Raw genomic sequence first — 242,253 nt, forward strand, 5'->3', positions numbered from 1 at the left:
GCCATTTCAATTACAAAATTATGTATAAGCACATCCTTGCACAGCACAACATTTGAAGACTGCAAGAAATGCTAAAATCCTATCTGAAACCCTGGGAGGTTTTCTGCACAGGGCTGTAGGAGCCAAAATGCTCTCTCACACTCTTTTGTGCACTCACACTGAATTTTTGACTCCGGAGAGAAATTCACAAAGTCCCAAACTGTCAATTTTTGTACAGATTTCCATGGAGGAAAAGTAGCCATGAGCTTTTTTTTATGTTGCAGTGTCATGTCAGACACTTGTTCTGTTTGCAGAGCTCTTTTTTACTTCCCAGCCCAATGGTGCTGAAATTGAAAAGGAAATGCACTGGCAGATCCTTGCATTGTTATCCCCCACCATCTACCTCTACCAGTACAAAGCGCTCTCCACCAGGAATGCAATGGAGCAAATACTGTATCGTGTTTATAGGTACATGTGACCCACCAGAAGCTCCTGGACATCTGTGGCCCCTCTGGGCACAGCAGGATACTGGGCTGCCCTGCAAAGCACTGGAAATCCCCTGGGGTGACTTCGTCCCTCACTCAACACCACCATACTGTGGACTTCACCAAGTCCCTGGTTCAGGGAACTGATGCAATACATTGTTTTACAGCAGACGCTCAGGGGAATGTATTGAACTCCAAAGTTGCACCCTGGAAACAGCAGGGGAGCTGCCTTCCCGTTGCAGAGACACTCACTCCAGAAGCTTCTAAGCAAGTAAACGATGCCTCAATTTGGCAAAGTCCACCCTCTCTCCAGTGAATCAACACGCACTGCTTATAATGATACAATAAGGTTGTCACAGAAGCCTGATAGTTGTGACAAGCTGCTGTAACTCAGGGCTTTTCAGCACTGGAAGCGAAAGGCAACGTTGGTGCTTTCAAAGCGTAGGGCTGGGGACAGCACAGGGAGGCCTGTTCTGTCTGCATGGAGGCAGTCAGGGGCAGACTCACCAGCTTTCTGCAGCCAGATGGGAACGTGGACACTGCTAGGTGGGACTTTCCTGTCCTTCAGGCAAACTCTTCTCTCCAAAGCAGCAGCACAACGCCCACCTGCTGCTCCAGTGCTCTGGAAGCACCGATGAAGCAGGCAGTGAGCCCACAATCACTTTGCTGCCCTAAATAATTGCCTGCTTGGCCAACGCGTGGAACCAGCTCTGACGGGCATGCATCAGAAAGACCTGGGCACAGCGCTGTCCCACTAAGCAAAGATGAATCCTTTTCTTTTCTGCACGTGATACCACTGGGCAGTCCAGGAGCAGTTGGCAATGCGGTGAATATTTTTACCAAAGCATGGCCAAACTACCCCAGCCTGTCCTCTGCAGCCCTTAGGGAGACAGTTTCTCCACACAGCCCCAGAGAGGAGAAAATTGGAACAACTCGCATTTCTGCCATGCAGATTAGACTTGAACTAATGCTGGATGCATTAAGTTCCCAAAGACATCTGGAGATCATAACGTAAAATCTGGTGCTATCTCGTGATCTGGACTATTATCTTTTCCACAAACCGTACTGTTCTGTTTAATAGACCATGCGATTGTCCGTGGTACTGAGTCATCTTCTAGGAAATCTGACCTGGAAATTACTCTGTTATTGTGATTTGAAATTAATAAACTTCTCAACAATTTTATGGTCACTTAGATGAACCTGTAAATACAGCAGATAATTAGATGAAGTATATAAGAATCAGTATTTAATAATCTGCCAAACATACATGTAAAAGCATTTAATTGACAAGAAACTATACTGGCATCTGTAGGTATTTAATAGCACAGACAGCATTAAAAGTTTGACTGCTGTCCCTTTTTTGAAATACAATTTGTTACTCTCTCACTAGCCTTTCAGAGCTGAAGGAAAAACTTGGCATATTTTTTCCGTTTCTGGAAGAACCTGTCTTTCTCAAAATGCCAGAGCACCTCATTAGTGGAAGCCTTGGTTAGCTTGTAGATAGCTGGCAGAGGTGCTTTGTTGTGCTTGTTTCCACTTCGTTTTTCCCTGCTATTATGAGTAAGTAGAAGTAAAAGCATAGTTTTCATTGCCTTTAATGGGAGCAGAATCTGCTTTTACTTCATAGCTGTTTTCCATTCTTCTCCTGGCACTACACAGAAACGCATGTGAGGTGAGACACAGCGGTGAGATGACTTGGCGGTGAGGGCTCCAAAAGCCAACACTAAATGCAGATAACATATTTTTGACTAGTTATGTACATTTACAGGCCCTGACAGAAATTTAAGAGAAGCACTATATGGAGAAGTCATTAACTGAGATTTAAATTTGGGAAATACAGGAAATATGGGGAAACCTAAAATTCAAGGCCCACATTTAACATCTCTCTACTTCAAGCAAACCAGCAAATGGGGCAAGGCTGTGAAGTTCATTTATACTAGAAGAAATGAGTATGAGACCTACCTGATTCCTGTACCTTCTCCTTGAATGTACCGCTTTTGTCAGAGGAAAGCCGTGCTGCTTTTGCTGTCTTTCAGAACTGCCGGAGCCAGTTCAGGTCCTCCTTATCCTTATTCAGGTCCTTATCAGCTTCTGGATAAATCAGGTTCCAACATCCACAACTGAACAGATCCACAGAAGGTTCTCCATCGGTTTCTCACCACCAGATATAACTTGGGGCATAATTAGAAATTGGGATCATAACTAGCTAGTCCTGAATAGTTATCAGAGGTAATGATGCATGGGAAGGAAAACATCTCATCCAATGAAGATAACATAATTTTCAGGGTCAATTTTAGAAAGCCCTATGTTTTTATCTGTCTGTTCAACACAGAAGCAAGCATGGAGCTTGGCATTTGAAAGTTCAGGTTTTAAATTGAAGCCATTGTTCGAACATCTTCCTTGGCAATGAGAAGCAGAAACGGCCTAAGCGAAGACAATCTTAGTCTGACTCCCAGCTGCCGTCTGGCTCCCCTGTGCAATTCAAGAGCAGTCTCAGGGCTGCTCTACCTGTGCCTGCCTCCAGGAGGTGTTTGTTTCTCTTGCCCAGGCACAGGCATGCCCAGGGGATGAAGCCTGTGCAGGAGGACTGCCTGAGCACAGCTGCCAGGCATTGCTGAGCCCCGGAGCCCAAGCCGTGGCCTCCGCAGCCACCAGCCAGGACACTGCGTGCTGCTTCAGGGCTGGGCACCTGAAGCACCAGCCAAGCTCAGAGATGGGGAGGGAGCGGAGAGCGGTAACACCAGCTCTTTAGCAGGCCCAAGGACTGTCAAGACCTTGCAGGCACGAAGGCAAAGGAGAGTGAGAAGGAGGTAGTTGAGAGATGACACAACTGCTTTGCAGAGTACAGCCACAACAGGAGCTGTAATCACAGAGTGTCTGCCTGAACACTATTTCTGCTTTATTGTGTAAATACAGGAACTATGACTTCATGTCTCACACTTCAAGAGACATACTCTCGGGCTTGTTTTCTTCCATATCAGAGCTCTAAGAAATCCAAAATGTGTCTCTCTGTTTCAGTTCTGGCTCGAGGTTAATCTCTAGAAACAAGTAATGTAACATTTCCATCTATCTTTTCTACTCTTTTGGCGGTTTTAATTATACTAATATGCTATGACAATTTAAACAAGACACATCTCAGCTTCTGGCCTGCTCTGTAATGGTTCAGCTGCTACATGTGCTCCAGCATATTTTGCTCAGACAGGCTGCTGCTGGAGGCGGGGGGGGGAAGCAGAATAGTGCCCTTCTGTCATGAGAGGTTTCATTGCACTGATCATTGTATGTTTGACAGATTCTTTGTCAATGTCAAGTGTCTTTTGTGGTTAAGGCCAGTAAAGCTAAAACAAAAGGGCTCCTAGATATTAGATATATAGTGACATTACTGAATTCACTTGGAGGCAGTAATTTTTTGTCAGCCTATGAAAAGAAAAATGGAGCTAATGGGAAAACAAAAGGAAGATGCTGGCGTGCCTTTTTAGCTATTTTTGTTTATGTCAGACATTGTGATTGACATCTGGCCCAGAACACCCCTTCAACCATTGAGGCTGGTGTCATGAAACTGAACAAAGAGAAATTGCCAGCCAAGAAAACACCACTGGCTCAGAAAGCACTGCTTTTTGTTTATTTTCTTTTAAGTGTTTCATTTTCAGTAATCAGTATCATTACATAAAAGTAATTCATTCACGTGCACCCCCCACTTACTAATTGGACTTTTAAGTTTCCTTCATGTTTGCTTTCTTCCTGCCTGCTTGAATGGCACCAGAGTGCTAGTTTGGTTGGATGACGGTCTGTCATAACAGTGATGTTTGAGGTTAGTGAAAACTGACATGAAAAATACAATCCACTGGCCTTTAACTGAAATAGCAGCTCTGGGTTTTGTGGAGTTGGCAGGCAGCATTTTTAAACCCCTTTCACGGTGAAAGCAGTTACAACATGTTTTTCTCTGTATCAAGCAGTTCCATCGTGAAGTACATTATCTATGTCTGTTTTCATATCAGGATATTGCCTTTGAAAAGCAGTTTGCTGTTTCTTGTGTGGGCACTTCTCTTGTTGAAGTGCCCTAGAAGGGTTAAGGGAATTTCATGGTCATTCTCCAGGGCCAGACCAATTACAAAGCTTTAAAATTTGTTTAAGAATGATTTGGGGGAAATATCAGTGACCAGAATAGGTCTTGCAGACACACAACACCAAGGAGCCTTTGTCACCAGTGTTCTGCAAGTGCTGTAGAATTTCAGAGACTTGGTCGAAATTATGTATCAGCAAGAGAAAATTATTCCTTACATTTCTAACTTCATCTTGAAAGTATGATGCTGAACATAACAATAACAAAAGAAGACTTTTCAGAAGATGAGAGCAAGACAGTCCATGAGCCACTTCCCTCCATACAGTTATATGCTGAAATCATATCAGAACTTTTACCTGACCAAAAAAGATCTTAATCACTTAAAAAAATTCTTAGGAAGTTGGCCCTTGAATGCATCACATGTGCTGGAGCTAAACATGCTTGCACCTTTTTAATAGGGTACCTTTCAGTATTGAACACTGGGGTATATTCTCTTGTAGAAGCACACACTTAACTTCCCTCAGCATTAATAGCAGATATGCTCACACATCGAGTGGAGAATTTCTCTCTGTCTCTTTGCACAGTGCTCTAAAAAGAACTTTGAAGAAATTGAGAAAAACAGAAAGAGCAGTATATTAATTTTAAGGAGATGAAAGCAGTACATGTCATTCCTAAATTTCATGGAAAATGTACCTTTAGTAACAAAGATGAGTAGAAAATTTCAAAATCATTTTGAGCAGCATTAAAATCAGTCTTCCCTGATTTTCTGTTTTCCCCTTCTTTTCAAAGCACATACATTAAACTCATTTTATGCTTATAATGTATATAATGATTCTAGACAACATAAGAAGGACACTGGGATTCTTCCTATTTCAACGTATAAAGTGGCAAGCCAATTTATGCAGCTTAAACCATTGCTAAAGAAGATGTATCAAAAATTGCCTGTGATCATTACAAATAACAGCCTGAAATGTTCACAAGAAGCTGTTTGCTTATCATATTTTCATTAAAACATCTTTTCACCTGCTTTGCTTTTCCCATGCCTGTAACCTGCATTGTAATCAGTCTTATTAACTGAGAACATAAATATGATTTATTATGGTCTGATAATGGAAGCTGCATGGACCAAGAGAAGGGATATATTGTCCTTTGATAAAATGGCTCTTTTCTCTCAAATAGAGCTCTATCATGAGAGCATGCAGAATGTAGTGAGTGATTATTTCCTGAGGGTGAATGATGGCAGAACCCTACAGAAAATCTTCTTGTTGGCCATGACAGCCTCCGAGTGTCCCCAAATCTCACAGAGTTTGACAACCTGCAGACACTTTTGATGAACTGTATTCTTCTGTCAGAGACAGCCTGTCTGGGAGGAGAAAAGGGAACCTTTATCGTCTGATCTGCTATTATTGTCTTGATCTTTTATAAGCAATCTCTAATGCACATGAATATAATATCCTTTCACACAAGTGCCAAACATAATAGAAATGTAGTTAAAGGACCCTTTTCCCGGTTATGTAAATGTCCTAATACCATAATTAGAAAAGATGGTTTGTGAACGATAGCAGTAAGGAAAGGGTAATCAAAATGTTTTAACATTATCTTTCTGTTTTAAAGACCAAAATCTGTGATAAATAGCATTTGTGGTAGATACGGGGAACCAGCTTGTGCTGAAGCTTTTACCTAAAAGAGAATAGTTTTGAGCGTAAAAGTGGTGTTATATTTTCATAAAACACATAAATGGCAGCTGGTCTTAAGCCAGGAATGATTACTGGCAAATATGACTTAAAGAAAATGAGTATTCCACTCAAAATCCCTCCATGGCTGTTATAGAAAGAACAAAGCGTTATTATTAAGTAGTGTATTTGGACAAAGGGGTGTTCAAGACTAAATAAAGTTCGCCAACAAATCTCTCTTTTATGTACGTCCAGAAGAACAAGCATAACAAAATCTTTTTCAATTAACAGCTGTACACATTAGCAAAACACCCGTCTTTCTCAGCTCAAGCAGTCTGGTTTATTTATCACAAAAAAATGAAATGTTTGGGGGGAAGGTTTCCAAGTTGCCCAGTAAAAGCAAGATACTTGATTTTTCATTAACCTTTTGACATCTGGAGCTGGGATGTCCCAATATTAACTACTAATGGTCTTTTGCATTACCAGTTGGTGTTGAGAGAAGTCCCAATTGTCAGAGTCAAGAGGTTAATCAGCAATTTCACACTGGTGATGTGGTCAGAGTTCGCATGCTACTGCCTGAACAGGAGGAAGAAGAAAATAAAGTCATTAACAGAAAACTACATCCCAACATTATTAAATCCCTCTTGTATTTTTTTTGTTAGAAAATATTTCATGATCTATTTACTAAATATTCTCACTTTTTAGAGGACTTTGCAAAACTTTGCTGGGAAGCGAAGGTCCAAATATGTGACCAACTTGTTTGGTTTATTTTACCTTTAATTAAAAAAAAAAAAAAAAAAAAAAACCAAAAAAAACCAAAAAAAACCTTACTCGCCCACCAAGTGTTCAGCCCAAGCCAGCAGGAGGGAAAAGTCTTCCAGGTCTGTTACCCATGGAGATTTTAAAAAAACTATCCAGCTGGGGCTCATTCAGCCTGAGAGTTGTGCGCTGCCTCCTGGAGGTGAAGACACCTGAATGCCCATTCATTCAGGGTGAACTTCATAGTGCAGATGCCCTATCAGGGATGAAGTATGTCCAATAGCAAAAACCTGAGTGTAGACTTTTCCCTCCTGCCCCCTTCTGTCTTGATTGTAGAAAATAGGTCAATAGGAGCATTCCTTTAAGAAATATGGACAACAATATTATTTCATGTGAAAGTACTCGTATAAACAGCCATGCCAGTACCTCAGCTGGTATCATTTGACCAGAAATAGTCATAGCATACTTTGACTTGTGCCCCAAGAGTTCTCCTAGCCATAGCAAACCCAGATATTTTCCAAAAGAAAATATAAAATATTTCTGAAAACATTACAGTGTGGCATTTGCTACCAATAACAATGTTCACACAAAATGACTTCTCATTTGCCCTGGCAATATCTGAAATTGTTACCCATTGTTTATCTTGTATTTAGCCTTCTGATGTCACCATATGGATCAGGCCAGTTGTTTTATGTCTTTGATACATTCTATCTTTTTCCTATGGCTAAGACAAATAAGTAGTGAATCTTGCCTAAAACAACATCCTTCATCCTGGATATTTTCTGCATCACATAGTTCCTCTTCTCTCTCTCTCTCTTTCCAACAAAATCTACGGCTAAAATCTTTCCTCTTTTGATTGCTTCAGTTTTAATGGGGACAGGATTTTACCCTGAAATGTTCTAAAAAAAAATATCAATCTTTCCAAGTGCCCTATTACTTAGTCCACCGATTAGCTGACTATGGAGCCTGAGTGTCCTTGTACATCTTCCCAGTCCCCATCTGTATACTTGGCTGCATATGTTTATGCAATTAGAAATGGTGAAAATCTAATAAAATTAGGACAAACCTGAGTGAGCCATAATTCTGTTTAATCTCTCAAACTGGATTGTTGAAAGCTTGCTGAATTCCCCAAACCTCTCTCAGGTGCCAGTGAATGAGTCAATATCATACCAAAGATCTCACAGCATAGCAGATGTAAATTGTACTTCCAGAATCTCATACACACCCTCAAATAATTAATCTAATGTCTCTAAAGTAATGTCAGGGGAAAAAAAAAAAAAAAGCGGTTTCCTCCAGTTACCAGCATCGTACTTGGTGGCCCACAGTAGAAAAAAGGAGAATATAGGGCAGATTTGCATGGGGAAGAAGTGGTAACTTTAAAGGCCTGTGCCTTCCTATGGCAGTACTAGAGCAATCCAAGCCTCCAACCTTCAGGGGAGGACCACTGACATTATCACACTGGGCTTTGCTAGATCCCCTTGGCAAGCCCTGAAAAACTCAACAAGATGGGAGAATGAAGCTTTCTTTCATCTCAATGTGATGCCTCTCCAGACTTCTTTTAAAAGCCTGTTTTACACTGTTTTGTACTGCAATGGTAACTGGTGGTTTGCACAGAAATAATCATCAGTCTGGAATAATCCCAGACCACTTCCTACCTGTGTCCTCTCATCACCCACCATTCAAGACAAGCCAGGAAAGGAAGCAAAGAATGATTTTGGCTGAAATTAGGGGGAATTTTCTTTGAAAGGGAGAATAGCATTATTTAGAGTTGAAGCACAACAGAGCAATTAATAACTCTGTTCATGGAAGAAAGACCCCAGGATCTTTTATCTCAAGTTATGAGGGCTTTGGATCTGTATCTAAGCCCAACTATGTATTTGTTGCAGAATGGGGCTCTTCAGTATGAAGAAGAAATTGTAACAGTTGTGGCATTGGGTCCATAGCTCAGAAGAAAATGTTGTCTGCAGATCAACCAGTTCCTTTACTTTTTTTCTCCCTGTATGTTCATCTTCCTCATAAACTTCATCTCCAAGTACATGTCTTGTTTACTCTGTGAGATCTTACAGAATTTCAGTGAGGAGGTGACTGGGCCAGAAACAGGTTTCCCATAATCACACAACTGAGGTACTGCTCCCACTCACATGTACATGTACATTAAAATAATGCAATGGGCCTGACTTGAGGGCCCAAAAGTAAAACAATTTTCTGCCTATGGTGATGCTCCACCTTAACTCTTTTTGATGGTACGCTGGCATAAAGAGACAAAGTCACTTCATCTGGTGTTGTTGAACCTGTAGGTCCAGACCTGTGTTGTAACTAATTTTGTACATGAGATACCCTAACTTTGGGATGCTGAAGTTGTAGAAAATAGAGCTGGAAGGGAACGTCCAATACCTGACAGTACTTCCCAGATTTTTGACTGCTCTGTCATTGAAATCCTCCAGTGATGGAGACTTCATTACTGGAGTTCCAGTCAATTATCCCAACAGATAACTGTCCTTGCCTAAGTGACAAATGCAGTCTAACAGTGAGAGAGACTGATTGCTTTCTCAGACATTGTATGTTTTGCTCAAATACAAATTAAATGTATTTATACCTTTCACTTTGTTTCTTCTCCATTTATTTCTATCTCTGTTACCACTCCTTCACCATTTTTTTCCTTCATCTTTCTCTCTACTACCTTATCACTTCTTCCTTAAGTCACTCCCTTTCTTTTTTGTCTTTTGAAGTATGTGCTCTTTGGCACCCTTGTATTTCTTCTCTTCTTTGTGTCTTTCCAAACACATGAAAAACAGACTCTCATGTGCCAGTAGCCTTGCTACAAAGTCCTATCGCTTGTCATCTCCCTAGAGGGGAGCCAAAATGCCACATTTTCATTCATTGCATCAAAACCACTTTTCTTAAACAATGAGAAATTATACAGATGTATTCAAATTCAGGTCTAAAGGTGATGTTCTTGAGGTGTGACTGAAGAGCATAGCTAGCTATGGGAAGCTCACAATCTGCTCTGGACATGCACATGCAGGGGTAGTCATTACATAGCCTCTAAAAAAGGAAATCAGAACTCCTGACGGTCATGTTAACAGATATCTGTTTCCTGCTGCTTACCTGGACCTACAGGTTCAACAACACCAGATGAAGTGACTTTGTCTCTAATTTATGCCAGGGTACCATCAAAAAGAGTTAAGGTGGAGCATCACCATAGGCAGAAAATTGTCTTACTTTTGGGCCCTCAAGTCATTGCATTATTTTAATGTACATGTAATACATAAGTACGGTAGCGTCCCCGTGGCACTACAGACTGCTTGGACTAATAGGTGTTTGGGAATGTCAAGATAATCTCCAAAATTCAGTGCAGCTCGAACACCAGTGTTTCTTAAAAAACAACTGTTTCAACTTATTCTTCCAATTTCTGACAGAAAATTATCAAAGAGGCCACTAGCCCTGCCATGGCAGGAAGCAGTATGATAAGTAAAGGGGAGGACTAAGGAGAGCTTACTCCACACTTAAGAGTAGAAAACAAGTTTGTTTTCCAGCACATCTGTTTCACAGTGCACTGTTGCTGCAATACAAATTTTGTGAACTGCAGTATTTTCCTATCTGCTTTGACCAGGGTCTGTGCTTGAAAGGGCTGAGTGCAGTGGTCTAAAGCAAGACTATTGCGAGCATCTGATAAAGGAGCTGTTTGCATTAGCACTGAGGATCCACAGCAGCTCAGAGATCTCAGACTGTGCCTTTCCATAGACAGTCTGGACATAAAGCAGGGAAACTAAACTTGGTCTTGGGAGGCAGAGGTTCTTTGTCGCCTGCATGATCTCAGACAACATATTTCCTCTCTCCAAGCCTCAATTTTTCCCTGAAATAGGGACTGACAGTTTCCTGTCTTCTCTCTCTGGACTCGTGGCTTTTTTGGCTAGTGGCTGTTCCTGATTATGGGCAGGTCTGATGACTCTGAGTTTGACCTCCAGGAGGCCTCTGGACACTTCTATATTCTATTTGATAATGAAGCCTCCTGTCTTATCCAATCAAGACAAAAAAAAGTAAGTCAGACCAGAGGAAACTGGCTGAGCACAAAATGGCAGCCTCGGTGGAGTAAAGTCAGAGCCATTAGCTATTGACTACTATAGAAATACTGAAACTGCATCAGGGATTTCTTTTTTTAATTGCTATTTAGGGATTTAAATGAGATTTTTAAAAAGAAAGAAAGACAGAATGTTTAGTCTACAATCACTCTTTGCTGCCAATACAGGCTATCATATAAATTACTTGGACACTTTTAAAAATACATTATTTACTCAATAACCCATAATGGGTCCAGAGCTCCTTTTACACGCTATTATAGAAGTACATAATTGCTGAATTTTCAAATGGATATTTCTTCTAGGCAATAGTCTGTAATGGCTCCTTCAAAGCTCTTAGGCTTTTATCATATGAAGGCCTAAGTAGAAAATGTTTAGTTCACTGATCATTGACCTAATAGAGAGCAACAGCTTCTCTGGAACAACTGTTGTCTGCTAGGGCAGATGATGTATGAATGACATTTTTAAAAATTCTTGGAAGTATGTGCTAGGGAAAAATTACTGTTCATGTGCAAAGCAAATACTGCTGATGAGATCCTCGGAGTTCTTTTGTTTGGTTCTGCTTGATTTAGTTTTTTAGTTTCTGTGTGAGCCCAAGAACAAAAGAAAACAGTTGGGTTTTTGTGTGAAATAAGAACTCAGTCTGGGATCCATTCAGATCAATGAGAGACATTTCCATGTTCTCAGAGGTCGTTCAGTTCAATTAAAAATTGTCTCAAATGAAAATGCAAGTATTTGCTACACATTACAGTGTAAGAAGCTGAATTCTGAAATCAGAGAAGTAAGGGATGCTGCAGTGGGGCAAAACACATTTTTTAAAGTCATACCGAACACAGCAAAACCCACAGGTCTATCCTGAGCTTGATCCAGAAAGGAAACAGGCAACTTGACACATTTTCAGCACTATTGCTATGAATCTCACAATTACTGAGCTGCTGTTCTCTACTTACATTTAGCTTTGAAGTCTGCTGCTTCCATTTCAGACACAAAGAAAAGTTCAGGTTCCTAAAAGCTTGATGTAAGAAAACATATTTTCTCTCCCTGCACACTTTAGGCAGTAAAGCCCAAGGAGGCACTACTGCCGACTAAATGTCAACTGGGTCCAAGTGCAGGACCAGAGAGGGTGGATGTGAGCTGGGGACAGTCAGGCAGAGACCCTCAGAGAAGCTGAAGGACACCTCCAGCTCTGAGCCTGCTGGGCCAGGGGAGAGGTCCTTGCTGGGTGGCACAGCTCCCTCATGGGCTTGGGGCTGGTGGCAATGGGAAATGCAGCTCACCAAAGGAGGCTACTGAATAGCCAGCTCAGGAGCTAGATGTGAACTTAAGACCTTGTGCCATCAAATCAGACCAACTATCCCCAGCACAGCAGTGGTTTATATGTGACCTGACATAAGAAGCTCTCCCATGCCTTTTATCAGGGGATTTCTCCAGCCTAGTAAGGCTGCCTGGGACTCCTAGTATTCTGCCATGATTAACAGAAAAAAATACAGTTGCTGGCAATTCTAATAGTTCCTTCTGTGTGATGCATCTGATCGAAGAGAAACTGAAATCACAGACCAATATGCAACCAGGCTGCACCAGTTAGCCTCATCATGCAAATGAGGCACACTTGCAGGTGAACTTATTAGAGATCAAATAGTTTTAGGCACCGCAGATAATGAAGGCAGAGCGCTTATGTTGCAATAGTCAGAGCTGGAATTTAATCATGTTGTTGATACCTACTGCAGCAGTGAACAAATACAGAAACAGCCACAAAAATGAAACCGTTAGAATGAAAGGAAGGTATAAACCAGGCAAATAATAATAATAATAAAAAAAAGACCCAAACCAAGAAACATAGTGGTTTCAAGGAGGAATAATCTTGCAAGTTAGATCTGGAAAGACTCTGAGCCCTGCTTCTTTTGGCTGAGCAGCTAGAAAAGTGGGGGTTGCAAGGCAAAGCTGATGGGGTGTCACTGTCCGTTCCAAGAGAGAAATGGCTCCTACCTGCCTGTGGGGATGGTGTTGCAAGGGGAGAGGGGGATGCCCTGCAGGATGATGCCTGGAAATGAACCACAAGGTGAAGCGTAGCCTGCACTGGGAAGCAGCATCTCCTAGGAAAGAATTCAGAAAGAAACAGCCTCCTGGGGTGGAATTTATAACAGAAGTTACACAACTGACAGGCTGGGTTAGCAATCTGGTAGACGTTAAGAATAAATAAATTCTGCAGAGGCATTAGACCCTTCTGTCTCAATAAAACCCTCATGCACTCCCACCATCCTTTATGCAAACACCTGGAAAGACCCCGAGCAGACCCACAAAGGTTTGCTTGTTTTAAGGAGCAAAGATGAGATCCAGCAGGTGAAAGCTGCAAAATGGAAACATTTGGATTCCTTTTGGAAGGCAGAAATGGCTAAAAATACCCTTTGGCGTTTCTTCTAATACCAGTTGGTAGTAGAAGAGCTCCAAAGATGTCAACAGGAAGCCCTAGAGGTTAGAGGGAATGATGTAACCGCATGTGACATAATGCTTGGTGTAGAGATTTCCTGGAATTGATTAGTGCCATTCACGATAACAGCAGCCAGTGAGAGTGTGAGGACTGGGTGAAGGCCCAGGCAGCATTCAGGCATTGGATATTTTTATTTTGCTTTTAACGCGATGTCTGTTCTCGTTGTTTCAGATGCATAATAAAATAACTGCGTGGTATTCCCGTGCAGTTTTGTCTGGGAAGATTTCGAAGCAGCACACTCACCAGCAACGTGCAGCTACTCCCACGCAAAGGGTCATAGAGAGACAGCTGCAGGGGTGGAGGACAAAGAAGACTCCTGGGTCCTCCTTCCTCTAGATTATCCTCCCCTCCATTCCTCTCTTATTCCTTGAAGTGTAAGATGCAGTCAGGTCATCCTCATCAGTATATTGTTTTATGCCTAGTCTATATACAAAAGCTATGAAGTGCCACCTATATTTAACGGGAGGCCTCTTATCTATGTGAGTGGGTGGAAATTGATAGTGAGTGACACAGATGCTGACAATGGCACACAAACTCCGCGGCGCTCTTAAAACTTTTAATTGCATTTTAAAGTAATGTAACAAGGCAATGTGTAATAAGTACTTTGCTTAAGAAATTCTGACTTTATAAGCTAATTAAAAATAAGGAAGGGTTACTGCACCAGGGCAACAAATCCAGGCTGCTGAATGTCTATACTACAGCAACATGTAGTTCACATTCAATTGGCAGCCTTGCAAATCTCCAGCCAGCCAGCATGAATGATTTTTTTTTTTTTTGACTGGCAAATAAATTATCATTATCATCATGATTATGTTAATAGAAAAAAGTAAAGGATAGGCAAGTAGGTTTTTTGCCAGGGCTGGTAAATTTTCATGACACTTTTTGCAAAGCTGTCATATGGTTGGGTTAGATGAAACTGGAAGGCTTTATGTGCGTAGCATTTAACTTTAAACATTCTTCATGGAAACTTACATGGCACATAATTTACATATTCAATACCAGTGACAATTTACTTCTCCCATCTGAGCAGGGCTTTCAACTATGCCACTTGAACTAAATTAATAAACAGTAATTAGAGAATGTTGTGCGAGCGAGCTGTTGATGTTGAGAAGATTCTAATCAACACCTTCTTTTAAGGGCCAATTAAAGCTGAATGTATGCAATATAAACATCTTCTTGTATTTAGACATGAACTGGCGAACAAGGTAAAAAATAAAAATCAGAACAATTACAGCAGGTTAGAGATGATCCAATGGAATGATGAATCTTCATTAGTTGTGAAAGCAGCAGTAATTTCTAAAAACCACTGGCCACCTTCCATGGTGAAGCACTAACGACTTGTGCAAGTTAATTCCGACTAGGACAAACCTTCATGCTTTCATTGACAGGCTTTTCTCTGAAAGCAGCTCTGCATCTGCCTCCAATTTGCACTGCAGTATTCACCTGTCTGTAAGACAACCCTGCATCTAAAGTGAGTCCAGAGCTGCAGTAGAAAGAAGGCTTCCCTGGGGGGAGGCAGTAAAGGCGAATGTACCCATCCCATTAACGCTGCCGCGTAGCAGAGTGAGAGGCTCCCGGGCAGGTGATCTGGGAGAGGATTTGCACAGCATAGCCCGCACCAGCACCACATGGTGGGAATACAAACACAAGGGTGAGCCTGAGCGAGAGGTAAAGCTGCCCCAAATAGTCTCACATCTATTGCTGGGGAAGAGCAGCACAGGGGCAGTTACGCCTGAGCAGCTAATAAACCTGTTGCCCATGTGTACTCCTTCACCCCACTGGAAACATAAGGTGGTTTATTCCTGAAAAGTGAATTTAAGACAACCCTGGTTTCCAAAATTCCTGAAGGACAGAGGAAAGGCCATCTTTGAGTTAAACAGAGATGATCCTTAGTGTACCAAAGGGAGCCTGCAGTAACAACACAGACTTGTGTATCACCATTATGAACTGCCAGTAAGTTAAAAATAAGCATAATTTCATCCAAACCACTGCTCACTGCTTCCTAAAGCACAACTGAAAAAAAAAAATCATCTAAGCTGGTGCAGTGAAGCACATACAGAATTTGTCCTCCAAGTTAGGAGATACAATAGGCTAATAAAGGTAAGGGAAACATCTGTTCCAATACTGCACCAATATAATTTGGAGAAAATGACTGCATCACTTACGGCCGTTTGGTATCCAGAAATACTACCACAGTAATAGGATGTTGTCACCTCAGGCTCTACTGAAATCTACAGGATTTTTACTTGTTTAAGAATTATAGGATTAGGCACATGATCAGTGTTTCTTCCCTTTGAAAATAAACATTTCCACTTACCATTTCTATAGCGGTGCAAGATCATTATCTCGTGACAGTATTTGGTTCCACTGGCATTATCTCCTAATTAGCTATTTAAAAATATATGTAAGAGGGTGGAGGTGGTGAGTGGACTTGTAAACCTGACAGGTCTGATATGTTCTTACAAGCTCTGCTAATCCCAACCATTGAAAACATGTTAGTAAGGCCAAGCTAGTGCTTTAAAGAACAGTGCAGCAAAAGCCTCACATCTTGAACTCCAGGAGTTCAGCATGCAGCAGAAGGGCTCTCACACCCACAGCAAAGCCGGGCAGGGGAGAAGAGCGGGAGCAGGGAGGAGTGGGAAGCAGCATGCCAAATGGGAAACCAGCCCTGGGAAGAGGGCACCATTGAAAGGCTGACAACCTCTACAGTGTGGTCAGCCCCACATTACGGGAGTATCACCACCTAAGGTGTTTGGTGTAGGACTTTGGGGGTCTTCTGAAAAGCCAAGCACAGAGAAGTTTACCAGGGTTGAGAAGGTACAAGTAATACAAAGGGAAAAAAGCTAACAGACTGTGTTCGAGATCCTCTGCGCTACCTCTATATCCTGAGAGATGATTGCATTTATAGGCACAAAATCATAACAGCTTTCTCCAAGATGCTTCATAATACATGAGCAGGTCTGGGATTTCAGTCTGTGGCATGGTAAGAGTTAGGAAGATGGGTATTCTGGTATGCTGGGCTTGTTTTTTCTCCCAAGAGGTAGGTTTAATTCATAACAAACTCTCTTTGTAAAAAAGAAACTAGGACACATGTATACACAACAGGTCATTTTGGAGGTACTCAGATGCACGCAGAAAGCACCCCCTTGGCAACGGTATTCTTCTAACTTTCAGCAGAGCTAAGAACTATGATTTGTTTCTGTTTCTGAGTTGCTTTTAAACCTCAATTCAGTAAATGTGTTGGTGATTTTCAGGGTGTTCTGAACAGCGGAAGGCAGCAAAGTAAATGTCTGAAGAATACTGATAGTATGAGACAGGCTCTAAACTGCCATTTACTCCAATATCTGCGGTTCAATTCAATATGCAGCATGCAATATGATTTTTATTCTGATCAGATAGAATTTCTAGGCCCGAATCTGCTTGCAATAACCACGGTCCATCAGTAACTTCACAACAAACAGGGAGGTGCGGAGGAAAAAACTGATGTAAGCAGGAGGAGAATGAGCCTACATTAGTGTCCTCTACAGATAGATTTTTTTGTTTTCCATCGAAAGTTTTCTCTTGCCTAAAGTCACTTCTGTCCTTTTTCACACCTCTTCAAGTCCACTTGGTGAATAAATTAAATGAAATTCCTCACTTGGTCTTAATATTTTTTAAATGCAAGCCAAGCCTCTTGGCTTTTCATACCTGGACATCTACTTTTTTCAAAATGCTATTGGATAATTTGTCTCTCTTTCATAGGCTGGTGCTTTGGCCCGTATGCACCCTGTGCGCTCCCTAAGGCTCATGCATAACTGCAATGGACGATTAGTCCAATTAAGTCTCCAGCAATTTCAATGGTTTATGCAAGAGTAGATGGGGCACAATATGTAATTTCAGCTTTTTTTGTGAGGGTTTTCAATCCTTCCATGAACTAAATCATTTTATCAGTTTCCCTCTCTTTCTTTCTTTCTTTTTTTTTTTTTTAAATTTGTCCCATTAAACTACAGAACTGGAACATATTCATGAATAGTTTCTTTCTGCTTTAACTCAAGGAGTTCCTGACATAACAAAAACTGGTAATTAACTGGCTCGAAGACTTTTACAATAGCGTCTTTAAATAAGTCCTAGTATGCGGCACTTGCAGCACTGACTTCACATTGCTGATACCACTGCAATGCACCCTCTATTAAACAAGGTTTGCTAGTCTACCTCAGCATCAGTTCTTGGCTGTTTTCTCCACTGCTCTCCTACTTGGAAAGACCAAAGTCCTCCCGCATTTCTTTGTGTGGCAAAGGCTGACCAGCCCCTCCACGATGGGTCTGTGCTCTCAATCCACTTGGCTTTGTGCCGCTTCCTAAACACTCCGGTATCAGAGGGCCACTTGCCACCAGCATAAGGACGGCGTGGCAGGTCTCCAGCGGCTGGGCACGGCTAAGCCTCTCCTCCTAGCTAGTGTCACGGGCTGCTCTGTGCTTTCGGCGCAGACGCAGTTTGGCACACTTTGGCAGTCCCCGGCTCCACACCTACGCAGAGCAGGGAGGGGCTCTTCCTGGTAGAAGAATCAGACTTCAATTTTTCAGATTTCACTCAGCAGTGTGTGATTTGTAGCTGCTGCTGCATGTTGGCTCTAAGCATAGTTGGTTTTGCCTACTCATGCTTATCTCCCCTGGTTACAATACATTCTGTTTCTGATGAAAATATTACTCTGATGAGTGTTTCTCTGGCTCCACCATACTTCTGTGCTTCCTGCTAACTAGCACAAGCCTTGTTGTTGCAGTTCCTAATATTTGGTATCATTTGTAGATCTAGCAATTTAGTTTGTAAATAGCATGAAAAAAAGTATTAATGTATCTCTTCTCCCAGTGCTCCAGGCAGACTGGTTCACTGTGGAACAATTACATACATATGTGCTAGCCTATATTTCTTGTAAAATCAAATCATGTAAGGATGCCTCAGCCAGAACAAGCCATAAAGCTAGACAAGGCATGGAAAAAAACATCCCCAAATATGTACTGCTTAAGTTGCAAAACTATAAAAAAATAAAGCAAAATTGAAAAGGGCAAAGGAGACAAAATGTAAACACAAGGTTTTATACGGTCTGTGTAATATAGAGTGAATGTCATTTTGACATGCTGGTATCGTGAGCTGCCAATGTAGTTCAGAAAAGAGAGGGATATCTCCAGAATTATGGCAATGCTGCTTTCTCGCATCAAAGCCAGTTACAAGACCTCTGTCTGTGGTTGCCAGGTCTAACTGCCTACTTGGAAACTAAGCCAGGCGAAATAATTTCCAAAGTAGTTGTATTTAAAGTGACCAGAAAGATCATGAATCTTCAGAACCCCTTTGGAAACGCAGCCCTTTTAGAGGGGGCTAACCCCCTCTCAGTGCAATGAGTGCTTCACTGCAGCTGAAAGCCCCCAAGACCTGCTGCACTCAGGTAGGACATCAATGAGGCAATTGTAGCACATCACTAAGTTGATTTTGCGACTTTGAAAAATCTCCTCCTTAACACAAATACTCCATCACTGTCAACTGAACATATTTAACTTTTGAATTAATGTTATTTTCAAGAGGTCAGACATGTGACAGTAACAACAGTCTTTTGCCAAGCCATGCATTTCAGGTCTGCATCTGAATTTCCCCAGAGTCCAGTATTGTTTAAATAGGAGTAACTGACTCTGGCTCATCACTAATGCAAAACTGGTCTCTGATCTCTTCAGACCTCTGCGCAGGGCTCGCTTCCCCTCGCGGGCATGGGGAGGCAGATCCGCTCGGTGCCATCTCCCACAGTACGCACTGCGTAGCAGGTCAGAGGGACCTAACAGCCAGCAACTAAGAATAACAACAGTCTTCTTTCCTCCCATTTTGTCCCCATCCCGAAGACTGCCAGGTGTTTCAGCAGAGGTTCAGATGATAGCCGCAAGGTTTGCAAAAACTCGTGCCTCCACCAAGGGCCACAGGTGCCAGGCTGCCCCGGTCGCTGGGACGGGCGCACCTCCGGCGCAGCGGCCAGTCTGCCTGGCGCTCGCGGGGTGGTGGGGAGCAGCAAAAGCCTCTGGGGACAGGGACGGTGGCTGCCTACACGCATGGCTGGGCTCTCACAGAGGAGGAAGAAGCCGGTCTCCACTCTAAGGATGGTCCCTTTTAGATCACATTGCAATCGTACAAAATACCAAACCAGTGCTCTGAACAGTGTCTTTCGGTGGTTATACAGATCTAGGATGTTCAGAAGTATTTCAGGAAGCACTATTTGTGGAGGCACGTGCAGCTGGGAGGTGCCTGGGCTCTGGCTTTGGTGGAAACAAGTAACGTGTCTGCCCCACTGCACCAATCCCGGTGATTCCGGCAGCCGTCGGTTAGTTGCTGTGGGCTGTGGGACAGGTCTGGTATGTGTGTGGTGCCACAGCCCAATCCCATGGTAAGGAAAGTCAGAGATTTCTGCAGTACAGTTTCACAGTGAGCCTGCTCTCACCGAATTAACTATTAACAATACCAATATTGCATAAACATTGACATTAGTTTTCCCCATGCAGTAATGCTATAAATCCCGCTCTGCCACTGTGAGCTGCTGAGAGGATTTTGGGGGTGCAGCCCCCCTCTCCAGACCTACCTCCAGGAGCTGTACATGGCCAGTTCCTGGGACTCCTTTTCTCTCTGTCTTTCAGCACAGGTGGGGTCCAGATCTTCTGTCAGTTGAATTTTATTTTCCAGCCTGCTTTGTAATTCAGATTGTGTTTTGGTTCGCTTGGCTGGCACAGAGTATTTTCACCACACCCTTGTCTCTTCAGACAAACAACCTCTTTTCTAACCTCTGGCAGAGCTGAACCTAGTGAGTAAGAAGAAACAGTAGTTAAGGCATAATAAATAAAGCCACCCTGAAGAAATACCTACACAAAGCAAGATGAATGGGCATCATCTACCTGGACACTGTTGCTGCTAAACATTGGAGGAATAAATCAGATGTGTCAGGTGCACTAGGACACCTGACAAACAGGGAACGACATTTCTTGAAGCCGTAGCTTTATCTCCGCTCGTTTGGATCAAACACTTGTAATAGTTGTGGATTAATTTCCTTCCCATAGTCAAAACAATAAAAGCCAGGCACCATTTTATTAATTTCCAAACCAGCGTCAGATAAGCAGAATTGCATTTAAAAAAGTAAACACCCTGCTATAGAATTGGAGGATATGTAAGCGTTTGGGGCTTTTTTTTCCCGTGTCTATAAAAGGGGAGGGTTTTAGCATTATGAATAGATTTCATTTTCTAAGTTGTGCTACAAAGCACTGATAAGGCAATGGGAAAGCAGCAGAGATTGAGGCAGAGCAGGAAGAAATACCACCCGTATTAGGAGACAGCCACTTACTTAGTCGCTCCCATTTGAATAAAGATGCCATTGTTCAGCCAGAAGAATGCACATATTCACAGGCCCGGCACAGAATAGCTCAGTGTATCTAGAACTCCAGAAGTGTCCAAATTACAGCCCCAGGGCCAAAACTGCCCTTGAGTCTTTCTGAAGAATGACCCTCTGCTTAATTAATCAGTGCTTTAACTGTGAGTGATCCCAGGACACACTTTTCTCAGGCCTTTTTCTTAGCTCTGCTTGTTCAGAACAAACCTTTAAATGTTCTCTGGCTGATTTTTGACCATTTTTTTCCCCTTTCAAGATTATTATTTCCTGTTTTACTGTGAAAGCTCATTAGAAACGAAGACCAGCATCTAGATGATCTCAGTTCAGTTTACTTGGACAGCAAATGATTGACTCGGCATGGAGAGACACTGGCTCCCTTTCAAGGCCTACCAAAAAAGATTAAGTCTACAGACTCCCAGAATGTAGCTACTGCAATTTTCTTTCCATATACTGGGGAAAAATTATAGCAGGGCTGATGAGTTTGTACATGCCATTCTGTTAGTCATATTTGATCCCATTGCTATAACTCCAGCTGTTGTTCATGGGATCCTTACCAAGATCTCTTTCCCGTTTACTCTGCACAAGACAAGTTTGAATTTACAGCACTGAGAACTCTGCGCTGTCACAGTACAGGTTGTCTGGATTCTCATAAAGCTTTTTTCCTGTCTGGAACAGAACTGGGATTCGATGGCAACTAGAAACACATGAAGACAATGAAAAAGGTTGTGCAAAATTTCTCTCCAAATTGGACTCCACCTTGTCTACCTAGCTTTGATGATAAAATTCATCCTTTTCTAATTGAAGTTAAAGTTTAACAGGGAGAGTCAAAGGTTTTGCTTAAAATGAAAACAGCGTCTTTTGGTGTGTTGTTTTTTTTTTTAACAGTGATCTTTACAGTGAAAACCAACTGAATTTGGACCATCTTTACAAACTTGTAACAAAATATACCAACTAGAAAATGTCAAGGTTTTAAAAAAGTCAGCATGAATGTTTTGAAAAGCTATAATGATAATATAATCTGCAGCTAGGGAACCTGGAGCCATACTGTTTGATAGGCCCTATCTTATGATATCCAATATTAAGCTAAGTAAAATGATATGACCGGATGGCCTAACTAAATTTAGTAGTCTGGTGAATTGCCACTCTACTAAATTTAGTCAGTCCATAATGGGCATTAGATATCCACATTCCAAATGATAAAATCTGTCTTGCTTTTTTAGGCTCCCAGTGAATGCACAATATACTATGTTGCACTATTGAGAAATAAGCAAATCTGCAAGGGAAACCAGGGGAAGGGGGGAACCAGGACCTTGAGGAACGCAGAAGGAATTGGGGTGTTCAAATCCACATCCTCATGCTCAACACTACCCCAGCAGCAGGTGAAGGTGCGTGGGTGCTCCCCAGAAATAGGACCTGAAGGGAGGGGAGGAGGAGGAGGACTCTGTACGTGCACTAATCCTCCCCACCGTAAAGCTGCCACTCCAAATGTAGGTTAGTGTTGGAGCCATGGGAAGAGGAGTGATTACAGGTGGGAGTTGGGCTCTCTGAGCCTTCCTGCTCTTACAAGACATATGCTGGCTGCATTTTCATACCATTCCTTCTACATTTTCCTTTCTGAGCTTTGTAATCCTGATGGTAAACAGGGCAGTATATTTCTACATAGATTTCCATGCATCTGTGAGCCAGCTTTACAGCTATGGAAACTGCTAAGTCACTTTTCTCAAAACCATATTCAAGGTGTTACTTACACAGTTCCTGCTGTTTAAAGGGATTTCTGCTTCTCAGTCCATGTGTGCTGTGACCTCTCCACTGGTGTGAAATCATGTAGGACACATTTATGTTTTTTAAATATTAAATCTAATAGGGTTAGAAGCTTTTAAAAGTTCTGGTATTGATGAGTAGAGAAGAATAGTAATTGGACATGAAAAGGAAGCACCATAACATTATTCCTGTGTCCTTAAAAACAGTTGCATCCTTCTGTTCCCATATAAGAAGCTACTGGATGCCTCATGTAACTCAGTGATACTTCTTGATTACAGACAAGAAATAGTGCCCTTGTCCTCACTTCAGTTCCCAGTACAGCAACAGAGACATAGCCCTGATATTCAGCAGGTTCTGCAGATCTAGCTTTATACTGAAGGTTGAGTATCATAAACTCTAAATTACCTTTAATCCCCTCCTTACAATAGGCAAATTTAACCTGTCTGAAGTTCTGTATGCATCATTCTCTGCAAGAAGCAATTTTATTGATCATAGCTGGGTGTACATGTTCAACAGCCAGAGACTCAGACCAGTGGTTTTAAAAAATAACGTATCTGAAAATAATCAGTATAGAAACGCGAAACTCCCTATTTCCTTAACCCTTTACACTAAAAGGGAACAAACAGCTTGGAAAAATACTTCATCCTTTTGGCAGGGGGAGCTTCTAAAGTAGTAGTCAGGAAGTAGGTATGAAAATAAGATCATGACAGCTATTATCTGTATGCAGTCCATCCATGTAGACACTGTTTTGGAAACAAGAGAAAGGAGAGGGAGAGGGGGACAGAGTCTCAAAATTCAGAGCATTTTGTTCATTTGTGACATTCCAGTTATCACTCAGAATTTACCCTTTCACATGATTTTTAAATCTGGGTTTCCCAATAAATGGATGTGGGAAGTGTGATCACCCTCTCCACGTCCCTTCCTCCTAACTTTTGGAAACATTGGCCATTTTGACCCCAGTTGCATCTGGAGGTTGTGTAGGTCTCAAACACACAAGGTCTATCACAGGTATCACAAAGCGCACCCCTACCAATGCCCCCATCGAGGCATCAGCCGACCCCCACCTTGGAGGGGCTGTCACAGGGGAAACCTATTAGACACCAGAGAATCCAACCAGAGCATCTAAACACACAGCGAACCAGGGTGGCCTAGTTCTGCTGCTCACACAGTAACTTGTTTTTCTTTTTATAATTATGTCTTAATCATTCTTTATACTGAAATAATCATAACATATTTACAACCAGCGTCTATTTTAATTTTTGTCTTCAGATCACTTTCTATGTGGCCTCATACTGCCATTTCCAGCCCAAATGACACCCTTCCTATCAAAGCCAATTTGGATTTCTTTTCTCAGACACAAGTTTGTAAGGTATTTTTGTGAAATGATTTACTCAAGTTCAGATGTTACAAGTAGACCTGCTGGTGTAAAGAGGTAGAGCAGCAAGTCTGGATCTGACCCAACAGGTATTGGGTTTGTCATTGCTGTATTTTGTAACTCTATAACAAAACCTCATTTGTGTCGCATGGCTTCATAACCCAACAGACATGATGCTTGCCTGCTGACTCCAGTTGTGCTTCTCACTTTTAGTACAGGTGAATACTTACTGGCCAGTAACCACCAGCATTGTTTTCCAAACACCATTAGCTTTTTTGTGGCTGCTGCTGCTTTTTCTTTCCTGATACAACTTTTCTCCCATCTGCCATGGTTTTTCCAAACTACTTGTAAATATTTGGAAAAATGCATTAGTTTTGCATTGTTCTTAAGATGAGTTTCATCTAGACTTGCTCATTTACATATATTCATGTTTTACAAGTTTTCTCCTCCTTGCTTTTTAATCCAACACCTGTTTTCACAAGGCCTTCACTTCTTCCTAATTGTCAGTCCTTATTATTTTTGTTAAAGATTGATTTTTTTTCTTTCAAAAAAAGCAGTTCTATTGCTCATCCATTTTAAAATCATAATTAACTTCATCTCCTTCCTCATTTACTAATGGGTCTATTTTCTCTCCAGTATTTCCTTTTCCCCTGATACACTCATAAACTCTCTCTTGTTCCGCTCATCCCCTTTGGCTAACTTTAACTCATTCTGCCTTAAGCCGGGGAAAGGGAGACCTTCACAACACAGTGCTTAGAACTTCCACACCGTTTTATACTTTCGAAGTCTTTTGCAGACATTAACTCATTAACTTTCATAACATGCCAGTCAGGTAGAGAAATATTATTAACAGCTTTATTTTGATGAGGAAAGTGAAAAGGAGGTCCTGAATAATCGATGCTGACTGCAGATGGGCTGCTCCAAGAGCTGAAAACCGCGTCTGTGTCATGTGCTCAGGCAAGTAGACAACTAAGACTGCTAGTGGGCACAACATCAGCAGCAGCAAAGTCGGAAAGCTGAGCTCAGGGAAGGCAGTGCAAAATCTCTCTTTCAGCTGCCTTTATTTCAGTTTATTTCTTAGGTGAAGACTCCACAGAGGTTACGCACCTAGGTTTCTGTTCAGTTCTGCTGGTCAGATGTTCCTATGCAATACTAATACGTCTAGTTAAAAATGCTATGGGAGAAAGCAGTGCAATTGTTTGCCTAGAGGGTATTTTTAAAAACCTGCTGTCGCTTTATACAAGTGCCTGACAAACATCTTTAGTCTTTGATAGCCATTACTCTTAGAAAAACAATTTCAAAACCATATGCTCAAGGTGCTTGAACTAAGATTTAACCAGCCCTGTTTACACAGGGGCATATCAAGGATATATATTCTCATGCAAATATGCAAGCCTGGGCTTCCTGCAGTTTTCTTCAGTTTTGTTATACCCACACAGCACTATACAGGATTCTTACAGTGTTTCTTAGCTTGTGGTCCATGGACCACTTCTGGGCTACAAGACATCAGGAAGTGGTGGATGAAACAACTGCGCATTTTCTGAGGAAGGCTGAAAGCCTAAGCCGTGCAAGCATGTTCCAGTGAGCAAACAAAGAGAAGGGGGTGAAATCAAATAAACGAATGAACAATCAAAGCCTATCTTAATTTTTAGTTGTCTTGCAAATGACAAGCATTGTGGTTGGACGCAAAACACAGCCTGGGGACATTTTTTTTCATGAACCTAAACAGTGGTTAAACACTGCTTTGTGTGTCTGGAAATCTAAAAAGTTAAATGATCTTCATGAGACTCTTTTCTTCTGAGCTGGTGTCAGCAACATCTTCATCACCCTTGCTTGAACTGCGGTGCATCACAACACTGCTCCCTAGCACGGAAGGCCTAGAGCTTGTTGTAATCCTGCGCCTCACACGAGCTGACCCAGGGATCCTTACTGAGCCCTCTGAGGAGTCCTCTCCCCTTCCCCGTCCGCCCATGCTACCCTCCATGCCCCCCGTGCCTCTCTCCCGCAGGCACAGGCAGGGCGAGCTGCCCTGCAGCCAGGGGCTTCCAGAGGGGGAGCGAAAGCTGGTGCCATGCTGCAATTTATGAGGCTGGCAGCCAGATGAGGTACAGAGCTGTGATTTTCCTCTCTCCTGGGGGACTTTCCAGGGGTGGAAAGTGAGAGGTGACGGCCTAGTTCCTCCACCTCCAGCGCCTTTTCCAGAAAGAGGTCTAAGTTCGTTCCTGGATCTCCATTTGTGCGTGTGTGTACAGAGGGGAAAGCAGGGGAAGTATCCAGCCCCTAAAACCAACTCGGTTAAGTTCTGCTGAGCAGAAGAGGCTCAGCACACAGCCTGCTTAGCACTCCCAAACTGTGCCGGGCAAGTACCCAGTTCAGATGTTTATGGAGTTTTCTTTCTGAGGGCTGAAAGCTTGCATCTGTGCTTCCAGTTCAAGTTCTCTCACAAATGTGAACAAAAAGCTTGTAAAGTTCAGCATCTTCCAAATTGCCCCATATAAGTCACTACTGAAACCATATCCAAATGGCTCCCCCCCCCCCATACCTTCCACAGAAATGACCTAAACTTTGTCAGGTTCACATGTCCCTAGAGATGATCTCATTTCACTGCTTCAAAAGAGCTTTGGTCTGCACAGCCTGTAGCAGCAAATTTACACTTCAAAAAGCAGACAGCTTTTTCCACATCTTATTCACTTAATGGGTGAGAATGTAAAATTAGTTCCGTTGCTGATGAGGACCTTGAGCCAAATGAAAAGTGTTCATTTGTCAGCACAGACTTACAGCCTGAAACATGATTATATAGCTAATCCAATAATGGGTTTTGATGCTGAGCATTTATTTATATACAGCATGTCTTGTTATCTGTTGATAATCAGGCCCTACAATTTACTCTCTTTTGTGTCATTAGACATAGCAACATCTTCCAGACATATTACACTTGCGTGTCAACATACAAATACACACAACACCTTTCTGACCAAAATACTCTTTGCCTATTTGCCTTGAAACAGCGTTTGAATTTGAGCTTTTTGTAGTTTAAAATATTAGTAGCACATGAATCATTTTAGACTGAAAATTTCTCTGCATCTTAGAAGTCTTAATAGATTAAATTTTGAAACATAAATTTTGTTTCCTTATCTATAACATCATATGAAAGAATTTATTCTTTTTTTGCCTGATGTGAATAACAATATTTAATTATCTCAGGTATAAATTTGTATACATTAAATGGTCCCTGTCCTAAAGTATTCCATGTCCTAACATCAGATGGTATCTTAGATTTGCTAACTATGCAAGCACCACTATTTGATGGCTGAACAGATTCATCTTTTATAGAACAGGAAGTAAGTATAACTTGTTAATGTTAATAACAGGCATAGTTCCTACATCAAGTACATTAAAATCAAACGGAAAAGCAGAAAGTTGTTTGTTTGCTTTTGCTTTTTCAACTTTTTGACTCATTTCTGTTGGTACCTAATACTTCTGCAGTTCTGTGGATGACTGTAAATATTTAACACTGAATTACTGGGACAGCTTACTCCTCATTTAAATATAGAATACATAAAATTTGAATATTTAAAATGGGCAGGCCTTTTAATAGCTATGCTATAGTAGGATACATTGTAACATTCACCAGATATTAAAAAAAAGTCTATGGGAAAGTAAAATCACTCCAGTATTAAACTGGGAGTTAATTGCAAATGTGGGGCACACCTGCAAACTCTGCGAACAATCCTGCAACACTACACGGGGCAATTCCTATGCTAAAGGAAAGCTCTGCCTGCCGAAACACCCAGGAACACCTCTGAAGGTTGGATGAAGTCTCCTCTAAATTTGGCAGTCAGGAACCTTTTAGAAGTAAAGCTATTAAGCAAAATTTACCTCAAAGAATACTGCAAATCGAGGGTGCAGGTGAAACGCGAATGATGTACGAGCCAAACTCGAGCTTTGCCACTGCCTCTCCTATGAGCAGAATCAGGCCTCCCTGTGTGCTTTTGTTTAGCTGAAATTTACTCTACAATAAATACTTATATATTGCTGCAACATGATGTTTTATTGGGCTGCACTAGTTTACTAAAAACAGCAGGCTGGTAATAGCAGTGCTTGTGGTTTTGCCTGTAATTCATTTGTGCATGGTAATGCACAGGGAGAGATATGATACAAGATAATAAGGCAAATTAAAAAAACGACTAAACTCAGTACTTGCAATATACAGTATATTAGGACCATGTTCAGACAGGCTGATTCTTTGGATATTTTTATTTTTTGTTTTACCTCAGCAAGGTAATTCATTAGGTATTCGCTTGGGTAAAGAATAAATGAATATAGCACACATTATATCCTCACTTTAGTTGCAGAAACAAATCTTTCCTGTACCCGCCAATGTAATCTTCAGAGTTTTCGTTATATAAAACACCTCAAGAAAAATGCACCTCAGTAAGATTTACACTTTATTACTCTAATGATTCTACAAACACTGCCACAATGTGATGAAAGGCAAAGCAGTCCTGATCTGATTGAGAGCTAATAAAAATCAGTACTGAAAACTGAAAATAGCACCCTTATCATCTTTCTTTCATTTAGACCTGATTACTAGGGGATTATAATGCAATCACAGCTATGTGTGAGAGGTAGCTATGGGAACCAGTTTTAACTGTTTATCTAGCCAAAGATCTTAATTTAAGTTTGAACACTCTGATTCATTTATATGTAAGACACCAAGGAGACAAAATGCAGAAGAAACAGATGCTCACTTGCTCTTTCCATTTAACTTCATAAGCTACCAGCCAATTTGTCTTTCAGGGACAAAATTAATTTCTGATGACAATGTGAGCAAGTAATAAACTAGGAGTTCCTGTCCTGGGAAACTTGTTAAGGCCATGTAATGTTCTGGAGTTATTTAGAAAAAAACAATTTGCTCATAGACTTGCAGGGACATCTGTAACAGAGTTTTCTTTGTCCCTGTGCTGTTACTCATTTCTGGGGGCTTTATGACACCTTTTCCAGAGGTTGATTTGAAAAAGTTCAAAAGGAAACATATTGCCCATTATTTCTTTCCTGTGGGGTTTGGTTTTTTTTTTTAGACTGCTCTTTTTCTCCCCTTCATATTCACAAATCATGCAAACCTCAACCCACTTGCTTTGCTACTTCCACACAGCCTGAGAAAGTAACCACCAGCCAGGAGGCCTAACAAAATTAATCAAAAATTATCTGAGGAAAACAGTTTGTCAGAAATTTCAAGGCAAGTACACACCTGAAAATATCTGACAGAGCACTGCAAAAAAGTCTGTTGCGCATTTAGATGCCAGGAGCTTTGCCCATTAATGCTGTTAACTCTGTTAAGCTACCATCATTAGCAGGGGAAAAAATGCCAAAATGAGGGGAGAAGAGAGGAAAAAAGAGAGAGACATCTACTCTCAGAGCTTGCATTTTCGGTATGGGCTGTGTGTACATGCTCCTGCATCAGTTACTTAATCAAAATGTTCTCTATCTTTCATTATCTTTGCTGGTGCTCTTTCCCCATTTTGGTATTTATTTCGCATGTACAGCTCTTTACTCTGGTAACACTTTCCTGTCATTTGGCTCATTCATTGGGGTTTTATCCCCGCCTGGCAGTCCACCCCCATCTGAGGTAAATTCCTACAGTCTAATGTCTGTCCATTAGCACATTTAAAATCGCTCCGTCTGCTGTGCTTAACATTCGTTTACAGCTTATGTTCCTCACATGAATGTTCCTTTTCCAGCAGTTCTTTTGAAGAAAGTTTAAAGTAAGTTGCAAAATGTTTCTTTTTCATCTAAACAGGGAAATGAATTTAAGAAAGGAAGAGAAGAGCCTGAAGGTTTAGCTCTTTCAAATTTTAAACAGAATTCAAAACACTGTTGGAACACATCTGTCAGAGAAAGCACGAGAGCACCTGCATTTTAAGAGTGAATCTCTTCGCTAACTCCTTCCTTGATAATAGCTTGCACGAACAACACCTTTAAACCACATCAATCCCAGACGCTTTCCATCCATCCAGTTATTATTTCCCTTGGCACTGAAGTGCAACTACCTCTAGACTGAAGCTTCTCAGTGATGTGCAGCCCACTGTACAGCACCATGGCTCACAACAAGACGTGATTAGAACTATTGAGCTGAAATTATAAAACAAGGGGAATTTAAAGCAGGTATTTCAAACCGGAGCTTGGCCTGGATACTGCACGGAGCAGTACTAACTCTTGATTTAAAGGCCAGAAGGTTTCAAATATAAATTATAAGAATTAAGTTTGGAGCGGAAAAACTAAGAATCCAATGACAATTATAAAGTTTACCATGGTTCGGTTTGTATTTACGTAGCAGGGCCTCACCAGCCCTGCCCGAGTGCACAGTACATGGCCTGACTCTGTATCTGTAGGGAAGGGTGCACCATGGTTCAGCTGTTTCCTACTGCGCTCCTTTACCTTCAGTTAGTTTTTAGTGATCAAGTTAGTGCTTCAAGACTTGTCCACCCACGGGTGGTGGCTTAACTGAGCCACCATTAACTGAGCAGCAATAAGGGTGTCAGCGGCAAGGACCACTGCAAACTTCTTATCAGTGGGACTCACAGAAAATTTAAGTTCATTGCTTTAACGGTGATTTGTTTTCATATCGTCCTTGCCACACAGCTTTGAAGGCTTGTGTGCAAAGGCAGGATACATACTGAGGCCATACAGATGAAAACAGAGCATTAATTCATGTTTCAAGAGCACAGAGTAAGGAATGTTCACACACTTTAGAAAAAAACCACAACCTTTTGCAAATTAAATTAGTGCTTGGGAGAGATGAGATCAGCCAGTGCTCTGACATCCTCTTGTACAGGCAAGCGGGAGCCGTAGCAGGGACATGACGACAGTGTTCCTCTAAGGGGGGGGCTGATGAAATTTCCCACCTAAGACACTCCACAGGTTTGGCACATATTGATTACTGAGGCAAATTTAATAAAAAAGAATGTAAGGATATAAAAGAAAGACTCTGTCAGGAAGGTTTGGGTGGGAGAAGTTTGACTGGTTATTTGGGGAGCTCAGTGACAAGTCTGAAAATTCGTGTTGGCCTGCTGGGAAGCACAACAGTCACTTTGGGAAAATGGTTTTCTGGGCTGCAGGTATAGGAGAGAGGCTGGGGTAGGGCTGCTGTTTATATACTATTAATAGTCCACAAAGCAAAATGTTAATTAGCATGCAATTAAGGTGGAAACTATCCTTTCTTGGATTTAAAAAACCCTAAACCAATAATGTAGCTTAGTCATACAGTACAAATATTGGGAAAACTGAGCATTTCAGTTCACTTCACCAGTCACTCAGAGCCTCTGGCAAACTAGCTCAATAAGAGCCATTCAAGGTGGGGAAGTGCATAAAGGAGAGGGGGTAAAGAGATGGGCCAGGGCAATTTTTGGGAACCTGTTCCACAGAATCACAGTTGCCACTTCCTTCCTTGTGAGGGTCTGAGACCTGACTCAACACCACAGTGCAAAATTTCTTAGATATATCATTTTTAAATTTGCAACAGTGTAATGATTTACTTTTAAAAACTTGCAGATCAGGAAGACATTAGTAGAACAATGGAAAACTTGGCACCTAAATAACTCCATAATGTATTTCCAAAACCAAACAGATATTTTCCACTCTTCCACAAAACTCAATATTGTATAATATATTACACATTTCTATGCAGAAAGTCTTACATAACCTGTCTCCATTTCAATCAAGCTGTAAATTTGGGGGTTGGATATCTGAAATGCAATTTTGATTAAGTTAAGAAGTGGGGATCCCACAGCTGGGCTGGAGTCAGGTGAGTCTGAGAAAGGAGAGAGAGACTCCATAAGTCTCTCTAAAAAGCCCTCAACACAAAATGAACCTCTAAGATTGCCTTTACAGTATTGAGCCCACAAGCCCAGAGGATGACAAACTTGTTTAGGGTCGGATATGTTGAAGCAGGATGCCCATGCCCTGGCCTAGTTTAGTGTTTTACAGATTGTAACCACCATTATTTCTGCTACAACAGAAGCAACATGAGCTCCCTCAGCAGTACATTAGGGTGCAAATTGACAACAGACAAGGAAACATTTCTTTTAGCTCCAAAAATCAGCGCAAAAAAGCATATGTGACCTATATGTGAGCTGTGTCACTAATACCTCAGTCTTCAGTGAGATAATCCCAGTCTGGTTCACCTCTGGTCTTGGAGGATGTCAATCTTTGGGAGACCAACAAGTCAGCAGATGCTCATCCTTTCTGCAATGCCTCAGTAGAAACCAGGTCTTTGTTTCATGGTGCATAAAGGCTGTGAAATCCATGAAGCTCAGAAATCTCAAGGACTACAAAATAAATCCATTCCTATGCAGTGCTAATACAGGAAATTCCAGTGCGAGGGAATGCAGCCTCTGTCCAACATACCGTAACAAGCAGAAGAATGTGGCTTCAGAGGAAAAAACTTTTAACTGGTTCCTAGTGGGCTCGTCCATAAGTTGACTTTGCATTACAGTAAGAAGCCTATTGATCTATTCAGTCGTGGATGTATTTCTGCTGGCCTCACCATGAGAGCAGCAGAGCCATGGTGGACAGCCTGCTGGGCATCCCGTGTGGGCAGGCTGCCCTTCACCTGTGAGACCAGGCACACGCGAAACATGGAAAGTGTGATTTTCTGGTCCTGATGAGCTCACGGGGAGGCAGGCAGTACTGTGAAAGTCTCTCCCTTTGAAAGAAATTGGTGAAAACTAGCCTCAGGCTACTCACCTCTCCCCCTCCTCATGAAGCCAGTAAAAAACAATCAACACCAAACATATTAATTTAACTAAGCAGCAACTATAAATTGAAGCTTAACATGTATCATGAAAAATGCTTTTCAGTGTCTCCTGTGGCTGGCAAAATGACCAGTTAGCACACATAATATTGTCCGTACCTGCCTAATAGGAACCTGACTACCAAGACCTGAGACTCAAACCATGCAGACCATACGTGGCCTTCAGAGAAAACTATTCAGGAAGTGTCAGGGAAAAAAAGGGAAAAGATGAGAATTGGACCCTAAACCTGACATAAATTCCAATAACAGCATCTTACAGCCTGCCATTCTCATCTTTCCTCTGATAAACAGGTGGCAACAGAGAGCAAAAGATGCAAACCTTGGGCCTGAGAGCCCCTCTGAAGGGATCCGAGCGCAGCGGTGCCATGCCCGGGGGCATCGCGAGGGTGGTGGCATGGCGTGCGGTGGGGTGCAGGTCCCAGTGCCTGCCCCTTCCTTCCCTTCCAGCTCTACCTGCCTCTGTGGCATGGGGCAGGGACAGCACGCACACACCTTGTGCTTTGAATTTGTAACCCAGGACAGTCCTTCACAGCGATGTGCCAACTCAGCTGCAGTAAATCTATTTTTTAGGTTTAACCATCTTATAAATGTTAGCCAGTAATCACAAAAGCAAAATCTCCCCCTTTTTACAGAAGGGCTCTCTCCATCACCCAGGTGAAAGCTAACAACCTGAGAGCGACTGTTACTGACACACGAAAGCTTGGTTGTTCCAGCTAGATGAAAGGCACCAAACCTGAGACAAATATTTTGTCAACCCTCATGGAGAATCTTGTAAAGCCATCTCCCATCCTGTAACCATTCTGTGGTTAAATAGTAGCTTCAGTTCTCTGATGTTGCAATCCAGCACCTTTCACAGGCATTAAATTCCCTCTAAATTAATTCTAAGAAAAAAAATGCATTCTGCTCAGAGTTATTTCTATTGCCCAGTTATTTTCTATGAATCTGATAACTAGTTTCCTGCTACAGAGATTACATCTTGAATACTTAATGCCAATTTGGAAATTTTTTAGACAAAACAAAAATAGATCTAAAATATAACACACACAGTTTAGCTAAGCGTAGAACATTAATGCAAGGCATGATTGGAAAAACAGCAAGTAAATTGGAGGAGGAGAGCAGATTCAATGGATATCTCTCAGGGTTAGTACATGCTGTAACTGGTCATTCAGGCATTTCTGGTTCTGAAAGCACATTTTTCTTAGCATAAAAATCTCAGAGTTCAACAATTCAAAAAAAAAGTTAGAACGAAGGATAGAGTGCAGCCAAAGGATAGCCTTTAACAACCATTTCAAAATGAAATCTAAATATGCTTACATATTAGATAAATGTTGGCTTCCAGGGAAGCTTTGCAACACTTTAACTCCATCCTGGACTGGGATATATGGAAATGTTTTGAATTTCCGTAAGTGTCCAGAGCGCTCTGCTAAGCTAACAAGCTGATATTTCTATTCATATAAGAGCAGCTATTTTTTCCCTGAAGTAACTCACCAGGCTCTCTTTGGTGACTTTTCTTTCTTTTTTCTTTTGAGCTCCTGTACAATTTCATTAATAGGACTATACAATAATTATTATTCTCATATTCTCATCAGCTACTGATAACTCAACTGCCCTATTTTTTGCCACAAGGATTCCAGCATCTACTTTTTTTTTTTTAAATGTCAGAGGTTTTTTCACTCTCTCATTACTTAAAACTCAGCAAAGCTAGTGCTTTGCATATAGGTAGAACATCTTCTCACTGGCCGCTCTCAATCCCTCCCCCCACACCCAGCACACTTAAGTTCTTTGCAAGTTTTTTCTTATCCTTCATAGCCAAACCAGCAGTGACCAGTCCATGACCGATTGCCCAGCCCACACACACCACACACACATGCATACAACTCCCATAGAATAGACAAATTAAGGCTGACCTTAACTCTCCCTAGCCAAAGATGTTGCAAGGTGAGCAGGGAGACCCAGTGAGCTGTCTGAATGCTGCAATGACCCAGGGAAAGTGTGGGCAGTTGTACTCCCTGCAACAGATGAGGAAAATGCAACCCTGAAGTCAAAAAGATCAGCCCTAGCTGAGATTTGCAAACACCTGAGAAGAGCAGACTGGTACCTGTTCCCAGGACACACCAGGCATCCTTCCATCTGCATTTTGTCCTTGTTCATATACAAGTAAAATCAGGTAGAAAACCCTGTAACTGGCTAAATCAATCAATGATTCTTAACAAGAAACAACATATCAACAAATGCCTCTTGACACTCTACCTTCAGGCTGGTACAGGCAGCCCGTTTCTCACTGCTTGCCCCGCCGATGCTGTGGCTGGCTCCAGCTCATGCAGAGCTCAGCTGGCCACCGCGGCAGCTCGCATGCAGCAGCCGGCAGCGCACCGTCCTCCCGCGCTGTCCCAGCGCTCCTCGGAGACCTGAAAACACAGCAGCAGTGGTTCCTCCACAGGCAGGACTGCTCAGCCACTGCTTTCATGGGTACAGCACCAGCAGCTTAATACACAAATCCCTCTTGAGGAAAGTACAGCCACAGAGTCCTTGGGCTCGTGGGTGCAGCTTGCAGTGACCACGGGCCCTGGTGATGACAACCTATTTACCCACACAGACTTACAGTATTAATTTGCAAGCGACAGACAGAAGCAGGGCTGTCAGCCAACCAGTAATATTTTGTAGAGTTGATGCCATACGTCATATATTAAAGGTCTTACTTCAGCAAAACACATGGTTTAATGCTAAGCCCAAGGGTGTCCCAGTGAAGCCAGTTGCACCTCTCATGGTCTTCAAGACAGCTACCTGAAGAGCTGTATAAATGGGGTTTTAGTTATTTTACTATAACTTTTTTCTTTATATTAGCCTTCTTTTTCAGTCTCTGTGTTTAAAGTTGAAGGAAATTACATGCAAATGTAGAAGATAATTAAAGTAGGATTCATAGCAAAGAAAGCAGGTACTTTGATTTTAACTGTACATAAAATTAGGGAGGAACTTGAAGGCCAAAGAAAATGGCCCATGGAGCTAAGCAATTTTTGTAACTTGTCATTGTGCGTGATGCCTTTAAGCAAGTCCACCACTGAAGGCTGTACTCTGTCACTGAACCTGAAACCCTATACAATGTTTTTGTCTGGTCCAGCTTCCCATGGCTAGTGTATCTCAAGGCAGGAGGGAGATCTTATCAAAACAGGAGAGATTAGGAGCAGCAAGCAAACCTGCTCAGCAAACAGATACGAATCTGGAGAGACACCCTCTCCTCACAAAAGCAGAGCCTACAGATATGAGTTAAAATAGGCGAGATGACTATGTCAAAAAGATGAAAAACCATTTGGCTTCTGGAGACTGGAAGGTGATTCCACACTGTAACTGCTCATTGGGCAGGGGCACGTGCAAACCCTTTAATATGGCTGCCCAAGCAGTAGCCCAGGAAGAGCAGCTTTCACAATTTGGCAGCTGGATGTGGAGATAATCGTGTAGATATGGGCACTGACCTCTCTGCTAGAACAGATAATAGAATAAAAAAGAGGAAGATGCCAAGGAGATACTTGATTTCTTTGGGTAATTGTGACTTGCAGTTTGTTATCACGCTCAAGTGGAACTTCAACGGGTTTGGGTTTTTTTGTGAATTTTTAGGGAAAATTGATAACATCAGCAGTCAGCTATCTCCTATTGCCACTGTCTTGGTTCCTAACACAGCTAATAATTCAGACCTGATGGGCTCCTTATGATCATTTTGAGTCAAGGTCTGGGGTAACAGAAAATGATTGCAAAAGAAGGCAACTGAGAGGAGGCTGTCCTAGGCCACAACACTAACCTTCTGTACAACTGAAAACCCACTCTACAGATATGGTGTTGCCCTTTGTATTCCCTCCGCTGCCGAGGACCGTGACTACCCTGGCCAGGTGGCCTGTTCCCTGGATGCAGGAACCTGCTCGCATCAGCCCTTGCTTTCTCTCCAGCATCACAGTGAGGTTCCTTCGCCTTTGAAAGACTGAAGTGGATACCTCATTAGGCCTTGATTATCCTCAAGCAATTGCTTAGATTTCTGCCCTATTACCGATCTGCCTTTTTTAGCAGAGGTCGTGGAATGGGCAGTGGCTGTCTTGTCTTCGTTATAATGCATCATTTGAAACTTTTCAATTAAGCTTCAGATCAGGCCACAGTACTGAGACCGCTTTAACGAGGGTGAGTAATGACCTTGTGCTGCACGTGATTTCTGGCACACCATCAGTTTTAATTCTTCTTGATCTTACTGTAACCCTTTGATACTTTGGATCAAGGGTTCTCTTGAAATGCTTTAAGCACATCGCAGGACTTTCAGGGACTGTTCTGACATGGTTTCTATCCAACTTGTCTCAATGTAGCCAGACTGTCACCTGTGAGTTTTCCATATAAATTCAAATTGCCAAAGATTAAAGGGAGCTGAAAATCTGGCCTGTGCACAGAACCGGGGAAATCTGGTGTGGGTCCCCAGAGTAAGTGAACCTAAGGAGGATTCTGCTATGAGAGCAAGGTAACCCCTTTGATGTGCCATGCCCAAGTACAGCAATGCTGATTAGAACAGAAAGCTACATTATGCTGGAGTAGTGAATTTACTAAGAACTACTGAGAGAGAGAGACTTCCAGAAATTTAGACTTCCCAGTTAATACCCATCTTTACTTTACATATAGGTCAAACTAAAACTCTGTGGTTTAAAACACAGTGTAGACCCTCATCCTGTTAAGCCAGCAATAGAAATCACATTGACATCACCAGCATAAATATCTCGCCTTTAAATTAAGGGATATTTGGACCCAGATCCAAACCCAAGCCTTGTTGCTGGAACCAATTTTCAAACAGGCTGTGTGTGGATTAAGCAGATCAACCTTGGCATTTCCAAGGTGCTTTCCCAGGTCTTGGTGTCTCATGAACCTGGAATTCCTCCTCTAGTGAGAAGGAAAAGCATCTAACTCTAAAATTCATCTCAGTGTTTCCCAGAAGCCCCTTGACTTCTCCAAGGTTTGTGGGCTCTCAACGGCTGACACAAGACTTCCATGAGCATGAGGTGATGGAACAGCTAGGGATTTGGTCATAAAAATTCATATAATGCTTCCATAGCTTTTAGGTATGAATGTTTCACAATGTCTGGATGCACAAATCCTCAAACACAAAGTCCTTTTCAACAGGAGCAATTGGTTCCTATTAACAGCATGAGACCAAGCACCAGATGCACTGAGGGGCCAGAGTCAGCATCCACAAGGGAGAGGAGGAGCTACAAGCCCCCACCCCAAACCATGGGCAGTACCAGCAATTTAGCTATCAAGGAGACAGGCAGTGAGAATGGGACTTCAGCCTATGCATTGCAGGCAGGTATGTGGGAGCCATCACTGGCCCATGGCCCTGGTCTGTCCTGTCAAGGTACCCAGCACAGGGACTATGCTTGCTGAGCTTGCCAGAAAGGTATGAATTTTTAGGTAGCTGTTATCATCTGAAATCTCCCCTCCAGGCACCCCAAAAGCTCCTCTCCTGGCTCACAGGGCATGTCCTGGGCTGTTATCCCTGAGCAGGCTGATTTATGTCAGGTTGCTGACAAAGACTCAGAAGCTGCCTACCAACAGAGCAAAGCAACAAGATGTTTAACAGTTCTCCTCCTGCTATAGTTTAGATATTGTCACCCTTAAAAGCAATGGACTGAGCTACTTAAAAGTAATAACTCCCTGTACCTTTTTTTTTTTATTCTTGAAGCCGTTCTTACATGCAGCATGAGGGGGGTTTATCTGGAAGCGTAGCAGAGAAATCCATGTGTTTTATTGCAGTTGGATGGCACTACCAGGAAACTGAAAAAGCTTTCAAACTTGCTATCAATCACTTGATATATGCAGGAGGTGATCTTTATTGATATGCCTCTAGTCACCAGCTCAAATGGTTTGTCTTTCATTATACCCTTTATAGGAGGCCTTTTTCACTTCACTTGCGTGGCAGTTTCTGCAGACCTGGTAACAGTGAACAAAACTCATTTCCCAAACCAAGCTTATTGGATAGAATATACATTTTTTTCCTGGGATGTAGCAGGCAGAAAACACTCTCATCTGACACTTTCTCGGCTGCAAGGAGAGCAGGTCAGTGGTACCATTAATGTCCTACAATAGCAGGCATAGAAAAGAGGTGAGGAACGGATTTCACTCTAGACAAAATGATCATCGCTATGTCAGGATTGACTTCTTTGTTAACCCAACACTGTCATACCTATTAGCATGAAAAAAGGCAGGGGTCATTTAGCACAACCCTATTTATTGAGCACTGGAAAACACACCTTCCAGCTCCTGTGAGTCTTAACAAAGCTGCAAAGAGCAAATCGCAGCAGTGTGCTCTATCCCCATCTCGGGTCCTCTAGGCAGCAATTATAAAAAACGGTTGTGTTATCGCCACATTTCAAAGTCAGAGTATGTCCACACTGATGTGTGGCTTTAAACCCAGCAGAGCTTGATCTATTAAACACATAAAGGGGTCTGTGTGTCAAAGGAGTCTGGCCTAATCATGGGACAGAAACCACAAACTCCCAAATTCAAAACCCAGGTTTCTTTGGCTATTTGACCAACACTTCAGAGCACATCCATACATTTTAAATTTCACACTCTAATAGGAATACATAGCAATGCTCTTTTCAGAGGTGTTGCATTGATTAATAAGCTTGTCACCGAGGATGGAAATTGCTACATAAGTGTTAAGCGCTGTTAACTAACGAAAGACAATTCCATACATTCTGGTGGAATCCAGAGAACTTCAGCAAAATTTATTAGTTTCATTTGCATATATACTCTGTCTGACAACAGTGATCAAGCTGGTGAAAGTTATTTCAAATGTTTGTTATGCTCCATGACTGCAGAAAAAATTAGAGTCAAAATTCTGGCTCACAAGGCAGAATTGTGCCTGCTGAAAAATCTTTAATTTCTGAAATATATAGAGAGCACAAACAAATACTTCTCTCGTCAAATTTGCACACGCCTCAGTGATATTTAGCTTAATAACTGTGCAAAGAAGGAACAGTATTGATGAAGTTAAAGTACAGAACAGCATTCTGCAGGAAAACTGCTAATGCTTTCCGTTTCAGCCACATGTCCTCATTAAGGGCTCAGGCTTCTTGGCAAACTAGAGAACATCTGTTTCAGGCACTTCTAGCTCAGTTGTTTCTGTGATTCACCTTCAATGCCGTATCACCAATGTGAAACACTATGGACCAGCTGAGACTTTCCTGGCACAGGGCTATGGGCACTGATTTTGGATTCTCAGAGGTCAAACCATGGTTTTCCTCGAATAAAACAATTTGATGACTCTCTGTATTTCTAGATTGTATCATTCTTTTTGCGAAGACTTCCTGTGGCAGAGTTTGGGATTAGAAACTAGGTCCTTAAACTCCCATTTCTATGCCTTTGCCATAAAACCATGGTTTCTCTTGATCAGCTTTGTAAACAAACAAACAAACAAAAAAATCAGCTGAGCAAGACTGGAGGCTTCTGCCTCCAGGACTTCCAGAGAAGAGGCCCGCTGAGTTTGTGAGCTAGCAGATGGGAGGCTGCAAGAGTCTCAAGAACATAGGATACTTGTCTGACACTGGCCTACTCTGTGATGAAGCAAATCATTTTACACCCAGATCTTTCCCTTTTCATTTTTCTGGGCCAAGGCTGTCTCTTAATTTATGTTGGTGCTGCATCCCCCAGTACAACAGGGTTTGGATGGCTCCATGTGCTGCTGGAGTATGGCTTTCTCTGTGTCTCTTTTGTTCTAACCAACCATTTGGAGGTGAAGAGAGATTTATAAGGAAAAAAAAACCCAATAGGCATAATTTCCTGATATATTTGTACACGCCCATTTTGCCAAGGGATGTGCTGTGCATCTACTGTGAATTGCTGAAAATGTAAGGTAGCTGTGAAACACGATGTTCTTGTGTTTACCAAGAACCACCAGCCCTTTGCCTTTAACAGAAGATCTGTAGCCTGAACAGGCAGCTTTAAGAGCTCTCCTGACTCAGTTGCAATCAAGATACCATCTACTTAAATAAGCATTTGTACTCCCAGTGATTTTAGGAGATGAATTACTGATCTTATTACCATAGTAAATACCCTTGAGGCAATGCACAGGCCAACAGAATATTGCTTTCTGCTGGTACAGTACCCATTTCCAGGAGAACTCTAGGAGTATTTCTAGCCATATGGTAATAATAAAAGATTTGCTTAGTCTATATTTGCCAGAAAGTCCCATTTGCAGAAGTGGCTTTTAAATCTTTGACACTGTTCATGGGAAACAGCTTGTCAGCTATGAAAATATTCCTACCAGCTCCTGTATATCAGCCTTACCGGTGGGGTACAGAGATTTGCAGGTGGCATAGCGCAGTACCAACCAGAGAAAGTTTTCAGCTGACATGATGACTGGCAGAGTAACATTACCTTGATGGGCAAAAGCAGTTCTTGCCTGCCAGCAGCGGTGCAGCCTGCGGTGCCCTTTGAGGACAGTCCCCTTTCCCTGCACCACTCCGTGTCCAGGCAGGCAGCAGGAGCCGGAGAGGGGCAGGGAGTGACAGCCTGTGGGAGGCCTCCAGCTCAAGCACACTCCATTTATTTATGACTGAACCATCACCTGGTCAACAGGAAAAGTTGATAAAACTGTTGCCTCCAGGGCTCCGTTCTCCTTGGGAATAACAAAAAGGTGAAGCTGGCTAAGGTCAGTGCACAGGAGGCCCCACTGAAGGTAGGAGCAGGTTGGCCATGAATTACCAAGCATCATCTGGTATCACAGATAGGCAGAATGGGTAAGAGACTAGGCAGGCTCTACAATAAGGGATGGATTTAATTAGCAGTTGCACAGAGGGAGCAGACCATAGCATTTTGGCACGAGGACATCCTATATCTGACAGTTACTTAAAGAGACGGGGAGCACCCTATTATAAAAAAATATATTACTCCTCAATGTATTTTAAAAATTACACAAGAAACAATAACATATTGTATTACCCATTCTCTCCAGAGCTGCCTGGTTACACCGGCACTGAGCAGAGCAGGCTCTCTGCAGATATTCTGCACCGGGGCCTATTTAAAAACATTGGTCCAAACTTGGTTCCAAAAGTACAACTCTGCTGAAGTCAGGGGGTTGTGCAGATGTAACTAAAGGCAGATGTTGATCCATATTAACTAAACTATTAAGTACATCAATCTTACCCAACCATCTGATGCCTTCTCCCATTTCCCAATATTTTGTTTCCCAAAAGTTTATTTAAATTCAGCCAGCTGACAATTTGCAAGCTTCTGGGTAACCCCTTTTTTGTAATTTCTTGCTTGGGTTTGGGTTTTTTTCTTCTCTCTCTCTCTCTCTTTTAAAGTTATTATTTTAATGTTAAGTGAATCTTTCAATTATTTTGAAAGTTAAAGATGATTATCATTGCGCAGTTCTAGCTATTCCTCTCTTCAGTCAGTAAAAAAATGACCACCACCACCAACAACAAAACACCCAAGGAAAGAAGCTGAAACAAATGAGAGTTCAATTTTTATTTCTTTTCACATATGTGTCAGCAAAACAATTAATTAATTCACCAGCTCCTTACCTCATGGGTCTGCATTCAAAGAGCAGACAAGTGACTTCGATGATCCCAGCCTCAGTGCCAGCAAATGTTTAACCTCATCCCACAGTTCAATACAGCTTGAGCAGATGGACCCTCCTCCTGAGGAACTGAGCATGGGACACACCATTCCTAAAATGGGCATATCTGGAAAATAGAAAAGTACATCCCTGAACACACCTGCCTGAGTAAATAACCTCTGTTCGTCATTCACCTGAATAAAGCACTGGCTAGTCATTGGAAACAATCAACGAGGGGAAAAAATTATTTACTAATCAATCTACAGGAAAAAGGGTTCACAGAGTTCAGAGCTTCCCTACTGGTAAGGCATTTGATTTTCTGTGTTACTACACCAGCTTTGAGACCATACAATACGACTTACTCTGGGCCTTTTCACTGATGACAAGCAAGACCCACCACTGTATCTTGGTCCTTCTCTAAACACATCCGTTTACTAGAGCCCATCCTGTAGCAGCAGATTGCTTTTTCGGAATCATATTTAAAAATCAGTGCTGTAAAGTGTACTCTTAAAAAAAAAAAGGCCATAGAAAAGGTGTGACCTGAATGCATAAGAATTTTTTGAATGAATAGGGCCCTTAATATTTAGTTTTGCCTAATGAAGTAAGGCATGAATGTAAAAGGATTACTATTCCCGTAATGTTCAATTCACACACACAAAGTGTAATTCATGGAACCTGGCTTTAATTTTTTTCATATAAATAATTAATGCTGCATTTAAAGCATGTTAAAATGTTTTATTTCTTAATCAGCTAATTTGACTGAGAAACAAAGATGCCTTTATTTTCATTTTCCTTGACTAGAGTTACTGTAGTAAAAGGTCCCCTCTAGCTTTGGCCTTCACTCTCAAGTTTGCTGCTGCCAATTAGTTTTCTAAAGTCACTATTTTACAAAATGTTTCTCACTTTTTAAAAAATGTAATTGAATGTCTGTACATCACAGAGTTTCTTGTGTTCAGACACGGGGTGTTAAACATTCTTTGGGTTGACTTGGGTCAGCTTTAAAAAATCTCAGACACTGAAACTTGAGAAGCAGTCGTGTGCTATAGTGTTTTCTCCACATCCTGTTAAGTATTAAGTGGTTATTTAAAATAGAGTTGTTATACTCAGCAACTGACTTAAAGTGCTCGATATAGTTTACAAGACGATTAATTAAATGAGAGCATTGCATGTGATGCACATGTATTTCCATAATCATTCACATTGGCCTATAGTTGCCCTTTAATTTTCATACTAATTAAAGTAACACATTGAACTGCAAATTGTAAATGGCTGCATTTCTCAGTAGATGTTAACACTGATGTAAGCTGAACGGTGAATAAAAAAACCCCAAGAATTAAGCAGAGTGGTTTTTGACTCTGATCCATTCAAGTTTCCCTACTCATTCCATTACTGGACCATGTCCATATTTTAACAAGACTGCATTTTTTTCTGTGTTTTCAGCCCCATATTTTTCTGAGGTACAATGTGCTTATTTTTTTGTATTGTGGTGTCTGGTTAGTTGGTTTCCATCTGATACAATAAAGCAGTTATACAGGGTTCACAGTTACAGATTAGGTTTTTTAAGTGGTAGTGGGACTGAGGTTTGTAATCTGATGGGCAGAAAGAAAGAAAACCGAAATGTGTAGCTATTTCACCAGTAGTTTTACCTCTTAATTACATCTGACTCATTATCCTCCTTGATTCTTGTTCAAATCTTGACACGGCTGACTTGGAGCCTGAAATGCAAACCAGAGGGCTGTACTTTCAGGTTGCATCAAGGAAGGGGGAAGTTACTCCCTAGAACATTTACTGGGGCTTGGAAAAGAGAAGGAGCAGATAGGAACAATTATCCTGTGGCTCACACAGCTGCTGGCATTTCAACTTGGCACACGCTCTGATGGGGACCACTGCATCCACCTCAAGCAGTCTCCAGCATGTAATGGACATATGGTAATTGCTATTGAATGAGAAGTAACCTTGGACTATAGGCATATGAAAGACACCTTTAAAAAAAAAAAAAAATCCTTGACAAAAAAACCCTCTGTCAGGGCCAACAGCTCAAAAATTAACAACTAATCACTCCTTTCAATGTGTCCTCCATCTAATTGCTTCCATGATGAGGTGGGGTTTTTTTTTCCTTTCAGAAATGAGCATTATAAAAGATTTCTTTTTAATTTAAAATGAAAAATTCCTCCACTCCCAGGTGACCTATCCAAGAGAAATAATAATAAGCACTCGATTGCTCAGAGAGCATCAGCTCTCACACATATTACAAGGCTGAGCGTTCATGCTCTCTTACATCCCCCCACCCTGCTCCCTTCCCGCAGCGTGTCCTATCTCCAGATCCTAACTTGGCTCGGCCCAAGATGTTATTTGTTAAAATTAACTTTCAGATCAGGCTGGAGTCAGTGTACTTGGCAAGGAGGAGAGGAACCAAGACTGCAAGGGAGGAAACAGCTTCTGGAGGCGGAGAGGGAAGCTGCAGCCCGGAGCGGGGGTTTTTGGGGAGGGGAGCGGGCCACAGCAGCACTGCAGCAGGACACAGCAGCGGAGCTGGGTTTGCTCCCAGGTTTGTCGCAGCCACCTTGAGCACCGTGCTGTCCCCAAGTCCCTTCTTGTGGGCCAGCAAAGGCTTCCCCTACATCTGTCCCCAGCCCTCCTGGCTGCAGCCGTGCAGGGCTGAGCCCCTGCTCTTGCCTTGGTGAGGGCACCCCAATGTGACCGCTCCCGTGATATGCTTTATTCTAGCAAAAGTCTTCTGAAGTTCAATCGTGGCAACGCTGAAGCGCCACGCATTGCTAAATGAATGGAGTCACGCTGAGGGAAGACTGATAGACTATGGTAATAATGCAAGACCTTTTTTTCCCCTCATAAACCAAATTTCCCATACATTTCTGGAAGATTAATTTAGATTTAGGGACATTTTGTGTAAGGTACTGGAAAAAAGACTGTAAATGCAAGGCTGGTTTCTACCTGACCTTAACTACTACATCAGCTACCACTGCTCCAGTACATTTATATATGGAAATGTACATGCACTTCAGCTTAATTACCTAAGAACTCTACAAAAGAAAGCCTTTAAAATGTTTTAATTGCAAATTTAGTCTTTCCAAGAGCTACACGACAGCGGTATCATCCATTGACTAATTAACCATGTATTTCAGCAAAAAATAAAATAACTCTTAGCTACATGGATGCAGTCCTGCTTGCCTTAAGTAGATGATGCATGTAAACATGTGCACATACAGAATTCATTTGAGTTTGTTGGATTTTGTTTTTCCTTTGAGACTGGTTGCTGTAAGTGTAATGTTAGCTTTATTTTCAAGTTTACCCTGAAACTCTGTTGTAAGAAAGCAGGGGTTATAAAGGAAGAAAAAACAAATCCTAAAAGAAAAAGCTCTTGAAGCTTTCCAACTCCTGTGACACAAAAGGACTTGATGCCTGCTACGTTTCCGAGTGGGAGGTCCAGCTGACTCTTCCACTTGGACACAAATCTCCTTCCCCCCCCTTGCTTGCTCCCCTAACTTTCCTTTGCACTAAATATACTACTAAATAAAGTGGGGACTTTCTCTTCCTCTGTTGTAGCCTGCAGAGATTGCCTCAGGTGGGATATGGCTGGTGAGGCACAGTCAGGTGGTTTCAGTTGCTGGCAGGGCAGTTTGTTTTGCAGAGTGCCAGGCTGGCACTGTAGCCCCAGCGGGACCACGGAGCAGCCCGGAATAAAAGCAGGGCTGAGCAGGGCTGCTTCAGCTCAGCAGGGTGCTGGGCATCCGGAAAGGGTGCTTACACAAAAGCCAAGGGCCTGGGAAGTCTTTCATCTTTCCAAAATCAAACCCTTTTTACACAGACTCATGACAGCTGGTTATGATGAGCAAATTAAAACTAATTTCAAAGTTAATCTTGGGCACAATTGTCAGGCTTTCATTCAGGAAACTCTCTAAACAAGCACTTAACTTTAAGCAGGTGCCTAAATCCCATTGAACGCAGTAGGATTTATACACCTGTTTTAGTGTTTTCCTGGGCAGGGATGGCCCTCAGCAAGTGGTATGTCACAACCCAGGAGTCCCAAAGTCCAGGTGGCTTATTCTTATCCAGGTTTGATTGCCAGTGCCCAGCCAGCACTGGGATCACACCACCACTAACCGGATTTTTATTTTAGTGCACATCCTGCCACACTGCAAACCTGCTGCATCCCTGCAGGCAGCTCTCCTGCTAACAAGCTGCATCCCAGAAATCTGAGCATGAGAGCCATCTAAGAAGGTTCACAGTCACAAACTGCCACTGTGGATAGCAATGCTGTTCTTTCAAGCCACAAATAGCACATTAGAGCCATTCCTTGAAGTTGCAGCTGGGGCTTTTTTCCCTTTTTTATTCTTCTGAAGACCATCATCGCAGTCCTGGCACACCCAGGATAGCACCGGGAACCCCAGTACCAGAAGTCCTCTCCTACTGCAGAAGCAAAGTGTTGGAAAGGGTGCACATTGGTGGTAATCTCCCTTTTACAAGATACAGATGAGGCTGCTCAGCGGGAAAATTAGCATGCTGAGAAAAGCTCTTCTCACCCTAGACCAGCAAACTGCAGAGCTGGTGGGAGGAGAAGGGAAAGGAAAAGGGGAGGTTGGCAATATGACAAGTAGTGTGAAGTATTTTTTGGAGCATTAACACTGACCTAGGCAAGACACAAAGTTGAAAAGCAGCAAGCATTTTCAATGAATAACCCTCCATGTTTCATAAACGTCCAGTCATTCTTGTTACTTAATTGGAAAGCAAAACCAGAGTTTTCATTTCTCTTCCTCTTTCTCCACTGGCAAGAGGAGGATGGGGAAGGAAACAGAGAAAGAAAGGGTCACCGCTAAGCTTTCTAAGGTCTTTCCTTTTGATATTGTGACTTGCTTTGGTTTTTTTTTCATTATGTATTTTCACTAAAATAAAAGGTCTCCAGAAATGCATTTGTTCTTGTTAAAACCAAAATTAAATCTGATCTACCGTACAAGGAAAAAAACTACTGGCTCCAAGGAAGACCACCTCCGTATCAGTGTGCTTACTTATTAAAGAGGGCATGTGTGAGTCAAAAATGCACTGACAGACCAGCATAGGTCAGATCCGTGAAAAAAAAACCAAAATGGATTTTTAACAATCTTTCAGCCCTCTCTTTATTAGACCTTAATTAAATCAGTGGGTCAAAGCAACCGCGGGAAAAAAAATGGTTCAGCTAGGGGACACTAATCAACCCCTTTCAGTGGACTGAAAGATATCTCAAGCAAGAACTAAGCTTTAAACCAACATCTGCCTCATGTAACACATAATCATAGACATTATTTCTTAAAAATAAGTATTTGCAGGACTACCTTTTCTTGAAAATAAAAAACTATTTATAAACGAAAATATTGCTAATAATCACAAGGTAAGTCAGTGAGCATGCTTGAATGAGGACAACCAGGCAAATCTTTTGGGTTTTGGTTGAATGCCATCCTTACACATGTTGTGAATTTTAGAGAACTCAGTGCTGAACTGAGCACCAGCTCTTGTCAGTTGGTGTTGTTGGATTCAGATGATGACACAGCTGTGTTGACCATTAGACCTGTGAGTAGTAACTGAACCATTTAATTAGATTATTTGAAAGTCTGGATTTGCCTTTTTTTGTCCCCATACACTTTGGCTAGAAAGCTGAACACTCCGTAAGATCCCACCCTTATGCATGACAGAAGGGACAAATTCGGTTACATCAATGCAACCTCAGTAGCATCAGGAAAGCTGAAAGGCTTCATCCCTGTGATGGTGGGTGGCACTTGAGCCACAGTGGCCAACATGACTGACAGAGTGAGTGCTGGCAATACTCAGCAACAGAGCCTGGCCCCCAAACTAGCATGTAACCACCCTGCAAGAGCTGTATTGTAAATACAGGCAACGCAGGGAGAACATATTGAAAGAAAATGGTTAAGATGAGCACCCTGCTTTGAAGACATAAATGATTGCTTGTGAAGATATTCAAACACAAAACCACCACCCCTGTTCTTCACAGCATACGTACAGCATGCTTGCCCTGCAGGAGCCAAGCCAAGTGGCGAGGCTGAGCTGGCACACAGAGCGCTCATGTCCCTCTGTCCCAGCACGAGCCCAGGGGAAGGAAACATGACTCAGAGCCACAGTTTTCTCCCCTGCTCACTCCTGGCTGCGGGGCAAGTCGACTTCCCCCATGCCTGGGTTGTGGCTGGGCACAAGGAACGTCTCCCCACTTCTTGTCGCTCTGCTGGGTTTTGTGCAGATCAGGGTCATCTTGAATACATTTGTCTGATTCTTACCCTAAACACAGACCCAGGATCCTGGAAGCTCCTGTTATGGCCCTGCAAAAGAAAAGACAGATTTATTGCCTTCTTGATTTATGCCACATTATGAGACAATCTTATATCCTAAAGATGAAAGAGTAGATTTTAATTAAAGTATAGCAATCAGCAATGAACAAAGACCGATTCCCAATATTTATCTATTAAATAACATATATTACCTTAAATTAGCTTACAATTGCAAACCTGCTGGTTCAGGTACTGTTAGTCGTGGCTTGTTCTGTAACACTACTAAGGGAACTGCTCTCTCTCTCTTACCTGAAGAGCATTTGGAGCTGTATTACGTGTGCGATTTAGCCAAGGAGAGTGGTGGTCTCTCCAAACCCCCGAACAGCTCTGTGCAGTTTTCATGACAGGCTGCATCCAGGAAATATCACCATGTTGCCATACAATATCTTGCTTTATTATAATAATAATTATTTGTCTCTACTGCTTAAACCACTGTTGCGTAAGAAAGTTAATATTTCCAAGGCACTGGGTGGGATACCTTTCCTGGAAAACATGCTCTCAACAGGAAACCCAAACACAGTGCTAGAGAGTTATCTTAAGTAGATTTAAATAATTAAATCCAAAATTCTCAAACCACTTGCTGTTTCAAATTTATTTCTTTAATAACAAGCTTGTTTCAGCAACACACTGGATTAGGGTTTCATTTATTCAAAATTTAAGGTCTGTCCCACTCTGAGTGTTATTTTAAGTATTTAGAGGAATTTTTGTGCTTGTGAAAACCAAGAGATTGTTGCATTATAAATTCATTTCCTCTGTTATTGCACAGGCCATGCACAGTGCAGCTGTGAAAGCGCCGCAAGAGCCCCAGCAGTGTCCTCAAGCTCAACCTAGATGGGCAAGCCTTTGCTTTTGCACAAAGAGGAGCTGGCCCTTTCTTACATCTTCAGCTACAAGTACTTCCTAAACAGCGATGCCGACACCGCTCGGCTGTGCCGAACGAAGAGGGGGTGTTTAATGACAGCGACGACTGCCCACCGGGGAGGTGGCCCAGGTGCAAACAGCCATTTTCGTGCAGGACTTCCAAGAGGGGTTGAGCCCGGTGCCCACAGAGCTGCACCAAGTGGCGTCAGCAGCTCCTCCAGCAGGTGTTACCTCGTAAGGAAGGGCTCAGCAGCGCTTGCCATCCGCACGAGCAATTTTACAAACAAGCAAGTTTCTTATACGTTCTTCATCACCTCCAGGCATTCATATTCTTTTTAAGTACAGGAACATTAATTAGATTTTGACCGCAGACCCCGGATTTGACTTACCCTGACAGGGTTTCCATTAGTGTAATCTGTAGGGGAATTCACTGTTTTAACATCTGTGCGCCTAAGGCCTATCTCACATTTACTGCCGTAGTCTGAAAAGCCTCCCTTGTATGGCTGTGTGTTTCTTCATGCTCCCAATTTCACAGAAGTCATTTCAGCACCAAACGGTAATTAGCAAAGGGATGGGCCTCGGCTGACATGAATGCAATTTATTGTTTTCCACAAGGCCCTGAACCGAGCAAACAAAGAACGCAGTCTTGCTGTCTGGCATTTTATTAACTTGTATTGTGCAACGTACCTTACTGAAGGGAGATCTCCGAGTAAATGCAGCAGCTAGTATGCAGTAACATGTGTGCTTTTGAAGAATATTAATTTCAGTTCAATTAGGCAAGTTTTGCGGGACCTCAGCCTCTAAAATAGGACAGCCACTTTTATAATTATCTTCTGAATTAACTTTATCACCACCCGACTTTTTACATAAATGCAACCTTTCATCTTTAAAATGCCAACACTTCTTCAATTTTGGCAACCGTACAGCATTGCTAATTATTTGCTCATTATGTGTGGTTAACTGATGAATCATTAATAAATGAATGAATGGCTAATATATTTTTATGGTAATTGGAGATATAACTGATTGCAGACTTCCTTTGCTTCTCAAAACTGCCCTGAATGAGCAGTAGCTGCTTAATTGTTTACAGATGATATTTATGCTACTGACAAGCTCTTCCCATCGCTGTGGTTTATCAGAGGTGAGCCCTCCCTGTGCCAGCCGCCGTGGGCATGGAGGGGCGATGCTCTCCCTTCCCTGCAGCCTCGCAGCAGACAGGCACGCGCACGCATTTCGAACGGGCTTCCCCCCAGCTCCCGGCAATGGCTGGGAGCAGGAGTACTGACACCATTGCATTTATTGTTGGCATTTCCAAGTAATACCATACCGTGACATGGAAATGATACCTTTCTGCAAGTGTTCTCCCGCAATCTGGTTGTCTGCAGTGAGTACCACAGATAGGGCAGAGAAATCAGGCTCCAGTGACATTTTGTTTTAGCTCCATACCGTGCATTACAGTAAATGGCTTATATAACCTCTCGCTGCCAGTGCGCAGTTAATGAATTCAGAGATAATTGCTGGGTTGATTTCTTTCTTTTTTTTTTTTTTTAATAACCTATCTTTCCATAAATCATTCTTAGGGTATACAGTTCCAAAACACACCATTTAAATCTGCTTGACAATTCAAATCAAAAAGAAAAGATAGTAAGATGGCCAAACAAGGCTTCTTTTTAGCTATGCACACACGTCCTGAAGATCAAGTTAAAAATGCAAAGGAGATTACCAATTCTTAATTATAATTATTTAACCAGGTGGGTAGTTTCTCTAATGAACATTTCTATGAAAACAGAATAACTAATGATGGTCTTAAAGAAGTCTTTGTCTTCCCATGTACTAATGATCACATTTATAAATATGCAGGAAGGCCCCCATGTACATTGCTAATGATAAGTAATTAAGCACCAGGCGTCAAAAGCTATAGAAAAGGGTCAGGGTAATGCAAGAGAAAATTAAAAATGCAATAAAATAAGTTGTGGAGCAAGATTAAATTTCTGGCTTCTGCAGGCCTGGCTATAAAGAAATCTTTTCCCCCTTCAGTATAAACCAGGGCTGCTGTGGGGTATCAAAACAAAATCTTCTAAGCACTTTCATTAGATTTTACTTGCCTCTGTGCTTGTACTCATATTAAAAACAAGTGAACCACCAGCCATTTAAAACAGACGCTATATTCAGTAAAGCTGCAGTTTCTCTCAATGTTTATGAGAAATCACTGTGGCTGAGATTATGACTATCACCAACCTCTTCAGAAGCATTTCAAAACTTCTGATGAAAGAAAACAGGGACATATTAAAATTGAAACCTGATTTTGCCATTATTTTTTTAATCCAGAGGTCTGCGCATGAAGGGCCCGCGATTCGATCCCTGGCAGGGTCCCCACCCAGGAGGCTCAGACCCAAGACGTGCAGAGGGCTGGCTCGAGCCCATGCCTTCGGTTCAGCCGCTGAACCCACACCACAGACCATCGCGAAGCATTAAAGGCAGTTTCCAAATGAAAAAGAAATGGGTTGTCTCTGGTAGCAAAGACGTGTTTGTCTCTCTGAATGTAAAGCCGTTAAATTCAGGTAACGCTGACACTCTTTCCTGGGAGCTCAGCACAGCGCTGCGGGACAGCGGAGGTCCCTGTGCTCCCGCTGGCCACCGCAGTGCCCCGTGCCGGCCTCCCTCCAGCATCCGGCATCCACGGATCCTCGCCACAGCTAATCCCCCCGCGCCAAAACCCAATTTTCTGGTGCTGCAGTTCAGGGTTCAACAAGAAGACAGTCTGGGTCTGAGGGAAATAACGTACTATTATTATTTCTCACTGAAAGCAGAATTAAAGTTGTTTTTAAAATCGTGGTGACGAAACAGTAAAGAGTAGAGGGAGGGAGAGACGGAGCGAGGGGGACACAAACAAGCGCCGCCCCTTTGCCGAGCACCTCACAAAATGGCGTTTGTGTAGCTGCTGCAGGCCTGCCACATCGCAGGGCCACGGCCTCCCTCAACGCACACCCCATGGGCAGCAACTTCACAAGATTTCTCGGCCTGATCTCAAATTTAACCAATGGGTTAGATTAAAACACACACCTCGTGTTTAGAGCTTGTGGACACCGTGGCATTAATTGCAAATAATGCTGTGGCATTTCTTTCAGGTGAAACCAGTGGCTCTCCTACATGTCTAGCCTTCCAGGACCTCTGTTTGAAAAGAATCTTAAGATTTGGCTTCCAAACCGACCTTTCATTGCCTCACACCGGGTATTTCTAGCACCGCCTTTAGCCCGGCCGCGGCTCAGGCTCTCACATGAAGCACCACAGCCAGAAGAGCGTGCAAGCCCTTGCCGGGCAGCGCGACGTGTGCTGACAAGCCAGCTTGGTTTTCGCTTTTATGGGCTGTGCAGGCCAGCCTGCCTGTTCGAGCTGTTTCATTTTGTCTGCAGTCGAAAATCAAATAACCTGAAATAAAGCCTTGGTGGTGAGCCACTGTGGTACAAGCGAGTGCACTTGGCCCTGAGAGCGGAGTGCGTGCTGCTGAGTCGCGGCATGTGGCCAAGCTCCACCCGGGGCTGAGGCCCAAATCCACCCTCCGGAGGTGACCGTCCCCTGCAAAATATCTGAAGGGACGTCTCCGAAGGAGACATCCTCGGGGAGTCCACGATGTCCCGACTCCGTCACCTCGTTCCCTTGGGGCAATGAGCCCATGCACGGGGCCACGCTCGCTCTGCCAAATGCTGTGCAAGCCCCCGCGGGCCCACGCAGTCGCACAGCTCTGGGACTGGCCGTGGGGGACAGCCTGCACCGCCGCGGTGCTGCTGCCGTGGCCGGGGGCTGCAGGGAGAGGGGACGAGTGTCTGCGCTGCCGCTTGCAACTGCTAAAATACGAGAGGGGTAGGAAAAGCAGGTATTGAATTACAGTTATCTTCAATTAAAAAAATGTTTATCTTTGAAAATACGTATCTGTTACTGACAAGCTCTGAAAACCACCGCTCCAAGCCTGTCAGTAAAACCAAATGTTAAACGGAAAATATTTGCCAGGATTTAAAATTAGACCTACACATTACTTACAGATGTTTCAATGAAAAACACTTGAAACTCAACCACATAGAGTAATAAACCCCACAATGGTGTATTTTTTTTATACTTCAAGTTAATTTTTATTATATAAGTAGCCATACGAAGAAGCCATTGCATACTGCTTAAATTAAATGTGGAGGAATGAAATCAGCAGTATCCCTTTACAGCATATGGTCCAGCAAATCAAATTATAAAGCTTTCCACATCTCATTAACTGCAATGAGTACAGTGAGATTTCTAATAAGTCACTTCTTTTTCATGTGAGAGGTGAGCAGTGACTTATTGTAAGTATTCTCACAGGATGACCCTTGCGCTGAAATTAAGAACTAATCTAAAATGGGAAAGGTCATTTGGTCAAGTCTGATCATAACATTTCCTCGTTATTGTTTTAGTTGGCATTGAAGCACATGCTTTCCCAGTGCACCAGCTGAAAAATGCCTTTGATAATTTCACTGACAGCGAGTAACCCACACACTGCCATTTAATGAGTTTGGGCTGGATTAGCTGACAATAAAGAATACAGTATAAATGCTTTTATAGAATGAATTTTTCAGCAGGAAAATTTCATACAGGCGTACTTAACTAATTTATTTGCATTTACCACTGAGATGTCAGTCCAAGTACCGCTCTGGTGAAAACTCCTGGTCCCCAGTTAGACAGCAGCCTCCCGAATCACAGCCTCCCCTTGGACGGAACCTGCTCCCCGCCCCCCGCTCACGGCCCACCTGTAACTGTGGCTTTGGTTGCAGCGGGCATGCCGAGGAGAGAACCGCATTCAAACACTCACTTCCTCCTCTGCACAGAAAATCAAATTATTGTACAATTGCTCATCATGTGGCTTTGCTTTATGTGGATTCCTGATTTAGTGGCAGATCTGGTCCAGGAACTGAGGCATTCCTGGCTCCCCATCCCAGGCTCAAATCTCTAACCTGAATCCAATCTCCCTTCCGCCATCAGCCTGAAATTGTTTGCTATGGGATATGTTGACCATAAAAATACAGCACAGTGCACAATGAGAGAAACATCTCAAGACAGTGGAAAAGAGAAAGCTCAGCCAGGCCAGCTGAAACACTTGGGAGGAAAATCAACAGGCTGTTTTTAGCAATTACAAAGTTGTTGGCTGATCTGATGTAGCTGGGCAGGAAATTCCATAGTTTTTGGAAACCATTGACAAAAATGTTCTGGCACTTGTATTCTCCATTTTGTACTTCAAGAATAGTTAATGCACAGTGCCCAAGAAGTTCAGCGAGCAAAGGAAAATGGGAGAAAGCTTTTCAAGTATGGAGATGCACCGTCTTCCATGGTAGAAGAAAAAGACTGTGACTTACTCGAAACCTCCTGACACACCACTCTAATGACTGGGCAGTAGCAGGAACGTGATCGTTCCCGCCAGGACGTTTCACTTGGTTATTAACCTCATGGAAAATTCTGGAGGACTGTAAACTAATCCTCAAAGGATGGATTTCTTATTTGGTCTAAAAACACTGCCTTACTTTTGTGCAGCCACTACTGAGAAGTCTGAAACCAAGCTACTGTTTAGATTAATTTAATTCCCCCTTAATGTTCATTAAATACTAAGTTGTTATTTTAGGGCACCTCAAGATGAGTTGCTGGAGCTCATTTTTGGAAAAAGCAGTGTTTGAGTGCAAAACCCAGCGTGCAGGGGATGTTCACGTCATTTCCTTTGAGCTACTTTAAGCGTCTAGCATCAAACCTGTTCAGAAGCCCTGAGGTCCTCAGGTCCAGGATTGGGGACTGGCAGGCACCTGCGCCCACCCCAGGCCCCGGGAAGAGGTGGGCACCTCCATCAGATGGCAAGCAGCCACGAGCTTGCCCTGAGCAGAGGCTAGGCCCGGGATCAGTGGCAGCAAGGAGGAGAACAGAAAGAGAGGGAGGATGGGCACCATGAGGCCGCCCGGCCCCACTGCACCACGGCCACACCTCCGGGGCACCAGCTCCACTGTCAGCTTGTGTTTCCCATGTCCCCTCTGCAACAGCCAAGCCTGCTCTCGCCCTGCTTTCCAAAACATTTGGTGGGTTGGGCAGTGGTTTTTTTTAAGTTGCATCTGAAAATTCAGGGGGTGAGGAAACCTTAAAAACACAAGTTGGAGCAGTGACACTCAGACTGCAGAATGCCTGAAATAACTTTTTTTTTTTTTCTTTTGGCAAACATGGCCAACTCTCACATCTCACTAGAATTAACTTTTGACCTCCAGGCCTCAGAGAGTCAGAGTTTCAAAAAATGCAGCTTTGCACAATGTGCACTGAATTACTGCAGTTCTCATGTGCGTACAATTGGATAATCATGTATGCAAAAGTTTAAATTAAGTAAGGCCAGAACAATGTACTTTAAAACAACCTGAGTTGTTTTGCCGCAGTGAGTTAAGCTGAGTGCAACAAAGAATTTACCAAATAAAAGCTCTGCCTCTTCCTTTGTGCAATGATTACGTTGTCCAGAGCACAGTCCTCCAGCACTCCCAGTTACACACCACTGCCTTTAGCATCTGCTGAAGATCCACAGCAGAAGAAGGACAGCATATGATGGCACAGTTGCAGGGCCTTCACTGAAAAAGGAATGCCTCATTTAAGAAGGCATTTGCCCCTCTCCACTGAATTCATCTGATGCTCTTGATTGTGCCTAGTTACTACATTTATCTAACTGCATATTGACATTCTGGGCATATGGGAAAAAAACTGGAAAAAGCCAAAGTGATGATACACTTGAACACAGCACCCTGCAGCTGTTCTGGAGGGATTAATTTCCAAAACATGGGGAGCCCTTAGTGAACTTGTAGCTCCTACTTTGAGAGCTTGGCCAGGCTGGTCTGCATGAAGGTTCGGGGCGTACGGTGTGGACATGAGGTCACTCTCCCAGGCTCGCCAGAGTCACGACTGAGCAAAGCTATCACTTTCCAAACACCAAATGTAGGCAACTGCTATTAGCATTTCCATGCATGTTTTACTTTAAATAGTTGCTGGTTGCTCATCCTTCCCGTAGCTGAAATTACCTACATACCTAAATGCATACACTTGTTATGTGCCTGCATATATTTATTTTAAAATAGCTTATGCATATATAACACAGAGAGACAAAAGTTCTCCGATGCTTGTTCCTGGAGGGGTAATAACACAGAAATATTTAAGATGATTCAACAGTGGACGGCTCAGCAGATGTCTCCAGCATGGTGCAAGACATTAACGTCTGCTGACTCATCATCGGAGTTAATTCCTGCCTGGCTCATGTTCCCGTCATCTCAGCAGCAATTTAGTACTTGGTAAATTTTCTCTCATCAGGAGTAAATGTTATCACAGACTTGTGATTATGTGCTATTTGAAACTGGTAGAGCTAAAGCCATGTGTGATAATAAAAGGTAATTGTTTACCTTTGAAGTTGATATCTACAGCCTTTGCTGCACTCTGCAGGAAATTGGGCCAGTCCACGACCGCTGGGGCAGCCAGGCTACGTCTGACACCCCTCGCCAGGGCGTGAAAATGAGGTGGGTGCACGTGCATAAGTTGAAACAAGCTAGCGGCACTTTTATAGACTTGTTTCCCCCTACTGAGTGAAGCTGAACACAATAAAAAATTCAGTAAGGAAAAAGTTCCCCTTCTATTTAATGTAACGACATTGCTGGCTAGTGTGGAGTAATCAAATTTTCTGCCGGTGGAAGGATGAGCGATGCAATACCATCTAGGTACCCATAAGCATGCCTGAGCATAGATGCAAGTGTCACAGTCATGGTGGAAGGTACGGGAGTGTGTCAGCATGGGGGTGCCTGGTGGCTCAAGCCCAGCCCTAAGCCAGCAGCGCTGCCGTCTTCGCGGGGTCCTGCCACACTTTGGCTGCAAGCGGTACCCGAACACCTGGGGCTGCGGTTTCCTATGTGTACAGCCACCACGTCCTGGGACACAGCGCAGCCACCATCACCTCCACGTCTAGGACAGGTCACTCCGGCATCCCCACAGCCAATGCACACCAGCTGATGGACACCCTGCAGGAGACAGCATGTTGGGTGCTCCAAAGGCAATTTTTCCTTCAGCAGGCAGAAGCTGGGGTGCAATTTCACACCAGCCTTAGGAAGTGGAGCCATCAGTGCCCAAACCTGGCTCTCCAGTGACCAGCCTGGCCACAGGCACCCACAAGCTCCAGCTACCATGAATTGCCTGATTTAAGAAATAGGGAAAGGTGTAAATCAGAAATACCAGTTGAAGGGATTTAGTATGTGTAACATACGCTATTAACATGCTGTTAGCTTCACAACTCATTTTCAGCGGCTTATAACTATTCCTAACAGAAATGGCCAGGGAGATGAGAGGTCTCGACATTTTTGCCTGCTTTTCCTTATTCCGTCTTATCCTCCCAAACAATCCACATTGGAATTCATAAATAAAGACATATGCGCTTTTGGAGCATGTTCAGATCAATTATCCCACATCTTTTTTTTTTTGGAGCTGGGAAGAAGGTATATTGCCTAAACGCTAATGCCTATGGATCTTTAATATTAATGTGATGCTCAAGAGATAATTACTTCTCATGAACCGGAATGAGTCTGGCCAAAAAGGTTGAACACATCCAAAATTCAGCTGATTTCAGTGCAGCTAATTCTGGTTGAGGCTTTTTTCTCCCCCACTGGACACACTGCCAGATGTAATAGAAATAAGCCCCATTGAAACTGGCTGAGGATACGTATCATATTCTGATTGGTAACAGATTTGCAGATTATTGGAGGGGGGACCACAATTTACTAAAAAACAAAAGTCAGTTAAAAATACCATTATGGTTCAGGCATAACCCCCCCATGAAATAAGTGTCTTTCCCAAGGAGGATCCTCAGATGGAAACATACCTCCTGCCCTGGCACGGGATCCCAGAAGGAAGTGAGAGGAAAGCGTTTACTGTAACCCTGCCCATGGCTGAATGCAAGAAAACTCTGGCGCCAATGGGACTTCTGGAAAAAGAAGAAAAGATGAGGTTTGGATTGAACTAAAACCTAGGAGCGGCAGACCTGTGGCAGTATGCTTTGTGGGTAACCTATAGGGAACGGCAAGGTTCAAAGCCAGAGTGAATAAAAGCTGCCTCTATCACTTTACAGAGGGAGAAGCATCTCAGTCTCTTGCATCAAGGCATGGGAAGGGGATAGCCCTCACGTGCCTGCCCTGCAAAGCAACACCGAGCCTGGCTGCCACGAGCACGGCGAGTTAATTCCTGCAGCCTGGCGAACGGCTCCTCATCGTGGAACTGCCTTCCAGAAAGCTGCCCAAAACAGGGCTGGGAAGTGAGGCAAGGAGCTCCCGGGCGGCCCAGCTCTGTCCTGGCTCCTCTGTCCTGCTGTGGATGAGTCATATAGGGAGCCGGAAAGGAAATAAATGCAAACACATGGCAGTCAAAATGGCTTTCACAGAAAAGAAAACATCGGGCTGGAGCTGCTGGAGGTGTGCAGCACGGAGTCAGTCCCGTGTGGGATGGGCACCTCTCAGCGCGCAGCTTTGCACGGCTGTCTGCCATAGCACAGGGAGTTACGAACATTTCCTGACTTGCTAAAGCTGTTTGCCAAGGTCAGGCTAAATACCTCATTTTTTCATAGCTGGGTTTTAAATGTTTAATTTACATGGTCCTGTTTGACATAGAGAAAGGCTGCAAGAGGGAAAAAGGGGCAGTAGAGCAAAGGAAAAAGAGAGCAACCCTGCAAACAACGGGAACGGAGGGAGGTAAGAGGAAAAATCTAGCTGGAAAGAATACATCTGTCTACTTCTAGTATGAAATGCAAGTATACACTCAAACACGTACATTACAAATTCAAATCTGGAAACATCATACACTTATCCCATGCCACTTTTATTTCCCTTCCTCATACAAGGACTGTTCAATGGTTTTAATTGCACTATCATATTCTCACCTTTCTATAGCACCTCCTTGCAAAGGAAGGAGGTAGCAGAGGTCAGCTGTGCTGTAGTAGATCCCTGCTGCAGGATCTCCGTTTCCTTTGCTTTGGAAGAAGGCTTTCAGCCAGGCCTGGTCTTGCTGCTCCTCAGGCAGTACCTCTGCAGCTGCTTTTGCTGAGCTTCTGCTCTGATAGGAGCACCCATAAAACATCCCCATAATTTTTAGCTTCGTGGTCTGACACCATCTTCCCAACGAATGAAAGGGAAAAGACAACTATATTTTCAAGAAAAGCTCTCAAAATTTGATGGGACAATGGACCAAAAAAATTTACTCTCTTGGTAGACTTACTCTACTCCCCTCCAGAATGATGGGACATTTTACAAACCATGGCGGTACTGCAGGTTCCTAAAAAGTCATAAAGGTTTTTCTCTAAGCATGGTCAACGTAATGATTTTTACCAGACTCCTCTACCAACGCAGTCTGGACCTTGCTGTGTGTTCCTGGGCCTTATTCCTTTGACCTTCTGTGAAGACCTTTCTATAAACAAAAAAGATGCCGTGTTTTAATAACACAATGCATCTCCAAAGTCAAATAAAATACTCATAATTAAAGATACTCACAGAGCGGGGCCATGACCTTTCAAATGCCTGAGTGATAAAATATTTCAACCCATTAATATTAGCACTTCAAAATTGAGAGGAATTCAGTAGTTATTCCCACAGATACTTTTCATATGTATAGCATGGATCTCAGGTTTTATGATGAATACACACATACATTTCAGGTGTAAAGGTGTAAGAGAACTGCCAGCCACGGCCTGTTTTGTTAGCATGAGGCAAGATGCTCTGCTCAGCTTTTGCATAATGATTCAGCCATGATTTTAAGTATTCAATTCTACTTGTATGACTTCTTAAAATTCCCTGCAATATAATTATACTGATGGGAATGTAGAAAGATAATTGCTTTTAGAGAAAAGTTTCTCTTTTGTTTCACATTCATCTGGCTTCCATAAATAGAACAGGAGACCTTGAACAGCAGCAATATGCATCCATGTGTCTCTAGCTATTTATTTACAAAGCTAGACCTTGACAAAAGTAATTTGTTCAATAAAATTAAAAAGGATGCACAATAATTCATTTAGACAAAAAGGCTTGAAAAGGAACGTCACCGGGAGCATGCCTCATCACTGGAAGTGATCAGCTGATTCCTGAAGAACTGGCAGGTGCTCTCCTTTCAGAAAGCAGCAGTGAGGTAGTACTTAGGAGAGGAAAAAAGTGAGCTAGGAATCAGAGCATTTCTTTATTCAGGCAATAATTATACAAATTAGATCCATGAAAGCCAGAGAATGACTGTGCCTTGAACCCTCTCTGTGTGCATAGAACAATGGAGAAATTAATAATTAAATCTATTACATATGCTCATAAGTCAGCACAAAAGATACTTCACTAGCTCAAACAATTCTGCATTTTCATTTGAATAAAGCTTTCACACATTTTTTTCTCATTATATATGTATTATATTTTAAATTTAACAGCTTATTTTGTTGCCTTTATGTCTTGAATTAATAAGGCCACACTTTAATGCACTAATGTTGAATAGCATTAGCATGCTTTACAGTCATTACTTGGGGGGGAAAAAAAATCCCTAGTTTCCCAGTGGCGAAATCAATTTGCCCATAACTTCCTGTCTCCCATAACCTCTGCTAGCATAGCTTGAAACTTTGTGCCGCTTTCCTTACCCAAAGACTTGTTTATACGTCGTGGCTGCGGACAGGGCAGGATCTGAAGGCAACGCTATTCTGTTAAGTTTGCACAAACAGTTCAAGAACAGACCAAAATCTTTTCAGCCAGTTAAAGCAATTAGCAGGCCAGATACACCGACCTAATGCTATTTCCCTTGCAAGAAATAATTTAGCCTCAGACACACAGATGGCTTAGTGAGTTCTGACCCAGAATTATTTTCCTTTGGCTGGGCGGGGGGACGCAGACACCCGCGGGGCTGCCAGGGGTGCACAGGAGAGCAGGGGCTGGAGGACCAGCCACCTTCGCCCCTTCCCAGCTGGGTAGAAGGACCGGCTGCGGCATCCGAACGCCGAGGGTGGAGGGAAGAGGAGACGGGGGAGAAAAACCGCCGAGAGACTTCAGATGTAAAAATTACCGAGAGTTCCTCCCAAGTCCTGCTTCCTAGACGGAGGCTGATTCCAGGCCCTCGCAGCCTGCAGCCCACGCAGGCCCTCCGAAGGCTGCCAAGTCAAATAACGCTAATTGCATTACAGATTGCGAGCAGAATTCGCTGTTCTTTTCAACTAAACTGAAGACTTTCCATTTCCATTTTGTTTGGGGAATTTAAGTGGCGTGCGTATTCCTACCGCTGGCCGGGATACGGGGTTAGGAAAGGGGTGGCAATCGCTCACTCAGAGACCAAAAGCAGATCTGTAAGCTTGAGAAACCAGAGAGGGGAACCGAGGGAGCGTGCCGGAGGCTGACAGCTGTGGGAAGAGCCGCCTTGGCGGAGGCTTGCTGCCCCTCGCCTGCCTTGGGCAGTGCAGCCTGACGAGGGTGGCTGGACCCCGGCCCAGCGCGGGGAGTGGGGACGCTGCCGTGGCTCGCCCGCCGTGGGTGCCCGCAAACCTCCCACTCCCCGACATGGGGCACCCGCACCCGCGCTCCCCAGCCCGTCCTGGGAAGCACCGGCGGGGTCAGCCTGCGGGGGACCCTACGCCATGGTACAGCTGTCGCCCAACCCCGAAAACGGGAGCCCGGGGCGAGCGGTGCTGAGGCTGCTCCCCGGGCGCCAGCGGGGGAAAGAGCCCATCTCCCGGGGCACAACCGCAGCTGGGGGCGCTTCCTGGGGTCTTCAGCTGTTGTCAGCATCACGACCCAAAATTCCCTCCGTTCCGCAGTACCTTTTGGAGAGAATTTTAAAAGGTTTAAAAACTTCACTAGGGAAAACAGATGCCCATATTTAACTTAAAAACCTTACATCATCCTATTATTTCCTCAGAGATCTGTAATACAGAAACACGCGCGCATGTGTCCTGTCTCTTTTTGCTTAGCTGCACATGTCACATTCAAAATCCCTAACACGACCCAGTCTTGAAGTACTCTGCAATTATTAGGATGGCTCCCGTTATCTGGCAGCTCCAAGGAGAAAGGAACTCCGATTTTTGGAGCAAACAGAAATTCTGACAAACCCTCCCATCGTTCATTTAATACGGGAAGACTCTAGCCCTCTTGAAAACCCTCTTCAGGATTGCTAACCTCACTCCATCAGCTGCAGTGTAATATACATTTCGCACTGCAGCATCCCTTTCATTGGCGTTTCAGCTGAACAGAGATGTTATACTGTCACGCTTATTTAAGCGGAAGGGTTATCGCCGTTTCTTCATACAATACTATATAGCTCAAAGGTGCAATAAGAAGCCAAGAAATATGCCAAAAAGGTTTGGGAAAATAAACAACGTCAATTTACTCCTCTAAGTATCTTCATGACAAATTTACCTGGCGGCGGGTGAGATAAAATGCAGCACTTTAAATACCTAAACTAATCAATAGAGAGAACCGAGCGTGCAATCCATTTTCTGACAACGGCAACCTTTTAAGGTTAATTCTTCATTCACATCAATACAGTGCAAGGGTCGTTATTTAACTTAAAGCAGCCCTTCATTATATGATAATAATTAGGCTCAATTTAGCGCTAAAATTAGCCACCAGGAAAGCCGCCGCGCTCAAAACGAGGGCCGAGCCGGGAACGCAAAACTAACGCCCGCACGTTCTCCCGGGGGGGTTCCCGCCTGCCCCTCGCTGCCAGCCCGAAGCGCCGCCTTCGCCGCTGCCGAAAGCCGCCTTCGCCGGCGGCGGCGGCGGTGGCTGGCAGGGGGCGGCCGCAGGCGCCCCCCCCGCCCCCTCCCCCTCCCCCCGCCCCCGGGGCGGCCGCGCGGCGCGGCGGGGCCCGGCGGGGCGGGGGCGGGGCGGGGGCGGGCGGCGGCTTTCCCGCGCTGCCGCTCCTCGTGCGCCATCTAGTGGCGGCGCTGGGCGGCTGCCGGGCCGGCGGCTGCCCCCCGCCCCGCGGGGAGTCCCCGGGGGTATGTGTGTGCTGTGTGTCGTCGTCGTCGTCCCCGCCGGGGTTTCGTGGCGGCTTTGCCGTACGGCAGCCTCTAAAGGAAGCGAAACGACGACGGCGAGGCTGTCCGTCCCCTTGCCGCTTCGGTCCGCTCTCGGAAGCGAAGGGCAAAGGGCAGCGCGGGCACGAGCAGCGAGCCTGTCCCCGCCGAGCAGCGCGATCCCGGCTCCTGAGCCCGCAGCCCCGTAGCTGCCTCCCGCGAGCGGCTCGGAGCCTGAGAAGGAGCGAGCCTGGCAGCCTGTCCGTCCCCCGGTTCCGCTCTGAACGCCGTCGGATTAGAGGGCAGGCCCTTGGGCGGCAGTTAGGGCCATGAGAGCACGAACGGTCTTTCCGATGACCGGTCCCGTCGCTGTAACGGTACAGTGGCCACCCCCTACGAAGGGGAGGGCAGAGGCGAGCAGCCCCCACGCTAACCCGGGCGCAGGCGGCACCCCGGCTGCCCGCGGCCTCGTCCCCCTCCCCACGCCCCGCCAAGAGCCGGCGGCCGCCTGCCGTGGGCGGGGGTCCCGTCGCCGCCCCTGGACGTGGGCAGCCGCCCGCGGGTTGGTCCCTGTCCCAGAGCGGGGCCTCGGCGAAGAGCGGGTGAGGACGGGGCCTGGCCCCGCTCAGACACCACGCGCCCCGGGCTCGCCGGCAGCGCGGGACTTGTGTTACGTGCCGGCCAGATCGCTCCATGGGTTAGTGCCAACAAAAAAAAATCTCCTGTGTGCCCCTGGGGAAGCCACTGGGTACTGCCATGCCTCAACTTTCCCCTTTATAAAACAGAGCTAAGTACTTTTTTTAACCATATAATAGCACTGCAAAAATCCAATGCTGTTTCCAGTATCCTCATCTCTGAATATCCCTCCTTTTCTAACGCGTTATCTGATTTCTGTCCCCCGATGGGCTCAACTGCTGCTCCGTCACCCTTCAAATATTGCTTAGAGAAAAAAAACAAAATGTCTGTGATTAAACAAACAAAGACACTGTTTACAAACCTTGCCCTGGAACATTCTCCACTGCGTCCTAAACGACACCAGGGAGCACTGGCGTCTGAGGTACAGCACCCAAGTGGGGACAGACAGAAACCATCCGCACAGCTCTGGGACAGGCAGTGCTCTCGCAGCCGCCGGCCAGCAACACCATTGCTATTCGTGTACATTCAACTTCACAAGAAGGAAAAGGATTAGCAGCACTTCTGCTCAAAGCAAAGGAGATAGCATGAGTTTAAAACGGCTTTCCCGTGGCCACACAGGAAATCTGCAGCAAGACAGAGGGTATGACCGGAGACTTGTGACCATGGTTCACACTGAGAGCGGCAAGGGGCCACCCCTTCAGCAGTGGTGGAAGGGCACATGCACACGCTTCTGAGATACGAATACGGAGCGAGATTAATGCCTTTCCTTGGCAAAACCTATCAGCAACACGGTTGCAATTGGCCTAAAAGGTGAATTAAAAGTGAACTCCCTCTCAGCATTTGCATTGGATTGCTTTGCTTTTGACTTTGTTTCTCATAAGCAGAGCATTACGTAGATCCAGGAAACTGAACTTTAAAAAACAAAACAAAACCCCAATTCTTGTATCTATTTATTAAAAAAACCCACAAAACGGGTCTTTTGCCTTCCATGAGAGCCACCTGCAACACGCAGCCATGGAGTGTCTGTCCCCTGCGCGTGCTGAGCACTGGCAGCAGCCCGCAGCAGTTCTGGGCAGGAACTGATTTCACTGATTTTCCAAAGGTAAGTGCATCAGCACAGATCCCTGCCTGAGTCAGAGCAAACACAGGAGACATGCAACATCTCTGCCAAGGAGGCCAAAGGAAGTGGCAGAGCCGTGGGGTGCTGCTGGGCCAGGAGGGAGGGAATTGATTGCTCAGAAGCAGGGGCAGTGGCAGCATGCTCCTGATGAGCACCACAGATTTCACATGCCCTGGACAGAAAGATCCTTGTATCCCCATAAAAATGGAAAAGCTTCTTTTGAAGGGGAGGGCAAAGACATGTAGAAACACCCAGGTTCAAACAAAGTTTTATGAGGAGAGTTGGAGTGCACTCAGCCTGTAAAGCGGCCGAACGGTAACGGTAGTGGCAGGCCACCGCCTGATGCACTGCCTGGGCAAAGGTATCCAATGGTGGTGTATTGTCAGGATATGCTGCAAGTTTTATGAGAGGGATACCACTGTCAACAGGTGATTGAATAGCTTTTCACATAAGGAGAAAATGACGGACCTTGCCAGGGATCAGCAAGGGGAAAGACAGAGACAGCCATTTACCTTGACATCTTTCTTCCACACAAGCCAAACTAATTGCACACATCAAAAGGAAAAGGCAACTCATGGCTTTTGTCCGCTCCCAATAACGATCAGATAGGTTCTTCCTGTCTTCTCCAGCAGCCCTTCCTCCAACATAGCATGCAGAGGAGGAAGAAAATACAGCTTTGAAGGTCAGGTAATGGCCTAATTAAAGCGGAATTCCAACTCCAACGCTGCAGCCCTGCCCTTTTAAAGAACAGTGCTGGGTCAGGCTGTCAGTTGAGGTTTAGCACCACTGGTGCTGTTAGCACACCCCTAGTAATATGGTCTTTGGCTTAACGTGGGTCATTTGACATGCAGGTTTCTAAATAATTGCAGCAAGTGCAAAGAGGCACGTGTCAATTTTAAAGCTGTTATTGCCTTGTGTAGTGCACCTACCCCCAGCCCCTCTGGAGATGGGGAGAGCTTGCAGAGGTCATGAGAGCAGGTCTCACCTTCAAATACCAAACCACAGAATGGATGATCAGGGACAGGGAGGACAGTACAATAGCCTTTGCAGCAAATGGTTGGGCAGACTTTAAATCTCTTGCTTGCTCAGAGCCCCCAAAAGACTGCAGCGATCCTGTGGGCATGGAAAGCCCTGGGGGCATCACTCTCAAAAGCAGATGTGATGCTACAGTGCTCAACTTGCACAGGTGCACATTTATGGCACAACAGCATTTCTTTAGCATGTAGTGGAAGGTAATAGTCCTTTTGACAGCGTTACTGCATGGCAAGGACACAGGTGTTCTTGGGCATGTTTTTAGTTGAATGTAAGCCTGAATGTATAGCAAAAAATTAAAAGGTTTTTGGCATGATCTTGTGCTTTCATTCTGTATTACTAGTCCTTGCTGGGGCGGGCGAAGACACTTTCTTTTTCAAAATGAAGCAAAAATAACCTGTCTTTACCCTGTTAAACATTAGTAGAGTTTGGATAAGAGGGATGTTGGTCTGGGAACACAAGTGGGCAGGTTCTATATAACATGATGTTTTCTACATCTCCCCAATTCTTCCCACCAGCTGCATACTTCACCATAAGGCTATCTGAAGCATTTACTAGCCAGGCCTCTGAAACAACACTGTTCTCAATGGCTACAGATGCCTAAAAGGATCAGATCACCTTCTCTGATCTTTTTCTCCTTGGTTTTTGAAGTGGTTAATGTAGCGGACAAACGAAGAAGGTAATCATGGCATTTCTCTTCTCCGATCACACAAAAACTCAGAAGCAAGAATCATACTTAGGGAGAGAAAAGCAGGCGCAATTGCTGCACTCTAATCCCCTAACGCTGCCAGCACAGACAGCTGTTCCTGTTCTGACCCTTTTCCAAATGAGTCAAAGGAGTTAGTTCCAACTTTCAGAAAGTTGTTGTATGTTGCTTTATTTCCCACTTCAGGGGCTAGGATTCATTTTGGAGTCTGAGAGAGCAACATCTTGTACCCTGATATGGCTTCAGCCAACAACAGCAAGTTCAAGGGATTCATAACTCATGACTGGCGCTGCAAATACAGTGCTCCCCAGACACCCACACCTGTTCTTTGACCCTTCCCGGTGCCTGAAACATGATAGGCAAGTACATAATTTATTATTTTATTACATTAAAATGCTAGAGGTTAGTACACTTTAATTGGGAGCATTAGTCATGCCAAGTTACATGGGAAGAAGCTTTGCGAAGAGACATAGGAGCCCTTGCAGGGCTCAGGAGGTGTCAGCCGAAGTCCTGGCTCATCCACAACATTCTTGCATAGCTGTAGGCAATTCACCTACACCAACATCCCTGCTATATTTGCAGGCAACACACTCCTGGCTTAGGAGTGCAATGAAAAGCCCAATCTTGCTGTTTTCTCAGCAAGAATCAATATCTAAACACCTCAGCAGGCATACCCACAGGGCAAGGACCCGTTCCTCAAAATTGTTCCTGTTTTCTGTACCCGACGGCTGGCAGCAGCATTCTCGCTGCCAGCAGAAATAGGAATCCAGCTGGGCCATTCCCTCCCCTGCACGGGCCATCTCTGCTGAAGCAGCAGCGGCCCCACGCTGTAGCTGGGCAAGGGGCGAGCCTTCACACAGGCAGCAGGAAGGATCAGAAGATGCAGTTTCTCAGGACAGATAAATCCCACTTGTGTTTCAGTGCCTTACCTCTGATACAGGATAACAGTACCAGATTTTCTAACAAAAACATTGCAAAGGATAGGAGGGCTCTATTCAATACTATCTGGTAATAATCAGATATTATGGCAGTCACATGCCAATACTACTTACCAACACAGGCTTCCTTTTGATCTATGGCACTATTGGTTTATGTGCCAATAAAAATATTTATGTGCAATAACACTAACACAGCTCTTACACCAAGTTATGTACAAAGAACAAGCACCTATACTGCTCCCAAGTAGGAGAAGAAAGCTCTTACCTGATGGAGAGACTTTTCTCTACTGGATAGATGATGACAACGACAGATGCCTAGAGATGAGTAGAAAGACGAGTAGTGCAAGATGCAGGAATTCACCTCCTCCATCTACATTAGTCTACTTGCTTCACACGTGCAGGGTGAAACATCTGTCTCTGATGAGTAACTGTGGGGAAGTTGCTTAAACTTCTCAGTTATGCTCTATGTCATCTGACAGACTGGAAAATCATCATTCCTAAAACCAGACACCAATATGCCACAACTAGCCTCCTCCTGCTTTGCCCAGCAGCCAGTTTTGCCCATCACCTGCATATTCTTCACAGAAATTTGAGACATGAACAAATGTTGCTAATAAGATAAATCTTATTATCTGATGCATTTATAGACAGCTGATGTATCAGCAGCGGAAGCCTACAAACTGATCTGCAGAACCCGAAGAAACACTCCTAATCTGAAGGGACGTTCGGAGAGCAGAATCCTATCCGTTTTTTAAGTGATGTGGGTGGGGTTTTGCCCCAGTTTTGGGCAGGTGGAGAACTTGGCTTTGTTTTTCATTTATGTTGCTTAAAGATTGTTTCTCAAAAATCTTTTAAGATTTTGTTGCTGGCCTGTTTTTTATGGCAGCAACAGCATATGAAAAACAGCTATTTGTTCCTCGAGGGTTCCCCCTGCCCCCACCTGATTTGGGAAGAACAACAGTATGGGGTTTTTTTGATTTATATGGAAAGAGGAAACCACCCTGGGCAAAAAGTCCACAGTCAGCAGAAGCAGCACTTTGTCTTCAAAGACTTAGACACAAGGGTTCCAAATGATTAATGTTTCTAACTCACATTTTTCTTGCAGATGTGATTACAGAAGAGAATATGAAGAGGAAATGATTTTTTAAAAAATTGTTAGAAATGTATTTTCCTAACAAGGAACAACAGAAAACAAATTTCTGGGTAGTCTTAAAAGAATAAAGTCAACAATTACAAATTCAGATGCCAAACTGTTGACGGATGATAATACCTTGGCACCAAAACTAGATATTCTCCTTTCCTAGAAAGTTATTGACACTTGCTCAACCTGACAAAAACAACCCATGAACAATTTATTAGACAACTACTTATTAACATAAATATCTAAATTCAGGCTCTACGTTTGAAAAACTGACAAATCCTGTTATCACAACACTTAGGTTGCATTGCTTTTAGCTATGGATTATCACAGACTCCAAGAAATTTTGAATATCCTGTATGGCTGCGATACCCAGGTCCCCATTTCCTAGTCTTTTGCAGTATCTTTGGAACTAGACAGTAAGATTTCCAGTTATCAATCATAATTGGAATTTGGATAAACAAAATGAGACTGGCATGGGGGAGAGTCTACCAACACTGCTATAGAGATGCACGTTCTTTTGGATTTTCAACACACCTTTTTCATGCATATGAGAAAACACAAGAAAAAGAATGATTTTAAAGTAGCACACATAAGCAGAACATAAAACGATGAAATAAATTTGAACAACCATCTCAATGTCTATGATAAACCAGGACATCAGGGTTTCTCCCTCCTCTCTCGGTCACAAGGTACACAACTGTCTTGGAAAACACTGTTGTTGAAGGAGCAATAAGCTTTAATATCAGGATCTTTCACTGCGGAAAGCTCTTTTTAAATTTGTTTCCTAGGTACTCGAACCAACTAAACCCCAAACTGGACTGCTCAACAGACACTGAGAGGCCATTTCAGATACACAAAGCAGCTGGGTTTTGAAAGTGCATTCGAGTGTCTGCCTGGGCATGCTTTGCTCCCTCTGACTACTGACAAGGTTTTCAAACTTGGCTTGCAAAGCTGTCCTTGAATCTTTTTAGCTTTGTAATTCACTCTCCATTTATCTTAGTATGATCAAGTGATGAGAACCATGACTATGTATGTGTAGACACACACGTGTACATATATATATGTAAGAGGACATTCCTGGACAGGTGAGTTGGGGAGGAGGAGGTATGGAACCACAGTTACACGTGAGCTGGCTGCAAAGCTTTAGTTAATAAAACCTGTTCATTGCAGCCTGATTCTCGGCTTGTCAGGCACTTGTCCTGCACAAAAGACTTAAAAAAAATATACACAAGTTAAATATCCTTGCTAGATGAAGTGACTGCCAGATATATTGGGTAAATGTATCCAAACTGTTGTATACACAGTCACTGGCGTGCACGAGCCAATTCAGCACAATACACAAGCACTACCTCCAACATGCAGGACAGGGACCTCTATTGCCACCAGACTCTCAAAGGTGATCCTGAGTAAACACCAAGTTTGATAAACTCCATATTGGAGCATGATCTCATGTCCTACAACAATACCTGCAAGATAAGACTTGTCCTTTGGAAGGCTTGTGAAGGAATGAAACCTATTACGCTATCTCACAGAGCCAGCTGAGAAAAGGGAGAGGCTGAACACAGATGTCATACGCTCTCAATACATTTTTCCATGCACTTGGGGGGGGGGGGGGGGGGAGGCACTGACAAAGAATGTTTGCTGGGGTAGTGGGGGCACTGATGTTTTCCTGTTTTTCTCTGTTTTTAAGGGAAAAATTCCCCATTTATCTTATGGAAAAAAAACCAAAACCCAAGAACCCAAAACCTTTGTTGAAAAGTTTTGTGGAAAAACAATGTTTACAGCAATTTTTGCTAAAAGTAAACCTCAGGTTTCCAACCGTCTCTCTGAAGTAGCCTTTAGTATTAACAGATGTCTGGTTGGAATCTGCCTGAGCCAGTGAACTCATTCTGAATGGACACCAAAAAAAGCACACAATTTTTGCTCCACATAAGATGCTTTCCCCCAGACTTCATGGATGTGACTTCTATTGTGCAGTTACTATTTTATCTTCAAGAAGCAAGGGCCTCAAATGCAGTGCAGACAAGCCTCCCAGTCAACGTAATCTGCTTTTCCAGATCTATAGCTTAGCTATAAGTAGTACTAGAGCAAAGTGCTGGAAGTAGGTATTTGGTCTGGGGTTATAAATAGGAGACATTTCATTTGTTGGTGTACAGGCCTTGCTTATAATAGCAGTAGCCTTGATGGCTGCAACTTTGAATTCATTAATTCAGTCAAGGGAAGGCACTGAAGATCCAAAGCAGATAATTAGGCCAAAGATAGCCATCATAGCTGTTAACTCAAGGAATTACTGCAATCTCATGTAGCGGTTTATATTTCTGCCTGCACTTTCCTCTGCATTCTTTACAAACTGTCGTCACAGATGCATATATACCCTTTCTTACTGTATCGACCGCTTTATACCATGTTTACCCATGCAGTCACTCATCATTACACACTGCAGTGAGGCAGTCTTGACAAAGCCAGCCTGTAACTGCACAAGTCTCTAGCAGTTAAGCATTCCTTTTCCCCTTGCCAATTCTCCAAGTCACGCAACATTTTAAAAGTTATTAAATTCTAAATAAAGGAGATTAAGGATGCCAAATTCTATTCTGTGCTAAAAATGGCAATCAATATTTGTCAAGACAATAACGTCTTTAGGGCCAGAAGACCATTATTCTCTAGACTAATTTTTTTTCTTTTTTTGGTAAAGAGACAGTTCATAATATTTTCCAGTAACTGCTGCTTCAAACCCAGAGTTCTGGTTGAGTTAGAGCATTTAAATTATCATACCAAATTAGGTATGTTTCTTTCTCAAAATAGAACAGTGTTATTCCTTATTAATAATGAATTTATGTTTGAAATACAATGCCTTAGTTGAAAAATACAGATGAATTCATGTCAATAGCAGGGTGAAACAACACATGTATGCATACAGCAAGGTAGTGAACTATTTCTTAAAGCATCAGAGGAATGCGATAGCTGTAGACTTGAACTATAACCACAATTCCCATGAATCACCATTTTAATCTATTTTTCTCCGAGATTTTTTTTTTTTTCAATAGGAAGATGGGTAGCTGTTCTTTGTGCAATTATTTTGACAGTCATATTTATTATGAGAAGTTAATGTCTGTGTGCAGCAAATCTGAGAGTGGATTCAGGACCAGCCTTGTAAATGTGCAGAAAATGGGCAGAGAATGTTTATCACAGTATTTTCCATTTTTATGAGGATGCAGTTGGTTATTATGACAAGGTGAAAGGTCTCAAAGCCTTCATTTTTAGGCCACAGGTGTTCTTTGTAGAGGTTTTTTTTAATAAAGAGTATTATTAGTCCTTTAAATTAGCTCTTATTGAAAGTTACCACATCTGTGTTATGTGGTAATGAAGCCAGGGGGAGGTCATAGCAGGGGACTTGTGCTTGAAGAAAACATCTGGACATTGCTTTGACATTCACTAGCAACTTCTTGTATTTTATTAAGAAGTAAGGAAATTATACTGAAATCAAATGCAAGATTCAAACAATAAAGAAAATGAAAATACAGGACCTGAAAAAAATGAACAAAAAAACCCTTTCCCTTCTTTCACTCTCCTCCCATGAATTCCAACCGATGAGATTAATTACCTGTGCAAATGGCAGCATCAGTTAAAAAAAATGTTCAACCAGTTTTTAATACATATCTGTAACACTACAGTCATTCTGTCCTTCACAGGAGAAGCTACTGTCATTTTAAATAAAGCATTTTTTTGTATTGTAATTTTTTTTTGCCTGTCATTTTGTTTACTACATCATTTCAGCAAGAGGTGCAGTGACCTTAGGAAGTCCTGTACCTTTATATAGGCAATTTTTTCCTCCACTTCCCCCTGGCTGATAAAAGCAGAGAGACTTTGTTTCCTGTGCACAATTACACCTATCACTTCCACTGATGGAAGTAGGGAAAAGTCTAGTTTCAACAAAAGGGGGATTTAAAAGCCATCAAAATCCTCAAGTGGAAGTTGCTGAGTAACTGCATGATCGTTCTTAATCATCAAGGCTGACAACTAAATCTTTAGGAACTATTGCATTAAGAAACTTGGCTGGGTCAGATGACTGTTCAGCTCCATAGTGCAGGCAGCTAGGAGTGTTTATAGGGCAATGGTTACAGCACGTATCAGAAATCCTAAACAGAGTAGCGTACCCATGCTCGCTATATTTGCTTGGTTTAAGTGCTTGCTTACAAATGCAAATGACATTTCTGTTCTACTCAAGTTCTTATACCATATTCATCACCGCAGTAACTAGGCGTCTTCCAGTACCACAGTAATCGGTCAGGTCATTTGTTTCCTCAGGCAGGGAAGCACGTATTTATCAATGCATTGTTTTAATGCCGGTTTTCTGTTCTTACAAATCTCAGTTTTAATATTAAGAACTTTCCATTGACACTTTCAGCACAGTGTATACCCTCTGCAAATTTATTACATTTCTGGCCAGAAAGCCCAATGCAAATTCTAAAGGCCTATAAATATATTTGGTTATAGCTATATGAAATTATTACAGATAAGCTACGCTCCAGCTTGCCCCTGCCCTCCAAAATCGCACTAGCCGCAAACGAAGTTCACAATACTGCATAACAACATCTTCCAGAAAAAAAACCATTTAATGTGAATGTGACATGCAAATATTAAGACAGGACACCAGACTTCTTTTCTTTCCCCTTCCCACTGGGTGTTTTATTTTATAGCATTTGCATTAGGTAATCAACTGAAACACTTCAACAACAGAAAGCTGGCAGCATAGTAAGGAAAAATGGAGATTATTTCTCAAACAGCTGTGACAAAATGGTTTCAAGTTGGAATAGTATTGCACAAACGAATCAATTTACGTAGGGTGAGTGGGAGCGAGCATCTTCAACATGGATTGTGAGGAAAAAAGGCACTATTTAGCTGTGTGTGTGTTAAAAAAGAAAAAAAGTAATGAAGCACAATCCATGTTTTTCAAAATTACATTCAGTACTGCTTTAGAAATGCTCACAAACCTGTCTCTTTTTACAGAAGCTACAGAAAGCTGCTGATGTAAATATCAGACAGTACAAGTGTATGAACATTTATAATTATGCTCCAGAAAAGCCTCAGGAAGAGGGCTTGTTCTATAAATACTGCCGCAAAGGTTACATAGTTGCATAGGCTTACAGCAAAGGAAGCATCCATGCAACTAAGCAGCCTTACAGTTTCCTTAAATTTAATCTCTAGTAGTCATAAAATATGCTCTGGTTTTGAAGAGCCAAATTGGCAGTGCACTTGAATCAGGCTTTTCCACCAACTGCTTAAGGAGTACAGTTCAGAGAGCGTCATCCATTTACCTTTTTGTCATATACACACTTAGCAACGCCAGGTAAGCTTAATGGAAAATTTTAGCAGAATTGTAACAGAAAATAAGTGAATTTTCCCTGACATAAAATAGAACTGCTCTGAGACCATAAATAAGCAAATGTTTATTCCTGGAAATTAAAAATAGTTAAGTATCTTCAGAAAAACTAAGTACCCAGAAAAGGCATTTCAAATGACCAGGATGGGCTGCTTCTTCCTCTCCTGTATTGTATAGCTATAAATTTCCATGCCTGTTTGAAAACGAAGCCATGATCAGCGTATCATTAATAGAGACCGCTTGAAAATGAACCCAGAGCAAGCGGGAACATGCACATAGGACATTCTGCACCCTAGCCTTGTGTCTGCTTATAGACGCACTAACAAAATAAGAGTGAAATTCTTGTTGCATGGCTGCAGAATTATTAGGGGAAGGAGCTAAAAAAACTGTTGCTCTCCTGTCAACACTGCCCGGTGTATCACAAGTGCTGTGCTCCAGGCATGCTGTGGTTATGGCTATGTAGTTACCAGCACAGCCGGACCTGGCACCATTATGCTGACATTAAGAGTTTCAACAGGGCTACAGTTTTGCACAAAATCTGGTTGTTAATTTTGTACAAAAAGTACAGAACAGTGTAACAAAACCTACTCTCAACCATATAGATAGATAGATAGATATGAGCATTTCAGCACCTTTCAAATGAACTTAGCTCTGCAAAATGCCAATCTCACTCCTGTGCAGACACTACAGTGACTTCAGTTAAAAGATCCATGTTCAGGAGGTTGCATAGTAAGTTTACTGATCATACAACCTGCAACCACAAAAATCCATGTATTGCTGCTTTTCATTATAGTCATTAAGGGAAAATACACAAGATACATTCTGTTTATATACTGTAAAATATTTTTAATACCAACAATTTGGATTGCTTCCATCTCTGAATAGAAGATGAAAAGAGCAGGTTATTAAAAATCTGTAAGCTCCTTTCCCTAAACTGTCTTTTAGGAAATCCAAGTTTGATAGGTCTGAATTCAAAGGATTCTAAAAGTTCACTGTTGACCTAATGGTTGCACTAGATATAAAAGTAGACAGTCTCGATTCCTTCTGTGTTCCACAGACAACAACATTTTCAGAGTATGTCTGGAATGAATACCTCTCCAATTGCAGCTAGCATTTTAAAAAAATATTCCTAAAATTCTTGTTTGTCTCAACCCTGTCAGTTCACAGCAAAGAACAGGAAGTGATACCTGATTGAACAAAATGTGTTTTCTTATATGAACTATGAAAAATATATTGCCCTTAAAAGTAAAAAAGAATTATGTTGTTCTATTATTTTTGTTACTGAATACTCATAATTAAGAAATTCTAAATTCTGGAAGGAAAAAAAAGAAACACAACTTTTAAAATTGCTTACAGAATAGAAGAGGTTTCTGTAGACCCTACTGAAACCAGTAGAAGTTTTGCCTATTTTTTTCTTGTCAATACAGAAGCATTTGTCTACACACCTATTTCAATACTTAGATGAATATTTTATGTTTTCACTTGGTAAACTCTTCTGCTCTCTTAGAGGTACCCTTTTGAAAATTCTGAAGGAGACTCAAGAAGGTAAACTGATCCAAATTATTCTGAAGGCAAACAACATAGTCAAAATAATACCTAACATAAAACTATCACTGAGTGGATAATCTTTGCTGGGATTATAAATACTATTTTTTTTTCCCAAAAAGTTACTGCTTTCTTATGAAAATTTTTAGATCTCCGTTAGCTACTTCTTGTGTATGACTCCTCGGTTCCTTTCTTTAGGTAGGAAACATGTCTTCACGTGTGAACCAACACATCCTATTCCCAAACATGCTGGCAATATTAATGACGTCAATAGACAAGAACTAGAACAGGAAATCTTATGCATGGTTCATGCTATATAAATGGTAAGCTATCAGAAGGAAATTCCCTGATTATTTGGGAAGAACAAAGCGAGATCTATTTTTAAAATTCAAAGGGAAAAATCCAAGAACACAAAGAAAATGCAAGATGTACTTGATAGTCTCTCATTATCCTCTCTGTAATTGGACTGTTGCTTTTGGCTGCAGACATCCAGTTCACAGACCATTTTCCATTTCCTTTGTTTTCATTATAAGAACAAGCTGGTTAAAGAAACTCCACTTGGTAATTTTAAACTAAGCTTTCAGCATCATCCCTTAGGAATTTAAACCTTTACCACCATTCCTTACTTTGTCTCCTCAGTGCCTTCCCCCATTAAACCCTGTGAAAAGCACTTTAAGAAAAGGCAGGTGTAAGATGTGTAAATACTCAGATCTTTAAGAAAATTCAATAGGAAAATTCTTGTAGTTCTCCACTGCCATTTGTTATAATGCAGTGGCCCCAAACATCTGTTCTCAAATTTCAATTTACTTCATCTACCAGGTGTTTCACATTGTTAATAATGGCAACTCACGAATTTACAATAGTCACATAAGGCAGTTACATAAATACAATTATGTCAATCAAGTTCACTGCATCTTTCTCAACCAGACTACACATGACATTTTTCTTCTTTCCCTCTTACCATAATAAAAGGATGAGGACTACATTTCTGTAAAGAGAATCCCTGGACAACGTTCTGGTATTGAAGTCAGAGAGGTCACTGAAGTGCATTTCAGCAATGTCCAACAGTTTACCAGGAAATAGATGTGATGTTTTTCACTTCACACATAACAGAACTGGTGCAAAAACCCACTTTAAACTAGTTACTTTAAACCTTTTGGTCCAAATACATAAAATAAGCAGTATTTACAGCATTTTACTCCTTTTGTAAATGCAATGCTTTAAAACACATTATAAAGCACCTTAGTAAAAATATTCTACAGGTAAAAGTATCGAAGTAGTAGGAAAACCCTAACCATACCACAGCTCACTAATGGAGTCATAATATGGATTCACCAATACCTCAGTTTACAATTATTACAAAGAATCCATGGAGAAACTTAATACTGAATTTACGATTTTTATACCACTGTGTAAGGATCAGCTAGAACTGCAGACAATACCAACTTTCTTCATAGTTTTCCCAACCTCAGTCAGTGGTGGTGGGGATAGAAAATAAAACAAAAACCCCACTGCTCTGATTCTTTAACTTTTTACAATATTAACGTGGAAATGATGTTTTAACACTAATGATTAGTTGTAATTTTTTAATAAAACCACATATATAAATATGGGCAATTCCAGCAGCAGCAGCATTTCTCAGCAGAACATGATTAACCATCCCAATCAATATCATGTGACATGGCTCACAAAAACAAAGCACAGATGTCAACCAGTTATTAACACTACTCATGTTGTACACAATCAAAATTTCCATGTTGAAAGCTGGGAAAAATTATTTCCTCTTCACAGAAGTATAAATGAAAAAAAAAAAAAAAAAAAAGAAGATTAAAAAGAGCATCAACAGAATTTGTTTATATTTTCAACTAGAACTGCTGTATATTAATTGCTCCAAATTAAAGTGTAGATTTCTTCAGGTAAAGGATATTAACTCCCACTGAAAGTACAGTTAGATAAAAGAAATGAAGCCTTTGCTTCTGGATTACCAACATAGTTAGCTGGTATCCAACGCCCTGGAGGTGATCCACAGCCCACTTTTCTCAGATCTATAACGAAACGTCTTGGAGGTCTACAAGCAATCTAGTTTCCATGGCTGAGGACTAAGATGACGATGTGACCAAAGATTTAGGTCCATAAATCTAACAGTATAGTGTTCTTAGTTTGATTTAGGGTAAATCTTTTCATAGAAAAAGTTTTGAGCCAGAATATACAGTTCTCCATCTTTTTCCCGAACTGCATGTGCTCTGACAAACTGAAATTGCTCCAGTGCAAATTCATAGAACTCATTCTCCATTTTCCAGATTTCAGACTGTTGTAGCTTGGCAATAGTTTCTTTTGTGGGAAGTTTTTTCTCAGTTGTTTTCCTAAGATGGGACTTCTTTCCTAAATGCAAAATGAAAGCAGTAATTTCACTTTAAAGTTCACATGATTAAAAAACATTTACAGTCCTTTTATTTACAGAGTTTTATACTCTTAGCATGTTGATAAACTGCATTAGAAGTGACAGAATTTAACCCAGGATTTATTAACATAACATGCAGGGCTGGAAAATTGCAGTCTCTCTCACTAAATGTTAATGAATTTTGCATCAGTTCTTTCAATTCTTCCTCCTTACTGTAATAAACCCAGGGAATGAACACTTCATTTAAGGAACAAGATTACTCCACATAATGTACTTGGGGTAAGATTGGTCTTTCAAAATTAATTATTTAGATGTTAATCTGGTATCAATGTTAAGAACTTTAAAAACTGCAGAGCAAGAGACTTCTTTCATGAGACAAAGATGACCAAAATGATGACAGCATTTTCCCCAAGAAGTGCTATCTGTTGCTTTATAATCAATTTGTTAATACTACATGTCTAGGCTCTATGTATCAGAGCCTTTTCTCCCTCTATTTGCAGATAGAAGCCCTGCTAAGATGGACCTTTTCTTTGTCATAAGTTGGATGGCCAGCTCCCAGAAACTGAGCTACTAGCTATATAACAAACGTCTTACTATGACCCAGGAAGATAAGCATGTACTTGGGCCTTTGCATCCCTTGGGCCTTTTTGCACAGCAAACCAGGTTGCATCAAGCACAGCTGATCTCGTCAGCAGGGCTTCTGAGGAAATGGAAATCTGCGCCTGGAAGACTTTCCAAAAACATTCTGATAAACACCTGTCACAATTTTTCAAGTGTGGAATACTTACAGAACTGCCTTTACCCCAGTCTTAAATATTTGCAATTTGTGTAAGGCAGGAAGATATTTGGGCTGCCCTCAAAAATTTGAACTGATAGTCTTTTAAAGAGTTTGTCTCTTCTGTAGGAACATCAGCCAACTGAGAGGCACACCTGGCAGAGACTCAAAACTAGTCATCCAGGTTTAAAGAATTCACATTTTAAAAAGTGACAAGAGGATGAAAAATCCATGGAAATCAACCATTTAAATACCTGTACGATACAGTTCTGTGGCACCCCTGAAGAACCGGGGCAAAGCCGCCTCCAATAACATGATAAAGTCTTCAAGCTCTTCAGTAACTCCCACTAGGAAGTATTCATTAATCAGATTGTATTTGGCTTGTTCCAAAGCCCATCTGCTTCCCACATTCCTAAAATGACAGAGAACAATTGCAGCGAATTGTGATGTCAGCCAACAATTCTTGGTCCCTAGATGGAGATTACTTCATAACAGGACGTTTGTATAGGAAAGGCAAGACTCATTTGAAGTTATAACCATTCCTAACTTCATTTCCCTTTCCAGTTTCTCTCATCTGTGTTATCTAAAAATTTGACAACTCTAGTTATTTTCACTAATAATTCATCCACAAAAAAAAGAAGTGTGTGTATAGAGTTACTGTCTCTATTAATGCAATTTTTTATGATTTACGTTTTCTCAATGTCAATACTTGCTCTCCACTTTCACATTAGATACCAGAAATGGTTCTGGTAAGAACACACCTTCCCTTTTGCACCCTACAAGCATAATTCTGAACTAGAAAGTCATTGTGCTTAATGGGAAGACTTCCCTACTGAACAACAGACAGAAATTAAACTGACATTTTTTCCTCCTTTTTATAGCTCTAGACAGAGTAAAAAGACAGGTTCAGAGTTTGTTCTTTCTTTCTCTGCTTCTCCACCTGGCCCAAGTGTAGATAGGTATGACCAACAGGCACTGAAAGAGGAGCTCCCAAGTGGTGATTTACTTTGCTTATGTTTGGATGAACAGTACCTTTGACAAATAATTGCCCTTGATTTCACTCAGAATCCTTCAAATCATCTATGTCCTTTGTATTCTTTTTTTTTTTTTAATTTGCTAAAGAGTTTTTAAAAGTCTGTGCCATTGTTATAAAACATGCTGCATTGACAGATGGACACTATTTGCTTTTGTTCAGTTTCTACTAAGTAGCATTGACTACTAGATGTCTGGTAAAGGTTTAAGAAGATAAATTTATCCTGATCTCAATTATTTTATTCTCCACAGAAACTCTAGGGGCTTGAACAAAATATGTCTGATCAGAAAGATGGATATTGTAGCCTGACATAAGAGAAAAACATCAAGACTCCAAATCTACAAAAATTATTTCTAAAATTGAAAACGTGTTTTCTCTCATAGCACTGCTGATACAGTACCCTAATATATTGCTTGGGTAAAAAGCATCTTCAAAAGAAAATATGTTACTAAAGTACCTGCTGCTTCACTCTGTCCAGTCCCTCACACTTTCCCCAACTGTGCTACATATTAAAAATTTGTTAAGTTTAGATTTCAGCACTGATATACTTGACTAACAACTTAAGCTACATTTTCCCCCCTACCAGCATTCGGAGCTGTGGCCACAGAAGAACGGAATTTGAAGCCAAAGTTTCTCTGGAGCACAGTCTGAACCTCCAGCTGCCACACATTCATCAAAGGTCTGCAACAAAGACAAAATTGACCTGAGCTTTAAAATCTAGCATAAGTATCAAACATCTCAACCTGGTTAGTTGCTAAATGTAGCTGGGACAAAAAACCACAAGATATGATATGAAAGGGAAAAAAAGCCCAATTTTTTCAAGCCTTGCTTTCACAGTGGTATTTGGAGGACCTATTCATCTCAATTAAAATAGTACTTGGACAGTCTTTTATGGTTAGAACTAATGAACAATTTGATCTTACCTCATACATTTGATATACCTTTGATATAACCTTGATAAACACTATATGTCAAAACAAGCAAAAAGTCAATAAGTATTGGTATCATTATTTTTCCCTTACAAAAGAAGTCACTAAAGATACAGCATCAAATGCCATCAGGATTACTAGAACAGCTGGATCTTTATACCATAGAACACTGTGCATTTTATGTTGTAGATTAAACAATGTTCCATTACATTTTAAATATTATGACAAATAACTGCCATTTCAGAGGCTAATTTGGTTTTGGCAATCACAAGAAGTGAAAGCAAGTTCTTCACTGCATAACAGAATATTCCATATAACATTGCTCTATGTGGATAGACAGCTGTAGCAACACAGAGTTTCAACTGCAATAACACAGTTACAATAAGAACTCCATTAGCACTGGAAAGAATTTGTAAATATTTTACCTAGTCACCATAAAGTAAGTAGTTATGCTATTTCTAATCAAGATATAAGCCATGTATCTAGGGCAGATTTTTAAAAAATTATTTAATAACAAATAAGTGATCACACAGACAACTTTTCAGAGTGTTTCTTCTGTACAATTACAAGTTTCTGTTCACAACAACTATGTAAAAATGCATTTGTTTAATTATTCAGTGTTAGAACAAGGACCATGTCCTTTGCTTCTGTTTTGAGGTGAAGTTTCTGAGATAATCTGAAAAAAACTACTGTTATCAGGCCAAAGCAGGGATTAACCTGTGGTGTCTTGGTCCACATTGCACTTTAAGTTTCTAATAGCTTATACATGTCACATACCACAGATAAAAATGCAGCTTAACTAGGAAAACAAGACATTGGTATGCTTTCTCTAGCATAGTTCTCTAAAGAAACTCTGCACCGATCTATCAGGAGTACTTTATAACATCAACATTACCTAAGATCTAAATTATTTAAATGCACCTGCTAATTTATGAATGTTATATACTAAATATGAACTGGCATTTGTCAAAAGAAAGACTTCTTTGCTTATACCTGCAGGTTATTTTATAATTAATACACAAAAGTAAGTAAGTAATTTTCTAAGTAAGATGAAATAAGACAGGCCTGCTTCCCCACTTTCTCTTATATACTTACCTTGACTACCCCATCCAGAGATTTTATTATAGGAAACACTTGTCTTTACAGACTCTGTTCTTGGAGTCAAGCTATCTATAACTGTGGAAGCACAGGTATATAGAAAGAAAATGAATGAAGAACTCTTGCATATAAATGCTGTGATATGGACTGGGAGGGGGTGAGGGTGTAAAGTACGTTGAGATTCCTTTCCACTTAATAAAGAAACAATTAACTTCCATTAGACAGATTGCATTTTTGACCTTCCCTACTTTTCATTTTAAGAGCTCTTAGTGAATCTACTATAACACAGATTAGAAGAGTGTTATAGTAGTGCAACTGGGTCAATCCATTTTTGAGCTTACTGAATTTTTTATCTAATGTATCTAAAATTGACACCATCTATATACGTACAGTTTTCTTGGATACAACATGGAAAAATAGTATTACCTGATTTAAATGAAAGAAACCCTAAAACTTGGCATAACAAATCAATTTCACTTCAAATGACCTAGAGATGCTTACAGGACAAGTTAAATCTGTAGGGCAACAACTAAGTCTCAGACCTAAATAAAGTGGTATGCTAGTGACAAAATGAAAAAAAGCATCTTTAATAGAAAAACATAAAATTATTAATGCAATGTATTACAAACATTATAAATAGGAATGCATTTCAACTTCTTCCAGCAAATCAGAGCTTACAGTGCAGTCTACCAAGCAGTAGCATTAGGGATTTTGGCTTAATGTTTCCCAGTGACTACCTAACAAGGCTGTTCTGATTAATTCAAAACTAAAACAACACTGTTAAATTTCACTCTTTTTAATAAATATTAAGTCCTATAAACAGCTTAGACTTGGTAGCATGCTCAGCTTTCCAACTCGTTGACCTCCACCAGGAAGAAATTCCACTGGCCAAATCATGCTCCTCATGAAAAGGAACAGAGTAGGTTACAAAAGATGAGATCCTATCTCTTTTTAAAAATGCCTCTATGATACCATATCAGCAAATCATTTCTGTAACCAGTTCCATGAAGACACAGTTTTTAAGCTTAATTTCAATTTGTTCTGCTTGAAGCTTTCCTCTGCCTATGCTGTAGGATGTCTGTATAAACTGAAATACAGTAGCTGAAGATGGCGCCAAATCCTAAATAACAGAGGACCAGTTAGTTATCAGCTGGAAAGAAAAAGGGAATGGTCTGTTCCCAGTATTTAAAAAACACCGTTTGGATCGAGGGGTGCACACGAAATGATTAGTCACATTTATTAGTTGTTACGGTGATTATAGACTAAGCTGTCTTCAGTGTGATTTTTGCTTAGGGTTTTTTTTTTCTTTTCAAAGTCTCTTGGTATTCACATAGTGCTACACTAAATTGTCAACATTACAGAAAAATTTCATCAGTTTAAGAAAATGTTGCCACTGAAATCTTAGAAAATGTTTGGCTCTCTAAAGTACAACCCCCCCCCTTACAGCATATAAAAGCTTCCACACTGTTCGAACTATACTTTTATAAGCTATATTCATATACTTAATACCCTACTTTTCTTCCTGATTTAAGAAAAGTCCAAAGCAACATGCTCCAACAAATGTCTTACTGCAAACCATGACAGTGGATGTATAAATTATTTCTGGAATAAATATATTATGTTCCCATTCTGAAACTGTATTAGTAATCAAGGTTTGAATATGCTAACCTGAACTACTCTTACAGCAACCTAAGACAGATGGAAAAAGTATAGAAATGTATGAGTCATACTCCAGTTTTCAGGCAGACTCTTTATACAATTCCATTGCAATATTTACATTTTTTTAAAAAAATTGCTTGCTAATTATAAAAAAACCCCCAACATCAAAGTCAAAGCATCAGCAGTTCTACAGCTTTTGGTGAAAAATGTCTCTCAGTCTTCAACAAGAAGAGATGTAGATTTTTTTACATAGGAGGATAAGCTTAACTTGATACTTACAATTCTGAATACCTGAAAACAATTTTTAATTTTATTTAATTTTTCTTAACAAATTGCAACATATGGTGAATTTATAAGGTTACAAAAACATACTTAATGTTACGATCTAGTCCAGTACAGACACAAAGGGGGGAATATATAATTTACAAAGCCACCATCATCACCAAGGCTGATACAAGAACTATTCAGCTTTTATCAGGACTTTTTTTAAAATAGTTTTCACATTAACTTTGGTAAGAACAACATATATAATAAAGCGTACTTTACCTTTTTATCCCCTTGTTTTCGCCTCCGTAGCCCTGGTCTGTAATCATCTCCAAAGCGCAGAAAGTAATAATAAGAAACTAGTCGTTCTATAGGATCTCTTATGACATTTATGTAAATTGGTTTCTTTTTAACACCAAATCTAAAGTAAAAGAGAGAAAAAAAGTCTTTTAAAGGCCAAATCAAAGCTTCTCATCTAATACTTAAAAGCCTGTCTCTAATGATACAACTGAAATCTATATACAGAGGTGATGGTGGTGAGAGGAAGCTTAAAGATCACTTCCTCCCATCCTCATATCCAGTGCATTACATGGATGTGAAAGTCAGTTCAATTTCAGTTTTCATAGGATTGTGATTTTAGGCTTTTTTATTAGAGAAACAAACAAAACTGAAACATTCTCACACAATAGATACTAAAAATGTTTATACAACCATCCTGACTCTAGAAATGCCTTAATTAGTCTAGCAGGCACATACGTGTTTATAATAGGGACAGGGAAGTTTGATACTGATTCCTGCCCTCCTGAACTGTGCCATGCAACGCTGCAAGTGGTTTTCCTGGCAGGTCTCCAGTTGCCAGAGATGTGAACTCTAAGAGAAGGAAGACAGAGCTCAGAGCCCATCCATTACCTAGGTTGAATCCAAATGGCTATGCTTATTAAATATAAGCCTAAGACTGTATCTGTAACCATATTAACTTCTCTATCTAAAGATACAAATTTTTCTCTTAGACATTTACCCTAAGCCAATTTTGATTTACTGCGGTACAAACAGGAAGCTTGATGAAATGAGGTGGTAAGCTCATAGGACGCACGAGAAAGATTTAAACCTCCAAAACTGTTTTGTGCAAATGCTGCCTTTCAATGATCTACGTTCAAGTCAGCTTTTATGCTACATTTCTCACTTTTCTATTCTTTTCTATTCGAGACATTACTGTGGCAAATACATATGGTATCCAAACACTAAAGAGGTTATATCACAATGGAAATTACAAGCGTGTAAAGTGCCCTGAAGTAAAGCTAGGAGCCAGAAAAAAAATTCTCTTTTGTTCCCATGCAAACTGGTAAAGTGTTCTGCACTGACAGAGGGCCATTCTAGCCTCCTAGCTTGGCTAAAACAGGGAGCACTGGTAGTCTTAAGACGCAGTACCTTTATTGATAAAGTGGCACTCTGTAAATTATAAAACAAGATACTGCTCATATGAGGAATCTTAAGTTGAAAAGCTGAAGAACAGAAACATAGAATAAGCAGCAGAAAAGAGGAAGTTAGAAAAAAACAATAAAAGGCATTACTTTGGCAAAGACCAGCACTACAGATACAGAAATCGTTAAAGGCTACAGAAAGAGCAATTGATTCTTCAGATGTTGCTAGTAGAGTACCAATGAATCAGACTGTAGCAGTTAAAGGCAGCATGGCTGACATCTGTCTGTATGCCAGCTCTTACTCCCCACAGTCCGCAAAATAGGAGCGTGTGAATGTTTCAACCATTTTGATGCAAAGTCCAGACTTTGAAGGGCACCCTCTTTCAGGTTCACTGAAGCGCTTGAGACATGCACGTGTCCCCTCCTACAGACTCTACTGCAAGTGCTGTAGAAGGCTATAACAAACCATTTTGATATAGTAGCAGCCTTAATCAATAATACGTATCTGTGGGTTAAATGAAGGGGTGAATGTCCTGGTTTCAGCTGGGATAGAGTTAACTGTCTTCCTAGTAGCTGGTACGGTGCTATGTTTTGAGTTCAGTATGCAAGAATGTTGATGACACTGATGTTTTCAGTTGTTGCTCAGTAGTGTTTAGACTAAAGTCAAGGATTTTTCAGCTTCTCACACCAAGCCAGCGAGAAAGCTGGAGGGGCACAAGAAGCTGGCACAGGACACAGCCAGGGCACCTGACCCAAACTGGCCAACGGGGTATTCCATACCATGGGACGCCCCATCTAGTGTAGGAACTGGGAAGTGGGGGCAGGGAATCGCCGCTCGGGGACTGGCTGGGTGTCAGTCAGCGGGTGGTGAGCAATTGCCCTGCGCATCATTTGTACATTCCAATCCTTTCATTATTGTTGTTGTCATTTTATTAGTGTTATCATTATTAGTTTCTTCTTTTCTGTTCTATTAAACCGTTCTTATCTCAACCCACGAGTTTTACTTCTTTTTCCCGATTTTCTCCCCCATCCCACTGGATGGGGGAGGAGTGAGCGAGCGGCTGCGTGGTGCTTAGTTGCTGGCTGGGGTTAAACCACGATAGTGAAAGCCCTTGAAAATGTTTGTGCCGGATTGTACATTCATATGGATTTGCATATGACCTTGCAAAACCGGCTTCAGGTATGATAACATAAGCCACTTACTACTGTAACTTTATTAATAATGATAATAATTTGGCAGTTGCATTGTCAAAGAACTTTTTCTCCAACCGTTTACTAGAGAAAGTAGGGAATAAGGGTGGATCAGAAATTTAAAAAAAAAAGAGGAAAAAAAATTTAAACTTTTGCTACTGTGATTTCTACATGGATGGGTTATGATAATCTGTCCTCAATACTGGAAGTCATTGACTGAATCAAGTACTTCAAGCTTCAGCATAATTTAAGAAGTACTTCTGATGTCCGCGTATAAGCAGGCATAGACTTTTCTGAAATATTTTACATCTCTCCACTACAAGAATGTACCTCACAGCCTTAAAAGTGTGGGCCTTGTCAAGCACAACCAGAGTATTCAAGATACTCTTTTAATAACGAAAACCCAAAGTATGAGAAAGCAAGGTGTTGTAGGAAAAAACTAAATCATCTAGGTGAAAGGATGACAAACAAACAAAAGGATAACACAGACCTGAAGGGAAGATGCAGATCAAAGAAATCTGTGAAATTGCTTAGATGCTTTCTAGATGTAAAATAATCATTTTAGTTTAAAAAGTTCTAGTATCTGAAAGTGTTTTCAGCTTTATGAAGTGAGTAATGTATAAAATAACATTCACCTTTATTGTTCCAGAAAGGGCTTATTAATGTTCAAGAGTTTATTAATGTTGCAGCATTTTAACTTTAAAAAGGCAGAAAGGAAGCTAACAAAATTTGACACATTTTATTTTATTGACTTATTTGCAATTAAGACTTCTTGCCTGTTACTTTTTGTAAACTTCAAGTTTTTACTTGGTGCCATTGGTAATTTCCAGCTACTACTGTAGCTTTTAGCATTTACTATTATATAATATACTGTACTGGGAATCTACGAAGCTCTCACTTCCCCTTCTCATTCTTTGTAATAAAAAGCTAGAATGAAAAATCAGTGTACATAACAGAATGATTAAAAGCAATGACTAAACAAAAGAAATTCCTACATACAAAAACCTAATTTCATTAAATAAATGTTTTAATACACAAAACCAATACTGAGGATTGACCACCAGCAAGAGGTAAAAGTAGTGGTTACTGTTGTTTGTGCAGTTGAATATGCTGAGATCTGAAAATTCCACTTTCAATTTTAAATTTCATTTTCCACATGCTGCAAGTGCAGGATGAAGCACTGCCTAGTAAGCATCTTAAGCAAAACTGACTTGCCAGTTCAAGGGGAGGTTTCACAAGACTGAGCTGCTGAGGATCACTGCTTTAGATCCAGAAGCAAAAATAAGACAAGAAAAAAACACATGGAAGCTGCAATCGAGATATGATTCCTGAACCTCTGAAGTCACTGGGAAGATTTTTACCTCATTTTCTTTTAAATTAATTTTAGAAGTAGCAGGATTTAATTCCACAAGAATTATTTCAATGTTTTTTACAGCAAGTCAAATTACTATAGGCCAGAAAACTGCTTTAAAATAGAACTTTTAATATTTTGATAAAGTATAAAGGGATACTTTGATAGAGAAGAACTACATAATTTAAGAGGCAGGTGGTATTAGCTGTTATACAAAACATATTTGAGAATAGGTATCTTAAACTTCCCAGAATGGGAAGCCAATCCTAAAGCAAAACTGCCAATGTTCCAGAGACAAGCCAGGATTTTCAGTAAAACAAGCTTGTAATTCAGAGAAGGAATACTAAACCTAGCACATAAATAGTTTTGAATGAGACTCGGCTACATTTATCATGCAAAAAGACAAGAGAAAACTGTGAAAATCAAACCCAAATATTGCTCATCATAGCAATTTCAGTGTGTGAATTTTTCAGAACTGCAGTTGTCAGACTTTCATCACTAGAGGGCACTAATATTCCAGCTGGATCCAAGCAACTCAAACTACTATGCTATTCAACAGATAAATCCAAGGGTAACATACTTTGCAAAGTCCAAGTAAGATATATGTCCATGGTAAAATCCTGGTTTCATTTCCTTCCAGGAAGTCACATTCTTCACAAATCGGACCTGTAGAAGTACACAGCAGAAAGTGTTTCTGCACAGCTGGAACACATTAAGTTTCCCCATACATGGTATTTTCTGGTTTGTAAGTAAAATCTTACAATGCATTAGAAAAAAAGTCTATTTTGAATATTACCAAAGAACTTGTGCCAGCTAAAATAGACTTTTCTGCAAGCATACAGTTGACTCATTTTAGATCATCGCTATTTAATGATCAGAAACTAAACAAAAGCAGAATACAGCAATCAGAACGGCAGTCCAAGGAAAGCTACCACAAAAAACATTAGCAAGACAAGCATTTAAATTTTTGTCAGTCCATTTTATTTGTGATTTGAAAGGAATGAGGAATTCCCTCAGCAATAAGTAGAAATGCAAGTACACCTTTGATGGAATTGTCTGATCTGTATTTAGTCCCTCAAATAAAAGTGTACCAGATTTACAAGCATGTTCTTAGACCTGTTTTACTGGGACATAAGAAACAAATCTGATGGTTCATTTGCTCCCCCATCCCCAGATCCAATGTATGAGTAATCCAGAAATTTTATAAATGTATACAGTGTAAATTAGAATTATAGTTTACCATTTTTAATAGATATCTTAAGCCTAAAATGTCAGTGAAACTTCCATGTTAAAGCATGAAGGAGCTCTTAAACAAGGGCTGATAAAGCAGTTATCGGCAAACTTCACAAAAATAGGAATAGCTTTACATTTCAAAGAACAAAATAAGATACACGCCCCAAACCAGAAAGTATGATCAAATTAAGTGGGACATGCAAATCCTGATATAGCTTGGCTTTATTAAATGAACAGAATATTTTAAACATCAAAGCATTTAACTCTGAGAGTTATTTCAAAACTAGTGAATTGGATAATAAAGAAAAGATGATAAATTTGTACTGCCTGAGCTGTCTGAAAATGATATGCCATTTCTGAAGCTGAGAATTAGAAGATAGCGTTCCCTGCACATCTACAATATCTTTTCTGTTATACAGTGACATAGATAACCATTAAGATACTGAGGTGAGACAAGAGAGTCAAAAAAGGAAAGTTTGAGAGCTCAAGACAACACACTAACATTCCATAAGGTCTAACGGATTGAAAGTATCCCAAAACATGCTATTTATCATTTATTCTGACCAACCAATTGAGGATTTTAAGAGGCAAGACTGGCCTGCTGCTGTTTCTTCAAACGTGCAAAACTCACAGTCTAGGATTTAAGAGGCTGGTAATCTTTACTTCTTCAAACACTAGCTCTTGGACTCTCAGGTAAAAAAAAAAAAGCACATTACTTTTTAATAACAGGCAGCATTCATTTTTTCAGTGTACAAGTTTCACAGTCTGTGGCATTTCACAATTTAAAACATACATTGCACATGAAAATTGTGGCAAATCTAGCTGAAAAACACTGCACAATGTTATACAATGGTGTTTCATAAACTGCATTTGCTTTCTGTCTGGTTTTGTCTGCAGCACAAACTGGTAATATATCTATGAGACTTTGAATCCAGTTGAACTACCTTTACTGCTACTGAAACAAACCATACTTTCATTGACTGTACCTCTCAAAGATTAATGACATAATACTTTCAGTGGAGAGCCTCAGCTGTGAATATTTCTATTTATAGAAAGAAAGTCAAGAGACTTACCTGGGAAAGAAGCTTCCTAAATGAAAAGTATATATTATCCTCCCTTCCCTCACCCCCAAACCCCAAAATGTCATGGTTGGTTGATACAACTCTGCAAGTAAACCAGTTATGCCATCTATTGTGTGTAGTGCAGCATGCATTTTAAAGCCTACATTTCAGTTACGTTTCCATGAACAAGCTTTCTGAAATCTAGCACCAGCTACATGAAGTGCAAAATCCCAAGGGTCAGTTCTGTCTTAGATCCCCATGCCACCACCACCTGGCATCAAACCTTAGATGTTCCAGTAATGGTTAAAAAAATCCTGTATTGTCTTTGCCTTACAATGTTGTTGTCTGCTAAGGAAATAATTTCTGTGAACATAGGATGGATGTTCTAGCCTTTTATTAACTTTAACACCAGGCAAGCTAAGAGAAGGCTAGGAAGGTTTTGTAAGACAGCTGTGACATTTACATCTGCATTAAGATGGACTAGCAACACGCTGTGCCCCTGAGAACTAAGTTTTTAACACCTATAACTAGCCTGCAGGCAAAGGATTATTTCCCTACTCCCAAGCCCATCCTGAGTTTGAGGCATTCCAAAAAATCAGAATTGTTCCAGGTCACAGCCAGCCTAATGAGTCTGGATTCACACATTTTAGGGCAGAGATGAGTATTGCTTGCTGCTTCATACTGTTAAATATGATCAATTTTACCTTTCTTTTCAGGGCTTAGCAGATACTGGAGCTTTCAAGAGACTGAGCAAGCTTCTCCATCTGAACCCAACTGAGTAAAATTTGAGGTTACTTGAAAAGTTCAGATAGACGTGAATGGAATTCCTGTGAAGTTGTTTCATGGTGCTTTTATATAATCAGCTACAAAGTTGCTTCACAGCCTTTAGTAAGTGAGAAATCAGCTGAGCTTCACTGAATTAAAAAGCCAGATCAAACGTACTCTGGGGGCGTAAGATGTCCTGAAAGGTAAGTTAAATACATTCAGTTTCTAGGACGATAAGAATTTAAAACAAGTCCCAGTGAGCCAGAAGGAAAAAAAAAACAACAAAACAAAACAGCATACTTGGTCTGAGCAAAAAGCCCTGGGAAATCTGTGCATGCAAACCAAGGTGATGTAAGCTGTCATCTCTGTCCACTAACTGCTTCTACCAATCCCTCTTCTCTATAGTCTGAACACACTCACACATACCCTCTGCCCCCAGAAGGTGGTATGGTCATTACCTTGTGGCTTGGTATCACATTGACTTTTGGATACCAAAAAGCCCCAGCTTTTCACATCATCATATTCTAGTTTTGTTTGCCAATTGCTGAATAACTGACTTAAAATTACAAATAACTGGGGGTATGAATATCACAAGCCCAGTCTGGTGAGGACACGTGAGGATCTTCCATTCAAACTACAAAAAAAAAGGGCTCCCAAGTAAGACTGAAGACCAACACAGTGTTCCCATTAACGGAAATCTCAGATTCAGATTTAAAAGGCCAAGCATGATGGGATGCCTGAATCAGAATCTCTCTGCAGGAAGTCACTGGTAGCTTAGCTATCCAAATTGTCATACAAGCTTATGACTTCTAGTTAGCTCTAAATCAGAGGGTCAGCAGTGCGGGAAACAGGCTAGCAGCACACCTTTGGCTGCATGCCATGAGAAACCACAAGCAAGCTCAAGGCAAGGGCAGCTGAGAAGCAATTTTGTGAGATGCTGAAAAGACAGAGTTTACCAGTTCAGCCACAATACAGCCAGGATAGCCGCCTCGCATGAACAGTTCTTCCTCAGAAGGAGAAATACAATTGGCACATGTACAGCAATGGACACTAGTACTCACTAGGCCATCTAACTCCAAGAGAAAAATTCTTAAATGTTCAGGAGCACATGACGGTATTTCCACTTCTAAAAGCGTCACTGCAACCTTTTACTTGTTCCACTTCTGGAACTTCCACTGACAGCCACTGAAACCTTCACCAGCAGAGGAAATAAGTACTACTAAAGTCAGTATGAGTGTGCTATCCTCTGAGAGGTCACTGTTATAGAATACATTTGGAAGCGAGATTATATATTTTCGGGTCGTTCTTTTGAGAAAAATGGAGAGAGAAATTGCAGGAGAAAAAAGAACATGGAACAGAAAAACAGCAAGCTGAGGGAGTGAAATGCTGGATAATTGTATCACGGCTTTTCTATGTTCACAACAATAGTACAGAGAATGTGTTCTCATACCCTCTTTTCTAATAATACATCAAGACTACATGCTGCAAGACAGAACAGTAATTTCGTTCTAAATGTTTTAGATGACAATTTCACCATGTAACAAAAAAGCTTAAGTTTGTGTGGCTGGTATGCCATCCAACTAGCCATAACACAGGCATACTTGTACGGACAAAAAGTATCAGTACTGAAACATGCAAGCAACAAATAAAATCCAACCAAACAACTACTCCAATTTAATGAAAGCAAGTCTTTTTGTTACAGACCACACAGGTCAGAAACGCAACATGGGCAACATGGCACTCAGCTTGCTGCAAAGAAAAGGCCCAACCTGTGGAAAGAGGGGCAGTTCCCACGATCCTGCTGTCAGAGAAGCTGCAAAAGAAAGGAGGCCTGCTGGGAAAAAGTTCCACTTGAAACTAAAATGGATGTGTTAGGGACTCTTATCAGATCATCTCAAATCAGATACAGATGATATTTGGAGTGGATTTTAAATAGTGTTTTTTTCAGATAGCATTCAAGAAGTAAAGGTTTCACATATGGGCAGAGCACTTAAAATCTGTTACAGAATTAGAGTAGTTTGGAAAAAGTACAGAAGTAGTGCATCACAGAAGGCTCACTATTTTACAAATTGATGTCAGGCCCAAGACAATCTTCACCTTGCTTAGGGAGATTTGCTTTAACAAACAGTATAACTGATAAAACAATTTTGTCTCTATGATATGTTTATGTATTTTACTACCAGTGCATATACACCTAATGTACTCAAGCGAGCTGTACTGATGAAGGTGCCATGTGAATATTTCATGCAAATCCAAGCCCACAAAGAGTAAGCCTCATCAGCTACTACTCAGCACCCTTGCCATCTCCAGAATTATGCATTATGACTTACAACAGCAAGTTGCTATCTCGATACACTAAAGATAAATAATTATTTCTACTTCTTTGAACAACTATGCAATACAAAGTTTTTCATCAGCAGCACCTCCCAGTTAATGGCCATTGAAGAAGAGGAATATCAATTGTCTAATTAAACAACATAATTTACCACCTTGGACAACAGCATAGTATCAAACGAAGGCAGGACTGCCAGTACTATATACATGCCCAGCACTGATGGATTTTCATTTTTCAGTAGTTAATTATTACAGTGGAGATGAGGAGGAGAGTTTCTCTTAGGCAAAGCAAAGCCAGTAAAGAACAAATCTGATTTGAATGAAATTCAAACAAAAGTAGAAATTTAAGGCAAGTTTGCCTATGTTTAATTTATACCATCAAGGACTAGCTCTCCTGTCCTTCAAGACAGACCACTACAATTCAAAGAGACACTCTGACAGAAACAGAATCTGTGGCTGGAAGTGCAGCACCAAGTATGACTGACTTGAGCATGATTTTTAATTAACAGACATAGGCTTGTTAAGTGTTTTGAAAAATCACTCTGCTTAATGCACAGGTCTTTAGTAACTGTTCTATGCAGTGGACAAGACTACAGGGATGGCTACCAGATTTACTCTTAGTAATCCCGTATGACATCACCTTCATATTTAGGAAAAGATTTCACAACAGCAAAAACCCAACAGTAACACAACCTCACTATCACAACAAAGGTTCCCAGTACTACCCCAAGTACACTCTATGTCCCCTGCACGGAGATCCCTACCTCACTCTTTCTCCCACATACAGAACTGAAAGTGGAGGGCCCATTACCATCTGCTTCCCCTCACCCCACTCCAGCAGCTGTTCTGAGCTGCTTCTGCCTGTAGGCATGCACTTCTAAAGGAGCTGGAAGCCTCAGTGCTGACATGCTGCAATGCAGAACAGCTCCTGCTTCTGCTGCATATCAGCTTAAGATGATCAGCATACATCCAGTAGTACACACCTGAGAGTTTGGAAACATTTGTTTTACAGACAGGGATGATGACATAGTGATGTTTCAGACCTTTGACCTGGGTTCCCTGCATGTGCAGTCACAACAAGCAAAGAAATATTATTTTAAAAATTAAAACAAAATATCTACTCCCTCACCACACCCCACCCTGAGAAAAACAAGAGCATTGATCCTTCATCATCTTTTTTTAATACTCATCATCTGATGCAGTGGTAGCCACGATCATTTCTAGCCTGGAACTACACTGACTTTAGTGAGAACTTTAAGTGGATGCAAAGTGACCCATCCTTTAGACTGCAAGCTATTTACAACCACTTCTTTCTACTGTTTTTTATCACCTGTGCAACCTGACCAGACCTCGTGCCAAAGACAGAAGTATAGCCCTGACAGCATGGCACAGTGCCTGCACTACTCAGAGAGGAAATCACATAAGACTGCATTCACTGCAGATGGAGATGACAGGCAAATACTATTATGCAGCCAAAAGGCAGACAGTTGACAATACAATAAACTTTTACAGCTATAACAACAAAGGTCATTTCTTCCCTAGCTGTGTCCCTCTTTAGCTTTGTTTATGTCCGATAAACAGATACTTGCCACCTCCAGTAGCCCAGCTGTGGATTAATTTATTAATAAATAATATTCTCTACAAAGAAAATATAAACACATTAGAATTCATTTATATTGGAAAAAGTGACATAAAAGCCAATTCCATCAGACCATATAAGTTTGCAAGAGCAAAAAAGTTTTCTATACTTTCCCCTTGTTTAATAAAGGCATCCCAAATGCAGCAGCTTACCTGATCTTGCAGAGACATAACAGGATTATTTTTGGTTGTATTGATATGTAGAACATGATATTTGTTCTTTGCACAAAGATCATAGGCAATATTTGTGAAGGATGTGCTGGCAGTCTTAGGTACTCTGTTGTAAATAATCACCACATCATCTTCTTCATCCAGTGTCACATCTTGTCGCGGGCCATCTACTGTATGACGTTGCTCTATTTCTCTGACTTCATGTCTTGCAATAGCCCTTTCTGTTCAAGGATGACAAATACAAAATTATGATGTAAAAATCACTAATTTGAATTTCAAACCATAGAATGCAAATAACCTGGTAAAAAGCAGTAACTCCTCAGCAATAAAGGAAACACTTGCTGTCATATATATTTCTGACACATCTGAAGCAAAACTTAATCTATAAAATGTATGAATGATAAAAAGTGAGTTAGTCTGACACAGAACATGAAGACTAGAAAACAACATGCTTAGGGAACACATACCGTATTCTGTGACTCACACTAATGTTACTGAAAGCCACTGCCTCTAAAGAAAAATGTCTATAATGCACTATCAAAATGGTGACATCCCCAAGATACCCCAAATTTCTATAAAAGACCTATTTAAAAATTATAATTGAAGTAATAACTCAAGCAATTTGGAGAATATGAATTTTCTGAAAACAGTAGAAACACTAACACTAGAGATTTAGTCAATTAACTGTGTAGAGGCACCGGAACTCAGATGAAACCATTGTTTTGTTATTTCAATTGATACAAGCCCCAAGCATAAAGCATTACAATAAATGGGTTTGCAAAAATTCAGTTGGATTTATTAATTTCAAGTTTGACAAGAATAGAAGCACAAGATGCTTACGAAACAGTTAACAATAAGGTGAAGAGTGATCTCCAAGTACTGAAATACATCAAATACATCAATAAGAAACAAACATAGAAACACAAGCTATGAATAAGACGTTTTCGCAAGGTGAGTACATTGCAAATAAACCATTTTTCCTTTTATGCAAAGGGCAATACTTTGAGTAATTGAACTCTGCTTCAAGTGTTAAGACCCTATTTGGAAAATAAACCCCACAGTATTACAGCTTTCCCCCTCCCCCCCGCTGCTGAATATCAAATAGTTTGTGCTGATTCAGACACAGCTTTATTCTGTTCTAGGTAAGTATATACTTGTCCTGGTTTTGGCTAGGATAGAGTTAATTTTCTTCCTAGTAGATGGTACGATGTGTTTTGGATTTAGTGTGATAATAATGTTGATAACACACCGATGTTTTAGTTGTCGCCAAGTAGCGCTTTTCCTAAATTAAGGATTTTTCAGTTTCCCATGCTCTGCCAGCAAGCAGGTGCACAAGAAGCTGAGAGGGAGCACAGCCAGGACAGCGGACCTGAACTAGCCAAAGGGATATTCCATACCATAGAACATCACGCTCAGCATATAAACTGGGGGGAGTTGGCTGTGAGGGGCGGATCGCTGCTCGGGCATCGGTCAGCCGGTAGTGAGCGATTGCGTTGTGCATCACTTGTCTTTTCTTGTTTGTGGGGTTTTTTCCTCTTTTTTCTTATATTCCTTTTCATTACAATTACAATTATTATTATTATATTTTATTACTATTAGTGTATTACATTTTATTTTACTTTAGTTATTAAATTGTTCTTATCTCAGCCCACGAGTTTTACTTTTTTTTTCAATTCTCCTCCCCATCCCACTGGCAGGGGGGAGGAGTGAGCGAGTGGCTGCATGGTGCTTAGTTGCTGGCTGGGGTTAAACCACAACAATAACAATACTTTAATACAATTTGTAATACAGATGTCAAAGCATCTTTTCTGATTCATTTATTGTGATATTGCCTTTAATAATGTATTCAAAGAAATCTGCGTTGGCCAACCACAAGCTGAAGTTGGTATCAGAAGAGTAACCTATAATTCACTGTATTATGTTCTTATGCAGGGTATAGCTCTTTCTGGATGACACGCTTTTAACAGCAGCAGCTCTTGGCCCTTACTTCCCTGGCTTCCTGTAACCCAGCTCTTTCTACTCTTTTTCATTACTTCTCTTTAATTATAACATAAAATCATTTTTAAAGCAGAATCATTAAGCTGTGAACACCACTAGCCTGTAATTCCACATAAATTGTCTTCAACCACAAACTTCCATCTGTCTGAAATGCTTCAAAGCTTAAACTCACTCACTCTCTCATATGCTCGTATCTCACACCCCATAACTAAGTTACATCAGTATGAAAATGTTTGTAGAAAATGCTTATTGAGTATATCTCAATTTTCCACATGACATCTGTTGCTCCCCACTACATCAGTCACAGTTTTTGCTCCTTCCTTTCTCATTTGCTACCTCTCTCATCACTGCTGGCAAACGTCCTATTTTGGAAAGTGATGAGGCAACAGACACAGGTTTCATCTATCTGAAGAGGACTACAACGAAAAGGGACCAGCACGACTACCCGTCCTGCCAGTAACAGATTAGAGGAAGCATTTGGTAGGAGACATAGTTAACCACATAGCTGCCCAAGGCTACATGGATACTGCACAGCAGCTAGAGAGACTGAAATGAAACAAATTTAATTTGTATTTTCTACACCAGAGTAGTAGATCTCAGCTAGATTTGAATCTTAACTGCACAGACCTCCAGAGCTGACAAGGCTGGCTGGTGCAGAGGGAAGCTTCCCCTTTTACATGTAAGAAGTAAACATTTGTGAGAAATAGACATGATTTGCATGAAGAGTGATGAGAAGTGTTCCTCTAACGAGGTATTTGAAACCATGATGATTCAAGAATTAGTGTGATAAGTGCACTTTAAAGGCTATGCATAAGATATAAAAGATGTATGATTAGATGCAATTAGCAGAAAGGCTATTGCATACAATCACCTTCAACTTCATATGCTGAGAGGGGAAAGCAAGAACCCATGCAAGGAGGAGAACCTTCACAACTGCGAAGTACACAGACAGTCCTATTATCAAAGAATATGGAGGCTTTATATTTCCAATTAGAATGAAAACTAATCTTTATGAAGCAGAACCGAAATCACTTTTTTAAGTAACTGCAATAGTTAAAACCCAAAAGCTGAGATGAAGTGCAGGATATAAACTGCTGAAGTGCAAAGGAAGCTAGAGCTAGTGAGAAGCATCTGAAAGTGTCTAACTGGTCAGCCATCCTAATGGCCTATTTCACTGTAGTCTATTAATAACACAAGGAAAATTGCAAGTTTTGTAAATATGCACGTTTTTCCCAGTCAAGAATAGTTTGCAGTTTTTCCTGTGAAGTCAGGAAGCTGTTTCGTTACTTTCTGAAAAGTCAGGTGAACTCTTAAAATGGCACATGATTTGATCCGTATGAAATTTATTTATGTATTTATTTATTTATTTGGGGAGGGGGAAGAGGTCCAGTGATGGTAACATGCAACTGAGAATAGTTTTTGGGATAACTAGTTAACCAGAAGTTAGAGAATTTGAGGAGTTGATGGGCATTTGATTAACAATTTCATTTGCTCTTCTATAAAATTTAAATAATCTTGGAAGTAAAAGTCCTGTAGTAATGGCTGAAAAATGAACATTGCTTGTATGTTTTTAGAAGTATGGTAGAAAACGCAAAGTATGCGTTAATGACTTTTTACATGTGAAAGATAGGGAGGAAGAAGATGCTAGGTATTTATTAACTATATTTTGTTTACCAAATATCTCCTTAGATGACAGCCCTGCAAATTTAACTTTGATTATGAGAACTTGTCTATGTAAGGTTGGATTGGTTTCACTGAAATCAATTTTAAAACAAATCATCAGGTTAGGTCATTTCTTTCCCATCAGAGATCCTGTGGACAAAATGATGTCCTACAGTCTCATTGCTTTCATTGCATTCTATTTAAACTTGATTTTGTAACAAAAACATCTAGGCAAAATTATTAAGAATCAAGTGTCTAAACTGGGTTAAGACTGTCCACACTAAGTTTGACACTAATTAACTACATCAACTTAAAAAGATAAGCAGCATTTAAGTAAGTGGTACTTTGAATACAAGACAGATTTTCATAGTAATATAATACAGGATAATTTTAAGGCATAAAATATTCTGTCTCACTTTTTTATTACTGCCTGTTCGGGTTCACTGTAATAAATAATATAATTACTCTACAGTCAGGGAAAATGCTGTTCTGTCATCAGCAGTTGTCCCACATGCAAACATTCATCAACTGCAAGGACAGTTTGCACACAGGCAACACCATATATGATCAGCGTAATAAAGGTTGCTACAGTGTTTATTTACCAGCAGATGAATTACTTGCAGAAAGTCTTCAGCTGGCAGAAGCAGCTGTTTTGTAAACAACAGAACAAGCTTGTTTTCTCACCTATTTGTCTACATGTTCTTTGAAATCCTCCTTTATCCCATTTCTGTAACTGTCAGCATCTTCCCATGACTTACATTTCTTGAGCCATCCTCTTGTAGCAATAAACCAGGAAATATCATGGCTAGCAACAAGTTGTTTTGCCAGTCAGATGCTACCAGAAAATAACATATAATGGACAAGTTATGTCTTCTCTTTCAGCAGAAGCACTAACAGCAACATTCAATCTGTATGCCACCACTGATTATGGAAAAATTCAAAATTATCTTGAAGATCACTGCCCTTTCAATCAAAGCAGTTTGCCAATAAATTTGTCAAAAAGTTATTAACAGGAAAAGTAACACTTGGAGAGAAATGGACAGACCAAGTTTGATTGCTTAAGCGTTATTTTGTTAGGATCTCAGCCAATAAAATCACCTGTGAAAATGCACCAGACCCATTCATATCTATAAAAATATTTGAAAACCCAACTGAACAATATTTACATAATTATATAAACATATCACTGTGATCATAAGCAGTTATTTGTCTACATTCCTTGCACATTCAAACAGATGAATATCTTAGGTAAAACAAGTTTATTAGCATTTACTTCAAATCCAAGTGTTAACTGCATACAAAACACAATCTTCCCAAACAAAATAGAGTGGCATGGATTTTAACAACTTAAAGGTTAACAAAACAAAACATTTCAAATTCCTCACATTTTTCACAAAAGCACAAGACCCTCCTGGGACTTCTTAACAAGAAAATCTATCAAAATCAGAAACTCTTCTTTCCCCTATAGCTTAGCACTCTTGATGAAGGATACATTTTGAACCTCACTGGCTGTCAAATTCAAGTTAACTGAGTAGCCAGAAGAATAATTCAGAGCATACCGCTCTAGTTCCCCAAACTACGCTCTTTGTCCTCTATGTCTGTTTTCCTTCTGTATGTATCTACAGATAGTATTTAGGCTCTCTCTTCAACGTGTCTTATGCGCCTGCCATGCTTCCTTGTGAAACCTCCCACTCAGATGAGGAGAGGCTCAGTCTTAAAATAAATTTTAGCTCAGCAGCCTTCAAGTGTTGCCCACAGAAGAAAAAAATGTGGATTCAAACTTCACTCACACTGATTTGATGTGAAGGAACCAGACAGCTAGGATTGATAGCACCATCCCTGAGCAAACAGTTGCTGTGTATTCACAATACTGGATGCCACTTCAAACCAATAAGCAGGTTTCTTCCAGTTGGGAACAATATTGAAGCCAGCTGACTTGGTGTCTCAGCTTTCTTTCCACTGTGCTCCCAGGCCAATTAGGCAAGCAGCTGGTAGCCTGAGGCACTGAGCAGCTCTCAAGCTGTTTCCTTGCCCAAAAGCTGCATTAAACACATGATTGGCCTAACTACTGAACCAGGGCAGGATGGAAATCCTACTCACTATTGACTCCATTCTCCTCTGATGAAGAATGAAAACTGAACAGCAGCTTAAAAATGAACGATAATTATGTTGCAAAGTTAATGTCCTGATTCATTTTCAAATTATATCCACCCACCATATACACGTAGCCTTCATCCTTCACTGAAATGCAGCCCCCTCCGGGAGCTGTTTAGCAGCACGCTACTTACAAACCAGAGCAGTGCTGCTTTATGTGGATATCAATACTTCAGGGATGGAGAGGAGGAGAGAAAGAATCAATGGTGCTATGACTATACCCAGTTAAAACTGCAGGAAAAATATAGATTGAATTAATAAAAAAATGCCTAAAGTCTAATTTGTTCAAGGTATCAGTATTAACATACCAACTCTTTCAAAGATCTTTAAGAATAACAACAATCTATACTGCTCTAGTTTCAAGTCTTACAGCAGAACCACTACACTAGTTCTTCAGCAACTTGGTGACTCAAAGACCAACGTTTTGGGCAAGCCTTTGGTTTCTCCTACTTTATTTTCCTCTGTAAAGGCATTCCATGAAGCCTGCTGTCTCTCTATTGCTGATTAATGAAAGTTTACTCCTCTCCAAGGCAATTCTGGGTGAACCACTGGGTGGAGGGGGAGTGTCAGTAAAGTGCAGCAAACTTTACCTTCCCGCTCCAGTAACTACAGTGCTCTTCAAACCAGTCCAGGGGACTTCAGATTCTCTCAAGTGTGACTGCTTACAACTATCTCTATGTGACCATCCTTTAAATTGTAATTAACTATTCCGTTTTCCATTAGCATATGTAAATATACATATTACAATCAACATCAAGAAACAAGGAAAGCAAAATGCTGGCTATATGATAGAAGTACAAACTGCTAGTCTTGCAACGTCTCTGTTTATCAGAGGTGAGTGACTTTCCACTGGCAAAACAAATACAACTTAAGTGTGAAACAATACAACACAGGCACATTTACCCCCCATTGTACCATATTTTTATTAAGAAAAATAATAAAAGGATTGCTACAAAACAAAACTGCAATATTAGTTATGATTTTGCAGTCACCGGCGAAACCTGACTCTAGCAAGAACGTTGGTATTCAAGCAGCAGATGACTGCCCTTAGACAGAGGCTGGATGGTCCTATTGTGTTCCCCCCCACGCTATTGTCAATCATTTCACATCTCCAGAAATTCTGGTTAACAAAGATACCATTCGGGGAACCACAATTCTGGAAATCACTGCTAATGCCATATGCAATAGCCATAATTTATTCTCCTTAAAAGGAGTACCTTGGATGTTTTGCTTTCTTCTTTTCTTAGAACTTATCTGTGCATCTCAGAACAGCTTACCTAACTAAAAACGTCTTAACACTTAAGATATTTTAGCTATTTGCATTTTAGACAAAAGACTATTGGTCTCATTTGCAAATCTAGCTATCTTTAATCAGCCTATGAAATATCTACTAAAACTTCTAATTTAGTGTTTGCCTTTAAAAAGTCCTCAAATTCCAGGACAGCCTCAGCACATATGTGCTCTGAGCCCAGTTCTGACCCACAGCAAGTGAAGATCACGTGCAAAGCACATAAAAGGACTGAAACAGAACACAAAATACCAGAAAAGTTATTTTAAGTTTTTTCAGTCAGGTCAAAAAAATCCATCTTTTCCTTCCCCTTCTAAAAATTCAGTTGCCTTAGTGTCAAGAGGTTCTAACGACTAATTTTAGAAATTTCATTCCAGCTTGTTTTTTTCCAGTAAGGCATGAAAGAAACAGGTATAAGAGATCTTCTGTAATAAAACCCAGTAGTTTAGTGAACAATTAAAAGTCACTAACTCTGCCAAAACATTTTCTTTAATAGTGGTTAATGCATTTTCAGAACAGAAAGAAAAAGAACAGTCCACACAGAAGAGAATTGTTTTCAAACTCCAAACTTTAAACTCCAACAAATCCACAGTGGAACTAGTTAAAAGCAAAAATAATCCCCCTAAAAAACCCAACAAGAACCAGCAAGGAGGCACCTCCAGCTAGGCACTGAGATCGGTAACTAAAATCTAATGCAGCAGCCGTCTGAAAATTAGAAGTAGTGATGCTGAAAAACCTGCTACAGTTTCATTAGCATTTGATACTTGTCATTTAATTTCAAGATAGCATTTTTGCCAGGGCTTTATTTTGAACACATAAGTAGAAGCATATTGATTAGTGTGTAATATTGTTAAGGGTTTGATATTAAACTAAGAAGAAAAAAAAAATTTTTACCAAACAGTGAAATCACTATCCCACATATACATCCAAGCTGGTTTTAACGTCAGAGCCTGCACTTCTCATTTTTCTGCAAATCGTTTTTAGTTGATCAACTGATCAACTGCATTTGTAAGGAAGAGAGTATTTGAAGATTAAGCTCTGACCAAGTACTTCCCTTTTTTATTTTAACTACAGTTTACATACAGGCTTACACATTTTTCCTTCCAGCCCTCTGTTGGGCAGAATATTTTTATGAAAGACTATGTTGTGGTCCTTTTTTGACACAAGATCAGACATACCATGCATGTACTGTAAAGTCAATCTGTGTTTTAGTTACATAATACATAGGACCGGTAAGGGCCTACATCTCAAGTTGTCCCAGGAAGGGCAAAACTAAACAAAAACCTATGAAAAGTCACAGATCAGATGAATTGCATTTATGGATCAAAGCTTAGGTACCTCAACAAGCACAGTAACTCCCAGAAAAAATATGGATTTTAGCTGACATTTATACATAATAACATCCAGTAAACCAGAAAAAAATGAGGGTTCATTCCACCAAATATGAAATTTTGAAAAATTTGTAAATGCTTGAAAAGAAAGGGTGCATACTAAAAATACATCTTCAGCTGTAACTATAGCATCATTACTATGACTCCTGAATATTACAAATAATACTAATTACAAAGTTACATAAAAATTTACAGAAACATTTTAGGCAACATGGTATAGTAGTAAGATTTAAAAATAAGCATATGTCAAACAGCTCCATAAACTCTCCAGCTTCAGACTGAACTGTTTTGCTTGACACAAGTGTTGAATTCAAGTTAATGATTTAGCATGAGAGCAAACACAATAGACATCATTCATCTTTTTTTCCACCCAGTCACTTGCAATTTCAGTTTTCTTTAGGACAAGGAAACCTGAATAACAGATAGCTGTAAAGAGAAGGATGTAATCACACAAGGGAAAGGTTTGTGGCTTTTCAGAACCCCCAAACTGTCAGTGGACTGTTATGAAGTACTGTGACTACGATAACAGCAATGAAAAATACTTGCAAATCACGAATTTGTTCTCTAAATAACAAACCACAGCTGAGCATGTAGGAGCAGAGCTTGCTCTTATTTATAGTGCCTTAATATCGTAATGCAGGTCTTCAGTGTTAGCAAGAAAAGTTAATGGAACTGTTTTATACACGGATACAGTTGTCACAAGCGTTCTACTATACAAATGTGCATGTCACTCCTTCAAGCAAAATCCAATTCAAATAATGAAAGCAAGCAAGATCAATGTAGATCATCTGACTCCATTTAGTAAGGCAGCCTGGAGACTGTTTTGTTATTTTATACAGGCTTTCTCCAGACATACAATCATTTACCTTTTCTAAAAGTGTACTGGCTAGCATAAAACCAAAAAGGATCACTCAACTGTCTGTTGAAATAATTGAAAGACATGTATGTATGGACAGTGCTGTATTACAGTAAGTCACCACTTTTAATAAAGCTAATCGGTATGATATACTGTTATTTCCAACATATTACACTTATATCCCTGCTTGTCTTCACACTTCTTGGCTAAACTAGCCTAATCTGGAAAACAAACTATTGCCAGCTGGTCTAGCAGCCAAAAAAAGGAAGGTGGCAAACAGCATTGCCTTCTGATCAGAACGACAACTGACATGGTTAAGGTAGAAGATCCAAATATTTTATTAGGAATCTTAGGAAGTTAGAGTACCAAGAATAAGATTATGTTAACTCTATGTAGTACCAACAGATACAGCATGGTATTTGCTTAATTAACATTGCCTGTGTACAGAATAAGCATTTACAGAGATAAACATGATTTCTGATGTTAATGTAGTTATAGGAGTTTGTGTAAAGTCCTTTGAAAAAAACAGAAATTAGTCTGCATGCTGAATGAGCCCCACTGTTGTTAAGTCATAACAGAATTAATTTTAATTACATTTTTAAAATACTGACTAGATAAGCTCTTGATTATACTTTTTGTTTTCTTTGTGAAAACCATTTATCTTGCTCTTAGCTTCATTTTAAGAACTTCAATTTAATTCTACACCCTGGTTGCTTTACATACAAATCAAAAGTATGTCTTATTTTTCCCAAAAACCTGCAAATTGTTATTTGAGAGATTTGCTAGCTCATGTAGCTTAAATATCAACATATACATAAAAAAATACTGCTTTATCTTTTCTTCCAATCTTAGGCTTGCAGACTAAAGACCTCATCTGAGATGGAGATGGAGATGAAAAAGATAAGCATGAATAAATATAAGCTCTAACAACACACAGACCACTCAAAAATTACATTTCAGAAACCTCAAAGCCATTTTAAACAAATTAAAGTACGAGAAAAATTCTTTTTTAATTAAATGCTAGAACTACAACAAACACTAAATTAAATAGTTCTTAAACTACCTCTGGAAAACTCTTCTTGCTATATCTTACGCCTCTTCACACCCTGGGGGTCCAAGCTCAGGCAGAACTAGGAAAACAAATACATGCAGTATCAACCTCGTTCCTTTCCGAATAAAATAATCACCTGCTTTAAAGGTAGTCCTTCCTCTCTGATTTTCAGAGGATTAAAAGGACCAGTGGCCCAGTGGACTCAAGGAGTCAGTAGATGGAATATTACAAAGGAAAGCCTGCAAGTCCTTGCAACATGCACCCTCCCTGGCTCTAACCCTGGAAATTCAGTTGGGCTTTCATGAGAGAAGCCCAGATTAAATCCCCAGGATTAGTTCAAAATCATGCATTAGAGAACACTTGTGACACAAGTAGCCAGTTAATGCAAACCTTCCACACCCATCCTCTTCATGCTAAGAAACAGTGGCAGTCATACTTAGTTCAAATATATTTGCATACCAACAACACTACTATAAAAACTCTTTGCAGCAGACACTGATTAGCAAAATAAAAATTACACAAGCAAGAGCTTTATCTAGTTTCATGTCAGTGTGATATGGAGCTCCTTGTCCTTGGTAAAAACAGAAACAGTACAGGATTGGTGAGGTGTGCAGTAAGGTGGTTTTGTACAAAAAACTTCCCACTGGTAGGAGAGCCAGCTGCTCACTGAAAGCCTCTGGGTGTTAATCCTGATTTGGGTTGGATTAAGCTTTGTAATTAAAAAGAATTGTTTTCCTACATGCATGAGAAACATTTTGTTCTTCCCCCAAATCAGTCTGGTTTTGAACAAGGAGGACTGTTTGATGAAAATTGGACCAGAACAAAAGGGCATTCCCTCACTGCATCTTAGGAAGCTGTTGCAAACAGGTAAAAACAACTCCAGCCCCTTGCTCAGACTTTTGGTCCCACAGCAGTAAGGGATACAATAGGTTTGTATTAATCAATCTCTAACAATGCTTCCTGACTAAAATACACCACAATTATTTATTATCAGATGTCATTACTGACATCTGACTTACTAAAAGTCAGAATTGCAGAAAGTTATGCTGGATAGTGCAATGCCACTGAAATAAAAGTAGAAAAGAACTCCTACAGATACCACCAGTAAGATTAGAGAAAAAAGGAATGAAGATTCTCTTTTGAGTATTTCAAATTCATTAAAATATTCATTTTATGAAGGCCCCTGGAACAATGGGAAAGATAATTTAGCTTTACATATCATTTTGTTGGCAGTTGATGTAGAATTGCACAGCATATAAAAAGCTGACTGGTCTTGGGAAAAAAAACAACAAAAAACCAACCAAACAAAAAAACCAAACCCAACAAAAACCCTAAACCAACCACCAGAAACACCCACATATTTGGTCAGATTATCTTTTGCAGACATTAAGACTTTAAAGGTAGTCCTTCCTCTTATACAAGCAGAGTAAGCTGCTTCCAATAATAGTCAATAGCCTAAAATCTAGCATTAACCCATTTCTAACATGGCTGAAACCTGTAGAGCTCTGTAAGGGAATAATCCTTTTGCTGTCATTCAGAGAGAAAGTGTTTTGAACTGTCAATATCGAGCCACTTAAGGTATTTTAACTTGATATTAAAGAATATATTACATGGTCAGCACAGGTAAGAGCAGCAATGCTAAAACTACATTTTGAAGTAAAGATTTGTTGAAACATCATGGCCCATGTTCCCAGAGAAAGAAGGTGTGTGACATTGAGAATTACATGCTCTCGCCAGAGATGCAAGTTTTGGTCTCAGCTCAGCTTTCCCCAGAGAAGCTGTACAGCTGTAACGCTTCCTTTCTATGCCAGTATTGAAGCTACTATAGTCATCTAAAACAAGCTTTTACTCTGTTCTTCACATCTCCATAAATGAACCCCAAATTTCCTGAGTTTTGGGTTAAGTCTCCAGTGACCACTGATGGTTTCCATGTATATAATTTAAATTTGTCACCATTAAGTCACCATCCTCAAATTCCATTAGTCTCAATTACTATTCTTGTATATATGAATAGTAAGGTTGAAAAGTTCCTTTTTATGTTAACAAGCTGTAACCATGTAAGGAGATATAAAGCATGTATGGAAAAACACGTCTTCCTTTTTGGTATATGAAGTGGAAGTTATTTCTTCAGTGTTAAATCAGAAAGATACTTTAATCCAAGCCATTACTCTGGAGTGAGTGGGACTGTTACGAATTTCTGTGGGAGGATATACCAATTGATACAGTTTTTTGTAAGAAATAGCTTATTTATCTGGGATACTTCAAAGCAAAAAATACCACTGGTGAATTCTGTTTCCAGGGAGATGACATATTACCTTACAGAAACATGTCACACACTGAAGTTATTCTTCAGACTGAGTAAGCAGAGGAAAACATGAAAAGGACTTCTTTGCCATGACACAGACTCTCTGGCAACATTGTTACATAAGGAATAAAGTAAAATAAAATATTAAAAAATAAAATAAAATATAAAAATTAAAAAATAAAATAAAATAAAAATAAACTTTGACTCATGATCCTCAGCAAATCTAGTTGCAGTGGTTAGAGAGGGAACTACCCATGTACCAACAGAGCCCTAAAGACACCATATCATAGTAGGAATAAGTCAGACACAAGTATGGGCAGAAAAGAGGAAGGAAAAGCCAAGAGGCGATAGTCCTTTATAGAACCACATGGTTCCAGGATAAGTAAATAATAGTGAGAATGTGCATACTCCCACCCTTGATCTCCTCAGTCACTGGTCTAGATCCACCCCATCAACAATTCATGTCAAGTTTTAAGGTTATCCTCATCTCTTCATGCCGTTTTCTCTTCACTGGACTTTTCTTAAAGGAACCAAGAAGCTGTGTAGGGGAAAAAGAATGAAAGCTCTCACACAACGAGTTCAGTAAATAGGTACTTAGAAATAAATAATAGACAAACTTATACTGTTTGGTAACAAATAATTTAGAAGTACAGTATGCACATTACAGAATAGCATCTGCATACCAGTCTCCTTCAATTGCATTAGCTCATGTCTTCTTAAACCTTTCAGTTTTTTGCCACATCATCTTCCTCTGAACCTTTCAGATAGCTATAGCCTCTCCTCATACACTCCTGCCACCCTGCTAATAATCATAAGTCTCTGCTCACGGTTCCCCATGAATCATTTAGACTTATAATGACCTGTTAGGACACAGCAAGGCTCACATTCTACTGCCTCCTTGGAAGGCTAGTGTTAACGCCCTTCTCCCAAACCCTGACATCTACAAATGCTTTTTAAAGACATACACAAAAGCCACATTGCTACTGCACATTTTTCAAGTGTAAAGTCACTTGGCCTTTTGATTCAAGCTTTTTTTTTTTTTTTTTTTTTTTTCCATACACAATTTATCCTTCAAAAGGAGGAAATACTTCAGCTGGATGCAAGTTGTAAACACATACTTCCCCTGCTTATACCAAAATAACTTCTGAAGTCTTATTACTTTTACGTTCCCAGATAAAAGTAACTTCTCTTAGTTTCTGAACAGCCGCCTCAAAATATTTTCACACCTCTTTTGACACCTAGTTCATACCACGCTATCTTCTTCTCAGGAAGGAGAGGATATCATCGGCTGACATAACTTGCAGAATTAAATTGACTCAGGGTAAAAAATCTCACTATGTTTCAAACATCACCATATCAATCAGAAAATTGGTCACTTTTCATCAAAAGAAAATTCTGTATCAAAATTGCTATAGATCAGGACTTCACATATCTGTATGCTACTAGCCTATGGGCAACTGAGAAGATAAGAGAACTCTCAAGCAAGATAGAGTGCTGTACTTCAGTATTTTTTTTTTTTCCCAGCAAAATTATGTTAAATTTAAGCGAGATTATTCTGTCCAAGTGGACTCCCTTCTATGTTCCCAAATGTGGACAAATTATCCCAATGATAATTTGGTTAAAATAGTAGCTGTTTCTTCCAGACACTATAGAAATGCCCCCCTCTGTAGTCAATGTTACAAGCCTGCAAATTTGGTAGGTAGCAGAAAATTCACTTGACTTTACACATGCCGCTTAAAAAACACCTGGGCCTTCAGTAATTTTTTGTATGTCCCATAAACTGTTTTTAACCTGTTCTTCAGCTGAGGTACAATTTCTGCAATATATTCACTTCTAAAAACTATATTTACAAATGCACGCAGTAAGGTTTATTTCAAAATATAACATGTTTCCAAACAGCAGGTTCCTGTTGAACCAAAAAAGCTGAGCTGCCACAGCTCTGTTCTGCTTTTGTGTCTTCCAACTGCTCAGAGGGGGAAAAAAGTTGTTTTAAGTGTTGTGGGGTTTTGGTTTTGGTTTTGTTTTTTTAAATCATGGCTCTCAACATCTTTGAAGCAAAGGAGTTTCACGCTGCTTCTCTCCGAGGAGGAAAACATGACTCTGCATCAGAACACAACAGACGTCTCTCCCAGTATCAGAGGAAAGATGTCGCAAGCCGCTGTGATGTGACTGGCAATGGGGTAATTGACAGAAGTTTAATGGCGCTGTCTAGCCCAACAGAGCCGTGGGAGTCAGACTAGCTGTCTCTGCACATCTGTTGTGGATATAAGCATTTGAGAACAATCCCTGCTTTCAGCCCAGATACTAACTCATTCAGTATATTCATCAAAAAAGCAGTTGAATCCAATGGCTTTCATTTTACAAAATGATAGATCCATCCTCCCTCATGACTACATACATGAGTAGTTCCAACTTCTGAACTTCAGAGGGATTACTACCTCCTCCTCCGCACAGGGTCACCCTGTGCAAAGCATACAGCCACAGAAAACAAACCATAGGAAACTAGCTTATCTGTAGACAACATTTTCGAATTGATAACAACTGAGCTGCAAACCCCACAAAAATTCACGTTCATGCCATTAAAATGCCTGCAACAAACTGTCCTGGTGAGAGGAAATCCAAGGTGGATACAAAACACATTCCTTTTCAGGAAGCGAGAGCTCTTTCTAATAATTACTTAGGCTATTATAAAGCTAATTCCCACTAGAGGGAGCACAGCTCTCCCTCAGAGGCACGTTCAGCCCAATTTGGAAGACACAAACAGCATCCTGGCTCATTTAACACACAATACAGTTGTCCCTAAGTTAGTCCTAAGCTGATAAATATTAAAACCGTTTTCATGTCAATTTTACTATTCAGATTATCATTAAATGTGAAAGATGGAAACTCCCAGGCAGTAAAGATATTTAAAGGCAACTTGATTGCAAAGCTTATGAAGAAAAGCAACAATAATTTACCATTTATCATAGAATTGCAGAATAGGATTGGGTTAGAAGGGGCCTTTAAAGGTCATCTAGTCCAACCCCCCCGCAATGATTTACAGTCAGTTGTACAAAAAATCAAGATTGACATGTGATGAAGAGCATGAATAACACAGGTAAGTTTTTTTTATTTGCTTTCTTTTTTTCCCACCATAGGGATACATCTGGTTCCCATTACCAAGCCTTTCTTCCCAGCTGTGAAGGATGGAAACTTTCATTTTAAAACATATGCTGACATACATCTTTCAAGAGCTAGTGTTTTAACACTTTTATCAATTACTCTTAATACTTGAGGAAATCACCAAAGTTGTCAAATTTAAAATGGTATCTGTTACCGTAAACGCTCTTTAATCTAGTCCTCACTAGCTGGGAAACACACTGCAGAGATCGCAAAAGTTAGCTACTATGAAGCATTTCACCAACAGTTTTCTGTTTCTGCTGCCTACTTTTTCTTTCCCTTTGAATCTAAGGGTGCATTTTATTTTCTTGTTTTACCATGGTAGTACAAATATTCAAACCCTTCTTTTAAAAAATACTGGCACTAGAAAAATGAGGCACTATCTCAGTTAATTAGTGGAAATTTTTGCATCAAGGAAGCTGTCTTTAAAATTAGTTACTTTCTTCAAAATTAAATGAAGCACTCATTAAAAAAATAATTAGTATGTACAACAATCACTTGAAAGCCTATCTCCTGCTATAGGACATTTCTATTGGGCGGCAATCTGGACTGCATTATGAAACGCTATTATACATGAACAGATGGAAATCATAAAATGATATTTAGCTACAGATTTCCTGTCAGAATTTTATATAAAAAGAAGGGGGGGAAATATGCTCAACATTTTCCATTAGCCAACATCAAATCACTGAAAAATAAGAGGAATCCATGTAATGCCTATGACACAGCAACCTATTTTTAACCCATATTTTTTCAAGTCCCTTGCATATAAGATAGGCATAAATAAGACTATGTTTTCACCTTTAAGCACACAATATAGGATCAAAACCAATAAACTAGCCACCAAAGAGCACACATGAAAATGCATTTCAGTTACAGTTAAAAATTAAGACTTTTCAGATTTGAATTCTTACTTTTGGCTGAACATCAGTCGAAGTCAGTGAAGCTCTACAGAGCTTCATAGATTTGACAGAAGAGCTGATTATAGGATCGTGGCCCAGAAGCATATTAAACTTTCCCATTACAAGCTGTAATGAACTGTCTTAGCTAGAATAGCAAATGCATTGTTTATTTCATTCAGATATGAAAGTTACTCGAGTTGCAAAGATCAAGGTGCACAACATCAACTTAGTATGAAAATAAACTGCTCCCATAGTTTAAGGGCAAAGTATTATCAGCTGTTGCAATCAATACAACTATTCTGAAATACAGTCTTGTCTTGGATTACACTTAATCAGAACCTTTTGCTTCATTGCCAGGACTTTCTTTTAAAGTAAATATTAATGCTATTAAAGCACAATACAGAGATGATTATAGAAAGGTTATAGTAAAAATCCAATGTCAGAATAACAGTTGCTGAACATGCCATCCAAGAGGAATGTGGGGGTAAGGGAGGTAAGATACAGATGTGAAGGGTGAGGCACTCCTTGAAATACTTATCATAACGTTATTAAATAGATTGTGTTCAGTTTATTGTTCAATAAAAATCAGAGCTGTATTTCACAACTGCTAAATTAATGAAGCTACCTGAAAACTAGCTAATCTCCAAAATATTATTTCATCAAGACTTCAGAACACAGTAAGTACTACACAAATATTTCCTTTAGCATGTAAGTCAATAGTAGCATAAATTTTTAGTCTGTACATAGACTGAATTTGCTATTTTTTTTCTTCCTAGACTCACCAATGAAAGCTTTTAACATTATTTTTCTAGACATTCAGCTTCTTTCATTTCACTTCTCTTTCTGCACAAGTACAATACAGGCAAAGGAACATAGACTTCCTTCTGTTTCAATGGTCTTAAAGGCAAACCAACCTTCAAGATCACTGATGACCTCCAAAAGGATTTAAATAACAGAGGGCCTTACTGTTAATTACTCCAAGCTAACAACAGCTAGTGCTTCAAGCACATCGAAGACAACATCCTTAATTCCTCAATCAATGTGTTGAATTCAGGAAGTCAAAGTACATTAAACGTGGGCAGGAAGGAAATGAATTGGAAAGAAAAAATAACGTAGAAGTTGGCTATCAGTTAGAATATACTATATTATTCCACACTCCACTAAAGAGCAAACTTTGTATCCCAAATTTCTTATTTGTACGGACACATACAGTTGCATAAAAGTTCAAAAAGTCTAGATTATTTTGGTGAGAACTGGGAATAGAGTCTATACAGAAAGTAAACCTGGCAGCTCACAGCTATCTCAAGCTTACCCTTGGGAAGGGCATCAGAATTCTGCAATATATGTCTGGACACAGTTAATAAGGCTAGTCGTTTATAATTAACAATGTTCTCCTTTTATTCTACATTATGCAGCTGAAGAACAACTCTCCTGCTAACCCAAACTGGAGAGGAGTCTTAGGCTTTCTTGAAAACCACCATTAAAACACAAATGTAGTTCAAGCAAGTGAAGTTAAAAACCAGCCAGAAAACCACTAAAAAGGTGGGAAATCATCTCAGAGAGCAGAAAAATATTCCCCTGTATACTACAATGAAAGAACACCAGACACCCTTGAGGACTAAACCAGGTGCACTGGAGGTAAAGAAATAGTGCTAGTTCCATACAAAAACCCCAGCAGTTTCAGAAGCTTTTAAAGTTTTTTAGGTAGATTTTAGACTCCAATGAGAACAGTCTGAGACCAGGAAGCAGTGAGAGGCCTGAGGATCCCATCTTCCAACCATCAGGCTTATGCAATCAACTGCCTCAGCCTTTTTTCTGGGGTTCTTTATCTAAGAATGAACACAAATGCTTGTTTAGAAAGCCTCGGGAATTTGAGGGGGAATGGACATTTGGCTTTCTTTCTCTATACAGAAGAACGATAGTCTTCATCTATCTTTTTATATGTAAGGCAGCTGAGATAACATTAGGTCTGGTCTTAATGGATTTTGTTTTAGTATCTTCCAACTCAGAGGTAATATAACATGACATACAAAAGGCTTGTGAAGCAGGCTGAAAACACTGGGGACATCGCTTTAGCTCCCCTTAAACTCCCTCCAAGCACAAACTTCTGCTCTACAGAATGTACCTCTTTCTATAAAAATAATCAAGACATTTCTTTGCCCATTTATTAGAGACTGAAAAAAGAAGCAAGTATACAGAGCCACTCATCTGTTCAGAGAAAGTCTACTAGTATTCAGCAATATATCAAAGTGAGGAACCAGAGGATCTTTTAATACACTTGGTATTTGTGCTGGCAGACCAAAGTAAACAAGTTTTTTGATTGCAGGCCTGTAAACTAAAGGGGAGGAATATATCATCCAACTCCTTTCTTCTCAAAGCTCTGCCAGTGGGAAGACAAAGCATTTACTTCTTTTTGGGGAAAAAAGATCTAGTACTCAACTACAGTACCTCCTAAAAAAAAAAAAAAAACAAAACAAAAACAAAAAAACAAAACCAAACCAAACAAACAAAACACCCAAATAATTTCCTGCCACCAACATCAAAAACTGCTTAGAAGTACACAATTATGCCACATACTTTGTAATAACGTCCACAATTGTGAGTTTTCAGCTGTGATGGCCCTATTTGTGTTCTGTTCACAACTATTAGTGTCTTCTCAAACACACCTTGCCCCCCTTCACTGACTTAGTTTTAAGCACCAAGCCTCTAACTCTTCAGCTTGCAGTGTCAGAGCTCCCCAGTATTCCCTGAACAACCCTGCTTCTTACTGAGTACACTGAAGCTCCTACTCCATCTTAAATACTCTCAAATGTTAAGAGGTCCACATCGAAGTCGCTGTTGCCTAGTTTTCATTTACAATTAAAACCAAAGCAATAGGAACAAAGAAGCTAAACACTTATGGATAGAAACATTATTCTGCTTATCTAAGAAAATCCACGCTTTATCTGTTGATGCAGGAACAGTCCCTAGATTAAGATAATGGCAGTTGCAAGATAGCTCCCCCAGGACAAACACACCTACAGAAAATGAACAGAAATTATGCTTTTTGGAAGTTAAAAGAAGTGTTTTCTTCTACTTCACATTTCACAAATTCTATCCCACAGCCAACATTTCCTACCTTAACTTTAATTGTTAAATGTTTTATTAGATATTTATCTTTGGTAATACACGGATGCTTCCTGGCAAGATTTCACCTTCACTCTGAAGAAGCTGTGAACACTAGACAAACAAAAATCACTTGGATATGTTTATTCTTAAGCTTTCTTATATATGTCAAGATCTGGATAATCACTACACTGTGACAAATGGAACTATTGGGGTTTTTTTTAGTTGTTTTTGTTTTCTGCTCTATGCTATATTTTTGGAGATTTATCTCCCAATCCAAGTTAGCCATATGTATTTTTATGCCTGTATTTTGCTTGGAAAAAAAAAAAAAAGAAAAAAAAAGAGAATGCAAAATTCTTATACAGAATAGAACACTGATATAGCAAGCACGCTGATGACTAATATATAGACTAGATGCTTGAAACTGGTACTTCATACTTTCCCTATTCAACTATTCCATAAAATGAAACCAACCCTTAACTGACAAAAAATACAAAAATGTCAAATTAAAAGAATTTTTCAAGTTCCAGACATGTAATATTCTGCTGCTTATACTGGTGGTCTATAATTATGCAGCACAGATATAGCATACTTATGCAAATGAAACTTATGCTAAGGGATCAATTTCTCCATCCTTGAAGTGCAGAGACCCAGTGGAATATCTAATGACACCAAAATCAGAACTTCCTCCAAGTGGAAAAAATTTTGCCAGTAAAAAAATTAAATAGCTCTCATGTATATTTGAAAGAATGAGTTAAAGACGCTAGACTTCTGATGTCAATGTGAAAATACTCAATCACTCTTCCTTCTCTCACAAGGAGAGTCCATTGTCAATATCTGTTTTGGAAGCAGCTATTATGCATCAGCTTGCAATGCTCTTCCCAGCACTGAATGAATTTACAGATTACTCAGGCCCTTCAAAGGTTCACAACAGTGAATTGCTAGTTCATCTCCTTTCAGAAGGAACCTGGACTATCAAAACATTGCAGTTCCTCCTCAAAACAAAATCTTCACATTACACACCATCGTATTCTCATTACACAACTTCAGCTACTATGTACACTTCATAAACCAGACAAACTCTCTGTAAAATCAAAACCAGTAATTGTCTTTACAAGGCTGGTCATTAAACTTGTGCTATACTACCAGAGTGCCTGCTTCTATCAAAGCATTTGTAGCAAAGGTGATGGCAGATGTCACACGCTTTTGTTTGGCTTTCCTAAAATTCCAGATGTCAGTGCAATATTTGTCGGCTCCTTTGGACTGTCAATTATTGTACAGAGGAGCTCAGATAGACACAGTAGAGGCTGGGAAGCACCATTCCATACCAAGAATGAGGAATGGGCCATGTATCTGCTCCTCCTCAGCCCTATCTCCATCTTAGCGTCTTACCACAAACCTTTCTCCATTGGTGGCTTAAGCCAGTATGGTAAACCATAAACAAGCGATATAACTTTCAAGGAAGATGCAGCAGAGAGCTGAGGGAAACTGAGGACAGATGCACTTTTTCAACAGCCGCATCAAAATACAGCAAAATTCATCTACCAGGACCAAAGAATGATCCTCAATTTGATCCTCTTACAATTTTGAAGCACCACTAGGGATGAAGAGGAAGTTCTGAGAGAAAGGCATTCTGTCAAAACTGCCTGGTGCTAAGGAAATGTCATAGTCATTCAGACAAAAAATAAACAACTTTAGGATGGCAAATGCCAGAGCACTATTTGTTTTGCATAAAGGCAATCAAGAGAAAATTTGAAGTTTTCTCAGCAAATCCATGGGCTCTAATCAAACAATTCACAACAATAAAGTCACCATATATAGATGAATATTATCAAGAAAGTAAGTTGTCTTTGTTTTGCTATTACCAGTATTAGTTCCTCTTTTTTCCTGCTGTTGTCCTACAGCTGTACACACAGACATGCTATTTTTCCAAATGAAAACAAGTTATGTGAGCTTACTGCAGAGTAAAAGGTGCAGCCTGAAGCTCTATGTTTTAACACTGATAATGGATGATTTATCTCAGTGAAAAGCTGATAGAAAACAGTGATTTCTACCTGTGAGAACCAAGATCAGGGACAGAATTGCTTAATACGGTTTGCATATGATTTTTATGACAATTAAACACTAGGAGACAGTTAGACTACTACATTAACTGATACCTGATTCTAGTCATTGGAACTGCACTGAAATTTCAAGGCAGGCCCAAAAGAACCATTATGAGCACAATTGGTGCTAACAGATGAAAGATGCTGTCACAGAAGCGCTAACAACACAAGCCTGTGCTTCAAATAACTGGCTAAACACTTTCAGGAATGCAACACATTACACAGTACATTTGTACTGCTGATAATTTCCCTCATAATCTGATTCTTACAATATGCCTGAAAGTATACAAGTCCCTGTAGCCTTGCTCTGTTTGCCACTGAAAAATAAGAAAAGCGCATTTTAGCCGTTTCTGAAAGATGGGGCAGGGGGGAGGAGGGGGGCAATGCACAGTTGATGTATAGTATGCTTTGCTCTTTTTTAAACAAACAACAGTACTGAAGAAAGCAAAGTAGCAAAATGGTCTTTTTCTTTTTTTTTTTAGTATCACCTCTTTTTCCTATATTCTCATCCCTCACGTTTTTCACCTTTCCATTTTACTTCCCTGTGCACTGCCACATCATCTTTTGGCCAGAAAAATCCATTCTCACAATGGGAGCCAACACACATTTCTCTTACCTCGAAATCTGCCCCCCAGCAGAAGCTTCTTTTCCCCCTGATTACAGAAAGGTGAATGCTAACTTTTGGACTGTCAATTAATGCAACAATGAAATACATGACACTCTTGGAATAGGAAGAAAAAAACGGACAGCCCCCCCCCCCAAAAAAAAAAAACAAAGGCAAAAAATTTTTAAAAATTACATAGGCAAAACATGTTGCCTGTGACTGCCTTTTTTTCCCCTAACTAAAATGTCACACATCATTTTTTATATACAATATTATTACCAGGAATAAAAGAAGCAAACAAATGACAACAGGCAATACCTTGTCTAAAAATAACTATTTCTAACTCTCTATTTCTGTGTTTCTCTTAACTTTAAGCTGATTAGATTTCCACTTTAACATTAGAGAAAGGAGAAAAAGAAAAGAAAAGAAAAATAAGACTGCTTCCTTTAGACTCTGAGACAAAAATCTTTAAAGATGTTTACAAGCACTTGTTATTCTCTGTTTCCAAAGACGAAGCGGTACCAAACTAGCAGAAAACAATTATCACTCCATGAATAGCTAAAAATGGGAAGTGATCATCTAAATTATAAAGGTTGAAAAAGATTAAGGAACGTTCAGATAAGATTTATGTCTAGAGAGCAAGCAATAGGAATGAATTATAAAATACCAATCTATAAAACATCTTAGAAGAACATTTAATATAGAGCTTGTAGAAGGGATAGTTAATATTGGTTTTCACTATGACAGCAACTTGTAGTTTAAACTAGTTGTTAAATTTGTGTTAGAGACATGCACACACTAAAAATTAAATGTAAGTCCTGCCCTTTTCCAAATGCTAAGAACAAGTGCTTGATTAACATTATGTAAATGTATTCCTATTTTGATCATGACCAAGCAGAAAACGTTCATTAAGATGCAAACACAATATGCTGAGAAAGTGTCAGTCCACTTCTTCTGCAAATTATTCATTAGGAGTCAGGCACTACATTAACACAATTAAATTTCTACGACAATAAATACACATAGATCTGAAGCTTAATGCAGGATGAAATGATGGGAACACTCACATTTTGAGACCAACTTTAATATACTGCTACATAAAGGTTTCACGACTGGTGATGGTCTGATTTACATTTTGTGAAACAGCACATTAGGTGGAATTTTTTGGCTCTTCCCCAGGAGTGCTATTAATCAAAAGTTGGTAAAACATATTTTGATAAAAACTGCTGCATATTTACAATTTTTATACATTAAACAATAAAACTACTACTGCTACAGTTACAGTTTTAGTCTGATCTTTACACTGCACTGGAAAATAGAAATCAAAATTAGGGAATAAACTTATAAAGATTATATAGACAATGTGTTTTTTCATAGCTTTAAATGAACATTAAAAGAAGAGAACAAATGCCAGTCACTGAACGGGTGTTTCAAAGTAACAGAAAAATTAATACAGTTTCTGGTTTGAAGTTTTTTCTTGTAAAAATCTTCATGTGTGATCAGAGGAGCCATTTACCACGTCAAAGGAATCTACACATATGCTTTTGGAAGCAGCTCCACAAGAATGGCACTAAGTTTTCATGTTTGGCTGAGCCTTGTATCGACTCCATGTACAGAAGTGATTCCTACCCTGCTCCTTCCTCCAGCTACCCTTCCAGATGCCACAACTGGGAGAGTAGGTAGAGGGAATGTACCTGCCAAGAATGTTAATCCTTGCAAAACTAATTCCCATCTGACTTTCTGATACCTCACAGTGCCTGATTGCCCAACTCTGTTCCTAAAAACGCCTCTCCCAATCTACAGTGATCCCCCACCCATCCCTTTGGAGTACCACAAAGGGCTGGAATGTTGCAACAAAGCTGCTCCTTCCTCCCCGGAATCTGCTTTCATGTCTTCTCTTTCACTTCTGGTGAGAGGGAAACAACCCACCACAGTGCAATTACCAAATTTAGAAAAGAGTGCAACTATTTACTAAACGAATATTGGCCTCAAAGCTTAAATTCCTAGCAAGGAGAATGTTTTTAATGTTGAACAGGGACTGTTTCATAGAAGTAGTGAGAAAGAATAACACAGCTGATGCTAAGAAAATCTAATCACAGTTACCTATAGCTATTTGATTCCAAGCTTGTATACTCCTAAAATGAAGGATCTTCTGTATAAAAGATTTTTAAAAGTAGAGGGAAAAAAAGGAACTATTTCTAAAAAGAACCTAACTAGTATACAGTGGTCCTTAACTTGACCATTGTGTCTAGAGCGTTTTAGTGCAGGGTGGTGCTTTCTTCTATCTTGGGAGTTTCTGAAGGGACCACAGTGATCATATCTGCCATGAAATCTGCATGCCTCTAGAATTTATGGATTTAATCTCCCCAAACTCCTTTGAGATTGGAAGATGCATCTTTCCATTTTATAAACATTTTATAAACAAGGAAGCGTAGCGCAAAGAAGCCATTTGCTCATGCGCACACTCACACACCAGAATTTAAAGCCAGACTGCATAAATCCTGGGCTCAGACCTTAATTGTAGTATCAGTTTGACTTGTCATAGTTCTCTCTAGACCTGAATGATCTGAAAGAGCAACTGATATTTCAGGAAGGATGTCTTGAAATCTTATTCAAGTTTGCTTCCCAGAAGAAAAACTTCAGCTGCACACCAGAATGCACATTTTATTCTCTACTTCTTCACCAAAATATTTTGTCAAATAGCCAGATAGAGTTTATTTTGCTGCAGTATCATCTTATGCCCTATTTTGCTACTAATGCAGTTCTCTAATATGCACAAAATTACCTGTTTGGGCACTTGACACTGAAGTAGCTGGATTAAAAGGACATACTGTGCCAGGTTGGAATCTTGCATATTGCAGAGAGTCATGATAGCAATATAGCTGACACTCAGTGCAGATAATTCAATTACATTATTGCATGAAGTGCAATATCTTATCAAAATCAGTTAAGTCACTGGTGTCCTTTGAGGATAACAATAAACATCACAGAACTATCAGAAAAAAAATTCTGTCATCAAAAGTTTACCTTTCCCTACTTATTCCTCTGGTGTACTTCAAATTACACAAAATTATATACTTGAGGAAAAAAACCCAACCAACAGGTAAGCAAGTGTTCAGTCCCTGAAGTGTCAGGTCTGACAAGAAGTGACACTTTCCAAACTAATTACCGTTTCAGAGAATTGTGCTTAGTTAAACTTAACTATGCTAATTAGGCCCCTTGAGACGAAAAGGATAGCTGGCTTTCAAAGAGTTTATTAGCATGGGACCAAGTTGCTAGTACCTGTATAAAGAGACAAAGATTGCGGCATACTTGTTAGTGAAGGGTTAGCGGGGTGGGGGTGGGGTGATAAAAATCGGTGTCTCTATCAAGTACAAGGTTAATTCAACCAAATTTTAATTTTAGTTATCAGACTTATTTTACCTAGACACCTTGTAGTTTTCCCTGAGAATAAGGCCCAAGATATCAGTGATATGGTACTACATTGCAATTAGATGTTTATCCATCAATTATTTGAGAATTTGTCCTCGTATTTTAGTTCCACCAACAGGGTTTCCATGTGGACAGAGTATCAGACTAAATAAAATACACAGTTGAGATTGTACACACACAAAATTCATGTACTTTGATGTATTTTTTCAGAGTGTCCCTTGAGAATTGCAAGCTTTACAGTTACTGCTCTTGCAAGGTCTGGTACCATGTGATGTTTGTTGCTCTTTATCAGTAATGATTTAGTAGAGTGGTCGAGCTGTTTGAAAGCTAGGTGAAAGAAGTTCTGGCAGATTCATTCAAGATACATGTTCCCCCTCCCCCCCCAGTAAAATAGTAATTGTGTAATGATTTTTTGAAGAGATTATTAATTAGGGAGTTATGTGACTATTAGAGATGAATATTTGGGAAAAGGGCATCTTTATCTTTGATAGTAAATTTGTACACAATATTTATTTAGCTTGTTAAAAAAGGGAGCTTTTTCTCCCTAAAAGAAGTCCTTGTTAAGTGAAAGTCATGCCAAAATTGCAAAGGAGAATGTCAGTAACGTTAGCCTCAAAAATAGATGCAGTGCTACATAAGAACCTGGCTATACTCCTCAGCTTGCTTTGTGGGTGGCAGCTAGTTTTGCAGAGGTAGGTTTGCTGGCCTTTGTAAGCATCCCACTTGTTAGACTGAGCTCATTATTGTTTGTTTGGTTTTTTTTTTTTTTCCTCTTTGATATTCAATGTTAAAATTGATCTTAAAAATACTTCAATCACTTCTTTGTGCTTTTGGAGATGAAAACAATTTTTGCATCTTGCAGTTTCTATGGCCCATATTATTACCTGTCCTTTCTATCACATGTACATTGTGATTTTTTTTCTTGGAGACATTGAGTAAACTCATATTCTAAACAGTAGGCATTAGATTCATTAAAAAAAACTTATATACCATTGTACATTCACCCTTCACAGAATTAAAAACTGAGTTCAGAGCTTTAATAAAAATTTTAAAACATCTCATGTTGACCACAGTTTATCATCAATCAGTATGTTTCACTTGCTGGCTAGAATAAGAAACTATCAATCCATAACCTAATCTATCCAATGAATTATACAATATTAACTAATCAAGAGTTTTAGAAAATGAAATCAGAGAAGTTTAAGGTTCTGGCCATACATGCTCTCTCTCAAACTATGTGTTTTGTCATTCAAGATACTCCAAAGCCTAGTGATAGAACTCAGGAAAACAACCCATTCCACCTGTTCCCAGCTTCCACATTCACTTCAATGCCTGAAGAGCTGTATAACTCTCATAGCTCCCTCAAACAATTACTGCTCCACTGCTTTGAAACTGCATGCCCCCGAAGTGGATTTTTCTCCTAAGATCCTAGTATTTAGAGGAATGTAGAAATTTATGATAGGTTTCCCTCTTTTTGGGTTTTTCTACAATCCTGATAAGAAACATTTACAAATATGAATCAATAGTCCCACAGCAGACCCAATCAATGAGATCAAGAACTATAATTTACTGTAATACCTGAGAATTACCTTCTATGCCTGGCAGTCTGCACATAACCCATTTATTGTTTAAAACAAATACAGCCTTACTGTAATGGATGCCATCAATCAGCACGCAGCCTCTATCTATGCAAATCAGCCCCAGTTGACTTCTAAATATTATAGATATATTATTTACATTAATTTTTTTAATTAAGGATTTAGTGGTATTTATAATGCACTATACCAACAAACCAGCACAACTAGTATAGTTGGAAATACCACTATAAACTGTACTGAATTTTTCTGGCAGCAAAAAGAAGCTGAGCTGGTAATGTCAATGTAAAAACCAGGCCTTAATTCACCACTATTCTCATGAGAAAACACTGTTATGACTAGTTTGCTGTACATTTTAAAGTAACAGAAGATACCCCAAGGAAAACAGCAAGCATTTTAGTGCAGCCCTATTGATGCACTGAAGAGCCTGTCAATGTATTCTGGAATTTCATTAAAATTTATAGTAAAACAAAAGGTCTCCTCATCTCATTTTGTGCAAGAAAGATAGCCACATAATTTAACTTTATAATCCAAAACTGTATTAAGAATTTAAGTATTACTCCATACCAAATATGATCTGAATGTTCTTATTCATCACTTTTTCCCTCATGTAAATGGAAACAAGGGTAAACATTTCCATTTATATTCTATAATACATTTTTAAAAGGACTTTAATTTTTTTTCACTTTTCCTGGGCAAATCAATTGTGAATGTGTCAGCAGGAAAAGCTGACATTCTAACTCTTAAATTGAAAGGAATTCTAGATTTTATATGTCACAGAAAAAAATGAGAGAAAGTTGCAATAGGAGTCAGGGGTAATAGGCTGCTCATCTATCTGCAGCAAATATCGAGAGTATCTGTTTCATAAATATGTTCAAACCCAAGCACTTAGTCACTGACCAAACAGTTCCCTACTACACATTTCCTGTTCACCATTGCAATAAAATGGTATTTATAGCCATAAATTGGAATTGTTTCTCTCTTCCTTATTTTCTATTATGTTTTTTTTTTTTCCAGAGATAACTTCAATGATTTCTTTCAAGAGTTGTTTTGTTTCCCTTGTGTCATATGTTTTTTACCAACAGATGCATCAGAGATGTTCCTGTGTTACAAGATGGGATGGGGGACTTTTTTCAAAATACTTTCCCTGGAGGCCAAGGGAATCAGTTCACATGATATTAAAAACAATAGTCAGTAATGTGATATCTAAAGGAAATGCAAAGAAATAATTAAAAAAATTTAGCAAGCTTCCTCCAAGGGAGGTAAAGTGTCCTGAGGTTATAGAGACATTCCCATTACTAATATATTAAAGGTGAAGATTAAAACAAAAGCATTGACATACAAACGCAGACACTATTTGCATCAGGCTACTTCCAGAATTTTTGTATCTTTATTCTTGTAACCAAATGCTGAGGGTCATTCTTTGCTATTGGTACACTAAATCAGATGAAAACTGAGTAACACTTGATTGCAAGTACAGAGGAAAACCTGAGTTAAGTAAAGTATGCATTAGAACATCTTCAGGATCACTAGCACCAGTAATGAATAACAAAATACATTTACTATCCAGATGAACATACAGCACTCAGCAGCATACTTTTACAGGTCAATGGCTTTTCTATAGAGCTAGTGCTGAGAAATATTTCTAAAGTACCTTCTCAAATACGCTTGTCTAAGTCTATATGTCCAACTGCACAAATAAGCTGTCAGGCCATAAATAAAGCAGACTATTTGGCAAGCTATGTATTTATTTCCTCAGACACTGTTTATACTGTTGCATTTCTTTTTAAAGCACTACATCTGTAAAGGTATTTCAGGTTATGTATGTAAAGAAGTACTATTGAAAGTACCAACAGTGAAAATGGCTGTTTTCTTCTTCTAATAGCAGTCACAGTTTTCATAGACCTTACGAAGTTTTAAACCCTGAAAAAAGAGTGATGCTTAGTTTGAGGGTCTTGGGGGGGGCGAGGGAGTGAGGGTGATATCAAGTGTGCATAAAGAATCCATGAATACCATTTCCAGCAGCTTCAAATGACAGATACAATCCCTGTACTCTTCTATTTTTACTGCTGTAAAACTGAAGCCTTATTTATTAATAAGTGCAGAACTTCAAATATTTTCAGAGGCTTAAAAATAGTACAATTCTAATCATAAGTATCTGCAAGAGACACTACCAGTTGCACAATGCAAAAAACAAGAACTAAAGGAAAATCTGTTCAAGCTATAAGAATGTAAGATGGAAAGGATCTCAGCAAGCAAGGAGGCTAAAAAAAATTACTAATCCACATAGACAGCTCAGATCAATGTATCAAGCCTTGGAAACAGCAAGATTCAGGCTCTCATGAAAACCAGAATGGTCTTAATTGAGCAGGCTGCTAGTGCGTCCACATATATATCAATATATGCCCCATAAAGTCAGTCTTTGGGTATATGAAATGTCAGATAATCAAATACTAAGCAATTCCAAGAGTAAACTTGTAAATAATGCAAAATACAGAGCATGTTAGGCTAGCAAGCCCAATTACAAGCAGTTTCACTTGGAAATGCTGATTAGAGCAAAATGTCAGGCATAAAGTATGTAAAGAAAATGTGTGCTATAGTAATCAAGTCTAAAGATGACAAAGATGGATGCCTGCAGTTCTGTTCAAATCCTCAAAGAAAAGCTGCAATCACTTGGCCAGCTGGAGACAAATATATTTTCCTGGCTAACCAAGCTATCCAAAGAACAAGCAGTAAATCTCTTGTAACTCAGACTGCAGTTCACCTTCACAACTGAAGGCCTTATGCCTTCAAATCAAATTTCATTTACCAATCCAGCTAATTTCTAAAACCACTGCACCTTCTGCCCAACACCATCATTGTTTTTAGCGAAACTGAAGTGCATGTCAGCTAGCCTTCTGTCTCCCTATCTTTTTTAGATACTGGGAAGACAAAGAATGTTCAATGAATAGATGGAGAAGAAAGTATTAGTAGAGCATCTCAAGACTTCCCAAGGAACAGTTACCACAGAAGACGCAGATATCTGTGATAACGCAGAGAAATGCATAAAACTATTCCATAAATGATGAAATAGGGACTATGGTATAACCTACATCTAATGATGAAGTGAAAACATAGTAGAACAATTAAGACTCTTTCCTGCTTCCTGAACTGCAATCTTCCATCTTCTATGAAGTCTTGATTCCAGTGACTTCCAACATGTCAACTTAAGACAAAGGAAAAATAGAAATAAACATCAATCCTTGCTACTTTTCTGTCTCCTTTACCTACCATTCTTTACTCTTCGTCAGAGCTCCTATACAATGGGATGAAACACACCTTCACCATACTTTCATTAATAGTTTAATTGTACACAGTGGTGAGGGGGAATCTAATCTTACATAGACTAAGTTACTTTTGGGGTATATTTTTTCACCTTCTCCTGCTACCCCTACTGTGAGATCACCTTTGTAATTTCCTGTTCCAATGTCCAGCAGCAATACTTCAGAAGCTAGCTTCTCTCTATGCCAAAGTATCTATTTTTAGAGAAATAAAGGAGATAAACAGAACACTCCCACACCAATGTACAGATATTTAAGCAATATCCACATTCTCCACTGCCGTTTCTGTCCTTATCCCTCTCAGTACCACTTTTGCTACATGGTAAACCAAGTCTCTGATTCAGTTTACCGCTGTATCCCACAAAGATTATACAGCATTTGGAACAAGCAGCAAAGGAAGGAGCAGTGGGGTATGCCTAAGTCAGCATTGCTGCCAGAAATAATGCATGTCAAAGTACATCCCTAAGACATCCAGAACATTGAGGAATGAATAAATAATATGCCTGGATTCTAGACTGCCTTTCAGAAAAGCAACATGCTGCTGAAAGCCTCTTTGCCCTCAGTGTAATATTTAATATAACCTATGTGATACCTGAAAACAGAATATAATAACAGTTGTCTTAAAAAAAGCTAATTTAAAAAAAAACCAAACAAACCAAAAAATGAAAACCACATTATTTTCCAACAAGGTAATCTACATTTCAGTGTAATATGACTCAGCTTTCAGGAAAAAGCCTTTCCAAAAACTATTTCATGACCTAAGTGACAAACATTTTAATGGAAAAGTAAGCAAACTTGTGTATTTCAGAATTTTGTAGCATTACTTCCTGAAATTAGAAATTCTAAACCAGTAACATATAGCTAAAGCAATTTTGCAAGCTACAGTTATTTATCCTAATGGAAAAAAAGCTCTGCTCAGTGTTTCAGAAAGGGAGGAGAGCCCAGTTAGACAGCACATTCACAAACAACATGCCCCAGGAGTTTAATTCTTGGACCTCTGCGTGTAAATGAGATAAACATCTAATCCTGTACTGGTTGAAGATACTGCTAATAGCTCAGTTTCCAGTTCAACAAAATAATTAAGCACATGAGTGAGTATTTCCACTCACTTGTACAGAACTAGTCACATTTAAAATGATTTGTTATCAGAAATTTTAGTTTTCTGGGCCTTTCTTTTTCATTTGTTTAGGGGGCACTGGTTTTTTTTTATTCTTGTATGACAGAGATATTCATATACCCTGTGCATCAAAGAAGTGTTCATAATAACACCAAAAAAAATTTTAAGACATCTCTATGAATACACTGTATAATAGTTAAACACTTTGCTTGTAAAATCAGTGTCATTTTGTCCATCACTACCAAAGCAGATGGATGTTTGATGTGTTTGTTCAAAACAAACAAAACCATCAATTGCTGTCATAAAAATCGCTTATGTAAAGAGCAAGGCCAAAATTCACAAACATAAAACTCAGAAGTGCTATGCCTTTGTCTATCAAACATGGAGGCCAGCACCTACTGAGTCACTGAAGTGAAAACAATTCTAGACTTGAGAAATCACATAACTTAACTCCTATCTAATTAAGGAAATAATCAAGTTATATCTGCACAATCCTAATATGCAAGCACTTATTTCTATAGAAATTTCTTAGGGTTGTATTCCTCGGGTCATAGATTGATGTTGACCTAAAAAACCCTGTACCTTACAATTCTTGACTGCTGACCTCTATCAGCCGTTACTCACTTCGTTTCCTCTGGAAAAATCATGTTTAAGGATTACGTGGGCACTCCTGAAACAACCTCAGGCAAGGTCAGGTGAGTTATCTCGTATCAGCAAAACAGTGAGGGCAGCAGCAGTATGTTCTATAAAGCACAGCTAGATCCAGAGAAGGACCTCTGTCCCAGGCCTTACACATCCTCTCCTGTTTAGTTTTACGGTGCAAAAAGTCCTGGCTAGGAGTCTCAGTACTGATAAAGAGAGTTTGAAAGGTTGTCAAAGTGCATGAAAAGAAGCAATGTGTATCCTTGCTTAAAGAAGGGTGCGTGTTTTCAGTACTCATCCACTCCTTCTGAGCATCGCTATTGATTGTATGTATTTAGCCACTACCTTTCTCAGGGCTGAGCTTACATTCCCCCTTTTCTAAATCAGAGCTATAAAGCTATGACTGCCTTGTGATTTACTCTATATTCCAGGAGACTTTATATTCTACTTTTAATGGTAGAGCTTCTCAGCGACACCTGCTGACACACACAAAGCCCTGGACTCTTACCCTGTATGAAAACACTGAAAATTTAAAATACCAATACAGTTTAAAGTGAATAGCATCTGGTTAATTTATATGCATAAGGCACTTGTGAGTACCACATACCTATATACCTCCTATTGCTTCCTCTCCTCCACCTCCACATCATTACACCCCATTGAAATACAAAAACCCTTTTCATGACAGGGCTCTAGCTCTTTCGACTAGCTGCCCACATAAGAACTTCTATCCCTGTTTGAGTAACTGTAACTAGAATACACGCTCTATCCTATAAAAACACACCACAAAGTCCTAAATACAGTACAGTGTGTATGAATTAACATTATAGTCAGTGATACTCCACATGTTGCTTACCATTGAGTCATGTCATGCACAATTAAGAAAATTACACTAAGCTTTAAAATAGACTTGCAAAATCTACCTGACAAGTGCCTTTATGTTATACTAACACTCCCAATATTTAAGCTATTTTCTTGTATTTATTCTGTATTAAATAGGAAATAGTTTCAAACTCCTTTTCTTTTGTCACCTTTTTTTGCTCACAAAGACTTGCTATATCCCTAGCTACTGTAAAGGAATGTTACAAATGTTAAATAATCAAACTAATACTAATGGAAAAAAAGGTTTACGTTAAGGAATTGTTTTCCATATTATTCTGGTTTAAATCTAGACTATACAGAATCAAGACACGTAAACCATGAGAAGCAGATCTAACCTCCATGACAACACCTGTGCAATCTGAAAAGGTCATTAGGGAAATACATTCTAAAGTGAATTAAGTTAAAAAGCTACTTCTTACTATATCTAAAGTAAAAAAGCCAACCAAAACTAACTGAACAAATCACAGTAAGCAAGAAACTGTTTCATATTCACCAGAACTCCCATTTACTAAATTGCATCGAGAGAGAAAATATAATCACAGTGAATTGATTATGCAATTATGATATGATTATGTTGCGTTTTCCCTCTTGGTACAATTTGGTAAATGTATGTTTATGCAAATGTTAAGCAATATTCCACAGGTAATGGAGTGACACTTTTTTTTACTTCCACTAAAGATATATCACCAAAAAACCAGGAGTCATGAGTGCATATTTTAATGCCTTATTATAGCAGATTATTTCAAATATACATGACTGTGAGAAGGGATAAACTGTCTAGATCATTACTATTACACCTTAGTAAACTCTTGCTTGTTTTAATTTATGTGTGTAGTATGTATTTTAAAAAGCTGAAATTCACAAGTCTGCTCTAAACTTAATAGTCAGAAATGTAACAACAAAGGAAGACCACAGAAGTGGAGGTAAGAGGATGAGTTGGTTTTTGTTTTGGGGCTTTTTTGGTGTTATTTTTTTTTACTATTAAGAAACACACAAAGATGTTTTTGTTAATAAGTCTGTCTGGTCTGCAGGCAGACTTAAATGCCTATTTTCCTCACCCCTCTGCTTCTAAAAGCACAGATTTGTAAAGTCCTAAAACAGAAATAAAAGAGATCTATAACTAAGCCAGACACCATAGAATAGTATGAAATATAGTAAAGTATTTTCAAAGATCTGAAAAGTACACTTCACATTTTCAATTTCTGCTCTTAAGGGAAAATAATCTGGTGGAGAGTTTTCAGGGTAACTGTTTTGTGCTATCCTCCTTTCCAAATACCATTAATAAATATTTGTTCTTTGCTTACAAGTCTGTCTTTCCTGTACTAATTAAAACCACTTTCAAGACTAGTCAGGGAATGCTTAAACACTTTTCAGCTGAATTGTTATCATCTTCACCTCACCCCTTTCATTTATTTCTTCCTTGGACAATCCTTATTTAAACTGATACAACATAATACCAGAGCTATGAAGCATTTAAGTTTTTTATAAAGGAGATTCTAAGTCACAGCACAATGTGTTCTCAAGTGATCCTAACATAACACATAGAGCCATTAGTTACAATGGTTTAACTAGTAGTTTGAGTCTTTGCCCAGAAAGTTGGAAGCTTCATTCAATGTCCTCCACCAGGATATAAGCTCAGATGCGCTAAAGGTACAGTCAAGTTAGTGCATTATTTAGGTGGTGATCACTACTAAAAAACAACTCACAAAGCATAAAGTTGATCTTGATCGACCCAAACAATTATTAGAAACCTCACAACTTGTCACTGCATTAAATATTTTATTATTCAAGCTTAGCTAGAGGAAGCCCCAGGCTAATCTTGCCAATATCAAATTGCTCTTTAAAACCAGCATTAGATCATATAAGTATTCTAAGATACTTCAAAGTATCTGTCCCATGAAGACTTCCAAATTCCAAAATACAACTGGCAGGCTTATACCGATTGTACCAGACAATAACAAAGCAGTTAACCTACGTCCATAGAAAGAATTCTATTTAGCAAAAAGCCAAAGATTACATTCTTTTTTTTTTTTTTCCCCGCCAACTTGCATCAACATGGAGCATTCACTATTTAAGTCTGTGTTTTAGTAATTTATTTTTCAATGATTCACCTAACCTTGACTTGCTTTAAAAGTAATGAATCACATTATCACCAGATTTCTGCTCAGGACTGAAGCTTGATGGACTTTATTGAAAGTGCTCTTGTAAATATAAAGTCCTACACCATAAAAAAAAATTCTGTTCCTAGTAGTAAACTACCAAGCACCATGATTCCACTGTACAATGTGCCGGTCGGCAGAATTATGTCAATACCAGCAACTTGCTGTGTAAATATCAGTTTTAAATAAAATTTTAAGTTGCAAATACTTACCTACCCAACAAATATATTTGTATTACAATTTAAAACTACGGAAGAAAAAGCTTTTGTATTCTACTTATCTTTCAGTTTATAACGTAGAAGACAATTTGGAATCCAGACATCATGCACTTTTAAACCTCTAACAAGCAAAAATATAGCTGATTTAAATATTTTGGCCAGACTTCACTACTGCTGATTAGAAAGATATGGATTCTGAATTGTAAAATAATTCCTCATGTGTTTAGTAACACCCGGAATGAGGATGTACAAGGTTTAAGAGCCATTCTCATTTACATTCTCCACCAGGCAAAAATCACTCTTTAGGAAATGCCTGAAAGCAACTGTAATTGAACACTAGAGTTATTAAACAGTTGTATTTCCATAATTAAAAAAACAAAACAAAAATAATAGGAGGCTATGGAAGCCTTAAAGGTACAAAGGGGCATGGGATACATAAAGAAAAATTTTCTCAAGGGAGAAAATCTGATATGCCAGAGTACTGGTTTGTTAAGAAAGAGCTCAGGAAAGGGAAAATGCTGCATGTACAGAACTTCAGAGATAGAAGGGTCAACCCAATACAGTAACTCAAGCCCATCTATGCTTTCAGTACTCAAATATAATGCTAACAGTCTTGTCAATGGCAATTAATTCTCTCTCATCAACCCTCCTCACTTGTGAATTAGGCTGGGTAAGATAGGATTTCTCTTGCTAATCAATGTTTAACCATTTTAACAGAGACACTGGAATTCTATGTTTAAAGATTACTTTCACAGGAAGTTTATCAATTATATATGCTTTGCTAAAACAAAAGATCATAAGCTATTCTCAAAAGACTTTTGATCTATAAAACAGAGCCTGGGAAACCAGTCATGAAAAGTCCATTTTGTAATCTAGCAAAATGTAATGACTTTTTGCCATTAAATGAAAACAACAGAAAAAAATGACACTCTTCTATACAAGTATCTGCAGAATCGTGACAGATGACAGAGCCTGCACAATCTAAAACCCTACATTGCTCAGAAAATCTGCAACATTGCTGTGATGCGGTCTCATATACTTTATAGAAATTGAAGAACATAACCTGGGCTTGGAGGTAAAGAAAAATTGAAGTGAAAGGTCGTATTTTCCAGTGTACTGGTTCTGAAAATAGTATTTAAGAATTTTGTTTCAGTGACATCCGTGTTCAGTCTGCGATACCTCTGTAGCGCTTAAGGAATCAGAATAAAAATGTTTCATTTGGGTGGCACTTTTTCCAAGAATGCCATCTACAAATTCAATTTCAAAACCTGATGCATGAGCCAAGACTTCAATGACAGAAGTTAAAGCATATTCAGTTATTTCAAGCGATAACAAAAAAATTTAACCGTAAAACCATTTGTCAGGAAATACAGCTCTATTTCAAAGCATGTCCCCCAAAATCAATGTCACTTAAAAAGCCAACTTAAAACTTCTATTGCAATCTTCGTCTATACCATACTAAATCAAGAGGGTACCCTCACTGGTAACACAAAGCACTGACTTAAGGAGAATGGGGATATGTGGCATTGTCCAAAAATCTTTTCCAAATTGTGGAAAGCAGGGGAGAATCTGTTGCTAGGCATTTGCTAATACTTTTAATGGTTTTCCTGTTATTAATAGAGCTTTATTCATATTGTATTTGGAAATTTCTGACCAGTGAATCCAGTCAGACACTTCACATGCCCATGCCTTGACTGTGAAGCCTTTCTCTACACTCACACCCAATTCCCTCAAAGAAGTAGATAGTGATAAAATTGCCTGAATGTATCTGAGCAATCCAAAGACCAATGCGCATGTACTATGCTGTTTCTTCTGCCAAGAGACTCTGCTTCTGGTCTAGCCTAGAGTTCATGTCAAACCTTGAGGGATATCAGTGTAAACGGGTCCTCAAGCTGGCATAAAGCCCCTTCCACCATCTTTGCAAAGGAGCACTACCTTTGGCAGATGGTAAGGTCAGGCCCGTGAGGCAGAGAATCACTTAAACCAAGATAGCAAAATCCATCTGGGAATATGAATCAGAGCTCTTTTATGAAGGAGGGGCACCGGTTTTCTAAACACTTAGCTTCCATCTACTGTACTAACATTGACTGCCAACCACCACCAGCCCAGCTCTCACATGGATTTATAACAGCACATTTGGAAAGGCTAACTCGTATTACCAGGGGATTAAATTTTCTTGAATTAGTATTCCAGAAATATGATGATCAAACTTGATTCCTGCCACTGAGATACATTAATATAGAGGAGCCAGAGCAGAAAAAAGGAACAATTCTATTATTATACAGGCTGTCCCAGTAGAAAAGGTTTGAACTCTTCAAATCAAAGTAATGTCAACCAGTTACAGTAATGGGGTTATTGAAAGTTCAATTACATTTTTAAGAGTTTTCGTGAATTAAAAGTGTTACTTCTTAATTGGGAAAAAATTACAGTATATTATTATTATTACTTCTTCCCTTTTTAAGTAATAGGGTATTTGTTCACCAAAATTAAAATGTCTAGATTACCCCCTCTATAATTTGAAACTAAAGATGTTTAGATGAAATTGGAGACTAGCCAAAAAAATGACTTGAAATATTTGCTTCAGTTGAGTAAAATAAAGCTTCTCTGCTGGGTAGCCTGGATGAAGGAAAATGACTTGCAGACAGATTTGGTTAATCCACCTTGATTTATCTCTATGTCTGGATACTCAAAAAAGGGTAAATAGTAACTAATCTCATAAAAATTCTGTTCCAGTATCAATCTAAAATCCAAATTAAACTGCAGTTAAGCACAATAAATACACCTATGCAACCCTACGGTTACACAGAACTGGCCATACTTAGCTTATTGATTGGTTCATTCACTTCACTATCTTGACTAACTGTGGCCAAGACTCCGGTCTCCTATTTTGTGAAGACATAAACAACTAGCATCAGAGGGAAGAAAAATTAAATTTCTACCTGACATGACTGAAATGTAGTGGCACTACAGCAGAAAAGCTGAATAGCCTAAGTTGTCCTGTAATCAAGATCAGAGAGTCTTTGCACAGAAAGAATCTAGTTATAGGTATTCATATAAACAATTCACATTAGCAAAAGCTGCAGATCAAAGCCCTCATCAGATCCCCCGCCCTCAAAATTAAAGACAGAAATGCTCCTATTTTCCATTTAAAACTCCTCTTTGCCAAGGTGGTATTACTTCTTAGCTTGCTATTCCCATCTGCAACATGTCAGACATATCAATTAGATATCATAAAAACACTCTACTCCCATCAGTGTGTTCTGTAGGCAGTAGCTGGGAACAAGTGACACTCTAAGTTACAAGTGGATACAAACATAAATAGCACCTCCCTGGAGATCTGTATGTGGACCCTAAAGCATCCTAGGGAACAGGTTCCCAGACTCTGAACTTTAGCTGTGCATGGCTGCTGTCTTTATGAAAAGAACCCTTTGGCTCAGCTACGGTTGTCATAGAAACAGCAACTTTGATTTTTAGATCTTTAGTATACGTGGTATTTCAGCCATATGTTGTGTGCATTTAAGTTCTCTACATATTCCTCCTCTTTAAAAGTGAGGGAAGTAAGAGAAACTGAATGATTCCAACATTCAAGTTAATGCACGCAATGTACTTCTCAAACTGGAGAAACATGCTTGCGATCCAGAATAATCATGAATTTAAGCTACTATGAGCATACTTGATCTGTGTTTTTTCCTCTGTCCCAAAGATTTCCATTTGTGATGAGACTGCACTTGAAAAATTAAGTGTCTCTATAAAGCCATGAGATGGGCTTAATCTTGCTTCTTAACACAGCAAACTGCTCATTGTGCATTAATCCTGCATTAACAATGCCTGAGAGAGGTTCCAAAACCAATCACACAAGGGGTACTGCTGGGCAGAAAAAAAGCTCCCCGATACTCTGATTGGTTTGTCTGTCTCTCTCCAAACTGCGACCAGCATGGTACTTTACAGCACCTTAGGAGACACAGTAAATACAGTCTTGTCCTGACAGCATGCTTCTGTGATAGTAAGCATCATATACACATTCTCTTCTAAAAAATAGCCCCAATATCCAGTGACATACCAGACTGAGCTATGGTCTTGATTCAGAATAAAACAAAAACCAAAGATAGCAAAATACTGCTTAGCTTTTAAAAAACAATTAAATAAAAAAGCAGTGCAACTGCTCACACCATGATTGCGTGTCTTTCCCTATTTTCAGCTTTAAAAGAAATGAACAGAACTATTACAGCTGCTCTATTCCTTCATCATCCAAAAAATCTGGATAGGCAACCAGAGAGACAAAGAGTGTCCACTCTTCTATCACTCAGGGTGCTCAATACAGAGTCCCAACCTCAGTCCGAACAAACACTCTAACCACGCTTTTTTGTAAAACAGAGATGACTTTCTAACAAGTTGGCAATCATTTTCTCAGCTACATTTAAACTCTTCACTTCAGAAGCCAGGAACATAGATACCTGATCAATGATTCTAAAACTTTACATCTGAAGAAACAATAATTAATTTAGGAAAATTGGGAACCAGGTGAATACTAATGGTCAGTATGAGTAAGATCCTTTGCAACAATTGACTTAAACACTGTACTGCAGCTAACTCACAGCTTCTTAGATTAAAGACAAATCCCACTCTTGCAATGTATGTATTTGAACTTTAAAGAGATGCCCTTGTTTTATTTTGCACATTTTCATTAATGAGGCTCAGTTCTAATTAAAACTATATAAATAAACCAGACCCAGAGGACTTTGGTCTTTTGAACTCAAATGCTATTAGGAAGCATTCAGCATACTCCTAAATGAAGGCTTTTTCACTCTGGACTTCTCCCTCCCCACTCCTGGGGATAAGTAAGCAAATGGATCAATCAATGGTGAAGAAAAAGACAAGACAGCAAGTTACTTTGCCATGGGAACAACTCTCAAAATTCAAAATAGATCACTTTCTCCTATTTAAATACAAATGCAGTGTAAAGCTGCTGCTATAATGAATGACATGTTCTCAATGTAGAGCTACTACCACAAGGGTTTCCAGCCTCTAATGTGTGACAGTATCAGCTACAGAACAGAAATACAAGCTACAAACCACTTTATCTCCAGCTTAAGCACATCACAAACAGAAATCAGAACACTCAGACAGGAAAGTAACTGTTGCTCTCCTCTCAAGCAGAAGCAATTAAATTTCAAATATTTAATGTAGTCAAGCAGCAGAAATACCACTTGCCAATTACAAAATCCAAAAAGTCTAACTACTTCCTCATGGAAAAAATGGCAAAAAAGTTTTCCTTAAGGAAATAAAAAACCAAAAAAAAACCAAAAAAAACCCCCTGAGATAAAAAAGTGTGAGCTGTTTTCTCTTTCACTGTACTATTACAGTAACAAAGAAGGAACATATTATCTTAAGATCTGTTATTTATCCCACCAACACACTCAGAATGTAATCCATCACTCCGCCTTAAATGTGTTCTATAATATTTCATACTGTTATAACACTGAAAATTATGCAGTGTTTCAAATTAATACTGAATTCACACACATTTAAACACTCTCCAAATGCTACTTAGACCTTTAAAATTAAGATCTGGGGGTTTTTTCCCCAATTTGCCTTCTATAAAGAAATCCTACTGAATCCCTGAGTATCATGTGGACAAACCTGAAACCAGCTCAAAAATAAAAGCAGCACAGTTGCACAAATATGGCTCCCATGAAAGCTCAACTACAGTGTTTTTGGACTGGAACTAGAAACTCCACATTATATATATTTACAGTATTTGGCAGGAAAATCTATCATTTACCATCTATCAGTAAAATAAATCAGTAAATACTGCAAGTATCAACTCTTCAAAGGAGTTTGGGGAAGTTTTTAGCTGTACTTTCATCTCCATACTATAAAAGCTCTCTATTTTGATTTACAAACTAAGTTGCTAGTATCTAGCAAATAAATTGAAACTGAGTATTTGTTGGCATTTTTAGTTTGGAGATAATATGATAAATTCTCTGCTTTCGATTTCATATAATGTTATCAGAGTTCTATCTACTATTTGATTTCAGTAAAAATTGAGAAGTGTCGGAGCATGGCAGCTGGTTAACACAACCAGCCACTTCAGCCGTATCTGCAGCTGCATAATGCTGCCAATCAACCACACAGACAAACAGCACTCACAGACAGATCAGGAGGGCAGAAGAGAGGAAAAACAACGGAGTGCACGGCAGGGAAGAAGCTGCTACTGAAACACTGCATAGTATTTTTGTCCACATTTTAAAGTGGTTGGTGGCAAACTAGAGAGGGTGCAGAAGTGCCGTAAAAATGATTCAAGGATCAGAAAGCTACCTTACAATAAGAGGCTTAGGGAATTCAATGTGTTTAGTTTTTCAGAGAGATTGAGAATTGAGATGATTCCAGGATATAAGTACTTTCACAGGGAAAAGTACTGCAGGGTGGTGGGGAGCAGAGTACAGAGAACGTAATAACAAGATTCAGTAGCTGTAACATGAGACCAGCCGTGTCCCAATTTTAAGAAATGGAGGCCTTATTTTTAAATAGTGAAAGGTTTCAAAAGTCATTCATAAATGAGCAAAGGAAATGCTCCACTTCTTGATCATATTTTCAAAGCAAGATTGGATCCCCTCCTGGAAGAAATGGATTAGCAAAACTTTTGCTGGGTACCACTTGAAATTTATGTGACTAATGACAAACAAAAGGTCAGTTTAAGTCTTCAATTGCCTTCTGAAGAGGCAAAAGCTATGAATCTACGCAATGCTGAAGAACTATCAGGCAAGTCCTTGCATGAAAAGGATCAACAGTATGCATTAAGGCAGGTGGTATTTAAGGGATGGTCTGGTGCATACATTACCTAACGGGCTTTACTCTTTCAGACCAAAGCTCCAATGTCCTGTTTCTGACAAAGGCCAATAGTTGTCTGGAGAAGATATAAAAACAGGTCAAGCACATGGTCTTATCTTCCTGAGGTATTTACCATTGTCCACCTACTTGCAACTCAGTAGATTAATGAATTGTTAGATCAACAATTTTTCCACCCCTTGTTTGTCTAAGCATTTCAATAATCACTATATGCTGTGGCATTGTGCTCTACAGTTCACCAGTTTGTTTCAGTATTTCTGAAGCTACCAACCAATCGTTCATTTTTGATTGTTTCCCACACTTGTATAATAAGCATTCCTTGCTCACTTTTTCCATATTACTCATGATTCTACAGGCTCCTACCTTTAATTTCCCAACATGTTTTCCAAAGTCTGATGAGCCTTAGTCTACTTAATCATTCCCTATATGGGAGATGCTTTGTTCCTTTGATTATCTTCACCAGTCATATATCTTTTCCAACTCTGCTGTAACCTTTTCTGAGATCAACACAGCAGAACTGCTGTATCCAATGGAAAAAAAAAAATTCTCATGTGGTTCTTCATTTGTTTTTAATGGCTTCCAGCATGCTACATGCATTTTTGACCACTGTTGAAAACTGATCTGAAGTTTTCATAAAGCTAACTTCTGTAACTCCAAGAACTCCTTCCTCAGTGAGGACAGCAAATTCAGAATCTAACGTATGTAAATTTGGGATTGTTTTTCTCCAAATACATTTAAATATGACAAAATTGAGTTTCACTTGCTATTACCCAGTCACCTGCTATTGAGAGATTCTTCCCCTGAATAGCTCGTTATCATCAAACTGTCATCCCACAATGCACAATAATCTCTAAAACAAACAGAAAAGTGCGTATCACAAGTTCAAACCATGAATTAATGCTGAGTAAAAAATACAAGTAACAATTCTAATCACAATCCTCAAAAGATTCATATTTTTTTCAGCTAATTAACAGGACAGAAAGGCTTTTAAAAACATTACAAATCTCATTCAGCTACCATTCAGCCCTCTCTCTAAAGCATTAGAAGGAGCAGGAATCAGATTTAAAGGCGGAGATACCTGCAGAGGTCACACCATGTGGTTATTTTTTAAAAGCCCACACAGGCCCTAACACTCAATGACTTAAACTCCACTATTCCAAAATACATTAAAGCAGTTTCCAAGCCATAAACCTTTTTTTTATTTTTATTTTTTAAACAGACTTCTTCAGAATTTGCATTTAAAGATACATATGCATATACGCTTAAATAAAAAGCAAAAGCATTCCCTGGGTACTACTGTATCCAGTGTGACTATACTAGAAACTCAAGAAATCTACTTGCAGAAGGACACTCCAGATTAATCATTTTTACTATTAACAACTACCCACTCCTCACAAGACACCAAAACCCACAGATTTAAACCAACCCTACCATGTGGCTTTATTAAAGACTTGCAGGGCAATCTTTTTTTTTTTTATTGTTGAAACTTGAGCTTCAAAAACTTTTACTACTTAATATGCAAACTAATGTTACAATGTTGAGTCCATACAGCTCCAGTCAGTGTCGCAGTAACACTGTCCTCCCTCAGTGAAAGTGCTGTGAAACCATACAGTAACAATTTCTCATGTGATTAACATGAGAACAGCACAATGGCAATAGGGAGGGGGAAGAATATCAAATTCATTGTCTAGCTCCTATCTCATTTCAGTAAATTGTGCCTAACATGCCTTTATAATTTCTGTGCAACAATACATCTGCTTAGCGTTTTATGTTCTCTTGATAAAACCACTTTCTGCAAGAGTTTAGATTACACGAGAATGCATCATCCTGAATTCATTTTGTTCCCAACCATTTGTGACATTATTAACCAACTGGTTTTCCTGTGCACATATAAAGTTTTCAAAACTTCAAACTGTGTTTTATAATGGTTTTTGTTTGTTTGTTTCATTTGAGGCCCATTTTCCTGGCATAAATTCCACTACAGTGGGATTTAAAAACATGGTTCATGCAGGCATGTCTACAGTTAAATTATTTGTTGATCTAATGTTAAATTTATATTGTGTGGTTTCCAAAATAGAAAAATATGTTCAGAGACTGTAAATTTAACAGGGTCAGTTTACATTACTTAGACCTACTGGGTTTCTATTCTTTCCTAAAGCGAAGCTTGCACAGACTCTTGACATCCTTTGGTTGTCTACCCTCGCCCTGCAGATAGTTATGTCTAAAAATACAGTAATTCTGGTTTTGCACATACAGTGTCATAAGTTTGAATGGCCAGGCTAAATTAGCTTAAGATTATATTTGTTACTCTCATCTTTAGTTCCACTGAGAGATTACAAACACATTGCCATGTTCTGCAGCAACAGGCTTATGACAGTTCAGGTAAAAGAACATGTGAGGCTGGAAAGCACCAAAAATTTTACACTGTTATTCTGACCTTCTGTACTTCCTTTGTTCCCACAACCAAACTTCAAATAAATCACCACAAGCTTTTGTGTATGTTTTCTTACAAATGCCTCTACAAATAGAGAGGGAAAAGCTCTCTCATTTATGGTAAATCATACTTTTTTAAACTTAGCACATTTTTAGAGTAACAACAAGGCCTTGCAACAACAGCTAACATAGCTATCATGGGGAATAATTAATATGCAGCAACTTTTAAATTCATCATCTGGCAAAGTGGGTAGGAGAGAAGGAGAAATTGTCTTGTCCCTTGTTCTGAGGGAGATGGTAAGTGTTCTTGTATTTATCACTAACTGAGAAACCTAAAGTTGCACTAAAAAGAAGTGTGTTAATTAGTTGGCCTCTGATAAGTGGAGCATCAGGCCAAAAAGAAAACACAAAAAATCTGTATTCATACAGGGGTTACTCAACATCTCTTCTCTCCCATTACTTTATTCTGGAGCAAGTTGGTGGTATGCTTCCATGAAGCATGACTAAGGAATCACGTCTGCAGAAGTCTGCTATCCATTCACACAGATTTCGGTGAAGTATTCCATTTGCAGTACCTCATAAGGGATTTTTAGAGAAGTCCCTCACTGACTGTTCCACAAATTCCAGTAACAGAAATACTGCAGCAAGTTTTCCACTTAAACAGTAGGGCCATATATTGTCATTAGAGAAGGAACACTGTTAAAATATGACCAATTTCAGATCTGTGGTTTCAGATCAATATAGCAAGTCTTCAAGGAAGGAATAAGACTCCTTGAAAGACTACATTTCATCTTTGCAGACAGGGGGGATAAAAAAATAAGAAAAAAAAAAAAAATCAATACATGAGAGGTTGTTTTCCAGAATGTTATGAAATGTTATCATCTTACAAGCAATTTTACATGTCTTTTCTGTTACCAGCATCATTTACAGTATGCTGTTCTCCTTAGCTGATTTTATTTAACTTACTGCTGAGTAAGTGGTATTCAAGCTGCTCACAGGAAGAAACCATGGAAGCATCAAAGCAGGTTAAAACCTTGAAATAACCAGTGAGTTCCCAAGGCCGACTGACTACTGCTTATTTGAGAAATGGAATAATAAGCATAACACTTTTGTCCATATACACGTTAAACATAGAATCTTGCTATTAAAGAATCTCCTATTACGAGGTACTGCGCAGAAATTATATACTGTCCCTGAAACAGTCATCAGTCTTCTAAACCTAAGCGCTCTCCTCTGAAACGTTAGTTTAATGAGCTTAATTCCAATTAATCTAAAAAGTAACTAACTCTATAAAAGGTTTTATTTCAATGCCTACTGAACATAGTTCTTGAAATAATCACCAATCCACATGCACTAATAACTAAAAATATTTCAGGAAATCCTTTAACCCCAACTATAAAGATTCACTCAGCACTAAAATGGGTGCAGGAGTCCAAGGGAAGAAATTGCTCTATATTCTGCGTGATGTACAACAGAACAAATGGCATAGAAAGAAGACCTGTAAATCTCTATTTTGCAGTAATTTCAGGGCAACACGTATCATAAACAGACTGATGCTTAAATCTACATCATAAATGCAGCACTTCAGAAACATGCAAGTGAGCTGTGGAACAAATACCTGGGCAGAAACATGCTTAGAGAAGCCAAGTTCATATCTTCACGAGAGGCAGCAGTAGCCTGAGTAAACGTACTGGCTCATTCAAATCTAACCCATGTAGCTTTAAACAGGGTAAGGGAAACTAAGCAGTTCTCTGTCAGGTGACACAAAGATACCAATACGGTTTTCTATCCTTAGCAGTATTTCTCAAATTTGTATGAAGAAATACCAAGTTTAAACTTGAGTATAAATAACAAAGAGTGGCTTTTTGTACATATAGAAGTTTATAATGTTACATACCTGCAATATACCTGTGAAGGACATGGGTCAGATAGACTGTATCATTTCTGTATTATGGTGGTCCCTATGGATATTTTTAAAATTACTTTCCATCTGAAATACAAAGACGACTTCGTTTATTCCCCGCCCCGATATAAACCAATGGGCTATATCCTTGGGACTCCCCAGGTAGGGGGAGCAGAGGCTGAACTGTCACTGAACCTTTCCAAGCTCAATGGCCTATAGTGGCCCAAACCATTAGCACTAACCTTCTCCCGTCCTGTCATCTCTTGTATTGCTATGAATCATCACAAGACTCTACAGCCCCAACCCTCCCCCTGCTTCAAGTACGGACTCTTTAAAAGATGTGGGAAAATGACTTTCCCCAACAGATTCTGTTTTATTTGATTGTTACTCCATGTTACCAGGCTGCACTTTATAGTCTGTAAAAGTTGTTCTGTTCAGTCAGTGGCTCACAAATTAACCTGTAAAATGGCAAAAAGCTCAATAAAAAACGTTCATCATTCTAACATCGCAGCCAAGGCTCACAAAGCATAAAAGGGAAAATTTCCACAAAACACGCAAACAAGGAAAGCCCCATGCACTTTGCTGATCCAGTGGTTGCTAGACCACTCAACGCAAGAGATCTTAAGTTTTCATTAGAAAATGCCACTCCAGCAGTTGGCATTAGTAAATGTTCTTCTTGGATGTTCACTTTAAAAAACCCAAATAGTTTTATTCCAACTGTTGTAAAATAAAAAATACTAGTCACAAGACTGCCACCAGAATTGTTAACATGTGAGTCTACCACATAAAGTTCTCAAGTACAAGTTACACTGAAATTTTCTGGTCAAAGCAAGCCCTTTATTAAAAAAAAAATAAAAATAAAAAAATCCAAAGCACTCTAAATCCACCTGAAATGAACTGCAGTTAAAACAAAAAAAAACAACAAAAACACCCCAAATTAAATTTAGAACATTAAGCACCTCATCAATGCTTTAACTACTGCCCTGCACAATTTTGTGTCTGGTTCTAGTTTGGAAACACAACTACTTCATTTAACAAGCATTCTGTGATGCCTACTGAAGGTTAGAGTCACAGAATGATTAATAAGTACTAAAGTGCAATTTAGGAAGTTTGCTTTAGATGGGACTCCTTTATTCAAAAAAAGGAATCAAAGCATAACTATTTTTTAAGTTTATAAAATCACTACTGCTGTCAAGGCAGCAGAGTACAATAAAACAATAGCACTAAAACGTGTAATTATTGCAGTAAGCTCAGTCATAGTTTGGAAGAGTGCCAACTGTTACTTGTTCTCTAAAGAAATTGTTAGAGAAAACCAGCCACCATTATCCAAGCATACTTTTGGCAACTAATTCATATGCTCTTTGACATATGCTAACAGTTCTTGAATGATACACCTCCTAAAAACTTTTCTTTTGGTAATAATTTAAGTGCAATACTTTTCAAGGAATGTTGGGATATTTTTAGCTAATTTTGACCTTGCATTTAGATCAAACAGGAAGCAGCATTAAACTCAAGAAAATAATTATCCTCAGACCATTAAGTTCTTTCTCTCTACAAACTGCCTAAAACAAGTATTCTTTGCTCTGAAACCAAAGCAAACACTCAAAACCTGTACGAGGGTCTCCCTGGGACAAGACGAGGACACATGCACAACCCATTAGCATACACTACGTTCCATATTCCATCTTGTACAGCACGCAGTTGCTTAAAATCTTGTGACCACAAAATGCTGTATATTAAATACTGCAGGAAAATTATGAAGGGTGCTACGGAAATTACATAAAACAACTTTAGTCAAGTTTGAAATTAATGCATTTCCGATCCTTAAATATCACAGTGTTTTCAATGCCTCAAATTCCTTGTAACAAAGGCTTCGAACAAATGAAAAAGAACAAACCCTTTTTATAGTTTTATGTCTGTACTTGGTTAACCCTTATTAGTTGGTAAAGCTTTAAGCTGCCTGGTAGTTCTGCCTGATATGTATTTGTGAGGTCTAGACATTTTCCTATAGAGAAGCCAAATGTTCTTAACAATTCAGGTCAGTATTTAATTGTGGAGCCTGATACAGCAAAGGTTGAAGGATTAACAGAATTTGCAGAGAGTTTGTAGATACACGATTCCATTGAGAGCAGAAAACTCATCCAAATCAATTCCTGGATATCTGAGAGGATTGTCATATAGGTTTCTCTTGCATATTAGTTATCTGTAGAGTGCCATCTCATGTTTACATTTACATGCACATACTTAATATATATTAAGTAAAGTAAAAGCGATGTAGTAACAATCACTCTACTTCACATTCCTGCTGCTATATGAATACTCAATAGATTTTGTTGCTTAAGTTTCATGTTGTCATACATTTAGTATATTTTTTAATACTTAAAAAGCACATGATGTGTTATATTTCCATATTGTTTTAAGATGGCATAACAATGAGAGGAAGCAAGTCTAAAAAAAGTTTGCCCTGTTTTCCAATGTTCATTCTTGAAAACTAGTATTTCAATCTCAGTTAACATTTAAAACCTTTTCTTATCATCTCCAGCAAAACAACTATTTTGTATGTAAATTTTATAGCACCAGTTTAAGAAATTTAAGTTTATTACATCCCATTACTTATCAGAAAACAATACGTGCTTTTAACTGCAACCTTGACACAAGTTTCCACCAGTCAAAGAGCGTGCATATTTAGAACTTATACATAATCACCACTAATACTCCTGGAAAATATAAAAATGGTCATTCAGCTTTTAAGGGCTTTTTTCTATGGCTTAGAACAACAGAGGAAAAAAAAACCAAAAAAACCACCTCTTTCAGTATCTTCACTCCTCCTTCACACGTGTTTTTTTCTTTAAATTTGATATGTGAATAATTTACCATCTATTTCTCTTTCCTAATTCTCATATTAAAACTACCTTGCCATCTGCACTATGCAATCACACATAAGTAGGCACATAAAAATCACTAGAAACAATGCTTTGGGTTGCTCCAGTGACCACAAATGTTTAGAGAAATGCTCCCACAAACATGTTAGCAAGACCATGTTTTTCAGAGTATGGTTTGGAAAGCGCAGACAGGAAAACCAGAAGAGGATACGTATAAATGTTTTACTATTTGATTTATTGTTTCTTTCTGCTGAACCACCACTTCAGTTTTATGTTGTTTTTTTCACATCAGAAAGGAGGGTTTAATAGTGTTGTAGAGAGTAAATGACAAAGGAATAGGAATCAGAAGCAAATACATTATCAGACTGTTAAGCTAGAATGAAGTCAGCCTTGAAAATAAGCATATTCCCCAAAACTCTCTGCCTTTTTGTTGGGATCAAGCAGACTGTGGATAGCTCACACAAGCAAAAGCTGCACTGATCCTCACATACACATCCGTTCTACTCCTTATTTCCCCTCTTCAAAAGTTCATCTTTAATATTCTCCTCTAAGCTTGACCACGTGCTCACAAGATAAATTTGCCTTTAGGCCAAATGCATTTAATATGCCTCATGAATAACTAAAAAGCCTGACAAATACCCTCTACCAATTTTTTCCGGGTTGGATAAAGGGGTGGCTGTCCTTCCCTGTCCAGAAGCAAACATATGCCATCTCTGTAGCTCAAAGCCCAAAGCATTAAACTAAACTGAAAGAAGAGTGCTTTAACTTCATGGTCCATGCTCTGATCTCTGCTGGGCATACCTCTGGTTGCCACTCTGGTTAGCAGTGGGGTGATACTCTCCCACAAGCGTGCTGGGCACACTGCTGGGGGAAGAACATTCTGTATACCCACTGCTAACTTTGACAGCTCATCTGTCGAGTCTTGTGACTTCTCAAGCCCTTTTATGCACCTGCATGACTGACAGCAATTTTACTTCATTAACCACTCCAAAATCTCTCCTCAAAATTCAAAATTTTGGCATAAAATTTGCTCCAACTGAATTCCATGGAAAAGTTTTTATGTAATCCTAACTGCTTTGGCCATTGAATACTTTCAAAGATAAAATTCAAGTTTGTACCTGACATGACTGGTTGTGAACACTGCTATGTTTAAATGTAAGCTTCGACAGGTATTTCTGGTCATTCAGCCTTTGCTCCTGGCTCAGAAAGCATGTTTGTGAGGCAGTTTAAGGACTAAAATAAATACTACTAGCCTACTAGAAAGTAAGGCATTCTGGTACTTCTCACAGCAGAAAACACCTAGACTACTGTATACACTTTAAACACACAGACTGTAAGCCCCGATTTAGAAGTATAAATCAAGCAGTATGCCAGAAATTTTCTAGGCTCTTTTTTACAGCTTGATCAAACAAAAACATGAAGTACACTCCTATTGAAGATAACTTTAAACCTTAAACAGGTACTGCTAAAACGTCAGAGCTACTGCAACTTTTGTCTTCACTCAAACCAACAGCATTTGCACAAGCAGCATGTTAGGATTAACAATTTAGAGAGCAAAGGGAAGGAAGCCCAAAAGTATTTAAAAAATAAAATTTATTTTAATAAAAGTAGGAAGACAGTAAAAATATAAAACATTCCAGTTCCTACTTTGTAAGTGAAACAGAGTTCAAAAACATACTCAGTCCAATCCCACTTTACACACTTTGAAGCCATCAAATTGGACAGCAAGATGTAATTGCTTCATCATAGGACAGCAAACTGTTTATTAAGTACTTGTCTTCAAAAGCTTGCCTTGTTGGCAGCATCACCAAAGTTAATAAAAAATAGTTAATTTGCCTAAAACCCTATTAAAACAGACTAAATTATTCTCAGACAACTAGGAGGGCTTTGCAAGTTTCTTTTGGTTGGGGTTGGTTGTTGGGGTTTTTTTAATAAATAAAAAAATAAGAGAGACAAACTATAAGACATTCAATATTCCCAAAGGCACTAACTTGATTAAGGGAAAGCATTTTAGTGCTATGGTCATCTCAGCACAGTTCATAGGATAATGTATTAAGAATAGTATGCAATTACAGATATTTTGCCAGGAAAATAGCTTTTCTCACTTTTAAGAGCACATGCTGCTGAAAGTTTACTGAAAAATGAGATGCTGAAAAATCTTGTCTCCAAAGTTGTCAGTGTGAGTGTAGCCGAAATAGGATTCTACCTATGAAATACCCCATTCAATGCCAGGACACAAAAAGAATCTGACATGATGAATTTCTTTCCAAAACCACAGATCCTCATGCAAGATATTTTGTGTACTGGGTACAAAACCACATCTTCAGAAAGTGATCATACATTTGTGCTCGGATGTTTTGGTCTATAGACAAGACGCAGTATTTTTGTCCTTCAGCATGGGAATAAAACCCTGTGAGATACTACTTTTACCACAGACAATGGAAGGACACGGCTGGACTCAGCTTGTGTAAAAATTAATCCCTGTTTTTTAAAGGAATCAAAAATTTGAAATTAGATCTTTGAAAAAGTTATTTCCTCCTCAATTTACATCTGTCATTGAAATGCTAAAGGAGTCAAAATCTTAGACTGCTTCGTTTTGTTCTGGAGACACTTTTTGATCTATTTAATGTGTCAGAACAAGATTCTATCATTTTCACATCCTACTTTTTTTACTTCATTCCCTTTTACTCTAAATTTGTAAATCCTTCACAGTATTACAGAAATCCTTTGCTCAGAATGAAGGATCAAAATCAACTCCAATATAATACAATCGATTGCTGATTAATGCTTTGTATATTAAAAACCATTGCAAACATCACGTTTTGCAAAAAGACTTCTACTACTACAAAACCTCTTCCAAAGCCCCCCACAGAATCCATGTAAAGAAATGCAAATATTTCAAAGAAAACACAGATACACTATTTATGCAATCTTTCTGACAATATTCAACAACAATATATCCAAGAAAGAAGATAATAGAAAGATTGAAAATTGAAAGATACGCAGGGAAAATATTCAGGAGGAAAAAAAAAATAATTAAATTAGCTGGATTTCCCCCTCCACTTTGCAGAAAGTGAGAGGAAGAAGCATGATCTCTGTTCAATTGCTCTCATATCTCCAAGTTCCTTCATGTTCTCAACAGCCTTTTTGCACCTTTTTCAAAGTGAAATGAAACGTTACTGCCTTTCAATCTGTTGTCCAAGAAAGATCAGTCCAACACCACAACATCAGAAAATATAGACAATGAGGGTGAGGAATATATACATATTTAATATTTATATTTAATAGAATCATATACATTATAAATTTATATAATTCTTACTCTCCTCTGTTTATGTATTTTTAAATATATATTTAAAAAAATAGAAGAATAAAGTAAGATCTTCTGAGAGAAAAACCACTACAGAAGTAAATGGGGAAGATAGGAATTCAAGGAACCTAAGATCCCATCCCCACACTCTTTACAGTTTTACAGCAATTATGCACAAGGTTTGCATAAACACTTCAAAATCATCAAAAGGTGTTTTATCAAAACAGCACTTAAGTTTTACATATGTTTCAACACAAATTAGTATTCAGAATTACACAGTAAGTTGATAAAAAAAGAAGGATGTCAGCTGTCATTTTAAACTCTAACTGGATATATAGAGAGAATGGATGTAAAGGCAGGCAGACAAAGACCAGGCCAAAGTGATAGATAGCTTCTTTCCAAATACTTTTTGTAATTTAATTATCTTATTAATTCTCTCACTGCCCTAGACTCCTAGCTACTCATGATGAATTTTATCACTACCAGAATACTTGAATAATAATTATTATAGCAGTAATGTTCTTGGAACCCTGATGACACAAGGATATTGCAAAGTGAGGACAACAATAATACACTGAATAGTGGAGACAATAAAAAGACATGCAGATGTAGTTGGGCTTCCTGCAGTCACATTTGCAAATGACACCTCTATGGTAAAAACATGCTCTTAATTTATAGCCATAAAAAGCTAAACTACAGCAATGAATTAATTACTTGGGAACATACAGACACTCAATACAAAGCCAGACCCTGACACTCAAGGACACATCCTGCAATAACACTGATGTCCTGATAGTCAGCATATTCCTGACACAAAAACATATATGTATGTGCAACATGAATGCTTCCACAAGTATTGTGAATTTATACCTTTAGTGAAGTGCCTGGGCATACCAACTATAATCAGCACTAGCAGTAATTTTAATACAGGCAGTTACTGATAGGAATGCCAAATGGAGGGACTTCAGTTCTCCAAAACTTAAAAAGGTCAAGTGGAAAGGAGTTGGGGGGGTGAATAAAGGACCAACTGACCCAATTCCAGGAAGAAAAGAGTTGGGTTTTCTCTCTTAAGAGACTGAAGAGTCCTCTGAATGTTGCCTTTCTCAAGATGCTGGGCTTTGAACACAACAACTTCACAGGGCCACAAGTTTTTAGGGGAGTGGGCAAATCCAACAGAATTGATGGGCTTGAGCATCAGATGAAGCCCAGGGTTTGAATAAGATACTCTCCGCCCCCTGTCGAGATAGCGAGTAGGATAGATTGCAGTTAAGAGTCTGTACGTATTTATGAAAGGCTGCAGGCAGCTGGCCAAATTTCAGATGCCTCTCTCAACACTGGACTCCTTTCACTCAGTATTTTACCTTTTATTTCTGGTTAAAAAAATAATGCAAATACACTTAACAGTTCAGCTATTATTCTACAGCATGGCACTTTCATTATGCTTGCTAGGATAGTATTTCAGATATATAAACAGATAAATAGCACCACACTTCAAGCAAAGCACTTACCGCTATTTTAATACTGCTTTGACAAGGTTTAAATACACTTCAGATAAGTGACAAAAACTACAGATTGCACACAATTACACAAAAAGGCTGTCTGTCTTTTGACCCAATTAAGTGATAACTCGCGGAGGATTCCATATGCAAAAGCCATCTATTCCCTAAAGTGGAGCAAGAATTTGAGGGAAGGCATTCATTATTAGAAGACAAGTCTGGCCAGAATAAGTCTAACAGTGAGGGACTCATGCTTGCCAGTCAGTAGATACAGAAATGACTTATTCATGAACTGTTCAAATGTCCCTAACTTTATAGCCAGGGGCAATACAAAGCTGTGCAAAAAAAGAATCCAACTGCAAATACGTCAGTTTTCTGAAATAAGGAAGAAAAAAAATTCCTATGATTTATTTCACTTCAGCTGTACATGTTAAACTGGAAAGCAACGGTTTAACCTGTTATGCTAACTCCAAAGTTTAAGTAGTTTAGCAAGGGCTGTTTGGGGCTTTTTATATATATATACACACACACACACATTTTATATGTGTTTATATACATACATACACACATATACATATACAAAATGCACAACCAATTTTAATTTAGTGGAGTATTTGGGGGGTGTCTGGTTTTGTTAGGGTTTTGCTGTGTTTTAAACCTTTGTTCCTTTGATAATAATCTCCAGTGAGAACTACCAAAAAAGACATAGTAACTTCCAATAATTCAATTTCTAAGGTACACTGCAGACTTGAAAATTTTAGTTACTTGCGCCATGCTCAGAAGTAGAAAATAGACAAGAGAAACAAAGGGAGCATTGGCATGGCATTATGCCATAACGTCATTGTTTTAGTTGCTTTATCACAGAGTAAATGAAGGCATTAAAAGTAGTTTTTCCGGATTTCCAATAGTGCTACCACTTCTCCTTTTACAGTGCCAAGCACATTACTGAAACTTGCCAGGTATTTCATTATTGAAATAACCCAGTCTCCCTTCCTATGTAGAAAAACAATGATATGGAAGAACAGGACCTAGAACTCCTTTAAATACTTTCTCCTGAGGTTCTCAGCCTTGAACTAATTCCCTGCCTCATTGCTACCATTACCAAATCCCTCATATTGCATTAATTTGCAAAGAAGAGCATGGCACTTGCATCCCTTTGGCTGTCCAGCAAGACTTTTCTATCCTAAACAGCTGACTTGAATTGTGGCTCTTTTCCAAGATCTCCCTGGAGCATGGTATTGTAAGTCTTTGTGCTCTTCAGCTTAAATTTTTGCATTAAAAAGTAACATACATAAATATGTACTGGCCCAAACCTGACCTTTTCCAATAGAGAATCTAGAAAGATGCAGTGCCTTACCTGGTGATTACCTCATCCACTGCAGTCCATGGCTGGAGGGACTGGAGCCGTACGCTTTATCTGATTGCTCAAGTCCATTTCATCTCTCAAAACTGCCCTCAAAATATCTCTAACGGAAATATCGCCTTGCCAGATAACTCTTCAGAACAGCATCTGCTATTAGAAGCGAAGGCATAGCTCTCACCCCATCACTAATTCCCAAATCTCTTTCACTAAAAGCATGCGGCCTGCAAACTGGGTACAATAATACTAAGGTTTCTCATGTGTAACCTTCCAGAAAAGGAAAGAAATTTTAAAAAGTTGTGCCTCATTTCAACTGTTAGAAACAGATGTTGGAGTGCCAGTGAAAAGGGGTGAGATCAAGCCTCAGAACCCATTAGCAAGACTGAACTGTCTTGGTACATGCTTGGGAACATGCACAGTTCTGTATTAGTCAAAATTCAGATATTACCAATTTGATAGAGAACACAACAGCAGCAGCTGCAACACTTATTCCCCAAAAAGTCATAAATAAATATAAAATCACAAACAGTAACATAATAAATAAACAAATAAGTACATACAATTGTTCTATATCACACGTTTCAATGGGAAGTACAAGCATAGTACAGGAATAGTTTAATATTTATTCTGAAAGTGTCTGGAACGACTGGGGACATGGTGATGGGGAATGGTAAGGGCAAACTAAATGACAAAGTATGATAAAACCAGCAAGGCAAAGTGGAAGAATGTTTCACTGGTTGGAGATAGAACTGAGGAAGTAGCATTAAAACTCGTATTTCAGGGAACCTGGCACACAAGAAAGCAGCTTCTGAAAGAATGCCTCAGGCTACTCAGTGGAAAATAATAACTATTGGACAACGGAGCTATATTTAAAAGAAATGCTAGTAAATTATTTGCATAGCTCTGTGCAGCCAGACCTGCCAACAATCACAAACTACTCTTCATAAATGAAGTTCAAGTATAAATAATACACTAAGGAACCATGCATGCTATATTATGAGGGACAATTTGAGAAGTTTTCTGTGGTATTTTCCAAAAACATGCAACTGGCAGGCTTAGTGACAGGAGATTTTTTTTTTTCTAAATGAAGGAAACATAAGATGCCTATTATTTCAACATCCCCAAAAAGTAGAAACTCTTACATTTCTAGAAAGCATAAGATTTAATCATTGGTAAGTTAAATCATTTAACTTCAAAGGAAGAGTGGTTTGTTAGGTACTTGCACAGTGCTTAGAAGGATACTACCCCAGCAAGGGCCACAAGCACTAGGAGAGTACTTTAAAAAAAAAAATAAAATAAAATCTGGCAATCAATTAATCATCAATTAAATTTTCTTCCCTGGGCTTATGAAAAGAGCCTAAGCCTTTCAAATTATTCACGTATTTTCAGGGGAAAAAAAATTTTTAAAGTAAATATTAAGAACTTCTTTCAAGTGACAGACTTCTATATGCTGAATTCAAGGTACTGAATTAACAGATATGAGCGTAAGTTTGTTTACCATGTAGCAGAAGAAATACTCCCACAGTACAGCTAACCAGTGTTTCAACATGATCTGAGGCAATAATCTGAAACAGTAATAAAGTTGTTCAATCCTTGCTCTCCCTGTTATGGTATATTATGTTATTCAGACATGGACTATTCCAATATGTAAGTATCACTAAACAGCTAGAAAGTATTACTTCACCTCCACCCACCAAAGAGTAATCCTTCCCCATCTACTATCCTCACCTTCTCTGATCAATCTTACAGATTCTTCCTTGAACAAGGCACTGTCTTCCCCCACCCCTCTGCCCAACCCTGAAGTGCTTCTAGTACATGCTATTGTAGAATAAATCTAACAGAAGAGCTAGAACACATACAAACCTCCCTCTTCTCTTCCTGCTCCCCACTAATGCATTACAAAATTTTGGGGAGGGAAGAGAAAAGATGGATGTATTACTTCCAGCTGGATCAGTTTTTTGATCCAACTCACCATGAACACTAATGGCAATGCAGAAGATGGCATAGTACATGTTTAATGCTAGGTCAGTTTAAACCAGAGGCAGAGCTGCACCCACAAGGCTTCCAAAAACCAAAGGGGATGGTCAGACATTATTTCTGTTCCAAGAATGATAGTGCAAACGTCAGCATTTGCCTTTCATGTGTAATATTCTCTATTAGGGCTGTGCATTCCTAGAGCTAATGGGCAAGTGCCTACACCAGGCTTAAATAAAAAGATTAGAGTTCTCACTGGCAACTAGGGACAGCTTAGTCTGGAGAGAATGCCAATTTAGCTGCCCTTACGTGTAAACTTGAAGATAATATGAAAGATTAATAGCTGTATATACAAATCTCACCAAAAAAGTACTTGAAACTGGGCTCTGCTTGTGATCTTACCACTACAAACCATTTGTAAAGAGCTTAAGAAGTCCAGCAGCTGCAGAGAAGTTACAATTAATGTTTTGATTTTCTTCATTTTTTTTAATTAGGGAGTTATCTTTCATATGATGAAGAGAGCCACAGGTTTACAAATACCTTTTAAATTATATTAGGATCATAATAATCTCATTACAGAGAAAAAAAGCATCACCAGCATTTGTGATGGTCATTTGCTTTCATCTCCTATACTTTTCAACTTAGAAAAGTCTGCCAGGGTGACTGAGTTTTACCTGAAGTCTTACAGGAAGAGAGAGGTTCCCATTCTTTTTTTGCCCAGAAACATGCTCCAATTTCATGTTATAGGCAAGATATTTTAATATGGTGAACTGAAATTAACACGCACGTGCACACACACCCCACCTCCAAATTGTTCAGTACAGAATCAGGAGTTGCTCATATGTGAAGGAATTGGATAAACCCCTTTCTATCAGAAAGTATGGCTGAATATTATTAGAACTGCTGATAAGACTGCCGAATTATTTTATTTTCTGTCAAATCTGAAGTCATTCCATTTTCCTAGTCAGTGCCTAATTCTTACAATTACTTTCCAAGATGACAGTTTATCATATGATATATCAATGCAAACACGTAGCACAGTTCAAAAGCCAGTACCCAAAAAATATGCAATGTGACTTCTAACATAAAGCACCCACTGAAACACAACTGAAAGACCAAAAGAACTAGTTTGTTGTTACCATCAAATCATAGCATCACTGACTCTTCACATACACACTCACACACACCTCATTCTTTTGGGGAGCAGGGAGAAAGACTGGAATTCGAGTGCCTTAGGCCAACTAACTACTCTGATTTGGAGAAAACCGTTCTCCATATTATAGCTCAGTAGAAATATCACCAACCGTGATGGTAAAAAAATTTCTGTAATGAAACCTTAACATTTGCTAGTCATAAAATACATACCAAACACGTAAAAAGGGAGACACTCAGACAGCTAGAAGCTTTTTAACAGCACATATTCTCACATTAAAAAAAACGAACCCAAGTTCAAAGCTGTTGCAGAAAGCCCTTTTTCTCCTCCTTACCCAGGTTTTAGAGAATCACTGGTAAGTTGCTCACAAAGCAAATCTTTCCATCATACTTTTAATAAACTTTACAATAGTTTTGCCTTCTCCTTAAGAAGTAAAATCAGCAGAATATAGTAATTAGATTCTTGTCTCAAAGCAGTATTTTAGCTGTGTATTTTAATCCTCTAAATATGCAACTTAATCATGCCCATTGCATATATAGTAAGGAGGAAGTTTTAGCAGCAAAATTCTGTATTCTCACATGCATTCTGTTAATCTTTTCATGCCAGGAGGTAGATTTCCCCAAAGTAACATACACTGTCAGCAGCAGAGGCACTGAAGCCACAGTACCAACCAGTTTAAAACAGATGGATACAAAATTCCACTGAACCTTGAGCACTGCGTTAACACCTGCTTGAATTATCTTCCGATTTCATTCATCATCTTCTTCAAATTTTTTTTTACAGCTATGAGACCCTGCAAAAATTATGCCTCAATTATAATTGGTATGGACTTTCAGTTGAAAAATATGCAGCGTAAGAGCATCCCATAACTCAAGCAGTCAACCACTGCCACGTCCAAAGTCCTAATCTCTAATATCCAGTCCAGAAAGAGCAAAGTGGAAAAGAAATGCTGAGAAGTAAAATCCCAGTGGCATTCATACAGCTCAACATTAAGTTATGCTGACTCTGGCTCTGTTAGAAGCTCACTGTTAAACTTCCCATGTCACTCAAAGTCCACTTCTAGTTTTAACACCAGTAGGAACACATGCATGGAGCAAGTTTCTGGGCGAAAAAAGAACGGGAACCTCTTTCTTCCTGTAACACTTGCACTCTTCTTCCTACAAACTTGAAGTGTTCATAGTATAGTCAAATATTATGAGAAAACAAATCAGCAATATTTGTAAACCAGCCCCTGCACATGTATACACCAGAATTCTCAGTGCTGTGTTTTTACAGCTCCTAGACACCACAAACTAGGTTCAGAGTGGTATTTTTTCACATCCCCGAGACCCTTAATCAAGTAACGTAAAAGCTATACAAGTTCTGCAGCCTTAGGTACAACAGACAAAGTAGTAAGATGTTACCTACCACGCAGATGTTACTCTAAAAAGGTCTTTTTAAGGCAGGAAAAGCAAAAGAAGTCTCACACGAGTTTTCAAGTTCATCATTATTCTGTTTACCTGCAGGTCAGTGACAGTCTGGGAGATCACTAACTACGCTCAGTAAACTGCAGAAAATAACATCTTACGTTCAACGAGAGTAGAACAAATCACCCGTTTGTCATTAAGAACGATGTCTTTACCTTTTTTTTATCTGACAGTGTGCTTTCCTTTACAATGCCAAGCGTTAGTAAAACGTCTGAGGTAGAAATTAAATGTGAAGAAGACGGTAATTCGTTGCAGCAGCAGGCAGCAGAACTAGACTCACTTTTGGCACCACTACTGCTTCTCTTCTCCCTTCCCAGGCGCCTGTCAGAAGGCACACGCAGGCCAGCCGCTGCTCCTAATAGCCTTGAACACCGCCGCTCTTTCAAGGAAACCCATTTAGACACGCTACAGAAATATTTATCTTTCCAACACCGATCTCTCCTAGGTCTCATGATCTCGCAAAGCACACATACAAATGAACTCAAAGGCCAAGGCTGCCGCCTCTGCTGCTGACAGCCCCTCCTGCAGAGTCCCCAGACCGTATCGATCAGGTCCTTTATCATTTCGGGCATGTAAACATAAGGAGCCATACGGGAAAAGTAGCCAGCGGCAGGCGTCCGGCCCCCCCCCGGCCCCGGCCAGGCGGCACACCGAGGCCGGGGGAGCCGGGCCGGGCTGCCAGCCCTTCCTTCGCGCTCCCGCCGCCCCCCCGGTCCCCCCCGCGCCCTGCCCCGGCCCGTTCCGCCCCAGGCCCCCGGCCGCGCCCCGCCGCCGCCGCCGCTGCCGCTCACCCAGCTTGCCGCGGGACTCCTCCAGCTTCTGGATCTGGTTCTCCAGGAAGAGCACGGCCACCCCGAAGACCAGCACCGCCAGCAGCTGCAACTTGGGCGGCAGCATAATCCTGAGCAGCCCCATGAGCAGCAGCAGCAGCGCCGCCCGCCCGGGATCACGACATAACGCGGGGCCCGGCCGCGGAGGCCGGCGAGAGCCGCCGCCGCCGCCGCCGCCGCCGCAGGGACGGCGCGAGCGAGGGGAGGCGAAGGGAGCGCGGCCGGGGGAGCGCGGCCGGGGGAGCGCGACAGGGCCCGCCGCCGCCGCCGCTCTCACATCGCCCCGCAGACCGCCCGGCCCCCGCCGCCCCCCGCGCCCGTCACCAACCGCCGCGCGGCGGCCACCGGCGCGCCCCTCCCCCGCCTGCGTGCGCTGCTCAGCAACCGAACGCCCAACCGCGCGCCCGCCCCCCGCCGCCGCCGCTGCCGCCACCGCCGCCGCCGATTCTCGGCGGCGGGACCCGCCCCCGCGCCCTCCGCCATGGGGCGGTGCTACCGCCCCCCCGCCTCTCCCGCAACTGGATTGGCCCCGCTCGGGCGACGCCCCGCCCACGGGGCGCTGACTCCTCCTCCTCCCCCTCAGCTCTGAGCTGCCGGACCGAGGCGATGTCCCGCCTACATGCGACCCTTCGTGATTGGGAGGCCCTTCTTGAAGTCCCGCCCATCCCCTCACGCTCATTGGGCACAGGCACGGCGGCGCTTCGGAATGGCACAATAGTACTGCTCAGGCCGGCTGTCAATCGACGGAACCCGGGGCCCTATATGCCAGCTGGCAGCAATGCTTCGGCCTGAGGAAGGACCTCATTCAGGGTTGCTCCGCAAGGCCTGTTGAGGCCGGGGAACGGGAATCTCATTTAGCCTCGCTGTGTAAGCGCTACTTTGAACAGAATGGAGTAGCTTGGCTTTAGATTTCCCGTAGAGGTTCTGGGTTAGCCGTTTCTGCTGGTGGTGCCGGGCGTTGGGAGCAAGTCTACGCTCTCCCGCACCAGGCGGTGTGTCGGGCATCCGCGATGGGTGAGGTCCTTCGGCGGCCTCCCGGCGACGCTGGCGGGAGCGTTCCAGCAGCAAGATGGCGGCGGCCGCCGAGCTAACGGCCCTGGGGCGTTGCTGGTTCTGGATGCTAGTGGGGCTGCAGGCGGTGAGAGGCCGTTCCGGTTTAGTTGCGCTCGGGTCTGAGTGCGGCTGCGATTTCCCGAGAGAAAGAGAGAGGGTGTGAGGGGGGGTGGGGCGGGAGTGAGACGTGTCCCATAGCGGGAGGCGGAGGCAGCGGGCCTTGCCCTGCCCGTCCCATCCCCGAGGCGTCGTCCAGTGCCTCGTCCCTCTCCTGCCTCCGTGGCGCCTCTTTTGCTCTCCTTGCCGCAGGCTGTTCTCTGCTTCTGCCCTCTTCCCTCCTCCTCTCGCTGCCTCTGCTCCTCCGGACAGCGAGAGCCGCGTTCTGAAGCCTGAACGCTCCTCCGCCTTGTCCCTCGCCTCGGCCCCGGTTTACTCTCTTCGCTCGGAAAACGCGGCGATCGCTGCGGGTGTTGCAGTGACTATTGAAATAAATTTACAGGTTTTCTCGTCCACTTTTAATGGGATTTGTGTGTTGTTACAAACCTCATGACCCGGATTATCTTTAGTAACAGAGTTAAGAATGGGTTTGGAAAGTGAAGCTAGGAGGCTTTTGATTTCTAACTGAAAGTGGTCCTGTGAAGGCAGTCCCTCGAGGTTTGCCAGACAGGTCAGCTTTCTCTATTTTAGTGCACCTGATGCCCTTAACGTCCTGACCCACCTGAGCTCCAGAGACATGAGGTTATGCAGAAGACCTGTTCAAACGTTTCACTCTAATAACTATTAAATGCTTCCTAAAGCAATTTGTATCCATGCTGTATTTGTTTTAATATATTAAGTCATCAAATGTGAAAGCAAAGCAGTTGTGTAATGTGTATTTGTAGTCAAAGCTTTAAAGAAGAGCATGCTGCTGAAATGGGGCGCATCATTGGCTAAGTAGCTGAAATTATCTTTTTCTGGTGGGAAATTAGCTTCTGAAATGTGAGGGTTCTTTTATAATCCTAAACAGAGACATTTGTTATAATTGATGTACTTATTATTTTAGGCTAGTACAATAGTTACAGTACTAAAAATTGAGGAAAAATACTAGGGAGAGCCAGTTTCTTCCTTTTTTTTTTATTTTTTGTCTCCTCCCCCTCTCTGTGGTTTTATTCTCAAGCTGTTTTGAGCTTGCTGTGTAACTAGAACCTCTTCACTGAGGAATTCTCATGCAATGGAGACTTTACTTGCTTTCATACACTGTTTTTTGGTTGGTCTGCCACAAAAACCAGGATAGTATTGGTGTTATATATGTAGATGCTCTAGCACTCTGCTGGGGAAGGGTGTGAAGAGTGTTGCTGATGGAAGCAAAATGACAATGCCGGAAGTACTGTTTTTGCTTCCAGGTAAACAGATTAAAAAGTGAGGAAAAGATGACAGTAAAGCATAAAAGGGGTTGGTGGCAAGCAGCAAGGTGCAAGAAAATGGTTTTAGCTACTGTCATCATCATTAATTTGATAAGTGAACAATAATTAAAATGTAGCTTTGGCAGTGTTTGGCATCCTCCTTAGATTTTCTATACTACTGTGGTGGTATTATATTTCTTATTGCTCATATCCCTCAGAAAGGAAAAATAATAGATTATTCAAGTATGGTAGGGTCCCATTTTTGCTTGCCTGCTGTCATATATAGAAATTCCTTTAGCAGTGTCCTGTAGGAAGAAGAAAAATAGCTTTCTGCCTGAGAGAATAGTAATTTCAAAATAATTTTCAGTATATTATACTTCTCTGTTCATGCTTTAACTTTTTTAGCAGATGCAGAGAAACAGAATAATGAGGCATCTAATGTATTTTCTACCAACTCCCAATCCATAACAATGCCTATCTGTCACATCAGTGACATGTCTTTCCTTTGGCTATAGGTTGGCCACTTCAGGGGAGGAAGTGGGTTTTGTCTCTATCTTACTTGGGTATGCTGTATATATTAAATGTGCAGAGAAGTCTGATTTGCTGAAGGACAAACTTAGTTTGTTTGGCCCAGCATAATTCTTTTGACTCTTGGTCTGTTGTCCAGTCCAGTTTGCTAGTGTTATCTCACTCTTCTCTGAAAACAGAGATGCTTGCTGATTGTTTTGTTGGTAGTTTAGATGTGGGTTTTGCCCAAGGCCTTTCACCCAGACTGAGAAGCATCTGGCAAAAGGAAAACTGTCTCCTTTCTCTCCTTTCTTAATTTCCTCTCACTCTCCTCTGCCCCCCAGCATACAGCTGGCAGGAAGGGTTTTAAGCTAGGGTGTGAGAAATCCCTTTGTAGGGAAGTGGGAATGTGAAAAAAAAAAAAAACCACAAACAAACCAAATATCATTTAAGTGCTGGGGTAGTTGGTAACATTGTTTTTGCTGCTCACTAAAAAAACAGAACTGGTGTTTTACATAGAAGCCATGTAATCGAGTTGCCTATTTTAATGTGTTACTGGTAAATCAGAATTGCAGGTTTTTATCTACACTTCCACTTTTAGTATGCAATTTTCCTGTAACATTAATGCAAACATGAAATTAAAATCCTACTTGTATGCCTTGTTGAGCAGTTAGGTCTGTTTCATCACTCCTTGGTTGTGCTTTTCCCAAGCTTAGCTGTTATGCTTATTTTCCAAGTGTGTTTTTGGTGATATGAAATTTACTGAAATTGTTTTGAAAGGGGAGGCTTTAAAGAGCTGTAGCCATGTGTGTTTCAGCTGATTCATTATGTTTGGGTTTTTTTCTTAATTTGTAGCTAGCAATAGGAAAACAGAGTTGTCAGAAGCGTATATAAATGAATTTTGGTGGGTCTGATACCTTGAAATGTGCATAGTAAGAGTGTTTAAAATTCACTATTAGTTTAAGACCATTCTTCAAAATAAGGTGGTGTTTTGCACTTATGGGCATATTGTTAAGCATTGCTGAAAAACAGGCACAAGAGACTTGTTCTTCCTAATCATTAAAGCATTTAAAATGTTCCTTTTTTTAAACAATTAATTTAATACTAAAGTATAACATTGTATTGCTTTTCAGATAAGTGTATATGGAGCACAGTTGTCATCAGAAGCTTGCAGAGAGCTGGGCTTCTCCAGTAACTTGCTATGCAGTTCTTGCAACCTTCTTGGACAGTTCAATCTGAATCAGTTGGATCCGTTCTGCCGGCAGTGCTGCCAAGAAGAAGCTCAGTTGGAAACTAGAAAGGTGGGGTTTGGACCAAATCCTCTGTGGAATAATTTAACACATTATGTGATATATACGTAACTTTTCATTTTAAAAATATATGAGAATCTGGATTATAATCTCGAGAAAAATGCAATGTTTCTTGATAGTCCAATATACATAGGGTCTAGATTTGGAGACTTGCTATAGTGCTCTAAAATAACCTTCCTGTATGAGCAGGGGAACCTTTGGTTCTGTGACAGCCCTTCTCTAGTGTGAAGTGACTAATGGGAGCTATGCCCAGCTTCTTTAAATTGAAAGATGTATGAGATTTGAAGAGGGGAAAAAAAGAGAGTAAGGAGACTGGTGTTCTTGATTGCAGCTATTGTTTGGTCACTGACCCATAGTGTAATGGCCAGGATAGTTCAGTTCAGTCCCAAGGAACAACAGGCTGGTGCAGCTGTCAAGTCAACTCCTGAAGTGGCATGAACCTGCCAGAAACAGGGCTGCTCAACTCCATTCTGCAGCAATGAGAACAGTTAGGTTCTAACAGCTAGAAATACTGGGAATGATCTTGCTCAGAGCCCATGCTGTGCTTCAATCAGTTAGGCTAAGGCAAAACCTTTCCTTTAACTGCAGTAAATAATATCTATCTTGCTTGAGGTACGTTAGCAAGGAAGAATTTTTACAGAGCTCTTGAAAAGAATACATGCTTTCACATATGTTGTAATTTAAGAGTACTCTAGAATGCGTTGAAGACCAGTCAGGATGGTAGAGATTTCAAGGAGAAGAGATGGTGAAATTATTTTTAATGGCTAGGAGCTAGCTAAATAACTGACAACATGAAATTAATGAGGAAATCTAGTGGGTTTCTCTTCTCAATTAAATTCAGCATAGTATTAAAAAAAACCTCTGCCTATAATTTTTAACAAAATCACTGATTACAGTGTTAGGTACAATGTATTAAATAGCAAGAAGCCAGTGTTTGAGATTTGCAGAGAATTAATAATTAGTAGTTCCTTAATATTGAAAGACTATTAAGGTAAGAGGTAAGTCTGTGAATTGTGTTTCATATATTGACAAAATAATGCTTGCACTAATGTTTCAGTACAATCCTTATGGGACTTGATATTTAAGACTTTTTCTTTGCTAGATATATGAATCTTATAAAGGAAAATTTGTCTGTGGAAAATGCTGCAGTTCTATATATATATGTACATATATATACATATACATACACATACAAAAGCTGAAAAGTTTCAGAATAAAATCTAATTAAATGTACTGAAAGGGAATGGAAAAATATGAAAGAGTCTTCAGCTGTGCTGTGGTTGTGTACCACAACTAGTAACAGTTGTGGTGGCAGCAACAAGGCTTCCTGTCCTCATGTAAGGAGCGGATGCTTTTATTTGTTCAGATAATATTCTTACAGTTTTGCCTCAGTGCGCACAAGATGTAGCACAAGAACTTGTGGAGCAGGATAATTTCTGTTGTCATTTGTTGGGAAAATAAAGTAGAGGAATTGTGTTGTATTTCTGTCAATGAGACTTGTAAGGAAAAAAAATCCGTCTTCATCAATTATCAGTAATTTACTCAAGATGTAACTTTGTATTGTAAACATTACACTAATAAAAGTTGGATCAAGCAAGAGGATTTAAAATCAATAGATATTTTTCTGATTATCCTGAATCAGACCTAGATTTCACAGTGTGGATAGTCACACTTTTTGTGTAAGACTAATCAAATGCCATTTTGTGGTCAGGGCTTTACATTATAAATATTTTTAGTCTCAAAACTTTTTCTATTTTGGTCATGCTGAATGTAGTAGAACAAATAGCGTAGGGCTGCACAGGGTCTCGAGGTTGTTTGACAAATCCCTTCAGAGTGAACCAGAATTTGTTGTATATTCATAGGAACCAAGAGATTGTATATTACAAGTTGTTTCTTTTTTAATCTATTTGTGTTAGTTTACCCAGTTCCATTTTCTGCTTGTGCTTTGTAGTAAACAGGAACAATTTGCTGCTATAGCACAATTCAGTGTACATCTTGATTATAATTTTATCTTACTTCTGTGACATTTTTGAAGAAATTTAATAGAAATGATACTTGAGATTTGGAGCTAGCATGTTATATATTGGCTTGAATTATAGGAGTGATTATGATACTATTTTCATGAATTTTCATGTCTGGCTTTGAATGCAGGCTTTCCATACTGTGTGTGTGAAACAAAATACTCGATTGTTCTAACATTATGGTTATATGGTTGAGTGCTAAATTACAACATCATTTCTAATATTCTTTTGAATGCTGTTTCAGAAGGTGGAAATTTTTTTATACTGTTACCACTGCTTGGAAATGTGTATTTTGGATTTGCTGACCTTTTTTTTTTTTTTTTAAGTTTAAAAAAAATTTGCACCAAGTAAATTCCCTTGACTAGCCAGTGGAAAATTAGCACTGGGGGAAATGACCACAAATACTATCTTAACAGATTGTATTCAGAATCATCACGTTTTGGACTGACTTGTGTTTTAACTTACTGCTGGTTGTAATAGTAATAGGTGTCTGTAATTGTTAATTTTTACATAAAAGTAACATCTTAAGATCAATCTAACTTATAGTAGCTTCTTGCTGAAGTAGTATTTTCATGATATGTGTGCAGAATAGAAAAACTGAATGCTGCCTTTTGCTATATTTTTTTGCATTCCCTAGTTTTTTTCAGATTACCATAGAAGTCTTCTTTCTAATGAAAATTTGGTAGTCCAGAGTGAATGGATGTTAAAAATCTTAAGGTTTTTTCCTCCCCTCTTGCTTGAATAATTTTTTTAATCTTACTCTAAAAACCTGCATCTAGTTGGAAGGTGTCTGACTTGCTGATTAACAACCTTCTATGTTGCTGAGTTCTAGAGCACTGATGCTCTGGGTTTTGCTAATGCTGTGACTATGTCCTTCAACATCTTCAAAGTACATGAATCTTCTTTTCTGAACTGTGATTCCAGTACATGACCTAGCTTGTTCATTATGTGAGCAGATACTTGTTCCCATCATGTGACACAGCATGTTGGTAGTCTGTGCTACAGACAAACTTCCAAACTATTAGAATGCCAGGACAGACTTCAGGATTTTAAGTATGTGACAAGTGTTAGAAATAGAGAAAGCGAGAGTTAGTTTATTGCATGACTTGTGCCTGAGTTTTAAATGAGAATTTAAAATTAAAGGCAAAGAGATAGCATGTGTATCTGAGAATTTTTATGTATCATTGCTGCTTTTCACAAATGATCTGTGAAATATGCCCAGTGCTAAAAATACTTTGTGCTGAATAGCATCAGTGCAACCTCAAATGAGATGTGTACAGATTTCAACTGTTTCATATCCTTGAAAGATGTTTAGTAATCCTCATCTTGTTATTGGTCCAGTATTCTGTGAATTGACATTGCGGAAAATAGCTGTGAGGTGCTCATGCTACCCAATATTTATCTTGCTCATAACTTCTGCTGGCACCTGTCCAGTGATATATTTTAATTACTTCATAATTGTACTGTGGGTAAAATGAAAAAAATTCTTTCTGGTTATTTTCTCATTTTCTCCTCTTCTAGGGATTTTGTATTCACTTTCAGCCTAATTCAGAAGCTATCTTAAACAGTATTGCTTTAGACAGCTGCAAGTTTTAAGCTTCAGTCTGTCAGATGCAGAGTAGTGCTGGTGTGTAAAACGTAGAAGGATGAAATGGAGGTGAAGCTAACTGTGCGTGAAATTGTAGTAGCAGGAGAGATTGTCCATATTTTGCAGTAGCTGAAAATAGCCGCACTCCATCTGCAGCTTCACTTATGCTGTGTGATCATTTCAGACATAGCTATAAGCATATAACATTAATTGTATATTATAATCTAAGATCGTATCTCAGCAATTTATGCGTGTCAAAATCCAAATTGATTTTAAGACTCAACTCTGTGATTAAATTTGCCATACATTAAATTTCACAGTTGTGCTGTGCAGCATTGCTACCACCCTTAAAAGTCATCAATATTTCTAAACGGAGCTTTGAAATATATTTTGCTCACTAAGATATGTTGAACTTCAGCATTTTATATTTCTGTTGTCAAGTATTTGTCATGTTGTAATGTTGTAGAGTTTGGTGAATTGGATAATGTGACATCAGGTGTAAGCAAAAGTTGATCAGGAAATTTGAGACATGAAAATAGATGGGTTAGATGGCAAGTTGTCATGGGTAACATCACATGTGTCTGCCATACACTATTTCTAAATAGTTTGATTCTGCCGTAAAACAGGGCAAACATAATGATACAGGAGTCTGTATGCATACTTTTAAAGTTACATAGAGATGGATAACTGCACCACTGTACAAATTTAAGCAAGAACATCCAAAATCGTAAGATTTTTAGCAACTTTCTTGTGCACATATTCAATGTTGTCAAAATATGATAAGCTGTCAAAGCATGGTTTAATAACTTAATGGAATATCTGGCCTCTGCATTGCTAAGATAATAGGAAATTTAGGATTATTTTTTACCAGATGTAACAATATAAATAACTAAAATAATTCAGAAACTTGAAATGGATTATTGTGCTGTCAGAGGGGAGGTTTCCAACTAGACATTCTTCCCACACCAGTAAATATAAAAATTTCCTTTCATTTTGACATCAGAATATTGTGAAATAATAACCTGAAATATGTGTGGGCAGCTTAAACTTTGGTTATTATTTTTTCCCAGAAATCTTAAAGCCCATCTTAAGGTTGCTTTACATTCAGATCCCCATTCTACATCCTACGTAAACCTAAAATAATTTTCAGTATTTATGACTGCTGTTTGAAAGGTAATGCAAGTCTATGGACATAACCCCATTAGCTGTAGACAAACAGAATAGATGAGATTTAGAAAACAGTGGTATTTAGTGACCTTTTAAGTATTGTTTTCTCAACATTTTGAAAAATGCTAAAACCAGAGAACCAACTTGGGAGAAAATCCTAAGAATGCATATTAAAATACTCTGGAAAGTGGGGAGAAAAGTCAAGGCACAGCAGAAGAACATTTCCTAGAGTTTTATTATGGATTTCCATTGGCCAGTCAGGTAAGCATGTCTTCATTTGCAGTTAGATTGATCAAAACATGTGGCAGCTAGGCATGTTGCAGACCTGTTGCCTAGTTGTTGCATTGTAACTGGTGCTATACTTAACCAGATACTTTGATGGTTCTGCAGGAAGATCATACCATGTTTTCACTGCATCAAGCTGAGATTCTTTTCCTTGCAAGTCCTTGGTACTTGAAAGTGTGGGAAGTCATTTTAAGACATGAACGATTCAGCCTATTTCAACACTGCAAAACCAACAGAACTTCTAGTCTGTTGAAAGTGAACCCTGGTCTCTGAGCCTGTCTTCCATGTCAGCCACCTATTTCTGCATAGTATCACACAATTTGAGAGGGTTTTGTGCATGGAAAATACAGAGGTGAGGGATGATATGCAAAAGAAGAGTGAATTATACCTATTTAGCCCATGTAATAAGTAGCTGCTAATGTTCAGCTTGGTCTATTCTGAAATAAAGATGACCTTTAATTTCACTGAAAGGTAAAAAATACTCCTGTACAAATTCAGTTTTACGTAGTCCACCTTATCTGTCACTCACGCCTTTAAACATTACAAGTTAGGAGACAAGCATGTACGCAGAAACTGTTCCTCAGAACAGGTTATTTTTATCTAATAGATAATACTTATATTCTCCTTATGATGTAGTTTGACCATAATTTAAAACCAATTCTTTGGGTGGAGTTAGTGTTAGACCCCTCCTGGAAATTAAATAAATAGTGTAATATTAGTAATAAATATGTCCACTGTAATCATGACTGTGTGCTACTTTTAATAAAAAAAAAAAACCAAACTGAAAGCTTTCTTAAAACTCCACCTTCTTACATGTGCAGACCTTTTAAATGTGCTGTAATTACAAGGAGGAATAAGGTAACATTCTTGTTCAGACTTAATTTTTAAAACTCACAATAGTTTACAAAACTCACAATAATTACTGAAACTAGAATAACTTGAAATGCTTTTAATGCTTTAGGGTTTTTTTGCGTGTGACCCAATTTAATTTCATTTTTCAGGGTTTTTTCTTTTCATTTCACTAATTAAAGTGTTACATTCAAAAATTACTGTTGGCTGCCTGCTTGTTCTGCCAGAGGCTCTTAAGATGAATAGTTCCAATGAAGCAGTCTCATCTCTTGGTTTTTAACTTGATGGGTAAAAATAGAGAACTACTTAGAATTCACTGACATCTCAGTGGTATAACATAAGTGTATGTCTTACCAATACTTGTATAAATGAATTAGAATTCTAGTTTACTTGTAGCTGTTTCTCAAAACCCCCAGCTTTGTCTGTCTTTTGATGTGTTCTATAAAATCCTTTGTCTGATTTGTAAGAATAAAACTGTGCTTTTACATAGCTGTACTCCTTATTTCTAACATGCTACATAAAAATGGTTCATGTTCATTGTTTTTACCAAGTGTAACTTTTAAAAATAGCGTAATTCAATGACAGCATATTTAACACTCGGGTAAATAATCAGAACTCTGTAATTAAGGTTAATATGTCAAATGATCTCCCTTCAAAGTTTGCTTTTAACCAAAAAGTATCCCATACAGTTCACAGAGGAATTATTTTATGGGGAATATTGATAGGGAAGTTGGGGAATTGAGATGATTGTGTTCTCTCGGAGAGTCTCTTATCAGAGTACTGTTGCTTCATAATATTATGCACAGCTATTCCTTGTAATAAGGTGCTGAAGTGGATGTCCTTCTCAACTTTATCATGTACGCTCTTTCCCTCCCTTCAGTACATGATGTTATCAGCAATGAAAATTAATGTTGACAAACAGTAGTCCTAGAAAAGGAAGGTGCAGCTAGCTAGTCAATGCCTAAGATAAAAATTTACCATCTTTTGTCTGGATCAGATTCACCAGTGTCATCTGTGTCAGATAAACTAAGATAAAATACATTATCTGTCTGTAGTAGGGCAAGCCTTACCTATGGAGGACCTCCTTCTAGTCTTACCAGTGAAAAAAGAAAAGGTATGGGAAATTGTAAATGTGAATTTGCTGAATGTGAGTTAAGGTTTTTGATGTGTGTCTGTGCTGGTGAATGGGATAGGTTTAGCTAATTAAGTCTGATCTCCTTCAGCTGGATACATGTCTGGGTAAAATACTGGCATTTGACTGTATATTGGTTGAAACAATGTCAAAAAGTACAAAGTCTCCAAATTACTTAAATGTGCAAAGTCAAACAGTTGATGAGTTCCGTTCTCAATGTTTTCTTTGTAACTCTTCTAAGATGCTTTCTTTTTTAATAAAAGCACAGATTCTGGACAATAAGAGATGCTCAAGGATTATACTTCTAGAGGTAAGTAGGTGGTTAGATAGTAAAGTTAATTGGACAGTATATTCCAAAACTGGAACTTAAACTGTGAACTTGCTGTCTCTACTTTTTAGCTTACATAATTCTGTTCACTAGGTCCAAGTGACAGCCTGTACGTAGGAGCCCTTTTTCCAACACCCTTCTCTATTCCACTCTGCCCCCCCACCCAGATAAATTGGGCATTTGCAGCACCTAATCCATGCTACAGCTCCAGAGGTCTAAAGTTGATGGTTGCTCAGCTTCTGCCTTTTCTCTCTCACCCTTGTGCCAGATCTCTTGCTCACGTGACCTTACACCAAACCATTTCAGAGAGCAAAGTTAACAAAAAATAGTCTGTCAGGAGGGGAAGTTGTTTTGGCACTTTATGGTGGTTGTTGGATTTAAACAGCAAAAATGTTTACATAATACTGCAAGGGCAAGATTGTTTAAGACCAAAAATAAAACACATAAGTGGATGACACGTTTTCTGTATGCTGAAGATTATAATAGTAATGCACAACTATGTTATGTACATACAGAATAAAATTGAATCTCCTACTCAAAGCAGAACTCAGAGTTCTGAAGATCTCCAAGGATACAGATTCTACAACTTTCTTAGTAAATTATTTCATTCCTTGAACATCCTCATTGTGACTTTTTTTTTCACCCTTGTATTCATTTGGAATTTCCTTCCTTGCAAATAAATGAGAACTTAGGTTCTCTTTCAGCTTTGTTCAGAGGAATTTGCCTGTAATACATAGTGCTGATCACAGGAATAGCACTAATTCAGATAACTAGTTTTTGGCTGTTTGACTCTGTTTCCAAACTCTTATTTAAAGTTAGGCATCTCCCTTCATAGGATAATGACTTGTGAATGGGAGCAGTTTCTTTGTTGCTAAATTTACTGATTACATCAGTTCTGAATGATGTGTGTGTGTGTAGCAATGACTTTATTGACTTTCTGCATTACAGAACAGTAATTCATAATGTTCCTGGCAGTGAGGCTTTGACTGCTCTCTGTTAACCCAGAGATTCTTGCTCATTTTCTGTCTCCAGGGAAGGGGAAGACTAGAGTCATTTTGAAAACTTCTAACTGTCCATACAAATACCCTGCATTCTGTCCCCCATAGAAGAGAAAATACTTTATAGTTTATATCTCAGTGTATATTCCTTTATTTTAACTAACCTAGTTTTCTAGTAAAACTAACAAATGAATTGGTAGTTATAGGAAAGAGCAGAAGAAACTTGCACCAAATCTCTTTCTTTGCAACTTCATTTCTCAGAAGAACAAATATCAAATATTAACTTGTTTTGCTTCCTGGGTGGGTGGGACACACTAGAAATTAATTTGCATGCCTTTCAAAAGAGAAATCATGCACCTTCTTTTAAAACAATACCAGTTTGCACATGCCAAGCAACTTTGGCTAATAAGAATAATAATGTCTGTATTTTTCCTGACTTTTCTTTGAAGTAAAACAATAGTATGAGTTGATAGGAGATGAGGAGGTTTCCTTGGCAGATCTGCTTATATAGTCATATGAATCAAAATTACAGTGAATTTCATTAAAAAAAAAAAAAAATTCTTTGCATTGGAAAGAGATTAATTGTTGGTAAATGTTTAATGGAAGATTTTCTTGTACCTGAGGCAAGTGAAAATTCCAATTTTAGTAGTAGCCATAAGTTGTGTTTTACTGCTTGTTCCCAGAGCTTAACTTTATTTTTTAAACTGTTTGATATTAGGAGAGGAAAATATGTAGATATCGGAGGGAATCCAGATACCATAAGATAGCTATTTACCATTGTGTGGCTTTATCTTAACAGCCTGTTTCATTGTGTTTTAAGATATGATGGTACTCTCATTTTTTTTCAGCTGATTGCAAACAGCTGTACAAACCCAGTTTGAGTGACACTTTGTAACCTGTGCAGGGTCAGGTTTAGTCAGTAGTTAGAAGAAACCAATGTGCAAAGTGTATGTGCTATAGAAGTAAAATTAGGGATAATCTATTGTATTTTACAAAACTTTTTTTGTCATCTTTGATCTAACACCGTTTTATTATGATCAAGGAGCAATCTCTGTGAAGTATAACTTTTTTCAGTTCAGTTTGATCTCAATTCCTCTTTAGTTGTAAACATTAACAGTTATATAGCAGCTTTATAGCAGGAATGTAATTTTTCTTTTGGAGTTTTCACCATGAGTAATTGTGATAACAATACCATATCTATTTATAAATGAAGCACTGCTGGAATTTTGTCTTGCAGAAATTACATCAGTTCCCTTCCTAATAACAGGTGAAATGTTTTCTTTCACCTAAGTTAAGGTTCCTTGCTTTTAATTGATGGAACAATTATATTTACAATACATATTTTTATCTAACACTCTTCTTATGTAAATGGTGCTTTATTCTGTTAACAATTACCACTTTCCTTCATCATTAAAGCAGACGTGACTGATAGTGTGGTCTTCCTCCTCTCAGTTGTGAAAAGCCATCTTCATTACATCAGTGTGAACTATTACAAGACATTCAGGTGCTTAGAAAAAGCTTTTGAATGAAATTTAGCTCAAGTTGATGCTTTGTAAAAGATGAGTGAGGAGTTCAGTTTTTGTCAGACGAGCCTTAGAAAGCATGCTATTGGAATGCTTTAAAAAAAAAGCTAAGTTATTTTTATAGATGCAGACATGAATTAGCCTGGAAATCATAACAGCACTTGTTTTGGATGTTAAAATGGACACTAGTAATAGTTTAGGGAGTCTTTATTTCATTGCTTGTAGTATGAAACTCACTTTCATGAGCACTAAAACAAGTGAAGCATTATTTTAAAATGAACTAAATTCTGAGTTAAGCATTGTGTAATGAACTGACTCATCATGTTTGTGTGCTTCCACACTGAGTGATATGTGTCATTCTTAGTAATACATAGTAAATGCCTTCACAAAGAAGTTTGGAGGACATCTGCTCAGGACATGATGAGATGGTAGCAGCAGTAGATATTAACAAGTATGCTTTTGTTGTGGGCCAAGCAATGCAAATAAACCTGTTTCTTACAAAATACACCTTTGTTTAGAGTTATAAATGAAGCCAATTGATTTTTCTTTTTTTCTTGTCTAGCCATCTAGAGAGCAGCTGTTTGTCCCAGCATGAATCTGAACTTTTTTGTACCAGCACAGTTGGGCTTCAATTACAGCAGAGTTACAAGCTCAAAATACAGACATCAATGATTGAGCTGTTTTCCTTGTTAAACATCACTTCGATCAGATACTGGCTAAGAGTTACAAAGTGGGAATAGTTTGTAATTACAAGATCTCTTACGTAGTTTAGATTCCTACAGTGATCGTGTTCCATAGAAATCCTTGTTTGAAAGCAAGAAATAAACTAAGAATTACTTGCAGTAATGAGAATTGAGAAATGCTCGTTTTGCAGTTGTACTGAATTTGGGTGCGCTTAGTTCTTTATACACATATATAAAATAATTAGTTAACTAGATAGAAGGAGGCTATTTATTCCTTTGTCTACTTCTTTATACTAACTTCTTGATAGAAAAATGCAGGTAACTGTCAGTATCAGAGAACCAGTATAAATGTTCAGTGTGTTAGTGAGTATGCAAACTAATATCTAAATCTAGGATTGCTGATATAATTGTTGTTGAATGTTTTTAAAGAATAGTGAGTAGAGACAAGGTAAGTGAAGTTTATAATCTCACTATTCCATGTTTGCTCTATCTATGTAATTATTTCATGTTTTAAGTCCAGAGGAACTTTAATTATGCAAGTTAGTATCTGAGCTGTTTATCTGTGCCTTTTTAAATTAAAACCTTTGGTAAAAAAAGCTTTAAAAAATGTGGTATTTTTGATCTCTTGAGTATGGTTTCATAGCATTTCTGAGTTTTAACAGTCAAATCTTAGTTTTTATCTTAAATCTAATGTCTAGTTGAAAACATAAGTGTAGCTAAGCAATTTCTGAATGCTGCTCTGAACAGATAATGCAGTGTAACATTTTTAGTTCCGTTTCCTGTGAAAGTAGTGATTACTGATTAGTTCATATCAGGAAAGAAGTTGTAATTTCCCTGCAAATTATTAGAGTATTTCTTATGTTCTAATTCATAGTATTTAGGCAAATATTGAGTTGGACTTGAATTCAGAAGATTCATATTTTGAAATGAAGATGGATTCCTGGGTTCCGTAATGCCTACGTAGATAGGTGACAAAGTGTTAATAAAATTGTCTTTGAGATTTCTGTCATGTCGTGTTTTGTTTGCTTTTATGATTTGTCACTCCTTTTTCAGAGGTGTTAGTACTCATTAAATTTCTTAGTGAAAGCTTATTTTTAATTACATGTATTCACTGTTCATGTTAAGTGTCATGTTCATTTCAGTAAGGTTATGTTTTTGCATGTCCTGACTTGCACTTTTGTTATGAAAACACTGTCTAAAAGATAATGAAAGCAGAGGTCTTAATTGTTTGTAGTAGGTAGTGTATTGAATTAAGAATTTTTAACTGAAGCTATTCTGTCAGCTTCTCTATAAACAGTGGGGTTTCAGAGTCAGAAGGACGTGATTTGGTATACAGTATTGACAACTATTTGTAAGATTAAAACGCCTAACTTTACAGTATGAAGTTCTATTTTAGTAGCCAGAAAAATGTGTTGTTAATTTATATTTAAGATTCAGAAAACTATGGAATCAATTGCATGTTGCTAAAAAACCCAAAAAAGTTTAAAAACATGTGACAGTATACAAGGTCAATAGGGGTTTTCTTTATTTAGATTCTATGTTAAATTGAAATGAACTTATACTTTAAGAACATCGAATCTGAGTATCTTGCATAGCTGATGGAATTGACTGACATCTAAGTGCAAGCATCAAAGCTAGCCCAACCTGTATATATTACTTCAGTTAAGGCCTATTAATGTGCTGTCTTCTTTCTGCAATCACATTTAACTACAATAAACTACTAATAGTTAGCCCAAATGAGAAGTCTAAAGTCACTGCGTTATCTTTATTATAAACAGTATTTCACTGTCCACGTTAGGTTTAAAATGGAAACCAAAATTTCACTTAATGAGACTTTCTTAGCATCTCTGGGAAGGAAGAAATAAAGTTTTCCTGTTACTAGTCCATAATTGTCATTGTAACATGTCCCACTGCAATTTTTTTTTTAAATGAATCTTTGCTTCCAGCAACAGTATATCTCAAATGATCTTCTTTTTCCTGTTTTGCTATTTTTAATACAATGAATGAAAATTATCATGTATCTTGAGTGAATAGTCAGTTGTTGCATAAATCAGGCAGGTCTGGAATTGTGGATCTATTTAGGCTCTTATTTGTCTGTAGTTAACTATCAACATAATAGTGTCTTGTCTCCTCAAAGCAAAATAGTTCAACAGATAACACACCATAATTAAACTAGTAATTTAAATTTTTTTGTCATTAACCGCTTATGTTTATTATTACAGCTTTATGCAGGAGCTGTCCTAGAAGTATGCGGATGAAAATTGGGAAGGTTCCCTCAAGTCCAGGGTAAGTAAAGCCACTACTGTTCTTTAAAATACGAAGTACTGTCACAGCTGAATGACAAAATGTGCTTTTAAGTACTACTACAAGTAGTCATAAATTTCATATATTATATCAGGAAAGTTGCATTGACCTGAGACTCATGGAACTGGTCTCCAATAACTGATAGATGAAATTGTATTGTGCGCTTAATGGAACTACTTTCTTTTCACAGATCCTCCAGTATAATTGTTTTGTCAGTGGATAATGACAGTCAAGTAAAGGGAATGCAACACAATAGTGTAAAAGGAAAGTCAGTACCATCAGTGTGTGGTGGGAGGAAGCTGCAGGAAAAACATCTGTGAGAAATTTCAAACTGGAATTTTGTTATAAATGGGGGAAGACCTTAGGTGATAGCAGTACTTTGATCCCCATCCCCCCCCCCCCCCCCCCCCCCCCCCGATAATGAAGACCCTAATACTGTACTTTGGACACAGAGAAGAAAGACTAATTTAGCTTTAGACATAAAATTGCACAAACATCATGTCTCCATCTACTATGGCCAGTATTAATACCTCCCTGTTTGAAGGCTGACTGACAAACAAGTTAAAAAAAAGGATTTTAAACCAGGTTACAATTAACATAAGTTACGCTGCTTTAGACCCTCTCCTGCCACCTCTACCCACACACAGTTCAGTTAATTGACTGCAAGACCAGAGCAAAGCTATTTTCTCTTTTCCACTGTTTAAAATGCCAAAACAAGAATTGTTTAAATTACTTGTCCTACTTCAGGGGTGTGAGGAGATTAACTGTGTTAGCACAGGAGTCCATACTATCTCCATGACCATTCAAATTTAGCAAACATGAAAACATTCCCAACTGTTGTTGAGCATTCACTCAGCTTCTTTATGGTTGTGAATTTGTAACAGTTAAGTGCTCTTTTGAGCTATAGGTTTGAAAGAAAAGGTCAACCTGTTAGCCTGACTTCAGCCCTGCATTATGTCCTCGGTTATCTTCATGTGTAGGTCCTAAATGGGAATGGTCCTCCATTTCTACTGTGTGCACACTATGAAATATGTTCCAAAAGCTTACAGTACAGAAAGAAAAACCTGAAAATATTAATTTTTTTTTTCTTTCAATCCTTGGTTATCCAAACCTGCTCAAAGATTTACATTACATTAATCAAATAGGTTGCTTTTAAAAGTGACTGAATGAATTTCAGTGGTTTTTCAGTAGGTTCTCTGTTTTGACTACCAGTTCTTCTTTGCTACAGTAAGAATTCAAAAAAGGATCTCTTGCCTTTTCATCACCAATTTCTGCAGTTACCCAATCTAAATTTATCTTGACCAAATTTACTGCTAAGGTATTAGAACAGGTTGGAAAATGGGATAAATTTTAAGAGCATATTAAGAAATTTTAAAAACCAGTAGAATATATTCTTGCAGCTGGTATTTGTCCTCACATTAGTATTAATCTCAGAGTACTTTTACTTAGATTTTCCCTTTGGTTTTAACTTCTACCAGAAACAGTATTTAATGTCTCCATCTTAAGACATTAAAATTCAAGAAGTGTTTTTATTTCAACTTTTTACTTGGATGTTTGCTATGGAAGTTAGGTTGCCTGAAGGTCATGTTGCTGTGTTTGAAGCATTGTCTTTGTAGGCTTCATTGAACTGTGTACCCTGTCATTGACAAATGTCTTATTGCAAATAACTCCGATTCCTTTCCCATAGCATCTGCTAGGATTTTGTTGGGGTATTTTTTTGCAGAATGTACACAAAATGGCACTACTAATTGCAGGACTGTGTATGTATTAGAATTACATGGATTAGTTACTTCTGTATCTGACCGTGAAGTCTTCACCTTTAAGTACCTGTCTAAATTGTTTTGTCACTTGGCTTACTCCCATAGACTTGATTTGTCATGGACTACTTCTGGATTATATTTTATTTGGCCAAAGGATGAACAGTGGTTTTTTATAATGAGATTCACATCTTAAAATAGTTAAGGATTAAGATCTATTGAATTAATGAAGGTTTGTAAAAGTTACACAGTAAGAAAGTTACACAGTTGGAAAATCCTGTGCACTGCTCATGGTTACTAAAGGCAATATTCTATGGTCCTTCTGTATCAAAATTTCTATCAAAATTACTGGTTATATAATTTTTAGCTACAAATAGCTGCTGAATATACCTGTGTGCCTGAAATGTGAGAATCATTACATATGGAATATATTTGTAGGTACTAGGAAAGCAAAGAAGTGACAAGTGATGAAAAAAATCTAGTCCTCAGCAAGATTATCTCAATCTTAAACTGAATGTTATTCTTGGTAATATCATAACAAACTACTAAATGCTTTTGTGAATATGCCCAAGGATGTCTATTACATTTTTCAAATACAGCTTCTTGTGGTAAGTCAGGTAACAGACCAGATTTCTGTAAGTCTCTTTATGTTCAGTACTGAAATATTTTTCCTGCTAAGTTTCCCTTAAAAATAAATTGCTCTATTATGAATGCTGTACTGTAAAATTGATTCCTGTATTACATGTATGTTGAAATCATTCTGTATAAAATTGTTCTTAAATATTTATCATTTAAAAGCACTCCATCGAAGTAGAACATTGAAAACATAAATGACAAGATTCATAGATGAAGCAATATCTTATTGTACCAGGTAACAGAGAAAATATGACAGGTTTTGCCTGACATTCATAAAACTAAGGCTCTGAAATAGAATAATAAATTAGCTGAGTCAGTGATTAATCTAGCATATTTGCTTTAAGTTGACTTTTCAGTGGCAGCTGTGTTCTGCTCATGATGAGATAGGAGATAACACTGTCTAGATTCCTACGTTCTTTCCAGCTTGTTTAACAAAAACTGATTTAGGCTGGTTTTTTTCATTTAACATTTCTTATTTCTCTGCATTCTTTCTGTTCATCAGTAGAATAACTCTCAGCTTTCCCTGTGTGACTCTGTTAGCTTAAGAAATGGATGTGGTCCCGGCAAATCTGTTAAAGAAACAAGGTCCTTAATCCTTGAACTTATTCAGTATGCAACAGCATTAGATCCTCTGACTTCAGAGTCAGTAAGCACTCTATTATATTGCCCAAGTTCTGCAAGTGTGAGGGGGATTCTTTTAGCTACTAAAATGTAATTTGTTATGGATTTGTATTTTTAGGTAAGATGACTTCCTTTTTATTTTCATCTGCAATTCTCGAATACTGGTGAAAGTTAGAAAGTTATATTAACCTGAAATCTTGCATTGGTAGAAATGTTAGTAAAACTCTTGCTAAGAATGTAGGATATTGTAGTGGGAGACACGCATTGTTTTATCATCTTTTGTAAATAGATGATACACAAACTAAAACAACACTTGTCTTCAGATTTAGAAATGTCTCTTGCCCTACTGCTTCTACAAAGCACTCTGTCTTTGGGGTTTTTAATGTGAAGTTTCTTCAGGCTTGATCAGAGCTCTGTCTTGGATTCGCTTTTGAAAGCGTGTGGTGTTTTGTATAAAATCATGAACAGCTGCACTGTAACTTGATTATTAGACTACAAATAGTAGTTATTGATGTTCCATATAAATTCTTAAATTCAAATTCTTATCTCAAACTGTGGTCCCTAAAAGGTAAAGAGCTATAGCCATTAAAATGTAAATGAGTGCTTGACATCTGCTGTAGTTCCATCTTTTTCTTGGTTCTCATGGTATCTTTTGAAGCAGGCTCATGCGATCTTCAAAACTGCAGAGCATGTATTTGTCCCCAAAACAAATTATGAAAGAGCCTGAGGAAAGAAATGAATGCTTTTGGTTTGCCTGTATTCCCAGTGATTTACACATTCACTTTTTTAACAAATATTGCCAGTTGTCTTAGCAATGCTTAGATATTTGTGATGAAATTAAATGTTGCATTTTCCTGTCTTCATAAAATATCTACTCTTCCTTTTGTTTTGGTTGTTTTTCTTTTCCATGGGTTTAACACTTGATAATTAGCAATGCCTCAATAAAACCGTTGTTTTATTCAAGTTCATTTCAGGTACAAAATGGTCAAGTCTGTGGTATGGTTAAGTCCTTTTTGCCTTTTTTATGTACAAATCTGTGACATTCTGCACACACTTGTGTTTCTAGTAAAATTTATTTTTACTTTCAAACTGCTTGTTTTCATTGGTTTATGCTAAGTAATATTACATTTGCTTTCTGTTTATTGAAATTAACTCAGAACAACTATTTATAGATAATCTTAGATGTACTTTAATCATTCTCTTGTATTAGTAATAGATCACTTCAGTTATTTCCTATAACACATTTTGTATACATTTAGTCTTTCTTTTGAGTTTTAAAAAGCAGTTGTATATGCTGCATTGAGTTGCACAAAGTACTATGCTACTGTTTGATAAAATGTCTTTTCAAAGATAGTAATAACTCACGTGCTTCCTATTGCTAATTCAATGTGTGAAACATTTAAATGCATCACAAGAAGACTTTAAATATTTCTCTAAAAATAGATCATCCTTTATACTAATTTTGAAACATTCCTCCTTACTTATGAATGATGATGGAAGCATTCCTTTCTGATGGTGCTCTCAGAGCACTAACATTCTTTGCCCTGATCACATAATGGGCTTTTTTTGGTGTGACGCTGAGGGACAGGAGGGATAGTCACCTTCATCAAAAAAGTATGCTGCTGCTTTTCAGTGCATAATCAGCATTTTTAATTAGACTTACCTGTAATATGAATCTGTGTATCTGTACATAGCATCGAAAGTTTAGAAGAAGCTAAAGGGTTCTGTTTACTAGAAAAATACCATAAACTGAGAAGGGTATATCCACTTCAAAAAGTTAGATTAATCCCCATGAGCATACATAGTCCTTATAAGTAGTCCAACAGTAAACAATGGAATGAATCTAAACTAAAAGCACAGCTTTTTAAATAACAAAAGTATTAGAAGTTTGAACAAGTGGACGTTTCCGTTACTGGCAGATACTTAATCACATTAGATTCTTGCTAGAAGATATACTGTAGCTTACCAGGAGGAAAAAATTGTACAGTAAAAATTTATTGTTGACCTTATGCTGAAGATTTGACTGGTTCTGACTTGTGGTTTTCTGCCATTAAAATCTCAAACTGATATAATAGAGACAGTAAGGGGTTTTTTTTAATCTCCTGCAGGCCTTTCTGATTTGAGGCCATTATAAGCCTTCTGATGCGTGTGGAGACAAGGTTAAAAATGCTTGTCTGTGTGCATAGTTGTTTGAAAACTAGTGCGATATTTTATTGCCATTGTATATTGGCTCTCATTCAAGTATTAAGAGGTTAGCTTAATTTTTTCTCAATGTCATTTTGTATCTTTTCAGTTACAGATGAAGCAGGAGATCTTTGCTCCTAAAGCAGGAGTCTAAATAATGTGAATATTTCTGAATGTAGATATCCTTGGTAGTCTGGATCATGCCCTTAATATATAACAGTAGGTAGTCAAATCTGTTTACAAAGAAGTTATGCCTAGCATATAGATCTGCAACTCTGCATGGAGAGATGTGGCATCATGTCCATTTTGGGTCAGGAAGTTTTCTTATGGTCCATCCTACTGTACCTCAGAGAGAATAGCACAGGTACGTGCATGCATATACATAGACTTGCCATTTAGGCCTGAGTGATTCTTAGATTCCTTAGTAATCTCAACTTCGGACTATAGGCTTTAATTCCAACAGACTAGTTTTCACACTTTCTCAAAACAAAGAGGTGTTACATATCAAACAAAGTGACATTATAATGATAGCAGTGAGTTTCTCTGTTCTACTGTGTTTGTAGGCAGAGGCTGCTCTTAGGTCTTTGAAAGTACCATTCAGTATTACCTCTCTTTGCAAAACAGTTTTGTGCTGAGCAGGCTTTAAAATGCCCATATGGACCTGATCCTTTTCTCTGACCTTTTAGTTGTAGTTAATTGTGTGGCAATCAAGCCTGCTCTGTAGGCTCACCTCAGGATTGCCTTCAAACAGAAGGCATATGCTTTGGTATTGCACATGTTTTATAAGAGCATAAGGTGAAGTGATTTTCTTAACATCATGTGAAAGGTCAGTTGCAAAGCTGGCAGTAGAACAGCTCTGACTTCTAGTCTGGTGTTTAATTCACTGGAACGTAGTGTCATGGCACCAAGCTCAGAGTTCATCTTATGGAAGTCAAAGTGGAAAATGCCTTCCCCACTCACCCATGAATGGACTATATAAATGCTTGTTTCTCTGCAGTGTGTAATTTCTAAAGCTGCCACAGGGAGAGGAAAATGGGGAGATAGCTAGAATTTTAGTATTAAACATCAAATTTACACCATTATTTAAAGATGTGCAAGTAGCCTTCAGACATAGGATCATAGCAAGCAACAATGTTGATGTCAGGGTGTAGACGGGAAACTGTTGGAGCAGTGCTGAAGGTGGAGCATGTGCACCACATCACATGATAAGCGTGTCCCAAAATGTGCACTGTAGCTGCATCTGACTTCCTAACCCCATTAATTCCATTCAAAGGCTGTTTATTCACTTAAGGCATGATTCTGTGGAAAGAAAAAAGTGTTTGATGGGATAATATGTATTTTTAATGCATGTCAGTATATTAGTTTCTCACTTTAGCTTCCAAAATTGAAAATATACAAATTATTTGTACAGTGAGTGTTTTTTCTCTGTTGCATTGCAAATTCAAGTGACTAATGCAGAAAGGCACTATGATCAGCATTAGAAATAAATAGGCCATTAACAGAAACCAATTTTGTTCCAGCTGTCTAAAATTTCAGCAGAAATGTTCTGTAGTGCTTCAGCTTTCAGAAGATTTAGACATGTGACATTGATACAAGTGTGTAATAGCTACTTTTAAAGTGACAAAATGTAATACTGCCTATAGAATACTTTCTTCTTCCACCTAATTCTGTTCCCATTTTTTGCGAGCTTGTTCAGTCCAACACTGCAGCCAGAGAACAGCCACTCATGTCCAAATGGGCTTTTATCTGTCACTCAAGTAACAAATCCTTACACCTGTTAGAAGCTTAAAGTGCTGTAACCTGAGTTAACCCCCAAAGGCTGTTCTTTAATACAAGTTGAGTTCCACAGTTTGGATTTGCTTCTGAAACTTTATCCATTTTACTATGCTCTCTTACCATTTTTCTTTAAGTTTTGCAATTAAAGTTACCCACTGCACTGACTGCTTCTTACAACCTCCTTTTCATATAAAGCCCTAGAGACTGATTTCAGCTTTAGATTTAAATTGAAAAAAATGTGGAAAAATTCCTCATAAAGTAGTTCAATGTGCTGTGGACTTAACAAAGAATAAGAAATACCTTTGACACTTTTTTGCATGTTCCTGTTGATGACAGCCAAGACAACTAGCCGGTCACAAGCAAATGGAAACACTGAAGTTGAAAATTACGTCTTTGAGTTTAAATCAGAATTGAAGTGCAGTATGTGAGCAAGTACTGGTTATTTAGTGCTATTTGAAATTGTTATATAAGTACAGCTTACAATATGACATTAGTGTATACTTCTATAGAAAGAATGAAAACAAGCCTTATTTTCTTCTTCAGGGGTCTAGTATATCTGGCAGCTCATGGGGCCATTGGTATTTTTTTAACTTGCTTCTGCTGTGTAGTGGTTGGTGCAGCAGGCAGAGTATATGATTTTGATCTGTACTGGGAGCACAGTGGAAGATGGAAGAAAATAAATGTCACTCTGTATATACATACTGAGAAAGTGTTAAGGTAACTGTCTACAGTAATATAAAGATAGGTATAAAGATGCCAGAGGACATCTCTACAGTTCCTGAGGAAAGCACTACATTTTGTGAGGCAGCATGAAAAATTAGTCCTGAGGTTGCACTCATCTCCATGCAGCAGCTGGATGCACTGCAATTTGTGAGAGGTTCATTGTTGTCTAACCTTGAAAAAGCAGCTTTAACATGCAGCTAGGACCTTTGTAAGAGCCAATCCGTACTGACAGGGTTCATCCTTGGGGAGATGCTACTGACATACTACAGGAGTGTCCTGAATCCACTTGATGTCAGTACAGATACTAAATTCAGCCTTGAATGTAACCTGAATGTAAAAAGGAGGAATGAAGACTATGGCATTTTCTAAATAAATTTTAAATACTTCTAGAACTCAAACATTCATTAGGCTAAAGTGTTTGGAAGTAGGGGATTATGCTCACACTTTGTTCTGCAATAATTCATATCATCTTTTCAATGTTAACACAAGGCCTGGGTTGTGCTGTAGGGATACAGGGACTGTGCTGCAGTTAATGCTTACTGTTTGCTGACTAGCACTTCAAGTGAAGAATTGTTCATCATCAGCAGACCTCAGACCTGAACTTCTCTCCATGTAGCTACATGACAGGCCATAGGGTCCATCTTAAAGCTGATTGCCTTTAGGAGTGTCAAGAGAAGAGGAGATACCAGCCTCTCTTCTTGTTTTCAGCTCTTGTTTTCATGCTGTTTTTCAACATGTAATCTCAGAGATCTCTGCAAGACAAGGTTGTCCATCTTGTTTGCAAGAATAACACCTCTACCCACAGTTTCCTCTGTGCCCTTTCACCTGCACTGCTGCAGCTTTTGTGGAGCGTGCTGATGGGATGTCATAGTTAGCCTCCCTCACAAAGCTTATCTTCAGCCAGATTTTGATTGCTCTAATGCTTTTCCTCACATTTGCATATCGCAGCAGCATATGGGCCAGTCTGCTGAAGACTGTCAGTTGTACATGCTGATAAACTGATTTAGACAGTTGCACTAGTGTTTGAGGAAAATCCAAGCAGATACGAAGCTTGTTGGGAATACTAGCAAAAATAGAGTGTTCTTAGGCATAATAGGTTTAGTATTACTAATTTTTGTATTTTAAGAATTTTACATTAGAATATCTTCTAAAGCATCATTCCAAAAGAAATAATCCAGGGAAAACTAGCGTGCTTGTAAATATACTTTATGCAAGTGGAGAAGAGTTTGATTATCTATCTTTCTTTTCTCCAAACCATAGCTTTTGTCAGGAGTGATAAGCCAAAACTCTTCAGGGGACTGCAAATCAAGGTGAGTAGTAACCTAACTTTTTTTATTTGGGACGTTAGGAAGAATTAAGCTTGGTGGAAACAGTCCTTCTGTGGATTGTTCTTTATTTGCTGACCAAGTAATCCTTTAGCAGAGGACATATATTTGCATTGCCAGTATAAATCTTTACAAGTTCCTGCTGCTAATTTTAATTGGTTTATTGCTCAGTAACTGTTTGGTACCAAGTCTTTGTGGTTGTTTGGGGGTTTTTTGTTGTTTCTTTGTTTTTAATCCAAGAAAAAAAAATACTGGAACCCATAAGTACTAGCAGATGGCAAAAGAATGAGAGGAATGCTTGCATTCTGTCCTTACTCTGTGGATATCTTGGATTTACTGAAGCTTACTCTGCCATAGTTTCCTTTTTTCGTGTTCTATTCTCTCCTCATTTTCTGATGGAGCTGCTATTTCCATACATTCAGTGATTCTTACATTTTTCTCCTCCCTCTCAGACTTTCCTTGCTGTGTTCTGTGATTCTGTTTTTCTTTATAGACTTCAAACATCCAGCTTTATAGAAATGTATATACTGAATGGTCTTTCTTATGACTTGCATATATGCAAAGCTGCATAAGCTGCAGTGCCTTGAGCACAAACAGTTCTTTGGTTTCAAGATCTAGTGTAAGACTTCACCTTCCTCTTAAAATCCTGTGTGAACTTCCAGCATACTTCACAGATACACATCTTGATTCTCGCATCTTGTGCTTCCATCCCTATTCACCAAATGGCACCATCTGGAATCACTTCATAGCTATGCATGGCTGCAATAAGTGATTTGTCCTCTCAGCAGCAGAATCCATCTAAAACAGATTTCCTCTCTCTGTCTCATGCATTCATGTCTCTGTCCTCCAATTTCTTTCAAAAGCTTTCTCTTCTTCTGCGTGTCTAACTGTTTCATTTTTATTTTAAACTTTGTAGCTGTATTGAACATCAAAGCAGTCTAGACTACAATTGGTATAAAGCACTACCAGAAAAAATTTAGTGCAAATGGATCTGTATTTATTTTACAAGACTTTTGGAAAACGGATTAGAGATGCCACTAGCTTCATTAAGTAAAACCAACTAGGTTAGCTCAGTAGGGTAAAGTAAAATACTCCTGGGGAAATCTTTCCATAAACTTAAATGGTTAGAGCCTTCTAATACTGTTAAAAGCTTTTATTTGCATTACATATTTTGTGACTTAGTGAGTCTTCAGAAGCATTAAAGTATTATGTTACCAGCAAAGCCTAGGAGACACAGATACAACACAGCAGGAAAGAATGTGATTACATTAGAAATTGATAGTAGAACTTTGAGCTGTTACAGTGACTAGAAATTTCTAGAATGGTAAAAAGGCTATTGATTATATGAGAAAAATCATTCAGCTGCTTGATTCAAAATTCAACTTTGGTAACTTAAAAGAGTTGAAGTAGAAGACCACCTTTCAAAGCTAGGCTTATGGCATTGCCCCCTGCATATGCATTAGGTTGTGTAGTAGGCCAAGAACAAGAAGTAGGTGTTTCTGACACACACACCCCTGACACCCACCCACCCATCCCACTCTCCGTTCATTTGACTTGTTCCTCCACTTTCCTCTCTTTGACATTAAATGCAAGTTAGATGTCTGAACTGAAGCTGTTTCCTACCTGTTTTATTTAAGGCAAGTAACTCTGTTCTGGATCTCAAGATAAACATTTACTGCTCTTAAATCAATGTTTTAATTTCCTGTGAAATTAGGCCTCTTTGTCCCTTATGCTTCCTTCTTTTCTCCCACCCTTATTCCTTAGGACTAGGCAAGAAAGCATCTAATCCAGAGCTGCCAACACTGGCCAACAGCTGCAGGTGGAGTGTGCAACCTACAGCATCTCTCTGTCTTTAAAGCTTCAACTTAGTATCTCCCCTCTTACTGGTTCTTCATTTGCATACACACATGCACACAAATTCTAGCTTTGAAAATCTACTTCTCCTTTGAATCAACACAGTAGGTGAAAAAATATTGGAGAGGAGGTAGCAGCATAGGAGAAAACAAGCTGAAAGACTGATCTCATAAGCTTAATTTGATTTTTATAGATCTTTTCTTCAAAAAAAGTAGAATACGTTGTTGTTAAACACTCTAGTAATGAAATTCATAAAATCAGAATAAATATGTGGCACTGGAATATCTATAGCAGTGAGTATTGTCAGGAACAACCAAGCTTGTCTGTTTTTTAAGAAGTCTAAGCTTTAAAAAGCCAAAGCTTAGGTTGATTTCTTAGCACAAATTGTATTGCCAAAGTTTGCCCAGAATACTCTGATGTAATTTAGTGGTCTGTTCTTAAGTGTTCATGGTGTCACTCTTTGGACTTTTTACTATTCTTGCTTTGACATCATTTTAACTGATTTAAATCAAGGGGGCGGGGGGGGGGGGGAATGTTAATATGGAGAATGTGTTTCCAGCACAAGGTAACTGACCTTTTTTTTTCCCTATAGTATGTGCGTGGTTCCGACCCTGTACTAAAGCTGCTGGATGACAGTGGGAACATTGCAGAAGAACTGAGCATCCTCAAGTGGAATACAGATAGTGTGGAAGAATTTCTAAGTGAAAAATTAGAACGTCTATAAATCACTGCTTTCAGTCCTCTTTCCTTTTCATGTTTTGTCATGGTAATCTTCTTGGATGAACTGTGCTACAATTGAAAAAACATTCCAGCTTCCTTATTAATTTTAAAATATCTGTTGTGCTGTACTAAACATCTTGCAATTAGAAGAGAAAGCTTCAGCACACATCTGACAAGTTGACAGACAGAATAGCTTGTCTTAATATATTTCAGCTCTTAATGCATTTACCACTAACAAAATGCTTTGTTTCAGAGTTAATTATGCAAATATCAGTTTGTTATAATTGGACCTGTTTTTACAAATGCTCTTAAAACTGAAGAGCTTCAAATAATTGAAAGGATTACCATGCTTTTTGTCTGCTGCTGTTTGTAAGAAAGTTGGAACCAAATGCAATGTACTATCTCCCAAAGAAACTTGACTGCTAATGCCCGCTTCTTTTTTGTATCTGAACTGTCCTTTTTATAGAAGCATTGTTTACAGTGAGTATCTAGTTCACAGGCTTGAAGCGGATGGAGGAACTTATGCTCTGGTTCTGTGAAACACTTAGTAAGTACACTTTAGTGAAGACTACATAGAAAACCTCTGAGGTATATGGAAGTCAGATGTCAGGTGTGCTTCACGTTAAGTGTTTTGCTTCAGAAAGCATGAGATACAAGTCTTCAAAAACCTTTCCTGCTAACTTTCACAAGTTTATTGGAAGTCTGTTTATCAAATGAATTTGTACCCTGTTCTTTTAAAATGTGTATTTCTCTTTCTCAGTTGAAATTTATGTGAGCAGGGAATATAGACAGTGTGTATGATAATGAGTCAAATCCATTATGACTTGTTAGGTTTTTTCCACTTAGCGTGAATAAATATGGTAAGCAAGAATAATGTGGGGGTTTCTTCTTAAGTCTAATTAGCAAATAAGTCTTCCCTTTACTTTATGCACACCAGTTTTTCATTGGATGGGTGTTATGCTATAGCCTGAATTGGTACTCAGTTTTTATCTTCATATATAATCTTATATCTCAGGAAATTTCTCTAAAATTTACAGATTTTATTCCCAACTTTTGAGAAGAAATCATCGGCTTCATAGCAGAACAATAAATTTTGGATGGAGACCACACGAAATTATTGGAAGTAATACACTAAGGTGATTCTTTAGGCATAGCCTTCTGAGTTTTTACTCCTGAAATAGTCTTATAAACTCTTAGGAGGTGCATACAGCTAAGTCACGTGACATTATCCTCTTTGTTCTTGCTCTCACTCTTACTCTATGCCTTTCACTACTGTCCCTGTAAAACATGCTGCTCATCTCCCAGATGACTTGGTGTGGGACAGCTACAGTAGTGGTCACCACTGTCTTAGAGAAATATGTCAGAAATATGAACTACACACAAAAAGCACAAATCTTTACAGGTTGTGCTAACTTATCAAACATGGATTTGTTCTTGGGACATGTGATGTATTAGTCAGCAGATGAACTGCAACCAAAACATGTGACCTGACAACCCAGTATTTTGGTAGTAAAAATATGCTGCCATCCACTGGTCTTTTAATATACTGACTATATCCCATACTTCTCATTTCTATATTTGCCAACAAGGGATTTCAGTTTCTGTGTTGATGATTTACCATGCTGTTTTAGAGGAATATTTTAACTTCATCCTTCTCTCCAGCCTTAGGTCGTCTTTACAGCTCAATGGGGAGATTGTTTGCTTCATTTGATATTTACCAAATATTTCTCTCTGCTCCTGTCTCAGTATTTTCTTCCTCCTCCTCTTTAACCTGATGGCCCGTGGGTTTCTGACCTTCAACTTCCCTTTTCTTTCCATGTCTTCCTACTGCCAGCCCACTGCTTCCCTACACAAACTTCATCTTCTAACACCAGGTCCTTCACTCCTGCTTTTGCTTGTCTTTCACTGAAGCAGGGAACTCGCTCTTGCACCAGGAGATAACCATCCCATAGTGGAGGAGGATGACAGGCCAAAGAATTTCTCCTCCAGCATACTGGGTTTTATGACTGCAGTCCCAGTATTGTTTCTGCAGCCTCTTACCTTTCCCAGTATTGGTTCTCACTTATTTTCATTAAGGAGACTGGAAATTATCTTTTCTCCCAGTTTTCCTCCTAGGTTCCCAGTTTGCTGATTCCTATTCCACATACTAATCTTGCCTTGTAATACAGATATCTATTCCCTTACCTTAAAAGCATGCACAAAGTACCTCCCTGTATTTCCCTATATATAGGAACATGGTGAGTCTTCCATGATTCTTTTACTGAGCTGCTGAGCCCTGAACCTACTCGATCTGGTAGCCCCTAGCAAAAGCTTTACCACCTATGCTTCTTGACCTGTTGACTGTTCTCCGTGCTGTTCTTGAAGTGTCAAATTCATACTGTCCTTGCTTTATTCTCTCTCATTCTGTCCTTTAGATGATACTCAGGTTCTTGGCTCTGCAGACACATGCTAGGAACATCTAGCATTCTGGCAAAAATGAGCTGGGCTTTGTGCTAAAAGAGGCAGTTGGAGTGGGGAATAATTTCTTTTGGAAATTCTTAAGTTTCTGTTTATCAGTGGGGGTTTTTTCCTCCAGTCTGCAGCTGTGAAAATTCATAGAGCTCAAAAGGTTATTTTGGCTTGTGGCAATTAACTACACAAAATACAAGGTTTAAAGCTCCCGTTTAAAAAGGAAGTGATTCATTTTTACTTATAGCCATGATAAGCACCCAGTACTTCATGGAAGGCATTCACTCAGATTTACGTAAGAATTATTTAGTCTTATATAATGCTCTTGTTGTGCCAAGTCTTGAGAGAGTTAATGAAAGGAAGAATAAAAGCAGCAAGCATGCATGACTGAGTTGAAACATGAAGTGTCCATCTACCCCTCCTATCTTTCTGGAAAGAAAAAAAGGCCACTCATCTGGCAGAAGAGAGTATGAGTGCTTTAAAAAAAAAAAAAGTGTTGTACATTCCATTTTGTACATAGATATGATATGAAGATGAACTTGAAGCATAGTGTACACGCTACTTGGAAGGGTTGCCTGGGTACCTGCTTAGTCATAGATTCCTGCAATGTGAACCAGAACGAAGTGATTGTAGCAGGCAAAAATCTGTTTCAGAGCTAAGGGAAACCTCCCAGCAGACATTAAAATAATGGAAAGAAAGTAAGTATTCAGCTCATTCTTTAAAACTGTTTTAGCGTTTCATCACACAGAACAAGAACAGATTGCCAACTTAATGAAGAGCAGACACACAAAAAGTATGTGTGTTCAGAAACCTGGGCTCTTATTGAGAATGTCACTTTTTTTTGAACCTTAGCTTTCAGAAGCAAAGTAAATCTTCTGATGTTCCTCTTCACCCAGGGAGATTAGACCTCCTTCCCCCCAAAAAAGAAATAAAAAGCCAAAAAATGCTTTATTGTCATTCTACTTCATTAGCATGGAAGCTGGATTTTTAGAGCTGCATTAGAACTTATCTACATTCTACCCATAAGGCAAACAGGCTCAAATCTAACTTGAGATAGTTTCAAGAGTGCATTGCAAGGAACAACATCATTTGCTGGTTCTTGCAGTGTGTAAAGAAGGTTAGACAAAGCACAAAATTTTCTTTGCTCGGGATGCTTTGACTACTTAAAGTAAATGGACTTTAAAATTTGTCAAGTGTGCTTGAGAAGGGTCCATCAAATGCTAAACCACAGAATATTTTTATCAAAAGCAGCTAAAGGAAACACCATATTCTGAATTTTTGTGGTTTTCCTTAAGTTGTGAACTGTTAAAGCCCAACCCAATTACTCTGAAGCAAATTTGCTGTCAAGTCTAAGAGGAAGAGCCCAAGGGACAAGATAGCCAAGGAGACAAAGAACAGACAGCCCCCTGACAGGTTATGTTACTGAATGCCTGTGGTTCAGAACACCAGCTTCCCTCCCAAATGCACTCTTGTAAAAAGTGTAAGCAGAGGGTAGCTGGAGAATATTTTCAGTAATTTTTCTTCCTTATCACTTGTCATAAAGGATGGACAAAAGGAAACACATTATGAAGTTACCTAGTGAGCTCAGACAGGAGACAAACTACAGAAGCAGTCAGAGTATTCTTGCACTTACTTATTTAAACAGGCACCATGGCACCAGGCGAACACAGACTGTCTCAAAGAGTACCTCATTATCTGTTATGTTTTGAAATGGATTCCTGATGCTGAATGAGGCCTATCAGCTTTGTTGCTGTCCAAGAAGCAACGTATCCAACTACGCAGTTCAGTTGCACCTTTGTACACTGAAAGCCTTACATACAGCAGCACTTCTGTCCACTGACATACAAGTTAAACAAAGCTACTATACACTGAGAAATGGAGTGTGTCTCTCAACACTTCCCACTACTAAGGCAACAAAGATCAGACGAGTTGACCATGATTTACCCTTGCATTGAGCAAGTACTTCTTTTGAATCATAGTTAATTTTGTCTGCTCTCTGGCTGTGTCAAGCATATTTGTTTCAAAGCATTTACAGTCATGCAGTGGTCCCAGATGACCTAGACAGCCTAATGCATAAGCTTCAAGTAGACAGCGGTGACATACATACCCTCGTATGGGTATTCCTACCATCAGTAATTGTCTTCCTTGAAAATAAACACCACACATATATTCTACAGGGGCCCAGTATAAAGCTGGATTAATGACATATTAATTGTGCATCTTTTGGAAGTTTCTAGCAATACTAGTGTTTTAGCGTGACAGCCTTCAGAGGCCATATATGCCTAATATAGCTTAAAAATTTTGTAGAAAGTGACTTGATCCTTCATAGGAGTTCAGTTAGAGTTGCAGATACTTGCCAGGATGAGCACTTCGGTGGCCATCATAGGTCTTGGTAGGTCTGTACCACATCAAAGATGATAGGTAAGAGCACGTGTTGTGCCTTGGGAAGTTACAGTTTGACTAGCTTCAAAAAAATAAAGACACACTGGTACGAGTATCATTACAAGCTATAAATACGCTGAGGGGATCTTAGAGTATATACCACGGTTGCCAAGCCCACATAATGCAAGTTGCAACCACCTGTTTGCTACAGCGTGCTACAGTGCTTCAGTGCTGCTGCTTTGTCTCCCTGAGGGTTACCTGTTCCCTGCTTTCAGATAGAGATTACGATCAGGTCACTTGACTAAACATAAAGTTATGATGTCCTTACCCATTTCTGAAATACAAAGAAACTCTTTGCTCTGAAGATCTCCCAAAAGTGACAGCAAATCAAAAAACAGAAATTGAGTGGAAAACAATTTCATGTTTTCAGAGGAACACTTAACTGTTTTATATTTAGTAGGAACAAGGGCATGAACTGAAGGCAGCAGGACAGTAACAACTAAGCAGTAATTTGAATAAGAATAAACTTGTTTAGTAAAAATCAATGGATACTACAAGGCTATGAAACAACATAGTATTATCTCATAAATAACTCAGGGTTTCGATCTCAATAAACCAGCAAAGATTTGTACACAAAATAGAGCAGCTTAATTTCTTGGTTTAAAAGCCACACTTAATTTACCGCTATATTAATTACATATAGGCTTTCAACAAGTTATTCTAAAGAAAAGTAGTTGTATGTTCGTGTGTCATACAAAATACATCACAAAAAAGTACGAGTTAACTATCAACCTAGCAGAATCAAACTCCAGAGACTAGGATACTGCTGCTTTGTCTTAGTTTTAAGAAGTGCCTGATCTACTCAGCAGCAGCAGGAAAGCACTCTAGTGAGTTAACACTGTAACAGAGCACAGTATAAGAGTGTCTTAGTTCTCCCTATTCTTCCCAAGATGTTACTGTGGTGAGCTCTCACTATAAGTCATGCTGGATGGAATGGGAAGGAGTAAATAAGTCTCATTGTAAATCCACAAATTCATCTAAGAATATATTTCCTAGTTTCTGTATAATTGAAATCCTCAGAGGAGGCTGTGTTAGCACTTGATATATAGGAATAACTAGATAATGGATTTACAGTGTAGAAGTCCTTTAACATTTCCAAATGATTCACTAGAGCAGTTCCATACCTTGACCTTCTCAGCCAGTATCCGGCACTGCAGTACAGTACATATCCTGGAGCTGGGAATACACCCCTTTGGGGCTGAGTGCATCAAGCACAAAAGAAACCATTTCTGAAGTCGCAAAGGCCACGTTCATGGGTGAGAACAGAGGGAAGAAACACTCCACAGCACTTTTATACCTACCAGGTAGATGGGGCCCAAGCAGATGCCTGGTTAGGAAGGGGATAAAAGAATACTTCATCATTTCTTTTAGAAAGCTCTGCGTGGTATGTCTCAGTAACTCTATAGAAAAATGGTTCCGCGGGACGGGTGATAGCCACAGAACCTGCATGCCAGGGTGCAACCATTATTTGGGAATCCCACAAAAAAGAAGGAAATGGGAACCTCGATCGGTCTCCAAGAAACACAAAATCAGGAATATGGGTGTGTACAACCTTATCAGAAGAGAATCTCAGTGGTACCTAGAAGTAGAAGACCTCTGGCCTTTGTTTTCTGGGATATTAGCTTCAAGGTCAGCTCAAAATTTTTCCTTAAAAGTACTTCCACATGTGTCCGTCAATAATTTTAATTGCAACCACTGTTTGTAAGTTTTCTATCCTGAAAATAGAGTGGAAGATGTTCTCTTGACAATGATCTTTTGAGGTTGGATTTAATTTGGTTAGCTAGGAGCCTTTCTGACTCTCCCCCTCCCACCCCCCCCCAAGATTAAAGTGAGACTGGTAGGAAAAACACATCATTTAGTATTTGCTCTTACGTGCTTGCAGCCAAGCTATGCTTAGGAGGGCGATTCACATTTTGGTATATTCTAATTCTTTCTAACCCAGTATTAGCTTCATGTAGTTATTTTAGTAGAACAGTGGCTCAAACCATGGACTAAAGCATTCTTCATCTTAAATATAGGCAGAGAAAAATTTCCACTTTTCTCTGTTGTAGGATGCATGTAATTTTAAGGCAGGATGTCTACCAAACCTATCTCTAGGCTACAGTTCCTGACTAGGCTGGAAATTCCATGGGCAAACACAGATTTTTGGTGCAGGGGGATAAGCAGAGAACAGGATAGTTAAGATAATTTTTTACTCTGCCTTTCCCCCCTGCATTCAATGACTTGGTTTCTCCAATGTTACTCTACATTTTAGGCCATCTGACCCAGTTTCTGGAAGGCACTGATCTTTGATAAGGAGAGGTCTTGAGAACAGGCAGACATCTCTAATTAGCAGATTTAGGTGGCTCATGGTGAAACACCTCGGAGCCTCTGCACTTACTCAGTGCAGCCAGGCTCCAACCCGCAGAGTTTCCAGTCAGACGGTATGACTCTCAATGCTGCCAGCTTGTTTTTTCCCCTCCTGGCTCTGACAGAGCTGAGCTGTAATGAAGTACCAAACCGCAGCTTCCCTCCGCTCCCAGCAGTGGTGACACACCCGCATTCACACTCCAGCGTTAGTCAGCCATGCGTGCCCCAAGTAAGCAGCTCTGCCTCCAGAAGGGAGTCTCCCTAATGCTTTTATTAGATTGCCTGCATCAGTCACAGAGTATCTAGTTTTATGACTCTTCACTTCTGAACTCTGCCACGCCACACACCTCCCTGGGAGCTGGGCTAAGCTTTCCTCACCTGGGCACTCGGCCTCCCCGCCGAGGGTCACCCACGCAGCCAGTGCCCGAGGGGAAGGGGCAAGTGTCACCTTCGTCTCGCCAAGAGGTCGCTGAAGGGACCGTGTGTGACAAGGAAGATCCACAGTCTGATTTTCCCCGTTGTGTGGAACAGGCAGAGGTGTGTCTCTGGCTGTGGGACAGCCTCCCCGTGACCTCCCAACTGAGCCGGCACCTCTGCCGTCCGCAGCGGCTCTCTCTGGAGCCTGCGCTGGTTCCTGTCACATCAGAGGCCACAGCCCATCAGAACAGCAAATCCGGAGAAACTACATCAAAGCAGAGTTCTTGCTTCTTAATTCAGGATTTCCCAAAGAAAAGCATGGCAGCTGTCAGTGGCCCTCAAACAGATTTGCCAGGCCAAGAAATAAGCCTTCTGGATCATTTTTGCATCACTGGAACAAAAGGCAGATCCTGCCATCAGGCAAAGCACATATTGCTGTGAAACAAATATTAGAGGACATTTGACACCCACGTGAAGAGGTGTGTGTATATATAAAGGGAGAGAGTGACTTCTGTCTGCCCTCTTTAGCAGCCAGCGCGGCCCTGCTGCAGGCTGCCCGGCGCCATCTTGGCTGCCCTCACTCCTGCCGGCAGCACTGACCACCATGAAGGGGACTGGTCTCCATGGCAACTGTGGACAGGGATTAATTAATGTCAGGCTGACGTTGACACATTTTCCTAAGGTGATCTGAGAGACAGAATCATGTAAGGCAGCGGGTGTAAGAGTAGGCTTTTCTTTCTTTCTTTTAAATAAAAAAAGGTAACAGTAGGCTTTTCTTTCTTTCTTTCTTTTAAATAAAAAAGGTAAGTCTAAAGGGACATTAAGTTTGCTTGTCCTAACCTTCAGAGCTGTGCACAGCTTCAGCTCCAGCCAGCTGCAGCCAACCCAGCTCACCCTTTTCCTAGTTTACTGACAGATTCTTCACTGTGAAACTGTTTTATTTATCCTCATTTATCATTGTAACAGCTGGGGGTTGCCATAAATTATTTCTGTGAAAGTGAAATTCACCCCTTGGCCTAACATGAGCACTGCTGCTGTTCACCATTCATGCATGTACAAGCACTGGAAAGCCACAAAATTTAATAATACTAGGCACATTTGTTCCCCCATTTCTTGCCTTTTCTGGGACTGGGCCCTAGCCGGGTCCTGCTCAGGATGGGAGCGTGGTGACGAGGACCAACCCTGCTCTGGGCAAAACGCGGGCTGCCACCTGCTGCTTTTAAATTAAGATATATAGTCATATCCCTCCTCCTTTTTAGCAGATAATTATTCCTTTAAAATGTACTCACAAGGAACATCACTTATATACTGTGAATCTGTATTCAGTGAGAAATTTTACCCCAGTTTAATTTTGCATCTTTGGTTACAAAATCAGAGGGATAGCATCACTTCATCACCAATTCACCCCAAGCTGAGCATTAACAGTGTAAACCAGGCATGGAGAAAAGGGCCATTTGGACCATGAAGATGACACATGCATGACAGATATGATGTCTGCATTGGAGCAGCACAATTACAGACGTCTTTCATGGGTTACTTGTCATAACAGTGTTCAGTGTTAGTGTATAAACTTTGTATTGAAGCAGGCTCCTGAAACAGCCACTGAAAAACTCTCTGCATTAATTTCTGTGGCAGAGTCAACAGTTTTCATATGATCTGAAGTTCACCATTGTCCTTTGCTATCCAGGTGTCCTGGTTTCAGCTGGAATAGAGTCAATTCTCTTCCTAGTAGCTGGTATAATGTTATGTTTTGGATTTAGTATGAGAAGAATGTTGATAGCAACAACTAAAACCATCAGTGTGTTAAGTAGTGTTTATACTAAGTCAAGGATTTTTCAGCTTCTCAGCAAGAAGGCTGGAGGGGCACAAGAAGCTGGGAGGGGACACAGCCAGGACAGCTGACCCAGACTGGCCAAAGTGGTATTCCATACCATGTGATGTCATCCCCAGTATATCAACTGGGGGGAGTTGGCCTGGGGGGGATCACTGCTCGGGAACTAAGTGGGCATCGGTCAGCGAGTGATGAGCAATTGCATTGTGCATCACTTGTTTTGTATGTTCCAATTATGTTGTTGTTATTATTGTCATATTATTATTATTACCATTGTTTTCTTCCTTTCTGTCCTATTAAACTGTCTTTATCCCAACCCACAAGTTTTACTTCTTTCTGATTCTCTTCCCCATCCCGCTGGGTAGGGGGGAGCAAGCAAGCAGCTGCATCGTGCTTAGTTGCTGGCTGGGGTTAAACCACAACCATCCAGGTAAGAATTGCTGCCATTAGCAGATAAATTCTATACATAGAAAGGCACATATGTGAATGGCACTGCAGTGAAGTGTCTGAGCAACAAGTTGCCTATTACCAACCTCCTCTTGTTCAGGCACTGAGCAACACCCAGAAACCTCACCCCTATGGATGAAGGGCCTTTCCAAGGGGCTGAGCCTGTCAGCATACGTCTAAGGGTTCTTCTGTTGACACAAGAGCACAGTAGGAGGATGCTGGCATTTTCAGTGGGTTTTAAAGCGTGTTAGTTATGGTAATTGTCTCTGAGAAGGAAGTCTGTTTGCCTATGTGTTGAATGCCAGTGCTTGTGAGACAAGCAAAAGTTGTGATCTTGCTTAAAGCAGTATCATTTCAAGAATTACTTAAAAACTTGGGTAAAAACCTTCATCCAAGCTCAGAAAGCTGTGAGACTTTCTGAAGAGAGTTTTCACTGCTCTTTGGTGTCACTGACCACCTCTGTCTACATTAGCATGGGACAGAGGGAGAGGGTTACAGAGCAAAAGAGCTGGCACTGAGAATGCAATGTTACATGATAGCACATTCCAGGTGCGCTCCTAGGAAACATCTCCCATTTTCATTTCACATTAAAGGAATCCAGACCACATACTCGAAGACCACAATGATATGAACCAAAGCACACTAGGCAAGGACAACTGGGAGGTTCACATCAAAAGCACACTCCCATTGTGAACCAAAACGCCCATGCAGACAATCAAACAGTGTCCCTTCACAACTCCACAGTCCCAGCGTCCCTTCCTCTGAGCACAGCCATTTGACAAAGAACACTGCCTGTTCCATGCAGATACACATTTAAGGATGGACACCATTGTCACCACTGTTCATGATCCTACTGTGTGGTTTTAAAAATTGTATTTAGCACATTTGTTACACTGATATTTGCTGCAGAATTGATAGGATGACAAACGACTACAGTAATCACCATTGAGACAGAATTGGCATTTGGCAGCAGTGCCACAGAGCGGGCTAAAATAACACGCTGTTCTCCACTTTTTTTCCCAAATGGTTACTGCTGCAAAGCAGCTAGCATTTAATTCCATCCAGCAAAGACCTTAAAAATATACATAATATGAATGTACAAACCACCCCACTCATATAGGCATGTTTGAAAGGTTTGCTGGACTCAGGCTCATAAGTATGCTATGCCTTGCAAGTGCAAAGAACAGAGACATCAGCATTTTCTTAAACTAGAGCAAATAAAGGTTACATTCAAAATATGCAGGATTTTGCATAACCTGAGAGCAGTTCAGTGGAGCACCGAAACTAATGCCACTGGCTCTGGTGCCTCTATGCTCAGAGAAGCAGTAGCCTACAGGGGCTGTTGGGACAGAAAGTGTCTGGAAATGTCCAGTCTAGAAGAGCTACCATCTGTACAAGTCTCACATACATAGTGATCAAAGTCTTCAGGATGAATTAAATAAAGCTACCTGCACACCTGCTCAATATTCATCTGGCCCTAAAACTTAAATACCTCTCCAGTCAAACTCTACAATGCTTTAAAGACATTAAGCTACCAGTCTAGCCCATCACACCCTATCCATGAACTCACATTGAAAGACACCCTTCATCTCTAATCTTAACCAGTTTATTTATTCCATCAGGCATTCCATGACAAGTTTAGCTGAACACTATTTATGCTTAGGCATGACTTTAAATTAAAAGAAAAAATAGAAAAAAGTGTGTGATCTACAGACTTTTTTACAGGATTAACACAATTATAAAAAAGTTTTATGTTCCTTCCTTGTTACTGGATTTCTCCAAGCATATTAGCAAAAACATGCTACCAAAAGACCCCGACTAGGATTGCAACTGGAACCATGGGGTTTCCGCTGCACACTGACACACGGAGTTTGGATTTTGTTTTTCTAATCATTCATTTCTCACCATCTGTAGTCCTACAACCTCTTACCTTCTCGCTCACCAATAATGGCAGGATTTGAGCCTGTCTGGGAAGCTGGAGTGAGGAAGAATCTGCACTTCCAAGAAGCCATCTCCTGTGGCACAAATGGTGCAGAGAAACTTCAGACGCTGGTAGTACAGCAACAGAGTAGGTCTGGTGGAGGCAGGACTCACCTTTTGTTGAGTTTACAGCCACAAACTCAAGGGCTACCAGCTGTGTGAGCTCAGTCAAATGCGACTTGGAAAAGCCTTAGGGTAGCCATAGTAACTTGTAGATCTTCACTTGATGCACTACAGTCACTGTATACTGCTCTTAAGAGAAATACTGTTGCCTCTAGAAGTACCTTAATATTACAATTTACAGAGCTAAAAAAGCTAGCAAGCTTTGAACTGACAGGAAAAAAAAATCCTTACTAAGTTGACACTAGCAGTTATTCTACTAGCACAGGGCAAATATGTCTGTTCTGATCCAGGTTGGACCCTGTCTACTTTTGTTCTCCCCAAGTGGCTGCCAGACCTTCTCACAACTGGTGCTGAACAATTTTTTTTTTATTTATTTTTTTTTTCAGTCTGTCCAAGAACCAAAGTAACAGAGCAAAATGAAACCTCGGGAAAACTATAAAGTAATATCAGGGTCTCCTTTCAAGACAACAAGTGAGAAAGAATTCTATCTAAAGCATTTTTCCCCCTCTTGCTATTAATACAAAATGTGAGCACAGCCCCTGAGAGGTCATCTCTGAGCCAAGCTTTACAGGAGAATATGACTAAGACACAAGCCACCAGGGAACAGTACGCTCAATGACCATATCACTAAGACAACATGGATGAATCATCCCCCATTTCTGTGCTGCAGTTTCTCCCAGGTAAACAGAGACAATGACGCTCACCTTTGTAAAGAAAGTTAATGATCAGCGATATGGAGGTGTTACACTGAAAATAATAAATAGTTTCTCTGCAGGGGGAACAGCATTAGAAACCTAGAAACTCTCCTGGATGCTTAATATTCTCAATGGAGAAATACCAATGCCGTTTCCACTGGATGGCATGTAAAGGTTGATGGGGGAAATGTGAAATTAAGCCTCAGTGGCATTGGCCTTTACCTTTTCCAAAGATGCATAAAACATAACTCCCTAAAATCTCTAAAAAGGGGAATTGAACATTTCAAAAACTTCTAACACCCGCCCTCTATTTGTCAGACTCCTGATGTATAGCAACATCACTGTTGAGTATCTAGAATTAAAAGCAATTTAACTCAGGGAAGTAAAATTGGAAGATTATTTGTCGTTTCAAATGTTTCTCCTTTCAAAGAAGGAATTTCCTAGCTCATTATTCCAATTCCAGTACTTTTGCTTCTGCCTATAACTGTGTAAAGACATTTTAAAGCTTTAATTCATTTTGCAATTCTAAATAGCTTCCCTTAATCACTCATGTCAAACACCTATTTCATGTTTTTAAAAAATTTATAAAACAATTCTGTGCTGTCAGGAGAAAAAAATGTCTCAACATTCAGATTATTAACTGCATGCAAGCTCCCTGTGCTAATGTGTTGCCTATCATTCACTTCTGGAAGGAAACTATTTATAAAAAGCATAACATTCATACAGTAATTTAGTGTTTGCATTCATGGTACATTTTCTTGCCATTCCCTCAGCTAAGGTACAGAATTCGTCAAGCTACCCAATTTGTTTGGAGGGGTTCCTCACTGCCAGATGCCATGCTGAATGCTCCATGTCACTGAACAATGGTAAGGGCAGTAGCATAGAAGATGACTGAGGTTGTGTCTGTCAGCTTGACTGATGTCTTTGCGTTTTCACCAAATACAAATTCGCATGGCTAAGTGAAACTAACAAGCTTGCAATGTACTGCCTTGTACTTCCATTAATAGCTGTGTGATTAATTGGTTACAGCCCATTATAATAGAACATAGTCGGTTAGGAATTCTACTTAAAGAAAAAGGAAATGGATCGGGATTGGGCTGCAGGCCAAGTGTAGCAAGGATTTTCAGCAATTCATAAATTCTTAAGGTGAATGAAATGGAGCAAAAAACTGAAACGGTTTCAAGTAGGTCTGAGGTATGGGGATTCAACTCTAGTCTCACAGGACTCAGCAGACCTTGACCCTAAATAAATATATACATTTGGCAGTCCATGAAAAGTAAGACAGCCTAATTCTGCAGTCCTTGTTTAGACAGCACTTGTAACCATAGTGCCAGAAAGGCAATGACTAACTTCCCATCACCTCATATAGGGACAAACATCATCTACTAACTCTCATGGGAGTTTTTATTAAACAGGATTCCAGGACTTAATTTATTTATGCCTGATGGGGCTTTGATAACCCTCTTCCTTTTCCCAGAAGTATTTATTTCAGACCAGATGACTACCTGACCCTCTAAAGGACTACCTTTGAATTGGGATAAGGGAAGCCACATATTATCAACTACTGATTAGACATTTAAACATTAAATCCTTTTGCTCAAAGTTTAATGTGGAGTTGCATGGCTAGGTGGAGACATTCCACTAATTCTGAAAGATGGATGAAAAGATACCAGGTTGCACTGCAGAATTTCACAGGGCTTCACTACCTTCCAACAACAATTTCCGTCTCCATTTTTGGGGAACTGAAAGTCTGTTTCCCTTCATGCTCAAGTATTTTGTGCTGAATACAAATGGGAATATTTTTGCCTGTTCCTTCCAGGTGGAAGCATAAAAATTTCTAATGGGACTCCTGCCAGAAATTTGAGTCAGAGAAGTAATATGGTGTCTTTTGAATGAAGAACATTTGTTTCATAAGCCTTTCGTATTTGTGGGTTGTCACAAGTGCCTTTCTGCATACTGCAGTACCTGGCTTAAACCCCAGAGCAATGATCTACTTCACAATGTCAGTTTTTAAGCCCTCCCAGATTTCAAGGTAGGATGAGGCACAGTTCAGCTATTCCAATTGATTCTGATGGTATTATGTGGACACCAGCACTAGAATTCTTTACAGCGAATAATACTTTTGATTCTGAAATCCCAGACAAGGTGTTTGCACAGTACAGACATAGCCAGCATGAGTCCTAACAAGTTTTATATTTGTTCTTATGTTTTCCGAATCACAGTATATTCTTGGTGTGTTCTATCATTCAGAAAGCCCATGCCAGCTCCTTGTAAAATCTGAAGTATCCATATATATACTGTACAAAATACAGATGAGGCCAATCCTGCCCAATTTTCTTTCCTAAATCATCATATATAAATCCTTGGCTATGATGCTACATGCACGAATAAAGATCAGGCCTACCACAGTCAGAATATCAGTAAGCTACCAGGCCAGTTCAGCCCTCACCAAAGCTGACAGGAGTCCTTTAATGTACAGCAAAGTCAGTCCCAAATATAGTTTTCCTTTAGGTTTGACTTACAGATCTGTACAGATACAGGAGAGTATATCCCGCACCAGAGGAACTTTCCGTACTATACACTGTGAGGAAGAAATTTATCATTCACACATCTTGCTGATTGGTGCATGTGACCCCGTCCTTCACTGCTCTGTAAAAAATGCACAACAGACTGTACTCAGGCTTTCTTCCAATATTGCAGTGTTTAGAAATTGGCAATTCCTGCCTTCTTGAGCTGCTTATTTACTTCTAAATATTTGAGTTTGTTTCGGGGGGCAGTTTTCTGAAAGCCCTGATGGCCAGTTTCATAGCAAGAGTCAGACCTGGGAGTCAGCTAAGAAAGGAAAACAAACAAAGCAAAATATAAATTAAAGGCATCTCTCTATTCAGTACCACCAGATATACAGAAAAACAGAAGAATTATTCTAAGACAGATGAGATTGTGTGGCCAGACAGATTCCTAGAAACCCAGACCTTGGGCACCACTAATCTAAAAATACACCACTAATTTGGTTCTGTTCAATATATTATGTCTTAAATGCATCTTCCAGTGTTTACTGGCATTATGCTACAAGTTCTATACAAAGGAGACTTCTCATATCAAACCTTAAATTTTAGCATGGACGCCTTAATATTTAAAGGTATAGTGAATTCTGAAGAAAGGGCAAAACCATTATGAAGCAACCCATATCCCCAGTGGACTCTGCTACAGTACCTTGCATAGTACCTTGTATTTAATAGTACTTTGTAATTACTGGTACTTGTTGAAGTCAGCATATATTCTCAAATGTCTGTGCTTGAAAGGGAACATCATTATAATGTCTGTGTTGTTGCCAAGTCTAAAAGCCAGATGGACAGACTGCTGACGGCAGAAACTCATTGCTGGAACCAAGCAATCATGACCATAATCTTCTGGCAAAAGCAGTTACATACGTTGTAGTTCTGATGCTTATTTTGTGGCATGACTGATTGAGACAATAGTGAAAAGCATTGTTATGGGATAGTAAAATGACAATTGGTGTTAAAAGTGGCTCTATGCATGCATCAGTGCAACTATTAAGGATGGACAGAAAACATTTGTCAAACTCACAGAATGAACTTTAATGAAGCAGCTCAATAGAATGCGTTCTTTTAAGAGGAGACTGGAAAGGCCAGATGTAGTGTATGAAAAGCCACATTCTACACAGATGTACTGAAGTTGCATATAGTACACCAAGTTTTTTTAACGCTAATTATTTTGAAGCACTATAAAGGCAAATTAACTAATTTTTCCATATATTATCATACCTAGGCTCCTAAAATACACCTTGGGTCATTCTTGCACAATCTTCCAAGAAGAACTGAATTGAGATCTAAGAGGCCATTATTCAGTGCTGATAATCAAATACTCAGGAATGAATTGATTTCTATTTAATCTCATTTAATCTATTGATGTCTTATAATTAATTCCCAGATTAAACTCTAAATGTATTATTTATAGCAGAACCAAAACAGTTTTAATGCTATCTCTTCCCTGGGCCAGATTTAAAAGTGGAACTGTCATGTATGTTTCTTCTACTGAGAACAATACAGCAAATTGCAATTACGAAGCTGCATCCTGTGGCCAAACTTAGGGTCCAATTGTACAGCTACCTACATCCAAAAAATTCAAGCTACAACTACCATATATAAGTATTTAATATAAATCACTCTTAAGTATTCTGCCAATGTTTTGTTCCAGAATACACCTATATTTTTTCAGTGGTTACTTACTGTAAGCCATATGCTAAGCATATACATAAACTCCAATTACTTGCATGGTTTTGTCAAAATATCTTTAGGTTTCACATTCGGGCATTTCCCATTTTGCTTCTCTTCCCCCAAAACTTCATAACCATCTTTTGGACGCTTCTTTTGGACATGGACTTGCTGGTCATTGCCTAAGCAGCTTATAAGTAATTCTCTCAAGTTCTGTTCTAGCAGAGCACCTACAGTTATTAAACTTCATATTTTTCAACACTTCATAATATTGCTTTAGTCTACCGCTACAGTATCTGCATTGTAACAAGAAAGATAGTCTCCTTACAGTGTTCCTTAAAGGTACATTTATGTATGGGATATCCTAACAATTAGAATATATGGGCTCACCTCTATCCTTTCTTGCAATTTCCATAATGTTCAATAAATTGCACATTATAGAGGTACCTGAGCTAGTGATGCTGTAAGAATTAATATGGTAGCATACTAATTCACATACTGTGTATGAGATCCAGAGATGTTTGCTCCAATCTCAGAGGCAGTAAAGCTGTAATAACACAGTGTTGTTTGTGGGCTAATTATGCTCGCATTTCAGAAGACTAATTAGTTTGGGCAGAGTCCTATGCTAAGTTCAGTATCTTTGCACAGTCATGTACTTCATGGACATATTTCTTTCCTTCCTCCACCTTCCCACACACATTTGCCTGAATTAAGACACTATATACTGATGGCTTTACCTGTAGCCAAAATTTCCATATGGTAGAGAACTCCGCTCCAAGATACAACACTACTCTTGAAAGCAAAAGAAGCAATATAACAATTATAAAAATATCATGGTTTGCAAAAAGTCCAAAACAGGATTTCTGTTAAGAATCAGTAGGAGTTACTTTTCAAGCTTAGCCTAGGCAAGCATTAAAAACTGCAATTATGGTAGAAACTGTTTAAAGCTAGTATTTAGTTTTATAAAAGCATTCATTTACTCACACTAATAATGCCATATATTATCCCATCTGCCACAAAAGCTGATAATCTTTGATGAAAACTCACTCAGGTTTGTTACAGAGTATACATGAGACAGCTACTTTGGGTGAAATTGTCCAAAATCTTAGCATTAATTAGAAAAATGAAGTAAAATGCCAGTAAATATAGAAAAAAGGTATACATTGAACAGCAATGGAAGTATTTATCCCCCATGTACACATCCTTAGGTATCAATTCAGAATGCACTTGTCTTGCCACACCAGTTATTAAATATAAAGGTAACGCACATTCTACACTTTTTTCCATATCTGAAATCTGATTTCACAGATGTCTGGAACTTTCACATAGGGTTTTTCTAACCTGGTTTACCTTTTTTTTTTTTCTCCGTTCTTTCAACCAATAAAGCTTGTTCTAAGAAAACAGGGAATTAACTGAAAAAATAAGAGACCCAAAGCCAACTTCAATTACTGTCATATTTGTTGCAAAAATCATTGAGTCTGAAGGCAAACCCAAAGAAATCCAGTCAATTTTTCTTTGAAAGTTCCCCACAAAATGACACTTAAAGACACTTATTTGGGACTACCTGCAATAAAGTTCTACTCAATTTAATACTAGTGTTAAACGAGCACTTTTCTACTGGCTTCCCTTCTCAATGGTACAACAGAGAGCCTCAAGATAGATGAGTTTAAGAAAACAGTAACTACTTTCTTTACTTAAGAGCAAAATTTGAAAATGGTTTGAAATTAAACAGAAACAGGGAAACTGAGAATATGGATTTGCAGTTTTGTTATACTAAGGAGTCAATTGCAATTTCTCTCACACACAGCTTAAGCTGAAGTATAACAAAAAGTAATTTTGACTGCTGTCAAATGTTGCCTTCACATAGCTGTAGTACTTACATTCCACTAAACCCCCGCCAACTCTTTAAATGCTGCTCTGTAACATTTTATTGCTTTTAAATAGCAAGTAAATGGTCCAGTATAGCAAAGAGTCATTTACATTTTTAAATTATTTTACATATGTATTCTTGAATATGCTATAAATTAAGTCAAATGAATAATACTGATTTGAATTTAAACACGTTTGATGGCAGTTCACATTAGAGAGGACTGGAAAAGACCACCACTGTGGTTAAAGTGTTTGGTTTTTTTCTTCTAAACTGTAGGGCTTTATCTTCCTATTAATTTTATTTAATGCATCATGAATTATTCATGGTTATTTCTAATTCATCAGTAATTATTACTATTGTTCCTTATAATCTTTGCATTTAACAGACCAAATAAATCTAGGATTTTCTTGCTAGTTATCCCAAGAAGGTTGCAATTGAAACAACTGAATGTATTTGTTTTAAGGTAACCTCTGCACTCTAAAAATGAAAGACACTATTTCTGGAAGTGCAATTCAAAATAAAAATCATCACTTTTTAATTAAACAACCACATCACCTAGATGAATACGATTTTATCCATTCCACTGCAGTAATTTGTATCACTGAAAGTTTCATCACTACATGTTTGCAACGACAATGTTAAAAATTCTTTACAGAATTGTCACTGCAAAGTTGCTGATCAGAAGCAGTTAGCTAAGCACCTGGTACCAGTGTTCCGTGAGAGCTGAAGTGGACTTCTATCAGCGTTGCGTGTTCTGCACGGAAAATAACTTCCTTCTCAATGGAAGGAATTTCCTTCAACAAGTCCAACTCAAATATACTGGAACTTAAAAAAAAAAAAAAAAAAGAAAAAAGAAAAAAGAAAAAAGAAAAAAAGAAAAAAGAAAAAAAAGGGAAAAAAAAATAAGAGAGATTCCCCTCAATCTAGTCTTTTAATCTTTTTATCACCTTAAAAAAATTTGCTATTTATGAAACATTAAAGGGTGCAATGTTTAGGGAAAAGTTACGTTATTTGCAAATAATACTACCTTTGTTAAAGCCATTTTTAGGTTCAAAACATTTTTTTCCATCCCACATATTTAAAGGAGGTCCTCTTGCAAAAAAAAAAGTGTAACACTAATTGAATCCAATTAGAACATGACAATAAACTGTTGCATAAGAATTGTGGAAGCAGATTTTCATTAAAATCTATAATCTGAACAAATGTATGCTCATCTATAGAACTACTTAAATGTAGAGAGACAGTACATATTTGGTTAGCAAAATGCAGTGCTTAATTTAACATAAAGGCTGATCTGCAGTTGAAAGTATCTTAATAATTACTAATCAAACTGAATTAGCCTCTTTTCTGGAAAGCAATTAAAGGGAAAAAATACAAGGCAAGATTAAAAACAAGTCAGAACATATGTCACTAGCTTGTGTCAATTCACCTAGGTGCAGTTTAAAACCTCAACATACTAGCAATTTGCCTTAAATTTTCAACAGAGAGAACACAACTGTTTTCATTTTTCAAGGGTGATTAAATGCACAAGTTACTCAGCAGATAGCCATATATGCGTCAGCACATTTGAGCACCACAGGTGTTGGGAACAGAACCATATGGACTTCTTTAAGGTTTACATTTCACATTTGGTTTTGGTTATTCAAATAACGTGCATTACACCTGCATCAGTTCACAATAAGTTTATTTTATGTGAAGAAAAGCTTTGCCATTAATGAAAAATTTCAGTAGAAAACAGTACCTTCCTGCTTTCAATCTAGATTACTCAAAAGTAGAAGCTTGTATTAGTGAAAACTTCAGTAGAAACAAATCTGTAGGAAACATGTTCTTGGCACATGAAGTAAAAGCTTTAAACACATTAAGTTTGAATAGAGTATTTACCATGCAACCATGCTGGCAGAAAAGCCAGTTTGTAATGGCTGGTATTTGTCCCTCAAGACAATAACATGGAAGACACTTAAACCTGCTTACAGAACGTTAACTGTATATAAATATGTGTCGCCATAATTGACAGTCTTTATTCAGGCCAACCATTTAGTTCAGCAGTTCTAAATAAGTAATAGGCACTTTGCCTTTCTGATTTCCCCTTTCACCCATCAGCCAGTCTGAATCCATGCCAGGGATACTGTACACTGTTATCACCTAAAAAAACAGAAACACATAATTATAACCTTTCCTTGCCTGGAAAAAAATTACAGTCTACCTTCATGTGATTTCCAAGGTCTTAGAATTGAGATTAACCAAGTTATATAGAGCATTTAATATGAGCATCCATGGAACTTAATCTAGTGCTCATAAAAATTATTTCACTGGTCCATTGAAAAGAATTAGATATAGTAGAACATTTTAAAGTCCCTTTTTTTTCCTGATGAAATTTTATTAATTACTCTTTCTTTTCTATTTTTTTTAATCTATAAATCTTGTACATTGCTATCAACTTTAACAGGCAATTAAATGAAAGTTTGTTGGATCTTCAAATGCATGACAGACAGTGTTGATGTGCTACATCTTAACAGAAATCTTAGGCCACAGCTTCTACCTAAATCACTGTCTAGATAAGAAAAAAGTCAAATAGAAATGTTTAAGTAATGCATACTGAAAAAAACAAAAAGTCTGAAAATTTTTTTGTGGATGGTCATCTTCAGGGTTAAGCTACAGTCACATTACCAGGTGGAACTCTGTTCCAGCACTCTGCTTTATTGTATATCTCCGCCTGCTTTGCATAGACTCTCTGACTTAACAGCACAATTGAATTGGAAAGGGAATAAACACAGCACAACCATCACCATCAAAACAAGAAGCAGTTGTATTTTCATATTCTTCCCAAATTGCAGTATTTAATGTTTGAAAGACTAACTGTATCGATAACAGTGCTAAAGGTGTACTAAAAAGTAGACAGCAGAATTGCACCTTGATTGTCTAGCAAATGCTCTTGCAAGCTAGGCTGGTGTAACAAATGTTAATTCTCACTACAGAATATTAGGGTATATAAGTACAGGACAATGCTCTAAGAGTACTATTGAAGTTTAATTAAAAAAATCAACTACACAGATTTCTTGACGTAGCACATCTTCGCTGGCTAGTCACAAGCATTCTAATTTTACTTTTAAATTATCAAGGTACATAGAAAACACTTACCTCATCTGCAAGTAGTGATAATTCACTGCTGTTGGCAGCATCATAATCATAGAGAACTCTAGCTTTTCTGCTGCCACTTGATGACTTCAGTTCACTGATGCCTGAAGTAACTATTGAATTGCTTACTGAAGTCAATGAAGCAGAGGCTGAGGCCAAGACTGACGGAGTAGAAACACTCTGCACAGGAGTTGAGGAAGACTGATTATTGTTAGAGAGGAAAGTAGATGGAAAGCTGTGGGAGAAAACAAAACGAAAAGACTTGTGAGTGAATCAGTTCTACATGGGGAGTTATACATGCCTCCATGCCTAAATTAGCATTCTTGCTTTTATCAGCTACAGAATAAACACCAGTAGACAGTAGTAACAGAACAGCACTGATATTTGTATAAACCTAAATAAAGATACATGTTCCTGACCTGTAGTATAAATCAAACCAATATACTTTAAAAGAAATACTAACACCGTAAAAAAACTTGATAATTGCCTTTAAAAAAAAAAAAAAAAAAAAAAAAGGCAAAACCAGGAAAGCACTGTTGGTCAGACTTAATTCAGACTGTATTTTAATCAACATTTCTTTTGACAGCTCTGCCAGTAAAAGTAGCCTCCACCTCCTCCTGCTTATTCCTCAATTATGTGGCTACACAAAAGATTGTGCTGGTGAACCAGATCAGGGAATTATGCGGGTTAAAAACACAGCCTCCCTCTGAAAGAAGAAGAAAAATCACAACTATTTTTGTAATCTAAATCAGTTCTTTGATTCAGCTAACTGCAAGCTGTAAACCAAAAATATTTCTTACACTAAAGATGAACTTATATCAACTTAATCCCCTTCTTTCTAGGTCAAGCTGCTGCTTGTTCTACTGCCAGCTGTAGTGCTTGCCAGACCCTTCTATGAAGTCAATTTAACTCATTAACCCGCCTGGAAAAAAAAAAAAAGGGGGGGTAAAAAAAAAAAAGTGTATAATCTTCTGCTAAGTTAATGAGCTGAATTACTAAAAACTGTGATGAGAGCCAGAGCAGATACAAGGGAAAGGACAGAGTAACATGGCTGAAAAGTGGAAGGAGCAGAAAGAACACAGAAGCAAGAGATTTCAGGGCAGTGGAGTAGGGGGAATGGAACAGCAGGGGGGGCAACGATGAGCCGTGAGATTGTCTCATGTCACTCTGCCCTACAACCTGGGATGCAGTTCCATGGCAAACTAAACTTATTTATTTAGCAGTTGATGTAGTCAATTCCTTGTCCCTCTGCTGCCTTACTTTGTTCCAGCACTCATCTGATTCTACCTTAAAAGCAGGTCAATGAAGGTTTTGAAAAGTGGTGGAGCTGATGAAGTAAAAAAGGGTCAGCAAGTAGAACACAGACTGAGTCAGGATGACGTGGAACTGTAGCTGCATTTCCTTCCATGCTTTTGACTACACATCAACTAGTCAGTCAATTCCCACATATAACTTCTACATAGATACTTTTTCATTAACACCTGGGGTGTTGACGTATTACCCCTCTTCTTTTTTTGCCTACTCTTTTGACATAATGAAGATCTATTCATATTGTGTGTATGAATCTGTCAGAAAACACAGTCTCGTCTCATCTCATCCCTTCCCACCTATGCTCCCCAGTTAAGTTCTTGAAGATGCAGTTCAGTGACAACTTTAACCATATAAATCAAGATCAGTATATTCCCACAACAATGTCTGCAGCATTACTGGTGCTCATATAATCATAAAAGGAGCTAGTTTAGGGAGCTGATGTAGGTGAAAACTAAATCTATCAATACAGCAACTAATTTTTGGATCACGTGGCCATGTACATAGGTGGAATTAAGGCAGCTCAAGTCTGTATTGGCTGCAGCAGTACTGCACACAAATTTACAGTTTCACACGATACTTAATCTGGTAAATTTACACTGCCACCAAACAGAGTGGATCCACTCCTCTACTCCTTTTTTGCATAAATGTTCATTCTCTGTCATTTGAATCAGATCTAGCAATCCGTTGGTTTTGATTTGTTTCAACAATCTGATCTAACAAAAATCATCAAGAAGATTGCTAATTGTCCATCAGAACAGCTTGTTAAACAAGTTCACTTTGCAGGCACGCTACTGTTATATCTGACTGAAGGGAAACAGCAGGAATATATTATGAAGGACAGAACTAGCCCCTTCACAGTTAGACTGAATTGCATATAAGAATTGGGTAGACTTTCAGGAGACTGGTGTGAGTTTAATTAGCAGTTTACTACTGTCAAAACAAGGAAGCCCCACTTCCCCCTCTGGCTTACCTTCACTTCATTTGATCATAAAGACCTGGTTCAACTCACCAAGAAGACTGCAACTCCACCAAAAAAAAATTTTTTTTTCATTTGCCAGATTAGTTTCTCAAACCAGTTCACCATGTTTGCTGAACAAATCAAATGAGCAAAACAAAGGGAGGAAAAACTAAACCACACTTTTTTTTTTTTAGAGATAACTCAGCTGTGCCTCATGATATATTTATTACTTGATTAGTTGGCATTCAGAGGGATTTAATTTTAAATGACAATCAGCTGTTTCTCAATATTGCTAAATTACTGTTTAGTACACTGCTAAACCTGTTAGCTGTTAACACAGTAATTACTTGTAAATCATTCTGCTCAATTCAAAGGGTCACTGGTTTGTACAGGTAGTGGAAAAGAAAGCCAAAGCTTTGTAACTGCTGTGTCAATCAGTAAGTAAAGCATTAAGTCCCGTTCTTTTTGCAAAGCCACATGTAGGCATGTTACTGGAAAACTTCAGCTATACGGAGGTTGTCTGGGATTTGTTTTGAGCACTTGAGCAGCAGGAGTTTCACAGCTTGTAGAGTAGGGGACTAGTAATGGATAATTTGAAAAAAAAAAAAAATAATGATGCCAAAGCTTAGGCTTTGCTGTCAGGGAAGCTGAGAAAATTCAGAGCAAAAGCAGTTATCAGCAAGAAAAGCAGCCAGAGTACCAGGATATTTGAAATAGATTTGTTTAGTTCCTTCTGAGGAACTAAAAAAAAAAAAAAAAGAAGAAGAGAGATTGCTTTTAACCCGGGAGATTTGATTCTTTAAGCAGCCCCACTGGAGGGGGAGGCAGTAGAGGGATAAGCAGCTGGTGCTGCACTGAAGAGAAACACCCATAAAACCATGTCTATTTTTATAAAGAGAACTGAAATTTTTTCCCCCACCTTCCCTACAGCTGACTCTGGAAAGTACATCAGGAAAATCAGTACTCAGCTTTGGAACTTGAATAGTCTCAGTGTGAACCAGGTTAAGGTTTATGCCCTAGATTCTGACCCAGGTAAAACATATAGTATGCAACTATTCTGAGAACCAGGTTTCTGTTTCAAGCAACAAACTATCCCACCTAGAGGCTGAACACTTCTGGTCCACCAACAACTTCAAAATAAAAATAAGTCCCTCACAGCTCTTGGCTTTCATATGAAAATATGGCACAATGTCATTCTTAGATGTGTGAAAAGAACATGTGTAACTCAGCACTATATATCCCTTGTTAACCAAGAGTGCTGGCAAATACCAGCAAAATCTAGCTGAGCTGCCTAAACTATTTATTTGGTGCTATATCTGCCTACGCGTAACATAGAAAGAACACTACGCATATCCTGCTTGTCTGTTTATTTAATGCAAGTGCTATGCACTATATGCCTATAATCCCAGGAACTCTTCCAAAGCATGGAGCGCAACTTGAGACCCTGTCCCAGTGCTCTCTTACAGTTCAGTGGGACTTCCTTGCGCAAGGAAGGAAAGACACACCCAAGATTTAATACCACTACTGTTTAGTCCACACAGGCAGAGAAACTCATTTGGCTGTTTGAGGCATTTAGGATTTTGTAAAGCTTCCATTCTTCTGGTCTTCTAGAAGTCATAGTAATTTTATCAAAAACTACTAATCGGATCACAGCCACAGAAAGATAAATCCTTCTGTTTTCCTAAAGGCAGTATTTTCTTCAAATATACTTTTTTATACCTGGTAGCAGTTTACACAAATTTTAAACAAAGACAGCTGTTCTGGACATGCTGTACATCCTAAATCAAGAGATTTTAAAGAGGAATACATTTTTCCTTAGGTTAAGGTATTATGCTTAAAGCTTTCTGTACAGATTTTAAAAACATTCTCTCAAAATAGTTGTGTAAATATACTTCTGTATAATAAATATACTAAATATACTTAATTTCTAATTTAAGAGACACTTGTCCTTAATCCAGTAAATGTTTCTTTTCAAGCTATCAATTCTACAACTTGCATTTATGCACTACCAAAAAAGATGTGGCTTTTTTTTGAAATCACAGTTTTAAACTGAGGAAAGGAAATCAAACGCCACAGGAAGTTGCAAGTCAGGAAAAGGACACAACTCAAGAACACTTTTGTTTTTACTTCCTTGTCATGAAAAACATAAACAGAGATGCTTTATAGAGACAGTTATTTAGAATAGACACTACAGTAAACTTCCAAGTACAGACAATCCTTCAATGCATATGCGCACCTAAAGAATGTGGTCTGGTATAACCCTAAGAAATGGTGATTTGTGAAGAAAAATTAGAATAGGGAAACGTCGCGGTTTAACCCCAGCCAGCAACTAAGCACCACGCAGCCGCTCACTCACTCCCCCCCCATCCAGTGGGATGGGGGAGAAAATCGGGAAAAGAAGTGAAACTCCTGGGTTGAGATAAGAACGGTTTAATAGAACAGAAAAGAAGAAACTAATAATGATAATGATAACACTAATAAAATGACAACAGTAAGTAATAAAAGGATTGAAATGTACAAATGATGCGCAGGGCAATTGCTCACCACCCGCCGACCGACACCCAGCCAGTCCCCCAGCAGCGAATCACTGCCCCCCCCCTTCCCCGTTCCTAAACTAGATGGGACGTCACATGGTATGGAATACCCCATTGGCCAGTTTGGGTCAGGTGCCCTGGCTGGGCATGAGAAGCTGAAAAATCCCCGAGGATAGTCTAAACACTACTGAGCAACAACTGAAAACATCAGTGTTATCAACATTCTTTACATACTGAACTCAAAACATAGCACTGTACCAGCTACTAGGAAGACAGTTAACTCCATCCCGGCTGAAACCAGGACAGGAAACTTTATGAAAAGTAAGTATGTAGATCCTTTATGAAAAGTAAGTATGTAGATCTCTACATCACCACCAATCACATAAAAAGGACTATGAACACAACCAATGTCAGACAGTTTCTTCTCTTAATTTAAAAATACTAAACCCACTAAACAGTAAAACCAGACAAACTTGCTTATTCCACTGTGAGTGCTTTGGATTAGTAATTATAGATATTATAAATTACATTTCTCCCTAGATACAATACCCATGCTGGCAACTCACTTACAGTGGACAATACAGTTTCATTGAAAATCAGGTAGTACCCTGTAGCAAATTAAGATGTAACAGGAATTTACAGGCAGTACAAAATCTTTTCCCACCTTGTGTAGCGGTTTTGTAGCATGAAGCATAAGAAAACTGAATGATTACAAGTAAATCTCTAGAAATTCCTTTTTGTGCCATTAAATGAGGTTACCATGGGCTTACCTTCCTCAATTACAAAATACACAAAATCTCAGTAAATCAACCCTCAAAAGGCATTAGTGCTGTATGTAGGCTTAGGGAAGTAGTTGCACTGTGGTAATTACATATTAATTACCTGAGAACAGATATTTCCTTTCGGTCCAGCATACCTGTGTGTTCACCACTTATATCCACCTAAGTTTTCCTACTATTCATAAGCACTTAGAAAAAACTGGTTTTTTCTGAAGTTTTTATAGTGTTTCTACCTTCCAAGTTGCTTCTGGAGATCCAACATGTATTGGTAACATTGTGCATAATAGGTCATCTGAGCTTCAACAAAATCATTCAGACAGCGAAGATGATGTGCCTACAATACAGTAAAGAATTCAAGTTTTTAGTCTGTAAAAACACCATACTGCATTAGAATATCTGGTCTCCTAGTCAGATGCTAATTCCAATATTGGCATATAGGGATTTATGCCACATACGCACAGTGCCTGGATTTACCGCTGAAATGGGATAAAAAGTCACAAAAATTAACATATTTGAGCACAAAAAATAGGTGCTGTACAAACATCATGCCATTTACCTATGTTGTTTCCATAAGAGAATAAATATTTTAGCACATTTTTGTAGTTTCAACATTCAGTTGATCTGATGAATGGGAAACTGAGTTTAAAGGATAAAAATGAAAGATCCTGCATGCTTAAGGTTAATGGGAGAGTAAAGTTAAATTCAGTGGATACTTAACTAGAATTCAAAAAATAAAAGAACATGGTTTGATGCTTTAACACACTTAAGTGAAAACTCGTAGCCCAAAGATCCCAAGCAGCTTACTGTAGTTATTTTTAGAAAGTGCCCTGATTTTGACTTTCCCCCTATACCCTTTTTGGGTACTCACATGTGTGCTGCTAATTCCTTCCAGCAGAAGTCTGGTAATCTCTGCTTGACGGTCAAATTCACTCTGAGTAATTCGTACTTCCTGTTCAGACTAAAAGTAAGGATGCACATTAAGTATTTGTACATTGCGCTCTGTTACACTTTCTGACTTCAACAGTTCCATTTGATTCTCAGCTACTCATACAAATGCATTAATCACAAGCTTAGGTATTTGAAATGTGCTTTTTCTTTGCAGACCTTTACTAGGCAAAAAGCGTAACTGCATTTGGGGTTCAGAAATGTTGAGGCCCTACGTACACAACAAACAGTTTTATCATCAGACACCTACCACGTAGAGTCAATGTACGCAAAAGGAAGGCATTTTTCTGCCAGTGGTACTACCCCACCTCTCCCAATAACAAACCAAGTGTTCATTGGCACAACAGTGTCTTCACCAGGGCTTCTGTCAGTATAGTAGTGTGTATTGGGTTTACATGGCAAGGTTTTGGTAGTGGAGGGGGGCTACAGGGGTGGCTTCTGTAAGAAGCTGCTGGAAGCTTCCCCTGTGTCTGACAGAGCCCATACCAGCCGGCTCTGAGACGGACCTGCTGCTGGCCAAGGCTGAGCCCATCAGTGATAGCGGTGAGAACATGTAAGAGAAACAGCCCTGCAGACCCCCAGGTCAGCAAAGAAGGAGGGGGAGGAGATGCTCCAGGTGCCAGAGCAGAGATTCCCCTGCAGCCCGTGGGGAAGACCACGGTGAGGCAGGCTGTGCCCCTGCAGCCCAGGGAGGTCCACGGTGGAGCAGATCTCCACCTGCAGCCCATGGAGGACCCCACACCGGAGCAGGTGGGTTCCCAAAGGAGGCTGTGACCCTGTGGGAAGCCCGCGCTGGAGCAGGCTCCTGGCAGGACCTGCGGATCTGTGGAGAGAGGAGCCCACGCTGGAGCAGGTTTTCTGGCAGGACTTGTGACCCCGTGGGGGACCCACGCTGGAGCAGTCTGTGCCTGAAGGACTGCATGGCGTGGAAGGGACACATGCTGGAGCAGTTTGTGAAGAACTGCAGCCCACGGGAAGGACCCACGTTGAAGAAGTTCGTGGAGAACTGTCTCCCGTGGGAGGGACCCCACGCTGGGGCAGGGGAAGAGTGTGAGGAGTCCTGCCCCTGAGGAGGATGAAGCAGCAGAAATAACGTGTGATGAACTGACTGCAACCCCCATTCCCTGTCCCCCTGCAATGCTAGTGGGGGGCTAGGTAGAGAATTTGGGAGTGAAGCTGTGCCCAGGAAGAAGGGAGGGGTGGGGGGAAGGTGTTTTAAGATTTGGTTTTATTTCTCATTACCCTACTCTGGTTTGATTGGCAATAAATTGAGTTAATTTTCCCCAAGCTGAGTCTGTTTTGCCCGTGACAGTAATTGGTGAGCGATCTCTCCCTGCCCTTATTCTCAACCCACAAGCCTTTTGTTGTATTTTCTCTCCCCTGTCCAGCTGAGGACGGGCGAGTGACAAAGCAGCGTTGGTGGGCACCTGGCTTCCAAGCCAGGGTCAACCCACCACACAGTGGCAGCCAAGTACAATGTAAATTTTTTCCATATTTGAAGTTAACAGGGCTCTGACCAAATAATTTAGGGTAAACCTCACATTATTTTTATCAGGTAACTGCATGGCCGCCAGCTGTACATCAATATTCAATGTTAAGAAGGTATTTCATAAATTAATGTCTCATACTAGCCACCAAGCTACTACAACTATTTCTGGAGCTTGTAATTGAGGTGTCTCTAAAAATAAATAAATCCGAACTATAGCAAATGTTCTAACTTCAATTAGAGTAAAATTTCTATTAAATTGATTAAAGTTTCATATTTAAATAATTAAAATTTATTCCATGTTACATATCATTATCAACATTTTAAAAATAATTTGACAATATTATAGCAGTTTTAAAGGACTTCCATCTAGCACAAGCCAAAATTACTTTAGAGTACTTGGGGGGGAGGGGGACGGACGCGTGGAAGGACTCAAACACACAAATACATAAAAATGTGTTGTAATAGCTAAGATTTACTGTTCCAAGACAGAATGTCCTCAGCCTGGAATCTGGACTACCTTGCCTCAATGCTTATATGCATTTAGTAGCTTGTTTCTAAAAAGCAAACGCAAAGGCAAAAACCTACATTAAGTCCAAGACACAACAGTTACTGTTCTCAACAAAACGGAGTAAGAAAATATATTTTCAGGAAGCTTCATGAGGTGATACTGATAGGCTATCGGTTTCAAAAGGATTTTATGTGTTTGCAAACATCCTGTTCTTGCATTCCGCTAATGTTAATCAACATGAAAAGTTGCATGGAAGGATCTTAATCTCAGAAATGGGCACAGAAGAATGATGCAGTTACCCAAGAAATATTTTTCCATCTGAAGTCACTGCAGCTGGGAAGGCTTACACATTAATTAAACGGTGAGGAAGCAGCTATAGACTACTGTGTGTTTCTTAAAACTGAGATAGCAGTGTATGTATCAAGTTACAAACTAATTAGGTTTTCAAAGTTTGTTGAGGCAAGACTCTTTGCTTGGAATTTTCCTATTAAATCTGTATTAATATCAGTGAAATCCATCTGGCAATCCCTGAGAGAAATGTAAGAACAAACAGAAGAAAAAAGCAGATCTGATAGCCAAGAGGGGAAGAAAAGCATTCCCTTCTGTATTAGCAACATTTTCATTTCCTTTTAAAAAACCAGCAAATTCATACGTAAACCATTTATCTGAAGATAAATAGTCTAGTCTCTTGCTTCTCTGAAATCACAGTTGCTAATATGTTTCTTTCTTCCTGCCAGGTAAGTAAATACATGAGAATAGGAACTCATAAGAAGGGGAAATATCCATCAGAATAATTCTATTTGTTTCAACAATATTTTAGCAAATCAACTATTTTCTATAAGAAAAGGCAAAGCAAGTAATGTGGTAACATGTATTAACTTAGCCAGTACAGACTGACTTTAAATACATTGCTTTACAAAAGCCTGATATACTGGCTTTGTACAGATTTACATAAACTGAACTATGTGATGATGTGTTTAATCTGTTTTGCCTAACCCTATTTTCAGTACTGCTAGGTGAACAGTAGCAGGACAGTGTAACTACTCTATACCTTACAGTAAAGGTGAAAACCAGCCAACTTTCAGTCTGGGAAGTTTATGGCCTTATCACCTTAGTTCCTGAACAGAATGAAGAGCTCAAAATACAAGCCTAAACTTTCCAGTGACCCCCAGCTGCAGTCATATTTTGGTTTTAGAACAATTAGAAGGCCTCACTGGTTATCTCCCACAAAGATCCCTCAAAATGGTACTTGCTCCCCAAGTTCAGAATATGAACCCAGTTTCTGAATATGAATATTCAGAAGTTCATAATCTCCCCAAATTTCACATGTGACCTCTCAGAAATACTGTGCAATCCTGTCGTGAAAGGGTAACACACAATCATAAGAGCATAGGAAATAAAATCACCTTCCTAACATTGTTTTATTAGACATGCTATTAGCAAAACAGTGATAATGGATATATTCTTGCTACCCAATATAGCTGTGTCTCCTTGTCTCCTTCGTAGCAAAAAGAGAAGAGCTCCTCTTGATGCTGAAAACCAGTCTAATCTCAACATGCTGAACAGACGCTAAAAGCCTCTGCTCTTTCCCTTGACTGCACCAGACACCTCAGAAGATTCCTAACAAAATTCATGTTTATAAAGTGTGTAATATCGGTACCCACCCTATGTGTTTTATAGTAAGGTATTTAACATCCTCTAATTCTTCTAACTCAAAAAAAACCCCTAACTGATCTAGAGATCACTGGACAGTCCAAAATCCTTGTTGGGACATTTCTTAGATGTAAACTGAAAACATCTATGAATCTGTTTCTCCAACTTTCAAACACAGAAGGACAGATTGCCTTTAGAAACCTGGATGAATTACTGTTTCTTTGGCAGAACATGTATGTTGCAGTTTCTTCTCAATAGTTTCTGTTTTTAAAAAAGGGAAGCTTGAATTATGTAATTTGTTACAAGATTTAAAGCTTTTAGTCTCCTTTATGCTATGGTTAAGCACTTTTATTATTTCTTTTTCTCTCCAAGACACAATCTGTTAGATTTCACTATCCTTAAAAGTTGCTTGTCATCATCTCTGAAAAGCAAATAGTTCTATTCATTGTCTTACAGATTCAAGATTAGTTTTCGTTACAGCAATACTGCTTCCCTGCCAACTTTCTCCCTGAAACAGTACCAAGTACTCCAGCAGACAGGTTTGCTGCTTCCAAATTTTTACTTAAATAGTAAAATAATTCTCAAACTTTGGGATCAAAGCTGACCTAACCCTCCTTTTACAGTTCAATCTCTAAATTCCTTCTTCCCCCTAAACTCTCACACTCTACACATATACTCCTCTGTCTGCACCATAACTTGGAGAAACTTGGAACAGAAAAAGCCTTCGTTTATTTTCTCTCACAAACCCAAAGATTTCACCCAAAGCTCCATATCCCAGCTTCTAATAGCAATTCCCTACACCTCCCACAGCTGCCTATCTAGTCCCCTTTTAAGAACCATACAAAGCCCCTGCCCTCCAGCTACCCTTACTTTCTATTGCTACCCTTAACTTTTTTTTCCCCTCCTCTATAGAAATCCCCTAAGAAATTTCTTCTTAACTGTTAGCACAGCTTCTCACAGCCTGTTCCCAATACTGCTTTGTCAGAGCCAGTAAGCCTGATAACAGCCCTTCTCGTGGCACTGGAGCAGCTGTTGCCTAACACTCCATTAGCTCCACTGAGTTTGTCCTTGTGCAAGGGATGGCATGACAAGAGAAGGGTGCAGCCCCCATCTCAAGGATAATGCTGTATTTATGAACCAGCCTTCAGTCCACGTACAGTTTTCAGATGTGCCTACCTCCTAACTTCAGTTGCTTAAGGTAAGCACAGCATTCTCTAGTGACTCTGGGAGAAAGATGTGAAACAAAAAAAAAAACCCAACAAAACAAAACCCCTCCAAACCAGAGTTTGCTCTGAATTTCTTGCATGCACTCCAGCATTGTAGTTACTGTTCCATGTTCTGGGTAAAAGTTGAAGAACAGTGTTTTTCAGGACAGTTTAGATTACTTTCTGAAAATCTTCAGATAAGCTAATTCTTAGGAGGTCATTTTTAACAGGATGCCATACCAGTAAATTTTGAGACAAGTCCTGTAGTCTTGTCACATGAGAATCATGTGGTACTAAGTGACAGTTAGCCAGAAACAGCTTACTATAAAACAAGCCCCAGGCATTGTTTCACCAGTGAAGTTAGAAAAGCCCCAGAGGGAACCAGTGTATTCTGATGTAATGCATCAGGCTGCCAGCATTAGATTGAAATCAACAACATGCAATATCCTTTATTACATTAGATCAGCACAAGCTATGGTTTCAGAATTCTGCAGTTTCTAAATTGTTTACTTACTTTTGTCACCTCCTCAGCCCATATCTAGTCAGCATTAAGAGTAGGGGGGGAAAAATAAAAACATACAAACTTGAGACATTGGTGGCACTTTAATACAGGATGCAACCATACTTAGGCTTTTAACTACTTTCCTGTCCTCAGAACTTCACAGGGAATTGAGGAGTACTGTAAGTCAGTTGCCCAAAGCACTTCATGTACAATGAAACTACAAAAAGTATGGATAGCACTGTATCTGTGAAATAAATTAGATACTGAAGAGTATGAGACTTGTAGAACTTCTACGTTACAAGAATCTATTTAAAACAGGCTATTACAACAGAAGACATAACTACTTAGAAAATTACATGAATGAGACAAACTAAATTACCTTATGGAGGAATTTAAGTTACCTTAATGTGTTAAAATATTGGAAAACTATGGAAAGCTATTCTCATTTTAACACCATAAGTAAAGACTGAAACAGACAAATGAATGATTTCTCTTGCTAATTCCATTACTGGTTTCCTATTTCACAAGCATTCTTACTGAAACCTAAATTTAATTTAAAATGCTACAGAGGTATCTCAAACTGAGTATTAAAGTAGTAGCAAGTAATACAGCAAAACCATACAACTGCAAGGAATTTACTTCAGAAATTAATTACTGCAGTTTGCTGTCCCAATTCACTCTTGTAATGCAGTTCTCCTTCAGCCTTCATTTTCTGCAGTTCTAAGATGACACAATCAGGACTTCAGTAGGAAGAAACGTGTATAAAGGTTGCAGAAGCAAGTTGTAACAAACAAGTTTATTCGCTCTTTTATCTGATCATGACTGAGAAATCTGGAACACTAATTGAGATGAGACCCGCTATACTGTGCGGATCCAAGACCCAAAGCAGGACAGGCTGAACAGCACAGTCTATGTTGTACATAATTAATTAACCCCTTCCTTTTCCACTTTCACAATTATGGTGCTAAAACCAGCTGCATTAATGAGTGTTGCAACAAGTTTAGGATATACTGTACTCTAAGTTAAGCCATTAATTTATTAATTCAGTTTCGATTATTTGTGAAACATTGCTTGAAGGGAATAATTTCTACTTATTCCTGGCTATTTCACATAATGCACTCCTACTCGTATTAAAAAAACAGTAGAATGAAATAATTCCTTTCCCTCCAATGGGTGAAATCAATTTCAGAAGTGATAAAAAAATCAACTCCTTTGCATCCTAATTCATAAACTCATAAAAATTAGAATATAATGCTGTATACTTCGGATTATCAGAAATATTCTGATAAAAACAACATCTAATGTTGTACTGATATAAGTGTATTTAGTACACTATACCAATCCAGTTTGGAATGGAAAACATCTGAAACAAGACCAAATGAGCTGGATAGCAAGAGGAAACATTTGATAGGAAAATGAATGAACACAGGAGGCCAACAAACCTTTAGCCATTTTACATGCAGCAAGTTGAGCACGTAAGAGACATTTACCATAATGTTATTCTCTTCAGGCTGAGAGGTGTTTAGTTGCTTAAGTGCATAGATAAAAGACAAAAGCAAGTTACAACACTGAATATAGCAGATGACCAGATTATTGGCACAAAACACTGCAAGTTTAAGCTAAGCAAGACTGTGAACAGAATATAGATAAACAAAACTGTTTAGATTTCTATTTTAAATACTGATCTAAGCTACTTCAGTTGTATAGTAAATATGGAAGAATGTAATTTCAAATATTTAATTTTTTTTAAACACAGAAAAAAATAATCAAATATAGATACAATTTATCACTTTATCCTATCTAAGAAAGTAGTAAAACATAAAAGTCTGCATCATAACTCAATATACTTTGCTAACCTATCAGTTCAGCCCTGTTTGTCAGATATCTTCCTTCAAAAATAAGTGAGCTAGCAGAAGATGAACAATTTGCATCACACCTATATCCAGGTTAGTTCTCATTTCTATAATGCAGAGGATAAAGTAGAGATGCAATTTTTTCACTTCTCTGAGAATTCTACAATCCAACACTTCTTAAACATGCACACTGCTGTTAAAATGTAATTAAAATTGAAGTATAGGCAAGGCAGTGAAGTAAGAGGCCTAGAGTTTCATGCTCTACCAGCACTAAATTATTTGTGCATAAATCGGTGAATTACTTGCTCTATGATTATTTAAGACTGGGCAAGTAGTAGCAGCAGCAACTGCCAATAATTTTGTCCAAGCACCAAACTCTAGATATTACACTGGTGATGGAACTAAAACTCAAATCTAGAGCCTTTCTTTTAACACTAAGCTCAAGGGCAATTTCCTTATGGTCTTTCTATTGCTTTAGAAAGTAAGGTATATGCCTGCTACCACACCACAGAGGAAGTTAATAATGAAAATACTTTTTTTGTTTGGAAACTTAACTATGAACAAATACGAGCAAAGGAATAGTTTATTATCCATTGCTTCTCTATTCATTGCTTCCAAATTCCACTACTAGCTGACCAAAACCCTACTTTGCTCACCATTGTTAGTCTTACAAATTAAGAAAGCTCGACAAGTAGAGAAGTAACCTTCTTGCATAAAATTTACATAATGTAAGGAGAAATGCATGCATGGACTTAGAAAATACAGACAATTTAAATACAGGGACAGGGTGCATGACGTGGAGGATTGAGACATAGAAGCAGAACTGTCAGGTAGAGATGACATTGTTTTTTAGAAGGATCACCATCCCAACGATGCAAGGTGCTTCATCTACAAAGCTCTGTCTCAGAGATGATGCTCCTAAGATCTTTCAGGACAGTGACCCATTTAGAAAAGCCAGGAAAATACAACAGTCCTGCTTCTGCCTCTTCATCAGGTACTCTGTCCCTGCGTACTTACATTGCCTGTATTCCCTCAGCATCCGTGCACATGACCCCTGCTGCATTAACCCTTCTGGGAAAAATCACTTCACTACCCATCATTACCTGCTGCGCTGTTCGGAATGCAGTCAAAGGATAGCTATGAAAAATACTATAAGCGTACTCTGCTGAAATTGCATGCATACAATCATCTGTTCTTCCATTTAGAGGTGTTTTAAGAGTTTAAAAAGCAAAAGCTTTTTAGTTTATAGTAATTTTAATCTCCTTGAACAAGCATTTCTTGGGGGAATAAGAATCGTTAAGAGATGCGACTTTTTAAGAGTCTCACCCTGTTTGGTGGTGTGAAATAGTAAACAATATAGAAAGAGTAAACTACAAATATTTGATATAGAGAAATTAAGTATAGATAGGTTCATCAGTTGGAAGTAATTATACATATGCTTCAATGCTTGTAGAGGTTCAAATGCCAAAACTTGACCTCTGAATGATTTGTATTTACAACCATCTTGGCAGATTGTAGAAAGTCATTTTTGGCAGTATAGGCTCATCTACTACAGAACAAGGGGAGAATAGTTACTTGAGTCAAGTAAGTTCAACTTGATGGAATATCTAAAAATAGATGACTAACACCTTGATCAGCAATTTGCTTTTGTTTCCTTGTGTTCCACTGAGGCATTTCTTACAAAGTATCATCTAGAAAAATAGTGAGTGTAAGAAACTAGGACTGAAAACATAACCAAGCAGTCGAGTTTATAAATATACACCAATAAGTTTAAAAGTAATGGATGAATTAAAAAAAAAAAATTCTACTTACTGCAGCTCGAGCTTCTGCAACTTTTGCCTTCTTCAATCTGGTTTTTGCTGCATCCAAATCTAGTCTTTTATTTTGTAATAGTTTACGTTCTTTCTGAAAGCGAGTTAGGTTAGTTTGTGAGAATAGGTACACATACTCAAAAGCAAAAGCCTGTCTACTTGGAAATTTTTTAATGAAGTATCAAGTGCAAAAAGGTTCTTCAGTTAAACAGAGAGGTAGAATTAGACCTTAATTATTCTCACACATTTTATACTCAAGATACATACTTTTAATAGAACAATAGTTACAAAAAGCAAGTTTTCAGAATTATTTTGATTTTACCTGGTCAAAAGGAAGGAAAATACACTGAAGGCACAAATTCTACCTGAGTTTTTCCTACTTTAGTTTGAGGAAAGCAATAGTACACAATTATCTACTACTTCATTTTTAAGATTTACAATTACAATTGGTGTGAAATGCTAAAGAATGCACAATTCAACTTACAGTAATAGTTTTGTAGTCTCCTTCAATAAAGTTTCTCAGGGGAGTGAGAAAGTTTATAGCAGAAGTTTGAATTAGTTCTCTGTCTGCTGTCCCAATACGCTTCTGTGTTTCTCCACACTTAATAAGTGCATTTCCTGCAAAGGAAAAAAATGTTAGTTTCATAGTAATTCAGGCAGGTGGTTAAAAAAAACGGTTTCTACAGGCAGGAAAGTTTAGGCCAGCGGTTTGAAAGATAAGCCAATGCCATCACAAGGGCTTTCAGAAGAAATCCAAACCAGCTACAAAAAAAACAAAAAAACAAAAAAACAAAACAAAAAAACCCAAACCCAACAAACCCAAACAACACCACACACCCCACCCCCAAATAAACAACCACCCAAACCAAACAAACCCACACACCAAACCAAACAATTTTTATTAACAACAGTGACAGGTCAAGGCAAGATTTTAATGAGAACAGACACAGCATTGTAGACATGGCACCAACTATGGCAGCTCCATTGTGAACACCTATTTTAGAACTGGATATTGTACCTACTTATTTTAATCCAACAACCTCCTCCCCTGACACCATATTTTTGTTTAAGTGAAGAGTCGTTGGTAGCAAGGAAAAAGCTCATTTAGCTACTGGAAAATAATGTGCTTATCCCCTCCCCCATCTACTCCAACTTCTAAATATGCATTTGTACATTAACTGAACAATACTTTGAAATTTGGTTGTGAGCTAGGTAATGAAACTGAAGTTAGTGTATCAAGAATATAGTTATTATTATCATGTTTCAACAGACTGACAGGGCCGAGTTAGAAAAGACACTAAGTTTTCAGAGAACTAAAATATTTTGTGTCACCATATGAAGGCTAACAGTGTATCTATCTTTATGATAATAGATTTTACTTGCCTGAACTCTAAAAATTCTGCAAGTTAAGGGATAATGTGCCTGTAAGTACAACTTTATTTGATGTTAAAAAGCAAGACTTGAGGCTGATGATCAGAAGGAAGGCCACAGATACCGGCATAAAACCACGTGGAAGTAAGAGGAACAAAGCCTGCCATTATTGATTTTGTGTCCATAAGTCTTCTATAAAACATTTACTTTTTTTTTTTTAAGTGCACTTTCCTTCTTTTGAAAAGGAACACCATTATTTCCAGATATAAAGAACTCATTCTTCCCATAACAAAAGTTTTACCTCCCACTGCAATTTTGAAGAAAGCAACTAAAGAGAGCTAACTCAGACTTTGATTGCAGATTATATTATATACATAGACACCTATGCATTTCAGTTGGTTAAGTTAAATTAACAGCTAAATCTATTATCAGGAACATTAAGAGAACACTAGAATTACACTTTCTAACTAATGCCAGGGTAAAAACATTAGATATAGCACCCCCAATCCGCCTATCATAGGTATATAAATTTGCTGGAGAAGGAAGAAAATTTAGATTATGTTCTACACTCTCATCTTTAGCAAAATATATAATAAGAAAAGCAGTAGTACTGTAAAGTCAGAGAGGCTTCTTTCTAAAGAAGTTAATTTCAGATAACATTTTCACTCCACAAATAAAATGCATAAATGTTGTTAGATATGCAAGTGTGTTCCTTTAACGAGGAAACCAAATTCCAGAATTATTTGTTCTCGTAAGAAAGTTATCCATCCACAAAGACTGTTATCATTCCAACAGCAGGTTCTATTTCTAGATTTGGATAGAAACCTCATCATTGATCTCCTAATGCTCAAAGTTATACAGCAGGTCATCTCAAACTGATACAAAAGTAATTGAACTGTTTTATCTAGAGGAAGACAAGAAATATCATTTTACGTTGTTAAGAAAAATTAGAGCTGTGCATTTTTCCCCCTTCATTTCCGCAATACAAAACATATCTTTTACTTCTACTTACCATAGGCTGTTCCTGGGCCAAATTCATTCCCAGCATCAATCATATACTGGCCTAGTAACTCTGGATTATTCATGCGACTTGGTGCTTTACGGTCCAGCTTCTCATAGACAAATTCTTCTATTCTGGCATCTAAAAAAATGTTTATTTGAAATAATTACTGTCATTCAAAACACAAGTTAGAAATAGTAACAAACAAACAAAATTCAAAATCCAAACATTAAACTCAACATTAAGTGAACAACATTAAGCTGAAGATACTGTTCTTGAAGATACTGACTTTATTCCATGTTTGTCATGCTATGTTCAAGTGTTTCTTAGAGTCACCTGTGAAAGTGAAAAATTATACTCTTCCTCTCCCTTCTATCAGCATATTTATAGTTTTTCAAAATTTTGTCCAGAAGTCTTCCCTGTAAGAGCATAATAGAACACTACTTCTTAACAAAACCAGTCTTTTTGCCCCCTCCAGGAAAAAGTTGTGAAAATCATTCACTAGAATTAAAAGTGTAGGAATTAAGTTCAACAACTACTGTAGGTACCCTATTAAGGTATTCTGAAAGTTTGGTAGCCCCAGAAATTATATCCTCTCTTTCCAACTTTCCCTGCTTCCTTGAAATGCTTTGAAAGAAACCACTAAAGATACTAGAAAATGTTTCATTTTGTATTCCCATCTTTCCTTAGTTTGAGCAGCAAAATTATCAAAAAAACCTGTCATGACTATACGATCATTAATATCCATCCATTTCTCATAATATTAAGCCACAGTATGCTTCTTGGGTGAAAAAGCCTCACAGACATAAGCAGGGACACTGTTAATTACAATAGCAAACTCCTCAAATACAACACCCAATTTCCCTGACCAACTGTTTTGACTTCATAACCAGCTCACTTTATTTATGCTGTCAGTATGAACCAATTTCAGCCTGCAATAGTACAGACAACCACAAAGAAGCTCTCCAATGAATCAACCTGCCACTCTGATGCAACCAAAAATAATACTATTAATTAGACAACTTTAATCAGCACTGGATTAAATTACTCTCTCATGAAGGTTACCAAAATCAACCCGACAGAGACAAACATGGGTACCCGCACATTCCCTGGCACCAAGGGTGAACTAAAAATTAAATTAAAACCAATGAATTTGGATAATCTATCCATAATATTTATTTTTTACTAAATGACAAAAGAACTGAAAAGTAATCCAAAATTAATGGACTATTACATGGGTCTGACCTAAAGGTACAATTAAAAATGTGATTGAAAGGCAGTTTTCCTTCCCAAGACACGGTTGCTCTATTAACAACCAAAAGAAGCTCTCTACAGCATGTGATAGTCCTCCCAAGTAGGCTGCCAAAAAGGTGAAGTTACATTCACTGATGAAGACCACTGCTTAATGCTGAGTATCTTTACACATCAGAAAATTGACTGGTCAGCATAACTGAGATACTACCATACATTATCATTCAACTCAATCTTCCTCACACAGTTCTACCAGCCTTCAGTTAGTGATTCAATATTCTACAATTACAAGTTTCTGAAAAAGTCAATAGCTATTACAAATACTGAATTAAATGAACAAGATAACTATTTCCTCTGGCCTAGACAAAAGTTGAAACTTGAGCCAGAATATTCTTTTAGTTCCTATTGCATCCTTCCCACAGGATTAGTTGTTTTGGGTTTTATGTTTGTTTTTTAAATACTGCTTTTATGGAACTAAATTCCATCCTTTATAGAACTAAAGGATGCAACTGGCTTCCAAAATAATACTTCTAAGATAAGCATTATAAAGAATTTATCTATTTGGCATTAGAGAAGTGCTATCAGTGTATGGTTTACCTGTGCTAATAAATACTAACTCAGTACATCATTACAAGGAGAATATTTATGTTTTCAGTGCAGAGGTATTAGCGGTATTCTAATTCTATCATTTGAGCGAACATGAAGGAGGTTTCGATTTTTTTTGGTAAAAGTAGTTCACCCAGCGACTAAAGACCAGGTCTTGACTTGAAATCTAGATCTATACACTAAGCAAACTCCTATAGCTGCCAACTCTAGTACAACTGTCACAAATGGCACAGATAACTGTAGGATATAAGTCTGAAACTGATATCCTCAACATTACTACTCATAGCAGCAATTTAAGAAACAAACAAAATTAACACACCAGAAAACTACATTTCTTCCACCCATAGTTTTTTCTGTTATTGTTACAGTAAGAGATTCACCAGTGATGAAAATTTATTTGAAACTTTTGAATTGCCTGAGTATGGTGTATCAATCTAACCATTCTTTAGCAAAGGAATTGTTAAAGACAGACATTTAAGTTCATCTTGCCTGCTTCAAGCTGAATTGTATGGTGCAGACAGTTTAAAGTAATGAAATAGTAATGAAATTTCTTAAGCCACTGCATCTACCCCATGAAGAACTTCAGAGCTCTACAGCTACCTAAGACTTCTGGAATTAGAGTGGGAAAATCAATTAAACTGGAAACACCTCAAAAACCAGTCAGCCTGAGAACTGACCAAAGTATGGAACCAGTGCTATAGTTTAAAGAGCTCTGTCTAAAGTTTTTCCCATTTGAAGGGTTACGGAAGTACCAGCAATTGGTACGGTGCCTCTGATTCTCAGTAGCTCTTCAAAATGTGCTTTCCCTAACTCCAACCTTCGTATTTTAAAAATACTATGTTTAGTCATAACTTATGCAATACCTATTGCAGTAAACTTTTACATTGGCAGATCTATTAATTCAAAAGTTGCAAACAAAAACCTGAAGGGCTTCTTACTTGGATTTGGCTGCAATAGTACTTCTGTTTGTTTCATTATTTTTTCTGTCCACAATTTAGTGCATTCTGCTTTGCTGAGAAGGTTCTCCAGGTGAGCATCCAGTTCAGTCTTCTCTGCTTGACCAAGCTTTTCTTCCGTAAACTAGGAGTTAGACAGGTTGAAAATACCCAGTTAGTTCACAGAAATAATTCCCCAGGACAAGTTTAAGACAGTAACTATTCATTCATATTAGCTGCAGATCATGTTTTCAAAGACATAACCCTTACCCAGTCATCAATAAAAATCTAAGGATATATTTGAAAGTTAAGTTCAACGACACACCCTTACTATCAGGAAAAAAAAGGGACGGGAGGATATTAATCAGACCAAGATGAGGAAGGTAATTTACAACATTATGAAGAAATCCTCTGCTCTACTTGGTACCGAGAGTTCTCATTTGAAGCATTTTGTCCAATTTTGGCTTTGAAACACGAGCCAAAAGGAAAGAGGCCAGCAGTAAGGAAGACCATTAAAAGATTACTTCAATCTTGTATATTTTATAATTAATTTTGTCCCTTCTCCTGCAGTAAAACCTGAAGGCACAACAGATTCTCATTGGAGCTACCTTTAATGTGTTTCAAAAAATGTTATCCTGCCTGCAGCAAACAGAACAAAAAGTAGTGAGTTGAAACTTCAGCATGAAGATTTAAATTAGAATTTGACATTAGAGAAAGCTTTTAAAGACAAGGATAAAAAGCTAAAACAGACTTCTCTGGGAAGTTTTGGAATATATATCTTTGGGGATGGGGTGTGTTTTGCTCTTTAGAATAGGACAAATTAATGTTTTGATGAACTATTTAGATATAAGTGATCCTGTTATGCCTTACAGAAACAGCAAGATGACCTCCGCTGTTCTTTTCCAAGCTGTGTTTTCAGTGACAATGAAATACAATGTCACTCCATTTAGCTAAGTAAATCCAGCAGATGATTCATTTCAGTTGATATTAAATTCATGCCAACTCTTATTAATCCACAAGCAGTTTGTACTTCAATCCCAGTTCTCTGGGAGAGGGGGAACCCACACGTTTCACATCAGGGAACCAAGCAAAACCGGAACTGAGGGTTTTGCCTGCCTCTCTTTAGAGCAGTAGTTCCTCATGACAATGATGATCTCACCACTCTCCACAGCCTGTTTAAAGTCAGGCATTTTCAGAAGAACCTAGCTTATGATTAAATCCCTAACAAGCTTACCAATTAAGAACATAATAGGACTGGAAGCATTTTTGACTGTCAAACTTCATTCTTAACAAGTTCTTTGGTGGGATATTTAAACTTGCAGTAAGAAACAAGGATACAATACAAGCAAATTACATTGTCCAAGTTTGTTTAAATTTCTATCAGATGCAAAATAAAACTAACTTTGATAGCATGCACATCTAAAGTCTAAATAAATGCTAGAGCATTTCCAGTTCTACATAAAAGAAAACTGCCTTCGTGAGAAAGTTCGGTTGCAGTATAGGAAAGAATGGAGTTTATTTATGGATGTATTACTATGACCGTTTAAAAGGCTCCTTAAAAAAGATGTCAGGTATTCTAAGTTGTTCTCAAAAACTTTGTACAAATTCATCACAATAAAATATTAATGGTTTTGAAATTATTTTTTACTAATTACAGAGAAGAGTATTTGTATATAAAATGGGCTTTCCTATTAATATTTCCACAAATCTTCTCAGCAGTGAAGATTGCTTAGTGAAGATTGCAATGTTAGATTTGACATATACACTTAAAGGAAAAACTTGATTTTAGCAATACTGAGCAGCACGGTAAATAACAGTTTGACAGAAGTACGGTTTCCAGCATCAGTTTAATGCAACAATGCTGCCACTGATTTCCCATCTCAGCTATCCTGAAACCTAAATTTGAACTGGTCTTTCTGGTTTATGTCCTTTTTCAGACATTACTCTGTCACTTAAGGATAAGAACAAAATAAGGAAGGTGGTGCTATGAATCAAGAATTTTTCTTCTGCTTAGAAAAAATATTCCAAGATAGGCAGATACTAATGATTTTCTACTTTGATTACAGCTCTAGGAGTTTTGTTTTCATTTTTATTAAAGCTTAAAACATGTCATACCGAGATACTTAATGTAAGCACTTGATGGAATAAATCATATCAGTAAGACATCTATCTTTATTAAATTTAACTATCTTAATTAAATTCAAAATATATATACAAAAGTTGCCTGAATATGACCAGCTAACACAGAAGGAAGTTGTACTGTTTTGTATACAACTGGGTTATCTCAGCCCAATAGACATTTCAAGTCGACACTGCAAAATTACTAGAAGGAGAAATTACATTAAGATAAGCCTCTAACTTCAGGTTGAAGTCATGAACAATAAAAGTGTTTCTGCTACCAAAGAGTAAAAGGCCAGCTCGCTCCTGACCACTAAGCAGGCAGCTTGTCGATTACACAGCCTGACAAGAGGAAGGACTCCCACTCTTATTACTATACTCTACAAAATTATTTATTTCGCCTCAAATATCCCTAACTATAACCATTCACTACTTTGTTCCACAAACTGCAACTACTGCAAGACTGACTGAGAATGACTCCTTCAAGCATTTTCTGCCTGCCAGAAGGAAGGGTAGACTTTGGATGAAGATGGCCAGTAAGCTTGATTTTTCTGTAGATTATTAACTAGAATATGTCAGTCTGAACACAGTATAATCTCACCCACAGAAGGGACAAGTTTCCTGGAACATGAATATCAGGTAGTTGTGGGTAAAACAGCCCCAATCCCTTTGTAACAGAAAAGTCTGACAAGGCTGAGAAACACTAACAAGATGTTCACCATCTTACAAATTGAAATGGAAATTTTAAGTGATTTTTCCTACATACCATATTATGCTGCTGAACTGTTTCATACGGTTTGGTGGGGTTATTTGTTTCTAATATCCCAAAGCAACTAGTGTCAGGTCATATCACATCATCTGGTGATGCCTGAACATAGGAGTTTAACTCAATATACAGAACTGTAATTTTTACTAGAGGACACAAAATCTACACCCAGATTATATTTTTAAAAAATCCACAAAATTAATCAATATTATGTGTAGGCCTCACATAGTAACTTCAAAAAAAACAGGGGAAGCAATAGTAGCACAGAGAACATGAGTTAGTTTGCAAGAACATGTTAGGGATTTGCTCCTCCCCCTCAATGGCTTCATTAAACTTCTCGTTTTAGGGGAAAGTAGCAGCTGGTAGAGCAAAATTACTACTTCCACATTTCCACTGAATTTTAGTTTAGATTAAGCAGATAACTAATGTAGCTATTCAGATGTAAACAAACAATACAGATACCACATAGTGGAGTAAACCACAGTTCACACCACCTTTAAACCCTGACAGACTGCAAAAACCTACATTAGATTTAATGCAATAAGCTGATTCAAATGTAAAAACTCAAGATAAGAGATGAAATCACAACATCCCATCACAGGATCTTACAATAAAGGGTGAACTGCATCTCCTTTTTTTTCTTGTCCAGCAAGAAAAGGGAAAGGGGTGGAGGCTGGAAAGGAAGAGATGCTCTGGGAAACATGTAGACCTAGAAGCCGGGGGCGGGGCGGGGGGGGGGGAGCATGGAAAGACCTCCATCACAAAGAGAAGCCACAACGACTGCTTTAAGTTCATTTAAATTTGAACAACAATGTTTTCTGACGAGTTTGCATTTTCAGGGCTCTGCTGTGCTGCTGATCATTGGTTCTGCTTGAATATTGAGATTTAGGGCAATACATCAGACCGATCGGACCAGATAAGAAGTTTAATCACGTTCGAAACCTGACTGTGACCCAGCGAGAACTCATGAGAAACAGAAGTGGTTTACTGTGCACTGCTTGGATGTCCACCTCCCTACAGGAAATCTGTTCAGGTTTGATTATATAAAGAAAGGGGATTACGGCTCAAGACAACAGCTAAAAAACAAAAGCCAATTATAGTGCCCTTAGCGTGAAGAAAGGGGCAGACCGATTCAGAAACAATGGGCTATCGAACAAGCTTAAAAAACGATACTAAAGCTCACACAAACCCCCAAAGCCTAAGCAGACAGATACTTTCACGTGTCACACCAGAGCTCGAATTTTACGATCAGGCAACGGGATACATTTTTAGCAGCCAGTAAAAACGCCAGCTTACTTCAGGCGAGACACACCTTTGTCCTTTCCACGTATAAGGTCCGACCGTACTTCCCCGCAGCTCATGCCTGCCCAACTCGTCCCCCCCTAGCCCAGCAGCCTCCTCCCCTCTTTGCCTGTCCTGATCTTCGGCTGCCCCAGCCCCCCCCCGCCAGCCCCCCGAGGCCAGCTGTTTTGCAACCAGGCTGTCCGAAATCCCCGCGTCTTGCCAAGCCCGGGGCTAGCAGGGGACCCGCGAGGGAAGGAGCTGGCTCGAGAAGGAGGCGCCTCACAGCAGCACATCGCTGCCCGGCCAGGCCAGAGGTCTGGGCTCACCCCTCGCCAGCGCAGCCAGGCCTGGCGCTCCCTCAGAGCTGGAAGCCCGCGGCGGGCCCAGCCGCCGGCCCGGCCCGGCCCCTCCCGGCCGCCGCTCCCCCGGCCCAGGGCGGAGCCGAGCTCCCCGGCCAACGCCCCGCGCCGGGGCCAGCGGCGGCCCCGCGGTGCCGGCCCCGCGGTGCCGGCCCGCGGCCTCGCCCACCTCCCGCAGCTCGGGCCGCGGCGGCGAAGCCCAGTCCCGCCGAGGCCCCCGCAGGAGCGGGCGACCGGGGCCGTACCTGCACGGCGCGGCTCAGGAAGGTGCCCGCGTCGGCCGCCAGCTTCTTCACATTGAAGTCCATGATGTTCATCTTCGGCGGGGGAGGGGGCGCTGACTCAGCCCGGGCACCCGCGGCGGCGGCGGCAGCGGCCGCTCCGGCCCGTCCCTGTGGGGAGCCGCCGGGGGGCGGTGCCAGGCCCGGCCCGGCGCCGCAGCGGATTGGCCGCTGCCGCGGCGTCAGCCGCAGAGCCCGGATCGACCGGTGGAGCGGCGGCGACGCCCGCCCCGGCCCCGCCCCGCGCCGCCGTGAGGGGGGCGGTGGGCGGGGCGGGCGGCGCGTCCCGCCGCTGGGGGCGGCTGCCCCGCGGGGCCTCGGCACGCGTCCCCGCCTCAGGGAGCCGCCGCCGTTATCGGCGCGCTCCAGGGCCTGCGGCTGGGGCCGCCTCTGGAGCGAGTCTCAGCCCGCCCGCCGGCTGTGGGGGAAGGGAGGCTCCCCGCCGCCGGTCGCGGCCTTTATCGTAAAGACCAGCTAGCGGGGCGGGCGGAAAAGGCAGAGGCCTCTTGTGCGGGCGGTGATGGGCCGCCCGCCCGCGGCACGTTCGTCCGCGCCCCTACGCGTGGAAACCCCGCCGCCCCGGGGGACTGCGGCCCGGCCCGGCCCCCTCGGACCCGGCTCAGAGAGGACAAGCTTGCCCCCCGCTCCCGTTTCTTGAGTCCAGTATTTTGTAAGTCAGATCTTGTCATCATGAAGAATAGTTCTGGGATAGACCGCGAAAATGTAAGCTGGGAAAGAATTTTTAACAAGTCGTTCAGAAAAAGGCCGTTTATTAAAAGAGCTTCTTTAGGTGAATGTATGCTGAGACACAAGTATAAAATAGCACCAAAGCATCACAAAGGAAGTATTTGAAAATGCATTGGCTGTAGTAGTGTAGCTTAATGCCAGCAATCAAGCAAATTAGAAGAACAAAATAGTCTCTGGTTTTAATAACTTCCACTATTTTAACATCTGTCATTGTGATTTTCAAATGCCCAGGATAGAAAGAAAGGACCTTTGACATGGGCTAGCGATTAGAAAACTGATTTGCAATGTGGCATCATTGGCAGCAAACTAATATTCCCAGCTTGAAAATGACCCTGGTCATTCAGTTAAGTAATTTACCTCATAATCCAAATAGTAAGTAATGTTTGGCTAAATTTGATAAAAGTCAGAGGAAATCCTAGGGCATTTTGACAAGAAGTGAATTCCAAAGAAAGGAAATAACTGTAACAAAGCAATCTCGCTTACATGCTGGTCAGATTCCAGGAATTAAAACCAAAACAAAACCCAGGCTTTGTCAAGTTCCCATTGTACCTTTAGTACTGATAAGGATGGGGCTTGAAAGCTACTGTGTGTATGTGTTTGCTTTACTTGAATAAGTTTTACCTTTTTCAGCATTTATTGTCTCACTTATACAAGAGTGTAAGTGTTTATGTATAAAACTATATGGCAAGTTTGTTTCCATTTCTTAAAATGAGTATTACTGATATATAAAGGTCTCATGAGTCTCTCTTGTAATGCTCAGCACTACATGGTCATATAAGAGCTGATTACGATTTATTGTGATATCAGTGTAGGATATGTGAAAAGACAGCAACATCAAAGATTTTAAATTTGGACACAGCTGCAATTATTTCACTTCATAGCTTTCATTGGTGCTAAGCATCAGCAGTTCCCATTGATGAAGTTCCACAAAAAGACAGAGATGCCAGACAACTGAGACCAGCAGTTCCTGACCTTGAGGCAGAAACACCACCGCAGGTAAATGTACCCCAATAATGCCTTGGGAGAGTGGTATGTTCAGGCTGGAATTGACAGCAACCAACACAGTCTAGCTCTTCCCAAAACAAAATACTGCTAGTTCTTCCCTGAAGTTTGCACCCTGTTGCTGTCCATGACATGAGCCTCACCTGCCAGAGAGGGAAGCGCTGCTTTCTGTGATATATTAACCAACAACCTTGAAACTGTGATTTTTTTCCTTCAGAAAATGATTAGATACCTCTCCTTTCTAGCATACCTGGGATAGAAGAGGAAGAAGACTCCCATCCTTTAAGCCCCCCATGGGTTAGAGTGTTCTTGTAGTATTTGGAATACCTCCTTTTAATTGCTTCTTTCCTGAGGAGCCCTGAACAGAACAGTACTACTTATTAGGAAAATGCCTTAAGTAGACAGTACTTCCACCTTTAGCAGATAGGCTGTTTGGCGTATGTGGGACATTGGATGTGTTTTTTCAGTTCTCACTTTTAACATCCTTCTTTTCATGAATGTTTAAGCAGTCAGAATGTGAGTGAGAGGGAGAAAATAATTGTTTAGGCTAATGGTTGCTACACCTAAGAGGAAGATCTGTTCTAGTGCATGTTTATATATTTCATATAAAACCCTAGGTCTGGATAATTTTTTTCCCCATTTTATCCTACGCTGTAAAAATAAATTCAATTATTGGATCACAACCTGAAACTCCGTGCTTCCGGAGTTCCACAGTATTCTACTACTCTCAAAACACTGCTAAGTTACTCCCTTTCTTGAAATTCTCTTTCTCCACACCCTGTAGGCCTGTAATGTAGTGTTCAGGACAAACTCTGGAATTTTTTTTGGCATCCTAGAAGGAACAGGCATTCAGGTGTTAACAGCTGAATCTTGGAGATTCCTGTTGTCGTTTTAAGAGATTACCACACACAGTCTTTCTGCCCTGTCTTTATTGGAAGCTTCGATACCTGGTCCTGATAGGAAATGTGGTCCCTCTCTACAGCTGCTATTCAGAGCCAAAAACATTGTCAGGGGTTTGGGTTCAGGATAAACTGATACATCTGGCTCCGGTAAAGAAAGCCATACCTAGCATGTGGGCTTAGTTACAAGCTAGATACTGACCTAGAGAGCTCTGAAGGTATATTCAAAGAATGTACAGTGTGTAGAGATGCCCTAACTCATTCTGATAAAATCAGCTGCAAACAGCTGAGGAGTCAGCATGTTTATTTCTGCCACCTGTGCTGAGGAACAGTATCTTCCTTCAGAAGTGTAGGGTAGACAGCAGGGATGGTCACTTGTAAAAGTACCAAAGTATAAGCCACAAGACAATCTACAGAATCGTGTCAGGCTGAAAAATAAATTGAAGCATGCCATGTCCTCTCATCTCTGACAATTAAGAAGGTGGCAGGTGACTAATGCACCAGCAGGTATGGTGAACACGGTACTTTGCCTACTGCCTGATCTTCAGCCTTGCGTATAACATGTCCAAAAAGAAGAAATAACCTTTTACAGCATTTTACTGTCGGATATAAACAGACCCTGGAACATCCCTGCCTATGATCAGAAGTAGAATTTATATAGAGAACTGCAATACTGTTACTTGGTAATAATTTGAGTGAAGGCTTTAAGGTTTTCTGATTAAGATTTCCTGAGGTGGGAGACAATAAGACCAATGGTTAGAATTGCTGTAGTTCTAGCCCTTTATATCTCTCTAGATTGTTACATTTGTCTACCTAAATCTTGATCATGTAGCTGTAAAGTTTTGCAGCAAGTATTACATTTGAATACACTGCAAAATAGGGCAAGAAACTTGAGATCTGTAGGTTGAATAACTAGATGCTGCAGCACAGTTGCTGTTAGTAACTCTGTACTAACTTTGCTTCTGTGTTAGGCTTATCTGTGAAGAAATTAATCTCAAGGTTTTATTTCTTGTAATTAGACTTTTCTTGAAAACTTGATGAAAATCAAAAGCATTGAAAGTGTGTGGAATCTTGAGCTTTTTTTAAAATCACTTTGCAGAAACATTGTAGGTTTAGCATAGTTTAGTATGGTTCAGAATGGCTTGATAGAAAATGCCAATTTTTATAGTGTTTGTTGAGCTTGCCATTAAGGTGTGCTGTAATTTTAAGGAATGTATGATTGTCCTAAAATATTTGAATTTTAAAGCAATCCTTTGAATACCACTTACCAATATCTAGTGTATCCATTGGGAGTGCTTCTAGTATTCTTTCCTGGATGCTAACAAGTCTTGGACCATATCCATAAAGGCTTACACTTACAAAAAAAAACCCCAAACCAATCAACCAAAATTATATTAATATAAAGGTTTATAGTATAATTAAGAAAACAAAATATTTTAATATAAAGAATAATAGCTTATACCTGAAATGCTTCTAAGCTGACTCCCAGTACTGCTTTCTGACTTTATGAGAAGGTAGTGTTTAAAACAAAGGCTTTGGAGTCAGAGATTTAGCAAAGACAACCCAAAAATGCCTCCTTAAGTCTGTTTATATCACCATGAAAACATGGTAAAATAAACAAATACATTTTAGTAGCGTGTGTAATCCCAATAATGTAGTACCCATGTTGGAATTAATACATATTTAGTTCTATAATACATTGAGTTGTATGGGTCACATCTTGTGTCACTGTGTGTATATCCACTATTCCCCTTCCCACTCATGACTTACGTAACTGAAGCATGTATTTGCATTAAACAGCTGTTTTATGAATATTTATATATTTATGTCATCTTTTAATGCAGTTAAACAGTGGGAAATGAAGACTTCTGGCAATGTATTACCAGTCACAACTCTGCAGAGCTCCAACTAATACTTTGAAGAATAGCAGCAATCCTGGAACCAGATTTTCAAAACAGATGTGCATGAAAATCTGAAGGCAAATTTGATTTAGCATTTATTAGTGTAGTTAAAAGACATATAAAAATAAAAGGAGCAGAGTGTGTCATTTTAAATAAACATTATTAAACTTTACCTCTATTTAATAGTCAAAGCTTGTTTTACTAAAATAGGTAAGGGCATTTGTTTGTGTGTGGGTCTACAGCTTCTGTGCCAACATTAACAACTGTGAGCTTAGGTTGATAATAACCAGGCAAAGATTATAAAATCAGTAGTGCCAGCTGCCTGGCCTGTGTACAATCAGGCTTTCATGAAAAATCTGGGGACTGGATTTGACAGAACCAGAATGCAGCTGTTCTCAACAGCACGCTTCCGCTCAGAAAATACAGCTATCTGAGTGAGAATTAATGCTCCTTTTCACATTAGTGCACTTTCCACTGATCCTTGTGGCAGCTGTTGCTGTGCTTCCTCTAAACACTTAAACTGGAGTTGTACTAGAACTGCATGCAGCAATTGGTGAAAGTCCTGAAATTTCAGGGAATTGGACTAGGTAAATCATGTGTTGTTTTTGTGATCTTTGTCCTTTCAGTATCACACTTCCCAGAGCCATAGTGGGTTAGTTTGATACCCAGGCAGGATAATAATTTGGTCCCACACCCCAGCTGTCTATCTTAGAAGCAGCTGACTCTCTTACACTTGGAGGAAGATTGTATGGAAAATTCTGTAGGCCATAACTGTCCCCTACAGAAATAAAAATTAAAGTTTTGGGGTATCTTCCTTTTACTATGCAATGATCGTTTAATGACCGGACGTGTATTTGCAGCTCTACTGCTTCCCTGCTGATGACTGTGAGAAAGTCACTTTATTACATGGTACTACAGTTTCTCCATATGTGGCATAGGAATAATTAAACTTATCTTCTCCATGGAACACCATGAGGTCTGCATAGGAAGCTGGAAGCTGAAATTATTTTAAGAGCATTGACATTGAGAAGAACATATTGAGGAACAAAGCTTGTACAGTTTTGACTTTAACTATTGCATCTTTTCTAGCTAGTCTGAACGGGCATGTGGCAGTTGTGTCAGTGACAGGGACCCCAGCCCACATAGCTTTTGAGCACACATACTGTAGTGTAGACATAATCATTGAAATCAGTCAGTGTTACCCTGTCATTTTGCACTCGCTTGTCAGGAATTATAAAAGAGTGTGGTGGGTTGACCCTGGCTGAATGGCAGGTGCCCAGCAAAGCTGTTCTATCACTCCCCCGTCCTCAGCTGGACAGGGGAGAGAAAATATAACAAGGGGCTTGTGGGTCGAGATAAGGACAGGAGAGATCACTCACCAATTACCGTCACGGGCAAAACAGACTCAGCTTGGGGAAAATAAACTCAATTTATTACCAATCAATCAGAGTAGGGTAATGAGAAATAAAACCAAATCTCAAAACACCTTCCCACCACCCCTCCCTTCTTCCCAGGCACAGCTTCACTCCCAAATTCTCTACCTACCCTCCCCACCGGCACAGGGGGACAGGGAATGGTTTACGGACGGTTCATCACACATTATTTCTGCTGCTTCATCCTCTTCAGAGGGAGGACTCCTCACACTCTTCACCTGCCCCAGCGTGGGGTCCCTCCCACGGGAGACAGTTCTCCATGAACTTCTCCAACGTGGGTCCTTCCCACGGGCTGCAGTTCTTCACAAACTGCTCCAGCATGTGTCCCTTCCACGCCATGCAGTCCTTCAGGCACAGACTGCTCCAGCGCGGGTCCCCCCCAGGGTCACAAGTCCTGCCAGAAAACCTGCTGCAGCATGGGCTCCTCTCTCCACAGATCCGCAGGTCCTGCCAGGAGCCTGCTCCAGTGCAGGCTTCCCACAGGGTCACAGCCTCCTTTGGGCGTCCACCTGCTCCAGTGTGGGGTCCTCCATGGGCTGCAGGTGGAGATCTGCTCCACCGTGAACCTCTCTGGGCTGCAGGGGGACAGCCTGCCTCACCGTGGTCTTCCCCAAGGGCTGCAGGGGAATCTCTGCTCCTGCGCCTGGAGCATCTCCCCCTCCTTCTTCACTGACCTGGGGGTCTTCAGAGTTGTTTCTCTTATATGTTCTCAGTCCTCTCTCTGGCTGCCATTTCTGTGTGTCCCAGCAACTTTTTTTCCTTCTTAAATCTGTTATCCCAGAGGTGCTACCACTATCGCTGATTGGCTTGGCCTTGGCCAGTGGCAGGTCCATCTTGGAGCCAGCTGGTATTGGCTCTGTCAAACACAGGGGAAGCTTCCAGCAGCTTCTCACAGAAGCCACCCCTGTACCCCCCCCACCCACCCCCCCCCCGCTACCAAAACTTTGCCACACAAAGCCAATAGGAAGAGCAAATTTTGTCTGTCTTTTGCAGAGGTGTTGGGGGAGTGCTGAATCCTGCGTTACTTGAACTTAGTTCTTCAGAGCTTTTACAATAGACAGAGCTCAGTAAACTGAAGCTCCTAATTCAAATAAATCTTCTTCAGGCTCCTGTAGTAAGAGCCAAACTTAATTACTAAATTCAACCTTCGACTATTCATATTTGATTGTACTTTAAAATATACATTTATATTAAGGTCAGAGCATCCCAGAGAGAGATGCTTTGATCTAAACCGATTTTTGGAACATTTGGGAAAACTGGAAGTGTTGTTGGAGCCCAGTAGATGTCAGTATCGCCACACAATAGACTACTGCAGCTCTGCTTGCTAGGCAGGTAGGATTGGGTGTCTTCAGAGTAATGGATGAATTGTCTTGGATCATGGAGATTGGCTATGTTGTATTTTTACGTAACTCTAGGAAATAGTTCCAGGAACACTGCTGCAACCCATTTATTCTGATTGTATGATGTAGTTACTACCATGCAATTTGTATGCAGCAGAAATACGTTAGGGGATAAGAAGACACATCACAAGCAAACAAAAGGAAGTATTTCTGAATAAGTGGACACTCAGTGACCTAAAAAGTATTTGAAGGAACTGATATCAGCAAATAATGCTTTGATTTCTGACTCTCTTCTCTGAAGGAGTCTCTCTCTAGAATGTGACAACTATTCTGGCCTTGATATGAACTGAAATTGTGACATTTATTATTGCTTGGGGAAATGGAATTTTAGATCTGAAAACACATCTAATAGTAAGATTCATTAAGAGATGGTTCATTAGAAGTACAGAAACCCACAAAAAATGGGAAACCTAGATAAAGAAAAAGCAGAACTTGTAGAAAGTCTAGAAATAGGAAAGGAAAGGTAGAGAAATTCCATTAAAATATTAAAAAGTTGGTGCTGTTAAAATGTAAAAGTTAAGGTAGAACAAAGGGCAAAATTTCATGTTGCAGATATAAAGACGGAGAAGAAAACTTCAGATGATTATTCAACATTTGCATAGATTTGTTGGTGTATGCAGGAAAACCACAGAATCATAGAACAGCCCAGGCTGGAAGGGACCTTGAAAGATCATCTGGTCCAGCCTTTCGTGGAAAAGGGAGCCTAGATGAGATTACCTAGCACACCCTGTCCAGTTCCATCTTGAAAACCTCAGGTGATGGGGACTCTACCATGTCCCTGGGGAGGTTGTTCCAGTGATTGATTGTTTTCACTGTAAAAAATTTCTTTCTTGTATCAAGATGAAACCTTTCCTAGCACAACTTGTACCTGTTGTCTTGTCCATGTGGCTCCTTGTGAAGAGAGAGAGCCTCCATCCTCTTTGTAGCCACCCTTTAAGTATTGGAATACTGTGATGAGGTCCCCCCTGAGCCTTCTCTTCTTCAAGCAGAAGAGACCTAACTCCTTCAGTCTTTCCTCATAGGGCAGGTTCTCCACTCCTCTGATTATCTTCATGACCCTCGTTTTGGACCCTCTCCAGTCTGTCTGCATTTTTTTTTAATTGTGGGGACCAGAACTGGACACAGTACTCTAGGTGCAGCTTGACAAGTGCTGAGTAGAGCAGGGTGATCACGTGTCTATCTCTGCTAGTAATGCAGATACAGCCCAGGATCTGATTTGGCTTTGTTGCTGCAGTGGCGCCCTGCTGATTCATGTTCAGCAAGGACTCCGCAGGACCCCCAGGTCCCTTTCAGCAAGGCAGCTCCCCAGGCACAGACCCCAGCCAGTACTGGGCTCTTAGGTTATGTCATCCCAGGTGCAGGACTTTGCACTTCTCTTTGTTAAATGTCATACTGTGCTTGCTAGTCCAGTCTTCCAGCCTGTCCAGGTCTCTCTGTGAGAGGCCTCTGCCTTCTGACATATCCACCTTGCCACCCAGTTTAGTGTTATCAGCAAACTGGGTGAGGGTGCATGTTATATTATATTAATTATAAAAATTGTATATTGGTTCTGAAGT

General features: G+C 39.4%; 3 protein-coding genes and 2 long non-coding RNA genes across 5 annotated transcripts; 2 read left to right on the top strand and 3 right to left on the bottom strand.

The window, feature by feature from the left end:
- Positions 1–42,419: 42,419 nt before the first annotated feature.
- On the bottom strand, positions 42,420–68,493 carry LOC142035477 (uncharacterized). The gene is made up of 4 exons (XR_012651899.1): positions 68,373–68,493; positions 48,732–48,773; positions 44,097–44,165; positions 42,420–42,577 (listed from the first exon to the last, which is right to left on the bottom strand). It is a non-coding gene; the product is annotated as an uncharacterized LOC142035477 (long non-coding RNA).
- A 4,183-nt stretch (positions 68,494–72,676) lies between these two features.
- HS2ST1 (heparan sulfate 2-O-sulfotransferase 1) lies at positions 72,677–157,424 on the bottom strand. The gene is made up of 7 exons (XM_075039080.1): positions 157,060–157,424; positions 95,480–95,718; positions 88,876–88,961; positions 84,615–84,753; positions 80,966–81,063; positions 79,604–79,761; positions 72,677–78,555 (listed from the first exon to the last, which is right to left on the bottom strand). Exons 1-7 carry the CDS (start codon positions 157,181–157,183, stop codon positions 78,329–78,331), a joined length of 1,071 nt encoding a protein of 356 aa, XP_074895181.1. The 5' UTR covers positions 157,184–157,424; the 3' UTR covers positions 72,677–78,328.
- A 658-nt stretch (positions 157,425–158,082) lies between these two features.
- On the top strand, positions 158,083–195,627 carry SELENOF (selenoprotein F). Its single transcript, XM_075039081.1, has 5 exons — positions 158,083–158,236; positions 161,174–161,341; positions 174,147–174,210; positions 183,186–183,235; positions 185,697–195,627. Exons 1-5 carry the CDS (start codon positions 158,168–158,170, stop codon positions 185,826–185,828), a joined length of 483 nt encoding a protein of 160 aa, XP_074895182.1. The 5' UTR covers positions 158,083–158,167; the 3' UTR covers positions 185,829–195,627.
- Positions 195,628–206,328: 10,701 nt separating this feature from the next.
- SH3GLB1 (SH3 domain containing GRB2 like, endophilin B1) lies at positions 206,329–233,466 on the bottom strand. Its single transcript, XM_075039082.1, has 9 exons — positions 233,280–233,466; positions 228,511–228,652; positions 225,728–225,856; positions 223,829–223,962; positions 223,346–223,438; positions 214,247–214,336; positions 213,612–213,712; positions 207,800–208,031; positions 206,329–206,803 (listed from the first exon to the last, which is right to left on the bottom strand). Exons 1-9 carry the CDS (start codon positions 233,349–233,351, stop codon positions 206,696–206,698), a joined length of 1,101 nt encoding a protein of 366 aa, XP_074895183.1. The 5' UTR covers positions 233,352–233,466; the 3' UTR covers positions 206,329–206,695.
- Positions 233,467–233,587: 121 nt separating this feature from the next.
- On the top strand, positions 233,588–238,042 carry LOC142036082 (uncharacterized). Its single transcript, XR_012652060.1, has 3 exons — positions 233,588–233,985; positions 234,944–235,058; positions 237,808–238,042. It is a non-coding gene; the product is annotated as an uncharacterized LOC142036082 (long non-coding RNA).
- The last annotated feature ends 4,211 nt before the right edge of the window (positions 238,043–242,253 follow it).

The sequence above is a fragment of the Buteo buteo genome, chromosome 10 (assembly GCF_964188355.1).
Source record: "Buteo buteo chromosome 10, bButBut1.hap1.1, whole genome shotgun sequence".
NCBI lineage: Eukaryota > Metazoa > Chordata > Aves > Accipitriformes > Accipitridae > Buteo > Buteo buteo.

What these genes read in the sequence shown, in the direction of transcription:
- HS2ST1 (XM_075039080.1), bottom strand. Translation starts at nt 157,183, where the DNA reads ATGGGGCTGCTCAGGATTATGCTGCCGCCCAAGTTGCAGCTGCTGGCG. An exon ending in TTATGTCTCTGCAAGATCAG is followed by an intron (nt 88,962 to 95,479) that starts GTAAGCTGCTGC and finishes GTACTTCTACAG; the next exon opens with GTCCGATTTGTGAAGAATGT. An exon ending in GGCCACAGCTCCGAATGCTG is followed by an intron (nt 79,762 to 80,965) that starts GTAGGGGGGAAA and finishes CTGTCATTTTAG; the next exon opens with GAATGTGGGAAGCAGATGGG.
- SH3GLB1 (XM_075039082.1), bottom strand. Translation starts at nt 233,351, where the DNA reads ATGAACATCATGGACTTCAATGTGAAGAAGCTGGCGGCCGACGCGGGC. An exon ending in TCCTGAGCCGCGCCGTGCAG is followed by an intron (nt 228,653 to 233,279) that starts GTACGGCCCCGG and finishes TCTAACTCCTAG; the next exon opens with TTTACGGAAGAAAAGCTTGG. An exon ending in CTCCAGAAGCAACTTGGAAG is followed by an intron (nt 208,032 to 213,611) that starts GTAGAAACACTA and finishes TTTCTCCCACAG; the next exon opens with CTTTCCATCTACTTTCCTCT.